Here is a 288,358-nt window from a genome sequence, read left to right as displayed (position 1 = left end):
TGGTGACTGACAACGGAAAGAACATCTAGCATGAACTGCGACAAGGAAGCCTGAGCCATGCGCCTTGCATTACACAAATGTTCAATCTGGTTGTCAGGTGGTTCCTGATGTGTTCCCCCACAACTGCAAGACATCCTAACAATGGGAAGACAACTTTGCATGGACTTCAGCCACTTGTACACCGCAAAGCACACCCTCCTTGAGCTGCAGCGTCAGAACGGTATCTCCCCAACATAGTCTGATTTGCGACGATTCCACACGTTGGAATTCCACCTTCCATATGTTGGGCCGATACGAACAGAGAAAAGCCATCACTGATTTCTTGATAATCCAAGCAGATCGGAAGACTACCCTGTGTAACTTCAATGTCAACCAGTGGTAGCTCATACGTGACACCTGCTGTTTGCTCAGGACCTTTGAGGAGGAGGGGGAGGGGCACAGTGGAGCACAGTTTAGCTTTCACCAGTTGGGCATTTTTCTAGTCATCTGACAGGAGAGGAGGAGCAGGAGCAGCCAGAGGAGCTAGAGGGTTATGAGGAAGGCGAGCCAGAGGACCCAGACACACCATGGCAGGATACAGTGGAGATGGAGGCAGGGAGCCTCTCCGAGTAACTTGCACAAATGGCACGATGCATGCTTAATTGCTTGCGTAGTGACTGCCGAATTGTCACCATTCAGCAGGATGACTTCTGGCTCTCAACCTTATTGGACCCTCGCTATCGGCACAAATTGGGAGCCTTTTTTACACCCACTGAGAGGAAGGACAAACTGACCTACTACAGAGACATCCTACATACACAGTTGGCCAATGAATATCTGCACCATCATCCATCCTCTCGCAGGTCTGACTCGGGGGGCCCTCTCCGCTCACCTTCCACTGCCATGGCTACTGAGGAGGGGTGGAGTGGCAGGAGCAGTACCAGCTCTATCAGCAGCAGCCTGAGTCTACAGTCGCTGATGAGTAGCTTTCTTAACCCACATAGATAAGCAACTCATCAGCAGCAGGTGGACCTGAGCCAGCAGGTGGTGGCATACCTTGATATGACCATGCCAACACACCTTGAAGATCCACTGGACTTCTGTGCAGCCAAACTTGATTTGTGGCCGCAACTAGCAGAATTTGCCCTGGAAAAGCTGTCCTGCCCCCCCAGTAGTGTGCCATCAGAGCGGGTTTTTTCTGCGGCGGGGGCAATTGTAACCCCAAGGAGAACTTGTCTGTCCACGAAAAATGTGGAGAAACTGACCTTTGTGAAGACGAATCAGGCATGGATCAGCCAGGATTTCCACCCACCAATGCCTGATGCATATGAGTAGATTGACCATGGTGCCACACCAACACTTCACAATTATGGATAGTTCAAAAAATATTTAAGGTGCTGCTCCCCAGTTACAGAAATTCCTCTGCATCAGACCGCAAGTAAGTATTGAGGATATACATTAGCATAATCTTTCTTAGGATAAAATATATGTGCCCAAATATTTTTTTTTTTTATCAAACAAAAGGAAAGGTGTGCAAAAAAACACCATGTGCAACCTACACCACCATGTATTGATGTGAGGCAAAGACCTCTAAAAGGTGGAAGGGAACAAGTTATGGTTCATTGTAACTGGTGGGGGTAAAAACTTCCCCTGTAAGGCCCTACTCTCGCAATATTAATGTAACAGCCAGGCTCTGGCCAGACACGCTGGCCTTGAGCACGCTGTCATGTCTCTGTTACCGGCGGGGCTGGGATCCACATCGCGGGACGTGCCCGCATGCAAATCCCAGCCCGTCACTCACCTTCCTCTGCCTCACTGTGTTCCTGTCCTCGCAGCTCTGTTTCTTAAAGGGCGAGTGCCCAATTAATTAAAGTGATTACACCTGTCCCCGGCCCATATATTCCTGCTCCTCCCTTGCTTCCCTGCCAGATCTTTGGTTGTTTATGCCATAGTGAAGTCCTGTGTCTTGCTACTGTGTACCTGTTCCCTGTTTCCCTAGTCTACCCTGTACCTGTGTACTTGCCCTGACCTTCTGCCATCTGCCACGTCCTGCCAGTGTCCTTCCGTGCCACACCATCCCCCCAGCTACCTGTGTGGACGAGTTGTGCCAGGGGTAGCGACCCGGGTGCCGCCTGCCGCAGCAAGACAATCCCGCTTTGCGGCGGGCTCTGGTGAAGACCAGCGGCACCTTAGACTCCACTCCCCGGCACAGCTCACGTCTACATCCACACAGGCCCCGAGGAGAGGATCCACCTTCTGCTATCCACCTGCTGTGATTCCTAACAATTAATTCCCTTCTTGGCAAGTGTTACTTGTCCTAAAAAGAACAGCCCCATACAGGAACCTCTGCCTATTTCCACCTGCAAACACTGACATTTTCCAGGATTTTAGGAGGAAATAGGGAGCGTTTCCCATGTGGGGCCGCCCTTTTTAGGGCTAGTAACAATTGCTAAGAAAGGAATTAAAAGGGCAAAAGTAGAGCCTTACAGGGGAATTTTTTTACCCCCACCTGCTACAATGGACATTATATTGTTCCCTTCCCCTTTTTCGAGGAACGTATTACTTGTCTTAAAAAGGGCGGTCACCCACCACCCCACTATGTCACCGGGTCACTTTCAGAACTCCTGATGCTGCTGATTCCAGCTCCAGGCTGTCTCATACTGCCACCATATGTTCTCCTCATGCTGATGCCAGCTCCAGGCTGTCTCATTCTGCTACCATATGCTCTCCTCATGCTTATGCCAGCTCCAGCCTGTCTCATTCTGCCACCATATGTTCTCCTCATGCTGCCGCCAACTCCAGGCTGTGTCATTCAGCTCCTATATGTTCTACTCATGCTGCTACCAACTACAGGCTGTGTCATTCAGCCACTATATGGTCTCCTCATGCTGCCGCCACCTACAGGCTGTGTCATTCAGCCACTATATGGTCCCTGCAAGACCCTTACAGCCTTGGTCACATGTAGTGGGGAACTTTCTGAGTTCCAAAGGAGAGGGGAAGACCAAAGGGGGGGGGGTACTGTTACATCTGCATCCCGCTTTGCGGCAGGCTCTGGTGAAAACCAGCGGCACATTAGACTCCTCTCCCTGGCATGGCTCACGTCCTCATCCACACAGGCCCTGAGGATCCACCACCTGCCGTTACAGTTTAGCTACTTGGACTGAAGCTTTCTTGGGAGGTAGGAAAGGTTTACTGCCGTAGATAGAGTAATTGGCATTTGTCTACATTTATTTTGTATCCCGAAAATGTTTCAAACGTCCTCAGAGCTTCAAAGACACCCTGTAATTGTGTCTGGTTGACTTAAATATAAAAGTGTGTCATCTGTAAAACACCTGACTTTTATTTCCATAGAGCCAACTCTGATACCCTGATAAATAGTGAGTTGTAAAAAGTGTTGTGCTAGAGGTTCCAGTGCTTATTTAAAAAGGAGGGTTGAAAGTGGACACCCCTGCCTTGTACCATGTTGAAGAGGGTAAGGGTCAGAAAGATGACCAGGCAGATTAATTTTAGACATGGGAGCGGCATATAAGGCTTTCAAGAATATTTGGAATTGGCCCACAATGCCCGCTTTCATTAAAACAATAGCCAGCCAGGTCCAATCAACATTATCAAATGCTTTTTTGGCATCTAAGGCCAACAATGCCGAGACCTGGCTAGAATATGGTTGGGAATTCACAGCTCCCTGAACCGCCAGAACCGTCCTCAAATTACATATCGCCGCCCTGCCCTTTAGAAATACTACCTCGTGGGGTTCAATTAACTTAGGTAATAAGATGGCCAACCTATCCGCTAGCAACTTGGATATTATTTTCATGTCAACATCAATTAAAGAAATGGGATCGTACGCTCCTGGTAGAGAGGGGTCCTTGTCCTCTTTATGTAGAACTTTAATGTCGGCCAAATTGCTAGATATGATGTTCATATATATTGCACGTAGAACTGGGCTAATTTTATCGTTGAGTGTTTTAAAAAACTCTCCCGAAAACCCATCAGGGCCAGGCGCCTTGTGATTTTTAAGGTTTTTGATCCACCTCTTCGACAGTGATAGGGGCATTGAGGATATTTCTATCTTCCTCTGATAAGGATGGCAAAGACAGATTGTTGAGAAAGTTTTCACCCGCTTCCATATTTAAATGTTGTTTAGCATATAGTGCCTGATAAAACTGTTTGAAGATGTCAACTATTTCCCTAGGTCATTTACGCAGAGTGCCTGACCTGTCTCTCATCAGTCTGATAGGGTCTATTTGTCTTTGTCCCCTCTCCATGTTTGCTAGTATTTTGCCCGATTTGTTGCCAAATTTGTAAAAGTTAGACGCAATTCGGTCTCTGTGGTAGGTGTCCACTGGCGCCTGAGAAGTCTCAAAAGCACGTTAAGCCTGTACCCAGGACTCTTTCCTCTCTTCCAATGGCGAGGTGAGGAAGGTAGTTTAAGCCTGTCTTAAAGTGTTTGTCGAGATTGAATATTTCTCCCTTGCCATCTTTTTATGGTTTATGATATGTGCAATAATTGTTCCTCTCAACACTGCTTTACCCGCCTCCCAAAATAGATAAGGATCACTCACGTGTTCACTATTTTAGGTAGAATATTCCTCCCACCAGTGTCCCAGGTTATGTTATGCGTTCTGGCCGCGCACGCTGGCTGTGAGTGAATGGTCCTGTTACCTGCTGCTGCTTCTGGCGGGGTTAGGATTCGCATCGCGGAATGCGCCCGCATGTGAATCCCAGTCAGTCACTCACCAGGTGCTTCCTGCCCCCGCCTCTGCCTCTCTGCTCCGGCATGCTTGTCCCCATCCTCTAGGGCGCGCGCGCCGGAGCTTTCAGATTTAAAGGGACAGTCCATTGGTGTAGTACCTCTGTGGCTCATTGATAAATTCCTCCTCCTCCCACACTTCCCTGCCAGATCTTTGTTGCCTTGTGCCTGAGAGAAAGCATACTTGAGAGTACCCTTGCCGTGTATCTGATCCTTTGCTCTGTGACCTGACCTTGTTCCTGTGCCGCCTGCCCTGACCTTCTGCTATCCTTATCCCTCCTGTGCCTTGCATCTCCTCAGCCACCTGTGTGGTCGAGCCATGTCAGGGGTAACGACCTGGGTGCCACCTGCCGCAGCATGTCCATCCCGCTTTGAGGCAGGCTCTGGTGAAAACCAGCGGCAACTTAGATTCTGCTCCCTGGTACGGTCCGAGTCATCTGCCACACAGGTCCAGCGGATCCACATCCACCGGTGTTCCTGTCTTCTGAAACGTGAGAGTTACACCCAGCAATTGCACAAAATGTTCATCTTTAACCAGGTAAGAAGGGAACCTCCAAACCATATCAGTGCCTGGAGGGTATGTAGGAAGTATTTCAGTCCTACCAGAACGTGATAAGAGATAACAATATCATATATCTGGTCCGTCAATACCCAAGGTAGAATGGATTACGAGACAAAAAGATAATCTAGTCTAGACACAATTGATGGGAGTGGGAAAAGTGGGTGAACACCCTGTCCTTTGGGTTATGGGGTCTCCAGGAATCAATTAAACAAGTTGTGTGAGTGAGGGATTTTAAATATAACTCTGCTGGCGAAGAGGTGGTAGGATCTCTGCGTTTACTATCCTGTGACGAGTGTAAGACCGTATTAACATCCCCTCCAGCTAATATGTTCAATTTCCCTTCCCCTTTAATGCGAGCAGTTAGATTGTCATAAAATACAGTTCTGCCCATATGTGGGCCGTAAATGTTATATATACTGTAAATGGATCCATCCTCCCCCAGTACCAAATGTTGCAGCATACCATCATTATCTTCCCAATGGGAGTGAACTGATTGGGCCAATTTTCTGTGTAACAAGATAAGTATGCTCCCTTTCTCCCCACTGCTGATGACCCCAAGACTGCTCCCACCCACTGTTATTTAATTCTGGCAAAATCTTCCCTCAATAAGTGGGTCTCCTAAAGCAGCACCACATCTGTTCTCCATTTATGTAAATGTCTGAGAACCAATTAATGCTTTTCAGGAGACCATAAACCCTTCACGTTCCATGTAACAATTTTCAGATTAGTATACAGTGAGTAATAAGGATATATATGCAGAGCAGAGAGCACCACAGGTGGAAGTCATGGTGGAGTACATGTGTAGACCATGGGAGAGAAACTGTACAACCACTCCAACTAGAAACAAACAAAAACAAGCTGCCATTCTCTTCCATACACATCTCGGCTGTAAGAGCTATAGTGAGACAATCAGGCATAGGACTTCACTTTTTTTGTGAACATCCAATGGGTTCTCGCATACCCACATCCAAATAACAGTATAGGCAACCATCACCCTAAAAGGGGACAGGCTCGACCTTGAGTTTCCCTAAGGACATATATAGAAATGCCACAAGGCAAGAGAATCGGGGGGATAATACAAAAGGGAAAAGGAAAAAGGGTGAGGGAACCAAGAAGGCAGGGGGCAAGGAAGAGGAAAAATAGTAAGAAAAACAATAGGCATAATGCCACATTGTAAGTAACACCTTGGAAAGGATATAACTTTTGAACAGTTACTTGACCATTGCTCCCAGTAGGAGACGTAGCAATGTCCCGATAATAGGGGAAACACAGATGAGACAGGTACTGCGTTACAAACAGATGTCAACTGTCCAGCTGCTCTTAAGGCAACACTGAGAGAAAGTAAGATAAATGTTTGGAAGTGCCCAACAGCATAGGGTCCACCATCCAATCTCGAAAAATCTTCTATAAAATCAGGTAGTCCCAAGGGGGTCCAGCGGAATCAGAAACGAGCCAGTCCCGATAGTATAGGCTGAAGATAAAGCCAAAGCAGTGAACTAGAAAGTTGGGACCCGTGCACGAGAAAACAGGTAGACTCCAGGTACAGCAATAATAATAGGTTATAGAACAGTCAGAAAACTACATAACTCACTCCATGTCAACAGTTGCCAATAGATTCCTATGGAGCCTACGCTTGTTTTTCTCATTCACGGCGTTGGCTTCCACAGCTGTACGTAAATTCAGGGCTGCCTGTGCATCTTCAGGTGTACGAAAGTTCTCAGTAGTACCATCAGATTTTAAAAATGTGAAGTGTCGCTGGGTATTGCAGTACAAACTTGTGTTGCTGGGCTACAAGTTGAGAGCATATAGGAGAGAATGCTTTTCGTCTTTTAGCCACCTCAGCTGAGAAGTCATTGAATAACAGAACACGGTGACCGCGAACAATCAATGGAGAGGACATTTTCTTGTATGTCGTCAGAATAAGTGCCTTATTTGCGTAGTTGAGGTACTTGGCGATCACCTGTCTCGGTCGTGATTCAGCTGAAGAAGAAGTGGTGGCAGCTTGAGACCTCAATGGCCCCAGTCTGTGAGCCCGTTCCACAGTATATCGAGTAGATAAACCCAGTGCTTGCGGCAGATCCTCGGCACAAATTGGTAAGTAACAGATGCCTCGGGATAGCTTCAGGTAGCCCAACTAACCTTAGGTTGCTCTGCCATGAACGGTTTTCTAGATTGCCCGTTTTTTCCTGTAAGGCTTTAGTGAGCTGTAGCGACTGCTGGAGCTGCTTTTTAGTTGCCATGATTTCTTCTGCTACACTGAGCCGTTCCTCAAGCTCAGCTAACTAGCCCGTGTGGAGAGTCACTTCCCCTTGTATGGTGGACAGCGATGTGGCTATGGTACTGTCAAGTTGCTGCTTTATGTTCGGCAGGAGCAGCTTAGCCACTTCTGCAGCTAAGAGTGTGGCCAATGCTTTAAAAGAGATTGGGAGCCCTGGTATAAGAATGTCCTCCGATTCCAGTGACAAAAGGGCTGGCGCTCCCTGTTACAATGTAAGGTAATTGGCATAGAGTCCTCTGTAGTGGTGCGAACCCCCGCCATCTTGTTCGAGCCCGCCTCCCCCAATGACAGTGAAGAAGATCCCACTCGCTGACCTTGTCTGTCCCCGCTCCAGGAAACAAAATGGCCCATTCAGTCGTCTAGACTGTCAGGTAACCGGTGCAGATGAGGAAAATGCAGATGAGGAGAATACAGATTATAGTGGTGGAGAGCAGGTAAAAGGAGCTGTCAGGACGGAACTCTGTCTTTGCGCTCCTCACATTCGCTCGCCAGAACCGGTAGTCCCTGCTAGCTCGATTTTAAGATACAAGTATGAGCTTTTTCTCTGCAGCAACATATACACTGCAGCAATTATACACTATTGGAGCTGGAACTCTTTATATTATAAAAATACAAAAATTTATACAATACAGAATACAAAACAAAACAAGCGTAACCAGCTATAACATAATTACAAGAACAAAAACCCTGCCTAACCGGCCAGCCCAGCTTTCCTAAAATACTAAAATAATCCTACTTTCCTAACCAAACTATCAACTTATCAAATCAACACACCCAAACATATCGAAAAAGAACATAAAAGTAGCCCAACTTGGCTTATGTAAACATAAAAGTTAGCACTACCGGCTTTAACTGAAAAGCTTCCATACTCTGGAAAAATAGAAAACATAACAGAAACCTAACAAAAACATAACACACCACTTACAACCTTTATTTTTTTTTCTCTTTTTTTTTTTAACATACATATACACATATACATACATAAATATATACACATACGCGTACATACACATACACACACACACACACACATATATATATATATATATATACACATACATACACACACTTAATTTTTATATATATATGTGCATAGAAGATAAGCTTAAAAGCAAAATACCCGCACTCACCATTAGATTAGCGACAGCCGGCTCCTAGGAATCTATGATGGTTAGACCAACGGAACGGGGACCATGCTGTAACGGGCGCTCAGGAGAGGCTGTCTCCTTGTCTCCTGAGTGCTCGTTACAGCATGGTCCCCGTTCCGTTGGTCTAACCATCATAGATTCCTAGGAGCCGGCTGTCGCTAATCTAATGTTGAGTGCGGGTATTTTGCTTTTGAGCTTATCTTCTATGCACATTGATTTTTATGTTTCGGATCTTCCCAGCACCACCATAGCTGACGGCTTTTTCAGACCCGCCTCCGTTTGAGCTGTTCGACTGGATCTTAACCCTGTCATTTCTGAATTAATCGCAAGTAGTGCTATTCCTTCCTTTCTTATTCACCCATTTTATATATATATATATATATATATATATATATATATATATATATATATAAACAACAAAAAACGTGGTCTCAAAAGGCTGGAGGTACTCAACCCCAAATGCGGTTGTGCATTTATACTGGGGGAGCAGATCCTGCCCTTGCAGTCCATTGCTAGGGGCGATCCCCAGCATAAAAATGCATACAATGGAGGATGCCTGCAGTGGACTACAAGTATCACAATAGAATCCTACACCAGATAAACAGTGTGGATGTGTAACAATTAGAATAATGCAATACAGAAATTTAGGTGCACTACTGTGGTAGATGTATACAATGACATTGGCTAATCCCTCAACACTCATGTTAAAATTGAGACATTCGCCAGTGTATCCTTATATTAAGGACACACCAGAGCCCGCACACCAACGCCAAGGTTTCTCAGGTGGCACGGGACCTAACGCTAACCTACCTGTGTGTGAAAAGCAAAAACCAGGGGCCAGTGGGCAATTACAGCAGCACTAGGCCGACATGCAGCCTGCTCCCAGTTCCCTCCAGCGTGACTGAGCCCACATACAATGGGAGGAGGGAGAGAGGCTACAAGCCCCACCCAAGTTGGCTGATATAGGTGCATGGCCTCACAGGTGCAACCCTAATGCTGCCTGGAAAATGTTCAATTAACACATGTTCAATTAGGCACATTAACATATGGAGTTTACACACCTCCACGTATAAATTTTCAAACACGCACAGGTAGGTTAGCGTTAGGTCCCGTGCCATCTGAGAAACCTTGGCGTTGGTGTGCGGGCTCTGGTGTGTCCTTAATATAAGGATACACTGGCAAATGTCTCCATTTTAACATCAGTGTTGAGGGATGAGCCAATGTCATTGTATACATCTACCACAGTAGTGCACCTAAATTTCTGTATTGTATATATATATATATTATATATATATATATATATATATATATATATATATATATATATTTTTTTTTTTTTTTTTAAGTAATATATTTGTTTATGTAACTAAAATAAAAATGTGTACTGCCCAGCTGTGAAGACGAAAAAATAAATAAATAAACAAATAAATAACAGCATAATAACATACAAAACCACACACACACACACACACACACACATATCGAAAGTACCCACATAAAAATAACAGATGCTGGACAAACAAAATTATAACAGATAATCATAAAACTATTTGTGACACCGCACACACACACACACACACACACACACACATATTAACATAATATCTGGCCCGACTGCCTTATCTACTATAATGTATAACATACAAAACAAATTATACATATGACATTTTTTTTTCATTTTTTCCCCCTTTCTCCACAATATAATATAAATATAATATAAATGTAATTATAACTATAATATAATAATATGTACAGCAGAAACCTACAAAACAATAGAAAAAACATAGAAAAACCCTACACTAAAACTGTCCCCTCCCCCCACACCTCCTGTACATGGGTCAGAGTCCATAGTGTCCATGCAGTTCACATAAGCCCAGTCCTTACCTAACCCATGTCAGGTCCCCCCAAACCGCACACAAATACACCCACCCCACCTAGCACTCCTCCCAACCAACTTAAACACAAACTTATACACACTAAAACACAACCCACTTTAGGCCCACGTTTGGTTGCCTGTAAGCCCTTAATACCATGTTAACCTAAAACAAAACAAAAAGCTGGAATGTGCATGCACAAGCCCACCACCCGGAAGAAGGATGGCAAACTTGATAAATAAAATATAAACTCTTCCCCTAATTTTCCCCTACAATTCTCCCTAATGCTATCCCTCCATTAAAACTAACACTGCTCTCACCCTATCTCTATCCCTATAACACTGCCTCTAACCAAAATAAAGGCACTCTACCCAAAAGGTCTAGTACCTAGGGCACATCAAATGAAAATCCTCTCCATAGGAGAGATGCCCTACTGGTACCAAGACTGCCATACTCCAAAGACCTGATCTTCCCAAAGTCACCAATAATGTTCCTACACACCTCCACCTCGGAGAGGACCTTCTGCTGAGTAGACACTAGACACCATGCATTCCACGTGTAGTACCTAACCACTAAACTGACTAGAAGCAAAGTGCCCCGATCTCGGCCACCCAGGTTTTTGAATGCCCCATAAGCCCACTCGGAATAAGCAAGGCCGGCAAGTTGACTCCAGCCGATGGAAGCACCCCTATATTAAAGGGACAATGAAGCAGGAAGTGGTCCATGCTTTCCAACTTGTCCCTACACTCTTCTCGAGGACTATCCCGGTCATCAGAGTTCCTGTACTTCAAGTTGTCCCTCACATATAGTTTCCCCTGAAAGCAGCCCCAGGCCAAGTCCCAAAAGTTCAGGGGGATCCTTTTCATGTTTAAAAGATACAACCCCACCGTTAGATCCCGACCTGGGCAGTCCCTGAGCGCCAGAGGCTTCTGGAAGTGGGTCAACAGAACTCGTTTGTCAAGGAACTGCCTTGACTGAGTCCTGATCTCCTACACTCCCAGACCCCACCGACGTAACGCCTTCAGAGTCGGGGTAGCATAAGTCGGAAGATGCCCATGGGGCGTACGGAGGTCCTTCACTCGCCCTCCTGTGTCCCATTCCTGGAAGAAAGGCCGAAACCATTCCCTGCAGGAGAGTACCCACGGAGAAGCCCTCTCAGACCAGAGGTTGGAGATGTTAGCTTTCAAAAAGGTGTTCATTAAGAACAACACAGGGTTCACCATAGATAAACCCCATAGTCTCCTCCTGCGATACGTAACCTCCCTCTTGACTAGGTTCATCCTGTTTCCCCATAACAGTTGGAAAAACAGGCTGTAGATCCTAGTGTAGTAAGCCTCTGGCAAAATACATACACTGCCCAGATAGATAAACAAATGGAGCAGGATTTGATCAGGTGTACCCTTTCCCTGAGGGTCAAAGACCACCCCTTCCACTGATCCACCCTCTGAGCAGCATCCTTAAGCTTACCATTCCAGTTTTTGGAGGCATAATCATCCTGTCCGAAAATGATGCCCAGAATCCTGGGGCTCTGGAAGGGTGTCCGGAAGATCAAACGTGGGATCTCCCCCTCCCAGCCAGAGACTTTCACACTTGATCTTAGACCCGGAAGCCTCCGAGTAGCGTTCCACCTCCGACATCACCACATCGACATCCTCTCTCGAGGACACAAAAATGGTGACATCATCAGCATATGCCACCACTCTCTGGGCGACACCCGACTCCACCAAACTCATCCCGACTCCCACCAACGGACCGCAATCTACCCTCCGGACAAAGGGATCGATTGCGAACACGTATAAAAGCGGGCTCAAAGGACAACCCTGACGGACTCCAGACCCCACCTCAAAAGAGCGGCCAGACCACCCGTTCACAAGCGGAAAACTCTCTGCCCCTGCATATAAAGTCACAATCCAATTCCCAAAGGTACCCGGTAAGCCATTTCTCAGAAGGACGGACCAGAGATACTCATGGTTCACCCAATCAAATGCTTTGTCCTGATCCAAGGACAGCATGAACCCCTTCCAAAGGCCCGCCATACGCTGCTCCACTGCTTCCCGGACACAGAGAACAGCATTTAAGGTGCTATGGCCTAGAACGGAGCAGTGCTGAGCCCCCTAAAGGAGCCGGGGTGCAAACTTGACCAACCAATTAAACAGTATTTTGGCCAGAAGCTTCCTATCCATATTGAAAAAATAAATAAATAAATGGGCCTCCAGTTCTCAATACGGCTCGGATCTTTACTCTTTGACAGAAGAATCAGGGCTGACCTTCCCATTCACTTTGCAGAGTGCCCGAGGAAAGACACTCATTGAATACCTCAGTCAAGAGGGGAGCTGAAGACTCCTTAAAGGTCCTGTACCACTCGGATGTTAAGCCACCCGGACCTTGCGACTTCTTAGGGGCAAGCCCCTCGATCGCCAGTCTCACTTCCTCTTCCCTGATTTCCTCGGCCAAAACGCCAAGAGAGTGGTCTACCCCTGGCTCAGGAACGGTTTCAGTCAGGAAAGCCGACATCCTGTTTAGATCTAGATCCCTCCTTCCCAAGAGGTGTGAGTAGAAGGATCTGACAACCTCCAAGATCCCTGATCTAGACCGATTCAAGGATCCTGTACTATCAACCAGTCCTGGAATGAACTTACTACTCACTTACATCTTGCGGTTTCTGTACAGGTCGGGCGAGCGGAGCCTCACAAAATCCCTCTCAAAAATCAAAGATGTGTGCCTATCATACTGATACTTCATCAGCAAGGATTTCACTCTGAAGCTCGAGTTTCCTCCTCAGACTCCTGATACAGGCGGTACCTGTTCAGGGACCTGAGGCTCGAGAGCTGGCGGAAGAACCACCAACCCGCTTCTCGAACATCTCCCACCACTCCAGCTTATTACTACAAAGGCCCAGCAAAGGTACCTGACTTTGAAGAAAATCTTCAAAGGACTGTCTTATCTCTGCTTCCTCCAGGAGAGACGAATCAAGCTTCCAGTAACCTTTGCCAATCCAAGGAGATTCTGAAACATTCAAAGAAATCAAACAGTGGTCGGAAAACTCTACGTCAACCGTGGACACTGTAGAAGAGACAGCTTACTCCTTTAAATAAAACCTGTCTAGTCTAGACCTACAGCTACCTTGATGATAGGTGAAACCTGCGTGGCCTGAGGGGCTCCGGATGTGGGCATCCTTTAGGCGAGCTTCACTAACTATGCTATTAAGAGTCATGCTATCATAAGCCAACTGATCATTGGAGCCTCTCCTATCTTGGGATCTCGTGACATTATTGAAATCCCCTCCAAAGATCACCTGTCGGCTCGCAAAAAAAGGAAGGGCTTAATCCTTTCGGCTTAATCCTTTCGCCCCTCCCCCACTTTGTCTGCGGCGGGAGATGTTAATAAGCCGAAGCTCCTGGCCCTTCATGAGGACATCCAAGATCAGGCACCTCCCCATTTCTAACTCAATAACCCATCGACATTCAACCGCTGTGGAAAAAAGGACCGTCACCCCACTATACGGCTCAGCCGCAAGAGACCAGTGGTAGGGACCGCGCCTCCACTCACTCCTGGCATTAACCAGGGAGGCAAGATCTCACAACCTGGTCTCCTGTAAAAAGAAAATGTCGGCTTCAACACGGCCGAGAAAATCAAAGGCTGCAAATCTAGCCGTATCAGACTTAATACTGGCGTAATTAATGGACGCCAGCATCAGTGGGGTGAGCGCCGCCATCATTGGTGATTGAGTTAGACAGCCTTAACACCCTAATTTTTGCCTTTTCTTGGCCCCTTCATCCCCAGATGAAGAGGTCTCCTTGTTTTTGGCCCTTTCCCCTTCTTCCCCTTTTTATTGCCCTTCACTTTTGGCCTCTCCTCCCTTTCCTCATCCACACTTTCATCGTGGGAGGAATCAGAAAGAACGGCCCCACCACATTCCTCATTGGACATTCTCCTCATCTCCTCATCCAGAATGTCATCCTCCAGAGGCTCAGCGTTTACAGGACTAACCTCAGGAGCAGGACCTCCGGTTCCCCACCCATTCTATGGCTATCCTCCCACCTTGGCTTAGCGGAATCTTTCCTCCTCACTGACCCTGTTGTGCCCTGCCCCGCACCCGTGCCCTCCCCAACCGGGGCAACATTAACATTCTCCCTGCCCAAGGCGACTGTCGCACGGGAAAAAGCGCTAGGGAATGACTGAATGGGTGCCTTAAGATACCACACAGGTGGCACCTGATCTGCTAAAAATTATTTTTATGCATGTCTGTCATATCACCGTACCTCCCAAGCCAGGTCATGATATCATAACAAGAAAGTGACTTGTTACGAGTCAAAATGGTCACTTTCTTGACCAGGTTCTGGTGCAAAACCGCCTTTACGGCAAAATCACGCCAGCCGGGTTCACTCTTCACCACCTCATAGTTTGACCTGAAGAGCTCCAGCCCCTCCGGCCAAACGAAGCTGATGTCGAATTCGGAGGTACCATAGGGGTGAATCAGGGCAAAGATGTCACTTGCCCTGAATTCCATTGTTACGCCGAGCGCTCCGGGTCCCCGCTCCTCCCCGGAGCGCTCGCTTCACTCCCTCCGCTGCAGCGCTCCGGTCACGTCCTCTGACCCGGGGCGCTGCGATCCTGCTGCCAGCCGGGATGCGATTCGCGATGCGGGTAGCGCCCGCTCGCGATGCGCACCCCGGCTCCCCTACCTGACTCGCTCCCCGTCTGTTCTGTCCCGGCGCGCGCGGCCCCGCTCCCTAGGGCGCGCGCGCGCCGGGTCTCTGCGATTTAAAGGGCCACTGCGCCGCTGATTGGCGCAGTGGTTCCAATTAGGGTTTTCACCTGTGCACTTCCCTATATTACCTCACTTCCCTTGCACTCCCTTGCCGGATCTTGTTGCCTTAGTGCCAGTGAAAGCGTTCCTTGTGTGTTCCTTGCCTGTGTTTCCAGACCTTCTGCCGTTGCCCCTGACTACGATCCTTGCTGCCTGCCCCGACCTTCTGCTACGTCCGACCTTGCTTCTGCCTACTCCCTTGTACCGCGCCTATCTTCAGCAGCCAGAGAGGTGAGCCGTTGCTAGTGGATACGACCTGGTCACTACCGCCGCAGCAAGACCATCCCGCTTTGCGGCGGGCTCTGGTGAAAACCAGTAGTGGCTTAGAACCGGTCCACTAGCACGGTCCACGCCAATCCCTCTCTGGCACAGAGGGTCCACTACCTGCCAGCCGGCATCGTGACAGTAGATCCGGCCATGGATCCCGCTGAAGTTCCTCTGCCAGTTGTCGCTGACCTCACCACGGTGGTCGCCCAGCAGTCACAACAGATAGCGCAACAAGGCCAACAGCTGTCTCAACTGACCGTTATGCTACAACAGTTGCTACCACAGCTTCAGCAGTCATCTCCTCCGCCAGCTCCTGCACCTCCTCCGCAGCGAGTGGCCGCTCCTGGGATACGCTTATCCTTGCCGGATAAATTTGATGGGGACTCTAAGTTTTGCCGTGGCTTTCTTTCCCAATGTTCCCTGCATCTGGAGATGATGTCGGACCTGTTTCCCACTGAAAGGTCTAAGGTGGCTTTCGTAGTCAGTCTTCTGTCCGGAAAAGCCCTGTCATGGGCCACACCGCTCTGGGACCGCAATGACCCCGTCACTGCCTCTGTACACTCCTTCTTCTCGGAAATCCGAAGTGTCTTTGAGGAACCTGCCCGAGCCTCTTCTGCTGAGACTGCCCTGTTGAACCTGGTCCAGGGTAATTCTTCCGTTGGCGAGTATGCCGTACAATTCCGTACACTTGCTTCAGAATTGTCCTGGAATAATGAGGCCCTCTGCGCGACCTTCAAAAAAGGCCTATCCAGCAACATTAAAGATGTTCTGGCCGCACGAGAAATTCCTGCTAATCTACATGAACTTATTCACCTAGCCACTCGCATTGACATGCGTTTTTCTGAAAGGCGTCAGGAACTCCGCCAAGATATGGACTCTGTTCGCACGAGGCGTTTCGTCTCCTCGGCTCCTCTCTCCTCTGGTCCCCTGCAATCTGTTCCTGTGCCTCCCGCCGTGGAGGCTATGCAGGTCGACCGGTCTCGCCTGACACCTCAAGAGAGGACACGACGCCGTATGGAGAACCTCTGCTGTACTGTGCTAGTACCGAACACTTCCTGAGGGATTGTCCTATCCGTCCTCCCCGCCTGGAAAGACGTACGCTGACTCCGCACAAAGGTGAGACAGTCCTTGATGTCTACTCTGCTTCTCCACGTCTTACTGTGCCTGTGCGGATGTCTGCCTCTGCCTTCTCCTTCTCTACAGTGGCCTTCTTGGACTCTGGATCTGCAGGAAATTTTATTTTGGCCTCTCTCGTCAACAGGTTCAACATCCCAGTGACCAGTCTCGCCAGACCCCTCTACATCAATTGTGTAAATAATGAAAGATTGGACTGTACCATACGTTTCCGCACGGAGCCCCTTCTTATGAGCATCGGATCTCATCATGAGAGGATTGAACTTTTGGTCCTCCCCAATTGCACCTCGGAGATTCTCCTTGGACTTCCCTGGCTTCAACTTCATTCCCCAACCCTGGATTGGTCCACTGGGGAGATCAAGAGTTGGGGGTCCTCTTGTTCCAAGAACTGTCTAAAACCGGTTCCCAGTAACCCTTGCCGTAACTCTGTGGTTCCTCCAGTAACCGGTCTCCCTAAGGCCTATATGGACTTCGCGGATGTTTTCTGCAAAAAACAAGCTGAGACTCTACCTCCTCACAGGCCTTATGATTGCCCTATCGACCTCCTCCCGGGTACTACTCCACCCCGGGGCAGAATTTATCCTCTCTCTGCCCCAGAGACTCTTGCCATGTCCGAATACGTCCAGGAGAATCTAAAAAAGGGCTTTATCCGTAAATCCTCCTCTCCTGCCGGAGCCGGATTTTTCTTTGTGTCCAAAAAAGATGGCTCCCTACGTCCTTGCATTGACTACCGCGGTCTTAATAAAATCACGGTTAAGAACCGCTACCCCTTACCCCTCATCTCTGAACTCTTTGATCGCCTCCAAGGTGCCCACATCTTCACTAAATTGGACTTAAGAGGCGCCTATAACCTCATCCGCATCAGAGAGGGGGACGAGTGGAAAACGGCATTTAACACCAGAGATGGACACTTTGAGTATCTGGTCATGCCCTTTGGACTGTGCAATGCCCCTGCCGTCTTCCAAGACTTTGTCAATGAAATTTTTCGTGATCTGTTATACTCCTGTGTTGTGGTATATCTGGACGATATCCTAATTTTTTCTGCCAATCTAGAAGAACACCGCCAGCATGTCCGTATGGTTCTTCAGAGACTTCGTGACAACCAACTCTATGCCAAAATTGAGAAATGTCTGTTTGAATGCCAATCTCTTCCTTTTCTAGGATATTTGGTCTCTGGCCAGGGACTACAGATGGATCCAGACAAACTCTCTGCCGTCTTAAATTGGCCACGCCCCTCCGGACTCCGTGCTATCCAACGCTTTTTGGGGTTCGCCAATTATTACAGGCAATTTATTCCACATTTTTCTACCATTGTGGCTCCTATCGTGGCTTTAACCAAGAAAAATGCTGATCCCAAGTCCTGGCCTCCTCAAGCAGAAGACTCCTTTAAACGACTCAAGTCTGCCTTTTCTTCGGCTCCCGTGCTCTCCAGACCTGACCCTTCCAAACCCTTCCTATTGGAGGTTGATGCCTCCTCAGTAGGAGCTGGAGCTGTTCTTCTACAAAAAAATCCTTCCGGGCATGCTGTCACTTGTGGTTTTTTCTCTAGGACCTTCTCTCCAGCGGAGAGGAACTACTCCATCGGGGATCGAGAGCTTCTAGCCATTAAATTAGCACTTGAGGAATGGAGGCATCTGCTGGAGGGATCAAGATTTCCTGTTATTATCTACACCGACCACAAGAACCTCTCCTACCTCCAGTCGGCCCAACGGCTGAATCCTCGCCAGGCCCGGTGGTCTCTGTTCTTTGCCCGATTTAATTTTGAGATTCACTTTCGTCCTGCCGATAAGAACATTAGGGCCGATGCTCTCTCTCGTTCCTCGGATGCCTCAGAAGTTGATCTCCCTCCGCAACACATCATTCCACCTGACTGCCTGATCTCCACTTCCCCTGCCTCCATCAGGCAGACTCCTCCAGGAAAGACCTTTGTTTCTCCACGCCAACGCCTCGGAATCCTCAAATGGGGTCACTCCTCCCATCTCGCAGGTCATGCGGGCATCAAGAAATCTGTGCAACTCATCTCCCGCTTCTATTGGTGGCCGACTCTGGAGACGGATGTTGGGGACTTTGTGCGAGCCTGCACTATCTGTGCCCGGGATAAGACTCCTCGCCAGAAGCCCGCTGGTTTTCTTCATCCTCTGCCTGTCCCCGAACAGCCTTGGTCTCTGATTGGTATGGATTTTATTACTGATTTACCCCCTTCCCGTGGCAACACCGTTATTTGGGTGGTCGTTGATCGATTCTCCAAAATGGCACATTTCATCCCTCTTCCTGGTCTTCCTTCTGCGCCTCAGTTGGCTAAACAATTTTTTGTACACATTTTTCGTCTTCACGGGTTGCCTACGCAGATTGTCTCGGATAGAGGGGTCCAATTCGTGTCTAAATTCTGGAGGGCTCTCTGTAAACAACTCAAGATTAAATTAAATTTTTCCTCTGCATATCATCCCCAGTCCAATGGACAAGTAGAAAGAATTAACCAGATCCTGGGTGATTATTTGCGACATTTTGTTTCCTCCCGCCAGGATGACTGGGCAGATCTCCTTCCATGGGCCGAATTTTCGTATAACTTCAGGGTCTCTGAATCTTCCTCCAAATCCCCATTTTTCGTGGTGTACGGCCGTCACCCTCTTCCCCCCCTCCCTACCCCCTTGCCCTCTGGTCTGCCCGCTGTGGATGAAATTTCTCGTGACCTTTCCATTATATGGAGAGAGACCCAAAATTCTCTCTTACAGGCTTCTTCACGCATGAAGAGGTTCGCGGATAAGAAAAGAAGAGCTCCCCCCGTTTTTTCCCCTGGAGACAAGGTATGGCTCTCCGCTAAATATGTCCGCTTCCGTGTCCCTAGCTACAAGTTGGGACCACGCTATCTTGGTCCTTTCAAAATTTTGTGTCAAATTAATCCTGTCTCTTATAAACTTCTTCTTCCTCCTTCTCTTCGTATCCCTAATGCCTTTCACGTCTCTCTTCTCAAACCACTCATCCTCAACCGTTTTTCTCCCAAATCTGTTCCTCCCACTCCTGTTTCCGGCTCCTCGGACGTCTTCTCGGTCAAGGAAATTTTGGCTGCCAAAAAGGTCAGAGGGAAAAATTTTTTTTTAGTAGACTGGGAGGGTTGTGGTCCTGAAGAGAGATCCTGGGAACCTGAGGACAACATCCTTGACAAAAGTCTGCTCCTCAGGTTCTCAGGCTCCAAGAAGAGGGGGAGACCCAAGGGGGGGGGTACTGTTACGCCGAGCGCTCCGGGTCCCCGCTCCTCCCCGGAGCGCTCGCTTCACTCCCTCCGCTGCAGCGCTCCGGTCACGTCCTCTGACCCGGGGCGCTGCGATCCTGCTGCCAGCCGGGATGCGATTCGCGATGCGGGTAGCGCCCGCTCGCGATGCGCACCCCGGCTCCCCTACCTGACTCGCTCCCCGTCTGTTCTGTCCCGGCGCGCGCGGCCCCGCTCCCTAGGGCGCGCGCGCGCCGGGTCTCTGCGATTTAAAGGGCCACTGCGCCGCTGATTGGCGCAGTGGTTCCAATTAGGGTTTTCACCTGTGCACTTCCCTATATTACCTCACTTCCCTTGCACTCCCTTGCCGGATCTTGTTGCCTTAGTGCCAGTGAAAGCGTTCCTTGTGTGTTCCTTGCCTGTGTTTCCAGACCTTCTGCCGTTGCCCCTGACTACGATCCTTGCTGCCTGCCCCGACCTTCTGCTACGTCCGACCTTGCTTCTGCCTACTCCCTTGTACCGCGCCTATCTTCAGCAGCCAGAGAGGTGAGCCGTTGCTAGTGGATACGACCTGGTCACTACCGCCGCAGCAAGACCATCCCGCTTTGCGGCGGGCTCTGGTGAAAACCAGTAGTGGCTTAGAACCGGTCCACTAGCACGGTCCACGCCAATCCCTCTCTGGCACAGAGGGTCCACTACCTGCCAGCCGGCATCGTGACATCCATCTTGAGGAAGAGCTCAACCACCTTACCCCTAGGTGGGCACACATCTTTGCCCCTCCAAACCAAGCGGACCACATTCCTATGACCACTCTCCAGCCGGGGTGTTGGGAGGGACCAGACCACCTCCCCATTCTGCTCTCGGAAGGCCCCCAACCCGTGTCTCTCTATCCAGAAAGACAGGTCAGCCGAACCCCTCCCCTCTACCTGGATTGACCTATCTCCCCTACGCAGAGCCTCTAGGATGAGCTGTTGCAACTGACCATTCCCAGAGCCAGATAAAAACGGGGACCCCCCAGATCCCCCGGCAGCGACGCTGGCATAGCTTATTGGAAAAGCAGCCTCCACCGGGGGGGGGGGGGGGCAGTGGGACCAGACCCCAAACCTGCAAACGCATCAAAAGCCTTGCTAACCATTTTCTTGTCGTTGGCATCACAAACACCCCTCTCGTTTACTCCACAAACACCTCTCTCATTCACTCCACCAGCACCCCTCTCATTCACACCACTTGCATCCTTCTCATTCACACCACTTGCACCCCTCTCATTCACTCAACTAGCACCCCTCTCATTCACTCCAGCAGCACCCCTCTCATTCACTCCACCAGCACCCCTCTCATTTGATCCACTAGCACTACTCTTATCCATACTGCTGGCACCCATCACTTGCAAACTGCAGTCACTCCTTCTACTCCCACCCTCCATTTTCCAGATTCACTGCTCTTATTTACACTTTCACCTTTGCTAGCTGGGCTGTCCTCATTTGTTTAGATGCAGCAGGCTTGTTTGATCCCTCCTACATCACGGGCTCAGGGACATCTTCTGGCATGGGTGCAGGTTGCCCCGCCCCTTTCTTGACACCGCCATCGACCTGGGTGGGAGCTGCTCCTCCGAGTGCACTCTCGCCCCACCTCCTACTCCCAAGTGGGGGACACCTGCGACACCGGATCCGTCCTGGGGACCACTCCCCAAGCCGACAAGGTCTGATGCCCGGACACCCCCCCTCACAGGGGGGTGCCCCACAGCGCCATGACCAGCACCACCCTTTTCACTCACGGGACCGCCCCCTGAAAGGGGGATTTCACTTACAGACCCCGACGCTAGGATACCCCCCCTCACAGGGGGATGCCGCATAGCACCAGAGCCACTCAGAGGACCGCCACCTAAGCCATAGGGACGCATAGAGACCCCGAGTATGCCCTGTCCATCCCTACCAACAGGACAATCGGCGGGGTCTCCGGCACCCCCTGTAGCATTCGCTTCCATCTTCAGCGCAGCACTGTACCCCCCATGCTGGCCCCGTTCCACTTCAGAAACGGGGTCTGGCAGTTTGGGGGCCCAGCAGCCTGAACCCACTGACCAGCAGGTCCAGACTGCTGGAAAGAAGAGAAAACAAACGTAGTTACTTCTTCTTTCTTTTGTTTTTTCTTTCCTTTTTTCTTCCTCTTCTTTCCAGTCTTGTCAAGACCCATTTTGTCACCAAAGGTAAAGTAATCAAACAGAGGTCGGGACTCCTGCATGACAATGGCCTGGAGCACCCCACCCTCCAGCAGACCGCTGCTACTATCCCACTCATATTCACTCTCATCCGAGGAGGAGGAAGGCAGGGTAACCCTCTGGGCTACGTTCCAGGTGATCCTCGCTGAGGGGAAAACTGGGAGTGGGGGTGACGCAGGCACCAACAGGTACAGCATCAACAGTCACTGCTGTACCCCCCTTACTACCCCCAGCCACTTCACCACCTTCTCCACCTTTACTGCTATTATCTTCACTGGGGGGAATAGCAGGGATGGGGGTGACACAGGCACCAGCAGCCACACTATTGCTAGCCACTGTATTAGCTTCTGCACCCCACTCACTTCCCTCAGCCACTTCACCATCTTCTCTGCCATGACTATCTTCCATAGCCTCCACCTGCTCCTTCACCGACAGCACTTCATCTTCACCACCACTATTCTCCCCATCAAATCCCCACAACCTCCTTACCTCCTTACTTTCTTGGTGGCAAATCTGTTGTCGTTTAGCAACTTCTCCCTGAAGATACCACTGCCTTCCACCAGTTCTTGCCTCCTCTCCTCCAGCTTTTTAATTTCTAGTTTTAAAGAGTCCAAAATTTTTTTAAGTTCTGACCTTTTCTTTTTGGATCCAGGGTTATGGAGGTTCCTTACCAGCTTCCGGTCTTCCCTTGCTGCATGAAGCTCTTTACCTCAGGCTTCGTATTCCTTGAACCTCGCTGTCATACAGGAACAGAAGGTGTCCGTTGATTACATGGGCCCTCTGTTCCCCCACATCTCCACATCAGCCACACTCTTTTTTCTTGGCTTTTTCTTTGCCATCGCCTGGGAAGCAGAGCCCGTATTACCACAGACTCTGCTTAATCTTCTCCCACAGGCTGGAATGTTGGCTGTAGCAGGCTGCTCTCCACCCCCTGCCAGCCTACAACGGGAAGTGGAGGCCCGGGAGTCCCAGGACTCCATGCAGGAAGCCCTCCCAAGGAGCCTGCCACACTCCTGGGAAGATGCTAGTTGGAAACTCTGCTGGCATTGGCTTAGTTCCTGGAAGTCTGGAGCTGTGGTAACACACAACCTCCCTCTAGCAGTTGGAGCTGGAATTACTGCGGCTGCTTGCACCAGACTTGCCCTCCAATGAGTCCTCCAAAAAGTTTGCCCCATCCAATTACCAGGCTCTGTCATTGTGCTGCCATGTGATCTCCTCATGCTGCTGGCACATTAAGCTTGTTAATCTATTCAAAATCTTCAATTAAAATTAAAAAAAATCTTTAATCTTTTAATTTGTGAAGCCCTATGATCATTGTCATATATTACCTCTGGAATTACCACAAGAATCCAATGAAACAGGTTGGAGCGATAAAAATGAACCATAACTTATTAAATGAAACATTTGCAGTTTCACAGGGGGGGGGGGAGAGGTCCGGGGTTGTTGAGAGGTAGGGGCTGGAACAGGTGGTAGATCGCCCCTTGCAGCAGACTGCTAGCTCAATGCTCACCAGAATGGGTCCTCAAAAAAGGATTTTAATTTTTTTTTTTTATAAATTTTAAATTACATAAAAATGACATTAAAAAAATCTCTTTAATCTCTTCAAATGTGATGCCATATGGTCTCCCGACCCTGCTGCCACATCCAGACGCTCTGTGGCAGTGATTCTACTAGCGATGCCTGTAATCTGCATGTCATACTAAATAACAGTATTATTTCACTAACCCAGCACACTCCCTATGCGTGTTATGACAAAGCAAAGTGTTCTATAATCCTAATGAGGCTCTCTGTAGCTAGGAAATAGACGTTTTTAATAGCTATTCGCCACGAATAAATTCGTATCGAACCTAATTTTTTCTGGAAATTCAGAGAATCGGCCGAATCAAATGTTTCAAAAAATGTGCTCATCTATAGTTATAGGCTGTGAAGATTGGTTGGGCCAATAGTGATTAGTGCATCATCTGAATTAAGTATATTTTCTATTTCTAGGGGACAAAAGACTGAAATACTTTCAATCAAAAAGAAACTGGTTTTTAGTGTCCACCTTATCCAAAGAACATTCTTGTTCCTAAAGGGATTTTATTGTAGTAACCAAGGAAATACATGTATTACCTTATTCTACTTTGATGTTCTGGTTTGAAAGCCAGTGTTACACTATGAAAGCTAATGAATGCTTTTGACTCTGTTTGAATGCAGGAAGCTAAATTGTTGGTAATAGAGGCTCCCATTCTGTTCTCCTTGTGATTGCAACAATCTGCTTTGATACCCTGTCATATTTCTTTAACAATGCTTTTTTTTTCTTTCCTAAAAGAAAAACGTAGGACATATGTATTTCACAAGATTACTTTGATTTGGTATTATAGCCGCTTAAAAGCATTTTGTCAATGTAACATAAAAACATCTTACATACTTTGACAACGTTTTTTACAAATCAAATTTAGTGCTTTGGGATTAAAAGTTCTACATTTAAAATGTTTATTCCTTATTAAACATTGGGGGTTTGTTTTTTCAAAAATTTCTATCACTTGCTATAACAATATTTGGGTTTATCACTTTCACTGATAAAGAGAACCTGAAGATGGAGGCTGGGTTCACAAATCGTAAACTTTGACAAATTACTGTCACATTTTCACGGCAAATATGTGCGTAAAATAAAATATACGGCACTGTGTGAAAATAGCCTAAAACTTTTTATTTACTTACAATTTACTACAAGACGCATCATGTAGTTTAAGTTCCAGCATCCTGATGTTAAAGGATAGGGGATAAGATGTTTGACTGCAGGGGTCCTGGCGGCAGCGGCAGCGTCTGGTACACGGAAGCATGCAGCTTCCGAGTTTGTGACCTCACGCCATGCCCCCTCCATTTATGTCTATGGGAGGGGGCGTCGAACATGTGGAAACTCTACCAATAAGGCTCAGATAATACAGTAAAAAATACCTTTTAATAGATTCATATAAAAAATAACCAACAATATGTCAATATAAATAAATAGAAATCACTTCAGTATAAACATGAGTAAAAATAATAAGTATGCAATGAGTGTCATCTATTATAAGCGACATTAAACACTGGAACGGAAGGGAATAGAATACATGTTAGTATTCTACCGACATATGGCTCTGCCTATTCTAAGGAAAGAACAGGATATCTGGCTCCTAATGAAAAAAGTTAAAAGTCCAACTTTAATGAAAAATCCTATTAAAAGCATATGGGTGAAAAAATGGTAATAAACCAAAAAGTAAAAACACAAACGAAATGCCAACGCATTACGACTCATTAACAAGCCTGTACTCTTTAATGGATGGAAGAACTTTTCATATTGCCGGTTATTAAGCATTAACAGCGGACTTTAATCTTATGCATAAAAGAAATTCAATAACATATTTTTATAGGTTGGTTTAATAAATGTATCTTGTATACGAAATAATTTTTTCACCATGACCTCACAAACAAGTGACACACTAACCCAACATGTGACATCTCATCCATCTGATTTCTCTACATTGAGAAGTGCTGCCTGCTGCACACGCGTAGCAAAAGTATTCTCAGATTATACTAGTATTACGTGTGAATTTGACCTTAACAAACTCATGTGGAATTGTAAACATCTCAAATTATAGCATTATAGCAAATGAAAACATGGTGGGATGCTACCACTTTGAGCCAATATATATAAAAACAGATGATCCCACTAGGCTTACGTATAAAGAAAAAATCTACTGTTATATTCGATGAAGATTTTTCTATCAGATGGAACACAATTCTTTCTAAGTGTTCAATGGAACTGATAGCATTAATTATTGAAAAAGAAGAAATTAAACTCACAGATTTGGAGATAAATATCAATAAAATAATAAGTTCATTGGAATCGTTTAAAAGTACTGCTGAATTTGATGCATTACAAAACAAAATGAATGAATACTTGGAAAGTTGGAACAAACAATAATGGATATCAAAAAAATCTAATTCAATCGTGATCTTATACTACAAATACAGTATGTGACTGGCAAAGGAAGAAACGATATGGTCCAAAATCTATACTTAAGACCTCACAAAATTCATATGGAGAGTCAAATCATAAGAAAAATGTTAGTTTCAGTTCCTCTAACAATGAAAACACTGACTATGTTACGGACATGTCTTAAAATGACACACTACATCATGGTGGAGGCTCAACTCCATATCAGAGAGAAAATTCATATAAACCGTAGTGTTTGAGCGGCATAGGCCATATTCGAATTTGCTATATTTCGTGAATATATGGCCAAATATTCGTCATATATTCGCAAAATTCGTATATATTCGTAATATTCACGTTTTATTTTCGCATATGCGGAAATTTGCATATGCAAAAATTAGCATAAACAAAATTAGCATATGCAAATATTCGCTTATGCGAAAATTATCATACTAAAATGTTTGCGTATGCGAAAATTCGCACGGCTTTCTCACACGGTAGTATTAGAGCCTTCTTTACACCACTCAAGTTGAAAGCAGAGACGGGTTGATCACTGTGATGTGTACTGTGAAAAAAAAATACGAATATTTGTAATTGGGAATATATAGTGCTATATTCGCGAATATTCGCATTGCCGCAGTAAAAAACATGGGAAACCGCACAATGTGAATATGGACAACATCACATCTTCAAAAGAAGATGCAGGAAATACAGAGTCGGGAGAAAACACAAAAACCATTTGGACAAGACAACGGAAACATCAGTACAAATACAAATAAATAACATATCAGTTGTCAACCTATCTGCTACAATTTGAACACAACCAAAAATTGATATTTTGGAAAAAGGACTTTCTTTTGTGCCAAATTGTGATTTTGATTTATATAACACTCTAATAGAAGTCAATAAATTCGTAAGGCTTCTCACTATTAAGAGACACTTTTTTTTCATGTACTGATGCCCTTGAGAACCAGGAACATTTTCCGGATAATGCTCTTAATTTATGTGGCATGAGCAGCATGCCTTCACATAGTGATTTTGGTGAATAAGTGGCCTCACAAATACTTAATGATCGACAGGACCCAAATGACCAACATGATGTTATTCATAATACATACATTTTCAAATGCAAAACCCTTCCTTCTATCCCATCCATTCCAGGTGTGAAAGCATGGATGTATTTCACCAAAGGGTCGAAAAAGATCTTAAACAACTCAGTACTAATATCTCCAAAGGTAAACATAATTTGAGCAAAAAGCATTGGGAAGCCATACGAGAACTAAGGCTGGGTTCATGTATATCAGTCGTCTGGCAAAGTTTCCCTCCGGCGTGCACCGGAGGGAAACTGATGCTAGAACTGATCCCATTCATTTGAATGGGACAGTTCACAATCATCCAGCATCTCAATTTTGACGCCGGATGGTTGGACATGCCGGAGGTGCACCGGACAGGGGAACGCAGCTTGCTGCATTCCCCTGTCCGTTGCCCAGAAACAATGGACGCCGCATGCCATACAACTGATAACAAGTTGTCATCAGTTGTGGCATCAGTTGCGTCGAGATTTAGGCTGAGTTCAGCTATGCCGGATGCCGGACATGTGTGAACCCAGCCTAAGTGAGAACCAGTCCATTATAATTTGTCAATCAGACAAAGGAGGTTCGGTGGCCATTTTGGACAAAGCTCTTTATAGAAAACTTATATTGGAAATGTTGGAGGATAGTAACATCTATCGAAAACTGAAATATAATCCTACAAATTCCATCACCAAAGCCTTACAGAAACTATAGCAGCCTTGGAATTATCACAGACAAACAATCCGAATATCTATTACCACTTTTTCTGAAATGCCCTATATGCTCCCGAAATTACATAAGAACATTTTTCCTCCTCCGTTAAGGCCTATAGTAGCAGGCATAGACTCTCTTTTGGAAAGACTTGGTTCCTGGCTTGACAGCCTTTTACAGCCGTTAGTATCCAGAACCATGGGCTACATTAAAGATGCTAAGTCGTTGTTAAAAACAATGAAAACAGTTGAGTGGAAGGAAGGCCATGTGACGTCACGGCCCTTTATACTTGTATCCCCCATAACCATGCTATTACTGCCATTGCCCATCACCTTGAAAAGTATAGTACCTATCACAATGATACTAAGGAATATACAGGGTGGACCATATGGATATGGATACACCTTAATAAAATGGGAATGGTTGGTGATATTAACTTCCTGTTTATAGCACATTAGTATATGTGAGGGGGGAAACTTTTCAAGATGGGTGGGGACCATGGCGGCAATTTTGAAGTTGGCCATTTTGAATTCAACTTTTGTTTTTTCAATAGGAAGAATGTCATGTGACACATCAAACTTATTGGGAATTTCACAATGATGTGCTTGGTTTTAACGTAACTTTATTCTTTCATGAGTAATATACAAGTTTCTGACCACTTATAAAATGTGTTCAATGTGCTGCCCATTGTGTTGGTTTGTCAAAGCAACCCTCTTCTCCCACTCTTCACACACTGATAGCAACACCACAGGAGAAATGCCAGCACAGGCTTCCAGTATCCTAGTTTCAGGTGCTGCACATCTCGTATCTTCACAGCATAGCCAATTGCCTTCAGATGACCCCAAAGATAAAAGTCTAAGGGGTCAGATCGGGAGACCTTGGGGGCCATTCAACTGGCCCACGACGACCAATCCACTTGATGTGTTTCCCTCTTTATGCACTGAAGCTGGCATGTTACCTGAGTTTTTCCAGCAAGATAGTGCACCACCACATTATGGGTGTCAGGTCCGAGCATTCCTAGATGAACAGTTTCCTAGAATGTGAATTGGTCCCCAAGGTCTCCAGATCTGACCCCTTAGACTTTTATCTTTGGGGTAATATGAAGGCAATTGTCTATGCTGTGAAGATACGAGATGTGCAGAACCTGAAACTACGGATACTGGAAGCCTGTGCTAGCATTTCTCCTGCGGTGTTGCTATCAGTGTGTGAAGAGTGGGAGAAGAAGGTTGCAAAGACAATCCAACACAATGGACAGCACATTGAACACATTGTATAAGTGGTCAGAAACCTGTAAATAACTCATGAAAGAATAATGTTTTGTTAAAACTAAGCACATCATTGTTTTCCTTGTGAAATTTCCAATAAGTTCGATGTGTCACATGACCCTCTTCCTATTGAAAAAACTAAAGTTGGATTCAAAATGGCCGACTTCAAAATGGCCACCGTGGTCACCACCCATCTTGAAAAGTTTCCACCCTCACATATACTAATGTGCCACAAACAGGAAGTTTATATCACCAACTGTTCCTATTTTATCAAGGTGTATCCATATAAATGGCCCTCTCTTTACATTGTACCCTTTTTGTGGATATAGTATTTTGGACTTATCTCTCGACCAAGCTGCTACCACTTTGCTTCCACCCCCTCCCTGTTTACCTGTTTATTTGGATCTATGCATTGGGGGACACCGCTCTTTTCTGTGTATATATATATATATATATATATATATATATATATATATACACACAGAAAAGAGCGGTATATATATATATATATATATATATATATATATATATACTGTATTTATATGTGTGTGTATGTGTGTGTGTTTATCTTTTTAGTTATAGTATCATGATGAATGTCTATTTTGCCATTTTTTACACATTACCTGAAATTTCCTGAAGTGCACATTAGGTCACACACATTAATAGCTCAGACCAGCTATGTCTCTGCATCTCCGTACCACACAAATATTTATCTTTTTCATGAAATCCACTGCTGCTTGCCTTTGTTGCCATTATTGATTTATTGCTTGTTGCACAAAAACTTTTCTGATATGCAGAAAAATGAAGGCAATTATATGGATTCAAATGTCTCGATAGTGGGAAAAAAAATCTAACTAAGACTAAAAAGTTGTAGAAGGACTTACCACTGAGTTGACAGAATTCATTTTCTTTTGTCCTGAAATGAAATAAAAGCAGTTAATTAAATCAATGCAAACATGTAAAGATGGTTTGGTATTTCTGCACAAATGCATTATTGTCTCCTGTGGGAAAGCGCTGTCAAAACCTGTTCTATTTACTATAAACAGAAAGAGAGAACAATGTATAGCTCAGTCTCTAAAAAGTGACTGAAATTGCTCTTTTCTGCTTCCATTCGGTAAAGTTGTTCAATTTGAAACAGTTGAAACCTTAACCCAGTGAAAACTGCAGTGAAAGCAAATGTACCTGGAGCAATGTCTTCTGGAAAGATGTAGATATAGGAGTGGAAGGAATAAATAATCCACATCCAGATAACAAATAACCTCCAGCAAATCAAATCAAATCAAATTACCCTATCATCCTAAGACATGGGCATTGTGACAGGCTTCAGTGAACATACAACTTGACCTAGTTATGTTTCAAATATACTTCACTGACCTTTCAGTGCAATTAGGAATGATGATCTTTATAAACATGTTTTTATTTCTTATATTCTTGTTTTACAGTATACAGTATGTCGTGCTGTAGATGGTGCACACTCTATATCATTCATTTTAAGAAGGATTTTGAAATAAACTTTCCATATACCGTATATACTCGAGTATAAGCCGAGTTTTTCAGCACGATTTTTCGTGCTGAAAACACCCCCCTCGGCTTATACTCGAGTGAACTCCCCCACCCGCAGTGGTCTTCAACCTGCGGACCTCCAGAGGTTTCAAAACTACAACTCCCAGCAAGCCCGGGCAGCCATCGGCTGTCCGGGCTTGCTGGGAGTTGTAGTTTTGAAACCTCCGGAGGTCCGCAGGTTGAAGACCACTGCGGCCTTCAACATCATCCAGCCCCCTCTCACCCCCTTTAGTTCTGAGTATTCACCTCCGCTCGGCGCTGGTCCGGTCCTGCAGGACTGTCCGGTGAGGAGGTGGTCCGGTGGGATACTGGTTCCGGGCTGCTATCTTCACCGGGGAGGCCTCTTCTAAGTGCTTCGGGCCCGGCCTCAGAATAGTCACGTTGCCGTGACAACGACGCAGAGGTGCGTTCATTGCCAACGTACTTCTGCGTCATTGTCAAGGCAACGCCTCTATTCCGGGCCGGAAGCGCGGAGAAGAGGCGCCCCCGGTGAAGATAGCAGCCCGGACCACCTCCCCACCGGACAGCCCTGCAGGACCGGACCAGCGCCGAGCGGAGGTGAGTACTCAGAACTAAAGGGGGTGAGAGGGGGGCTGGATGATGTTGAAGGCCGCAGTGGTCTTCAACCTGCGGACCTCCGGAGGTTTCAAAACTACAACTCCCAGCAAGCCCGGACAGCCGATGGCTGCCCGGGCTTGCTGGGAGTTGTAGTTTTGAAACCTCTGGAGGTCCGCAGGTTGAAGACCACTGAGGGCGAATGATGAGAAGAGGATGATGAAGGGGGGGTGTGGGGATGATGAAGGGGGGTGGGGATGATGAAGGGGGGGGTGTGGGATGATAAGGGGATGATGAAGGGGGGATGTGCGGGATGATAAGGGGATGATGAAGGGGGGATGTGTGGGATGATAAGGGGATGATGAAGGGGGGATGTGCGGGATGATAAGGGGATGATGAAGGGGGGATGTGTGGGATGATGACAAGGGGATGATGAAGGGGGGATGTGTGGGATGATGAGAAGAGGATGATGAAGGGGGGGTGTGGGGATGATGAAGGGGGGTGGGGATGATGAAGGGGGGGGTGTGGGATGATAAGGGGATGATGAAGGGGGGATGTGCGGGATGATAAGGGGATGATGAAGGGGGGATGTGTGGGATGATAAGGGGATGATGAAGGGGGGATGTGCGGGATGATAAGGGGATGATGAAGGGGGGATGTGTGGGATGATGACAAGGGGATGATGAAGGGGGGATGTGTGGGATGATAAGGGGATGATGAAGGGGGGATGTGTGGGATGATGACAAGGGGATGATGATGAGGATGTTAATGACGGGTCTGGATGATGACAGGGGGGGATGAGGTATTTCCCACTCTAGGCTTATACTCGAGTCAATAACTTTTCCTGGGATTTTGGGTTGAAATTAGGGGTCTCGGCTTATACTCGGGTCGGCTTATACTCGAGTATATACGGTAATACTGATTTACAGTATTGTCATACTGGGTACCTTTGTATTAAATGACTTTTAAAATATTTCAGGTGCAAATCTGGACAAAAAAATATATAGGCAAAAGTTCCCTTTTTGTTCTTTGCCAACTATAAAAACCAACTTTTCCATATATCCTCCAATAGGAGTCTTTTTAAAGAAGGGGCATTACCGCATGAAAGCTACTACTGAAAGCTGCTAAAAGCCAAGTCAGAAAATATCCTCACAGATTACTTATAAATTAGAAGCACTCAATAAAAACTTATTTGCTAACCATCCTAGGATATAATACAAATTCAGAGTACTTCACAATATATGTCCTATCTAGAGATGAGTGAAGTTACAGTAATTCAATTCGTCACGAACCTCGCGGCTCCACAGTTGCTGACTTTAGCCTGCATAAATTAGTTCAGCTTTCAGGTGCTCCAGTGGGCTGGAAAAGGTGGATACAATCCTAGGAGAATGTCAGCAACCGCCAAGCAGCGAGGTTCGTGAAAAATCGAATTTCTGTAACTTCACTCAACACTTTACTAGAGATCATTAGCTTATCAAAGGGTAATGACTGGGACCATCTAGGACCAATACAATCAGAAACTTATCCTAGTAGATAAAGACAGTAATGGCCTTAATGAAAAAGGAGGAAAGAATGTACAACTCTCAGACTAAAGAATACATCTGGACACCATTACTGTTCTAAGTTTAGGTAATCAACTCAAAGAACTGAAAAAAAAAGTTGCTTAACTCTCTGTCTTCATATAGTCTATACCACCATCATCAGAGCTTCTTACGTAAATCCTTAAAGGCAATCTGTCAGCTTTATTTTCTGCTCAGAGTTGTAGACACCATTGCATTGGATAGCTGATAGGGTATACAATGAAACTATATCTTTCCTAGAGCTAATGGGGTGGGCAAACCTATAGATTCACTTTTTCTTTTGACAGCTATCAACAGTGTCTGCAGCTCTTAACCCCTTCAGGACCACGGGTTTTCTCATTTTTGCACTTTAGTTTTTTCCTCCTCTCCTTCTAAAAGTCATAGCACTTTCAATTTTCAACCTACAGACCCATATGAGGTCTTGTTGTTTTTGCGCCACCAAATTTATTTTGTAATGACATAAATCAATTAACCACAAAATCTATGGCAAAACCAGAAGAATTTGTGGGGCAAAATTGAAAGAAAAAAAAACCTGCTTTGTGGGGGATTCTGATTCTACGCAGTGCAATTTTTGGTAAAAATTACACCTTATCTTTATTCTGTAGGTCAATTTGGTCACAAGGATACCTAATTTATAACTATGTGCACATAAATTAGCATTTTTAAAATTGTCATCTTCTGACCCCTATAACTTTTTCATTTTTCCATATACAGGAATGTATGGGGCTCATTTTTTGTGCCGTGATCTGAAGTTTTTATCAGTATAATTGATGTTTTGATGGCACTTTTTGATCACTTTTTATACATTTTTTAGGGTATACAACGTTACCAAAAATACACAATTTTGGAATTTGGAAATTTTTTACGTGTCCACAATTCACCATGTGGTTTAAATAATATTATATTTTTATAGTTTGGACATTTACGCACTCGGCGGTACCACAAATGTTTATATTTATATATATATAAATGGGGAAAGAGGGTGATTCAAACTTTTATTAGGGAAGGGGCTAATTCACATTTATTAACTTTTTTTTCTCTACTTTTTACGCTATTTTATAGTCCCCATAGGGGACTATTACATGCAATCTTCTGATTGCATGCACTGCAATTAAATTTTTTTTTTTTAATGCCAGAATACACCTTTTTTTAAAGTCGCTAATAAGCTAGGGTATGTCTACACTTTATACCCAGTGGGACCTTGAGCTCTGGAGGGGAATGATTCAGCAATTCATTCGTTTTATTCTTGGACTATGATATGCCATTACTCTGTGAGATGGGGATATGCCTTTATTATCCTGTGCAAATGCTCAATGATTTAAAGGAAAACTGTCAGTAAAGTCCCCCCTCACTAACCAGAGGTACTAACTGGTAGTGCGGGGGGATAATGATCAATTTGCTTCCTACCATGCTCGGATCTGTCCCGCCATTCTTCAGCTATCTTCATTTTTCTAGATATGCAAATGAGCTGCTAACTGGCATTGGGGGTTTGCAAGGCACCTTCTGGCACTCTGCGCTCGTCCGCAGCACCGTCTGGCTCATGAATATTCATTCCCTCCCTCCGACTGTCTCCCTCCTCCCCGCTCTGTACTGGACTCCATTGCCTGCATCCACTAAGGATGCAGGCTACTAACATGCCTGCCTTCAATTTATTCAACAAATAATATACACTGCTCAAAAAAATAAAGGGAACACTTAAACAACACAATGTAAGTCCAAGTCAATCACACTTCTGTGAAATCACACTGTCCACTCAGGAAGCAACACTGATTGACAATCAATTTCACATGCTGTTCTGCAAATGGAACAGACAACAGGTAGAAATTTAAGGCAATTAGCAAGACACCCCCAATAAAGAAGTGGTTCTGCAGGTGGTGACCACAGACCACTTCTCAGTTCCTATGTTTCCTGGCTCATGTTTTAGTCACTTTTGAATGCTTGCGGTGCTTTCACACTAGTGGTAGCATGAGACGAAGTCTACAACCCACATAACTGGTTCAAGTAGCGCAGCTCATCCAGGAGGGAACATCAATGCGAGCTGCGGCAAGAAGGTTTGCTGTGTCTGTCAGCGTAGTGTCCAGAGCATGGAGGCGCAAGCCGTAAGGAGGGCAACAACCCAGCAGAAGGACTGCTAACTCTGCCTTTGTGCAAGGAGGAGCATTGCCAGAGCCCTGCAAAATGACCTCCAGCAGGCCAAAAATGTGCATGTGTCCACTCAAACGGTCAGAAAGGGTGGTATGAGGGCCAGACGTCCACAGCTGGGGGTTGTGCTTACAGCCCACACCATGCAGGACGTTTGGCTTTTGCCAGAGAACACCAAGATTGGCAAATTTGCCACTGGTGCCCTGTGCTCTTTACAGATGAAAGCAGATTCACACTGAGCACATGTGACAGGCGTGACAGACGTGAGTCTGGGGACGCCGTGGAGAACGTTCTACTGCCTGCAACATCCCCCAACATAACCGGTTTGGCGGTGGGTCAGTAATGGTGTGGGGTGGCATTTTTTGGGGGGGGCCTCACAGCCCTCCATGTGCTTGCCAGAGGTAGCCTGACTACCATTAGGCACCAAAATAAGATCCTCAGACCCCTTGTGAGACCATATGCTGGTGAGGTTGGCCCTGGGTTCCTCCTAATGCAAGACAATGCTAGACCTCATGTGGCTGGAGTGTGTTAGCAATTCCTGCAAGAGGAAGGCATTGATGCTATGGAGAGGCCTGCCCATTCCCCAGACCTGAATCCGATTGAGTACATCTGGGACATCATGTCTCGCTCCATCCTCCAATTTCCATGTGTGATTTTGTTGTCAGCACATTCAACTATGTAAAGACAAAAGTATTTCATACAATTGGTTCATTCATTCAGATCCTAGTGTTCCCTTCATTTTTTTGAGCAGTGTATTACTCTGTAACTTGCCCTGTAAATAAATATATTTGCCAAACAGTGTGTAGTTAGCTTTTGTGGAACTATAAATCCCAGTATGTCCACACATGAAAGTGCCTTGCATTCCTGCCCGTGCCAGTTAGCAGCTCATTTGCATATCTGGAAAAATGAAGATAACGGGAGAATGGTGGGACAGATCCAGGCATGGTAGGAAGCAAATTGATCAGCGTACCTTTGGTTAGTGCGGGTGGGACTTTACTGACAGTTTTGCCAAGTGTTCTCCAAACAAGGAAATCTTCCAACAAAGTAGGAAATAAAACATTTTCAGTATTATGCTTCCTATTTGGGGTTGACAGCCCATTGACAAATGCAATGACTATTTCACATGGTCCATACACGAGGCAGCAGTGTCAGCACCACTCCACCACTTTCACTGGATGTAAATGGACAGCACTTTAAATCACCTATTCCCCAGTGCCAGATCTCATGAAACAGAAATATAGGAACTCACCAAGAAGAAAAATAAAGGGCAATCGGGAACAGCATTAAAGGGGTACTCCGCCCCTAGACATCTTATCCCCTATCCAAAGGATAGGGGATAAGATGTCAGATCGCCGCGTTGCCACTGCTGAGGAGCCCCGGGATCCCCGCTGCGGCACTGCGCTATCATTACAGAACAGAGCGAATTCGCTCTGCAAATAATGACGTGCAATACAGGGGCCGGAGCATCGTTACATCACTGCTCTGCCCCTCGTGACATCGCGGCCCGCCCCTTTCAATACAAGTCTATGGGAGTGGGTGTGGCGGACGTCACGAGGGGCGGAGCCATGACGTCACGCGGCTCCGTCCCCTGTATCGCCCGTCATTACACACGGAGCGAACTCGCTCTGTGCTGTAATGATAGCACAGTGCCGCAGCGGGGATCCAGGGGCTCCCCAGCAGCGGCACTTTGGCAATCTGACATCTTATCCCCAATCCTTTGGATAGGGGATAAGATGTCTAGGGGCAGAGTACCTCTTTAAGCCAACACACTTCTCCAATATCTCCTAGTCCAGTGTCCCATTTTGCTTCTAGTGGTTGGTAAAGTGGAATTGTGTTCCCTGTGGGACTTGTTCTCAATTGAACACAGTTTTGGAAACATACTGTATTAGTTTTCAACAATTTCTACTAAAAAAACATTTAATCTGTTTTTCTAAATAGGAGATGAGAGACTACAGTAATGTATAGGCAAGCATAGTATATTAAAAACACGTATTAACTACAGGGTTGAATACTACTGGCAAATGTTGATGAAAAAATAAAGAAGGTATGGTGCTTGCAATGCATAATAAAAAATTATTGGGAGGAAAACAAATGGCAACCTGATCCAATGTGAAACAGTCACTAAAAAGAAATATGAAGGAGCACAGGAAAAGCATTTAGCCAACACACTTCTCCTTTATTGCTCCATTGCATGGGACAGCATGGGAGGATAGATTAACACACCAACGTACTAGTTTCATGTTCGATGAAGGTTACCTTGACAAAGCATCCTCTGATGTGAAACAAGTAACAATGGTGTTTAATCTATCCTCCTATGCTGTTACCTGCAATGGAGCAATAAAGGAGAAGTGTGTTGGCTAAATGCTTTTCCTTTGCCCCCTTCATATTTCTTTTTTGTGACTGTTTCACATTGGATCAGGCTGCCATTTGCTTTTCTCCCAATTATTTTTTCATTATGCATTGCAAGATCCATACCTTCTTTATTTTTTTCATCAATATTTGCCAGTAGTATTCAACCCTGTAGTTAATACATGTGTTTTAATATACTATGCTTGCCTATACATTACTGTAGTCTCTCATCTCCTATTTAGAAAACCAGATTAAATGTTTTCTTAGTAGAAATTGTTGAAAACTAATACAGTATGTTTCCAACACTTCAATTGATAACAAGTCCCACAGAGAACACAATTCAGTTTTACCAACCGCTGGAAGCAAAATGGGACACTGGACTAGGGAATATTGGTGATGATAAGTGGTCCTGATGCATTATATTTTGTAACAAATGTTAACCTTACATTACTGTCAAAACAGTTTGGATGTGAAGATCTAGCGAAGAACTCCAGCAAGGTAACAACATCTTTAAAAAAAAAAAAAAAAAGGAGCCAAAAATAAAATGGAGACATTACTCATTTCTAGATAGAAGATAAAGATATATATGACCCACTGTGCATGAAGTCTTGTCTCTGTGTAAGAGAACCAGCAACAGCAGACACAGGTATCAAGAAATGGGTAGTGCTGCTTCTAATTTTGTCAGCTTGAGAGGCTATGAACAGCAAGTTACTTGGGGGAAGTCCTCCATTCCTATACAGACACAAAATATTCTATTTAGTAGTAGCAGAAATTGTATTTTCCTGGAGGTGGCAACAGCCTGACGAGACCATAGAGGCTCACAAATTGAAAAGATTAAAGATATTTTTAACATTTAAATTTCAAAGACATGAACCTAAAAGTTTTATTTAATGTGCCAGCAGCATGAGGAGACCACATGGCGGTACAGTGACACAGCCTGTAGTTGGAGGTAGCATGAGGAGACCATATAGTGACTGAATGACACAGCCTGGAGGTGGAAGCAGCATGAGGAGAACATATGATGGCAGAATGAGACAGCCTGGAGCTGGCATCAGCATGAGGAGAACATATGGTGGTAATATGAGACAGCCTGGAAGTGGCATCAGCACCATAAGGAGTCCTGAAAGTGACCCGGTGAAATAGTAGGGCGGCAATACCAGTACCCGGTAACAAAGGTGGGTGAAAAAAGGAGAACTTGGCATTAGATGTGTGGCATTAGGTGGGTGGCAGGATCAGAATAGTAGCTGAGGCAGGTAGGCAGACGAAAACAGTATCTTTTGTAAAAGTCTTAGTGTGTACAAGTAAGTATTGAGGATATGCATTACATAAAACTTAGCCTTTTATAATATTTTTAGGATAAAATATATCTACCCAAATGTTTTTTTTAAATCACACAAAAGGAAAGGTGTGCAAAAAACACCATGTGCCACCTACACCACCAAGTATTGATGTGATACAAAGACCTCTAAAAGCTGGAAGGGAACAACATATGGTCCATTGTAACCGGTGGGGGTAAAAACTTCCCCTGTAAGGCCCTACTCTCGCCCTATTAATTCCCTTCTTGGCAAGTGTTTATCGCCGTAAAAAGGGCAGCCCCACACAGGAAACTCTCCCTATTTCCACCTAAAAACCGTGTAAAATGACAGTGTTTGTAGGCGGAAATAGGGAGAGTTTCCTGTGGGGCCGCCCTTTTTAGGGAGAGTAACACTTGCCAAGAAGGGAATTAACAATGCGAGAGTAGGGCCCTACAGGGGAAGTTTCTACCCCCACTGGTTACAATGGACCATACGTTGTTCCCTTCCACCTTTTAGAGGTCTTTGCAACACATAAATACTTGGTGGTGTAGGTGGCACATGGTGTTTTTTGCACAACTTTCCTTTTGTTTGATTTCAAATAAATTTTGGCTACATATATTTTATCTTAAGAATAATTAAGTTTTAGCTAATGCATATCCTCAATACTTATTTGTGGTCTGATGCAGAGGAATTTCTGTAACTGGGGAGCACCTTAAATATGTTTTTCACTATCCGTATTTGTGAAGTGTTGGTGTTGCACCATCATCAATCTACTCTGATGCCTCAGGCATTGGTGGTGTGAAATCCTGCCTGATCCATGCCTGATTCATCTTCACAAAGGTCAGTCTCTCCACATTTTTCGTGGACAGACGAGTTCTCCTTGGGGTTACTATGGCCCCCACTGCACTAAACACCCCCTCTGAAAGCACCCTACTGGCAAGGCAGGACAGCATTTCAAGGGCAAACTCTGCTAGTTGTGTCCACAAATCAAGTTTGGCTGCCCATAAGTCCAGTGTATCTTCAAGGTGTGTTGGCATGGTCATGTAAAAGTATGCCACCACCTGCTGGTTCAGGTCCTGCTTCAGGTCTACCTGCTGCTGATGAGTTGCTTCACTATGCTGGTGAAGAAAGCTACTCATCAGCGACTGTAGACTCATGCTGCTGCTGATGGAACTGGTACTGCTTCTGCCACCCCTCCCTAGCAGCCATGGCAGTGGAAGGTGAGCACAGAGGGCCCCCTGAGTCAGACCTGTGAGAAGATGGACTATGGCACAGATAGGCATCGGCCAACTGACTACGTAGGATGTCTCTGTATTAGGTCAGTTTGTCCTCCCTCTCAGAGTGTGTAAAATAGGCCCCCAGTTTGTGGCGTTAGCGAAGGTCCAATAAGGAAGAGAGCCAAAAGTCATCCCGCTGCCAAATGGTGACAATTCGGCGGTCACTTCGCAAGCAAGTGAGCATGCATCGTGCCATTTGTGCAAGTGACTCGGAGGGACTCCCTCCATTTCCACTGCATACTGCCACAGTGTGTCTGGGTCCTCTGTCTCGCCTTCCTCATAACCCTCTACCTGCTCCTTCTCATCCTCTCCTGTCAGATGACTAGAAAAACCACCCATTTGATGAAAACTAAACTATGCTCCACTTTGCCCCTCCCCCTCCTCCTCCTCCTCCTCCAGTTCAGCCCCCACAGGGCTCATATGGCCGTGAGATGTAGGCGCCACGTCTCCAGTTCCCTGACCATCCATCGTTTACAACACTTGTTGTAGTAAATGAAACAGTATAATGACGTTGTTCATCCCGTAATCCTGGCGACTGGCTAATAAAATGGCTTCCTCAAAGGGCCTGAGCAAACGGCAGGTGTCACGTATGAGCTGCCAGTGGTTGATATAAAAGTTACACAGGGGAGTTCCCCTATCCCCTTGGATCATCAAAAAATCAGTGATGGCTTTTCTCTGTTCGTATAGTCGGTCCAACTTATGACGCTGCAGCTCAAGGAGGGTGTGCTTTGAGGTGTACAAGTGCATGCAAAGTTTCCTTTCCATTGTTAGGATGGAGATGGGGTGGACATTTCAGGTACAACCAGATTGAACAGGTGGGCCATGCAGGGCGCATGGCTCAGGCTTCCTTGTCGCAGTGCAGACAAGATGTTCTTCCCTTTGTCGTTCACTATGGTTCCCATAGCTAGTTTTCGTGGAGTAAACCATGATTCGATTTATTGATGAATTACTTTTAGCAGTTCCTCCCCTGTGTGACTCCGTTTGCCAAGGCAAACCATGTGAAGAACAGCCTGACACCACCGTGCCCTGCACACATGGTATGCTGGAGGGGCACTGAGACTTGTCCGTGCAGTGGAGGCTGATGACATGGTGGAGGATGAGGAGGTGGAGTCACACACTGTCACAGGACCAACGGCTTGAGAGCATGGAGGCGGAAGCGGAGTGACCTGTCCAAGTTGCTGTTGTAGCTGTACAGCAACCACATTCACCTAGTGGGCCGTAAAGGACATGTATTGTCCCTGACCGTAGTTACAGCTCCACACGTTGGCGCTTCCATGAACTTTGGTACACACCGACAGGCTCAAGGACTGGCCAACCTTCTGTTCCACAAAATTGGGCAGTGTTGGTACTGCCTTGGTTGGTACTGCCAGCTTTTCTGATCAACACAATGCTTTCTGTCCCTCTCTCTCTGCAATAGAATGCTAATGTGAGTGGGAGGGGAATCGCTGTTGTAAAATTGCATTTCTGTGCAACACACACTGCTGTCTGTCCCTCTCTCTCTCTGTAATAGAACGCTGATGTGACTGGCTGCAAGATGGCTGCCGATTATAAAGGGCATGGCTGGCTGCTTGCTGCATGTGATTCAGGGTCATTCCACCATCCCTTGTTCCTGCCTTCATAGGATTCCATGCCCCATATCCTCGCATGTGGATCCACCATTTTAGACATCCTGGAGCCTGGACCGCACTAAATGGAGTTTAATGAAGCGATTCACGTGATTGAATCGCGGCAATATTCACATTCGTTCCTCATCCCTATAGTGAATGGTAAAAAAAAATTAGCACTTCAATTTTTAGACTAATTGTTCCATCATCGAAAGTCGAAAAATTTAAGGAATTTCCTCCCTTTAAGGAAATTCCTCTTTGAAATGTATTTCTATAACACTAAGAATAAACAATTTTTAAGCTTGCATTTTTTTGTGAAAAAAAATATCAATTAATCTCATATATATTTTTTGGGGGGAGGGGGATTGTTAGTTAATTGTATTTTAAAGATCCTAGGCAGTCAACCTGATCTTATAGCATGGGTGTCATCAAAATGGCTGTAAGCCTGTATGGTCCATTACACATAACTGTGTCATTGGCATCTCATAAGGACCTTATCTGTTTACCATAAAAAATTAAGCATCCACCTTCTTCATGAATGCTAGGTGGGATTGATGTTCAACATCAATGTGTGACTTCTCTCATACCAATATGGCTTTCCTGCTTCCTACTGGGAAAAAGCACCACTACGGTGTCCATTTTAGGCCATCTTCAATCGTCATCGTCAGACATAACTCCGTCCTCCGTCAGGTGAAACGGCGTCCCGCCTCCTCCCTCGGGCCAATCTACGTCAGGCATCAGCTGCAACTCCCTCCTTTGTCATACTAAACTCTCTCATCCGAAACTCTGTCACCCCTCAGACGAAAAACTTTCCTGCCATGTAGTGTAGCAGAGCCGAATCAGTGTCGGCTCTCTGCTATACGGGTTCTGCTGTACACGCTATTCAATGTCGGCTCTGCTATTCAGACTCTGTAGCACTTGTAGTGTCTGTAGTACACACGTGCAAGTTTCACAATTTTGACTCTGCTATACAATGCTGTGCAGTGTCGGCTCTGCTATGTGGCAGGAAGTTGTGTCTGAGGGAAAATCATCTGAGTTTTGGATGAGGGAGGAAGGAGTTGTGGCTGAAGGAGGACAGCAATTGGTGTGAAGGAGGAGGCGGGACTCCATTTCACCTGACGGAGGAACGGCTGACGATGTCCTAAAATGGACACCGTACACCCCTATAGCGTCATACATCACAAAATAGGTTTCTAAAGATAATAAAATACTGATAAATCTGTCTGTATATTTATAGACCTAGAGCTCTAAATTCCTTTATTGTATTATCCTCTAGCTATTTGCACCTAGGGAATAGGTGCAATTTTTGGATAGCGCGGTCTAACACATTTTGGACTTGCACCGTGAGCCTTATAATTCTTTTTCTATGTAGGTTTCTAAAAATGCCATTTCCTGAAATGTTCTTTGCAGCATGAAGAAAAAAATTAAATTATAAAATAGAGAACACTATCCATGAAGAGTCTTGTAGGCAGTCCCTGGCTCCTGGTCCTTGTTAATAGTCATCTATCAGACTAAGGTATGTCATTTAAAGCCAGATCTGGTAACCTCCAGTGCATGTGCAGTGGGAAGATGAAGTAGAGGCGAGTATACCACACTACACTACAGATGCAACTGGAGCTAGCTTATAATAACATATCATGGGGTGTAGAATGTAAATCATGCCAGGAATGCATGATTCTAGATTGGTAGTGTGCACTTTTTTATAATTTTATTTTTGTTTACTTTTTTTTGCAAGGGACATTTCAGAGAGGTATCTTTAAAAATCTACTACAGTTGGATATAACACTATGGTAACAGTTTGGAGGGCTACAATGGGAAGAGGACTTGTGCAAGTATCAGCAAGTATGACCTCTTTCTTTCACTGATATGAATTATAGACCTCCATTAAAAGGTTTGAACTGGGGATATAGTTTAGATGGCAACTAGGAATTCTAATGTATAAGAACTGTAAACTGCTATGAACAGCCATATCGTAGTACCGAAGCTACCAAAATACCAAAAAACATGATGAACAGGATGCATAGAGATAATGAGGCAGATTTACTAATACTGTCTGATTCTTAGGTTTAACTTGGACAGCATGGTGCATCTTTAGAGTGCCTAGCCTAGGTTTAGACCAACTTTTATTTGGCTTATTATACTCCAAAATATTTTGCCACAGTTTTGGTGCATTTTCTGGCATGCCCATGTTGATTTACATAAAACCCTCCTCCCTGTCAATAAACCATGGTATTGTGTGATTTACTCATACAGATTCACAGCATATGATGCCAGTCTGTGAGGTAAATTAGAATTGGTTTGTGCTATTGTGTGTTGTTTACAGCTGGCCGCTCACTTGGCCAATTAGGAAAGCTAAATTTAGTTATTGGCCAAAAGCTCTATTTTTTTTTTTTTTGTATTACTGGTATGAATTTTTTTTTGTCTGTAAGAGAAGAAAATAATGCTGGTAGAGGGGAGTCTAAATAAGAAATATTGTAGTGAACATGCCTTGAGCCCATCTACCCCAGGAGATGTACAGGGTGGGCCATTTATATTGATACACCTTAATAAAATGGGGATGGTTGGTGATATTAACTTCCTGTTTATGGCACATTAGTATATGTGAGGGGGGAAACTTTTCAAGATGGGTGGTGACCATGGTGGCCATTTTGAAGTCGGCCATTTTGAATCCAACTTTAGTTTTTTTCAATAGGAAGAGGGCCATGTGACTCATTAAACTTATTGGGAATTTCACAAGAAAAACAATGATGTGCTTGGTTTTAACGTAATTTTATTCTTTCATGAGTTATTTACAAGTCTCTGACCACTTATAAAATGTGTTCAATGTGCTGCCCATTGTGTTGGATTGTCAATGCAACCTTCTTCTCCCACTCTTCACACACTGATAGCAACACCGCAGGAGAAATGATAGCACAGGCTTCCAGTATCCATAGTTTCAGGTGCTGCAGAATGGCCAAAACAAAAATTGGAACAGGACCCTGGTTTACGCAAAAGATTTTGCTAAGTGATGAGGCAAACTTTTATGTGAATGGTGAAGTTAACAAACATAACCACCGGTATTGGTCTGACACTAACCCACATTGGATAGATCCCTTCAAAACTGTTGAAACACAAAAATTGATGGTATGGTGTGCTTTATGGGGTACAAAGATAGTGGGGCCATTCTTCATCAATGGAAACCTCAAGGCCACTGGATATGTGAAATTGCTACATGATGATGTGTTTCCCTCTTTATGCCTTGAAGCTGGCACGTTCCCTGAGTTTTTCCAGCAAGATGGTGCACCACCACATTATGGGTGTCAGGTCTGAGCATTCCTAGATGAACAGTTTCCTGGAAAGGGTATTGGTCATTGTGGGCCAGTTGAATGGCCCCCAAGGTCTCCCGATCTGACTCCCTTAGACTTTTATCTTTGGGGTCATCTGAAGGCAATTGTCTATGCTGTGAAGATACGAGATGTGCAGTACCTGAAACTACAGATACTGGAAGCATGTGCTAGCATTTCTCCTGCCGTGTTGCTATCAGTGTGTGAAGAGTGGGAGAAGAGGGTTGCATTGACAATCCAACACAATGGGCAGCACATTGAACACATTTTATAAGTGGTCAGAAACTTGAAAATAACTCATGAAAGAATAAAGTTACATTAAAACCAAGCTCATCATTGTTTTTCTTGTGAAATTCCCAATAAGTTTGATGTGTCACATGACCCTCTTCCTATTGAAAAAACAAAAGTTGGATTCAAAATGTCCGACTTCAAAATGGCCGTCATGGTCACCACCCATCTTGAAAAGTTTTCCCCCTCACATATACTAATGTGCCACAAACAGGAAGTTAATATCACCAACCATTCCCATTTTATTAAGGTGTATCCATATAAATGGCCCACCCTGTAGTTTCAATAAGCTAATTCCACTACAGATTTCATAGCCAGAATATCTATCTATCTATCTGGGTTAAAGAAAAACACTGGCACTCCTTTTTGCGGTGAAAAAATGTGATCACACAAACATGGTGCGACGTTTCGGTTGCCTCACCCAGCCATTTTCAAGCAACAAATGAAACCACTCGGTGAGTATATATGAGGTCACGCAGGACCAGACAATTAACACATATGCTTGAAATACCATAATTGTTACGCTGAGCGCTCAGGGTCCCTTCTCCTCCCCGGAGCGCTCGCGGTGTTCCCCTCTCTGCAGCGCCCCGGTCAGACCCACTGACCGGGAGCGCTGCACTGACACTGCCGGCGGGGATGCAATTTGCATAGCGGGACGCGCCCGCTCGCGAATCGCATCCCAAGCTACTCACCTGTCCCGGTCCCCGGCTGTCACGTCCTGGCGCGCGCGGCTCCGCTCCTTAGGGCGCGCTTGCGCCAGCTCTCTAAGATTTAAAGGCCCAGTGCACCAATGATTGATGCCTGGCCCAATCAGTCTAATTAGCTTCCACCTGCTCCATGTCCATATAACCTCACTTCCCCTTCCCTTCCTTGCCGGATCTTGTTGCCCTTGTGCCTAGAGAAACCGTTTCCTGTGTTTGCCATTACTGTGTTTCCAGACCTTCTGCTATCACCATTGACTACGAACCTTGCCGCCTGCCCTGACCTTCTGCTACGTCTGACCTCACCTCTGTCTAGTCCTTCTGTCCCACGCCTTCTCAGCAGTCAGCGAGGTTGAGCCATTGCCGGTGGATACGACCTGGTTGCTACCGCCGCAGCAAGACCATCCCGCTTTGCGGCGGGCTCTGGTGAATACCAGTAGCAACCTAGAACCAGTCCACCGGTATGGTCCACGCCAATCCCTCGCTGACACAGAGGATCCACATCCAGCCTGCCGAATCCTAACAATAATAAATGTTACGAACGACGTGCAATACTTTCTCTTCTCAGTGCATTATTATTACATGTAGACAATTCTATATCTCAAGTGCACAGTGCATTATACAGTGAATAACAATAAAGGGCATCAGGTGTACATATTAAAATTAATCGCAGCATGGGCAGGGAGATGGACGTCACTCACCTCGCTGTAAATATGGTGTATTCCAGTGTAATACCACTAGGATGCCAATGTCCTACAGTTCCGGACAGTAGAATCGTCAGATGACGTCACAGTCTGGTGATCACGTGAGTGGAGAAATGGTCCCTAAGCCTGCGCATGCGTGTGCAGTGTTAGAGAAACAATGACACCATCTTTGCTGTGGTCATCCCTCGATTAGCGTAGCCCAGGCGCTCATTAATCTTCTAGTATCCTATTCTGTGCCTTTTCAAAAATGAAAGAAGCAATCTGATTGGTTGCTATGGGCAACTCAGCACCTTTTCCTCTGGACAGGTTTTGATAAATCTCCCCCTATATATTTATTATGATATTTTAAGCATATTTTTAATTGATTTGCACTAATTACTGTATGTATTAATTGTCTGGTCCTGCGTGACCTCATATATACTCACCGAGTGGTTTCATTTGTTGCTTGAAAATGGCTGGGTGAGCACGTCGAAATGTTCCACCACCGCAAAAAGGAGTGCCACTGTTTTTCTACAATCTGTATAGCATGAGCCGGTAACCTGGACCTTATACAGTGTGCATCCGGATACACTCTGCTTTTTTGGAGTGCTGCTCTCCTGTAAATACGCTGCTATCTATCTAACTATCTAAACTCCAAAGAAAAGAGCGGCACTCCTCAAGTAATGCACGGGTGCCCACTGTAACTTGGTCCTGGCTTCAGACCTCCAGCGATGCAGCAACAAATACACAGTGGCAACTCCAATAAAGTGAAAAAGTGGGTGTCTTTATTCACATAATGTGGTGCCTCAGACACCCACTTTTTCACTTTATTGGAGTTGCCACTGTGTATTTGTTGATGTATCTAACTATCTATTTATCAATATAGCTACAGTACACTGTCAGGAAAATACACAACATCAGCTTAGGAACTGAGCTGAAATTCTACCTAAAGATGTCTGTCTCGGTTGCTCTCAATGTAGCAGACTGTGTTATTTTCAGCAATTTATGTCTCCATGTCAGCGTTGACAGACTCTTTATAAACATTGGAATATGTTCTGCCAAGAGGAATATTTGCTCAGTTTTAAAATATGTTACTTTATTTGACAATCCTTAACCAAGAAAAAAGTGACTTTTAACGTAAACAAAACAGTTATAGAACTGTCTCTGCTGGATGGTTGTTTTGTATAATTGTACTTGGTACATCTACAGTATAGTAAAAGATTTAAACTGAAAATAATTCATGAAAATAATATGTAAAAAAAATATATAAAAAGGACAAAATATATTCCCAAAATATATTACCATATTCCCAGAAATACACTCTATTTTACAAGTGAGGTACTGAGCTGCTATGCCAAACTCAATCCATGGACAGAAGTAGCTTCTACTCTTTCACTCTTAAAGGTGTACTCTGGTGGAAAACTTTTTTTTTTTAAATCAACTGGTGCCAGAAAGTTAAACAGATTTGTAAATTACTTCTATTTAAAAATCTTAATACTTCCAGTACTTACCAGCTGCTGTATGCTCCACAGGAAGTTTTATTTCTTTCTGGAATTATTTTCAGTCTGACCACATTGCTCTCTGCTGACACCTCTGTCCATGTCAGGAACTGTCCAGAGTACAAGCAAATCCCCATAGCAAACCTCTCCTGCACTGGACAGTTCCTGATGCGAACATAGGTGACAGCAGAGAGCACTGTCGTTAGACTGAAAAGAGCTCCAAAAAGAAATACAACTTCCTAAGGAGCATACAGCAGCTAAGTACAGGAAGGATTAAGATTTTTAAATAGAAATCATTTACAAATTTGTTTAACTTTGTGGCACCAGTTGATTTAAAAAAAAAATGTTTTCCAGTGGAGTACTCCTTTATGGCAAATCTGTTTTTATTATTTTCTTCAACCAACAAAAATACAGAGAACAATGAGATAAGAAATGCAGTACTGAAGGTCATGCAGGGCCTGAAAAGTAAGAATACTAGGAAAGGCATGTACCATGCCCCCACAATGACTCTGAGTAACAATTCCACAACACCCTACATTCACGGTCAATTGGTAAGGACATGTACCCCAGGGTCCTAGGCAGCCTCCATCAGAAGGATAAAAGCTGAGGTAATCGTTCAAGTCAGGACAATAATGCCCCTTATCATCACCAAAACAAAAGAAGATGAAAGAAACAATAAGATCTCGCTCGAGTGCCTGTAATAAAGGTAAGTAATTGGCCTCAAACAAACAGTTAAGGTCAGCTAACAGATATATCCCCAGGTACCGAAGAGAGTGTGATTGGGAACGGAAACAAATTTGAAAAGAAAGGCAGAGTACCCCTTTAAAGGGGTTATCCATCATAGGTGATTTTATTATGTACCTGACAGACAGTAATGGACATGCTTAGGAAGGATTTGGGCTTGTCTTATGGCTTTGAAGCAAAGACAGGCTGCCTCTGATCACCTGACTAGTGATGTAATGTATCGGGCCGCACTGCAACCTGGAAAAACCTGAGATGGCACCCATGCTGTATGCTGGTAAAAATAAATATTGGGGCAAAAATCACAGAAGAATTGCGAGACTACGATAAAACACAGGTACAGACATTACATTATGGACTACACTTACTTAACAGCCCCTGTTGCATGGTCAAAAAAATCCCGGAATACCCCGCATTCAGCATTTACTGATAGAATAGCTTTCAAATTTTAGGCCTGCAACACCCCAAACAGGTAATCTTGTGGGACATAAGTGCCTTTTTCAACAGAAAAAAATAAAATAAAAATGATTATCATTTTCCATCAGTTGATGGTTTTTCATTTAATGTTAATTTAACAGGTGGAAAAAATGTGTCATAGAATGTAGATTGTAAGAGCTACAGTGGTATGTCTAGAGGAGGAAGAACTAAGTGTACACGGAAAAGAACACCTGGCTTACCGTGAAGTATGGCAGAGGGTTAGGGATGTTCTGGGGCTTCTTTTCGGTTCTGCAGCTTTGTGAAGGCCAAGATGGATTCAATCAAGTGTCAGGAAATCCCAGGAGAACACTTTATGCCTTCTGAGATTAAGCTGAAAATAGGGCATACTTAAACCTAAGCATACCTCAAAGTCCATCGAGGCTTGGTTTCAAAGCCTTGGATTCAAAAGAAGTCTGGAAGATTCTGGAATGGCCATCACAACCATCTGATTTTAACCCTATAGAAAATCTTTGCTAGGATTTAAAGAAGCATGCAAATCCAATCCCCTCATGCTATTATGCGGGGTTTTCCTAAAAATGCTTGTCATGAATGAGTTGAATAATTCTGAAATTGCAGTGGTCATTAAAAGTGTGTTGGATTTGGGAAACCAAACAGCGGAAAGTTTGTAGATAAATCTTTTGATTGCAAATGTATATACTTGCATTCCTTGGATATCTTAATTATTTATCCTTTTCAAGCTTTTCCTGGAAACAGCTTTTATCACCATTATCTTTTTATCAATTTAAACTGTGAGCTATGGAATATTTTAAATAAAGAATGCAGGTGTAACAAAGTTTGGGGGTGTCTGCCTGTATCTCTGTCGTCCCTTAGCCGTGTTACCTCTCTGCACTCAGCAGGCCAATCCTGAGACTTCGCTTTCTGGGAGCTGAGGTACATGTCTTCGGCAGTGCCTCCACCCAGCAAAGTAGGGACTTGGGTTCCCACTGGGAACATCTTAAATATTAATATGACTGACGCACTAACTTAAACAAACTTTGTATTGCAGAAAGAAAAGAAACAACTATGCATAACATATCCCCAGAGTCAAACAATGGGGATATAGGTTACCCTTCTTTAACCCCTTAAGGACTCATGACGTACTGGAACGTCATGAGTCCGCTCCCGATCTATAGCGGGTTGGGCCCAGCCTCTAACAAAGGCCGGGATCCGTGGCTAATAGCGCGCAGCATTGATCGCTGCCGCGCGCTATTAACCCTTTAGACACGGCGTTCAAAGTTGAACGCCGCATCTAAAGTGAATGTGAAAGTATTGCGGTTAGCTCAGGGAGCTGTTCGGGATAGCCGCGGTGAAATCGAACCGAACAGCTTACAGGACAGCCGGAGGGTCCCTACCTGCCTCCTCGCTGTCCGATCGCCGAATGACTACTCAGTGCCTGAGATCCAGGCATGATCAGTCAAGTGGCAGAATCCTCGATCACTGGTTTCCTATGAGAAACCATTGATCATTGTAAAAGATCAGTGTGTGCAGTGTTATAGGTCCCTATGGGAGCTATAACACTGCAAAAAAAAGTGACAAAAAAAAAGTGAATAAAGATCATTTAACCCCTATTAAAAGTTTGAATCACCCCCTTTTTCCCATAACAAAACTGTGTAAATAAAAATAAACATATGTGGTATTGCCGCGTGCGGAAATGTCCAAATTATAAAAATATAGTGTTAATTAAACCGCACGGTCAATGGCGTGCACGCAAAAAAATTCCAAAGTCCAAAATAGTGCATTTTTGGTCACTTTTTATATCAAGAAAAAATGAATAAAAAGCGATCAATAAGTCCTATCAATGCAAAAATGGTACGGCTAAAAACTTTAGATCACGGCGCAAAAAATCAGCCCTCATACCGCCCCATACGCAGAAAAATAAAAAAGTTATAGGGGTCAGAAGAGGACAATTTTAAACGTATACATTTTCCTGCATGTAGTTATGATTTTTTCCAGAAGTACGACAAAATCAAACCCATATAAGTAGGGTATCATTTTTATCGTATGGACCTACAGAATAAAGATAAGGTGTCATTTTTACCGAAACAGAAGCCCCCAAAATTTACAAAAGGGCGTTTTTTTTTTCTTCAATTTTGTCTCACAATTATTTTTTTTCCATTTCGCCATAGATTTTTGGGCAAAATGACTGATGTAATTTCAAAGTAGAATTGGTGGCGCAAAAAATAAGCCAGCATATGGATTTTTAGGTGCAAAATTGAGAGAGTTATGATTTTTTAAAATGCAAAAATGGAAAAACGCTGAGTCCTTAAGGGGTTAAGCACACCTGCGGTCAACCCTGATCTTCCCCATAGCAGCTGTTTGTGCACATACAAAATCCTAAGGCAGATACAAAATCCTGCTCCACAGCATCATCTGGAGTATATTGAACTCAGCAACCGGATCTCAAAGCCTTTCATTTGTATAAATCTACAGGGTGTCCTGTTGTGGGACAAGGACAAGGGGCTTCAGGCTTACCCTTACATCAACCGTAACCTGGTCAGTCTAGCTGTAGTTTCTCCTACTGCTCACAGAGGCTGTAATGTAACCAGTTCTGGATCTCTCCAACTCATCAGCAGGTCTTTTGGGTCAGATTCAACCCAACTGAAATGTCTCTCTCTCTTGTGAAAAATTTTAATTGCTGTAGCACTTCACTGTTTTAGATTTACTCAATGCATCCATTTTACATGTGCAAAAAAGGATGTTTTTTCTTTTATAGACTTTTTTGGCGATCATGAACAAAAATGCAAGTGAAAAATGAAATATGTCAGTCAATGTTACTATGTGTGAAACTACTTCGTCTTCATTCTTATATTAGGCCAGATTTAAACTTGTGGATACACCTGTTCTCTTGTTTGTGCCATTACTGCAGAATATTTTTTGAAACAAAACAAATTTTAAACATCATAGCTCAATGTACTCAATAGATTAAATTTATGATTCATTCAAATGTTGCAATCTTATTTTGTTTAAATTAATTTTGTGGATAAATGTAATAATGTAATTAGAGAACAAACAAAAAAAAGGCTTAAACCTGTTTTGGTACATTTGTGTAAAATTTATTAATTATGCTTTGCAAACCTAATTTTCCTGATCCAAATTATGTATAGTAAAAAAAAAAGTGCCCTTCCACAAATGCAATGCAAAGCCTTATATGAACTATAAAGATGCTTGCTGCATCAGATTATTGTGCAATATGTGATAAACAGGCTTGCGGTTAATTTTGTATCAGCCTTTACCACCTAATCCTCAGTTGAGAGTTATAGCAGTTCTGTCTTAACCATTTAAGGACATGAGGCATATATGTATATACACAATCTGCCTCCTCCCATTCTATGCTCAGGAGTAAAGATGAGTGAATTTTTGAAAAATTTGATTTGGCCGATTGGCTGAATTTGGTTCGGTCCGAATTTATTTGCGGTGAATCTGTATTAAAAACAGCTATTTCTGGCCTACAGAGAGCCTCAATAGGGGTGTAGAACATTTTGCCTTGCTGTGACACGCATGTGGTGTGTGCTGGGTTAGTGAAATAATACTGTTATCATTGGCGTGCGCACGGGGTGTGCCTGGGCACACCCTAATCAAGCCCAGGGGGGGATCTGCGACCACTGAGCAGCCCGCAGAGGGCCCCAAAACATTCTGGACATCCGTGTCCCGAAAGATCTTTTCGGGACACAAGGATGTCTCTGTTACCTTTCTGCGGTGGTCCCCGCGTTAACTTTAAAAACGCAGGGGCTACCGGGAGGTAGCACACGCAGAGAAGTCACGTGCTTGCGCCCATAGCAACGGAGGAGCGAAGCATTGACGAGGAGGACGTGTGCCGGCTGGCATGGTAAGTCACCAGCACCAGCACGTCATCTTCAGTGTTCCGACCACCTCTCCTCTGGTCCTGGGACCTATTGCTATGGTCTATAGGCAATAGCAGTAGATCGTGACCCGGACCGGAGGAGCGGTGGTCAGAACACTGAAGTGGGGCAGTACACAGACATACAGCCTCCAGTCATACACTGTATATGGCTGAGGGCTGTATGTCTGTGAGGGGAACTGTACTGCACCTAATGTGGGGAGCTATACTGCACCTATTGTGGGGGAACTGTACTGTACCTAATGTGGGGAACTATACTGCACCTAATGTGGGGAACTATACTACACCTAATGTGGAGAACTATACTGCACCACATTAGGTGCAGTACATTTCCCCACATTAGGTGTGGCATGCCACTGGGTGATGCAGCAGGCTGGACAACCACATCGGAGCCACGGTTCTCCCAGGCCACTTTATGGTGATGCAGTGCAGTGGTGGCAACATTGGGACCTTGGTTACGCTTCAGCTTCTGCCGACACATCTTGCAGGTGGCCATGTTAACCTTCTCTAGATGCTTGATGAAAAACTGCCACACCGCCGAGTAGCTGATTTTCCCACCAATAATCAGTATTGATTGACTGCTGCTGCCGTCGACTCCAGAAAACCCAGTTCCATTACCTCCAAGGAAGGTAGGCTGCCGCGAAGCAGGTGGTCAACCCCGGGCACATTTGGCTCCAGACTTTCTATTTCTGCCACCATGCTAACTGCCAGCCATTCTACCACCTTGCTGGCTCAGCTGCTACCTCACGGGCAACCTGCAACCATCTTCTTTTGATGATGATGAAGCCCCTTCTGCAACCGGCTCCCAAGTGCGATCGGCTTCATCATCATCGAGGTGTGTCTGCACATCACTGATGTCCTCCTCAGGTTCCTCAACAGTGTCTGCTTCAGAAGCCTGAACGCTCGCAACACCACTTCCCATGCCACTCTGCACATCACTACTTGCCCGCCTAGCAGAGGAACCGGCAGATGTCTCCTTCACTTCTTGGCTGGGCAGTAGCTGCTGAGTGTCCTCCAGATCGTCCTCACTAAATAGTGGAGCTGAACCCACAGCATAAGATACTTCTGTGGGTGAGGAAACAGCATAGGACTGAGGCAATGGGAGGACAGAGGCTGCTCCTGGGCAATGCCAACTGAGGTTTGTGTCTGAGGAACCCACCGACTGTTGACTGGGGGTGTCAGATGTCACTTGTGATGAAGTGGGTGACCGTGTTAACCAATTGATGACGGCAGATGGGTTGCTAGTCAAGACACGACCGCTAGCTGATACCAGGAGCTCAGGCCTCCCGCTTTGACCCCTGCTGCCACTCTCCCCTGCTGCAACCTCTTCCTGATGAATTTAGGCCTCTGCCTCTCCTCTGTGCATGTCCTGGCATTTCGCTGTGTGACATATTTAGTGCGTATATGAGGGGAGTGCAATACGCTCCACTACACTTAAAGGGGTTGTGCGCTGCCCTTCAGTTCGGAGCTCCACTCACAGCATCCGGAAGTTCATTACTCCGAACGCTGCGTGCGGGCTTCCGTGTTCGTGGCCGCCGGGCGTGACGTCACGCCCGGCCCCTTCGTGACGTCTCGCCCGCGCCCTCGTGACGTCACTCCCGCCCCTTGTACCAAAGTCTATGGGAAGGGGGCGTGACAGCGGTCGCGCCCTCTTCCCATAGACTTTCGTTGAGGGGGAGGGCGAGAGGTCACGAGGGGGCGGGCGAGACGTCACAAAGGGGCTGGGCATGACGTCACGGAAGCCCGCACACAGCGTTTAGAGTAATGAACTTCCGGATGCTGTGAGCGGAGCTCCGAACTGCAGGGCAGCGCCCAACCCCTTTAACAAAATATTTGTCTTCAACACCAGCAGGTGTGTACTTTTGCCTGGCCTTTCACAGTATATAGACCCTTGAGACTTTAACAGGAACAAAATAGTACACCACTCAGATGTACGTATGTGGTATGCACTTATGAGGGGAGGACAATGCGTTCCAGTACGCTTAAAAAAGTATTTGTGTACAACACCAGCCGGTGAGTACTTTTGCCTGGCCTTTCACAGTATCTAGGCCCTTGAGACTTTAACAGGAACAAAATAGTACACCACTTAGATGTGTGTATGTGGTATGCACTTATGAGGGGAGGACAATGCGCTCCAGTACGCTTAAAAAAATATTTGTGTACAACACCAGCAGTACACACCAGTGCTGCAGCACACAGTCGCTGTGTACTACACCCAAAATTGCACTCTCATTCTCAATTCTCTCTCAATCTCACTCCCTTCCCTATCAGTGCTTCTATGCAGGATTTGTGCTTGAGTTGAATCACTGCAACACACTGCTCTCTGTCCCTCTCTGTAATAGAATGCTGTAGTGACTGGGAGGGGAATCGCTGCAGTAAGAATTCTTTCCTGTGCAACTCACACTGCTCTCTGTCCCTCTGTGCAACAGAACGCTGATGTGACTAGGAGGTGATTCGCTGCTGGAAAAAGCTTTTCTGTGCAACACACAGCGCTGTCTGTCCCTATCTATCTCGCTGAAATGAAAGGCTGAAGTGACTGGCTGCAAGATGGCTGCCGATTATATAGGGCTGTGACATCACAGAGGTGACTGGTTGCTGATAGGCTGCATGCTGCATGTAATTCAGAGTCATCCCGCCTACCCTTGTTCCTGCCTTCCCAGGATTCCTTGCCCTATGTCCTCACATTTTTCCTGAAATTTGTAACAAATTCGGATTTGTCAGATTCGATTCGCTCATCCTTATATTTCTGAGACAAAAATCAGGCACTAGTAAATCTGGGCCAATATAGCCAATGAAAGACATGCAAGACTTCTTCTATTTTAGTTTAATGAATGGCAGCCAATATACTAATCAATAATCTTACTTATACATTTTAAGTTATATATGTACCCAGTAATAAACAATAACAGGATGAAAACAACTTGGACAGATCTTACCCACTGCTCTGTTTATAGTTCTTAAATTCTAAAACAAGATATAGCTCTGCAATAGGTTGACTTTTCCAAATGCCGATTACATTCATTTGTGAATAAAACATCTTTCATGAAATTTATTTAAAGCAATATTTATACATGTTTTCACTCTATTATGAATATAATAACTATTTTTCTTGTATTACAAATACACTAAGTTTGGGTTTACTGTCATATCATCAGTGCTTCTTAAGCATTAATGCCAAATACCTGTTAAGCAATCTTGCGCTATTACACAGCAACATATCATTTTCATTGGCGTTCTGAAAACAAGGATATTATCATTCACTCAAGAACAGCAGTTGTTTTATCTCAATACATGTGCACCTGTAAATAATAAGGTACAGTGGAGCAAAAAGTATTTAGTCAGCCACAAATTGTGCAAGTTCTCCCACTTCTCCACTCATCTCCCAAAGATGAGAGAGGCCTGTAATTTTCATCATAGGTATACCTCAACTATGAGAGACATAATGAGAAAGAAAAATCCATAAATTTATTTGCAAATGATGGTGGAAAATAAGTATTTGGTCACCTACAAACAAGCAAGATTTCTGGCTCCCACAGACCTGTAACTTTTCTTCTTTAAGAGTCTCCTATGTCCTCCACTCCTTACCTGTATTAATGGCTCCTGTTTGAACTTGTTATCAGTATAAAAGACACCTGTCCGCAACCTCAAACTGTCACACGCCAAACTCCACTATGGCTAAGAACAAAATTGTAGACCTGTGAAAGGTTCTCTGTCTACTCAGTACCCCAGTACCAGGTCCAATTTGGCTTAAGGCTTGTACTGGTGCCAGGAGAGTGTCTTGTCGGGTGTGGAAAGAATACAAACACACAGGATATCGTCTAAGATCGCTCTGTCTTTCTATTTACCAACGTTCATAAATATACCATAGTTGCACAATAGTTACAAGTCAGCAGAGCCCAATAACAGAATGTACGTGCACAATAGTTACGAATCAGCAGTTGAGCAAAGCAAGATGTACGTGACTTAAGGGAGTGTAACTTATGCCTTGCGGTTACAAAAAGCAGAATTAAGATATATCATACAAGAATACAGATCTGTATTATTTTATCAAGACCCTTGTATCCTTCAATCCCCTCTTAAAACCAGTTGTCACTTTAGACAACTTGGTTTTTCTTGTTTTCTATTTTCTTTTGAAAAGTCTTTATGTACGCAGTATAGCCCTCTGCTGAGTGACGGTGAAGTAGAGGGACTTGGGTGTCTCTCAAATTCATTATGCAGAGTCACCGTGGGGTGAATGAAAGTCAATAAAGTCATTAATGCAAACATCATGAGAATTAGTTTCTTCGACCCTCTGCCAGAACAAGGCCAGGGCATCAGCGGGTACATCTTTCAGTAGGCCTTCAAGGTCAGGGCGGTCTGCCCCCGTTATTACCTCCTTTGAGTGATGTTGGACGAGTTTGATCCGAGAGGCGTGGATCCAAGAAGGGCTGTCTTCCGTGAGGACTGCCGTCCTCGTCACGGCAACAACTGTGGTTGGGGGTCCAAAGGTGAAGTCTCTGGGCTTGCTTCTTTCCTTTCGACAGACTCTTAACCAGGACAGTGTATCCTTCCTGGAACTGGTGTGTTGGTTCCTGTGGGAGAGAAGGAGAATTACAGACAACTTTTTGTTCTACTCTATCAAGGGTTTGGATAAGGTCTGTGACATATTGTTCCCTTATCTGGTCGAGGTCCCCTTCTTCTGTTATAAGTGGTCGTTGGGCCCATGGAGTCGGGAAAGGCCTTCCCATGGAAATGAGCAATAAAGACTGGGGCACTGTGTTGGGGGTATGTATGGTTTCCCCTCTTTGTAGATCAATCCTGTTACAGGATTTTTCTGCAATACCGGATAACACCAATCATATTCCTCTTGTTTGGGAACAGAGGACTGGAGAGAGAAGAAGTGTTTGTGTCTTCGAGGGAAGGAGGTGTAAGAAATGGTAACATCAGTAAGGCAGGTTGTTTCGTAGCAGCCAGTTTGGCGGTGTGGTCTGCTAGAGCATTGCCCTTTGAAATGTGATCAGTCCCACGTGTGTGTGTCCTGCAGTGAATGATGACTAATTGTGATGGTAGGGTAAGTGCATGTAAATGGTGAAAGGTTTATTAGCAAAAAGTGTACAGGCTCTTGTGAGGGCGATGAGTTCCGCAGCTTGTGCGGACTTATAGGGGATGGACTGGGCTTTGAGGATAATGTCAGGTAATTGGACAATAGCATAACCGGCATGGTAAACATTGTCATTGGGGCGGGTGCATGACCCATGTGCAAAGACTTCTGGAGCATCAGGTATGGGCACTGAAGAGAGGGCTGGTCTGGGTGAGGCATCAGTGTGGATGACTTGCAAGCAGTCATGTATGCATGAATTTCCAGGCCAACTAGTGCGTTGAGTATTGGAGCAGGGCCAGATGTAGGGGAGGCATACACCATTTTCAAGGATGGATTACAGAGGAGAATTGTCTCATATCCAGAGAGCCGTTGTGCTGACATGTGGTGTGTATGAAGGCCTTTAAGGAGAGAGATAGCATCATGAGAAGTTTATAAGGTAGTGTCATGTCCTAAAGTGAGGATGGTAGCTTGTTCAATCAATCATAGCACAGGCAGCAAGAGCTCGCAGACATGCCGGAATCCCCTGTAGACAGGCATCACCTTTGAGAAAAAAGGCACAAGGACGTAGTTTACCTCCGTGAAACTGTGTCAGCACACCCGCCATGGTTTTACAATTGTCTTGTGCATACATGTGGAAAGGCAAAATGTAATCTGGGAGGCCTAGCCCTGGACTTGTCATTAAAAGCTTTGTACATTTATGAGGACCATTTGATTAGATCTGGTTTGTCCAACAGGGTAGCATCTCTCAAGATTTTATCATAATATGAGCAGTCGGGAATCCACTGCCTGCAGAAGTTAATCATACCCAAGAAAGATTGCATTTCCTTTTGGGCGTGCGGGGTGACCAGGCCCGCTACAGACTGAACTCTAGACGTGCTCAACTCCCTTTTCCTTTTGGCAGAACAAAACCCAGATATTCAACCTGTTCACAACACCATCCTCAAGGCAGGCCTCCTCAGAGAAACTACACAGTAACAAATCATCAACATATTGGAGGAGAACAGAACCCTGGGGGGCGTGCCATGATTTTAAAAAGGCTTGGAGGACAATGCTGAACACAACTGGTGAATCAGCATACCCCTGGGGCATTCTACACCAGGTTAACTGTAGTCCCTCAAAGGAAAAAACAAAAAGGAGTCTGGTCTCTTTGTCCACTGGGATCGAGAAGAAAGCATTCTTCAGATTGAGGACAGAAAAATGAGTTGCCTTTGCTGGGATTGATGACAACAGTTGGGTAACATCAGGAACTATAGGGGCAATAGGCACAATTAGTCTGTTGATGGCTCTCAGGTCTTGTACAAAACAGACAATACCATCGGGTTTGGGGACCGGATTAATTGGAGTGCAGTAGGGAGAGATAGTATGTTCTAAAACTCGAGTTTGTAGGAAATGTTTGATCATAGGGCGGATATGTTCGAGTTTGTAGGAAATGTTTGATCATAGGGTGGATACCTTTGATTTTTTTTTCTACCATTACTTTTGGTAGACTGGGAGAATGTCAGGTTTGAGTCTTGCCTTGTATGGTGTACAGTCAATGTGTCCCACATCATGATCTCCATGTGATCAGACAATGGGGTCTACCTCAGGTGGGACCTGGGCCGGGGACATAACAGGATAATGTCCAGCAGGACAGTACCCTGCAGGTGTGACTATGGGTGTGAGGTCAGACGTGACATGTAACTTGGACGGGGATGCAGTGATATGTAATTTGAGTTTACATGTGAGGTCTCTTCCCAGGAGGTTTACAGGGCATTCAGGTATGATACGAAAGGAATGGAAGGTTAAATGGTCACCCTCGGGGCATTGTATATACAGGTACTATGAACATACTCAATTTCAAACAGTAGACATATATATATATATATGCATACATACATATATATCCCCTGAAAAACAAAATTACACCAGATCCGAAGAAGAAGAGGCTGTCATGCTCCCTGTAAACCCCGCCTTACTCCTCCCAAACCTCTATGTCACAAGTCACCTCCCCTTTGAGTCTGGCTTCTTGTCTTTCCCCAGTTCTGGTCAGTCACCATGAAACGTCTAGTATCACATTTGTTACTGACTGTGTTACTTTACATCAAGAGACATACAAGAAACATGTAACATGTAACAATACCGACATTTACAAATACAAATACTTAACGTACAACACACAGGGCCCACATTCTCACCAAGAATGTAAAAAATAAAAGTGTTCACTGCTCTCTCCAAAATTTGAAAAATAATTATCTCCAATGCGCATTGTTTATAATCCAGTAAACCATTAGCTTGATTTTAAATGCCTAAAGTAATACAGTGACCCCCCGACCTACGATGGCCCCGACATATGATGAAATCGACATATGATGGCCTCTCAGAGGCCATCGCATGTCGATGTCAGCATCGACATACGATGCTGATAGCAGCTTAATGTTCCCCGTGTGGTGCGGTAAGTATTACTTACCCCTCCACGATGCTCCGGGGTGCCCTCCGGGTCCAGCGCTGGTCTTCCGGTGTCTTCTCGGCCCTCTCCGATGACGTCAATACGCTGCTGTACACGTCATCCAATAGGAATGGCTTATGCAGCGGCGTAATGAAGTCGCTACGCAGGCCCAGTAAGGCCTTGCGGAAGACAGAAGAGGACCGAAGAAGACAGAAGAGGACCGGAGAAGACAGCAGAGGACCGGAGAAGACAGCGGAGAGCCCAGCGGAGGCTGGGGTCACCATCGGGAGCGGCGGGGACACCATTTCGAGCGGCGGGGACAGGTGAGTACAGCTTCTTATACTTTACATTGCACGAATCCCTCAACATACGATGGATTCGACAAACGATGGCTCGTTTGGAACGAATTACCATCGTATGTTGAGGGACCACTGTATTTATCAATCAAATAGTGATCACTTTTTTTTATGTATTTTATATCTTATTTTATTCTTCTTGGCCAAATTTCTTCTCTTATTACTCCTGTAATATAATCAGACAATTAATCGCATTTCCTGATACATTTAATTTTTTGGCATCAACCCTGTGTTACTGTGAAGACAAGAAATTAATGAAATATCATCAAATAGTTCAATTTAATACCACGTGAATATTTTTTTCTTATAACACCATTTTCATTCCAACACAACAGCTGTACAGGGAAAACATTCACTGGTCATATTCCATACACTCCTGATTTATTAATACATCTCACACATATACAACATACTTTATATCATAAGAACCATCCTATAAATGCCATCATATGACTACATACACAGGGCTTTCCTAGCGATTTACCATATCACTGCATTCCATAGCACTGAACACTCATCTTCACTTCACTTATTCCAGCAGTTTCAGCTCTGCTCATCCTACATTCCTCACGCTGCTTCACATGCTTTCTCCTTCACAAATCGCCTGCTTTTCCACCAAAACGTTGAGTCTCTATTTCTGACAACAATCTCTAATCCTATCAAACAATTTACACAACCCTGCCTCATAACGCCAACATGCTGTGAACCTTTTCCAAAATTCAGTAACAGTTTCACCTAGTTTTTGTTTGCATGCCACAGCAATGGGCAGTGATGACTTTTGTTTGAAAACTTGGTTAAGTTCCTCTTCTAATTCTCTGCATATACGCTCTCTACCCTTCCCGAGATTACAAATTTAGTTGTTAGTGTGGGGGTCAGGTGGTATTTATCATTGGCCCCCTCCCTTGGGAATGGGCTGGAGTCCTCCATGAATTCTGACCAACCAGCTATATCATCTACCCACGGATTCACTAAGTTCCATCCTGTAGGGCTAACTCGGGCCACATAATGTTTACATGTTTCACCGGGAAGGGGAGCAGGATATGACTTAGATGATTTGGAACCCATGTTCTGTAATTGGTGCAAAACCACAGTCTCTGGAGTGGCTGTACTGAACTGTGAAGGCTCCGACAATTCCTCTCAACAGAGTAAGGATTCTCTGATTTAATTGCACCAATCACTGAGCATGCGTGGTATCTCTGAACAAACTGTCACTTGCTTTCACCACATCCCGGGTCAACAAGTTACCTCTAGCCATGAGAGTGGGGGCGTCTTACAGATGTTCTGAGAACCAGCAGATTATTATTATTATTATTAATATTATTATTATAACAGTTATATGCACCTTATACTCTATACATTAAGGCAATGGTTAGTATACTCACGTTTCTTCTTAAGCTTAAGGGGAAAAATGGAAGTTAAAAGAGAATTTATTAACACACTAAACAGAAGTGCTAGAAGTTTCTTAAGCATTAAGCCAAATTAGACAACAATAACAATCTCCCTGGATTGTCAGATTAGTCTTAGTTTCTCATTTGCCTGTTCCCTGAACCGAAGTCAATATTGTGTCCCAGACACGATATGAAAGTAAGTAACTGTTATACTTACTGGGATCGAGACGTGGCCAGTGCCCACCGGGTCAACAATACCACACAAGGATATGGTTCTTACCGGTCCGGAGGATGACCCTCTCGACCGCAGACTGAGCCCCCAGCTGAAAGGTTCTCTGTCTACTCAGTACCCCGGTACCAGGTCCAATTTGGCTTAAGGCTTGTACTGGCGCCAGGAGAGCGTCTTGTCGGGTGTGGAAAGAATACAAACACACAGGATACCGTTTAAGATCGCTCTGTCTTTCTATTAACCAACGTTCATATATATATATATATATATATATATATATATAGATAGATAGATAGATAGATACCATAGTTGCACAATGGTTACAAGTCAGTAGAGCGCAATAACAGGATGTACGTGCACAATAGTAACGAATCAGCAGTTGAGCAAAGCAAGATGTACGTGACTTAAGGGAGTGTAACTTATGCCTTGCGGTTACAAAAAGCAGAATTAAGATATATCATACAAGAATACAGATCTGTATTATTTTATCAAGACCCTTGTATCCTTCAACCTGCACCAGGCTGGGAAGACTGACTCTGCAATAGACAAGCAGCTTGGTGTGAAGAAATCAACCATGGGAGCAATTATTAGAAAATTGATGACATACAAGACCATTGATAATCTCCCTCGATCTGGGGCTCCACGCAAGATCTCACCCCATGGTGTAAAAATGATGACAGGAACGGTGAGCAAAAATCCCAGAACCACAAGGAGGGACCTACTAAATGTATTGTGAGATTTTGAATGAAAACCTCCTTAAATAAGCAAGGGCATTGAAGATGAAACGTGTCTGGGTCTTTCAGCATGACAATGATCCAAACACACCGCCCAGGCAACAAAGACATATTTCAAGGTCCTGGAGTGGCCTAGCCATTCCCCAGAACTCAACCCCATAGAAAATCTTTGGAGGGAGTTGAAAGTCTGTGTTACCCAAGGCAAAATATCCCTCCTCTAGAGGAGATCTGCATGGAGGACTGGGCCAAAATAACAGCAACAGTGTGTGAAAACTTAGTGAAGACTTTTGGCCTCTGTCAAATGTCTGAAAACTTTGAAAATGTTTGACCTCTGTCATTGCCAACAAAGAGTATATAACAGAGTATTGAGATGAAGTTTTGTTATTGACCAAATACTTGTTTTCCACCATAATTTGCAAGTAAATTCTTTAAAAATCAGACACGGTGATTTTATGGATTTTTTTTCATCATTATGTCTCTCATAGTTGAGGTATACCTATGATGAAAATTACATGCCGCTCTCATCTTTTTAAGGGGGAGAACTTGCACAATTGGTGGCTGACTGAAAACTTTTTTGCCCCACTGTATATAGGTGCTATTCATAAATAGTGTTGAGCGGCATAGGCCATATTCGAATTCGCGATATTTCACGAATATATGGACGAATATTCGTCATATATTAGCTAAATTCGCATATTCGGAATATTCACGTTTTATTTTCGCATATGCGACAATGTGCATATCCAAAAATTTGCATAAACGAAAATTCGCACATGCGAAAATTAGCATATGCGAATTTTCACATATGCGAAAATTCGTACGCCAGTCTCACACAGTATTATTAGAGCCTTCTTTACACCACACAAGCTGGAAGCAGCACTGTGATGTGTACTGTGGAAAAATAAAAAACGAACAAAAACGATTCGTAATCGCTAATATATAGTGCGAATTCGTGAATATGCGATATTTGCGAATAAAATTTGCATTGCGAATATTCGCGAGCAACACTATTCATAAACAGTGGTGTAGATGAACGTCTTTTACTCCATTAATTTATATGGTGGAAACTGTGTTGCTGCACCAAATTTATTACATAAATCTGGTGCTGATCACATCAGTACTCCACTTTGTATGTTGTATTTTTGTGCAACTTTTTGTGAGACTTTTTAGCCTGTGAGACAATTATGCAACTTTTTAAAATTGCTGTCCACGGTTAGTTTTAATGCTGTTTTTTATTTGGTGGTGTTTTCCTCCCTTTTGGGTGTTCTGCACCATATTATGTAACTTTAAAAAAAAAGTCAGTTTCATAAATTCATGACCACTGCAAAAACTTATCTCAAAACACGTCTACTACAGCAAAACACAGGAATGCACGTACATGAAAAGTTACACAAAAAAGTATGTCAAATTTACCAGGAAAACAAGGGTAAAAGGCTTCATAAATACCTCCCTATATCTTTTAAAGAAGTACTCCGGGTTAAAAAAAAAACGTATCCCCTATCCTAAGGATAGGAGATAAGTTTCAGATCGTGGGAAGTCTGACCACTGGGCCCCCCGCGATCTCCCGTATGGGGCACCAGTAGTCAGTGGCAAGAGGGCGTGCCCAACTACCGCATGATGCGGCAGCTGACACGCCCTCTCAATACATCTCTATAGGAGAGCCGGAGTGCTGCATTCGGCAGCCTTTAACTCTGCCATAGAAATGTAGTGAGGGAGCATGTCGGCCAACGCGTCATGCGGTAGTCGAAACGCGCTGTTTCGGCAAACAGCGCAACCCCTTAACGACCAGGCCCATTTTGGCCTTAAGGACCAGACCAATTTTATTTTAGCATTTTCATTTTTTCCTCCTCGCCTTCTAAAAATCATAACTCTTTTATATTTCCATCCACAGACCCATATGAGGGCTTGTTTTTTGCGTACCCAATTGTACTTTGTAATTACATAATTTATTTTACCATAAAATGTACGGCGCAACCAAACAATTATTTATGTGGGGAAATTGAAAAGAAAACCGCAGTGTAGCAAATTTTGGAAGGTTTTGTTTTCACGCTGTACACTTTCTGGTAAAAATTACATGTTTTCTTTATTCTGTGGGTCAATACGATTAAAATGATACCCATGTTATATGCTTTTCTATAATTGTACCGCTTGAAAAAAAAAACATTTTAACAAAATTAGCATGTTTGAAATTGACCTATTTTGACCACCTATAACTTTCTCATTTTTCCGTATATGGGGCGGTATGAGGGCTCATTTATTGCGCCATGATCTGTAGTTTCTATCAGTACCATTTATGCTTAGGTTTTACTTTTTATAAATGTTTTATACATTTTTTGGGAATAAAATGTGACAAAAAAGCAGCAATTTTGGACATTAAAATTTTTTTTTACGTTTACGCCATTCACCGTACGGGATAATTAACAATATATTTTAATATTTCAGACTTTTACGCATGCGGTGATACCAAATATGTGTATGAATTTTTTTTTTATGCTTTTGGGAGGAAAATAGGAAAAATGGACGTTTTACTTTTTTATTGGGGGAGGGGATTTTCCACATTTTTTTTACTTTTTATTTAACATTTTTTAAACTTTTTTTTTTTACACTTTAATAGACCCCATTGATTGCTAATACTGATCAGTGCTATGTATAGGACATAGCACTGATCAGTATTATTGGTGATCTTATGCTCTGGTCTGCTCAATCTTAGACCAGAGCAGAAGACCCCAGGAGACGGCCGGAGCCAGGTGAGGAGACCTCTGGCTGCCATGCTGGATGATCGGATCCCCGCATCAGCGCTGCGGGCGATCCGATTATCCATTCAAAGTACCGCACTGCCGGAGATGCCGCACTGCCGGATGTCCGCCATTACCGGCGGGTCCCTGGCTGCTGATAGCAGCCGTGACCTGCCGTGCATGACGTGAGCACCGCTCCGATGCACGCCCTCATGGTGGCGCGTAAATGTACGTCATGGTGCGTTAAGTACCACGGCACCATGACATACATTTACGTCCATTGTCGTTAAGGGGTTAAGGACCATGTTTTTTTCCGTTTTTGCACTTTTGTTTTTTCCTCGTCACCTTTTTAAAATCATAACCCTTTCAATTTTGCACCTAAAAATCCATTTGATGGCTTATTTTTTGCACCACCAATTCTACTTTGCAGTGACATCAGTCATTTTACCCAAAAATGTATGACGAAACAGAAAAAAAATCATTGTGCGACAAAACTACTGAAGAAAAAACGCCATTTTGTAAATTTTGGGGGCTTCCGTTTCTACGCAGAACATTTTTAGGTAAAAATGACACCTTATCTTTATTCTGTAAGTCTATATGATTAAAATGATACCCTACTTATATAGATTTCATTTTGTTGTACTTCTGAAAAAAATCATAACTACATGCAGGAAAATGTATACGTTTCAAATTGTCATCTTCTAACTTTTTTATTTTACTGTGTATGGGGCGGGATGAGGGCTAATTTTTTGTGCCGTAATCTGACGTTTTTAGCTGTTCCATTTTTGTATTGATCGGACTATTTGATCGCTTTTTATAAATTTTTTCATTATATAAAAAGTGACTAAAAATTCCTTATTTTGGACTTTGGAATTTTTTTGCGCATACGCCATTGACCGTGCAGTTTAATTAATCAAATATTTTTATAGTTTGGACATTTACGCACACGGCAATACCGCATATTTTTATATTTATTTTTATTTACATGTTTTTTTTTTTGTTAATGGGAAAAGGGGGGTGATTTGGACTTTTATTAGGGAAAGGGTTAAATGACATTTGTTAACTTTTTTTTACACTTTTTTTGCAGTGTTATAGCTCCCATAGGGGGCTATAACACTGCAAACACTGATTACCAGCCCTATTCACGGCAAAGCCATAGCTTTGCATTGATCAGTGTTATCGGCGGTTGATTGCTCAAGCCTGCATCGGATGTTATGGAGGAAGGTGAGTGACCCTCCGCTCGCGTCCTAGCTGATCGGGACACTGCATTTTCACTGCCGTGGTCCCCATCAGCTCCACTGAGCAGCCGGGAAGCTTTTACTTTCATTTTAGAGGGTTAAAAGGGTTAATAGAGGGTTAAAAGGGTTAATAGCATGCTGCACCGCGATCGCTGCCGCACGCTATTAGCCCCGGGTCCCGGCTTGAGATGTATGCCGGGACCGACCCCATATGACACGGGGTCAACGCGCCACGGGGTCAGCCGGCCAAGGGCATAAATATACATAATTGGTCATTAAGGGGTTAAGGACAGATCACAGTGGGTGTCACTCCGGACACCCGCTGCGGCCGTCCTATATAATGTATAGATGCGGGCAGCACGGCTGCTCTTCTCTGGTCCCTTGCATTGTAGTATATGCCATTTATATACACCTATTCATATTTACCGCACAGAGTTGTGATTGGCTGGAACCATCTGCAGTGGAGCAGAGAAGAGCGTCCGTGCCGCCAGCTTTTATACATTATATAGAGGATCGGGGCAATCTGTCTGTTAGTACAGGTACTACTACTCCCATAAAAAAAGTGAAAAGCAAATACACACTTTATTAAACACATTTTTAAAATACATTAAAAATAAAAAGTTTTACAAAATTTATTATAAAAATATATATATTGTTTTACATATAAATGGCCCATTTAAAAAAAAATGTATATTGCCGGCTACATTTTTAGTTCCCTGTCTGTCGACAAAAATCGATCCGTTTCAAACTTTATGAAAAGGTAGTTATAAAAATTTTCTATTTCATTAAATACAATTTTTTCCATTCGTACCGTAAATTTTATTAAAAAAGGTATCTCCATCCCTTTTTTGGATCGCTAAAAATTGCAAAAAAGAATTAAAACCGCCTGCAAATATGCCAAAGTTAAAACCCATATGGCCTTTTTTCTTGGCGTTTTTTTTACTCCCATAGACTTCTATGGGAGAAAAATGCCACGATTTCAGGGGAAAAAACGCCATAGGCTCAACATGCTGAAATTTTGAAAACTGCCAAGGAGCAGAAAAACACCAAAAAAGGTTTAAAAAGTGCCAAGCTGAGAAACACAACGTGGAAGAGGAATTTAGCAATTTCTCATTGATTTACAGCTAACGTCTGGCCACAGCATTTTTTTTTCACAGAAAAAAGCGCCATGGGGCCGTTTTGCCATTTTTTGGGGGCAAAACGCACAAAAAAAAAAACTATTCGAAACTTAGTCTAAGGGATTAAAAATTCCATAGGTTTACACATTCTTTTCTTTTATTTGCCACAAATTAGCACATTTCCTTTATATAAAAATAAAATGTATCTGTAAAATCGCAGAAATTTAAAACCTGTATTTTTACCAATAATGAGCTTTATGAAAGTATATGGGGAAAGTGGTTGTATGTTTACACAATATGTAAAAAAAATAGACATATTTTTAACAGTTGCTTTAAAGGTGTACTCCGGTGGAAAACTATTTTATTTTTTTAAATCAACTGGTTAAACAAAAGTTAAACAGATTTGTAAATGACTTATTTAAACATCTTAATCCTTCCAGTACTTTCAGCTGCTATATGCTCCACAGGAATTGTATTTCTTTCTGGAGTTCTCTTCTGTCTGATCACAGTGTCTGTATAAGGAACTGACCAGAACAGGATAGGTTTGCTATGAGGATTTGCTTGTACTCTGAACAGTTTCTGACATGGAAAGAGGTGTCAGAAGAGAGCACTGTGGACAGACTGAAAAGAAATCCAGAAAGAAATACAAATTCCGGTGGAGCATACAGCAGTTCATAAGTACTTAAGATTTTTAAATAAAAATAATTTAAAAATCTGTTTAACTTTCTAGCACCAGTTGATTTAAAAAAAAATTGTTTTCCATCGGAGTACCCTTTAAAGGGGTGCTCTGCCCCTAGACATCTTATCCTCTATCCAAAGGATAGGGGATAATATGTCAGATTGCCATGGTCCCGCTGCTGGTGACCCCCGGAATCTCCGCTGCGGCACCCCGCTATCAGCCAAATACATTTTCATTTTGCCACTAATTTGATTAGAAATATGTAATTAAATTGGTAGAATGTTATTTAATTATGTTTGAAATTATAAGTAATTTATATACAGGTTTTTTTATGAATATGTGTATGTTTGAATGTAAACAAAAGTCTGAAAATAATGTAATACGTCTTTTAAGTAGATGTTTGGTTTAACAAAATAGAGTTTTCAAGGCCCCTGGTGTTAGTAATATTTTTTTACAGACAAAGGAAATTGTAAAAGCAATTGCAAGTTATAGTATTAACCCAACATGAACTCCGACATGCAATTCACAATACCAGTAATCTTTGTTTGCTTCCTGGAATATCCTGAATATTGCTCTGCAGTTGGCTTTTAGGATCCAGTAAAATTACAGCCACACTTACAATAAAAATGAAATGTTTTCCCATAGTTTACAAAGGGCAACCACAGGATTTAGTCTGTTATCATACTTGCTGACCCTTTATGTTGTTACAAGAAAATATCTTTAGAGTTCCAACAACCTTTAATTCTCTTATGGCTTTTTCGGGGATTAAGCATATAAAATGTCATGCAGAGAAAATGATGCATGGATAAAGAATAATTGTGACACTACTTATTTGTGGTAAGAAGATGTTAAAAATAAAAAATATAGCTTTTAGTGGCCTGACACACACACAGGGTTATTCACACATACAGTGTCCTACGCATATTTGATGCGCAGGATTTGAAGCTGCGTTCAGTCATTAAGATTATATTAAAATCTGCGGCATAAAATTTGCAGCTTCAAATCCTATGCATCAAATATGCACAGGATACTGTATGTGTGAATAATCCCTTAAAGTTTTTTATTTTTTTATTTAATTTAACCATAAAATATACCTAAAAAGTGCAGATAGTATCATAAAGTTATTTTCTTAGAATACAGAAATAAAAAGAAAATTACACAAGTGATAGACAAATCAACCACCAAATCCTGAACAACCTGAACAAGGGTGCAATCTCTATTAATGGTAATATATATTTTAAGTAGCCATTTTGTTAGACTACAGAAATAAAGTTCAGAATAACTGCAGTGAAAGTTTTCGGAACAGTATTTCACATAATGGCTGTTTGTTGAGTTTCTTTGAGTGGACACAACATTAATCACTTAAAGGGTAACTCTCATTAAAACTAATTTGTGCTATTGCACTCCTTATGGTAAATAAAAAATATTTCACATATACTTTGTTTAAAAAAAGTTTTATATGCTTTATTTGTGCTTAAAAAAGCTCAAGAGCACATTTTCCCCATCTTATACACAGACTTAGGACCGAGGTCCAAACACAGGAAGTGCAGCCTGGAGTGTTGAGGGGGGGTGTGTCCGGCCTCATCCAATCATAGCTCCTCTCACACTTAACTGCCATGTGCTGTTGGTTGGACACCCCCACCCCCTCAGCCCTCCAGGCTGCACTTCCTGTGTTTGGGCTTCAGTCCTAAGTCTGTGTATAAGATGGAGGAAAATGTGATATTGAGCTTTTTTAAGCACAAATAAAACCTAGAAAACTAATTTTTTTTACCAAAGTATATAAGAAATCTTTTTTATTCACCATAAGGAGTGCAATAGCAAAAATTAGTTTTAATGAAAGTGCCCATTTAAGGACAATATGCTTACACCTTTGTCCTGCTCCCCTCTGACGTGGGCTCAGGAGCTGATCGCGGTGATGTTTGGAATTAACCCCTTAGATGCCACAATCAAAGTTGATTGTGGCATCTAAAATAAAAAATAAAAAAACATCCCAGCAGCTCAGCGGAGCTGAGGCATGACCTGAGGAAGTGACAGGATCGGCACGAAATAGCTATCGACCCACACGCTCGCTCCTGGTGCCCCGCCAGAACATGTGTTCTACCGTCACCTGAATAAAGAAGCCTGCATTGAATAAAGTACCATGAGTGCCCGCGTGCATTCTTTCTTACTGCCTTTTTGAGATTGCCTTTTTTCTACACGGGTTGTGCACTGGTTGAAGTTCACAGCTGCATGAGTTTCTACCGTATCGCTGCACCAGCCATGTAAGCCTTTTAAGTACCACATGCAGCATTTCACCAGTGCCAGCGTCTGCACCTTGTACTTTCACATTTTATAAAAAATATAATGTCTTCACGGTCAATGGCGTATGTGTAAAAAATTTGCGAAATCCAAAATTGTGTATTTTTGGTCACTTTGTGTACCCTTAAATAATGTATTAAAAGCAACCAAAGGCGTCCCATCAAAACAAAAATCATATGATAAAAACTAGAGATCATGGCAGAAAAAATGAACCCTCATATAACCCCGCACACGAAAAAATAAAAAAGTTATAGGCGTCGGAAGAGGACATTTTTTAAACATGCAGATCACACAGTACTATGCAGGTAAAACAGACTAGGTTCACTGTAGATTTGGACATTTTGCTACATATAAATAGCATAGGTGCAAATGGCATAAATTGTACTGGAAAAATCATACACCAACTCCAATTTATATCCAATTTGTCAACTTAATGAAGTTTTCTCAAAGTATTGTGGAAATACACTGAAGTTATTGCTAAAGTTTTTCATTCAATTGGTTTAAAAAACAAAATCAGTTGCTCTGATTGACTATTCCTGTTCCTGACAGTTTTTTATTGAGTTGTGTGTCAAAACCTGGGGCAAAAAATAAATCAACCTGATTTCCAAACCACAATCACCAGCCATATTGACTCACTTTGTGTTTATTGTAATGGTATACTGTGGTCAAGATATGAAAAAAAAAATAAAAAATACCAATTTAGATAAATATTTAACATTGGCCCAGACTTTGCCTATGAGGGGGAGGTCTAGGCATTATCATTTTCTGGTTAGGCCCAAACAGAAAGTTAGAAGTACTGCTTTAAAGTTATGCATCATCTCAAGGCCATTAAAGGGGTATTACAATTTAGCACATTACAGACTGCAGAAATTCTTCTGTCATGTCATCTCCTTTTGCTGTTATGTGTATTCATTTATTGACAGAAAATGTTGTTTGTTGTCAGAGGATGGGTCCATTCTGAGTTATTGCCATGCCTGGTTTAAATGAATCCTGGTTTGAGGCCATTTGTTTGTTTGTTTCCTATGCCAAGTTTAAGAGCCCTGAGAAGCTCGAAACGTGTCAGCGTTTACTGCCTGTGTGTACTTTGATGAGGCCATTTGTTGGTTTTCAGTGCTGATAATAGTGACTGACCACGTTTTTGCTGCTATAAGCTTCCTGGTATCTCTGAGTTGTCCAGTCTGTCTCAGATTGGTTATATGGTTGAAAGTGAATTGATTTTGTTTGGGTTTTCATGGATACCATGTGCTGTCTAAATCTTGTCCAGTGCGTCACATTTTAGGTTTTTAGCATTTGGTGCTAGAAGTTTTTCTGAAATATTGGTCTATGGAGTTTTCTGGTTCTGCTATTATTTAATATTCCCTTTAGTCTTTGCTGTCCTGTGGGTATACTTGTTGTTTGCATATTGTCTTGGCTCTTTTGCAAGACTACTACTCCCTGCAAAAATACTACTTCCATTGGCCACTTTTGGTGAGTTGCCCGTTGCTTTTGCTTCTAACTTTGATATGAGTTTGCATGTTTTTCAGTGCGACTGCTGGTCCCACTCTTATGTCACACCATAAGTCCTGAATTACTGAGTACTGGGAGCCTGCACTGTAAAGACTCCTCAGCATCTTAACCCTAGGACGGTAACATAAACTACACCATAGTCACCTTGCCCAGTTCACCTTGATGCTCCGGTCCCTCTCTTTAGTTCCCCTGATGATACATTCTCCCTGCACAGCTGATGACATTCCAATCACACTACAGGCTCAGTGATAGGCTGCAATGGATTCAGAATATCCTGAGCAGAGCAGAAATAGTGCATCATCAGGGTAGGTAAACAGAGGCGCCAAAGTGCTGATGCTGGACAGGTAAGTGAGGTAAGTATTGTGTAGTTTTCTATTTCACTGCCCTAGCATACTGTAATATGGTTTGTGACTAAATCTGATTACCACTTTAAGAAACATTCTGAGTACAAGGCCTTATTTACATGGTTATTTTACAAATAAGCATTGCAACCTTATAGGCCATACTGAGGCTCAGGTTTAGAGCTATTGCTTACGGTTTAATATGTGCAAAAATTTTAAAAGTCAAGAAAAATCACAACAGGACCAAAGGCATTAGATTTTCTATAACTCCTAAAATATGAATAATTTAATAATGCTCCATTTTTCTTTGCATAATTACGAGAAATACACCCTCTGTTCAGCCATCATCTACAATATGCTTAATTCTCCAGGCATCCTGTTGGAGTAAATGATAATCATTAGCATTTCAGCAAACAAATAAACAAAGAAAATGTAAGATGCATATTGATGTCAAAAATAGATTTTACGGCACTATCATTTTTAATTGTGAGTTAAATGTACAAGCATATTTTCACACATGCCTTTTATCGTTGAAAAAACAAACACATTTTAAACATTTACTAATAGTGAATTATTGTTTTCATATTGTTTCTTCCATAAAATCTGTGGATAAGGAAATAATTCTTGGCAGATTTCACAGGGGTAAAAGTATCCCACTGCCAAACAGTTTCTGTTTACAGCACACAACAAATCTTATTGCAATTTAACTTCCAAATGGCATCTTAATATATACTTGCATACAATGCTTAATTAGTTTACTTGCACAGTAACTCATTTCTTAATAAGGAATTCATTGCAAGCTTGGCAAATAAAGGAAAGAAAATAATAGATTATCTCTGCTGAGTTTCAAAGTTACACTGCTGAGCAGGATTTTTTGACACTATTAAATTACTTAATTTGTGTTTGGTGGGTGTTTTTTTTCCCCTCTGTTCGTGGTAGAACAAGTTTTTTCATGTAACATTAAAAAATAATCTGTTATAATTATTGCATGCTATCATAGATCCTTTAGGCAGGACTCAAATTAATTTTTTTTTCCATAGATATCTGATTACAGGGGTCCCGCTGCTGGGGCCTCCCCCGCGATCACCCGCAGCACCCAGCTTTCTAAACAAACTCTAGGTACCTGGTTGTGACATCATGGTCACACCCTTATGATGTCATGTCACACCCCCTCCATTCATGTCTATGGGAGGGGGCGTGTCTGGTGTGGACCCGCTATGCTACCAAGCCGGTTTGATGTTTGGCCATGCCTGTGAGTAGACTCTAACTACCCACAAGGCCTTTACCCTTTATCTCACTCCAGGCAAAATATACTCCTGTCTAGATCAAACATGGGAGGATCAGCAGGGACAGGCAAAGGTGTGGTCAGTATCAGAAAAGAAGGTCAAGGCACACAGCACAGGTTCTGGTTCAGCAATCAGGATGGGCAAAAGAGAGATGAAGTGGCACAGAAGGGATCAGGCAGACACAAAAACCAGGAAACAGGCACTGATCAATGCAAAGGAGAAAAGGATTTAAAAAAAAACAACCTTTGCAAATGGACATCAGGCAAGAGTGGAATATTGGCCCAGAGTGGATTCTCATCTTTGTCTTTTATGTTTGTTGACCATCTGTCTAATTACTCAATCTGGAAGAACTTTGACCACCCTGATCTTAACTTAAAGGGGTATTCTGGGCAAAAACACGCCCTCTATGCGTCTAACATGAGACACAGTCACTACATAGAATGCGGGTGCTGCAGGGAGATCGCGGGCTGTCCCAGCAACGGGCCCCATGCGATCAGACATCTTATCCCCTATCCTTTGGATAGGGGATACAATTTTTTTATACACATCCAGACCCGCGAAAATCAAATACACATGTGACATAAAAACAATGGTAAAATCAAGGAAAATTTGCACATTAGTATATCACATAAAAGTCTTCTGCACAAATATAGTCCGATTGTCCTGTCACGTTAATATAATGTGAAGTTCTCAAAGGAGCCAGCCGGGATGCCTGTGATTGGTGATCTTACATCACATTCATCCCGGCGGTCTCTCCGGCACAATGCACTGTCTGCATTCCGAAGTGCAACATCCCGGCGTCCTCCGCTACACGTGATAGCTGTCATGCCCCCTCCCGTTGGCTTGCATTGAGGGGCGGAGCGTGACGTCACACGGGGGGCGGAGGCGTGAAGTCACATGCCGCCGTCCCGGTGGTCGCCTGTAATCAGTCCAGGAGCGAACACGCTCCCGGGGCTGATTACAAACGGGGTCAGGCAATCAGGCATCTTATCCCCTATCCTTTGGATAGGGGAAAAGATGTGTAAGCACCGGAGAACCCCTTTAATCACAACATTTCAAATCGCATTGGCAGACTTAAAAAAGAATTAATAATAAAAAAAGCAAACAAACTTACTAGAGACAGGGATGACAGAAAATAAGGGGTGTATAGATGTTGGCAAAAAAAACAACAGTAAGAAAACACATGGAACCCCATCCCGAAGTCCCTTATGCACCAACGGATGGAGTTACAATTTCATCCAAGGAGAGACCAAAGGAATATCCCCAGAACACCAAGGTACCCCAAAGATATGGGTCTTCAAACAGATCCTACATACCCCCAAGAGGGACCTTCAAACCTAGAAATGTGTGGCACAACTCCAGGATGACATACAGAAACTCCCTGATCACTCCAAATAAAAATAATAATAAAAATAAGGCGAATCAGAATATCACCCCCTCCCATTCTGAGGGTGAATCCAGATGCTCACGATGCACTATTCCTCCTTTAGTCCTGGAGGACCCCCTGAAGGACTTAAGGAGTACAGTAGATCACCTAAAAAAGAAACTAAAGGAAAATATCAATCTTGATATGGAAGAAATTACACCTACTGTTTTATTTCTGTCTCCTTCTCCTTCCAAAGAGATAGTTTCATTGCAAGATGTCTCTATATGTCCTACACCTATGGCCGTTTCTATGCTATTAGCTGGAGATGGGAATGATGTAACCATGGTAGACAACACTAGAGCAGGAGTTGGAGCTTTAGTACCATTTTTGAAACCCCTCAATGAACACCAGGTACGAGAACCTACAAATACCACCACAGGGAACACAAGTAGCACAGGAGTTGCTATCCACTACCTTCAATAGAGACATCCGGATGTCCATCAGAAAGGAGACAAGATGAACAGTGCCAGGCATCCTGTCCATCCGATTCCCACTCCCCACAGACTTCCAAGTCTTTTTTAGGGGTGAGCCCCCCACGACTCAACAGGACAATCATAGACTATTTCATACCGAAGAAACCAACCAAAAGAAAACTCGACGAGGCAAAAGAGGAGGAAAACATACCAGGCATAGAAAATCACACCAAAAAAGAGAGGAAGGAAAAGACAAGAAAAACACCATAGGAGAATCATAAATCAATACCTTGATTAAAATTTTCAACCTATCCCAACACACCCTAGAGAAAGATGAATGCTCCCTCCTGCAGAAGGGATTATCCTTCTGCCCTCATTATAATCCAAAGAAATTTGACCTCTTTTTGGATTTGCACCAGTTCACCCGCCGTTTAACCCCTCAGCGACATTTCTCTTTACCGAAACATCGAAAGGATATGCTACCATCAATATCCCCAGGTGAGTCAGATCTCCCAGGCAAACATCCTGAAATACATTTTAAAACAAAGTTCTATCCAACAGAAAGACAAGGACACTTTATAAAATCATTCCATGACTTTGTGGCTAAAGAGTTTCATAACTTACCTGAGATATATCTGAAGAGACAGACTGAGGGAAAACTTACGGCAGCCCTCAAGGCCTTGCAAAGAAATAGGGACATTGTCATTCGATCTGCTGACAAGGGAGGAGGGATAGTAATTCAGAATTATGAAGATAACAACAAAGAAGCACATCGGATCTTAGAAGACAAGAAGTATTACAAAGCCATCACCACTGACCCCTTTTTCGCAATCACAGCAAGAAATTCACAGCCTGCTCAATAAAGCCTTGGAGGCGAAAATCATATCAATGGAAGAAAAAAGGTTCCTTTTCACTACCAACCCGGGGGTGCAAGAGAACACTTGCACTTACTCAGGGAGATTGTCTGGAGAAACTGGATTCTGAGTCTGGTTCGGAGGCCAAGGAGAAAGTATAAACTGAACAAAGAGGGAAACACAATTTAAACTTTATTACTATGTATTCGGCCGGCAAGAAAGACATAAAAAAAAGTACTAAGCAAACACTGGGAGATACTTCTATCTGACCCTCATTTGGGAAAAATTCTCCCAAAAAATCCGGGCATAACTTTCAGACGAGCCCCCACCGTAAAAGGTATGATTACTCCCAGCAATCTAAAACGCCACCAAGAACCCCAAAAGACTCTAGAACCACAAAAAAAGAAAATCTGGGGGTCTAGCATGTAAAAAATTGAGATGTTTGTGCTGCCAGTCAATCAACTATGGAAAAAAAGATTTTTCCAGTACCCATACAGGTGACTCATTTCCCATCAAACAACATCTGACATGTCAGACAAAATATGTAATCTATCTGATTGAATGCCAGTGCAACAAACAATATATTAGACGGACCACTCAGCCCTTGCACCTTAGGCTCAATCAGCATCGGTCCAATATAAAAAGGAAATTCATGTATCATGGGTTATCCAGGCATGTCTGCATGGCACATAACGGAGAAAGTTCTTCCATCTCCATTATGCCAATTGAACACGTTCCACCGGAGAAGAATAGATTTGAGACATTAGCCTGCAAGGAGATGTTTTGGATCTACAGCCTTCAGACTTTGCAGGCTTGCATGGCTTGAATGAAGCCACAGAACTCATATGCTAGTAATATGAGTTAAACCAACCCAGTGCTGGTAAATCTGAATACTCCCAGTCCTCAGTTGTTTCTAATACATTCTAATACATTTTATCTTGTCCCCATCCAACTTCAAATGGGCCTTACTTTACAGAACAACCATCATCAGCTCACATCCACTATTCCCCCTCTGTGTATATTTATATTACACACATAGACTCTACTACATCCATGCCTCCTATCTATTAGAGAATACATTATTATTATCTCTGTACATATCCATCCAGGGAAGCTGCTTCATACAAATTATATATATATATACTTCTGGACACACAACCACAACCAAGTACATCAATGGGCCAAATTTAAATACCCAGGACTTATTCAAAGTGTGAAATGCCCAGAACTTTTATGACGTGTAAAGCATCCAGGACCTAGGTGGTATATTATGACCATATAGAAGAGCCCTCTTCCTTTTTTCATGATTTCCTAGGAACATTGCCAATTACACCCCTTCTTTTCATCCCGATTGTAGCTAAAATGCCGTCAATACAGACAAGCCACACTTACACATCTGTTGTATGCGCTGTCCTGTTGTCCCCCCGGCGATCCTAGCCTCTGCAATCACTGGTGTGGTCAGTCTCCCATCTGCTCGGTTGCCGGGGGCGCTGTCATGTGTAGCGGAGGACCCGGGATCTTGCACTTCGGAACTCGGCTGACAGCCATGCAGACAGAGCATTGTGCCGGAGAGACCGCCGGGATGAATGTGATGTAAGATTACCAATCACAGGCATCCCGGCTGGCTCCTTTGAGAACTTCACATTATATTAACGTGACAGGACAATCGGACTATGTTTGTGTAGAAGACTTTTATGTGATATACTAATGTGCAAATTTTCCTTGATTTTACCATTGTTTTTATGTCACATGTGTATTTGATTTTCGCGGGTCCGGATGTGTATAAAAAGGACGTCACACCCAGCCACCAAGCAGAACCTGACGAAGAGGGGGTCCCTCCCCTCGAAACGTGTAGTTCCTTTGCATGTATTTGTAAATAAATTGGTTGTTATTTTTAACTAGTCTGTTCCCTGTCGGTTATTGTAATAGCCCATTCTTTGACCAAGAGGAGAGCGCCGCTGATTGCACCATCTTTTCAGGAGACTGCATCTCCCAAACCTTTGGACTACATCAGACCGTCTTCTACTAGCTAGATACGGGACCAGTGCAGGCTTCACTCCTCAATTCACCACCTAGCATGGAGACAAGCGATCTGTGGTGTTGTGTCCATAGCACAACACCAAAAGGTGAGCAAGCCTTTTTTCTATATACAATACTGTATTTCTGTCCCTTATAGGATAACTGCACTTAGATGCGCATTGGTCTTTCTGTTTTATTTCTTTCAAATTGCTGATATGAATATATATGTTACACTCTGCGTTGTCTCCCAGTGTCCCCGTCTGCTGGCGGGGCTGGGATGCGCATCACGGGACACGCCTGCATGCGAATCCCAGCCCGTCACTCACCATGCTCTGTTGCTGCCTCCTCCTCTGTGTCTCAGCTCCGACGCGCATGCCCCTGTTTCCTAGGGCATGCGCCCACACCGGAGCTCTGAAATTTAAAGGGCCAGTGTGCCTATAATTAGTTGTTGCACCTGACACTACATTATAAAGTCCCTGCACCTCCCACACTTCCCTGCTGGGTCTTTAGTGCCCCTAGCCTGAGATTAAGCATTCCATATTGCCTGTTTGCTTTACCCATGTATCCAGACCTTACCGCTACGTTATTTGACTTCGCACCTTTGCCGCCTACCTTGACCTTCTGCTATGTTGACTACGCTACAGCCTCCTCCTTCGGTACCTCGCCTTGCCCAGTTACCTGTGTGGTCAAGCAGTGTCGGGGGTAGCGACCTGGGTGTTGCCTGCTGCAGCAATCCCATCCTGCTTTGCGGCGGGCTCTGGTGAAGACTAGCGGCACCTTAGACTCCGCTCCTTGATACGGTCCGAGTCATCAGCCACACAGGTTAAAGGATCCACATCCAGCTCTGTAACAGCAAGATTCGGCCATGGATCCCGCTGGGGTTCCTCTGCCAGATAATCCAGATCTCGCTTTTATCGTGGCGCTCCAGTCAAAGCAGTTGGCCCAGCAGGCACAGCAGTTGGGACAGTTATTCGCCATGATGCAGCAGTTGCTAACTGCTCAGCAGCAACAACCACAACCACAGCCTCCTCCTTTTCCAGTGCTGCCTCTGGCTGCTGCAATCTCTGCTTGTCTCTTATGAGGGGGATCCCAAGTCCTGTTGTGATTTCGTGACACAGTGCTCCATGCACATTGAACTCATGGTGGAACAGTTCCCTATGGAACGAGCAAAGGTAGCCTTCGTCATCAGTCTCTTAACTGGAAGGGCTTTGGCCTGGGCAACTCCACTTTGGGATCGCAGTGATGCTCTCACAACCAATCTCCAGGCTTTCCTGACAGAATGTTGGGGTGTCTTCGAGGAACCAGCCCAGCCTCCACTGAGACGGCATTGCTGAGTCTTTCGCAGGGCAACTCCTCTGTGGGCGAGTATGCCATTCAGTTTCGTACCCTGGCATCGGAGTTATAATGGAACAATGAAGCTCTTTGTGCCTCCTTCAAGAGAGGTCTATCTAGTCATATCAAGGATGCCCTTGCTGCCCAGGAATTGCCATCAAACTTGAATGAACCTATACATTTAACATCCCAGATTGATATTCGATTCTCTGAGCATCATGAGGAACTTTGCCAAGATCACAGCACTTTCCTCGTCTGGCACCTGTTTTCCAGCAACCACCGCAATCTTGCAGTGGAGGCTATGCACGTGGATCGGTCTCGCCTGACCCTGCAGGAAAGAACTAGCGGACGAACTGAGAATCTATGCCTTTACTGCACCAGTGAGGCTTAACTTTTTTTGTGCTCCCTCATGGTACGTCTCCTCTCTTGCTTTGTCTACCGTGTTTCCAACTCCATGCCCCACAGTTGGATTAGAAAACTGGAGAAGTTCTTCATTGGGGACCGCATTGCATCAACCACTGTATTCAAATACGTTTGCCTGATTTTCCTTCATTCCTTCAGGACTTTGCTGATGTCTTCAGTGAAAAACAAGCTGAAGTCCTACCACCACATCGTCCCTATGACTGTCCTATTGATTTACTGCCTGGCTCCACACCTCCCCGGGGTAGAATTTATCCTTTGTCGGTCCCTGAAACTCAGGCTATGTCTAATTACATCCAGGAGAATCTTCAGAAGTGATTTATCAGGAAGTCCTCTTCCCCTGCTGGAGCCAGGTTCTTCTTTGTGGAAAAGAAAGACGGGTCTTTGCGACCTTGCATCGACTACCGAGGCTTGAATAAAATGACAATAAAGAACCGCTACCCACCACCTTTAATCTTTGAATTTTTTGATCGTCTGCTGGGTGACCAAGAAAACTGCTAATCCGAAGGTCTGGACTCCTGAGGCCAAAGAAGTATTCAAACAGTTAAAATCCGCCTTCCTTCTGCTCCTGTGTTGTCAAGACCAGTTGCAGGCAAGCCAATTATTTTGGAAGTAGATGCTTCTTCAGTTGGTGCAGGTACAGTTTTGACACAAAAATCATCCAAAGGAAGAACTGTAACCTGCGGTTTCTTCTCTAAGACTTTCTCTCCTGCGGAGAGAAATTATACAATCTGAGATCACGAACTCTTGGCTATTAAGTTGGCATTGGAAGAATGGTGTCAGCTCTTGGAGGGCTCTGTACATCGGCTTACTATTTATACTGATCACAAGAACTTGCTCTATCTACAGACTGTCCATCATCTCAAACCTCGACAGGCTTGCTTGTCTCTGTTCTTCTTCAGATTTGACTTTTTTATTCACTTCCGTCCAGCAGAGAAGAATCTTCGGGCTGACGCATTAGATCTAGACTAGATCTTCTGAAGTACAAGACCATGGATCTCTCCCTCAACATATTGTTCCTCCTGATCAACTCATTTCCGTAGCACCAAAAAGTCTTCAGCACATGCCTCTTGGGAAGACCTACATTACTCCCCACCTAAGAGTCTTGAAATGGGGTCATTCCTCTCTGTTGGCCGGTCATAAGTCCTTGCAACTCATCTCCCGACAGTATTGGTGGCCAATTCTATATATATCCCTGAAGCCATCACACTACCTGGATATGTTTCCTGTAAATTATCCTGCCATCCTTCCCTCCCCTTGCCACATGTCAACTACATCTCCCGGCTGTCAGTGTGGCTCTGCTCTGACTGCCAGCCAGCATCTTACAGCTCTCTCTGAAAGCAGCCCCACCCTCCAGCTCTGTGAACAGAGAGAATCAGTGTGTGATTGGCTGTGGCTGCACATACCTTCCAGCTCTCAGCACTAAAAGGATCATAAATAATCATTGCAGCACATAAACTATGTGGTCTGTGTCTCTCAGGAGGATAAGGGACTTGGAAAGAGACATAATGGATGGCTTGATGACATATTTGCCTTACTTCTTGCATGTAAGTGATTTCCAGTAGAGGGGAAACTGCTCTATATAGCTAAATGAAATGTATACAATTAAATAGGTTATGAGAGGGAAAGGATAGGCTATTGGTTTAGTTCCCTGGAGTACCCCTTTAAGTGGAGGGCCCTGGTATACTAAAGCTTTGCACCGGTCATAGCCAAGATACACCTTCAGATCTAATCTAACCTATGTTAACACCAGTGGATATAAGTATAATGTAGCTGGACCCTGATTAGTATTCTGGTCTGAATGATAATAAATTACTATCTTTGCATGACGTATAATCTATGAGATAACATGGAAGTTTTAAGACATTGATAAAAGTTTAGTTTGTAAATAAAACAAAACCAATTTCTCAATTACCTTCTTTTATTTTAAAGTAATTTGGAAAGGCACAGCAAATGTGTCCAGATGATAATGGAATTTGACAGTTTAAAATGTATTTATAGATGTTTCCAGCTCCATCTAAATTCTTATAGGATTATCCAGGATTTTGAGGGTTTATCACTGCAGACACACAGGATTAACAGCCTGATGAAGTCAGAAAGAATTATACCAATGCTGCTGTGTGTTTTTAAAATAGAAAGTGTTTTAACTATTCATGGCATTATCATAATACCATTAATCTAATCAGCTTTAAATAAGGTAATTACCTTTCTCTGCTGTTTAAATCTAAACATTATTTAAATGGCTCGCTGCAGAAATGTATTATTCTTCTGCCTGTCAAGTGGCCTGTACTCATTCCCAATGAAAGGGGTTGTCCAGGATCAATATATTTTCGACAGTCGTCAAATTCATTATGAGTACCATGAATTTTAAACTCAATTTGTGTGACAAAAGTTTTTCCCTGCATTGTACAGAAGTGAATGCCACTGTATAAAGATGCCATACACTGCAAAGAAAAGGTTTTCCCATTTAGACTATGCCAGATATAGAAGGGGTGACAATGTTAACATGCATCATCTTTAGACTATTAAAGAGTAATCAAACCATATTTTCTAAGATAACTTGGATTATATTCCCTAACTACTCCTAACACCCCCTCCTCCGCTTAATTCCCCCCCCCCCCCCCCCAATTTTTAAAAAGCTCTGTATCATACCTTTCCCCTTGCTCACATTGTGTGAGCTCCCGGGAGGAGAAAGTGGGTGTTCCCCAGCAGGCACAATGTCACTGAAGCCTGTGAGAGCTGTGCCTTGCCATGCCCCGCACGCACTTCCTGAGTTTGGCCTCAACCTTTATATGTTTTTAATGAGAGTGAAAAAAAAATGGCCAATAGGTGTCTCTGTTCTGTTCCCTCTTGCACATCAAACAGAACAGAAACACCTATTGGTCATTTTTTTTCAATCACATTAAAAACATATAAAGGTTGAGAATTTTAACAGAAATAAACAGCAAAGTGTCTTATAATTACATAAAGAACAATATATGAAAGTTTAGTTTGGTGACAGGCACTCTTTAACCCCTTAAGGATCCTTGACGTACACTTAAGTCATGGCACCTTGGTACTTAAGGACCCATTGTTACGCCGAGCGCTCCGGGTCCCCGCTCCTCCCCGGAGCGCTCGCTTCACTCCCTCCGCTGCAGCGCTCCGGTCACGTCCTCTGACCCGGGGCGCTGCGATCCTGCTGCCAGCCGGGATGCGATTCGCGATGCGGGTAGCGCCCGCTCGCGATGCGCACCCCGGCTCCCCTACCTGACTCGCTCCCCGTCTGTTCTGTCCCGGCGCGCGCGGCCCCGCTCCCTAGGGCGCGCGCGCGCCGGGTCTCTGCGATTTAAAGGGCCACTGCGCCGCTGATTGGCGCAGTGGTTCCAATTAGGGTTTTCACCTGTGCACTTCCCTATATTACCTCACTTCCCTTGCACTCCCTTGCCGGATCTTGTTGCCTTAGTGCCAGTGAAAGCGTTCCTTGAGTGTTCCTTGCCTGTGTTTCCAGACCTTCTGCCGTTGCCCCTGACTACGATCCTTGCTGCCTGCCCCGACCTTCTGCTACGTCCGACCTTGCTTCTGCCTACTCCCTTGTACCGCGCCTATCTTCAGCAGCCAGAGAGGTGAGCCGTTGCTAGTGGATACGACCTGGTCACTACCGCCGCAGCAAGACCATCCCGCTTTGCGGCGGGCTCTGGTGAAAACCAGTAGTGGCTTAGAACCGGTCCACTAGCACGGTCCACGCCAATCCCTCTCTGGCACAGAGGGTCCACTACCTGCCAGCCGGCATCGTGACAGTAGATCCGGCCATGGATCCCGCTGAAGTTCCTCTGCCAGTTGTCGCTGACCTCACCACGGTGGTCGCCCAGCAGTCACAACAGATAGCGCAACAAGGCCAACAGCTGTCTCAACTGACCGTTATGCTACAACAGTTGCTACCACAGCTTCAGCAGTCATCTCCTCCGCCAGCTCCTGCACCTCCTCCGCAGCGAGTGGCCGCTCCTGGGATACGCTTATCCTTGCCGGATAAATTTGATGGGGACTCTAAGTTTTGCCGTGGCTTTCTTTCCCAATGTTCCCTGCATCTGGAGATGATGTCGGACCTGTTTCCCACTGAAAGGTCTAAGGTGGCTTTCGTAGTCAGTCTTCTGTCCGGAAAAGCCCTGTCATGGGCCACACCGCTCTGGGACCGCAATGACCCCGTCACTGCCTCTGTACACTCCTTCTTCTCGGAAATCCGAAGTGTCTTTGAGGAACCTGCCCGAGCCTCTTCTGCTGAGACTGCCCTGTTGAACCTGGTCCAGGGTAATTCTTCCGTTGGCGAGTATGCCGTACAATTCCGTACACTTGCTTCAGAATTGTCCTGGAATAATGAGGCCCTCTGCGCGACCTTCAAAAAAGGCCTATCCAGCAACATTAAAGATGTTCTGGCCGCACGAGAAATTCCTGCTAATCTACATGAACTTATTCACCTAGCCACTCGCATTGACATGCGTTTTTCTGAAAGGCGTCAGGAACTCCGCCAAGATATGGACTCTGTTCGCACGAGGCGTTTCGTCTCCTCGGCTCCTCTCTCCTCTGGTCCCCTGCAATCTGTTCCTGTGCCTCCCGCCGTGGAGGCTATGCAGGTCGACCGGTCTCGCCTGACACCTCAAGAGAGGACACGACGCCGTATGGAGAACCTCTGCCTGTACTGTGCTAGTACCGAACACTTCCTGAGGGATTGTCCTATCCGTCCTCCCCGCCTGGAAAGACGTACGCTGACTCCGCACAAAGGTGAGACAGTCCTTGATGTCTACTCTGCTTCTCCACGTCTTACTGTGCCTGTGCGGATGTCTGCCTCTGCCTTCTCCTTCTCTACAGTGGCCTTCTTGGACTCTGGATCTGCAGGAAATTTTATTTTGGCCTCTCTCGTCAACAGGTTCAACATCCCAGTGACCAGTCTCGCCAGACCCCTCTACATCAATTGTGTAAATAATGAAAGATTGGACTGTACCATACGTTTCCGCACGGAGCCCCTTCTTATGAGCATCGGATCTCATCATGAGAGGATTGAACTTTTGGTCCTCCCCAATTGCACCTCGGAGATTCTCCTTGGACTTCCCTGGCTTCAACTTCATTCCCCAACCCTGGATTGGTCCACTGGGGAGATCAAGAGTTGGGGGTCCTCTTGTTCCAAGAACTGTCTAAAACCGGTTCCCAGTAACCCTTGCCGTAACTCTGTGGTTCCTCCAGTAACCGGTCTCCCTAAGGCCTATATGGACTTCGCGGATGTTTTCTGCAAAAAACAAGCTGAGACTCTACCTCCTCACAGGCCTTATGATTGCCCTATCGACCTCCTCCCGGGTACTACTCCACCCCGGGGCAGAATTTATCCTCTCTCTGCCCCAGAGACTCTTGCCATGTCCGAATACGTCCAGGAGAATCTAAAAAAGGGCTTTATCCGTAAATCCTCCTCTCCTGCCGGAGCCGGATTTTTCTTTGTGTCCAAAAAAGATGGCTCCCTACGTCCTTGCATTGACTACCGCGGTCTTAATAAAATCACGGTTAAGAACCGCTACCCCTTACCCCTCATCTCTGAACTCTTTGATCGCCTCCAAGGTGCCCACATCTTCACTAAATTGGACTTAAGAGGCGCCTATAACCTCATCCGCATCAGAGAGGGGGACGAGTGGAAAACGGCATTTAACACCAGAGATGGACACTTTGAGTATCTGGTCATGCCCTTTGGACTGTGCAATGCCCCTGCCGTCTTCCAAGACTTTGTCAATGAAATTTTTCGTGATCTGTTATACTCCTGTGTTGTGGTATATCTGGACGATATCCTAATTTTTTCTGCCAATCTAGAAGAACACCGCCAGCATGTCCGTATGGTTCTTCAGAGACTTCGTGACAACCAACTCTATGCCAAAATTGAGAAATGTCTGTTTGAATGCCAATCTCTTCCTTTTCTAGGATATTTGGTCTCTGGCCAGGGACTACAGATGGATCCAGACAAACTCTCTGCCGTCTTAAATTGGCCACGCCCCTCCGGACTCCGTGCTATCCAACGCTTTTTGGGGTTCGCCAATTATTACAGGCAATTTATTCCACATTTTTCTACCATTGTGGCTCCTATCGTGGCTTTAACCAAGAAAAATGCTGATCCCAAGTCCTGGCCTCCTCAAGCAGAAGACTCCTTTAAACGACTCAAGTCTGCCTTTTCTTCGGCTCCCGTGCTCTCCAGACCTGACCCTTCCAAACCCTTCCTATTGGAGGTTGATGCCTCCTCAGTAGGAGCTGGAGCTGTTCTTCTACAAAAAAATCCTTCCGGGCATGCTGTCACTTGTGGTTTTTTCTCTAGGACCTTCTCTCCAGCGGAGAGGAACTACTCCATCGGGGATCGAGAGCTTCTAGCCATCAAATTAGCACTTGAGGAATGGAGGCATCTGCTGGAGGGATCAAGATTTCCTGTTATTATCTACACCGACCACAAGAACCTCTCCTACCTCCAGTCGGCCCAACGGCTGAATCCTCGCCAGGCCCGGTGGTCTCTGTTCTTTGCCCGATTTAATTTTGAGATTCACTTTCGTCCTGCCGATAAGAACATTAGGGCCGATGCTCTCTCTCGTTCCTCGGATGCCTCAGAAGTTGATCTCCCTCCGCAACACATCATTCCACCTGACTGCCTGATCTCCACTTCTCCTGCCTCCATCAGGCAGACTCCTCCAGGAAAGACCTTTGTTTCTCCACGCCAACGCCTCGGAATCCTCAAATGGGGTCACTCCTCCCATCTCGCAGGTCATGCGGGCATCAAGAAATCTGTGCAACTCATCTCCCGCTTCTATTGGTGGCCGACTCTGGAGACGGATGTTGGGGACTTTGTGCGAGCCTGCACTATCTGTGCCCGGGATAAGACTCCTCGCCAGAAGCCCGCTGGTTTTCTTCATCCTCTGCCTGTCCCCGAACAGCCTTGGTCTCTGATTGGTATGGATTTTATTACTGATTTACCCCCTTCCCGTGGCAACACCGTTATTTGGGTGGTCGTTGATCGATTCTCCAAAATGGCACATTTCATCCCTCTTCCTGGTCTTCCTTCTGCGCCTCAGTTGGCTAAACAATTTTTTGTACACATTTTTCGTCTTCACGGGTTGCCTACGCAGATTGTCTCGGATAGAGGGGTCCAATTCGTGTCTAAATTCTGGAGGGCTCTCTGTAAACAACTCAAGATTAAATTAAATTTTTCCTCTGCATATCATCCCCAGTCCAATGGACAAGTAGAAAGAATTAACCAGATCCTGGGTGATTATTTGCGACATTTTGTTTCCTCCCGCCAGGATGACTGGGCAGATCTCCTTCCATGGGCCGAATTTTCGTATAACTTCAGGGTCTCTGAATCTTCCTCCAAATCCCCATTTTTCGTGGTGTACGGCCGTCACCCTCTTCCCCCCCTCCCTACCCCCTTGCCCTCTGGTCTGCCCGCTGTGGATGAAATTTCTCGTGACCTTTCCATTATATGGAGAGAGACCCAAAATTCTCTCTTACAGGCTTCTTCACGCATGAAGAGGTTCGCGGATAAGAAAAGAAGAGCTCCCCCCGTTTTTTCCCCTGGAGACAAGGTATGGCTCTCCGCTAAATATGTCCGCTTCCGTGTCCCTAGCTACAAGTTGGGACCACGCTATCTTGGTCCTTTCAAAATTTTGTGTCAAATTAATCCTGTCTCTTATAAACTTCTTCTTCCTCCTTCTCTTCGTATCCCTAATGCCTTTCACGTCTCTCTTCTCAAACCACTCATCCTCAACCGTTTTTCTCCCAAATCTGTTCCTCCCACTCCTGTTTCCGGCTCCTCGGACGTCTTCTCGGTCAAGGAAATTTTGGCTGCCAAAAAGGTCAGAGGGAAAAATTTTTTTTTAGTAGACTGGGAGGGTTGTGGTCCTGAAGAGAGATCCTGGGAACCTGAGGACAACATCCTTGACAAAAGTCTGCTCCTCAGGTTCTCAGGCTCCAAGAAGAGGGGGAGACCCAAGGGGGGGGGTACTGTTACGCCGAGCGCTCCGGGTCCCCGCTCCTCCCCGGAGCGCTCGCTTCACTCCCTCCGCTGCAGCGCTCCGGTCACGTCCTCTGACCCGGGGCGCTGCGATCCTGCTGCCAGCCGGGATGCGATTCGCGATGCGGGTAGCGCCCGCTCGCGATGCGCACCCCGGCTCCCCTACCTGACTCGCTCCCCGTCTGTTCTGTCCCGGCGCGCGCGGCCCCGCTCCCTAGGGCGCGCGCGCGCCGGGTCTCTGCGATTTAAAGGGCCACTGCGCCGCTGATTGGCGCAGTGGTTCCAATTAGGGTTTTCACCTGTGCACTTCCCTATATTACCTCACTTCCCTTGCACTCCCTTGCCGGATCTTGTTGCCTTAGTGCCAGTGAAAGCGTTCCTTGAGTGTTCCTTGCCTGTGTTTCCAGACCTTCTGCCGTTGCCCCTGACTACGATCCTTGCTGCCTGCCCCGACCTTCTGCTACGTCCGACCTTGCTTCTGCCTACTCCCTTGTACCGCGCCTATCTTCAGCAGCCAGAGAGGTGAGCCGTTGCTAGTGGATACGACCTGGTCACTACCGCCGCAGCAAGACCATCCCGCTTTGCGGCGGGCTCTGGTGAAAACCAGTAGTGGCTTAGAACCGGTCCACTAGCACGGTCCACGCCAATCCCTCTCTGGCACAGAGGGTCCACTACCTGCCAGCCGGCATCGTGACACCCATGACGTACGCCTACGTCATGGGGAATTCCAGTCCCCGCCGCACGCCGGGTGGGATCTGACCGGGATGCCTGCTGAAATCATTCAGCAGGCATCCTGTGGAAATGCTCAGGGGGGGGTCATAAGACCCCCCCCCATGTCGGCAATCACCGCAAATCGCAGGTGAATTTGAATTTGCGATTTGCGCGATTTCGGATCCTACGGGTCTATGGTGACCCGGAAAATAAGGGGGATAGGGGTTGTCCAAGACATCCATTATCCCCCTGAAGGAATCGGAGTGAGGTGGCCGGGGTGCCACCACTTCTATCCTTTCTAATGGTCGTCAAGAAGCGACGACCAATAGCAGATCGGGGGCGGGGGGATAACTTTCAGTTTCCCCGTTCTGCCCACCCACAATAGAAGATCCACTTACCCATCCGACAGCAGTGGGGGTCCCCTTGTGTGCGGTGGCGGCGACAGGAGCAGCAGGATCGGTCCCAGTGGCAGGATACAGCAGCGGCGGTCCCGGCGGCAGGATACAGAAGGAGGTGAGGCCTGTTAACCTCCTACTATTACTTAGAAACAACTCGCAGCATGCAAAGCCAAAGGGCATGATGGGAGTTGTAGTTTCGCAACAGCTGGAGTTAAAACTACAACTCTCAGCATGCCCTTCGACTGTAAATGCATGCTGATTGTTGCAGTTTTGCAACAGCTGGAGACACATTAATTGTGAAACCGAGTTTGTTACCTAACTCAGTGTTTTGCAACCAGTGTGCCTCCAGCTGTTGCAAAAATACAACTTCCAGCATGCATTGAGAGACTGTACATGCTGGGAGTTGTAGCTTTGCAACAGCTGGAGGCACACTGGTTGCAAAACACTGAGTTAAGTAACAAACGCTCAGTGTTTTGCAACCAATGTGCCTCCAGCTGTTGCATATCTACAACTCCCAGCATGTATGGTCTGTCAGTGCATGCTGGGAGTTGTAGTTTTGCAACAGCTGGAGATTTGCCCCCCCCCCCCCCCCCCATGTGAATGTACAGGGTACGTTCACACTGGTGGGTTTACAGCAAGTTTTCTCCTGCAAGTTTGAGATGCGGCAAATTTTCAATGTGAATGTACCCTAAAAACACTACACTACACCTACACAAAATAAAAAGTAAAACACTACATATACGCATACCCCTACGAAGTCCCCCTCCCCCCCCAATAAAAAAAAAAACGTCTTGTACGGTACTGTTTCCAAAACAGATCCTCCAGCTGTTGAAAAACAACTCCCAGTATTGCCGGACAGCCACTGACTGTCCAGGCATGCTGGGAGTTTTGCAATAGCTGGAGACACCCTGTTTGGGAAACACTGCCATGGGGTATTTTTGTGGCGGATTCAAATCCCTGATTTAGACCTCAAATGCACATGGCGCTCTCTCGCTTTGGAGCCCTGTCGTATTCCAGGGAAACAGTATACGGCCACATATGGGGTATCTCCGTACTCGGGAGAAATTGCGTTACAAATTTTAGGGGGCTTTTTCTCCTTTTACCCCTTATGAAAAGGTAAAGTTTGGGTCTACACCAGCATATTAGTGTAAAAAAAAATGTTTACACTAACAGGCTGGTGTTGCCCCATACTTTTAATTGGTAAAAGGAAAAAGAGACCCACAAAAATTTGTAACGCAATTTCTCCTGAATACGGAAATAGCCCATATGTGGGCATAAAATGTTCTGCGGACGCACAGCAAGGCTCAGGAGTGAGGGCGCACTATGTACATTTGTTGTCTAAATCAGTGATTTGCACAGGGGTGGCTGATTTTACAGCGGTTCTGACATAAACGCAAAATAATAAATACCCAGATATGACCATATTTTGGAAACTACACCCCTCACGGAATGTAACAAGGAGTATACTAAGCCTTAACACCCCACAGGTGTTTTACAAATTTTCGTTAAATTTGAATGTGAAAATGAAAAAAACAAAAAAATTTCACTAAAATGCTGGTGTTACCCTACATTTTTCATTTTCACAAGGGAGAATAGAAAAAAAGCCCCACAAAATGTGTAATCCCATTTCTTCTGAGTGAGAACATACCCATATGTGGATATAAATTGCTCTGCTGGCTCTGCCGGGATTTTGGAGAGAGAATGTGTCCGAAATTGAAGGCTATGTGTGTTTACAAAGCCCCCATAGTGCCAGAACAGTGCCCCTCCCCCACAAGTGACCCCATTTTGGAAACTACACCCCTCACGTAATGTAATTAGGGGTACAGTGAGCATTTACACCCCACAGGTGTCTGACAGATTTTTGGAACAGTGGTCTGTGAAAATGAAAAATTAAATTTTTCATTTGCACAGCCCACTGTTCCAAAGATCTGTCAAATGCCAGTGGGGTGTAAATACTCACTGCACCCCTTATTAAATTCTGTGAGGGGTGTAGTTTCCAAAATGCCTGCAGAGCAATTTACATCCACATATGGGGTATTTCCATACTGAGAAGAAATGGGGTTCCACATTTTGGGAGGCTTTTTCTCCAATTACCCCTTGTGAAAAGGAACATTTTGGGAGAACATCAGCATTTTTGTGAAAAAAAATCAAATTTTTCATTTTCCTGTCCAAATTTAGCAGAAAATTTTCAAACACCTGTGGGGTGTTAAGGCTCATTGTACCCCTTGTTACATTTCTTGAGGGGTGTAGTTTCCAAAATAGTATACATGTGCATGTGGCACCATAGGGGCTTCCTAAATGTGACATGCCCCCCCCCCCCCCAAAAGCCATTTCAGCAAAATTTGCTTTCCAAAAGCCAAATGTGACTTCTTCTCTTCTGAGCATTGTAGTGCAACAGCAGTGCACTTGACGTCCACACATGGGGTATTTCCATACTTAGAAGAGATGGGGTTACAAATTTTGGGTGGCATTTTCTCCTATAATCCCTTGCAAAAATGTAAAATTTGGGGGAAAACCGGCATTTTAGTGAAAAAAATAATTCATTTACACATCCGACTTTAACGAAAAGTCGTCAAACACCTGTGGTGTATAAAGGCTCACTGAACCCCTTGTTACGTTCCTTGAGGGGTGTAGTTTCCAAAATAGTATGCCATGTTGGGTTTATTTTGCTGTTCTGGCACCATAGGGGCTTCCAAAATGTGACACCCCCCCAAAAAACCATTTCATAAAAACTTACTCTCCAAAATCCCATTGTTGCTCCTTCCCTTCTGAGCCTTGTAGTGCTCCCACAGAGCACTTGACATCCACCTATGAGGTATTTCCTTAATCGAGAGAAATTGGGTTACACATTTTGGGGGGCTTATTCTCCTTTTACCCCTTGTAAAAATTCAAAAACTGGGTCTACAAGAACATGCGAGTGTAAAAAATGAAGATTTTGAATGTTCTCCTTCATTTTGCTGCTATTCCTATGAAACACCTAAAGAGTAAATACACTTTCTGAATGTCATTTTGAATACTTTGTGATGTGTAGTTTTTATAATGGGGTCATTTATGGTGTATTTCTAATATGAAGACCCCTCAAATCCACTTCAAAACTGAACTGGTCTCTGAAAAATTCAGATTTTGAAAATTTTGTGAAAAATAAAAAAATTGCTGCTGAACTTTGGAGCCCTCTGATGTCTTCCAAAAGTAAAAACATGTCAACTTTATGATGCAAATATAAAGCAGACACATAGTATGTGTGAATCAATATATAATTTATTTGGAATATCCATTTTCTTTACAAGCAGAGAGTTTCAAAGTTAGAAAATGCAACATTTTCAAAATTTTCATGAAATTTGGGGATTTTTCACCAAGAAAGGATGCAAGTAACGACGACAATGTATTACCGTGTTAAAGTAGAATATGTCACAAAAAATCTCGGAATCAGAATAATCGGTAAAAGCATCCCAGAGTTGTTAATGCATAAAGTGATAGTGGTCAGAATTGCAAAAAAAGGGTTGTGTCCTTAAGGTGAAAAAGGGCTCAGTCCTTAAGGGGTTAATGCATGTACTACAGCTCCCAGCATGGAGCAGAATATGCTACATGTTGGGAGCAGTAGTACCTGCAGTTAAGGAAAGATCACAGCTGGTGTTACTCCTGACACCTGCTGTGATCCTCCTGTATAATGTATAGATGGTCCCCTGCACTGCCGTATATATACCTATTATTTATATTTCCTGCGGAGAGTTGTGATTGGCTGGAACCATCTGGCCAATCACAGCTCTCTGGAGGAAATATGAATCTGTGATGTGAAGAACTTCACATCGCAGAACATAATGCAGGATCGCGTAGAAGAGTGGCCAGCCGCCCGAATCTATACATTATATAGGAGGATTGCAATGGGTGTCAGAAGTGACACCCAGGGCAATCTGTCTCTTAGTACAGGCACTACTACCCCCATCATAGAACAGTCTGTCCCATGCTGGGAGTAGTAGTACTACCTAAAAAATGTAAAATAATTAGAAGAAAAGTTAAAAACACACACACTTTATTATTTCGATTCGCCGCAAATTTATTCGGATCAAATCAAAATTTTTCAAAAAGTTCGGCGAATCAGCCAAATTGAATTTTTCAAAAATTCACTCATCTCTAGTGGGGTACATTGATGCAAAGTGACAGTTGTTATGTATTGCCTGTTATGTATGGCCAGTGCCACTTGATGGCACTGTAACTGGGAGGTTTTAGAAAGTATAGCAATAAGTTTTACATAAATATAACTAAAGTTTTATTGTACATACCGAACATTTTTACATATGACAGTAATGTTTTAACTATTCCTAAGAATGCTGTTACCTCCATGGCATTTGTTAGTCTGTATAGCCAGTTGTGTCTCTTTTATTTTTAGATCCCCTGACATGTTCAAGTGTTATTTTGTGTGTTTCTTATTGTTTCACCTACATTTTGAAGGGGACAGGGCAAGTGCCAACAAAGATTACTGCCTATGTAATAAATATTTGATCTCGCAACGTCTGCCAGTATTGTACCCAGGGGGGATGAGGGGTGTTGAAATTCAGGCTAGTTTGGAGTAATAGTTTCATAGGGAGGCAGATGGTAACAATGTCACAGGGCGGTGTAGCAAACCTAAGGGGCACTTGTGAGCCCAACAATTCTTTGGTCATATAAGTTGTCTCCATAGTGTGAAGTGCTGGAATGAAAATTCAGAACACCTGAATAACCTGGAAAAAACATGTGTTGAACCTTCAAATGCAACAAAGTCTTTTCAGCACAAAGTGGAGTGCTACACTTTTTCAAAGCAAATGAGTTAATTGTTCACTGTCCCTTTAAGCATTGTTTTAACAGCAAATATACTGAGTAAAAAAAAATCACACATGTAAATAAAGTTAGTTACAAGCCAATTAGTTTGTAGTCTACTGTGGAAGGCCTACACAAGTTGGCAAATATCTGTATTGTTAACTCATGGGTTTGTGGGCATATACTAGAAAACAACTGTGACATGTTGCACTAACTCCAACTGTAGGTAGCTGAAGCTGCTGTATTTGTATCATATTTAGTGCTAATCATCATATATGGTTCAACTGCTGCTCTACTTTTTTCCCCATGGACTGTGTCCAGTATTGCATCTGAATCCCATCTACAAAAACATTTTCATGACTCATTTCTAATTATGAATTAAGATAGAGGAAAAAAACATGGTCGCACATCCACAACATGCACCTTGATCTAATGCTTCTCAGCAACATTTATTAAATGAACAGGTCATTAGTGTAGCTTATGATCATGAAGTACAAGCACGCTATCCATGTCACGGCCACCTGTAAGTAGTGGGTCGCTAACATCCCTAGCATTAAATGGCGCAGCACTGAGTGGCGACCACCACCACCGCAACACCAATGCCCACAGAGTGAATGACCCCCTGGCAGAGCAGCCCCAATGCCACTCAAACCAGTCCCTGGGCCTCCCCACAGACATGGCACCATGGCAGCAATGGACACCACACAGCACTGCACCAGTGTGGACTGTGTCCGGTATTGTATCTGAATCCCATCTACAAAAACATGTTCATGTCTCATTTCTAATGTATGACACATCCGCGGACTAACATTTCTATTGTCTCATATGTGACGAAAGAATTTTGGAAAGTTTTTATATATTGATTGGCATAAACCCACTATTTTATAAGAAATTATAAGTTGTGTACTTGTTGAAATAAAAGATGCAAAATGTCTGCCAAGAGAAAAATAAATGACATTTTCAGAGCTAAAACAGATTTGTGTACAACATCATTTATTTCACTGCTTCTAAGAGCTGCACATTTTCATATATTTATGTTTAGCATTTATTACATAGTGCCATCTTCCCTGGGCATAATTTGCTGTCTGCTGCATACATATGTATTTAATGTGTATTTGTGTGTGTTTTCAGTATTTCGGTTTTGAGAAATGGAGCTGAATTCCACACATTTTTATTAGCCTCCCTGATAGTGGTATGTTTCCACGGAAGAATTATTGCTGAAAGGCAATGTTTTACATTATCCTGTGACATGCTGACATGTCCTTGGTTATCTTGTTGGGAGAAATGGATAACATATATGAAAATTTTTAATCCCTTTAGAGCACAGAAAACAGAACAGTGTTGAAAGACATATGGCCTCTAGCAAAGAAAGACTTAAAACAATAAACCATGCCGCAATATAAAATAATGTGATTTACTTCTAGAATCAATCACAAATTGAAGACACTAACTGAGGACCAGTACATGGATACATTGTATAAAATATAGGCTTTCCGTTCAAAAGAATTAACATATGAATAGGAAAATAGTATTTCAACAACAATAACTTTAAATGCTTTGACCACACCATGTGCCCAAATCACATTGTTTGAAAAACAGTATTCTTTACACTGTCCATTCGACTATTTTGTGGGGAGGGATCTCTTAGTTGTAAGCATATCTATTTATAGGCCTGAATCCGATTAAATAGAAAAATCACTGTTGTTATATTTGTAGATTATTTAAACCAATGATGTTACATAATTGTAGACTCAGTCAGAGGATATATGCACTTCCTATGATGTAGTAGTCCCAGTCATGACTGTGTATGCATTGTAGGGCATGGTGCATGACCCCACCACATAATTACGTAGGCCATGCAGCTGATAGAGCCAAGTATACAGGCAAATATAAGAAACTTTTCAATGCATATTTGCTATTTCTTTATTCTTAATTCACTGCTAAAATACATTTTGATAGGTAATATGGATTCAGTTCACTGAAGGATCGATCACATGCTTCCTAAAGAAATGTATGGGGAGGGGAAGGCACAAGAAGGAAGAGTTACAGTAAGACATCAGCTCAGGGTAAACTGAATATTAATCCCTTAAGGACCCAGCCAATTTTCACTGTAGGACCCGGCCATTTTTTGCACATCTTAACACTGTCACTTTAAGCATTAATAACTCTGGGATGCTTTTACTTTTCACTCTGATAGGTTTTTTGTGACATATTCTACTTTACGTTAGTGGTACAATTTTGTTGACACTTGCATCATTTATTGGTGAAAAATTCAAAATTTGATGAAAAAATTTAAAATGTAGCTTTTTTTTACTTTAAAGCTCTCTGCTTTTAAGAAAAATGGATATTCCAAATAAATTATATATTGATTCACATACACAATATGTCTACTTTATGTTTGCATCATAAAGTTGACGTGTTTTTACTTTTGGAAGACATCAGAGGGCTTTAAAGTATAACAGCAATTTTCCAATTTTTCACAAAATTTTCAAAATCGAGACTTCAGTTTTGAAGTGGATTTGAAGGGCCTTCTTATTAGAAATACCCCATAAATGACTCCATTATAAAAACTGCACCCCTCAAAGTATTCAAAATGGCATTCAAAAGGTTTGTTAACCCTTTAGGTGTTTCACAGGAAGGAGAAAATTGAAGGAGAAAATTCAAAATCTTCCTTTTTTACACTGGCATGTTCTTGTAGACCCAGTTTTTAATTTTTACAAGAGGTAAAAGGAGAGAAATCTTCCTAAAATGTGTAACACAATTTCTCTCGAGTAAGGAAATACCTCATATGTGTGTCAAGTGCTCTCTGGGTGCACTAGAAGGCTCAGAAGGGAAGGAGCGACAATGGGATTTTGGAGAGTGAGTTTTTTCAAGAAATGGTTTTTGGGGGGCATGTCACATTTAAGAAACCCCTATGGTGCAAGAACAGCAAAAAATAAACCCCATGGCAATTTTTTGGGGAAACTACACCCCTCACGGAACGTAGCAAGGGGTACAGGGAGCCTTGACACCCCACAGGTGTTTGACAACTTTTCGTTAAAGCTGGTTGTGTAAATGTATTTTTTTTTCACTAAAATGCTAGTTTCCCCCAAATTTTTTATTTTTACAAGGGGTAATAGGAGAAAATGCCCCCCAAAATTTGTAACCCAATTAGTTAAGGAAATACCCCATGTGTGGATGTCAAGAGCTCTGCTAGCGCACTACAATGCTCAGAAGAGAAGGATTCACATTTGGCTTTTGGAGAGCAAATTTTGCTGAAATGGTTTTTGGGGGGCATGTCGCATTTAGGAAGTCCCTATGGTGCCAGAACAGCAAAAAAAAACTCACATGGCCTACTATTTTGGAAACTACACCTCTCAAGGAAAGTAACAAGGTGTACAGTGAGCCTTAACACCCCACAGGTGTTGGACGACTTTTCATTAAAGTCGGATGTGTAAATGAATATTTTATTTCACTTAAATGCAGTTTTTTCCCCAAACTTACCATTTTTACAAGAGGTAATAGGAGTAAATGCCCCAAAATTTGTAACCCTGTTTCTTCTGAGTATGGAAATACCCCATATGTGGATGTAAAGTGCTATACCCCTCAAGGAATGTAACAAGGGGTACAGTGAGCCATAACACCTCAAAGGTATTTGATGACTTTTTGTTAAAGTTGGATGTGTAAATGAAAAACAAAATGCTGGTTTTCCCCCAAATTTTACATTTTTATAAGGGGTAATAGGAGAAAATGACCCCCAAAATGTGTAACTCCATTTCTTCTGAGTATGGAAATTCCCCCTGTGTGGACATCAAGTGCTCTGCTGGCACACTACAATGCTCAGAAGAGGAGGAGCTCCATTGGGCTTTTGAAGAGAAAATTTGTCCGGAATTGAAGGCCACGTGTGTTTACAAAGCCCCCATGGTGTCAGAATAGTGGACCCCCATTTTGGAAACTACACACCTCACAGAATTTAATAAGGGGTGCAGTGAGCATTTATACCCCACTGGCGTTTGACAGATCTTTGGAACAGTGGGCTGTGCAAATGAAAAATTCCATTTTTTATTTTCATGGACCACTGTTCCAAAAATTTGGCAGACACCTGTGGGGCGTAAATGCTCACTGCACCCCTTATTACATTACATGAGGGGTGTAGTTTCCAAAATGGGGTCACATGTGGCCTTCAATTCCGTACAAATTTTCTCTTCAAAAGCCCAATGGAGCCCCTTCTCTTCTGAGCATTGTAGTGCACCCACAGAGCACTTTACATCCACATATGGGGTATGTTCTTACAAATTTTAGGGGGCTTTTACAAGGGGGTTACAAATTTTTTTCATTTTCCCATCACACTTTAATGAAAATTCTTCAAACACCTGTGGGGTGTTAAGGCTCCCTATACCCCTTGTTACATTCCATGAGGGGTGTAGTTTACAAAATGGGGTCACATGTGGGTATTTATTTTTTTGCGTTTATGTCAGAACCGCTGTGCAAATCACCTATTTAGGCCTCAAATGTACATACTGCGCTTTCACTCCTGAGCCTTGTTGTGCCTCCGCAGAGCATTTTACGCCCAGATAGGGGGTATTTTCGTACTCAGGAGGAATTGCGTAAAAATTTGGGGGATATTTTTTTCCTTTTACCGCTTGTGGAAATAAAAAGTATGGCAGCAACCACGGTACGGTCCTCGCCCGGCGGGGACCAAAATTCCCACGGGCGTACAGGTACGCCCTGGGTCCTTAAGTACCAGGGTGTCAAGGCGTACCTTTAAGCCCTGGGTGCTTAACAGGTTAAAGGCAGACTCTACCATCGGTTTTTTTTCAGTATGCATGAGGATCTTCATTAGGGAGTTCAACAATCTAAAGTAGCCAAGTACAATTATTTATACAATTATTTGAATCATTCCCATTATAAAAATAATCTTAAGGGTTTATTCACAAGTTAGGTATCTTGCGCACATTTGATGCGCAGGATTTGAAGCTTTGTTTAATAATTTATTTCACATTGAAATCGGCAGCATAGAAGCTGCAGCTTCAATTTCTGTGCCTCAAATATGCATAGGATACTGCATGTGTGAATACCCCCTAAATCTCAAAATTATTGTCTTAAACCCCTTAAGAACCAAGCTTATTTTGGCCTTAAGGACAAGGTCAATTTTCATGCTGGCATTTAGACGCCGAAATCAACTTTGATTGCAATGTCTAAAGGGTTAATTCCGGGCATCGGGTGGATCGACGATGTCCGGCATTAACCATGGTTCCTGGCTACTGATAGCAACTGGGACCTACCGAGTATGGAGAGTGCTCAGCTCATTAACATGCTTCAAACTGCTTGAACGGAACCAGGGCGTACAGGTGGGCCCTTGGTCCTTAAGTACCAGGTATGCCCTTCATCCTTAAATAGTTAACAATTTGCATTCTTACCTCCTAAATAAATTATTTCACTTAATTTGCTGTTCCCTACCTGTTATTTGGCTCAGTTCATCTCTAGAAACAAGTCATCAAGAAAGACTGCCTGAAGTCAGGGTGGGACAATGTATCTCAGACAAATTCTATCTGCTCATACAGCCAGTGTTTTAACCTGTTAAGGATCAAGGGCGTACCTGTACGTCCTGGGTCCTTTCCCTTTCTATAATGCGTCGAAATGGAAGCCCCCAAAATTTACAAAATGGTGTTTTTTCTTCAATTTTGTCGCACATTTTTTTTCCATTTTGTCATAGATTTTTTGGTAAAATTAATGATGTCATTACAAAGAAGAATTGGTGGCACAAAAAATAAGCCCTCATATGGATTTTTTGGTGCAAAATTGAAAGAGTTATGATTTTTTAAAGGTAATGAGGAAAAAATTAAAGTGCAAAAACAGAAAAAACCCTGGTCGGTTATCCAATTCACCCACACTAAACTTAATACACTGTTGTTCTTTTTAAATTGTTTACAGTCCATGCAATACAATTGTTTACAATCAATGCAATAGAATATAAATAACTGAAACCAGAGAGTGAGGAAAGAGAAATTTCAGGCTGCAATATATTTTTTTTTGCATGTCAAGATTCTAGGTCCGGCAGGTTCTTTTTGTTTCACTGTCTATTAGTGTTGAGCGGCATAGGCCATATTCGAATTCGCGATATTTCACGAATATATTGACGAATATTCTTCATATATTCGCTAAATTCACACATTCGTAATATTCGCGTTTTATTTTCGCATGTGCGAAAATTTGCATATGCGAAAATTTGCATATGCAAACATTTGCTTAAGTCAGTCTCACACAGTAGTATTAGAGCCTTCTTTACACCACACAAGCTGGAAGCAGAGAGGGATGATCACTGTGATGTGTACTGTGAAAAAAAAAATATTCGTAATTAGGAATATATAGTGCTATATTCGCGAATATTTGCGAATTAGCGAATATGCGATATTCGCAAATAAAATTTGCATTGCGAATATTCGCGAGCAACACTACTGTCTATACTTGTTTACATGTATCAATAAATTCTTGGTACTGTACTCCTGAAAAAACGTCTCCAAATCCTAATTCCCACCGAGCAGCCCCGACACCAAAGGTGTTTGCAACTTTTTCTGTTCCTCCAATATTAAGCAGAAAGAAGAACTACTTATGGACCCTACATATATTTGTTACTTTTACAGTTATAGCATACACCTAACACTTGAATGTACATTGTGCTCTGTATGTGGGTGTGTATATCGTTGCATCTGTTTATGTGTATGTGCACACATCCATGCAGAAATAAATAATTTTTCGTCCCTGTTTCAAGGAACACAACTCAAATCTCCTTTTCTGTCCTAGGGCTTGCCATCAAAGATATAACCAGGAAAATATTTTCAATAACCCCCCGAACTGCTTGTAGTGCCCCTGGTATAAGTAATAGAAGGGACTTTAGTTTGCTGCTTTAGACAACAAAATAACTGGGAATATCTCCAAATACATTTAGTGAAAAAGGAACTACAGTACAGAATTTTTGCTACATACATTACATTCTAAATCATATATTACTGTTACGCCGAGCGCTCCGGGTCCCCGCTCCTCCCCGGAGCGCTCGCTACACTTCCCTCACTGCAGCGCCCCGGTCGGTTCCACGGACCCGGGGCGCTGCGTTACCACCTCCGGCCGGGATGCGATTCGCGATGCGGGTAGCGCCCGCTCGCGATGCGCACCCCGGCTCCCGTACCTTACTCGCTCCCCGTCAGTTCTGTCCCGGCGCGCGCGGCCCCGCTCCCTAGGGCGCGCGCGCGCCGGGTCTTTGCGATTTAAAGGGCCACTGCACCGCTGATTGGTGCAGTGGTTCCAATTAGTGTTTACACCTGTGCACTTCCCTATATCACCTCACTTCCCCTTCACTCCCTCGCCGGATCTTGTTGCCCTAGTGCCAGTGAAAGCGTTCCTTGTGTGTTCCTTGCCTGTGATTCCAGACCTTCTGCCGTTGCCCCTGACTACGATCCTTGCTGCCTGCCCCGACCTTCTGCTACGTCCGACCTTGCTTCTGTCTACTCCCTTGTACCGCGCCTATCTTCAGCAGCCAGAGAGGTTGAGCCGTTGCTAGGGGATACGACCTGGTCACTATCGCCGCAGCAAGACCATCCCGCTTTGCGGCGGGCTCTGGTGAAAACCAGTAGTGACTTAGAACCGATCCTCTAGCACGGTCCACGCCAATCCCTCTCTGGCACAGAGGATCCACTACCTGCCAGCCGGCATCGTGACAGTAGATCCGGCCATGGATCCCGCTGAAGTTCCTCTGCCAGTTGTCGCTGACCTCACCACGGTGGTCGCCCAGCAGTCACAACAGATTGCGCAACAAGGCCAACAGCTGTCTCAACTGACTGTTATGCTACAACAGTTACTACCACAGCTCCAGCAATCATCTCCTCCGCCAGCTCCTGTACCTCCTCCGCAGCGAGTGGCCGCTTCTGGAATACGACTATCCTTGCCGGATAAATTTGATGGGGACTCTAAGTTTTGCCGTGGCTTTCTTTCCCAATGTTCATTACACTTGGAGATGATGTCGGACCAGTTCCCCACTGAAAGGTCTAAGGTGGCTTTCGTAGTCAGCCTGCTGTCTGGAAAAGCCCTGGCTTGGGCCACACCGCTCTGGGACCGCAATGACCCCGTCACTGCCTCTGTACACTCCTTCTTCTCGGAAATTCGAAGTGTCTTTGAGGAACCTGCCCGAGCCTCTTCTGCTGAGACTGCCCTGTTGAACCTGGTCCAGGGTAATTCTTCCGTTGGCGAGTATGCCGTACAGTTCCGTACCCTTGCTTCAGAATTATCCTGGAATAATGAGGCACTCTGCGCGACCTTTAAAAAAGGCCTATCCAGCAACATTAAAGATGTTCTGGCCGCACGAGAAATCCCTGCTAACCTACATGAACTCATCCATCTTGCCACTCGCATTGACATGCGTTTTTCCGAACGGCGTCAGGAGCTCCGCCAGGATATGGACTCTGTTCGCACGAGGCGTTTCTTCTCCCCGGCTCCTCTCTCCTCTGGTCCCCTGCAATCTGTTCCTGTGCCTCCCGCCGTGGAGGCTATGCAGGTCGACCGGTCTCGCCTGACACCCCAAGAGAGGACACGACGCCGCATGGAGAATCTCTGCCTGTACTGTGCTAGTACCGAACACTTCCTGAAGGATTGTCCTATCCGTCCTCCCCGCCTGGAAAGACGTCCGCTGACTCCGCACAAAGGTGAGACAGTCCTTGATGTCTACTCTGCTTCTCCACGTCTTACTGTGCCTGTGCGGATGTCTGCCTCTGCCTTCTCCTTCTCTGCTGTGGCCTTCTTGGACTCTGGATCTGCAGGAAATTTCATCTTAGCCTCTCTCGTCAACAGGTTCAACATCCCGGTGACCAGTCTCGCCAGACCCCTCTACATCAATTGTGTAAACAATGAAAGATTGGACTGTACTATACGTTTCCGCACGGAGCCCCTTCTAATGTGCATCGGATCTCATCACGAGAGGATTGAACTGTTGGTCCTCCCCAATTGCACTTCTGAAATCCTTCTTGGACTTCCCTGGCTTCAACTCCATTCCCCAATCCTGGATTGGTCCACTGGGGAGATCAAGAGTTGGGGGCCCTCTTGTTCCAAGGACTGCTTAAAACCGGTTCCCAGTAAACCTTGCCGTGTCCCTGTGCTTCCTCATGTAACCGGTCTCCCTAAGGCCTATATGGACTTTGCGGACGTTTTTTGCAAAAAACAAGCTGAGACTCTACCTCCTCACAGGCCTTATGATTGTCCCATTGACCTCCTCCCGGGCACTACTCCACCCCGGGGCAGAATCTATCCTCTGTCCGTCCCAGAGACTCTTGCCATGTCTGAATACGTCCAAGAAAATTTAAAAAAGGGCTTTATCCGTAAATCCTCCTCTCCTGCCGGAGCCGGATTTTTCTTTGTGTCCAAAAAAGATGGCTCTCTACGTCCTTGCATTGACTACCGCGGTCTTAATAAAATCACGGTTAAGAACCGCTACCCCCTACCCCTCATCTCTGAACTCTTTGATCGTCTCCAAGGTGCCCATATTTTTACCAAACTGGACTTAAGAGGTGCTTATAATCTCATCCGCATCAGAGAGGGGGATGAATGGAAAACGGCATTTAACACCAGAGATGGACACTTTGAGTATCTGGTCATGCCCTTTGGTCTATGCAACGCCCCTGCCGTCTTCCAAGACTTTGTTAATGAAATTTTTCGTGATCTACTATACTCCTGTGTTGTTGTATATCTGGACGATATCCTGATTTTTTCTGCCAATCTTGAAGAACACCGCCAGCATGTCCGTATGGTTCTTCAGAGACTTCGTGATAATCAACTCTATGCCAAAATAGAGAAATGTCTGTTTGAATGCCAATCTCTTCCTTTTCTAGGATACTTGGTCTCTGGCCAGGGACTACAAATGGACCCAGATAAACTCTCTGCCGTCTTAGATTGGCCACGCCCCTCCGGACTCCGTGCCATCCAACGTTTTTTGGGGTTCGCCAATTATTACAGGCAATTTATTCCACATTTTTCTACCATTGTGGCTCCTATTGTGGCTTTAACAAAAAAAAATGCCGATCCCAAGTCTTGGCCTCCTCAAGCGGAAGACGCCTTTAAACGACTCAAGTCTGCCTTTTCTTCGGCTCCCGTGCTCTCCAGACCTGACCCATCTAAACCCTTCCTATTGGAGGTTGATGCCTCCTCAGTGGGAGCTGGAGCTGTCCTTCTACAAAAAAACTCTTCCGGGCATGCTGTTACTTGTGGTTTTTTTTCCAGGACCTTCTCTCCGGCGGAGAGGAACTACTCCATCGGGGATCGAGAGCTTCTAGCCATTAAATTAGCACTTGAGGAATGGAGGCATCTGCTGGAGGGATCAAGATTTCCAGTTATTATTTACACCGATCACAAGAACCTCTCCTACCTCCAGTCTGCCCAACGGCTGAATCCTCGTCAGGCCAGGTGGTCTCTGTTCTTTGCCCGATTTAATTTTGAAATTCACTTTCGGCCTGCTGATAAAAACATTAGGGCCGATGCTCTCTCTCGTTCCTCAGATGCCTCTGAAATTGAACTCTCTCCTCAACACATCATTCCTCCTGACTGCCTGATTTCCACTTCTCCAGCCTCCATCAGGCAAACTCCTCCAGGAAAGACCTTTGTTTCTCCACGCCAACGCCTTGGGATCCTCAAATGGGGTCACTCCTCCCATCTCGCAGGTCATGCGGGCATCAAGAAATCTGTGCAACTCATCTCTCGCTTCTATTGGTGGCCGACTCTAGAGACTGATGTGGTGGACTTTGTGCGAGCCTGCACTATCTGTGCCCGGGATAAGACTCCTCGCCAGAAGCCCGCTGGTTTTCTTCATCCTCTACCTGTCCCCGAACAACCTTGGTCTCTGATTGGTATGGATTTTATTACTGACTTACCCCCATCCCATGGCAACACTGTTATTTGGGTGGTCGTTGATCGATTCTCCAAAATGGCACATTTCATCCCTCTTCCTGGTCTTCCTTCAGCGCCTCAGTTGGCTAAACAATTTTTTGTACACATTTTTCGTCTTCACGGGTTGCCTACACAGATCGTCTCGGATAGAGGCGTCCAATTTGTGTCTAAATTCTGGAGGGCTCTCTGTAAACAACTCAAGATTAAATTAAATTTTTCTTCTGCATACCATCCTCAATCCAATGGACAAGTAGAGAGAATTAACCAGATCTTGGGTGACTATTTACGACATTTTGTTTCCTCCCGCCAGGATGACTGGGCAGATCTTCTACCTTGGGCCGAATTCTCGTATAATTTCAGAATCTCTGAATCTTCCTCCAAATCTCCGTTTTTCGTGGTGTACGGCCGTCACCCTCTTCCCCCCCTCCCTACCCCCTTGCCCTCTGGTCTGCCCGCTGTGGATGAAATTTCTCGTGATCTTTCCACCATATGGAAAGAGACCCAAAATTCTCTCTTACAGGCTTCTTCTCGCATGAAGAGATTCGCAGATAAGAAAAGAAGAGCTCCTCCCATTTTTTCCCCTGGAGACAAGGTATGGCTCTCCGCTAAATATGTCCGTTTCCGTGTCCCGAGCTATAAGTTGGGACCACGCTATCTTGGTCCTTTTAAAGTTTTGTGTCAAATTAATCCTGTCTCTTACAAACTTCTTCTTCCTCCTTCTCTTCGTATCCCTAATGCCTTTCACGTCTCTCTTCTTAAACCTCTCATCCTCAACCGTTTTTCTCCTAAATCTGTTCCTCCCACTCCTGTTTCCGGCTCCTCGGACATCTTCTCTGTCAAAGAGATTTTGGCCTCTAAAAAGGTCAGGGGAAGAACTTTTTTTTTAGTGGATTGGGAGGGTTGTGGTCCAGAAGAGAGGTCCTGGGAACCTGAGGACAATATCCTGGACAAAAGTCTGATCCTCAGGTTCTCAGGCCCCAAGAAGAGGGGGAGACCCAAGGGGGGGGGTACTGTTACGCCGAGCGCTCCGGGTCCCCGCTCCTCCCCGGAGCGCTCGCTACACTTCCCTCACTGCAGCGCCCCGGTCGGTTCCACGGACCCGGGGCGCTGCGTTACCACCTCCGGCCGGGATGCGATTCGCGATGCGGGTAGCGCCCGCTCGCGATGCGCACCCCGGCTCCCGTACCTTACTCGCTCCCCGTCAGTTCTGTCCCGGCGCGCGCGGCCCCGCTCCCTAGGGCGCGCGCGCGCCGGGTCTTTGCGATTTAAAGGGCCACTGCACCGCTGATTGGTGCAGTGGTTCCAATTAGTGTTTACACCTGTGCACTTCCCTATATCACCTCACTTCCCCTTCACTCCCTCGCCGGATCTTGTTGCCCTAGTGCCAGTGAAAGCGTTCCTTGTGTGTTCCTTGCCTGTGATTCCAGACCTTCTGCCGTTGCCCCTGACTACGATCCTTGCTGCCTGCCCCGACCTTCTGCTACGTCCGACCTTGCTTCTGTCTACTCCCTTGTACCGCGCCTATCTTCAGCAGCCAGAGAGGTTGAGCCGTTGCTAGGGGATACGACCTGGTCACTACCGCCGCAGCAAGACCATCCCGCTTTGCGGCGGGCTCTGGTGAAAACCAGTAGTGACTTAGAACCGATCCTCTAGCACGGTCCACGCCAATCCCTCTCTGGCACAGAGGATCCACTACCTGCCAGCCGGCATCGTGACAATTACATTTACAATAAAATGTTATATTTGTTTACTGTTTATATTATTATGCAGTGAAGCAGTGAAAATTGTACTGAAATTAAAGACTATAGACTCTAAAATATCATATATATATATATATATATATATATATATATATATATATATACTCCAGTATTTCTGAGATATTTAAATGTACCACAAGAAATGTTCCAACTTACTTTCCCAATGGAAATCAATGCAACAGTTGTCTATATCTGTATCTAGACGTGTGAACTAATGTCATAAAACATGATAGTTTTTAGTTTTATTATGTTTTCTGTAATATCATTTTCAACATTATAATACCCTTTAAATATAGTTCTATTCTGCTGTGGATTTGACAATTTTATCATTGTCTCACCACAATCCTAGGAGAACAGACATTACATTCTATTTTCAAAAATAATATGCAACAGAAAAATAATTCATGCTTTAGTGATATAGCTCCAGAACCTTAACTACAAGATTGCTTTTCACTAGGCAGTATGAATCAGATACTCCTTTAATATTTCAGGATATTTCAGAATGTCTGTTTGCTATGTTTTGTATATCAGATCGTATTGTTTGCCTTAGATTATTCAGCTGAGTAATGGAATTTAGCACTGTACTGTCATAGCTTCTATAAGTATTTATTGAGAATGCAATGAAGTATGAAGAGTAATAATCCTTGTCGACATAGTCCAATTATTTGGATTGCATTACCCTGCTTTATGTTTTGTTCTCAAAGGGGTACTCCAGCCCTAATACATCTTATCCACTATCCAATGGATAGGGGATAAGATGTCTGATCGTAGGGATCCCACCGCTGGGGACCCCCGCAAACTGTCATTTAGCACCCACCTTTGCGAGCTCTCCGCAGCACTGGAGGCTCCGAGTCTGTAGCGTGACGACAATGGGGCCAGAGTATCGTGACATCATAATTCTCACATATTTAAAAGGGTTATCTTGGAATCATTGTGTGTGAGCATAGTTTCATTGACTTGACATACTTCCAAGATGTGCAGATGGTGGAGTAATTACAGAGGAGGACAACAGGTAATTCTTTCTTGTGCTTCTCGGATGACCCTATTAAAGGGGTATTCCAGGATTTTTTTTATTTGACTATGCTACAGGTAGTGTTGCTCGCGAATATTCGCAATTCGAATATTATTCACGAATATCGCATATTCGCGAAATCGCGAATTTCGCGAATATAGCGCTATATATTCGTAATTACGAATATTCGTTTTTCTTTTTTATTCATTTTATTTTTTTTCTTCACAGTACACATCACAGTGATCACCCCTCTCTGCTTCCAGCTTGTGTGGTGTAAAGAAGACTGTAATACTACTGTGTGAGACTGGCGTGCGAAAATTTGCATATGCGAAAATTTGCATATGCTACTTTTCGCACATGCGAATTTTCGCGCGTGTTAATTTTGTATATGCCAATATTCACTTATGTTAATTTTCGCATACGCGGATATTCGCATATGCGAAAATAAAACGAGGATATAGTGAATATGCGAATATTCGCGAATAAATGACGAATATTCGTCCATATATTCGTGAATATTCGCGAATTCGAATATGGCCTATGCCGCTCAACACTAGCTACAGGGGCTGTAAAGTTAGTGTAGTTCATAATATAGTGTCTGTACCTGTGTGTGATGGTTTTCTCATAATTCTTCTGTGATTTTCACCCCAATATTTATTTTTAACAGCATACAAAATTATGCGGCCGAGACCTGACTCACTAGTCAGCTGATGACAGGGAGCCTGTCTGCTTCAGTGGGTGGAGCAATCGCTTGGTGGTAGAGAGATCAATCTGCAACTAATGCAACAGCTGTAGGCACCCTGATTGAAAACCACAGGTCTTCTGAATGCATGCAGCTCATTTATGTTTCAATGGGTGAGGTGGCTGATGTGTGAGAATGAGGAAAATGGAATTGTGGGATTCGTGGTCAAAAAAAGAAAAGTCGAACAGGACATGCCAGTTCACAAAAAGCTTAGCCACAGTGTTATGGTAATCTCACAATATAGCCATTTAGCCCCAAGACAAGTGCAGATCCTTCCTAAGCATGTCCAGTACTGTCTGGCAGGTACGTACTAAAATCACCTTATGGTGGATAACCCCTTTAAGTATTTTTTTTTTCTTGACTCCTATACAAAAAAAAGTAATAAACAAGTTCAAGTAGGGCTTCTATGACTTACTTGAAAAATATACTGTAGGATAATCATCATTTTCTGATTGCCAAATTTGGAGTGAGACTGGATTTTTTCCTCCTAGTATGGGGCATCAGCTTCATAAGGTTTTTATTCGCTTTCATCTGATGCAACACAGTAGAGTTATAAATTGAACATGATAGAATCTTTTCTTATTTCAACCTTAGCAACTATGGGGAAGATTTATCAAAACCTGTGTAGAGGAAGAGTAGTGCAGTTGTCCATAGCAACCAATCATATCGCTTCTTTCATTTTTAAAAAGGCCTGTAAAAAAATTAAAGTAGCAATCAGTGATGTCACAGTACAGGGATAATATACACAGTGATGTCACAGTACAGGGATAATACACACAGTGATATCACAGTACAGGGATAATATTCACAGTGATGTCACAGTACAGGGATAATACACACAATGATGTCACAGTACAGGGATAATCTGCTAATAGTGCATTCACAACATATGTCCCACTGCCTGGCAGATTACTAGTAGCATCAACTATGCTGTGTATGCTATGTGTGTGACCTTTCCCTTAAGGCTAAGTTTCCACTTGTTTTTTTTGTTTTTTTTTCTGGCAGTTTTTGGAAAATTGCCACTGCAGTTTTTGAGCCAAAGTCAGAAGTGGATCCAAAAGGGAGGAGAAGTGTAAGTCCTTCCTTTATATGTCCTATTCCTTTTGAATACATTTCTGGCTTTGGCTCAAAAACTGCAGTGGCAGATCTCCAAAAACTGCCGGAAAAAGTGGAAGTGGAAACTTAGCCCAACATGCGTACTTTTTTTTTACTTCGATCCAATCACTTGCTACTAGGGTTAATAAATTATGGACAGGGAATGTTCTGTGTAGATGTAATATAGAACACAGCAATGTAAAAACATCCCAAATCCCCAGTTTAGTTAAATTAATATGAGTTTTAATCCAACAGGTCTTCTAAATTGTTTTAATCCTATTATTAAATTACAAACTTAATAAAGTTTAAATAAGTTTTAAATAATAAAGTTTTTAAATATTTAATAAAGTTCTATATTCACTGGGTTTTGAAAAAACTACTTCATGTCCCTTACTCACAAATGTACTCCTATAAGCATATGCTGCAGTTAATCCCACTGCTTTATCATTCAGTTTAGGGAACCGATATAGACAACATTTACCGTAATCTCTTTTGACAATATGAAAAAAAAAAATCATAAGCTTGATGCACTTTGCTCAGGACAGTGGAATTCATATTTAGGATGACCTAAGGGAAACATGATATCTGAAGGAAGGTTACAACTGATGATGACCTGGGCTGACTGGGCTTACTCTTTTTTAGGTCAGGCTGATGTAAGATATTAAGACAGATATGAAATATACCAGAGATTCCCAGGCAAAAAGAAAGGATTATAAACACCTATTCAGCACCCACAGTTAACATCTTTGCAGAAATGTGTGATAACATTTACATCAGCAAAGCACATGGACTAAGGGATGAAAAATTATCAATCACTCTTAAAATATTTTTACAATTAGTAGTTCATTCTATTTAAATAGTATATTGCTTATTAGCTGTAATCCAATAAATTATCTTTATAAAGAAAAAAAACACACATTTCAATCAAAACCAAGTATTTACCTGCAAACTATGCACCTCCAAAAAGACTGGGCTTTTTTTTTTAATATATATTTTGACCTACGCCAAATTTATTTTGGCCAGTCAAATTGGCAGAAACTCAAATATAAGCCAGCTATGAGCAAGTATAGATTTTCGGGAAGAAATATGAGCTATTAGTTTTTAACCTCTAGCCAGCTAATTTCAAACATCTTATACATAAAGGCCCTCATTTACTAAGAGTGGAGTGTAGGTTTCTGTGTGGGTTTTAATTCCCTACAATTTATTTTCCACGGTATTTACTAAGGTTTCCCTACATTTTGCTTTTTTTTACACAGGCTCTGATCTGTAGGGTTTTCCTCAGCTCAAATCCATCACATTTTGTGTGGAAACCTTAGTAAATATGTTGGGTTTTTGTGAAAATGTAGGGAGCACGCCCCTTTTCCGAGACCATACCCCCTTTCCCCGGTGACCACGCCCCTTTTCGGGGTTTTCCTAGCAAAATCGAGAGTTAGTTGTTTTTTTTTCAATTCTGGCGCAAAATCTGGCGCAGACAGAATTTCTGGCACAATGCAACAGAATCTGTCGCACAACACAACAAAACATGTCGGGTTTGCAATATTAAATGAGGGCTAAAGGGTTTTAGCACAATTTTTTTAAGTCAATTTGTAAACTTTTTGCTCTAAAACAGCAACCAGGGTGAATTGTAAGTACCATGATAATGTAACAGAAAAAAAACTGCCTAAAAGTTGTCTATAAATTATACATATATATATATATATATATAAATTTATTTATTCAATATTAGTATGAGCACCAAGTGCAGAAATATACACACCTCCACATCAAGGCATGCCATCAATGAGGTTTTTAATGGTTGTTAGAGGAATGTTCTCCCACACTGAGGTGTACTAGGTGCACTTGAATATAGAAATTGTCACGATGCCGGCTGGCAGGTAGTGGATCCTCTGTGCCAGAGAGGGATTGGCGTGGACCGTGCTAGTGGATCGGTTCTAAGCCACTACTGGTTTTCACCAGAGCCCGCCGCAAAGCGGGATGGTCTTGCTGCGGCGGTAGTGACCAGGTCGTATCCACTAGCAACGGCTCAACCTCTCTGGCTGCTGAAGATAGGCGCGGTACAAGGGAGTAGACAGAAGCAAGGTCGGACGTAGCAGAAGGTCGGGGCAGGCAGCAAGGATCGTAGTCAGGGGCAACGGCAGGAGGTCTGGAACACAGGCTAGGAACACACAAGGAACGCTTTCACTGGCACAATGGCAACAAGATCCGGCAAGGAAGTGCAGGGGAAGTGAGGTGATATAGGGAAGTGCACAGGTGAAGACACTAATTGGAATCACTGCGCCAATCAGCGGCGCAGTGGCCCTTTAAATCGCAAAGACCCGGCGCGCGCGCGCCCTAGGGAGCGGGGCCGCGCGCGCCGGGACAGGACCGAGGGAGAGCGAGTCAGGTACGGGAGCCGGGGTGCGCATCGCGAGCGGGCGCTACCCGCATCGCGAATCGCATCCCGGCTGGCAGCGGAATCGCAGCGCCCCGGGTCAGTGGATCTGACCGGAGCGCTGCAGCGGGGAGAGTGAAGCGAGCGCTCCGGGGAGGAGCGGGGACCCGGAGCGCTCGGCGTAACAGTACCCCCCCCCTTGGGTCTCCCCCTCTTCTTAGAGCCTGAGAACCTGAGGAGCAGACTTTTGTCTAGGATGTTGTCCTCAGGTTCCCAGGATCTCTCTTCAGGACCACAACCCCCCCAGTCCACTAAAAAAAAAGTTTTCCCTCTGACCTTTTTGGAAGCTAAGATCTCTTTGACAGAGAAGATGTCCGAGGAGCCGGAAACAGGAGTGGGAGGAACAGATTTGGGAGAAAAACGGTTGAGGATGAGTGGTTTGAGAAGAGAGACGTGAAAGGCATTAGGGATACGAAGAGAAGGAGGAAGAAGAAGTTTATAAGAGACAGGATTAATTTGACACAAAATTTTGAAAGGACCAAGATAGCGTGGTCCCAACTTGTAGCTAGGGACACGGAAGCGGACATATTTAGCGGAGAGCCATACCTTGTCTCCAGGGGAAAAAACGGGAGGAGCTCTTCTTTTCTTATCCGCGAACTTCTTCATGCGTGATGAAGCCTGTAAGAGAGAATTTTGGGTCTCTCTCCATATGATGGAAAGGTCACGAGAAATTTCATCCACAGCGGGCAGACCAGAGGGCAAGGGGGTAGGGAGGGGGGGAAGAGGGTGACGGCCGTACACCACGAAAAATGGGGATTTGGAGGAAGATTCAGAGACCCTGAAGTTATACGAGAATTCGGCCCATGGAAGGAGATCTGCCCAGTCATCCTGGCGGGAGGAAACAAAATGTCGCAAATAATCACCCAAGATCTGGTTAATTCTTTCTACTTGTCCATTGGACTGGGGATGATATGCAGAAGAAAAATTTAATTTAATCTTGAGTTGTTTACAGAGAGCCCTCCAGAATTTAGACACGAATTGGACGCCTCTATCCGAGACAATCTGCGTAGGCAACCCGTGAAGACGAAAAATGTGTACAAAAAATTGTTTAGCCAACTGAGGCGCAGAAGGAAGACCAGGAAGAGGGATGAAATGTGCCATTTTGGAGAATCGATCAACGACCACCCAAATAACAGTGTTGCCACGGGAAGGGGGTAAATCAGTAATAAAATCCATACCAATCAGAGACCAAGGCTGTTCGGGGACAGGCAGGGGATGAAGAAAACCAGCGGGCTTCTGGCGAGGAGTCTTATCCCGGGCACAGATAGTGCAGGCTCGCACAAAGTCCACAACATCCGTCTCCAGAGTCGGCCACCAATAGAAGCGGGAGATGAGTTGCACAGATTTCTTGATGCCCGCATGACCTGCGAGATGGGAGGAGTGACCCCATTTGAGGATTCCGAGGCGTCGGCGTGGAGAAACAAAGGTCTTTCCTGGAGGAGTTTGCCTGATGGAGGCAGGAGAAGTGGAGATCAGGCAGTCAGGTGGAATGATGTGTTGCGGAGAGAGTTCAACTTCTGAGGCATCCGAGGAACGAGAGAGAGCATCGGCCCTAATGTTCTTATCGGCAGGACGAAAGTGAATCTCAAAATTAAATCGGGCAAAGAACAGAGACCACCGGGCCTGGCGAGGATTCAGCCGTTGGGCAGACTGGAGGTAGGAGAGGTTCTTGTGGTCGGTGTAGATAATAACAGGAAAACTTGATCCCTCCAGCAGATGCCTCCATTCCTCAAGTGCTAATTTAATGGCTAGAAGCTCTCGATCCCCGATGGAGTAGTTCCTCTCCGCTGGAGAGAAGGTCCTAGAGAAAAAACCACAAGTGACAGCATGCCCGGAAGAATTTTTTTGTAGAAGAACAGCTCCAGCTCCCACTGAGGAGGCATCAACCTCCAATAGGAAGGGTTTGGAAGGGTCAGGTCTGGAGAGCACGGGAGCCGAAGAAAAGGCAGACTTGAGTCGTTTAAAGGCGTCTTCTGCTTGAGGAGGCCAAGACTTGGGATCAGCATTTTTTTTGGTTAAAGCCACGATAGGAGCCACAACGGTAGAAAAATGTGGAATAAATTGCCTGTAATAATTGGCGAACCCCAAAAAGCGTTGGATAGCACGGAGTCCGGAGGGGCGTGGCCAATCTAAGACGGCAGAGAGTTTGTCTGGATCCATCTGTAGTCCCTGGCCAGAGACCAAATATCCTAGAAAAGGAAGAGATTGGCATTCAAACAGACATTTCTCAATTTTGGCATAGAGTTGATTGTCACGAAGTCTCTGAAGAACCATACGGACATGCTGGCGGTGTTCTTCTAGATTGGCAGAAAAAATTAGGATATCGTCCAGATATACAACAACACAGGAGTATAACAGATCACGAAAAATTTCATTAACAAAGTCTTGGAAGACGGCAGGGGCGTTGCACAGGCCAAAGGGCATGACCAGATACTCAAAGTGTCCATCTCTGGTGTTAAATGCCGTTTTCCACTCATCCCCCTCTCTGATGCGGATGAGGTTATAGGCGCCTCTTAAGTCCAATTTAGTAAAGATGTGGGCACCTTGGAGGCGATCAAAGAGTTCAGAGATGAGGGGTAAGGGGTAGCGGTTCTTAACCGTGATTTTATTAAGACCGCGGTAGTCAATGCAAGGACGTAGGGAGCCATCTTTTTTGGACACAAAGAAAAATCCGGCTCCGGCAGGAGAGGAGGATTTACGGATAAAGCCCTTTTTTAGATTCTCCTGGACGTATTCAGACATGGCAAGAGTCTCTGGGGCAGATAGAGGATAAATTCTGCCCCGGGGTGGAGTAGTGCCCGGGAGGAGGTCGATAGGACAATCATAAGGCCTGTGAGGAGGTAGAGTCTCAGCTTGTTTTTTGCAGAAAACATCCGCGAAGTCCATATAGGCCTTAGGGAGACCGGTTACTGGAGGAACCACAGAGTTACGGCAAGGGTTACTGGGAACCGGTTTTAGACAGTTCTTGGAACAAGAGGACCCCCAACTCTTGATCTCCCCAGTGGACCAATCCAGGGTTGGGGAATGAAGTTGAAGCCAGGGAAGTCCAAGGAGAATTTCCGAGGTGCAATTGGGGAGGACCAAAAGTTCAATCCTCTCGTGATGAGATCCGATGCTCATAAGAAGGGGCTCCGTGCGGAAACGTATGGTACAGTCCAATCTTTCATTATTGAGTCCAATCTTTCACGATGCCGGCTGGCAGGTAGTGGATCCTCTGTGCCAGAGAGGGATTGGCGTGGACCGTGCTAGTGGATCGGTTCTAAGCCACTACTGGTTTTCACCAGAGCCCGCCGCAAAGCGGGATGGTCTTGCTGCGGCGGTAGTGACCAGGTCGTATCCACTAGCAACGGCTCAACCTCTCTGGCTGCTGAAGATAGGCGCGGTACAAGGGAGTAGACAGAAGCAAGGTCGGACGTAGCAGAAGGTCGGGGCAGGCAGCAAGGATCGTAGTCAGGGGCAACGGCAGGAGGTCTGGAACACAGGCTAGGAACACACAAGGAACGCTTTCACTGGCACAATGGCAACAAGATCCGGCAAGGAAGTGCAGGGGAAGTGAGGTGATATAGGGAAGTGCACAGGTGAAGACACTAATTGGAATCACTGCGCCAATCAGCGGCGCAGTGGCCCTTTAAATCGCAAAGACCCGGCGCGCGCGCGCCCTAGGGAGCGGGGCCGCGCGCGCCGGGACAGGACCGAGGGAGAGCGAGTCAGGTACGGGAGCCGGGGTGCGCATCGCGAGCGGGCGCTACCCGCATCGCGAATCGCATCCCGGCTGGCAGCGGAATCGCAGCGCCCCGGGTCAGTGGATCTGACCGGAGCGCTGCAGCGGGGAGAGTGAAGCGAGCGCTCCGGGGAGGAGCGGGGACCCGGAGCGCTCGGCGTAACAGAAATCATTAAGATCCGCTGCAGACACTTTTGATAACACATTTACTTCAAGAGTTTCCTTACTGAAACTAGGTCTTTAGGCCAAACCCTGTTAAAGGGGTACTCCGGTGAAAAACTTTTTTTTTTTATCAACTGGTGCCAGAAAGTTAAACAGATTTGTAAATTACTTCTGTTAAAAAATCTTTATCCTTCCTGTATTTATTAGCTGCTGAATACTACAGTGGAAATTATTTTTCCGTTTGAAACACAGAGCTCTCTGCTGACATCAGGAACACAGTGCTCTCTGCTGACATCTCTGTCCATTCTTAGGAACTGTCCAGGGTAAAAGGAAATCCCCATAGCAAACATATACTTTTCTGGACTGTTCATAAAATGGACAGAGATGTCAGCAGAGAGCACTGTGCTTGTGATGTCAACAGACAGTTCTGTGTTTCAAAAAGAAAAGAATTTCCATTCAGCAGCTAATAAGTGCAGGAAGGATTAAGATTTTTTAATAGAAGTAATTCACAAATCTGTTTAACTTTCTGGCACCAGTTGATTTAAAAAAAAAAAAGTTTTTCACCGGAGTACCCCTTTAAAAAACCTTATAGCATTACCCCTCTTCCACCAAACCTTATAGCGGACACAACACAGTCAGCCAGGCAATAGTCTCCTGGAATTCACCAAACCAGAAATAGATTATAAATCCCTCCACAGAACAGGTTTGCAATTCTAAAAAATCCAGTGTTGGTGTGCTTTACACTACTCAATCTGATGCTTGGTATAGTGCTTGGTAATGTTAGGCTTGCTTGCAGCTGCAGAACCAAGGAAATGTATGCCATGAAGATGCCTCCGCAAAGATTTTGTGCTGACTTTAATGCCAGGTAAGGTTTAAAGTCAGCAGAACATTGTCAACTTTTACGCACTATGCACCCCACTCTGTAATCTTTCAGTTTGAGTGGTTCCTAAATACTTCCCTTATTCAATAATACCACTCACAGTTGATGTTGGAGGACCTAGGAGGAAAGACATTTTTACAGAACAGTGGCAATATATCACAGTACCAAGCTTGAATTTAGTAAGCTCCAAAGAATGACTATTTTTTTTTCACATTTATTTGTAAAGACAGACTTCATTGGTGGGTGCTTGATTTTATAACCCTGTGGCAATGATTTCTAATAAAACACCTCAATTTCAGGATGTGTCCCAATATTTTGTACAGATAGGCCCAGATTTATCAAACTGTATGAGAGAAAAAGTGGAGAGATTTTCCCATAGAAAATAATCACAGCTCAGCTTTCACTTATCAGAGCTCATTAGCTTAGTTGTGATTGGCTGCTGTGGAAAAAAAATCTCTCCACTTTTTCTCTTACACAGTTTGATAAATCTGGGCCATAGTGTATGACTGTTTTAGTAAATAATTGTGTTCACCATTGAGTAACAATGCTAAAGAATCTTTTCTTATAATTATATTTGATGCTGTTGCAAAATTTATGAGAAATTGCATTTTCTATTTGGCTTGTGTCCCAACACAGACTGACATAGTACAATCAGTACTGACTGTGTAAGGGCGGTTCACTGACAAGGGTATCGGTAATACTAAGCTAAGGGTACGACTTAACGATACCCAATACCCAACCTTTATGAAAAAGTTAGAAAAAAAGCTCATGTCTCTACAGTCTGTTATAAAAGACACAAAAAGAGATAAGTTCCTACGAGACAAACTGGACTTTGATGCAAATAACATCTTTTATTTTGCCACCTTTAAAAGATGCCAGAAAAAGGGTAAAACCCTTTGGAGAAAAGGCGACTACTGGACTACAGAATCTGAGTCCAGTGAATCCGAAAAAGAGAAGTCACATCAATCCGCAAAGGGAAATGTAAATACATCGAGGAGAGGCCGGTGCAGAAAGTGGAGGAACGAAGAGGAAAACTATCTCATGGATACAATAAACGAACCCGAGACTCTAGCTATCATTAACCTCTCTAACTACATCCTGGATGAGAACACAGTCTCCGTTCTTTCCAAAGGGTTAAATTATTGCTTTACGGATCATTTTGACCCAGTCACTTCTGAAATTGATTTACGTAAGTCTTTACATAAGGCTAATCTCAAGAAATTCTTTCATGACAAGTTCAGAGAGCCGACACGAAGGGAAAGAGAAATACCTGTCAGCATTTGGACTTCTCAGAGAAACAGTTGGGCTTCTCAGTGCTAAATTAAGCCCCTCAGACCGAACTTTATTGGACTCTCTGATTGATTTGTTATCGGAAAATGATAATAATACTGTTTTGGGGGATGATCATGATTTCATTAGTGTCCCTGAGTTCACCGGAGGTATAAAATCAAATTTCTGTCCTCCTGTGAACCTAGGTAGCAGTATTGATTTATTCTCTAAACGAGTATTAGAAGAGAAAAAAGCTCTGAAATATCCCCCCCCCCCCAATCTTACATCAAAAGAAAAAGCTGCCCTAGAAAAATTAAAAAGAGGGACGATATCATTATCAAGAAATCAGACAAAGGGGTAATGTGGTTTTAATGAATGGAGAGTATTATCTAGCTGAAGCTGCAAGACAGCTGGGTGGCCTGAGATATTATCGTAAGCTGAGTTCCAACCCGTTACCTGTTCCCTATTAAGATATTATGTAGAGAAAAACGTATTGTCTAAAAAAAACTACAGAAAAATTGGTACCATTGCAAACAAAAATACCGAATTGGTATTTTTTGCCCAAAGTGCATAAAACGATGTTGTCCCCACTCGGGAGACTGATTTTCTCTGGGGTGGGGTTACTGACAGAACCTTTATCTACGTTTATCGATTGGATTCTACACCCTTTGCTTGCGGAGATACCAGCACTTGTTAAGGATACAAATTAATTGTTGTTTACTTTAGACGGCCTGAGATGGCCCAAAAATTGTATACTTGTATCCAAAGATATTGAAAGTTTGTTTACTAGTATCCCGCAAGCCGATGCAGTAGAATCCATTAGAGAATGCCTTTCTTTATCTGATAAAAGTCCCAATTACATTGAGTTTGTGTGTGAGGCACTAGAATTTTTTCCCACAGGCAACGCATTTAGGTTTGGGGACGAGTGGTATGCCCAAACCGGAGGCGTGGCAATGGGTACACCGGTTGCTTGTACCCTTGCCAACCTCTATGTGGCAATATTTGAGAAAAGGTAAATTTTCACTGATTCAAACCCCTTCCTTAACCCCTTAAGGACGGAGGGTTTTTCAGCTTTTGCATTTTCATTTTTTCCCCATCACCTTCTAAAAATAATAACACTTTCAATTTTGCACCTAAAAATCCATATGATGGCTTATTTTTTGTGCCACAAATTCTAGTTTGCAATGACATCAGTCATTTTACACCAAAGTCTACGTCGAAACGGGAAAAAAAATCATTGTGCGACAAAATGGAAGAAGAAACGCCATTTTGTAACTTTTGGGGGCTTCCGTTTCTACACAGTACATTTTTCGGTAAAAATGATGTATTATCTTTATTCTGTAGGTCCAATCAGTTAAAATGATACCCTACTTATATAGGTTTGATTTTGTATTACTTCTGAAAGAAATCATAACTACATGCAGGAAAATGTATAAGTTTAAAATTGTCCTATTCTGACCCCTATAACTTTTTTAATTTCTCCATGTATTTACACAGTTTTTTTTTTTGGGGGGGGGAAGGGGGGTGATTCAAACTTTTATAAGGGAAGGGGTTAAATAATCTTTATTCACTTTTTTTTTTTTTTTTTTTTTTTGCAATGTAATAGCCCCCATAGGGCATTCAATGGCAGGGATCAGTGTTATCAGCGGTTGATTGCTCAAGCCTGGATTTCAGGCTTGGAGCAATCAATCGCCAATCGGACATGCAGGAGGCAGGTAAGAAACCCTTTTGCTGCATCCTAGCTGATCGGGACATTGCGATTTTACCGCGATGGTCCTGATCAGCCCGACAAAGCTGCCTGGTAGCTTTTACTTTCGCGTTAAACACGGCGATCAACTTTGATCGCCGTGTCTAAAAAGTTAATGCCGGACATCAGCCCGATTGGCGATGTCCGGCATTAGCCACGGGTCCTGGTTGCTTATAGCAACCGGGACCCACCTGCAGAGCTCACCTGCAGAGTGGGCATCATACCTCAGGAGACACTTATGGACATTCATAAACGTCCATATGCATTAAGGGGTTAAATGTGTTGCTTGCTTATCGTCGTTTTGTGGACGACGTATTCATCGTCTGGACGGGTACTGAGTCGGAGTTCATTGAGTTCGTCACCCATGTAAACAACAGCAATAATATGAACTTAAAATCTATATATATATAAAACTCAACGTGTGTGTGTGTGTATGTATGTGTGTATGTATGTGTGTATGTTCCAGCCTCACGTCCAAACGGCTAAAGATATTAACATGAAACTTGGCACACATGTTACTTATATGTCACCAACAAACCTATAAAGTTGGTCCACAAGAATTGGAGTTTTTAGACATACTAGTTAAAATCGTAGACAATGGAATTGTGACGCAAGGATACCGTAAACCTACAGCTTGCTATGCTTTATTACATTATCGAAGTTATCACCCAGACCACGTAAAATATGCCATTCCCTATGGGTAGTTTTTGCTTTTAAAAAGGATTAACAGTAGGGAACAGGATATAACACAAGCAAATGATCTAAAAAGGCGTTGATCTTTCAGAGAGTACCCCAGTGAAGTCTTAGATAAAGCATTGGCGAGAGCCAAGGAAGTCAGTAGAATTGATCTGCTGAAAACATAAAGAGAAAAATAAATATCCAGCTAGAAATTCCCTTACTCAACATGAAAATACAAAACCAAGATTATGTTTCTCCTTTCAATACAGTCCAATGGCCGAAACTATTAAAAAAATCTATTAAACATAATGTCACGATTCGGCTGGCTGGAGGTGGATCCTCTGTGCCAGAGAGGGATTGGCGTGGACCGTGTCGGTGGACCGGTTCTAAGTTGCTACTGGTATTCACCGGAGCCCGCCGCAAAGCGGGATGGTCTTGCAGCGGCGGTAGCAACCAGGTCGTATCCACCGGCAACGGCTCAACCTCTCTGACTGCTGAGATAAGCGCGGTACAAGGGAGTAGACAAGAGCAAGGTCGGACGTAGCAGAAGGTCAGGGCAGGCAGCAAGGATCGTAGTCAGGGGCAACGGCAGGAGGTCTGGAACACAGACTAGGAACACACAAGGAAACACTTTCACTGGCACAATGGCAACAAGATCCGACGAGGGAGTGCAGGGGAAGTGAGGTATAAGTAGGGAAGTGCACAGGTGAAGGTACTGATTAAAACCTCATGCGCCAATCAGTGGCGCACTGGCCCTTTAAATCGCGAAGACCTGGCGCACGCGCGCCCTAAGGAGCGGGGCCGCGCGCGCCGGGACAGCACAGACGGGGAACGGGTCTGGTAAGGGAATCGCGATGCGCATCGCGAGCGGGCGCGTCCCACATCGCGAATCGCATCCCGGCTGGGAACATTATCGCAGCGCACCCGGTCGGCAGGTCTGACCGGGACGCTGTGAATAAGAGAACGCTGTGAGCGATTCGGGGAGGAGCGGGGACCCGGAGCGCTCGGCGTAACACATAACTGGTTTCTGTTGCAAAATGATAATGACCTCAAAGATTATACATCTAATTTTCCCTTAATAACTTAAAAAAAAATTAAGACTCTCAGAGACCATTTAGTGTCTAGTAAACTAGATACCAAATGCTCCGAGCCCTGGTAATTACAGTTGCGGCCCATGCAAATGGTGCAACTTCATCTGCATGCATAAAATGGTCAACATCGGCAGGGTGTCGAATCACATAATCTATGCGATAATATGTACTTGCAGAAGATTCTATATTGGCTGTACAACTCGAGCACTCCACACTCGGTTCAGAGAGCATATTACTTCAGTTAAAACCGGAAAAGGATCCCCAAGGTTTATTGCGCATATTAATTAAGTTCATGGAGGATCTTCTGCAGATATATCATTTTTCGGCATAGAAAAAATTGCACCGATAGAAGGTGCTGACAGAGGTAAAACCCTCTTACAAAAAGAAGCCAGATGGATTCTCAAAACCAATGCCCAAGGGGGATTAGGTATGAATGACCATCTAGACCTGAGCGTCTTTTTGTAGGAGTGGTTTTTCGGCACCCTTTACTTTATGGAGATAAAGGTGGAATGCTGACATGTTTTCATGTTGTACTTGCTTGCTACAAGAAAAAGTACTGGCTTGTTGCTATTCTGACATCTCATTGTATTTTAATTTTACTATTTTATAATGAAGATGTTAACGCCTTTACTCTGAGTCGTTACTGGTCAGAAGGTATTTACCTGGCCATTCACCTCAGGATAGGTGTGATCTGATGAAGTGCTGAGGACGAGGCGCAATATGGCTATAACTATGGCTCCTGCCTGATCCCACTCCGGCCTCCCACTTATGGACTTTTAAAGCACCTGCAATAAAGAATTCTGCACGACATCAGAACTGTGAGTGCCTTCTATTTCTTTGTCTTTATTTGGAGGTATCGGTAATGCTTTGTCATTTTATTCACACATTTCTAGAAGGAACAACTACACAATGACACAATGAGGAGTTCTAACTATGAATTATTAGCTTCACAATAATCGAAAGGATTGTACACTGAAAAGTTAATCCGCACATAATATAGAGATTGATGAGTAAGCTCTGTTTTGCCTGTGGGTCTTTTGCCAACACAACAATATCAATGCCCACTGTAACAGTATGCTTGGCCCATATCTGATCATATGTTAGATTAAGGCAGGATGTACTGAAGTTACAATAGATGATCTCTGTGTTAGTAAAGGAAATAATATCTATTCCAGGACCATTCGTATTGCATGATTAAGGGTGTGTGCATCAGTGACTTCAGAATTTGGGCCTAACTATACATCTATACATTTAGCTTTTTTAGCGGTTTCTGAGTGGAAATAGTTCTGAGGGATCTGTAACATAATTTACAAAAAAAAAAAAAAAAAAAACAACAATCTGCTAAGAAGTTGGCTAAGTGGATTATAAAGTTGTTTCATGAACCAAATTTTTTATGGTTATTTATATATCATGTAGCATGTTCATGGAAGACCTTGTTATCTTAATTTTAACAATGCAAAAGAAAGAAATCATGGGGCACTCACGGTACTTCATTCAGTGCAGGTTTCTTTATTCAGGTAGCAGACGAATACATATTCCAGCGGGGCGCCAGGAGCGAGCGTGTGGGATGATAGCTATTTCGTACTGATCCTGGCACTTCCTGGGGTCACGCCTACCTGTGAGTAAGGGGTCAGGTAAATACTTCCTGCACACCTACGTCAGAAGGTAAGGGCGTTTCCACCACTTGTACAACACACCTTTCATTAGAATTGTTAAAAAACATATGCAATGTCATTACAAAAAAACGTATGTGCACAAAATTTACGCTTACAAAAGTATTATTAATTATAAATATCTAGAAAAGGATGTTAATATAAAAATTTAAAAACATTCTTATTTATTCACTTCTGTATTAATCGCAGAAAACGCTCATATCTACACGATCGTTCAGACCAAGATTTCCTTCTGCGTGGTCTGAATGATCCAACTGGCTTCACGTTGGAGCGATTATCTTTTCCTGAGACCATATCAACCTTTTCTAAAATTAAGAACTTCAAACATTTAGTATCACCATTGTGTTCTTCCAATGTGTGTGAGATTAACCTTGGTGATCCCTTCTTAGTAGTGATGGAGCGTATATGTTCTCTAAACCTCACGTTTGCGGCCCTGATGGTGCAACCTATGTAAAACCACATGCACGGACAAAAAATAGCATATATGACATTGTTTGTTCTGCAGCATACTGCGTTTTTAGGTGGGTAGGTGTGCAAGAAGTATTTACCTTACCCCTTACTCACAGGTAGGCGTGACCTGAGGAAGTGCCAGGATTGGCACAAAATAGCTATCGTCCCACACGCTCGCTCCTGGCGCCCTGCTGGAATATGTATTCATCTGCTACCTGAATAAGGAAACCTGCACTTAATGAAGTACTGTGAGTGCCCCCGTGATTTCTTTCTTTTGTATTGTTGAGATTGCCGTATCTCTATGCGGGTTGTGCACTGGGTGAAGTTCATATTCACAGGAGTTGCTACCGTATCGCTGCACTAGCCGAGTGTACCTAGAACCACCATAGAAAGCGTGTTCACCAGTGCCAGAATCTGTATCTTGTTTTCAATATTATCTTAATTTTAATTTACCCTTTTCAGGATATGGCAAAAATAGAAAAATAGACTTTTTCATACTACTTTATCCACTTTCTGTCACAGCCTTGGCTATTTCCAATCTAATAAACTGTGCCATTTTCTACAAGGACTTAATAAACATCTTAAGTTTCTTCCTCCCACTGTGTCCAATTGCCCAAGGCTGAGCAAAGAAACAGAGTTGAGCAGAAATAATGTGAGCTAAGACATTCCAAGGGCATTTTATACAGTATGGACAGACAATTATAAAAATAAAAACATATAGAATCATGACATTGCTTTACAGTTTTTAAAGAAAAAGAGAAGTCCAGCGTGGCAGTGTTGCATGAAAGGTTATGGATTTATTCCATTAACAACACACACAATGAGATGGCAGAACAGGAAGTGACATGTTTCCGGTGTTTCATACCCTTTGTTGTACAACTGAGGCTGAGTTATACCCAAAATGTGTCACTTCCTGCTCTGCCATCTTGTTGTGTATGTCATTAATGGAACAATTCATACGTTTTCAACACTGTTACGCTCAATTTCTCTTTTTTATTGTTCTGGGTGTAATCCAACACCATCCATGGTGTGGCTGGGCAATAGTAGGTGAGCTGGACTTGCTTGTCTGATGTTAAAGAAGTAAATGAAATAAAAAAATATATGAAATAAAAAGTCTCTTAAAAGGATTTAAAAATACACAAATAGGGGCGTGGCCTGCATGGGGAGCTGAGCGAACGTGTTGCTGCCGAGGTCCTGCTCACCCTGTGAATATACCCTGTTAAATCCCCCCTAACCCACGGTACAACTTACCGTAGGGTGCCTCTGGGCTCCAGTGACACTTGTGCCTGCAGCGGTGTGGCTTGCAGCTCCATTCCGGTGCCGGAAATGGGGCACATACTCCACGTGGGACTGGGCTGCGGTGGTGAAAGTGAGGCGGATGTGTCGGGAGCCGCCGGCCTCTGAAGGGGTCCAGTGGAGTGGCGAGATGGCAGTGAGGTGCCCTGGGGGGTTCCTGCATCTGTTGAAGTCCCGGGAGGCTCCCGGGTTAAAAGGCTTGAGGCCCACCATTATTGGCATTCGTGGGCGGGGCCTCTTCTCTGGCTAGGTCTCCAGGGCAAACCCCGCTCCTTGTGCTGATGGGATGACAGTACACCAGTGCTCTGGACGCATCCTGGGCTGCAAGTGAATAAGGGAGGCTGTCGGCTGGCACCTACACATACAGGAGCAGTGAGTACCCGCACCATTGTACTGTGCATCTGGCCCTGGGGACTGTGAATCTGCCTGCTTACTCAGGACTTGCTGGGACTTATGGTGGGCTGCCTGTTGGATCACTGACTCTGCTGCTCTTTTAACTCCCTCTGTGCTGGACTGTACCACTGTTATTGCGAGTGCCCTGATAACCTTGGGTGTTCCCATACTGCTGCTGCATTCTTTACTGTGGAACTTTTTACTTTTTGCTATCTTAAGGGGAGTGGTGCACTCTGAGGGCCACAGGCTGTATTTTTCGCTTCTGGTGCCTTACTCTGCTCATACTCATCCGGATAGGTGTCTGTGTGCCACCATGGGAGGCTCCAGGGGCAAATCCAAGCGCAACAAGTCAGGAGTTGGAGTGGTTCGTCCTTCTTCAGATGATGATGCTTCTTCAGATGACGGGCACTCTGAGGCTAGCGGCTGCTCCCAGCGTGACTCTGTGGCCCAGATTCCTTTTTCTACTAAAATGGCGGCCAACGCTGCTACAACATTAAGTCAGTTTTCCAGGGCTGCGGAGCCGTCAGGCAGCGCCTTGCCTATCCAGGTTGGGTCCGTGGTGGGCCGTCCCTCTGATCCGTCACCCCCTCCTTCTGATTGGATGCAATTTGATGGGGCTCTCATGGACCTTCGCTTTATGGAAATTCTATCTACCATAACCTCCTGTCATACATCTATGATCAGTAAGGTGGATGAGCTTAGACAGGAATTTGTCATTCTACACCATGAGACTCAAAAGTTAAGAGAACGCACCACGGAGGTGGAGAACAGAGTTTCTACGGTTGAAGATACTCTCTGCCCTATCCCTCAACAAATCTCTGACCTACAGTGGCAGTTTCAGGGTATGGTGGACAGAGCTGATGACTTTGAAAACCGACTGAGGCGTAACAATGTTAGGCTGGTGGGCCTTCGGGAAAAGGTGGAGGGTGCTGATTCTGTGGTGTTCTTGGAATCCTGGCTGAAAGAGCTGCTACCTGCGGATACCTTTTCTCCCTTCTTCTCTGTGGAGCGGGCCTATAGGGTTCTTGCCAGACCTCATGTGCCCAGGGGGCCTCCATGACCGTTTCTGGCAAGGATTTTTCACTTTAAAGACAGAGAGGCTATCCTGAGATCAGTGAGGATCAAGGGAGAGGTGCTCTTTGGAGACAGCAGAGTCTCCTTCTACCCGGACTTCTCTGTGGAATTGTGAAAACAGTGCACTCAGTTGCGTTGCAGTCAGAGCCGAAGTCCGCTCCAAGGGATAACGCTATGCCATGCTGTACCCGGCTTGGCTGAGGGTGGTGGATGGCCACACTACCAAATTCTTCACCTGCCGAGGCGGTGCAGTGGGCGGAGGCCGCCCCTAGAGCGGCTCAGTCGCCAGACTGAAGTTCCTGATGGACTGCCTGCTATCTTAGTTAGATAGCGGGTAGGCTGGAAGTGTTAGCGGGCTACGGTTCGACTTTCCCCTAGGAATTCACTGATTAGGGAGTCAGGGGGTATTGACCTTAGTTTACTTGGGGGGCGGGAGGAGGGTTTTTGAATTGCTGCTGCGCTCGCCTGATACTGTGGAGCAGGCTCATAGGGTTCTTGCCAGACCTCATGTGCCCAGGGGGCCTCCATGACCGTTTCTGGCAAGGATTCTTCACTTAAAAGACAGAGACGCTATCCTGAGAGCAGTGAGGATCAAGGGAGAGGTGCTCTTTGGAGACAGCAGAGTCTCCTTCTACCCGGACTTCTCTGTGGAATTGTGAAAGCAGTGCACTCAGTTGCATTGCAGTCAGAGCCGAACTCCGCTCCAAGGGATATTGCTATGCCATGCTGTACCCGGCTTGGCTGAGGGTGGTGGATGGCCACACTACCGAATTCTTCACCTGCCGAGGCAATGCAGTGGGCGGAGGCCGCCCCTAGAGCGGCTCAGTCGCCAGACTGAAGTTCCTGATGGACTGCCTGCTATCTTAGTTAGATAGCAGGTAGGATGGAAGTGTTAGTGGGCTGAGGTTCGAGTTTCCCCTAGGAATTCACTGATTAGGGAGTCAGGGGGTATTGACCTTAGTTTACTGGGGGGGCGGGAGGAGGGTTTGTGAATTGCTCCTGCGCTCGCCAAATACTGCTTTCTCGTTTGGGGTACAGGTCTGCACTGGTTTAGTTGGTGTTAGACAGGGATTTTGTTTTGGGGATGTTTTACTGTTCTTATCTGTTTTTGCTGTTTGGCGGTGTGCTATCTTTGTTGTCTTTCCGTGTTGTCTGCTTGCCTGTGGTGTGCATAGGAGCTCCTCTGGTTGCTTGGTATTTGTATGATGGGGTAGGCCCTGTTAGTGTTTCTTTTAGGCTTCATGATGGGGTCCCTTAAGATCTTAAGCTGTAATGTCAGTGGCCTTAATTCCAAGTTTAAGAGGGCACTGTGACTGGATTTTGTTAAGAGACATTCCCCACATATTATTTGTCTACGGAAACTCACCTCACGGGTCAAAAGGTCCTGGCCCTTAAGAGCTCGTGGGTTGCGATGGGTTACCACTCTTCCTACTCATCTCTGGCTAGAGGGGTCTCAGTCCTTGTGTCTAAGTCTCTTCCCTTGATAGTCTCCCAGGTTTCCTGTGACCACTTGGTAGGCATGTGATCTTACATTTTGCGATGTCCTCCTTTTGCTTTACTCTAGTCTCTTTGTATGTGCCTCCTCCCTTTCATGTGACCTTATTGGTCTCGATTGTGGATATGCTGACCTCCTTCCCTACTGACCCTGTTCTTTTTATAGGAGACTTCAATGTTGTTCCTGACCCCCGGCTCGATCGCACCAGCACTGTGGACCCTGGATCCTCCACATTAGCTTCTTGGAATCTGGGGCTGGGCCTTACCAACCTTTGGAGGTGGAAGTACCCGGATGACTCCATCTTCTCCTTCTACTTCTTGGTGCATAGGTCCTGCTCCCGAATCGATCTTGCTTTTACTTCAGCTGACCTACTGCAAGCGGTGAGTGAGGTGTGCTATACTAGTAGAGGGATCACAGACCATTCTGCCTTAATAGTTACTTTGTCCCTAGGCCCTCGCCCCTCCTCCCCCTTGTGGAGAATGCATCCTGTGTGGCTAAAGGTGGAAGAAATTTCTTCTGCCTTGGAGGCCGCTCACTCTGACTACTGAGCTCATAATGCCTACCATCCGGATGTCCTAATCCAGTGGGATGCTTACAAAGCCATGGTTCGGGAGCATTTATGGTTGGGGTGGCTTATGGTTGGGGTGGCAGGCAGGAAGGCGTTATTGGGAGCCCGGGAGTGGGCCCTGCAATCGGAAATACGTGTTCTGGAGGCAGCAGTGGTGAGGGAACCTGCTCCGGAGGCCGAGAGGGAGTGGGCTAGGGCACAGCAGGCACTCTTGATTGTTCAGAAGGATCGGGTTCATTTGAAGTTGGCAGTGAGGGAGGCAGCCATATTTGAATTTGGGGGAAAAGGATGGTAAACTTTTGGCCTACCTGTCTAGGGAAAGCCACCCTGTGGCTCCAATACCCTGTGTTCGTGCTTGGGATGGATCTCTTAGCTCTGAGCCATCAGTCATTAATTAGGTATTTCACTCCTTCTATAGTTCCATGTATTCTTCCTCCTCGGGGGTTGGCCCTGAGGCTATACTGTCCTTCCTCAGAGAGCTTCCACTTGTCCCACTGACCTCGCTCCAGTCTTCTGGTCTAGAGGCCCCACTGACGGCTGAGGAGGTGTCCAGGGTTATAAAAGATTTGCCCTCTGGGAAGACTCCGGGGCTTGATGGATTGGTGTGGGACTGGTACAGGCTGAATGTAGAGAAATTGATCCCTATTCTACTTAATCTGTATACAGTGGCCTCAGAGTCCGGGGCCCTGCCTGACTCTATGAGAAAGGCACTAATTGTAGTACTACCTAAGCCTGGAAAAGATCCGACCTTGCCGGACTCTTATCGCCCCATTTCCCTCCTCAATGTTGGTATCAAAATTCTAGCGAAGGTCCTGGCGAATAGGCGAAGGGGGTCATTTCCTCCGTAGTTCACCCTGACCAGACTGGGTTCATTCCCGGGAGGGCGACTGATGTAATGTCAAAAGACTCCAGCTTAACATTTCTAAAGCGGATGAGGGCAGATTCCCTGGTTATGTGGTTAGCCTTGATGTCTATAAGGCCTTTGATTCGGTCGAGTGGCGCTATATTTGGTGCCTGATGCGAATCCTTTTCTTCGGACCTGTTTTTTTTAAATGGGTTAGTTTGCTGTATGATTCCCCTAGGGCCAGAGTGCGCACCAATCTGGAGATCTCTGAGTCGTTCCAGCTGGGCAGGAGCACTAGGCAAGGGTGTCCCCTATCTCCCTTTCTGTTTACTTTAGCTGTAGAACTCTTGGCGGTGGAAGTTCGCTCCTCCACCTCTATTAAGGGAATCACCAGGGGTTCCCTGACGGAGAAAATATATTTATATGCAGATGATACCTTAGTGTATTTAGCGGATGTGGAGGACTCCCTCGATGCTTTATTTTGTCTGTTAGAGAGATCTGGGGAGGTCTCCGGTCTGAGGGCTAATTGGGCCAAATCATCTATAATGTCCTTGTCCCAGGAAGGGGTTTTGCCCTCGGTATTACCTAATGGGTTGCAGGCTGTGTCCCGTTTTAGATATTTGGGAGTGAAAGTGTCCCCTAACAACTATGAGTTCATGGTCCTTAATTTAGATCCCCTACTTAATACTACACTTGCACGTTTACAGGCGTGGGACCCCTTACCCTTGTCCTTAGCTGGTCGGGTTAACATTTTCAAAATTATCTTTCTCCCCAAGTTCCTGTACCTTTTTCATATGTCACCTATTATTCCTCCCAAGGTTTATTTTGTTAAACTTAACTGGGCTCTGAGATCCTTCTACTGACAGAATAAACCTCCAAGGTTGGGACAGGCACTGTTCCAGGCACCTAAGCAGAGGGGGGGGGGGACTAGCCACCCCTAATATGCATAATTATTTTCTAGCCTCATAGCTGGTGTACGCGGCCTTGTGGATTGACCTGGACCTTTCCAATGCCTTCACGGCAGGGGCTCTCCTGGGTTCTTATGAGATGCTGACCAATACATTATACAGGTATGTTCCCTCTTTGTCTTTAAGGGCCTCTATTAAGACGGTGGCTGTGGTTTGTTCGGTGATTTCTGGGCACTTCCCTCAGCCGGTGGTCTCTCCGAGAGCACCCCTCTGGGGTAATCCACATTTGGAACACCTACGGGAGTTGGAGGCAGCTGAATTCTGGAGCTCCCAGGGACTCATATTTGCCATACACATGTTTGGAGATGACTGTGTCTTTCCTTCATTTGATGAAGTTAGAGAACGGTTTCATGTCCCTCAGGATGCTCACTTCCGGTATCTTCAGTTGCGAAATGAGGTCTCTGCGCAGTTTGGTTCCCTGGAGGTTACCCCTGTGTTTAATGAATTGGAGCTTCTCCTGGGGAGCAACTGGTGCCAGAAAGTTAAACAGATTTGTAAATTACTTCTATTAAAAAATCTTAATCTTTCCAGTACTTATTAGCTGTGGAATACTACAAAGGAATTTTTTTTTTGCTTTTTGGAACACAGAGCTCTCTGCTGAATCACAAGCACAGTGCTCTGACCATTTTAGGAACTGAGCACAGCAGCATATGTTTGCTATGGGGATTTTTTCCTACTCTCGACAGTTCTTAAAATGGACAGATATGTCAGCAGAGAGCTCTGTGTTCCAAAAAGAAAATAATTTCATCTGCAGTATTCAGCAGCTAATAAGTACTGGAAGGATAATTTTTTTTTAATAGAAGTCATTTACAAATCTGTTTAACTTTCTGGCACCAGTTGATTTTTTAAAAAAGTTTTCCATCGGAGTACCCCTTTAAGTCTTCAAAATTTTATCCCAAAATAATGCTTGCTCAATATTTTTAATTATGATCAAGTATGTGAAATATAATACTTATTGATAATGATATAAAAAAGCATCCTCAGTAGAAGTCTGGTGGCCAAATGTGTGTTGGGGTCTGAGGTGGTGTTTTTTGTACAGGTCTTGATTTTTTTAGTTATAGGTTTGTTGGTGGACCTTGATCTCCCCTACCCACTAGTTAGTACCCATGATAAGACTTAAATGTACCAATCTTGGCAGGTTGTGCTGAAATAGGCAACACTATGAAGAGTGTAATAGGAAAATCCAAGGCTACATAACCTGGTGACAACTACAGTCACCCCATAGGGAAAACAAGGTGCAGAGTTGGGACAAGGATGGTATATCGAAAACGCATATGCCCTGTGGATTTGCACTAAAGCTGAAGAGATCTGTACATACTGATTAATCAATAGGCAACACATTTAACTAGGCTCCAGCAGCAAGCTGAAATGCACTGCCTATTGATCAAATAACCGCTTCCCGATGCATGATGTACATGTACATCATGACGCGGAAGGTTTTCCCGACCTATGACGTATATGTACGTCGTGCAGATACTGGCCGCTACTTGCGGCATACCGCCGTGCCCGTTAAGATGGTGGCTATCACTAATAGCCAGCCATCTTGCCTCAGGACCTAGGGAGGTTTCGCCCCCCCCCCCCCCCTCACAGCGATTGCTCCTATCAGCTAGTCAAATCTGACTAGCTGATGGCAGCGCTTCGCACATAAAAATCCTGAGCAGCGCGTTGTGTGTGTGTCAAGGGGATCGGGACACACACACTGCTCTGCTAGGAGTCTGCAGTGTCCCTTATCTGTCCCCCTTGCCACGGTGTCCCTTACCCGCCCTGAGCTGCCGACGCTGTGCCCGCCTGCATGCTTCACTTCCGGATGAAGCAGGTCCAGTAATTTTTTTTTTGTAAAGGAGCTGTTTAGTTGTACAACAGCTCCCCCTAGAGTCCTAAACCTGTTACTGCATATGTTGTGCACTAGACACTAGGGGGAGCTGTTGTACAGAAGTAAAACATTTTTTTTTTTATAATATATGTATATATATATATATATACACACACACACACACATACAGTATATATAGACACACCTTCTCATTCAGAGTTTTCTTTATTTTCATGACTATGAAAATTGTAGATTCACACTGAAGGCATTAAAACTATGAATTAACACATGTGGAATTATATACATAACAAAAAAGTGTGAAACAACTGAAAATATATCATATTCTAGGTTCATCAAAGTAGCCACCTTTTGCTTTGATTACTGCTTTGCACACTCTTGGTATTCTTTTGTTGAGATTCAAGAGGTAGTCACCTGAAATGGTTTTCCCTTCACAGGTGTGCTGGTGTGGAGGAGGAGGTGTGATGGTGTGGGGGTGCTTTGCTGGTGACACTGTTGGGGATTTATTCAAAATTGAAGGCATACTGAACAAGCATGGCTACAGTAGCATCTTGCAGCGGCATGCTATTCCATCCGGTTTGCGTTTAGTTCGACCATTATTTATTTTTCAACAGGACAATGACCCCAAACACACCTCCAGGCTGTGTAAGGGCTATTTGACCAAGAAGGAGAGTTATGGGGTGCTGCGCCAGATGACCTGGCCTTCAAAGTCACCGGACCTGAGCCCAATCAAGATGGTTTGGGGTGACCTGGACAGCAGAGTGAAGGCAAAAAGGGCCAACAAGTGCTAAGCATCTCTGGGAACTCCTTCAAGACTGTTGAAAGACCATTTCAGGTGACCACCTCTTGAAGCTCATCAAGAGAATGCCAAGAGTGTGCAAAGCAGTAATCAAAGCAAAAGGTGGCTAGAACCTAGAATATTACATATTTTCACACTTTTTTGTTATGTATATAATTCCACATGTGTTAATTTATAGTTTTGATGACTTCAGTGTGAATCTACAATTTTCATAGTCATGAAAATAAAGAAAACTCTGAATGAGAAGGTGTGTCCAAACTTTTGGTCTGTACTGTATATACATACATATATGTATATATGTGTATATATATATATATATATATATATATATATATATATATATAATGTGTATACACACACATATATTCAAAATGTAATTGTTACTAAAAAATTTTTGATAAATGCTCATAATAATATAAGCCTTCTAATGTTGTAAAAAAGATAAAGAATGTTTAACAAATGATGCAGATAATGTAGGAAAGTAATTTTGATTTGAGGCACCTGACTAACACACCTTCAATTCAGTAGATGGCACATACATATGCGATTTCGTGGTTGACGTCGGTTCAAAATTAAAGCTGAATGTAACGGTGGTACAAGGAAACAGTAGACTGAAAATGCAAATAAAGAAGAGAGCAGACTCCTTTGACTCACTGCTAAGTCCTAAATCAGCGTAGTGGGGCTGCTATGTATAACCGGGATGGTGCGGGAAGCTCAGAGGCTAAAAAATGGTAGGTTTCGTGCAAGTGCACTGACGTCATTGCAACCCGTGATTTTGTAGGACCTATTGGTTTAAATGATAGAGTGGACCTATCCCCATTTTTGTAATTTTTTGTTACTTAATTAACTTTATTTTATATCATGAGTAATAGTTACTTTTACTATATAGTATTGATTCAAACTCACCTTTCTATTTTCCTATGTGCACCTGATTAGGTGGACGCAGACTTCCTACATAATCACGGGTTGCAATGACGTAAGCATGAGGCCAGAAAAAGTGCACCTGCATGAAACCTACCGGTTTTTAGCCTCTGAGCTTCCCGCACCATCCCGGCTATCCATGGCGGCCTCACTATGCTGATTTAGGATTTAGTGGTGAGTTGCAGGACTCTGCTATCTTCTTTATTTGCTTTAACAATGATGCCAGCATAAAGTAGACATGTTGTGGATGTGAATTAATAACAACATTTATTTGGCATGACTATTTCTCTTACAAGTAGAGAGTTTCAAACAGAGAAATGAAAATTTTTCCAATTTTTCACAATATTTTAGAGTTTTTCACAAAAATTGCTTCATGTATCAACAAAAATTTAGCACTAATATAAAGTACAATATGTCTCGAAAACACTATCTCAAACACTTTGCCAGGTAAAAGCAGTCCAAAGTTATTATCACTTAGAGAGACACGTCACATTTGAAAAAATGGACTGGGTTATGAAGGCCAAAACTTGCTGGGTCATGAAGAGGTTAAAAGTAAAGTTAAAGGGGTTACATAGTTACATAGTTAGTACGGTCGAAAAAAGACATACGTCCATCAAGTTCAACCAGGGAATTGAAGGGAAGGGGTGTGGCGCGATATTGGGGAAGGGATGGGATTTTATATTTCTTCATAAGCATTAATGTTATTTTGTTCCAGGAATGCATCTAATCCTGTTTTAAAGCTATTTATTTTTCCTGCTGTGACCAGTTCCTGAGGTAGACTGTTCCATAAGTTCACAGTTCTCATGGTAAAGAAGGCGTGTCGCCCCTTGAGACTAAACTTTTTCTTCTCCATACGGAGGGAGTGCCCCCTTGTCCTTTGGGGGGGTTTAACCTGGAACAGTTTTTCTCCATATTTTTTGTATGGGCCATTAATATACTTATATACGTTTATCATATCCCCCCTTAAACGTCTCTTCTCAAGACTAAACAATTGTAACTCCTTTAATCGCTCCTCATAGCTAAGATGTTATCCAGGAAAAAACTTTTTTTTATATATCAACTGGCTCCAGAAAGTTAAACCGATTTGTAAATTACTTCTATTAAAAAAACTTAATCCTTTCAGTACTTATGAGCTTCTGAAGTTAAGGTTGTTCTTTTCTGTCTAAGTGCTCTTTGATGACACATGTCTCTGGAAACGCCCAGTTTAGAAGCAAATCCCAATAGCAAACCTCTTCTGAACTGGACATTTCCTGAGACACGTGTCATCAGAGAGCACTAAGACAGAAAAGAACAACCTTAACTTCAGATGCTCATAAGTACTGAAAGGATTAAGATTTTTTAATAGAAGTAATTTACAAATCTGTTTAACTTTCTGGAGCCAGTTGATATATATATATAAAAAAGTTTTTTCCTGGAATACCTCTTTAACTTCAGTCAGTGTCTGTGCACTGGTAAGCTACCTTAGGATATGGTAAAAGTTGTCTAGGGGTGGAGTTCCCTTTGCATATTCACACCACATTGAAGTTTCCTTAGTTTGCTATGTATCACCCGAATCTTGTCTGGCACTCTGTATTTAATAACAATTTATTATCGTTGTACTTGGTTTTTTATATGTTTAAACAGTTTACAGGAGTATTTTAGTAAGTTATTGTATTAGGTTTTTATAAATTTGGCACTACCTGATTTAGTAGGTGTTGCAATTCCTACTACAATGTTGAAAAAAGCCCAATCAAGTTTGGTTCATAATGTTTAATCAAGAAAAGATTGGAATGTTTTGTTTGGTTTAGATAATATGTTGAAGTCCTACAATAACTGGATGTATAGGATTTCCCTGGTAAGACTTTCTCTACACCTTGCAAAAGGCAGACCTTAAAGGGGTACTCTACTCCTAAACATCTTATCCCCTATCCAAAGTATAGGGGATAAGATGTCTGGTCATGGGGGTCCCGCTGCTGGGACCCCTGGGATCTCAGCTGCGGCACCCCGCTGTCATTACTGCACAGAGCAAACTCACTCTGTGCGTAATGATGGGCAATACAGGGTCCGAAGCATAGTGACGTCACTGCTCCACCCTTTGTGATGTCACGGCCCGCCCCCCTTAATACAAGTCTATGGGAGGGGGCGTGGTGGCTTTCACGCCCCTTCCCATAGACTTGCATTAAGGGGGCAGACCATGACGTCATGAGGGGCGGAGCCGTGATGTCACGATGCTCCGGCCCCTGTATCGCCCGAGTGAGTTTGCCCTGTGCAGTAATGACAGTGGGGTGCAGCAGCCAAGATCCCAGCGGTCCCCAGCAGCGGGGGATGTCCAGGGGTAGAGTACCCCTTTAAAGGGGTTCTCCGGTGCTTAAACATCTTATCCCCTTTCCAAAGGATAGGGGATAAGATGCCTGACGTCACGCTCCGCCCCACAATGCAAGCCTACGGGAGGGGGCGTGATAGCTATCACGCCCCCTCCCGTAGGCTTGCATTGATGGGCGGAGCGTGACGTCACACGTCGCCCGCCCTGTAGTCGCCCATAATCAGACCCGGAGCGAACACGCTCCGGGGACTGATTATAAACGGGGTGCCGTCTGCATGATCACGGACGTCCCCAGCTGCGGGACTCCCGCGATCAGGCATCTTATCCCCTATCCTTTGGATAGGGGATAAGATGTTTAAGCATCGGAGAACCCCTTTAAATCAAACTCAAGCATGAATTTTGACTCTAGAGTATGACTGCTAGAAATAGTGTAATGCATGCTTATATATATATAAATATGGTGGTCCCTTTGCCATATAAGCTTATTGTAGGAGCTCCTAAAGGGGTACTCCCACTGCTCAGCATTTGGAACTAACTGTTTCGAATGCTGGAGCCGGTGCCGGGAGCCTGTGACATAATAGCCCCACCCCCTCATGACATCATGCCCCACCTCCTCAACGCAAGTCTATGGGAGGGGGCGTGAAGGCTCCTACAATAGGCTGATGGCGTTCACGCCACCTCCCATAGACTTGCATTGAGGAGGTGGGGCATGACGTAATGAGGGGGCGGGGATATGACATCACGAGTTCCCGGCGCCGGCTCCAGTGTCAGAACAGTTTGTTCCAAATGCTTAGCAGCTGAGTACCCCTTTAACGGAAGTATGGGAAAGGTCGGCACTCGAGTCTGTGGTGGTGCACGTGGACTGCTGCAGAACAAGTAGAAAAAGAAATCCCTGCACTCACGGTAATCATCTGTCAAATGATGTGTGTTTATTTACACAGTGCAAAATACAAAGGACGCGTTTCGGCCAAAGCCTTATTCAGACTGACATGCAATACAAGGGATACATCACAGTATATACACAGAAGCTCCTCCTACGTCCGGTTTCAATGGAAACCAATTTGTTTATAGACATATCTGACTATATCAGAATGATTGCTACCACATAATCAGTTGACCATATCACATGTAAATTAAATAAGTAAATAAATAAATATACTGATCTCCTATGGCTTGCATATTCTGTTCTGATTCCTCCCATCATTGATGAATCTATAAACAATAAAAGAAATACAAAAAAATTATAAAACCAAATTTTCATTTCCTTACAAGGAAGAAGAGAGTTCATAGTCCCTAATCAATCCCCTTGGTTCCAGGGTAGACAGTCGGTGAATCCAATAGATCTCCTTTTTACGTAACAAAATTTTGATATCACCTCCCCTCCTTGAACATTGTGTATGGTCTATGACTTGATATTGTAACTGTGAGATATGATGGCCAGCTTTGTCAAAATGATATGGAATGGGGCATAAAAGGTTCTTGCATCTGATGGTTGATTTGTGTCTATTTATGCGGTCTCCTACATGCTGGGTACCCTCCCCAACGTATAGGAGACCGCACGGACACTTGATGACATAAATTACGTTCCTTGAGTCACAGGTACTCAAATGCTTTAGTTTGATGGCTTCTCCAGTATGTGGATGTAATACACTATCGCTCTTAATGATATTGCTGCACTGCGCACAATGTAGGCATGGGTAGGTGCCCTTCTCACTGGAGAAGCCATCAAACTGAAACATTTTACTACCTGTGACTCAAGAAATGTAATTTATGTCATCAAGTGTCCGTGCGGTCTCCTATAAGTTGGGGAGGCTACCCAGCATGTAGGAGACCGCATAAATAGACACAAATTAACCATCAGATGCAAGAACCTTTTATGCCCCATTCCATATCATTTTGACAAAGCTGGCCATCATATCTCACAGTTACAATATCAAGTCATAGACCATGTACAATGTTCAAGGAGGGGAGGTGATATCAAAATTTTGCTACGTAAAAAGGAGATCTATTGGATTCACCGACTGTCTACACTGGAGCCAAGGGGATTAAATAGGGACTATGAACTCTCTTCTTTCTTGTAAGGAAATGAAAATTTGGTTTTATAATTTTTTGTATTTCTTTTATTGTTTATAGCTTAATCAATGATGGGAGGAATCAGAACAAAATATGCAAGCCATGGGAGATCAGTATATTTATTTATTTACTTATTTAATTTACATGTGATATGGTCATCTCATTATGTGCTAGCAATCATTCTGATATAGTCAGATATGTCTATAAACAAATTGGTATCCATGGTAACCATTGAAACCGGAAGTAGGAGGAGCTTCTGTGTATATATACTGTGATGTATCTCTTGTATTGCATGCAGTCTGAATAAGGATTTGGCCGAAACGCGTCCTTTGTATTTTGCACCGTGTAAATAAACACACATCGTTTGGCAGAAGATTACTGTGAGTGCCGGAATTTCTTTCTCTACGAGTACCCCTTTAACTGCTGATCCTTGCATTATCAGATTTTACCTTAGAAATTATGTCCAAATTAAGGCTAGGTTCAGACTACGGAATTTCAGACAGAAATTCAGTCGTAAAATATCCGTCCGAAATTCCGCTTGCTAAAATGTCTAGTGTAGTGAATGGGTTTCCGTTCACAAATTCACACTTCGGAATTTGTGAAGCGGAAAAGCCGCTTAGAAAATCCGCTTAGAAATTTCCGCCTGAAGAAAGGCGGTGCTCTTTCTTCAGGCGGAAATTCGCGCGGATCACATTGCAGTCTATTGGACACTGCAGTGTCCGCGCGGTCCTAGCGCCGACTGATTCAGCCGGCGCTGGCTGCACTCGGAATCTCCGGGCGGAAATTTTCTGCCTGGAGATTCTGTAGTCTGAACCTAGCCTAAATGTTAGCTCTATACTGGATACATTACTCAATTTCAATAAAGTGCTGTCCTTTTTTTGCTATTAATACACCAAATAACAAAAAGTTCAACCCATAAAACTAAATCTAGATATGAATGACAAAGCTAATGAAATGTTGCTTTTTTATACAATTAGTGTCCTATATTAAGCTTCATCAAACTTTGTATTTTGAGAGGAGAATTGCATTCAACTTGAATTATATTTGAGTCACAGATTTCTGTGTACTGTTCAAATGTATCATTATTATTTTACCATATCATTAAACTATGTTCTGAACACGAATATGTAAGGGGGGAATTAATAAAACCTTGTGAAGGAAGTAAATGCACAAATAAATGTAGTCACATAACTAGGTAACAAAGAGGATCAGTCAGGGAGGTTTGGAGCTGCCAACAGCTTCATCAATCCATAAGCCCTTTGGTTTTTGTGTCATTAGAAATCCTGCAGAGAAAAAGATTTACATTGATTATAAAAAGCCATCATGATTTAGAAATTATAGTACGGCATGCATGCAAAGTTATTATCAATTTTCATGCTAACAGTATTCAGCATTTAGTTAGTACATAAATGCTACATAGACAACAAAGTAATTGCAGTAAAAGATTACTGCTCTCAATACCTTTTGACAAGATAGTTATTTGGCAAGGGAGACTTTTTGTGGTTAATAATAAGATTATGTTTCTTTACAATGTTTATAAATTATTATTTCTAATTATTAACCACTTAATGATTAGCAATGTATATTTGCAGTTCTGCCAACTGGGCATTAATGATGAGCACCCTATATCTATGGAGCCAATTGCTACTAAACTATGCTATGAGCAACTGGCATTCACCATTAATCGTTGATGTTGGCCATTAACCTTTTAAATGCTGTGACCATCTGCCAGCATTCTGATCAGCACCCTTTCAATGTGGCTGTGGAGTGCTGATTGATTTCAATGGCAGTCGGAGACCTTTTAAAGGCCTCTGTGATGGCCATTGGCTGATCTGGCACTATAATCTGTCTCAGGCAGGGCACCTATCTAGGGCCACATTAAAGGTGTCTAGGATATGGAGCAGTTAGTTTATTGGGGCCCCTAAACTTTCTTAAGGATCTAAACAAATTCCAGGCAAAAAAATTTTACAGCAATTTTACAGCAGCGATTCACCTCAAGCCCAAATCCAGTCTAGAAGCACTGATAGGGAAGGGAGAGCGATTGAGAGAGAAAGTGCAATTGTGGGTGTATTACAGCAGCGATGCACCTCAAGCCCAAATCCAGCATGGAAGCACTGATAGGGAAGGGAGAGAGATTGCAATTTTGGGTATAGTACACAGCGACTGTGTGCTGCAGCACTGGTGTGTACAACAACTAAAAATATAATAGTAGCCAGCCAGTTAGGGTGAGCAGAGCACTAAAAGCCATAATTACCTGCTATTAATGCCTAATACTGGTCTAGTAGCGGAGCGTATTGTCCTCTATTAAGTGTAACCTGTGCGTACATAGGTGGTGTACCCTTTTGTTCCTGTTAAAATCTTAAGGGCCTAGTAACTGTGAAATAGAAAGAAGGAGGATCCCGGCACTCGTGAATTGCTGAACATACTTTGTTTTTATTACAGCTTCATAGCAGGCACACTGAGGCGGTACACGTTACAGCTGTACCAGCCTTTCTCAACCGCATAATGAGAACAGGTTAACACGTGTAATTTATGCAACATCTGTCTCATCAAAACTATGTCACATCAATAACCATAAACAAAAGAAATCAATTCTCAACAAAGAAAAAGAGAACAGGTACTTGTGTCTTTTAATTCCATGGCATCCCTTCGTCAAGGATCTCAGGTGGGCTCTACGAAGTGAAGGTATATTACATAATCGCCAACTATACAAACTCAAAATAGTTGTGTTCACTCATAATCGCTATTTAACCCCTGCCAGAGTGCCAGAGTGTCCAAATGGTGCATCCAGAAAGCTTGTTTTTAAAGGAGCAAATTTTTTTTGATGTCTCCCCTGCGTCTAGGTAGGAGTACCTCATCTATCACCTGATATTTTAACTGTATGATAGAATGACCCTTTTCCTTAAAATGTTGGGGGATCGGTAATAGTAAATTGCAGCATCTAATGCTAGATTTGTGTTGATTGGGTAGTTTCTCCAACGTATAGGAGACCGCATGGACATTTTATAAGATAGAAGACATTACGAGACTGACGTGTAGAAACCTACAATTGGAAATCTCTTTCCACCATGTGGGTGCATAAAGGAATCACCTCTGATGACATTAGTGCATTGAGCACAGCTCAAGCAGGGAAATGTCCCACATTTTTTGGTACTCAGGAATGTTTGGCGGCTCTTTTGTTTAGTACACACATCTGCCATAACAAAACGATATTTTAAATTTTGCGATCGTTTGTTGCAGATCCGTGGAGGATTTTTCAATTATTTTATAGCTGGGTACGATCTTTCTAAAATTCTCCAGTGTTCTATCACTATCTGGTAAATTTTTTCTGGTGAGGGGATCATATGTCCACACAAAGGGGATCACCTTTTTATCCTTCTCTCTTATTTGTCTCTCTTGACTAACTCTATCAGGGGATAAGATTTTCCGAGGTAACCTCTTTCCCTGAACTTCTCGTCCAGCTCATTTAGTCTCACCTCTCTCTTTTCAGGGTCCGTTACAATTCTTTGGATCTTCTGTCTCTGTGAGTTAGGAATTGCCCATTTTGTGGATGGAGGGTGGGCACTGGTGTAGTGTAAGAGGCTGTTTTTATCAGTTGGCTTTCTAAACAAGTCTGTACAGAGAACCCCCCCCCCCCCCCTACTGTCTTTTTCAATCAGAGTATCCAAGAAACTCACCCTTGTCTGATCTGCTGTTATGGTGAATTTAAACTCTCCCCTGATAGAGGTCATGTACTCGAAAAATTCTTGTAAGGATGAACATGGCCCCTCCCATATGCACACTTTGTGGTCTGTAAATCTCTAATGTTGCTGAAAGAGGTTATGATGAAAAATATGCTGCTCCTCATAGTGTGACACATAAGCATTAGCATACGGGGGGCACATTCTCCCCCCCCCCACCCCCCATCGCCGAACCTTGGCCCTGCAGGTAAAAGGTGTCCTTGAATAGGAAATAATTGTCATCTAGAACAATATCCAGCATTTCAAGAAAAAAGTTTTTTTGAAATCACTCCTTTCTAAAAGCCACTATAATGTCTGTTTATTTGTTTTTTGTATTTTTCTGTTTAGGTGTGTATTCACACACTAGTTTGTTCAGAGCAGTTTGCTATTTTACCTGGATAGGGAATAGTTAATGCTCTGAACGAATGAGAATTGGGGTGGAGTTATTTAGCCAGAGTTCTCCTGCATTCTGGTGCTGGTTATTGAGTGCAATACTACTATATCTGTTTGTGCTATATTCTGACTATGATTGCTTGAGCATTTACCTGGCATTTATCTTGTCGTTGTATCTGGGTTTTTAGCCATGGTTATATAGCATGCTCCTTGTATTTTAGTCTGTGTTACATTAGTTGGTTTTAGGATTATGTTTGTTCATTCTGCTCTGTCTGTGTTCACACTGTGTCTAACTTGTACTATGTGCTCTGTATGTTATATTCCTGTTTGGTATTCTGGAGTCTATTCAGACTCATCCGGTTCTAATCTAGGGTTTCATGTATTATATTTCCGTTTCTTACTGGGTCAGGATTTTGTCCACACGGTGGAGTGTGTCCGCTGGCCAGTAGCCTATTTGGCTTTATTATTAATGGCTACTCCTATAGTGGAGTGGGGAGTCCAGATTGTATGTTCTGTGACCCAGTGTGAACAGTGTCCTATATTTATATCCTGTTTGGTATATCTGGTTGTCTGGTAGTTTTCTGTTTCAGTTCTGGTCTGTGACCGACTATGTATATTATGTGTATTTACACCACTGCACTTTAGTGCAGGAAGGGACGGGCACCCAGTTGTCGATCCATCGTTTAGGACGGATGGGCAAGTAGGCAGGGAGAGATGTTATAGGGTCAGTTAAGGGCTCACTCTCCCTGTCCCCACAGTCAGTCATGACAGCCACCTTGTAGCCGCAATACCTTTTTGGTGCTCTATCGACGTATAAAGGCTTACTACCTCAATAGTAACCAGCCATGTTTCCTGAGTTACCTCCCTAACTGTTGTTAACACCTCTAAAAAATCGGAGGTGTCCAACAGAAAAGAAGGGGTTAATATGCGGTTGAGAAAGGCTGGTATAGCCGTAACGCTTACGGCCTAAGTGTACCTGCTATGAATCTGTATTAAAAGCAAAGTTTGTACAGAAAGTCACAGTGCCGTGATCTCCTTCTTTCTATTTGGATACTCCCTGATCCACGGGCACCACCAGAGTGCAGTGCCGACCTGCCTTGACATTCTCTAGTTACTGTGAAAGGCCAGCCAAAAGTACACACTTGCTACTGCTCTAGACAAATACTGTTTTAAGCATAGTGGAGCGCACTGTATTCTCCACTTAAGTGCATACCACGTACATACATCTAAGTGGTGTACCATTTTGTTCCTGTTAAAGTCTTAAGGTCCTAGTTGCTGTGAAAGGCCAGGCAAAAGTACACACCTGCTGGTTTTGTAGTCAAATACTGTTTTAAGCATAGTGGAGTGCATTATACTCCCCTTATAAGTGCATACTATGTATGTACATCTAAGTGGTGTACCATTTTGTCTTAAAAAGGGCAGCCCCCACACAGGAACCTCTCCCTATTTCCACCTAAAAACCCTGGGAAATGGAAGGGTTTGTATGTGGAAATAAGGAGAGGTTCCTGTGTGGGACAGCTCTTTTTAGGGTGAGTAACACTTGCCAAGAAGGAACTTAATAATGTGAGAGTAGGGCGGGTTACAATGAACCATATGTTGTTTCCTTCCACCTTTTAGAGGTCTTTGCATCACATCAATACTTGATGGTGTAGGTGGCACATGGTGTTTGTTGCACACCTTTCCTTTTGTTTGATTTAAAAATAAATTTGGGTACATATATTATATCCTAAGAATATTATTAAAAGTAAAAGGGGTACTCTGCCCCTAGACATCTTATCCCCTATCCAGGGGACCGAGCAGCGTGACGTCATGACTCCGCCTCTTGTGACATCACTGCCTGCCCCCTTCATGCAAGTCTATGGCAGGGGGAGTGACGACCGCCTTGCCCCCTCCCATACACTTGTATTGAGGGGGCGGGCCGTGACATCACGAGGGGCGGAGCCATGACATCACGATGCTCCGGCCCCTGCATTGCCCGTCATTACGCGCAGAGCGAACTCGCTCTGTGCAGTAATGATAGCTAGGTGCCGCAGCGGAGATCCCGGGGGTCCCCAGCAGCGGAACCCCGGCGAGATGACATCTTATCCCTTATCCTTTGGATAGGGGATAAGATGTCTTGGGCCGGAGTACCCCTTTAAGATTACCTAATGCATATCCTCAATACTTACTTGTGCACACTAAGGCTTCTTTCACACTACAAAATCCTCCGTTTTTAAACATCCGTAGGAAGATCCGTGTGAAAATCAGCTGAAAACGGCAGTAACAAAATCCTATACGTCAGTTAGAAAATCCCATTATAGTCTATGGAACTTTCTAATATCCGTATGAATCCGTTATTATCCGTTATTGATAACGGACATTAGTTTGTTACGGAAAATAGTTACGGAAGAAATAGCTCATGAACTATTTCTTCCATAAATATCTTCCGTAACAAACTAACGTCCGTCATCAATAACGGACTATAACGGATTCATACGGATATTAGAAAATCCCATAGACTATAATGGGATTTTCTAACGGACGTATAGGAATTTGTTACTGCCGTTTTCAGCTGATTTTCACACGGATCTTCCTACGGATGTTTAAAAACGGAGGATTTTGTAGTGTGAAAGAAGCCTAACACAAAAGAGATCCTTTTCTTCTGCCTATTAGCCTACAATTCTGATCCTGCCACCCACCAAATGCCACACATCTGATGCCAAGTTCTCCTTTTTTTCACCCACCTTCGTCACCGGGTACTGGTATTGCCACCCATCGCCCCACTATGTCACCGGGTCACTTCCACGGGAAGCGTATTGGATTTTGGTTCTAGATACTCGCTTCCCGCATGGACTCAATTTTAGACACGACCTGAGTTATATCTACTAGAAGTTTCTATGTATATCTTATTTTCTTATGTATAATGACTCTCCAGCATATACCATCTGTTATGCATTATCCATGTCTTATTTTACCTCTTGCCACGTGCTCACCTGATCTCAGAGGGTGACGTCACCAGATGTAATAATATATAAGGTATCAGTTCATATGAGAAGTAGCAGTTCATATGAGAAGTAGCACGGCACTGCGGTATTGGTGGAAATAAACGTGTTGGATATGCGTTGATGTAGCTAGATGCTGCTGGTGGTGCTCTGACACAATGAGATATTCATATATTCCAAGAGAAAAGAAAGAAATCGGCAACTCACCATTCAGCTGGTATATTCTTCTTTTATTGAAGCATACTCACATGAATATAACAAAGGGAGAGGGTAGTGGGGGGATAGTGATATGCGACCGAGCTCCTGTTTCGCACACTAAGTGTGCTTCCTCCGGCCGGAGGAAGCACACTTAGTGTGCGAAACAGGAGCTCGGTCGCATATCACTATTCCCCCACTACCCTCTTCCTTTTTTTATATTCATGTGAGTATGCTTCAATAAAAGAAGAATATACCAGCTGAATGGGGAGTTGCCGATTTCTTTCTTTTCTCTTGGAGTATATAAGGTATATCTGTTGTCTGAAGCATTGACCATGATTAAGACTTGTTAACAAGTCGAAACGCGTTGGTGCGTTTCGTTTGTGCTTTTAGCCATTTCCTTTTTTTCTACGTTGGATTTTAATATGATTCATTAAAGTTACAAACTTTTATCCAGTCTTGGGAGCTGCATTTTCCTCATTTTTGTTTCATCTGATGTACCTGGGAACACGGCCCTTGCTCATTCCGTGGCTTCCGCTGGAGGGTGTGCTGAGTTCACTGTGATCTGGGTCTGCATGCTGCTAATGGTGAGCTGAACCTTTACCCACTTTTCTGGTCACTTCCAGGACTCCTGATGCTGCTGATGCCACCTCCAGGCTGTCTCATACTGCCACCATATGTTCTCCTCATGCTGCCGGCTGCTCCTGGCTGTCTCATACTGCCACCATATGTTCTCCTCATGCTGATGCCAGCTCCAGGCTGTCTCATACTGCCACCACATGTTCTTCTCATGCTGATGCCAGCTCCAGGCTTTCTCATTCTGCCACCATCTGTTCTCCTCATGCTGATGCCAGTTCCAGGCTGTCCCATACTGCCAACATATGTTCTCCTCATGCTGCTACCAGTTCCAGGTTGTCTCATACTGCCACCATATGTTCTCCTCATGCTGATGCCAGCTCCAGGCTTTCTCATTCTGCCACTATCTGTTCTCCTCATGCTGCTGCCAGCTCCAGGCTGTCTCATACTGCCAACATATGTTCTCCTCATGCTGCTACCAGCTCCAGGCTGTCTCATACTGCCAACATATGCTTTCCTCATGCTGCTACCAGCTCCAGGCTGTCTCATACTGCCACCATATGTTCTCCTCATGCTGATGCCAGCACTAGGCTGTCTCACACTGCCAGCATATGGCAGCATATGCTGAGTTCACTGTGATCTGGGTCTGCATGCTGCTAATGGTGAGCTGAACCTTTACCTACTTTTCTGGTCACTTCCAGGACTCCTGATGCTTGTCTCATACTGCCACCATATGTTCTCCTCATGCTGATGCCAGCTCCAGGCTGTCTCATACTGCCAACATATGTTCTCCTCATGCTGCTACCAGCTCCAGGCTGTCTCATACTGCCACCATATGTTCTCCTCATGCTGATGCCAGCTCCAGGCTGTCTCATACTGCTACCATATGTTCTCCTCATGCTGCCGGCTGCTCCTGGCTGTCTCATACTGCCACCATATGTTCTCCTCATGCTGATGCCAGCTCCAGGCTTTCTCATTCTGCCACCATCTGTTCTCCTCATGCTGATGCCAGCTCCAGGCTGTCTCATACTGCCAACATATGTTCTCCTCATGCTGCTACCAGCTCCAGGCTGTCTCACACTGCCACCATATGTTCTCCTCATGCTGATGCCAGCTCTAGGCTGTCTCATACTGCCAGCATATGCTCTTCTCATGCTGATGCCAGCTCCAGGCTGTCTCATATTGCTACCATATGTTCTCCTCATACTGCTGCCACCTCCAGGCTGTCTCATTCTGCCACTATATGGTCTCCTCATGGTTCTGCCACCTCCAGGCTGTGTCATTCAGCCATTATATGGTCTCCTCATGCTGCCGCCAACTGCAGGCTGTGTCATTCAGCCACTATATGGTCTCCTCATGCTGCCGCCACCTCCACTCTGTGTCATTCAGCCACTATATGGTCTCCTCATACTGATGCCACATCCAGGCACTGTCATTTTGCTGCTCTGAGACAGTGATTCTAATAGCGATGCCTCTAATCTGCTTGTCATACTCAATAACAGTATTATTTCACTAACCCAGCACACACCTTATGCGTGTTACAGCAAGGCTAAGTGTTCTACACCTCTATTAAGGCTCTCTTTAGGCCAGAAATAGCTGTTTTTATAGAGATTCGCAGCAAATAAAATTGGAACAAACAGAATTTTATCGGAAAATTCGGCGAATCGTCCGAATTCAGTTTTTCAAAAATTTGCTCATCTCTAACTATTATCACCTACAGTAACCAAAGATATGTGACCAAAGTTGCTTTTCAACTCGAAAAGTAAATTGCGTTTGGTGCAAAACACTTTAGTAAACCTCCTATCAAATAAATGCACCAGACGTGAAAATATAAATAAAATAACAAGCTTTATTAGACACTGATAATAATAAAAATAAAAAACATAAATAATGAGAATCAGCAATAGCCAGAAAAATGTGTAATGATCTAATAAGGACTATTCTCTTAAAGGTTTGCCATTACCAATTAAACATATACTGCAGAACAGCACTGCGACATTAAGCACACATAGAGAAGGCAAACAAAAAATAATAAATGATAATAAGAGAAGAGAGACAACGTGTACAGGTGATCTATTGGTGCACTGTGGGAGCCTGAGAAACCTAGAGAAAAAAGTGTGTTGGTATGAGACCTGAAAAGATTAACAAGTACATCAACAGCAACATCACTGCACTAGGAAAATACACCAGCCCTCGGAAGGGAAGAGAGGATAAACACGCTGCCACAGTGCATCCGGAGTCACCACGTTATACTCACATAAGAGATCACACACAACCCCTACGCCGTTTCGCTACCCGCTTCGTCAGGGAGTATATGGGTAGTAGCTGGGTAAACTATTTATATAACAGAGGACCAATCAGATATTTGGAGTGAAAATTACCTGGATAGAAGCAGCTGTGTTCCGTACCGCCAGAGCTCATAGCTGCCGGCGCCATCTTGGGCTCTCGGGCGCACGCGCACAGCGGAGAGGCGACGTCTGTGCACCAACGTCACCACACACTTAGTCGGCGCGTGCGCACAAGAGTCCACAAAGTAGATGGTAAGTGAAAGTATTTGGCGCATGCGCAGACAAACTGGAGTCCGCTGTGACACGGAGCCAGGTCTGGGCATGCGCATAAACATAGACATGGAGAAAAGAGGCGATTGCACTAACATTGGTGTGCATAGTGAAACCCTAGGGCACCGATATAAAGAATTTAATGTAGAAAGAAAGTTTTAAAATAAAAAGCAGAAAAAGCGTGGGGTGCAGGTGCAAAAATAAAAACAAAGGTGAACACACGTGAGACATGCAAAGAAATTTTATATATGTATATTATATACAAAGCATACAAAAAATTGAAATTTTTTTTTTATAATAATAATATATCCCTATATTAGTCATAGTGTGCTAATGAGCAAACTCGTGAACAACATGTAGATGTGACAATATGTAGATATATATATATATATATATATATATATATATACAGACATGCATACATATATATATGTGCTCGTGTAGAATAAACTATCAATTATAAAGAATATATGTGAAAAAAATATATTTGATGGATGTGTAAGAAAAATGTTTATAAAAAAGTGTAAAAAAAAGTGTAAAAAAAAAAAAATTTTAATGAACAAAATTGATAAGTATAACTATCAATCGTTGTTACTTATAATCATACAGTGTACTGAGATAAGATGCTATATAGATAGACTGTTATCAAAAAAGGTGCATTAAAATAAGTTGCAATATATAGAAACAACTATAATAGATATAAATACATATACTGATCTAGCTATAAAATTGTTATCATGAGAGTAAGTGTGATAAAATTTTTATATATATAAGGCATGCCCCACCCATCATACCCCTAGGGGTATCATACTAAATATTAAAATGGGACAATCAAGGCCATATTATGACACACTCAGTAGGTCATCTTGCCATAAAAAGGTGCTTCACTAGTGCCTTCGGGTCCACGTAAAGCTGACACTTCTTCCAGGAACTAAAAGACACACAGACCGAACTACAGACAGACGGACAACAAACGGACAAACAGGTAAACATAAAAAATGAAGACAAACAGAAAAAAAAAATCGAGAACCCCCCGGGTCGTCCCATCGTTTCAGGGAATAACTCTCTAACGGAACCTATTTGCAAATATGTTGATCATTTTTTGAAACATATTGTAGAAACCCTACCCTCACATCTGAAGGATACAACAGATGTATTGAGAAGACTCGATGGTATACAATTGGATGAAGAGGCAATTCTTGTGACCTGTGATGTGGAAAGCCTTTATACAGCGATTAGACACTGTGACGGATTGGAAGCAACTAGAGCCTTTTTGGAAATGACTGATCTGGATGCGGCATTGGGTGAGTTCATTGTCCAACTTCTTGAATTTGCTTTGACGCATAACTTTTTATTTAAGGACCTCCTCTACCTACAGCTCCAGGGGACAGCTATGGGGGCGTCTTGTGCACCCTCATGTGCAAATCTGTTCCTGGGGCTGTGGGAGAGGAGGATCTTTATGTTGGACCCTATTGAACTCATTGAGAGGGTGTCATTGTGGGGGAGATTTATTGATGACATCTTGTTTGTATGGCATGGCTCGGTAGATGAATTGAAATCCTTTATGGCTCAATTAAATAACAACCCCTATAACATCAAATTGACATACAAATGGGGACGGTCTGATATGGATTTCTTGGACCTGTTACTAAGTGTCGATACCGAAGGATATATCATGTCTAATATTTATCGGAAAAAGACATCTACTAACTCTGTCTTACACGCAACTTCCTCTCATCCGAAACTCCTTGTGGCTAATATCCCCGTAGGCCAATTCCTGCGATTGAAGCGGATTTGTTCATCACCTTCCTTCTTTGAAGAGCAAGCTGCAGACTTAAAAAATCGCTTCAAGGAGAGAGGATACAACAAGAAGGACATCCAGAGAGGATATCTCAGAGCCAAGGAAACATCTAGAACCAATCTACTGGCCCACACAACGAAGAAACCTGCTGACGATCAGGTGAGGTTCATCAGTACATATAATACTAGATGGCGTCAAATACAGAGGGCCTTACAAAAACACTGGGCTATCTTACGGATGGACCCGGTGCTATCTAAATATGTACCTGAAAAAGCCGCAATAACTTACCGACGCTCCAAAAATTTGAGAGACATCTTGGTTCACAGCCACCACAGGGACAAAAAGACACAAAATGTGTTTGGTACAAAAGGCCCCAAATGGGGCAGTAAACCCTGTGGTGGCTGTGTAGCATGCCCCAACATGGAAAGAACTTTCGACTTCAGGGACTCCAGTGGAGCCAGGAGTTATAAAATAACACAGGCAATTAATTGTTGCACTCCAGGGGTTGTCTACTGTGCCCGATGCCCTTGCAACTTGATGTATATAGGCCTTACTTCTAGGGAGCTGAGAAGACGCATCCGGGAATATGTCTTGGGCATTGAAGCTGCTAAAAATGAAGATGACATGAATCTATTGAAGACAATACCAAGACATTTTAAGGAGTACCACTCATGTGACAGTAGTCTTCTGAAGGTAAGGGGGATTGACAAAGTTATGGTGGGCCCTAGAGGGGGAAACTGGAAAAGAATATTAGCACAGAAGGAGGCACGTTGGATTTTTGACTTAAAAACCATTACCCTGTGGGGACTAAATGAAAATAATAGTTATACATCCTTTCTGTGATGTATTTGGTGTATAATACATTGTAATCTGTTCTGTATATATATTTTAGTTTTGGGTTTTAGTTTTATTTTAACAGGACATTTTATCATAGACAGTTAGGACCTAGCAACTTTACACACTTACTCATTTTTGTTGTTGTTGTTGCTTTTGTTTTTGTCTCTTGGTTGTTTTTTGTTGTTTGTGTTTTTCTTGTTTTTTTGTTGTGTGTGTCTTTTGTCGTTTGTTTTGTGTGTGTTGTTGTTGTTTTTTGTTTTTTGTTGGTTTTGGTTTTTGTTGATTGTGTCTTTTGTGTTTGGACCCCCTTTTCCTTTTCCTTTCCCCCCCCCCTTTTCCCTCCCCCCCTTTTCCCCCATTCCCCCTTTCCCCCCCGTCCTCCCCTTTTTTTCTGTTTGTCTTCATTTTTTATGTTTACCTGTTTGTCCGTTTTATGTTTACCTGTTTGTCCGTTTGTTGTCTGTCTGTAGTTCGGTCTGTGTGTCTTTTAGTTCCTGGAAGAAGTGTCAGCTTTACGTGGACCCGAAGGCACTAGTGAAGCACCTTTTTATGGCAAGATAACCTACTGAGTGTGTCATAATGTCACGATGCCGGCTGGCAGGTAGTGGATCCTCTGTGCCAGAGAGGGATGGCGAGGGCCGCGCTAGTGGACCGGTTCTAAGCCACTACTGGTTTTCACCAGAGCCCGCCGCAAGGCGGGATGGTCTTGCTGCGGCGGTAGTGACCAGGTCGTATCCACTAGCAACGGCTCACCTCTCTGACTGCTGAAGATAGGCGAGGTACAAGGGAGTAGGCAGAAGCAAAGTCGGACGTAGCAGAAGGTCGGGGGCAGGCGGCAAGGTTCGTAGTCAGGGGAGATAGCAGAAGTTCTGGTACACAGGCTTTAAACACACAAAACGCTTTCACTAGGCACAAGGGCAACAAGATCCGGCAAGGAAGTGCATGGGAGGAGGATAGATATAGTCAGGGACCAGGTGGAAGCCAATTAAGCTAATTGGGCCAGGCACCAATCATTGGTGCACTGGCCCTTTAAGTCTCAGGGAGCTGGCGCGCGCGCGCCCTAGAGAGCGGAGCCGCGCGCGCCAGCACATGACAGCAGGGGACGGGAACGGGTAAGTGACCTGGGATGCGATTCGCGAGCGGGCGCGTCCCGCTGTGCGAATCGCATCCCCAACGGCCATGACAGAGCAGCGCTCCCGGTCAGCGGGACTGACCGGGGAGCTGCAGGGAGAAAGACGCCGTGAGCGCTCCGGGGAGGAGCGGGGGCCCGGAGCGCTAGGCGTAACACATAATATGGCCTTGATTGTCCCATTTTAATATTTAGTATGATACCCCTAGGGGTATGATGGGTGGGGCATGCCTTATATATATAAAAATTTTATCACACTTACTCTCATGATAACAATTTTATAGCTAGATCAGTATATGTATTTATATCTATTATAGTTGTTTCTATATATTGCAACTTATTTTAATGCACCTTTTTTGATAACAGTCTATCTATATAGCATCTTATCTCAGTACACTGTATGATTATAAGTAACAACGATTGATAGTTATACTTATCAATTTTATTCATTAAAATTTTTTTTTTTTTACACTTTTTTTTACACTTTTTTATAAACATTTTTCTTACACATCCATCAAATATATTTTTTTCACATATATTCTTTATAATTGATAGTTTATTCTACACGAGCACATATATATATGTATGCATGTCTGTATATATATATATATATATCTACATATTGTCACATCTACATGTTGTTCACGAGTTTGCTCATTAGCACACTATGACTAATATAGGGGTATATTATTATTATAAAAAAAAAATTTTAATTTTTCTATGCTTTGTATATAATATACATATATAAAATTTATTTGCATGTCTCACGTGTGTTCACCTTTGTTTTTATTTTTGCACCTGCACCCCACGCTTTTTCTGCTTTTTATTTTAAAACTTTCTTTCTACATTAAATTCTTTATATCGGTGCCCTAGGGTTTCACTATGCACACCAATGTTAGTGCAATCGCCTCTTTTCTCCATGTCTATGTTTATGCGCATGCCCAGACCTGGCTCCGTGTCACAGCGGACTCCAGTTTGTCTGCGCATGCGCCAAATACTTTCACTTACCATCTACTTTGTGGACTCTTGTGCGCACGCGCCGACTAAGTGCGTGGTGACGTTGGTGCACAGACGTCGCCTCTCCGCTGTGCGCGTGCGCCCGAGAGCCCAAGATGGCGCCGGCAGCTATGAGCTCTGGCGGTACGGAACACAGCTGCTTCTATCCAGGTAATTTTCACTCCAAATATCTGATTGGTCCTCTGTTATATAAATAGTTTACCCAGCTACTACCCATATACTCCCTGACGAAGCGGGTAGCGAAACGGCGTAGGGGTTGTGTGTGATCTCTTATGTGAGTATAACGTGGTGACTCCGGATGCACTGTAGCAGCATGTTTATCCTCTCTTCCCTTCCGAGGGCTGGTGTATTTTCCTAGTGCAGTGATGTTGCTGTTGATGTACTTGTTAATCTTTTCAGGTCTCATACCAACACACTTTTTTCTCTAGGTTTCTCAGGCTCCCACAGTGCACCAATAGATCACCTGTACACGTTGTCTCTCTTCTCTTATTATCATTTATTTTTTGTTTGCCTTCTCTATGTGTGCTTAATGTCGCAGTGCTGTTCTGCAGTATATGTTTAATTGGTAATGGCAAACCTTTAAGAGAATAGTCCTTATTAGATCATTACACATTTTTCTGGCTATTGCTGATTCTCATTATTTATGTTTTTTATTTTTATTATTATCAGTGTCTAATAAAGCTTGTTATTTTATTTATATTTTCACGTCTGGTGCATTTATTTGATAGGAGGTTTATTATCACCTACAGGTGAAACCAGAAGTTTACACACACTATATAAAAAGAAACATATGCATGTTTTCTCACTATCTGACATGAAATCAGAATAAACCTTACCTGTTTTAGATCAATTACTTATATTTACCAAATGCCAGAATAATGAGAGAGAGAGAGAGAGAGAGAGAGAGAGAGAGAGAGAGAGAGAGAGAGAGAGAATTATAGCATTTGTATTACTTTCTGCAAAGTCAAAAGATTACATACATTTTATTAGTGTTTGGTAGCATTGCACTTAAACTGTATGACTCTGGTCAATTGTTTTGGATATCCTTCCACAAGCTTCTTACAATAGTTGGTAGGAATTTAGGCTCTTTCCTCCTGACAGGACTGGTGTAACTGAGCCATTTTTGTAGGTCGCCTTGTTTGCACCTGCCTTTTCAGCATTGCCCATAAACTTTCAATAGGATTGAGATCAGGGCTTTGTGATGGCCACTCCAAAACATTGACTTTGTTATCCTTAAGCCACTTTGTAACCAGTTAGGAAACTCAGTTCCACCCAAGCTTTAACTTTCTGGCTGATGTCTTAAGATGTTGTGCATTTACAGAAACAAATATGACCCCTACCATGTTACCTTTGTTAGAGTCCCAAGATGGCTTGATCTTGAAAAGGCAGTCAAACGTGTGAAACTCAGGTAGGACACACAGACTTAATTAATTGGCCTAAATGTGCTTGCAAACATTCTGAAACATTGTTAAGTTTTGTACAATGAAAAAATGTATTGTACCAGATATTTTTGCAGCAAATGTACAAGAAGTTTACCCTACCAAATTAACAATCATTTGGTAACCACAACATTTGAAGGAAAACTGACAGCCAATGTTATCTCCCTAAACCTAATACACAGAATTATAGAGAGAGTGAACCAGCTGACAGTTTCCCTATCATAATATTTGATAAGAACATTCATTTTATAGCTAAACCAAAAGCATAATTAAAAACATCAGTTCAATGTTCTATGTTAAGCAGGCTAGCATGGATCTATATAAATAATAAGGATATAATTAGATATGAGCGAATCTAAGCTGACGAACCTGAAAAATTTAATTTGCAACAAATGCTAATATCGACGCAATTCTATTGCGCAAACCGCTTTATTAAGCTCCATTTAGGGTCGTCCAGGCTCCAGGGCATTTAAAATGGTGGATCCACATGTCAGTACATGGGGTAAGGAATGCTGGGAAGGGAAGGAGGGAAGGCAGGTAGGCAGGATGACCCTGAATGCAGGATGCAGCCTATCAGCAGCCAGTCACCCCTGTGATGTCACAGCCCTATAAAATCAACAGCCATATTGTGGCTCGTCACTTCATTCATTACACTGCAGAAAGATAGGACGGACAGCCTGTGTGTGTGTGTTACACAGTAAAGCTTATTACAGCAGCGTATCACCTTCTAGTCACATTAGCGTTCTGGTGGACAGAGAGCAGTGCTTTTTTTTTCTTCACTGAAAAGGATTTTTACTGCAGCCATTAACCTCCCAGTCACTTTCTACCGCATTGTATTAAAGAAAGGAGCAGAGAGCTGTGTGTTGCCTCATACATTTCAACCAGCTGCCTCAACTTGATAAACCTTAGCAGAGGAGGCAGGAATAATTTTTAAGCGCAATTCTGTGTCTTTGTTCCACAACAAATCTGCTGGTTATACTAGTCTGTAGACGGCATAGTACCCAACAGTCCATTCCTAATAGTCTGTGAGAGAGTGCAATTTTGGGTTTAGTACACAGCGACTGTGTACTGCTGGTGTTGTGCTAAAATATTTATTTTAAGAGTACTGTAGCGCATTTTTCTGCCCTCAAAAGTGCATACCACATACCTACATCTAAGTAGTGTACTATTTTTGTAGCTGTTAATCTGTCAAGGGCCTAGATACTGTTAAAGGTCAGCCAAAAGTACACACCTGCTGCTGTTCTAGACAACTACTGTTTTAAGCGTAGTGAAACGTATTGTACTCCCCTCATATACGCACTAGGTATGTCAGGCAGAGAAGTGCCAGGTAATGCACAGAGGATTGGCAGAGGCCTAAATTCATCAGGCAGAGGTTGCAGCAGACTAGGGTTAAGTGGCAGCAGGAGTCGCAGCGAGAGGCCTGAGCTCCCGGAATCAGCTAGCGGTCGTGTCTCGACTAGCAACCCATCTGCCGTCATCGATCGGTTAACACGGTATCCACTTCTTTACAAAAGACATCTGATACCCCCAGTCAACAGTCGGTCAGTCGGCATGGCCCGGGAGCAGTCCCTGTCCTCCCATTGCCTCTGTCCTATGCCATTTTCTCCCCTACAGAAGTATCTTATGCTGTGGGTTCAGCTCCACTATTCAGTGAGGACGATCTAATAGAGAACAGTCAGCAGCTACTGCCCAGCCTAAAAGTCGAGGAGACATCCGCCGCTTCCCCCACTAGGCGGGAAAGTAGTGATGAGGAGAGTGACGTGGGAGGCGGTGTTGCCAGCGTTCATGGTCCTGAAGCAGACACTGTTGAGGAACCTGAGGAGTACATCAGTAACATGCAGACACTTGTTGATGATGATGAAGCCGATCACAATTGGGAGCCAGGTGCAGAAGGGGCTTCAACATCACCAGGAGAAGAGAGTTGCAGGTTGCCTGTGAGGCAGCAGCTGAGCCAGCAAAGTAGTAGCATGGTTGGCAGTCAGCATGGTTGGCAGTCAGCATGGTGGCAGAAGTGGAAATTCTAGAGCCAAACAGGCCTGAAGGAGACCACCTGCTTTGCGGCAGCCTAACTTCCCGGGAGGGGTTCCTGGAGACGGCAACAGTAGCAGTCAATAAGTGCGGAATGTTGGTGGGAAAATAAGGTACTCGGAGGTGTGGCAGTTTTTCATCAAGCATCCGGAGGAGGTTCACATGGCCACATGCAAGATATGTCGGCAGAAGGTGAAGCATGGCCAGGGTCCCAATGTTGGCACCAAGGCCCTGCATCAATATATGCTGCGCCACCATAAAGCAGCCTGGGAGAACCGTGGCTCCGATGTAATGGTCCAGCCTGCTGCATCACCCAGTGGCACGCCGCTCCCTCTTTCAGCCAGTCAAACCTCCACCACCTCACCCGAAGGGAGCTGTGTGTCATACCCTCCTTCTGTCGCTCCAGATGCTCCTCCTACTTTTAGTCAGTCATTCCGCCAACAATTGATCGGCGAAGCCATGTCCAAGAGACAACAGTATGCGCCCACTCATCCAACATTGCAGAAGCTGAATGTGCTCCAGTCTAAGTTGCTGGTGCTGCAGTCCCTCCCTTTTCAACTGGTGGACTCTGCACCTTTCAGAGAACTGATGGCTTGTGCCGAGCCATGGTGGAGAGTACCAAGCCATCATTTCTTTGCGAAGAAGGCAGTACCAGCCCTGCACAATTTTGTGGAAGAGAAGGTAGGCCAGTCCTTGAGCCTGTCGGTGTGTAGTGCAAAGTGCACGGTAGCGCCGACGTCTGGAGCTGCAACTATGGTCAGGGACAATATATGTCCTTTACAGCTCACTGGGTGAATGTGGTTCCTGCACAGCCACAACACCAACTTGTACAGGTAATGCCGCTTCCTCCTCCACGCTCTCAGGCCATTGGTCCTGTGACAGTGTGCGACTCTGCCTCCTCATCCTCCACCATGTCCTCAGCCTCCACTGCCCAGACAAGTCTCAGTGGCCCTTCAAAATACCATGGGTGCAGGGCACGGCGGTGTCATGCTGTTCTTCACATGGTTTGCCTTGCGTATGGAGTCACACAGGGGAGGAACTGCTAAAAGTCATTCGTAAAGAAATAGGAGCATGGCTTACTCCACAAAAACTGGAAATGAACACCATGGTGATTGACAATGGGAAGAACATCTTGCATGAGCTGCGACTGAGAAGGCTGAGCCATGAGCCCTGCATGGCACACGTGTTCAATCTGATTGTGAAGCTGTTCCTGAAGTGTTTCCCCCATTTGCAAGACATCCTAACAATGGGAAGGAAACTTTGCATGCACTTCAACCACTTGTACACCGCAAAGCACATCCTCCTTGTGCTGCAGCGTCAGAACGATATCCCCAACATAGTCTGATTTATGACGTTGCCACATGTTGGAATTCCTCCCTCCATATGTTGTACGAACAGAGAAAAGCCATCACCGATTTCTTGATGATCCAAGTGGATAGGGGTATTTCCCTGTGTAACTTTAATGTGAATCAGTGGCAGCTAATACATGACACCTGACATTTGCTCAGGCCCTTTGAGGAAGCCACGTTATTAGTAAGTTGCCAGGATTACAGGATGAACTACGTTATTCCACTGCTTCATTTCTTACAACCCGTGTTGGAAACTATGGCTGATCAGAGCACTGGAGATGTGGCGCCTACATCTCATGGCCACATGAGCCCTGTGGGGGCTGAACTGGAGGAGAAGGAGGAGGGGGAGGGGCACAGTGGAGCATAGTTTAGGTTTCGCCAAATGGGCATCTTAAATTTCAATGGTCTCCTCATGCTTCTGCCAACTCCAGGCTGTACCATTCAGACACTATATGGTCTCCTCATGCTTCAGCCACCTCCAGGCTGTGCCATTCAGACACTATGTGGTCTCCTCATGTTTCAGACAACTCCAGGCTGTGCCATTCAGACACTATATGGTCTCCTCATACTTCAGCCACCTCCAGGCTGTGCCATTCAGAAACTATATGGTGTCCTCAAGCTTACGCCGCCTCCAGGCTGTGTCATTCAGCCAATACATGGTTTACTGATGCTGCTGGGCATGGGACATTACCTACAAATATTTAATGGTAGCACTAGCTAACATAATTCTTCAATTTCAATTTTAAAATTAATCTTTTAATCTTAGGGATTGTGAAGCCCTAGTGCCTACTCATGCTGCCGCCTGCTCCAGGCTGTGTCATTCAGCAACTATATGGTTCAGTGATGCTGCTGGGCCTGGGACATTACCTTAAATTTCAATTCCAGGCTGTGTCATTCTGCCAGATTATAGTCTCCTCATGCTGCTTCCACTTTTAGGCTCTGTCATTGTGCCGTCATGTGACTACTTGTTAGATTGGGTTTTGTAGTCATACAATATTAGTTCAAAGTAAACACTGGTACATTACACTTTGGAATATAATATAGATGTTAAATTTTTAAAAATCGATATATTCTTTTCAAGACTGAGGCCCTATGGTCGTCGATGTCATATTACCTGTGGAATTATCACAAGAATCCAATAAAACAGCTTGGAGCAATAACAATGAACCATAACTGATTAAATGAAACATTTGCACTTTCATAGTCAGGGGGGTGCTGAGGGGCAGGGGCTGGAACAGGTGGTATATTGCCTGGCGGAGGACCGCCAGCTCGATGCTCACCAGAATGAATACTCCAAAAACTTAAATAAATTTTAAGTAAATTAAATAAAAATGACATGAAAAAAACTCTTTTTCCTCTTCAATTTTGACACCAAATGGTCTCCCTGCTGCCACATCGACGCTCTGCAGCAGTGATTCTTATAGCAATGCCTGTAATCAGCATGTCATACTGAATAACAGTATTATTTCACTAACACAGCACACTCCCTATGCATGTTAGAACAAAGCAAATTGTTCTACACCCCTATTGAGGCTCTCTGTAGGCCAGAAATATCCATTTTTAATACAGATTCGCCACAAATAAATTTGACCGGAAACTAATTTTTGGGGAAAATTCGGCGAATCAGCTGAATCAAATTTTTCAAAAGTTTCCATTTGCTTTGATTCAGAATTGATATAAGCTTGTCTTTTTTCCTGTGCAACTGCTAATTGGTCTCACTATTCTGCCTACCATAAGTCCTGGGGTATCTGAGTACTGGGAGCCAAAAAAGGAGACTGCTATGAAGCCTGGTTAAACTGTCTACTGACCCATCAGCATCATAGCATACATGCAGCAATGCTCATTTGTTGTAGCAATCAATTTATGCTAAAATGCCAACGATTTTACCAGCGCATAAGCAGAAATATACATGACACTAAGTGCTGGTGAGCGCTCTGCTCTCTGTGCACTCACTGAAGACTTCATTAGCGTATTAATAAAGTGGGCAGGCCAATGGGTAACAAGATGGAGACAGGGGAGCTCGGCCACCCAACTCCCCGCCTCCAATGCGTGCTGGGGCGCATTAGGAATTAAACAACCTACAAGCATAATGCAGCACCTAACCAACAGATTTCAGTAAGTAACCCCTCATTTTCCATCTCTTCACCCACACTATAACCCAGTGTGGGTGAACAAGCAATCAGATTCTTTTAAAGGGGTACTCTGCCCCTAGACATGTTATCACATATCCAAAGCATAGGGGATAACATGTCTGATCGCAGGGGGTGCGGCCGCTGAGACCTCCTGAAATCTCTTGGCTGATGCCGCAGCATTTATGATTTACAAATAAGTTAAAAATAACAAATGCAAGAAGGTTACATATACCCTCCTTGATCCACCACCATCCATGTCTCAATCCCAAATGCAAATCACTTCTTTTTTTGGGTGTCAGCTCAAGGACCTTCTTGAACAGGCAATCAGTGGCCGCAGGGGTGTCCCATCTCAGCCACTGATTGAAAAATCCTTAAGCTAACACTGATGCAATAAAGTGCTTTGCAACGGGGACTAACACTAAGACAGCAGCAGCAATGGTTATTTTTTGAATTTTTTTTTTGAACTCTGGGCACTCTTAGATAAAAAAAAAACTATTTAGCTGACTATCGCTTTAACATAATTATTTGAAAGCAAAATCTTATATATAGCTAAAAAGGGGTGGTATGAGGAAAATATTTAAACTTAAATGTTGCCATGTTGTATGGGGTAAAAACTATAAAAGAACATTTACTTACCCACCATGATCTCCCACTCCCACCCTTCTGCTGTAGATTGGTCCAGCTGTGCAGCACTTTCTGTTTTCAGTCTTAAAACAAAGAAGTGGGCGCTCAGCCAGTCTGGCTGAGGCATAGGCTCAGGGGAGCTTCAAGCTATATGGAAGGGATGCTATGCAGTTTAAAGATGCTCATATATGTAGAAGAAAAAAGAGAGACAAAGCGACCAACCTTGTGCCGTTACCCAGGTTAAAAAATGGTATGCAAAAAAGGCTCTTATTTATGCACTCACCTGGGGGCGTTATGCTAAGGGCACAACACCTGGGAGGACATAGGGGCCCAACTGATGTGGGTCAGGCGTGGAAGTGCTGCAAGGATCCGCCCGAACGGGATGGACTCGCCGCCGGTCTTGTGCAGTGAAGAGGAGGAGAAGAAAGGATCCTTTATGGCGCTCTTCATAGAAGAAATGGTGAAATTAAGGCCGTATTAACAGCATTAAATTATAAAACTGGTTTGTTAAAGCGCTCGTGGACAACTCGTTTCAAAGGGTAGCCCCCTTTTTCATCAGGTCCAGTGAATCACTGGGCCTGATGAAGAAGGGGGCTACCCTTTGAAACGCGTTGTCCACGAGCGCTTTAATAAACCAGTTTTAGAATTTAATGCTGTTAATACAGCCTTAATTTCACCATTTCTTCTATGAAGAGCGCCATAAAGGATCCTTTCTTCTCCTCCTCTTCTATGCAGTTTATAGGGGATAGTGGTGGGGAAATTAACACTTTCTGCCGAATTTTCTCACAGATTGTAGGTGGTCACTGGCTTCACCTAGCAGCAGAAACCCTGTCATCCTTAGACAACATGGGTTGTCTAAGGATGACAATCCATTTGACCATAAACTCACCTACTAAGAGATCATCATGTGAATCTTACCTAGAAAAAAATTAAGAACACGGAGCAGTAGCTCAATTCAAATGAATCTGTAGTAGCTGTTTTTTTTTTGCAGCATTTATACTACTTAACCACATAATTGAAAATATTCGAAGTATTTAAGCAACTAGAATAAAAAACAGATTTTAAAGTTTTTGTCCTTTTATGAATCCTAGTTTTCTGTGTTCATGGTACATGCCGTTCCAATCCTGGTTATGATCCCTGTGTAGCTTCCAAACTACCATCTTTACCCTGGCTTGTTGCATTCTTACTATTTTGATGGATACAGCCTTAGCTATGCTACTGCTACCAAACTTTGACCCAGGGATTCTCCTGAAGCAGGAGTCCACACCAGCTTGTGGGAGGATAAAGGTGAAGATCAGGGAATTCCCAATTATTAATAAATAACAGCTCAGAGAAATGTATGCTCCAGTGACCTAACAAAAGATCACTGAATACAGAGTTTAAGCATTATCTAAGTACTAAATACTGTGGTTAAATATATTAAATATGTGGTTTTATGTTCTAAAACTAAACTAACGCTGTAAAGCACAAATATTTAGTACATTTCTTTCAAATATTATTAAAACTATTAGTTAATTTTACATTTTTAATCCATTTTTCCCTTTTACTAACATAATTTTGACCTTGAAAACCATATTATCTGCTTCATAGTGAAGCCTCAGAACAAAGAGAATCATTTCCATTCCATCACTATGGTTACACTTTTTTCTAGTCTAGCAACAGCACTGGAAGTGTTGAATATATAGATTCCTCAAGAGGGGAAGGAGAACTTTGTACAGCATTTAGTTTTCATTAAACCATTTAATACTGGAGTGTCCCGAAAGACCAGTGCACAAAAGGATGTCTTTCAAAAGCATAATTGTTTGACACATATACACAAAAAAAGCAATACGTATACATAGAAATGACCAAGCAGAATGAATTACATAATGTGCTTTAATATCAGTTAAACATTTAGCATGTGCTTTAAAATGATAGTGTTGGCTGTAATGATTTACATCCAATAAGGTCCTTTTCTTGTACAGTAACCCCCCGACATGCTGTGGCCCCGACATATGATCAAATCGACATACGATGGCCTCTCAGAGGCCATCGCATGTCGATGTCAGCATCGACATACGATGCTTTTTTATTTCGGGGCCATCGCATTAACTGCTATCCGACAGCGCAAAATGCTTAAGCTGCTGTCGGATAGCAGTTTAAGCATCCCGGACAGGTTCACTTACCTATCCCCGCTGCTCCGGGTCAACTTCGCGATCCTCTGGCGTCTTCTGCATCTTCTCCGGGGTCCGGGCCTCGCTTTCCGGCGTCGTTATTACGTCGCTGCGCACGCCGTCCCAGCGCAGCAACATAATAACGTCACCAGAAAGCGAGGCCCGGACACCGGAGAAGATGCGGAAGAAGCCGGAGAATCCCAAAGAAGATGCCGGAGCAGCGGGACAGCATCGGGAGCCCCTGGGACAGCATCGGGAGCGGTGAGGACGCGGTCCGGAGCGGCGGCGATAGGTGAGTATTAAATGCACTTTTTACATTGCACGAATCCCTCAACGTACGATGGATTTGACAAACGATGGGTTGTTTGGAACGAATTACCATCGTATGTTGAGGGACCACTGTATAGCGTTTTGCATTCAAAGCTTGCATCATACCCACATAGTCCCTGCTGCTATCAGCAGCTGGGGGCCATGGCTATTGCTGGACATTGCTGATCAGGGGGATGTCCAGCATTAACCATTTAGACGTCGCTATCAAAGTTGATCATGACATCTAAAAGTACCAAAATCCGTACCCTGCTGCTCAGCGGAGCTGAACGGGATCATCGCAGGAAAATTGCAATGTCCTGATAAGCTGTAAGGACAGAGAGAAGTCTCTTTCCTCCTTCCCTGCTGTCTGATCTGTGCTCCTCTGCGGCAGCCAGTCATTGCAGGCTGCAGCAATCAAGCACCAATAACACTGGTCAATGCTATCCTGTGGAGCAGCATTGATCAGTGTATGCAATCTGAAGCTTGAATGTAATAATCTCCTATGAGAACTAAAACATTTTGAATAAAGTGTTCAAACAAAGTTAATAAATATGAATTAACCCCTTCCCTAAGAAAAGTTTAAATCACCCCCCCCCCTTTTCCAAATGTTTTAAGTAAAATTATGTAAACAAAAATAAATATAATCATATGTGGTATCGCCGCATGCATACATTTCTGAACTATTAAAATATAATGTTAATTTAACTGCACGGTCAATGGTGTAAACATAAAAAATACCAAAGTCAAGAATTGCATATTTTTGGTTGCTTCTTATGCCAGAAAGAGTAAAAAGTGATCAAAAATACCCATCAAAACAAAAAATGGTATCACATAAGACTTAAAGGGGTATTCCGGTGGAAAACTTTTTTTTTTTTTTTTAATCAACTGGTGCCAGAAAGTTAAACAGATTTGTATATTACTTCTATAAAAAAAAAATCTTAATCCTTCCAGTACTTATTAGCTGCTGAGTACTACAGAGAATTATTTTATTTTTGGAACACAGTGCTCTCTGCTGACATCATGAGCACAGTTCTCTCTGCTGACATCTCTGTCCACTTTAGGAACTGTCCAGAGCAGCATATGTTCGCTATGGGGATTTTCTCCTACTCTGGTCAGTTCTTAACATGGACAGAGATGTCAGCAGAGAGCACTGTGCTCGTGATTCAGCAGAGAGGTCTGTGTTCAAAAAAGAAAATAAGTTCCTCTGTAATATTCAGCAGCTAATAAGTACTGGAAGGATTGAGATTTTTTTAACAGAAGTAATTTACAAATCTGTTTAACTTTCTGGCACCAGTTGATCTAAAAAATTTAGTTTTCCACCGGAGTACCCGTTTAACACCATGTCGCAAAAAATGAGCCCTCATACATCCTCCATCTGCATAAAAATAAAAAAGTTATAGGGGTCAGAAAAGGACAATTTTAAACATACAAATTTTCATAAAAAATTAATTTTAAGTAGAAAAATAAAACCAAACCTATATAAGTTGGGTATTGTTCTAATCGTATGGACCTAGAGTATAGCTATAACATGTCACTTGTAACGAAAAGTGCACTGTGTAGAAACGGTAAGCTGGTAATCACTAGTGTTGCTCGCGAATATTCGCAATTCGAATTTTATTCGCGAATATCGCATATTCGCGAATTCGCGAATATTCGCGAATATAGCACTATATATTCGTAATTACGAATATTCATTTTATTTTTTTTGTTTTTTTTCACAGTACACATCACAGTGATCATCCCTCTCTGCTTCCAGCTTATGTGGTGTAAGAAGGCTCTAATACTACTGTGTGAGACTGGTGCGCGAATTTTCGCATATGCAAATTTTCGTTTGTGCTAATTTTTGTATATGCAAATTTTCACATATGTTAATTTTCGCACACGCGAATATTCGCATATGCGAAAATAAAATGAGAATATTACGAATATGCGAATATTCGCGAATATGACGAATATTCGTCCATATATTCGCGAATTTGAATATGGCCTATGCCGCTCAACACTAGTAATCACTCACATTGGTTTTTGTCCCTACTGAGATGCACAATCTAAATTCCAAATTAACCAATCAGTATGTTTTGGAGTGTGGAAGGAAACTCATGTCAACATGGGGAGTATTATCTACTGAGCCACCATGCTGCCCTTGAGTTCTTTCTTGGTACATAAAGTATATTTAACAGCTTTATTCTGTGCCTAATTCTTTTAAATGGGCACTGTCAAATTGAAAAGCTTTTTATATGTTGCACATCTTGGCAAAACATTAAAGGGGTACAATTCTTTTAAAAACAACTGGTGCCAAAAAGTTAAACATAAAAGTTAAACAGATTTGTAACAATAGAGAGCACTGTGGTCAGACAGAAAGGAACTATACAACTGTCTCTGTAGTATGCAGCAGCTGATAAATACTGGAAGGATTAAGATTTTTATATAGAAGTTATTCACAAATCTGTTTAACTTTCTGGCACCAGTTGATTAGAAACACCTCTTTGCAGGTGTTGATACATTTCCCCCCATGTGTATAACTAAACCTAGAAATAGAGTGTTAAAACTCAGTCCCCTAATGAAGACTTACCACTCATAATCCTCTTCTCTCTAATATGAGCAGGAGAGAAAAAAAAGGATGAGGTTACAGAGCAGCCTGTAGTGATGGATGAAGAGACCTAGCACAGCAGACTCAGGAAGGAAGTGAATGCATGGTGAGTTGAGGGCGGGCTCAGTACTTGGCTTGGACATGCCCCCCCCCCCTGAGTAGTAAATCTCAGAATGAGTAAGCAGCAGAACAGAGGCTTATGTGAGCAAAATACAGAAGCTAGACACATGTGAGCAACATATAGAAGCATTTTTTCTGTGATATTATAGATACACTTTAAATACTAATAGCTGGGTTTCTGTGAGCATATTGGTTTCCTTCCACATAAATCAACAAAAAATATTTGTAGGTTTATTGGCAAATGGAACAACAATAAAAGTGGCCAAATATGAATCTGATGACTTGGCCATTGAAAGCTGTAGTCTGCATACAGTGGAGGTCAAAAGTTTGGGCACCCCAGGTAAAAAAAATGTATTAATGGGCCTAAAGAAGCCAAGGAAAGATAGAAACATCTCCAAAAGGAATCAAATTAAAGATTAGACATTATTATAATATGTCAACAAAAGTTAGATTTTATTTCCATCATTTAAACTTTCAAAATAACAAAAAACAAAAAAATGGTGTCTGCAAAAGTTTGGGCACCCTGCAGAATATATAACGTGCACTGTCCCCTTTGCAAAGCTGAGACCTGCCAGTGTCATGGATTGTTCTCAATCATCATCTGGGAAGACCAGGTGATGTCAATCTCAAAGCTTTTAAATGCCCAGACTCATCTGACCTTGCATAAACAATCAGTACCAAGGGTTCTTCTAAGCAGTTGTCTAGAAATCTGAAACTGAAAATAGTTGACGCTCAAAATGCTGGAGAAGGCTATAAGAAGATAGCAAAACGTTTTCAGATGTCAATATCTGGAAGACCAAGAAAAATATCATACAGAACAGCTCGCAGGATTGTGAGAAAAACAATTCAAAACCCACTTTTGACTCCACAATCCCTCCAGAAAGATGTGGCAGACACTGGAGTTGTGGTACACTATTCCACTATAAAGAGATACTTGTACAAATATGGTCTTCATGGAAGAGTCATCAGAAGAAAACCTCTTCTACGTCCTCACCACAAAAATCAGCATTTGAACTTTGCAAATGAACATATAGACAAGCCTGTGGACAGAATTTAATGAAAAGAACCTCTGTCCAACTGTTAAGCATGGGGGTGGATCAATCATGCTTTGGGGTTGTATTGCAGCCAGTGGCACAGGGAACATCTCATGAGTAGAAGGAAAATGGATTCAATAAAATTTCAGCAAATTGTGGATGCTAACTTAATGCCATCTGTGAAAAAGCTGAAGTTAAAGAGAGAATGGCTTCTACAAATGGATAATGATCCTAAACACACCTCAAAATCCACGGGGGATTACATGGCCTTCACAATCTCCTGACCTCAAGCTAATTGAAAATTTATGGATAGAACTTTAAAGAGCAGTGCGTGACAGACAGCCCGGAAATCTCAAATAACTGGAAGACTTGTGTAAGGAAGAATGGGCAAAGATACCTTAAACAAGAATTGAAAGACTCTCGTCTGGCTACAAAAAGCATTTACAAGCTGTGATACTTGCCAAAGCGGACAGTACAAGATATTAACTCTGCAGGGTGCCCAAACTTTTGCAGACGCCATTTATTTTTCTGTTATTTTGAAAGTGTAAATGATGGAAATAAAATCTAACTTTTGTTGACAAATTATAAGAATGTCTAATCTGTAATTTGATGCCTTTTGGAGATTTTTTCATCTTTCCTTGGCTTCTTTATGCACATTAATACAAATTTTTACCTGGGGTGCCCAAACTTTTGATCCCCACTGTATATTAGTGCTGTGGCTGACTGGGACAAACCCATGGTTACACTTTTAGGTCTTATAGGACTCTAGTCTTCCCTTGTAGGTTAACGGAAGAATCCATTTTTTCAGGCAACCTGAGCTCTAATTTATGCAAATGAAAGTAATCAGCAGAAAAAGTGGTCAGGTTCAACCGCAGTTACTGCAGTTCTGCTTAACACAATTATTGGTTTCCTATATCACCTTAGTGTGTATGTGTGTCTGGGATAGGAAAATTACATTGTGAGCCCCAGTGGACTGATGTAAATGGTGACAATTTCTGTATAGGACTACAGTATATATTGGCTTTATAAGCAACCAAAATAAATACTGCATTTTCTTTGATTCTTTTTACACTATATAATTTCATTAGTTAGAGCTCATCCTTCTTTTGTAAATTCAGTGTATTGTAGCTGTCAAATCTTCCACTTGTTGTCCAAGCAGTTTAGACCTCATGTTGTCCAAGACATGCTCCAATAAGAAACAGAACCGCATGCTCTGTGAAGTAGCATACATTATATGCCTCAGGATATGGTTTGGTAGCTATTTAAACCTCCGTGTGACATGATACCAGTGCCATGACTAAGAGCACTAGCTTGAAACGCGTCGGAGTTTCACTCGTTTTTAGAGTGACATGTCACTTGCCGCTTATGTGGCAACCAGTTTTTAACATGTTTTGAATTAAACGTTAAGTTTTACTCCATTTCCTGGGAGCTGGATCCTACCTACTTTCTACATTATATAAGGTAGCAGTACAACTCCCATGAATTATGTGATTATATATGTTTCCCGAATTTGCAATGCTACAACTCTTAAAGTAGGCAATTCACTAGGTTTAAATTAGAGAAAAGAACTATAGACTTGTGAGTCCAACATCAACACTGGCTATAAGAATATTTACAGTCCTACATTTAAGGTGAAAGCAGCATTACTATTGAGAAACTAGTGGCAGATTAGTATTACCTGTTACCTGCCACTTCCCCTCTCCCTATCTCCAAACTAACTATTCTCTACAAAGGTCTTCTGGACAGTTAAACAATACTTTACCATTATGCTTGTCTGGCGGCAGGATGCATGGGACTTCCGGTACATCTCTTTATCTTATCACATTACTCTTAGACTATATATATATATATATATATATATATATATATATATATATATATACAGAGCATCCAACATTGTCCAGTCTTCCTACCTAAACCTTGTGGGAGGAGAAAAGCAACAATGATGCCCTTGTCCTCAAATGCAGACCTTATACCCCATCCTCATGTTTTGACCTCCTATCCCATCCTCAGGTTGAAATTGAAAATAAAAGGGGATATGACTATGCGGGGAGGGGTAGGGGGTGGACATAGTGGGTGGAATTTATTTCCACAGCCACAGTAGACTCTCCAGAGCTTATTGCTCCAAGGCTTACAGTACACTTAGCCTATAATACTTTAGAGGTGGTACTCGTAGAACACTGTAAACTACTCTCCTCCATGACCAGAGTTTCCAAGCATCAGAATGAAAACAAACACTTTACTAGCTCAATATCAACTTCACCCCTTAAAGACTGGCTCCTCACACTACAGGTGACCTTTTTAGGATTTCTTTACACAGGCCCATGAAATGTTTCCCAGTCTCCAATCCACAGAATCCTATCTCTCCTTTAAAGGAACGAGCTTACTTTTTAAGATATAAGTCTCAGGCCTACTCATCCATTACAGACAATAAACAAAACCTCCAGTGGTATGCCTAAAGAAGCGGTTAGTCCATGAAATGCGTTGTCTTATGGGAAATTTAAGTTGTTATTACTCAAGAGACTCCCAGCGCCTGATTTGATCCTGCCTACCACCAGAAATTTTGTCTATTTTCTGCTGTCTATGCGAGGCTAGGAATGGCTACAGGAGGTCTGTGCCTCCTGTAGCCATTCATACGATCTTATCCAAAGTAGTACTTGGTTTGTGCATCCAACCTCGGTAAGCACTGTCTTAAAGAGGTTACTACCATTTTGTCTACGATATCACACCACCAAGCGCTTTCTGTTTGTTTTTAACATCCATTACAGAGGCCATGATGCTGTCGAATAGAACCTCCCAAGAGCTGTGGAAACTCTTCACGCTTGGCACCGCCTCTAAGCCTTTTAACATCTCCCCAGATGTACATACATAAAAAGGGATATGTTACTCAGTACCTAACCCTGATCATTTACATATCACTTTTATGTGTCTAGGAACTATATATCCCCAACAAATAGCATTTCCATGTTGCTCACTTGCTTTGTGTTCTTGCCTTCTGGAGTCCATCTCTCTGCCTCACTGTGGATGTCTCAACTGCTCTGAGTCTGGGGAAGCCTGGCAGTCTGCAAATCACTGCCCAGTAGTTTTTATGCATACATTTTCTATCTGTTCCTAGAAAAGCTGGATGCTAATCAACATAGATGTCACTATGTGTGTCATTCAGCTTTCACAGACTCCTGAATGTCTGATTAGCTTCTTTGTCATTCAGGAGTCAGAGAAAGCTTTGGCTATTCAAGCATGCCTGAAGTTTTGCATTGCAATAGCTGGAGCTGCAGTGTTTATAACGCAGTGTGTTAGAGCAGTGTTGCCTTTAGCTGTTGCAAAACTACAACTCCCAGCATGCCCACACAGCCTTTGTCTGTAGTTTTTCAAGAGCTGGAGGCACACAGCTGGAGAATACACAACTCTAAAACAGAGTTTTACAAAGATTGTACCCCCAGCTGTTGTAAAACTACAACTCCAATCATGGGAGTTGTAGTTTAGGAACAACTGAAGGCTGCAGTGGTGCAATGGCGATCTCCTATACTGGATACCAACACACTTTTTGGCCGGTATCCAGTATGCTGCAAAATACAGAGTAGTCTATCTACATAAAGACAGATGACCCCCTAGTGGCGGCTATTTCTGTTACGCCGAGCGCTCCGGGTCCCCGCTCCTCCCCGGAGCGCTCGCTTCTCTCTCGCTACCGCAGCGCTCCGGGCAGCTCCACTGACCCGGTGCGCTGCGATACCGTCTCCAGCCGGGATGCGATTCGCGATGCGGGTAGCGCCCGCTCGCGATGCACATCCCGGCTCCCGTACCTGACTCGCTCTCCGTCTGTCCTGTCCCGGCGCGCGCGGCCCCGCTCCCTAGGGCGCGCGCGCGCCGGGTCTCTGCGATTTAAAGGGCCACTGCGCCGCTGATTGGCGCAGTGGTTCCTATTAGTGTGTTCACCTCTGCACTCCCTATTTATACCTCACTTCCCCTTCACTCCCTCGCCGGATCTTGTTGCCATTGTGCCAGTGAAAGCGTTTCCTTGTGTGTTCCTAGCCTGTGTTCCAGACCTCCTGCCGTTGCCCCTGACTACGATTCTTGCTGCCTGCCCCGACCTTCTGCTACGTCCGACCTTGCTTCTGTCTACTCCCTTGTACCGCGCCTATCTTCAGCAGTCAGAGAGGTTGAGCCGTTGCTAGTGGATACGACCTGGTCACTACCGCCGCAGCAAGACCATCCCGCTTTGCGGCGGGCTCTGGTGAAAACCAGTAGTGACTTAGAACCGATCCACTAGCACGGTCCACGCCAATCCCTCTCTGGCACAGAGGATCCACTACCTGCCAGCCGGCATCGTGACAGTAGATCCGGCCATGGATCCCGCTGAAGTTCCTCTGCCAGTTGTCGCCGACCTCACCACGGTGGTCGCCCAGCAGTCACAACAGATAGCGCAACAAGGCCAACAGCTGTCTCAACTGACCGTGATGCTACAGCAGCTACTACCACAGCTTCAGCAATCATCTCCTCCGCCAGCTCCTGCACCTCCTCCGCAGCGAGTGGCCGCTTCTGGTCTACGACTATCCTTGCCGGATAAATTTGATGGGGACTCTAAATTCTGCCGTGGCTTTCTTTCCCAATGTTCCCTGCACTTGGAGATGATGTCGGACCAGTTCCCTACTGAGAGGTCTAAGGTGGCTTTCGTAGTCAGCCTTCTGTCTGGAAAAGCTCTGTCATGGGCCACACCGCTCTGGGACCGCAATGACCCCGTCACTGCCTCTATACACTCCTTCTTCTCAGAAATTCGAAGTGTCTTTGAGGAACCTGCCCGAGCCTCTTCTGCTGAGACTGCCCTGTTGAACCTGGTCCAGGGTAATTCTTCCGTTGGCGAGTACGCCGTACAATTCCGTACTCTTGCTTCAGAATTATCCTGGAATAATGAGGCCCTCTGCGCGACCTTTAAAAAAGGCCTATCCAGCAACATTAAAGATGTTCTGGCCGCACGAGAAATCCCTGCTAACTTACATGAACTCATCCATCTTGCCACTCGCATTGACATGCGTTTTTCCGAAAGGCGTCAGGAGCTCCGCCAGGATATGGACTTTGTTCGCACAAGACGTTTTTTCTCCCCGTCTCCTCTCTCCTCTGGTCCCCTGCAATCCGTTTCTGTGCCTCCCGCCGTGGAGGCTATGCAGGTCGACCGGTCTCGCCTGACACCTCAAGAGAGGACACGACGCCGCATGGAGAATCTCTGTCTGTACTGTGCCAGTACCGAACACTTCCTGAAGGATTGTCCTATCCGTCCTCCCCGCCTGGAAAGACGTACGCTGACTCCGCACAAAGGTGAGACAGTCCTTGATGTCTACTCTGCTTCTCCACGTCTTACTGTGCCTGTGCGGATATCTGCCTCTGCCTTCTCCTTCTCTACTATGGCCTTCTTGGATTCCGGATCTGCAGGAAATTTTATTTTGGCCTCTCTCATCAACAGGTTCAACATCCCAGTGACCAGTCTCGCCAGACCCCTCTACATCAATTGTGTAAACAATGAAAGATTGGATTGTTCCATACGTTTCCGCACGGAGCCCCTTCTAATGTGCATCGGACCTCATCACGAGAAGATTGAATTTTTGGTCCTCCCCAATTGCACTTCCGAAATCCTCCTTGGACTACCCTGGCTTCAACTCCATTCCCCAACCCTGGATTGGTCCACTGGGGAGATCAAGAGTTGGGGGCCCTCTTGTTTCAAGAACTGCCTAAAACCGGTTCCCAGTACCCCTTGCCGTGACTCTGTGGTTCCCCCTGTAACCGGTCTCCCTAAGGCCTATATGGACTTTGCGGATGTTTTTTGCAAAAAGCAAGCTGAGACTCTACCTCCTCACAGGCCTTATGATTGTCCTATTGACCTCCTCCCGGGCACTACTCCACCCCGGGGCAGAATCTATCCTCTGTCCGCCCCAGAGACTCTTGCTATGTCGGAGTACATCCAGGAAAATTTAAAAAAAGGCTTTATCCGTAAATCCTCCTCTCCTGCCGGAGCCGGATTTTTCTTTGTGTCCAAAAAAGATGGCTCTCTACGCCCTTGCATTGACTACCGCGGTCTTAATAAAATCACGATAAAGAACCGCTACCCTCTACCCCTCATCTCTGAACTCTTTGATCGCCTCCAAGGTGCCCACATCTTTACCAAACTGGACTTAAGAGGTGCTTATAATCTCATCCGCATCAGAGAGGGGGATGAATGGAAAACGGCATTTAACACTAGAGATGGACACTTTGAGTATCTGGTCATGCCCTTTGGCCTGTGCAACGCCCCTGCCGTCTTCCAAGACTTTATTAATGAAATTTTTCGTGATCTCTTATACTCCTGTGTTGTTGTATATCTGGACGATATCCTGATTTTTTCTGCCAATCTAGAAGAACACCGCCAGCATGTCCGTATGGTTCTTCAGAGACTTCGTGACAATCAACTTTATGCCAAGATAGAGAAATGTCTGTTTGAATGCCAATCTCTTCCTTTCCTAGGATACTTGGTCTCTGGCCAGGGACTACAAATGGATCCAGACAAACTCTCTGCCGTCTTAGATTGGCCACGCCCCTCCGGACTCCGTGCTATCCAACATTTTTTGGGGTTCGCCAATTATTACAGGCAATTTATCCCACATTTTTCTACCGTTGTGGCCCCTATCGTGGCTTTAACCAAAAAAAATGCCAATCCCAAGTCTTGGCCTCCTCAAGCGGAAGACGCCTTTAAACGGCTCAAGTCTGCCTTTTCTTCGGCTCCCGTGCTCTCCAGACCTGACCCATCTAAACCCTTCCTATTGGAGGTTGATGCCTCCTCTGTAGGAGCTGGAGCGGTCCTTCTACAAAAAAATTCTTCCGGGCATGCTGTTACTTGTGGTTTTTTTTCTAGGACCTTCTCTCCGGCGGAGAGGAACTACTCCATCGGGGATCGAGAGCTTCTAGCCATTAAATTAGCACTTGAGGAATGGAGGCATCTGCTGGAGGGATCAAGATTTCCTGTTATTATTTACACCGATCACAAGAACCTCTCCTATCTCCAGTCTGCCCAACGGCTGAATCCTCGCCAGGCCAGGTGGTCTCTGTTCTTTGCCCGATTTAATTTTGAAATTCACTTTCGGCCTGCCGATAAGAACATTAGGGCCGATGCTCTCTCTCGTTCCTCGGATGCCTCGGAAGTCGAACTCTCTCCGCAACACATCATTCCTCCTGACTGCCTGATCTCCACTTCTCCAGCCTCCATCAGGCAAACTCCTCCAGGAAAGACCTTCGTCTCTCCACGCCAACGCCTCGGAATCCTCAAATGGGGTCACTCCTCCCATCTCGCAGGTCATACAGGCATCAAGAAATCTGTGCAACTCATCTATCGTTTCTATTGGTGGCCGACTCTGGAGACGGATGTCGTGGACTTTGTGCGAGCCTGCACTGTCTGTGCTCGGGATAAGACTCCTCGCCAGAAGCCCGCTGGTTTTCTTCATCCTCTGCCTGTCCCCGAACAGCCTTGGTCTCTGATTGGTATGGATTTTATTACAGACCTACCCCCATCCCGTGGCAACACTGTTGTTTGGGTGGTCGTTGATCGATTCTCCAAGATGGCACATTTCATCCCTCTTCCTGGTCTTCCTTCAGCGCCTCAGTTGGCTAAACAATTTTTTGTACACATTTTTCGTCTTCACGGGTTGCCCACACAAATAGTCTCGGATAGAGGCGTCCAATTCGTGTCAAAATTCTGGAGGGCTCTCTGTAAACAACTCAAGATTAAATTAAACTTTTCTTCTGCATATCATCCTCAATCCAATGGACAAGTAGAAAGAATTAACCAGGTCTTGGGTGATTATTTACGACATTTTGTTTCCTCCCGCCAGGATGATTGGGCAGATCTTCTACCATGGGCCGAATTCTCGTATAACTTTAGAGTCTCTGAATCTTCCTCCAAATCCCCATTTTTCGTGGTGTACGGCCGTCACCCTCTTCCCCCCCTCCCTACTCCCTTGCCCTCTGGTTTGCCCGCAGTAGATGAAGTGACTCGTGATCTTTCCACCATATGGAAAGAGACCCAAGTTTCTCTTTTACAGGCTTCATCTCGCATGAAAAAGTTTGCCGACAAGAAAAGAAGAGCTCCCCCCATTTTTGCTCCCGGAGACAAGGTATGGCTCTCCGCTAAATATGTCCGCTTTCGTGTCCCCAGTTACAAACTGGGTCCACGCTATCTTGGTCCCTTCAAAGTCTTGTGCCAAATTAATCCTGTCTCTTACAAACTTCTCCTTCCTCCTTCTCTCCGTATTCCTAATGCCTTTCATGTCTCTCTTCTTAAACCACTCATCATCAACCGTTTCTCTCCCAAATTAGTTTCTCCTACTCCTGTCTCCGGTTCTTCTGACGTCTTCTCAGTGAAAGAGATACTGGCCTCCAAGACGGTCAGAGGAAAAAAGTTCTTTTTGGTGGATTGGGAGGGCTGTGGACCTGAAGAGAGATCCTGGGAACCTGAGGACAACATCCTAGACAAAAGTCTGCTCCTCAGGTTCTCAGGCTCTAAGAAGAGGGGGAGACCCAAGGGGGGGGTACTGTTACGCCGAGCGCTCCGGGTCCCCGCTCCTCCCCGGAGCGCTCGCTTCTCTCTCGCTACCGCAGCGCTCCGGGCAGCTCCACTGACCCGGTGCGCTGCTATACCGTCTCCAGCCGGGATGCGATTCGCGATGCGGGTAGCGCCCGCTCGCGATGCACATCCCGGCTCCCGTACCTGACTCGCTCTCCGTCTGTCCTGTCCCGGCGCGCGCGGCCCCGCTCCCTAGGGCGCGCGCGCGCCGGGTCTCTGCGATTTAAAGGGCCACTGCGCCGCTGATTGGCGCAGTGGTTCCTATTAGTGTGTTCACCTCTGCACTCCCTATTTATACCTCACTTCCCCTTCACTCCCTCGCCGGATCTTGTTGCCATTGTGCCAGTGAAAGCGTTTCCTTGTGTGTTCCTAGCCTGTGTTCCAGACCTCCTGCCGTTGCCCCTGACTACGATTCTTGCTGCCTGCCCCGACCTTCTGCTACGTCCGACCTTGCTTCTGTCTACTCCCTTGTACCGCGCCTATCTTCAGCAGTCAGAGAGGTTGAGCCGTTGCTAGTGGATACGACCTGGTCACTACCGCCGCAGCAAGACCATCCCGCTTTGCTGCGGGCTCTGGTGAAAACCAGTAGTGACTTAGAACCGATCCACTAGCACGGTCCACGCCAATCCCTCTCTGGCACAGAGGATCCACTACCTGCCAGCCGGCATCGTGACAATTTCATTTTTAATTCTTTTAGTGAAATTGAAATTTTTTCAAATAAATGTATACTTATAAAAGTCATTTTATCAGTAGTGCTACAAAATATAAAAAGTTTTTCATAATGACAGTGCCTCTTTTGAAGAACATGATGTAGGGCTAGCTTGCTTACAAAATAACCACAGCAGATGGTAGTTTTGAGTTATCAGAGGTATAAGAATTGCATAGAAATTGGATGGGCAGTTGTCCTACACAGTAGAATTCTAGTGGAATGATTACACATAGTTTTGGAGACAGATTGGATATGGTGGAAAGGAAACAGATTTATGAATATTGCTAAAGTTTAGTTTTGTAACACTGCAAATAATCTAAAGGTTCACTGATCCACCTGTGCTGACATAAACAAATATATTAAAAGTGTATTCCATATTCAAAAAGGGGATAGGAGATAAAAGCTGATCAGTAGGGGTCCCACTGCTAAAATGCCCACCAATCATGAGAATAAAGGGAAATTGACACTTGCATGAGCGAATCACAGAGCACAGCATGGCCAACCTTTGGATGGGGATACCTTTTTGAGTTAGGAATACCCCTTTAACCATTATTAAATCAAACTTACCCAATGAGCCATTCTTTTAATGAAATTTACCTTTTAACCTACTGGCTTATATAATCACATGTGTTTTTCATTGAGCCTCTTTTGCTGTATTTCCCTGTGACTTTTTTTTATCGGGTGGTTTGGAGTTGCTCTGAATAAACTCAATAATGATGATAACTGCCAATGATCAATTCAGGATCCAAACTGGGTATCTCGTCAAAATATGGAAACCACAAAACATTCTATAGAACGACTATTTATTAATAATAAATGTGTATAGTATTGTTGTTTCATGGAATGATTAACCTGTACGTCCTGAGTCCTTTCCCTTTCTATAACGCGGGGCCATGACGTGGCCTCGCGTCATAGCGGGCCGGGCCCGGCCTCTAACAACGGCCAGGACACGTGGCTAATAGCGCTCGGCAATGATAGCGGTGCTGCGCGGTATTAACCCTTTAGACGCAGCATTCAGCAAAGAGAAAGTAAATCACTGCCGGTTAGCTCAGGGGACTGTTCGGGATGCCCGCGGCAAAATCGCAGCATCTCGAACAGCTCTGGGACACGAGGAGGGTCTCCTACCTTTCCTCCTGGTGTCCGATCGCCAAATGACTGCTGAGGGCCTGAGATCCTGGCATGAGCAGTCAAGCGGCAGAATCATTGATCAATGGTTTCCTATGTGAAACCAATGATCAATGTAAAAGAGCTATAAAATTGCAAAAAAAAAAGTGAATAAAGATCATCCCTAATAAAAGTTTGAATCACCCTCCTTTTCCCATAAAAAAAAAAAGTGTAAATAAAAATAAACATATGTGGTATTGCTGTGTGTGGAAATGTCCGAATGATAAAAATAAATCATTAAAGGACAACTGCAGTGGTATGACACTTATCCACTATCCACAGGATAGGGGATAAGTGTTTGATGGTGGGGGGTCTGACCGCTGGGACCCCCCTCGATCTCCCTAACGGGGTGACTCCATTAGCACTGTTAGTGACGTAGCGTCGACCTAGAGGTCGACGGTGACGCCCCCGCCTCTCCCATAGAGATGTATGGAGGAGGCGTGCCGGCTGCAACTTCATGCTGCGGCTGGCACGCCCCCTACACAAGACAGCCGCGGCCCCGTACAGGAGATCACAGGGGTCCCAGCGGTTGGACCCCCTGTGGATAGGGGATAAGTGTTAATCACGCTGGAGATGTCCTTTAATTAAACCGCACAGTCAATGGTGTAGGCGCAAAAAAATTCCAAAGTCCAAAATAGTGTATTTTTGGTCACTTTTTATATCATAAAAAAATGAATAAAAAGCAATCAACAAGTCCGATTAATACAAAAATGGTACCGCTAAAAACTTCAGATCATAGTGCAAAAAATGAGCCCTCATACTGCCCCATATGCAGAAAAATTAAAAAGTTATATGGGTCAGAAGATTTTTTTCAGAAGTACGACAAAATCAAACCTATAAAAGTATGGTATGATTTTAATCGTATGGACCTACAAAATAAAGAGAATGTGTCATTTTTACCGAAAAATGTACTGCGTAGAAAGAGAAGCCCCCTAAAGTTACAAAATGGCGTTTTTTTTCTGTTTCGTCGTAGATTTCTGGGTAAAATGACTGATGTAATTTCATAGTAGAATTGGTGGCGCAAAAAATAAGCCATCATATGGATTTTTAGGTGGAAAATTGAAATAGTTATGATTTTTTAGGTAAGGAGGAAATTATGAAAGTGCAAAAACGGAAAAAACCCTGGTCCTTAAAGGGGTACTCCGGCACTAAGGATAGGGGATAAGATGCCTGATCGTGGGGGTCCCGCCGCTGGGGACCCCCGTGATCTTCCACGCCACACCCCGTTAGAATCAGCTCCCGGAGCGTGCTCGCTCCGGGTCTGATTACTGGCGATCACGGGGACGGAGCATAGTGACATCACGGCTCCGCCCCCATGTGAATTCACACTCCTCCCCCTCAATGCAAGCCTATGGGAGGGGGAGTGACAGCTCTTTGTGAAAACCGACAAACGTTTTGTGCCTTGTTAACATGTCTCTGTAACCATCAAATATTAGTGCCTCTAGAAAGTAAAGCTATCTTTAGTCCTGAATAAAGAAAATAAAAATAAACTTTTAGCTAATCTTGCTTTGCCATGTCTTCCAATGTGGCTGTCAGCATTAGGCCCCATGCTATATCATCACAAGCCATCAGTAGCTTAACTTTCCTGCCCTTTGAAACCTAAAAGAAAAAAATAATTATGTCATGTTGTTCAATAGGCTACATTATGGAGACATTGGGGGAAATTCATCAAAACCTGCCCATATCAACCAATGAGATTGCTTCTTTCGTTTTTTCACAGGCCTTTTCAAAAATGAAAGAAGTGATCTCATTGGTTTCTATGGACAACTCAGCAACTTTTCCTCTAGACAGGTTTTGATAAAATAAAAACATGTGTTTATTGTGAGAGATACACCCTGAAACCAAGGATGGTCTCATTGAGCCATATATATGATGGTAATGTAAATACTTTGTCTCATTTGTTTGTCCCCCAGCAGGGTGTCTGTATGTGGACTGGGTCTATTATTTTAATTGTAACTAGCTGAATACCCGGCATTGCCCGGTTTTTCCTTCCTAATCCTTGTTGGGGAGGAAAATAAACAAAGGAGGAAGTTTTTGGCTTCATATCCAGTCCACATATATTGTTTTCATATCCCAACCCCATCCCGTCCTCATGTCCCATCCTCGTATCCTGATCTCATATCCTGACCTCCTATCCCGACCTCCTATCCTGACCTCCTATCCCGTCCTCCTATCCCGACCTCCCATCTCGACCTCCTATCCCGTCCTCCTATCCCGACCTCCTATCCCGTCCTCCTATCCAGTCCTCCTATCCCGTCCTCCTATCGCGACCTCCTATCGCGACCTCCTATCTCGACCTCCTATCTCGACCTCCTATCTCGTCCTCCTATCCAGTCCTCCTATCCAGTCCTCCTATCTCGACCTCCTATCCCGACTTCCTATCCCGTCCTCCTATCCCGTCCTCCTATCCCATCCTCCTATCCCATCCTCCTATCCCATCCTCCTATCCTGGTCCTCCTATCCCGGTCCTCCTATCCTGGTCCTCCTATCCCGACCCGTAATATGTGTACCACGTGTTGAAATATCTCCAGACGTACGGAAGTCGTGTTGAAATATCTCTAGATGTACGGAAGTTATGTGGGAACATACATTTCCCATTGATTTGCATGGGACTTTAAACAAAAACCCCAACCCTCACCCTCACCCCGACCCTCTCCAGCCGTTTGGAAGTTATGCAGTAACATATATTTCCCTTTGACTTGTATAGGATTTAAACATAAACCCCGCCCCTGACAAATAGGGGTGAGTAAGGGTTAAATAACCTATCCTATGTTTGTTGTTGACATATAAGTAACATGTGTACCAAGTTTCATGTTAATATCTTTAGCCGTTTCAGACGTTTTTGTGGAACATACATACATACATACACACACACACACACACATATTGAGTTTTATATATATAGACTAGCTGAGTACCCGGCGTTGCCCGGTTTTTCCTTCCTCATCCTTGTTGGGGAGGAAAATCAACAGAGGAGGAAGCTTTTGACTTCATATCCCATCCCCATATATTGTTGTCATATCCCAACCCCATATCCTGTCCTCATACCCCGACCTCCTATCCCGACCTCCTATCCAGTCCTCCTATCCTGTCCTCCTATCCCTTCCTCCTGTCTTGACCTCCTATCTCGACCTCCTATCTCCACCACCTATCTCCACCTCATATCCTGAATTCCTAACTCAACCTCCTATCCCACCCTCCTATCCCATCCTCCTATCCCATTCTCCTATCCCCTCCTCCTATCTCGACCTCTTATCCCGACCTCCTATCTCACCCTCCTATCTCGACCTCCTTTCCCGTCCTCCTATCCTTCCTCATATCCCGACCTCCTGACTCGACCTCCTATCCCGACCTCCTATCCCGACCTCCTATCCAATCCTCCTATCTCGACCTCCTATCCCATCCTCCTATCCCATCCTCCTATCTCCACCTCCTATCCCGTCCTCATATCCCGACCTCCTATCCCGACCTCCTATCCTGTCCTCCTACCCCGTCCTCCTACCCCGTCCTCCTATCCAGTCCTCCTAACTCAACCTCCTATCTCGACCTCCTATCCTGACCTCCTATCCCATCCTCCTATCCCGTCCTCCTATCTCGACCTCCTATCCCGTCCTCCTATCTCGACCTCCTATCCCGACCTCCTATCCCGTCCTCCTACCCCGACCTCCTATCCCGTGCTCCTATCCTGTCCTCATATCCCGACCTCCTATCCCGACTGCCTATCTCGACCTCCTATCCCGTCCTCAAATCCCATCCTCCTAACTCGACCTCATATCCCGACCCGTAATATGTGCACCAGGTATTGAAATATCTCCAGCTGTACAGAAGTTATGTGAGAACATACATTTCCCATTGATTTGCATGGGACTTTAAACAAAATCCACCACCCTCACAAATAGGGGTGGTTAAGGGTTAAATTAACTATCCTATATTTTAAGTGGACATATAAGTAACATGGGACCAAGCATTATCGAAATATCTCCAGCCGTTTGGAAGTTATGCAGTAACATATATCTATATATATAAAACTCAATGTGTGCGTGTGTGTGTGTATGTTCCACAAAAACGGCCTAAAGATATTAACATGAAACTTGGCTTCCTCCATCTGTTAATTTTCCTCCCCAACAAGGATGAAGAAGGAAAAACCGGGAAACGCTGAGTACTCAGCTAGTTTCCCATAAAGTTGTATGGGACTTTAACCCCTTAAGGACCAATACAAATAAACCTGTACGCCCCTGAAAGACCAGGCCTGTTTTTTCAAATCGGGGATGTCTGTCTTTATTAGAGAATAACTCTGGTAACGTTCTGCCAATCACGATAATTCTGACATTGTTTTTTTGTCACAAGTTGTCCTTCATGTACATAGTAAAAGTAAGCCGATATCATTTGTAGTTTTTTTTTTACAATGCAAAAAATCATGAAAGTTTTACAAAAAATTATGATTTTTTGCAATTTTAACACTAATAGGTTGCATATATTTATACTTACTGGCCAAATAGTTTATGAAACTTATACTTTCAGATGTCTACTTTATTTTTTTGTTTTTAATTAACATTTAAAATTAGTTAGAAGCCTAACAATTTAACTTGAAATTGAAAAGTACATATTTTTTAATGCGCTATGCAAGGTTTGCAGAAATTTGAAGGTGGTAGAACATAGGAACAACCCCCAAATGACCCCATTTTAAAAATTAGACCCCTCAAGGTATTCGCTAGGGGGTAAAGTGAGTATTTTAACACCATAGTTTTTTGGCAGGAATTATTACAAAATCAGTGTTAAAAATTCAAAAATTAGCAATTTTTCACAAATGCATCATTTGTAGGACATATTTTTTGTACATCACTTCTGATATTGAAAGAAATACACCCTATATTTTATTTAGCTGCTTGTCCCATGTTCAGAAATACCCCCGCTTAGGCCATACATGGTTCCTTGGCCGTGTGGTAGGACTCAGAAGGAGAGGAGCGCCATTTGGCTTTCAGGGAAGAACAGTACCCCTACCCCCACAAGTGACCCCATTTATATACCGCACCCCTACAAGTTATTGGCTGGACCAGGGTCCTCTCTGATTGGTCCTTGGTCGGTTGGCAGTATAACGCGTCTGTCTGTGACAATTAAGGCTCCTGATGGATATATACGCCATGTTGTGGGAATAAGCACCCGCTCATGGCGAATATATCCATCACTGCTGCGGATTGGTGTGTCCGCTCATGACTGCCAGCGGGAAATCCGCCGCTATGAGTGGACACACAAAGCTACCCAGCCGCAGCAGGGATCTCATTACCGTGACTGCTACATAATGTGTAGGATCACATGGTGGACATCCGCAGCATATTACATGCTGCGGATGTCCGCCAATGCGATCCTACACATTATGCATTTTTTTTATTAGATTCATTTAATAAATGTATTTAAAAAAAAAATTTTTACACTTTTATTAAATTTTTGTTTATTTTATTTATTTATTTATTTTTACACTTTTTAATGCTTTGGAATACTTAGTATTCCAAAGCATTGCAGTTATATGCTGCCTGCCAGTTTTCACTAGCAGGCAGCATATTAGGACGTGTCTCTGGCACGTCCTTTCAGGCAATACCCAGGGCAGTCCTGGGGGTCTTTGTAGGACCCCCGGCTGCCCAGGTATGGAGCAGCACCCCGCGATGCTCCGGGGTACCGCAGGAGAGACAGAGGGAGCCCCCTCCCTCTGTCAGAACTCCTTACAGCACGCGGTCACTTCTGACCGCGACTGTAAGGGTTAAACTGTCGGGAGTGAAGAGAACTTCATTCCCGGCAGTGCGGCAGCTCCCTCCCTCTGTCATAACACTTACAGCCTGCGGTCACTTCCGACTGCGGCTGTAAGGGTTAAAACTGCCGGGACCGAAGTTTACTTCGGTCCCGGCAGTGCAGCAGGGTCCCGGCTGTGTGATACAGCCAAGTCCCTGCCGCGATCTCGTGGGTGCACTGGGCAGCACCCACGAGAATAATGGACGAGTATAGACGTCCAGGTGCCGGAACGCCCGGCAACCTGGACGTCTATACTCGTCCATGGTCGTTATCGGGTTAAACATAAACCTCGCCCCTGGCAAATGGGGGTGAGTAAGGGTTAAATTACTTATCCTATGTTTGTTGTTGACATATAAGTAACATGTGTGCAAACAACAAAAAACGTGTTCTCAAATGGCTGGAGGTGCTCAAACCCAAATGCGGTTGTGCATTTATACTGGGGGAGCAGATCCTGCTCTTGTGGTCCGTTGCTAAGGGCGATCCCCAGCATAAAAATGCATACAATGGAGGATGCCTGCAGCAGACCACAATAGAATACTACACCAGATAAACAGTGTGGATGTGTAACAATTAGAATACAATAAAGTAAAGTTACGTTTTAGCAATGAATTCATCATGCACAAGCCTACATAACAGGATTGTCTGGAATAGTCAAGACATCCTAAAGGGGTACTCCGGTGGGAAACTATTTTTTTTTTTTATAAAATGGTGCCAGAAAGTTAATCAGATTTTTAAATTACTTCTATTAGAAAATCTTAATCCTTCCAGTACTTATCAGCTGCTGTATACTACAGAGGAAGTTGTGTAGTTCTTTCCAATCTTACACAGTTCTCTATGCTGACAGACATCTCTGTTCATGTTAGGAATTGTCCACTAGGAGAAAATCCCCATAGCAATCCTCTCCTTTTCTGGACAGTTCATCTCTGCTTCCCTGTATGAACCCCGTGCATTTCTGCTTCCCTGTATGAACCCCGTGAATCTCTGCTTCCCTGTATGAACCCCGTGCATCTCTGCTTCCCTGTATGGACCCCGTGCATCTCTGCTTCCCTATAAGGACCCTGTGCATCTCTGCTTCCCTGTATGGACCCCGTGCATCTCTGCTTCCCTGTATGAACCCTGTGCATCTCTGCTTCCCTGTATGAACCCTGTGCATCTCTGCTTCCCTGTATGAACCCCGTGCATCACTGCTTCCCTGTATGAACCCCGTGCATCTCTGCTTCCCTGTATGAACCCCGTGCATCACTGCTTCCCTGTATGAACCCCGTGCATCTCTGCTTCCCTATTTGAACCCTGTGCATCTCTGCTTCTCTGTATGAACCCCGTGCATCTCTGCTTCCCTGTATGAACCCCGTGCCTCTCTGCTTAACTGTATGAACCCCGTGCATCTCTGCTTTCCTGTATGGACCCCGTGCATCTCTGCTTCCCTGTATGGACCCCGTGCATCTCTGCTTCCCTGTAAGGACCCTGTGCATCTCTGCTTCCCTGTATGTACCCCGTGCATCTCTGCTTCCCTGTATGAACCCCGTGCATCTCTGCCTCCCTGTATGAACCCCGTGCATTTCTGATTCCCTGTATGAACCCCGTGCATTTCTACGCCCCTGTATGAACCCCGTGCATTTCTACGTCCCTGTATGAACCCCGTGCATTTCTATGTCCCTGTATGAACCCCGTGCATCTCTGCTTCCCTGTATGATCCCCGTGCATCTCTGCATCCCTGTATGAACCCCATGCATCTCTGCTTCCCTGTATGAACCCCGTGCATCTCTGCTCCCCTGTATGAACCCCGTGCATCTCTTCTTCCCTGTATGGACCCCGTGCATCTCTGCTTCCCTGTATGAACCCCGTGCATCTCTGCTTCCCTGTATGAACCCCGTGCATTTCTACGTCCCGGTATGAACGCTGACATAGAAATGTACTGGGTTCATACAGTGATATTCATGTCCTGTACAAACCCCGTGCATTTCTATGTCCTTTTTATGGGGCTAATGAACACCCCATGAAAAAGCGGAAACCAGCCCGTGCAGTTCGTCCTCCCCTTGCAGCCTGAGGAAACCTGCGTTATACACAGCACACTAATATATATATATAAAGCGTTATACACAGCACACTAATATATATATATATATACAGCGTTATACACAGCACACTAATATAACTCAGCACTGGTTGGGATACACACACAAAAGGGACTACAACTCCCAGCATGTGTCATTTAGGAGTCTTCAGTCTGTGCTATATCACCAGCAGCTGCCTCTGTAGTCTCCTGGGAGTTGTAGTTCACCACACCGATACAGGGCATACACCAGTGTTTCCAAACAAGGGTGTCTCCAGGTGTTGCAAATCTACAACTCCCAGCATGCCCTGGTGGGGAAACAAAGGCATACACACACATAACAGGGACTACAACTCCCAGCATTCCATGGTTGGGAAACACTAGCATACACACACCTAACAGGGACTACAACTTCCAGCATACACACACCTAACAGGGACTACAACTGCCAGCATACACACACACATTTAACAGGGACTACAACTTCCAGCATATGCACACACACACACCTAACATGGACTACAAACTCCCAGCATACACACACCTAACAGGGACTACAACTCCCAGCATACACACACACCTAACAGGGACTACAACTCCCAGCATACACACACCTAACAGGGACTACAACTCCCAGCATATACACACCTAACAGGGACTACAACTCCCAGCATACACGCACACACCTAACAGGGACTACAACTCCCAGCATACACACACCTAACAGGGACTACAACAACCAGCACACACACACACCTAACAGGGACTACAACTTCCAGCATACACACACACACCTAAAAGGGACTACAACTCCCAGCATACACACACACCTAACAGGGACTACAACTCCCAGCATCCACACACACCTTACAGGGACTACAACTTCCAGCATACACATACACACACACCTAACTGGAACTACAACTCCCAGCACACATGCACACACCTAACAGGGACTACAACTCCCAGCATACGCACACACCCACCTAACAAGGACTACAACTCCCAGCATACACACACCTAACAGGGACTACAACTCCAAGCATACACACACCTAACAGGGACTACAACTCCCAGCACACACACGCACACCTATCAGGGACTACAACTCCCAGCATACACACACACACCTAACAGGGACTACAACTCCCAGCATACACACACGCACACACCTAACAGGGACTACAACTCCCAGCATATGCACAAACCTAACAGGGACTACAACTCCCAGCATACACGCACACACACACCTAACAGGGACTACAACTCCCAGCACACACACGCACACACCTTACAGGGACAACAACTCCCAGCATATGCGCACACACACCTATCAGGGACTTCAACTCCCAGCATATGCACATACCTAACAAGGACTACAACTCCCAGCATACACACACCTAACAGGGACTACAACTCCCAGCACACACACACACACCTATCAGGGACTACAACTCCCAGCATACGCACGCACACCTAACAGGGACTACAACTCCCAGCATACACACATGCACACACCTAACAGGGACTACAACTCCCAGCATACGCACACACCTAACAGGGACTACAACTCCCAGCATATGCACACACCTGACAGGGACTACAACTCCCAGCATATGCACACACACGCACCTAACAGGGACTACAACTCCCAGCATACACACACCTAACAGGGACTATAACTCCCAGCACACATACCTAAAAGGGACTACAACTCCCAGCATACATACACAGACACACCTAACAGGGACTACAACTCCCAGCATACATACACACACCTAGCAGGGACTACAACTCCCAGCATGCACACACACCTAAGAGGGACTACAACTCCCAGCATACATACACACACACACCTAACAGGGACTACACACACCTAACAGGGACTACAACTCCCTGCATACATACACACACCTAACAGGGACATCAACTCCCAGCATACACACACCTAACAGGGACTACAACTCCCAGCATACATACACACACCTAACAGGGTCTACAACTCCCAGCAAACATACACACACCTAACAGGGACTATAACTCCCAGCATACACACATACACCTAACAGGGACTACAACTCCCAGCATACACACACCTAACAGGGACTACAACTCCCAGCATACACACACACACACCTAACAGGGACTACAACTCCCAGCATACACACACAAACCTAACAGGGACTACAACTCCCAGCATACACACACACACACCTAGCAGGGACTACTTCTCCCAGCATACACACAGACCTAACAGGGACAACAACTCCCAGCATACACACACACACACCTAACAGGGACTACAACTCCCAGCACACACACCTAACAGGGACTACAACTCCCAGCATACACACACACCTAACAGGGACTAGAACTCCCATCATACACACACCTAACAGGGACTACAACTCCCAGCATACACACACACCTAACAGGGACTAGAACTCCCATCATACACACACACCTAACAGGGACTACAACTCCCAGCACACACACACACCTAACAGGGACTGCAACTCCCAGCATACACACACACCTAACAGGGACTAGAACTCCCATCATACACACACACCTAACAGGGACTACAACTCCCAGCACACACACACCTAACAGGGACTACAAACACACACAAACACATAACATGGACTACAACTCCCTGCATACATACACACACACCTAACAGGGACTACACCTCCCAGCATACATACACACACCTAACATGGACTACAACTCCCAGCATACACACACACACACCTAACAGCGACTACAACTCCCAGCATACACACACACACCTAAAAGGGACTACAACTCCCAGCATACATACGCACACACACCTAACAGGGACTACAACTCCCAGCATACATACACACCTAACAGGGACTACAACTCCCTGCATACACACACACACACCTAACAGGGACTACAACTCCCAGCATACACACACCTAACAGGGACTACAACTCCCAGCATACACACACATAACAGAGAACCCCTCCTCCTCACATAGAAATCATCCCCAGGCAGAGATTTATTCCCAGTCCCTGCAGTGTATGAATCCCCAGACCTGCTCCTCTCTCCCCTGCTCTGGCTTTCCATGGAGATCTGCGTCCTCAGCTCGGGGAGAGGAAGGAGGGGGCCTGTACTACTCCCCGTGGAGATCTGCATCCTCCGGAGCTTGGGGAGAGGAAGGAGGGGGCGTGTACCTCCTCTCTCCCCTTGCTCTGCTCTCCCCCAACTCTAGCCCTGCTGCTTCTATCTAGCAGAGCCACAGGTTTGAATTATTCACCTCACAATGGCAGAGTCGGGAGCGCGCCCTGCAGGGATGCGCGCACATCACTCGTTCCCGTCTGTCTGATTGACAGATGGGGAGCTGCGTGAGTATGCAATTTTGGACTCAGCTGCCAGGCCGGCGTGAGTCCGAAATCACTAAAAAAGGGACTCCTAGGGAGACCTCTAGTGGACAAAAGTATAAACACAAAAAACACATAAAAGTATACATTTTTTTGAAAATAGAACCCAATTAGAAAATTAATCTATACATATTAAACTATAAAATAAAAAACTATTTTTTTGATGAGAGGTACTCTTTAATAATGAGGTGTTTATGGCATTTCCAGCCCCTGAGGTGGAAGTAAAATAATGAATGAAAAGAGTAGAGCAAAAAGAGGTAACATGAGTGGTGGCTGTTGAATGTTGTGGCTGTTCCTGTTAACAGGATTTCCGAGTAGCAGATTTATATGATAGTTGCAGTTGGGAGAGCATGAGACTTGGTGCAGGTATGTACAGATCAGGTACCAAAATATAATCCGCCTGTAGTCAAAGCATGTTGCCACCTTCTCTCGCAGAAAGTGCACCATTGCTTGTGCTATATGTCCTAGAGAGAGAACCCAGTAGATAACTGAATGTAAGAACAAAGAGATAGAGGATAGCACTCACCACATCTTCTTATGCATAAACCGTCTTTATTCCAAGCAACATCATGGTGCACGATGTGATGTACAGCATACAAGTGCAGGAGGCAAGGACACTGACAACGTTCACAGGTGCGACAGCTGTTTCATGCGCATGCAGATATTCTGACAGATTAAGTACGTGCATGCGTACGAAACTGCAGTTGCACCCATGAACGTTATCGCTGTGCTCATCTCCTGCACTTGCATGTTGTACATCACATCCTGCTCCATGCTGTTGCTTTGAATCAAGACAGTTTTTGCATAAGAAGACGTGGTGAATGCTACCCACTGCCTCTTTGATGGAGATTTATTCAAACCTGTCTAGAGAAAAGTTGCCCAGTTGCCCATAACAACCAATCAGATCACTTCTTTCATTTTTCAGAGGTCTTTTCAAAAATGAAAGCAGCGATCGAATTGGTTGCTAAGGGCAACTCAGCAACTTTCTCTAGACAGGTTTTGCTAAATCTCCCCCAATAATTATTTTAACCCTATCAGATACTTTGCCCCCTAAATATAACCCTGCTGAACATCATGTTTGTTCTTACGTTGATGCCAAGCGCTATGTGCATAATTGGGTTATGCCTTAAAGTCATTTGCTAACCATCTATCTATTGAGAGCGGTGTACTGACTCTGGCAATAGAGTGAGGATGGGAGTTGATGGTTGGATTGCAGTGCCGAATACTCTTTTTATCTTGCGAGGATATAACTAAATGTAACATACACCACCACAAACAACGATAATCTCAAGGCTAAAGAATGGGACTTTTCAATAACCCTGCACTGTATACCTGAAAGTCCATCAGATCCATTAAAGGTAACTTTCTCTTATCGGAAGACAGAGGGTTAAGACACTCTAGCAGTGTTTATTCTTGGAGACCTAAAACCCACACAGTAAAACAATCGACTGAAGTGTAAGGCAAGTATTTTTCTAAAGTGTTATACCCTGACCTAAATCAGTCTTTCCCTTTGAATCAGTTTATGTTACCAGTTATTTAGCAGATTGATTGCTGCTATGGCAACTGCACAGCCTGCTGTATAGACACTAGCATTAGTCCTTGATTTTTTCTACTGCTTATGTTGTCTCTCAGACCACATTTGGCGTAAGCTGAAAATTAGAAAACATAGAGGGAATTAATTTGCTTTGACATTGCTGATACCGAGCTTGCATGTGTATATGCTCGCAGAGATAAAACAAAACAGTAGGTGCTTAAGCATTCATGTTTGTTTATCCCTCCCCAAGTGATCTAAAATATACATCTCTTCGAAGGTGGCTGAGGCATCATTGCCTATTATTACGCACACATCAGAGATTATTAGGTTGTTGGAACGCATTACAGGCTCGGTCCGTCTTGGAAGCTATTGAAACATCATTTTATCTGCTCTCTTAAAGTCAGACAGAAATGTCCCCGAAACCTAGGCATCTGCTGCCCGGTTCTGCTGATATTTGAGATGAGACGCATGATTCTTTCCCTTAGGGCTCCTTCTAGTCTCTCAGAAATGCAGAGCCATTTATGAAGGTCAAATGACGAGACATCCGTGTAGCTTGCCCCCTCCTGAAGTACAGTAAATTAGACAGGAGCTCTCTGGTGAATCATCTTTTCTCACTGTATTTTAGTTGGATGCAACCCTGCTCATCGGATGTCACTAGAAGACAATAAAGATGGGGGTGAAGCATTTGCATAATAGTAAAGTTCATTTTAAGGATCATGTGGGAGTCTCTAAAATGTTTTTAGCAGCTTCACAGGAACAACAACAGCACATCAGTAACTGCTGTTATATAACAGCTAAGATTTATACACGGTCTTTACATTTGATCACAGTCACACTAAATATAGATTCTGCATAGCACTGTACCTTGCACCATGTCAATGATACTTTAGCATACTGTACATTTTACTAATTCATAGTTACAATGAAGTTAAAGTGTTCTTTTAATAATTCTTGCACATATGAAAAACCATGGAATTATCTGCCACAAGATGATGTTGAAATGGTAGATTTATTAAATGGATTTTCCAAGAAAAAAAAATGGATGGCCTATCCACACCAGACACCCCCATCAATCAGTTGTTCTGCAAAGCCACAAGTGCCTAGATGTAAACAATGTGCACGAGCTGGAGGTGTCGGCCCCATACATTATGGCCCTCATTTACTATTCTAAACCCGACCTCTTTTGTCAGGTTTTTTGTTGCATCTTTGTCTGCGCCATGTCGCAGACATCATGCGCCAGTCTGCGACACGATGCAACATTTTTTCCCGACAGACCCGATGTGGATTCTCCCAAACCCGAAAAAAGGGCGTAACCCGACATTTCTGAGCTTTCCCACGTATTTATAAAGGTTTCCAACCCGAATTTGTTGAATTGTTGTGGATTTTTTCCCGACAGCTCAGAGGAGTTGGAAACCAAAACCAACAAAACCCACGTGCGACAAACAGGATGCGACATAATAATAAATATCAGGGGAAAAAAGCAATCGGGTAAGAAAGCAACATAGACTTACAACCCCATTTTCATAGTAAATGAGGGCCTATGTGGTGGTGGCACCAGGCTGCTGCAGCACAGCTAGTCCTGTTCTGTGGATAGGCCAGCAATGGATCTGTTTGTCATTCCGGGATTCAACAGAGCCTGTTTGCCTTTCTAGAATGATGTAATTTTACAAGTTAGATTATTGGATGATTGTTGATTAAAAAATTTATTTGAACATGTTATTTGAAATTGAGGAAGATAATCCTGCTGCCGAGAGCCTGTCTATAGGGCAAAAAAGTAATGTAAACTGCATATGCAAAAGTGACTAGCGCTGTAGAGGATATCAATGGTAAAAGTGCCTAGTGCTTACAATACATATATATATATATATATATATATATGCTTTAAAAGTCTGCATAGGCAGCTGAAACGTTGCATTGGTTTTGGATATGGAATAAAGCCACCTATTTTTGTCAAGCTTTTGAGTGCTGCAGTAATTCTTTATTTTGTATACCTGCATTGGCTTTTGACCAGATGATGATGATTATTCTTCTCCTTCTCCTTCTCCTCCTTCTCCTTCTCCTTCTTCTGACACTTGTACCTGGGTACCATTATACAGCTCGCACTTGGTCAGTCTTTTTTATTCAACCCCTTAAGGACTCAGCCCATTTGGGCCTTAAGGACTCAGACAATTTTTTTTTACATTTTCGTTTTTTCCTCCTCGCCTTCAAAAAATCATAACTCTTTTATATTTTCATCCACAGATGAGTATGAGGGCTTTTTTTTTTTTGCATGACCAGTTGTCCATTGTAATGCCATCACTCACTTTACCATAAAATGTATGGCGCAACCAAAAAAATACTATTTGTGTGGGGAAATTAAAAAGAAAACTGCAATTTTGCTAATTTTGGAACGTTTTGTTTTCACGCCTTACAATTTACAGTAAAATTGACATGTGATCTTTATTCTTTGGGTCAATACGATTAAAATGATACCCATGATAATATAATTTTCTATTACTGTTGCGCTTAAAAAAATCGCAAACTGTTTATCCAAATTAGTACGTTTAAAGCCCCCTATCTATTTTGAAGACCTATAACTTTTTCATTTTTCTGTATAAGCAGCGATATGAGGGCTCATTTTTTGGGCCATGATCTGTACTTTTATTGATACCATATTTGCTCATATAAAACTTTTATTACTTTTTTAATGAATTTTTTTTTGAATAAAATGTTATAAAAAAGCAGCTATTTTAGCCTTTTTTTATGTTCACGCCGTTTACCGTACGGTATCATTAACATTTTATTTTAATAGTGGGGATATTTACACATGCGGCGATACCAAATATGTATATAAAATATTTTTTTTACACTTTTTGGGGGTGAAATAGGAAAAATGGGACAATTTAAGTTTTTATTGGGGGAGGGGGATTTTCAAATTTTTTTTTTACTTAAATTTTTTTACTTTTTTTTTTACACTTTAAAGGGGTAGTCCAGTGGTGAAAAACTTATCCCCTATCCTAAGGATAGGGGATAAGTTTGAGATCGCGGGGGGTCCGACCGCTGGGGCCCCCTGCGATCTCTCTGTACGGGGCCCCGGCTCTCCGCCGAGATAGCGGGTGTCGACCCCCGCACGAGGCGGCGGCCGACACGCCCCCTCAATACATCTCTATGGCAGAGCCGGAGATTGCCGAAGGCAGCGCTTCGGCTCTGCCATAGAGTTGTATTGAGGGGGCGTGTCGGCCGCCGCCTCGTGCGGAGGTCGACACGCCCCCTTCCAGCGGGCTGTCGGGGCTCCGTACAGGAGATCGCGGGGGGCCCCAGGGGTCGGACCCCCCGCGATCTGCAACTTATCCCCTATCCTTAGGATAGGGGATAAGTTGCTCACCACTGAATCACCACTGGACTACTCCTTTAATAGTCCCCATAGGGGATTATTTATAGCAATCATTTAATTGCTAATACTGTTTAGTGCTATGCATAGGACATAGCACTGATCAGTTTTATCGGTCATCTTCTTCTCTGGTCTGCTCGATCCCAGTCCAGAGCAGAAGACCCCGTGAGACGGCCGGAGCAAGGAGAGGGGACCTCCGGCCACCATGCTGGATGATCGGATCGCCGCGGCAGCGCTGCAGGCGATCCGATCATCCATTCAAAGTACCGTGATGCTGCAGATGCCATGATCTGTATAGATCACAGCATCTGAGGGGTTAATGGCGGACATCAGCGCGATTGCGGATGTCCGCCATTACTGGCGGGTCCCTGGCTGCTATCAGCAGCCGGTACCTGCCACGCATGATGTTTTTTTTTTTCTTCTGTACTTCTTTTCCTCCATCTTCTTCCCACGATCCCCTCGACATCCAGGGGTGGGCAGAATGGGGGGTTGCCATGACAACCCACTGTCCTGCTCTGCCATTGGTCAGAATCGGTTCTGACCAATTGCAGGGGATAGTAGGAGATCTCAGCTCTGCGACCTCACTCCTAGCCCTCAAGATGATCGGGGCTGTCCCTGACAGCTCCGATCATCGCTATTTTCCGGGTGATCGGGTCACCAGAGATCCGATCAGCCCGTAATAGCAGAAAATCGCATGTCTGAATTGACATGCGGTTTTCTGTGATCGCCGACATGGGGAGGTCTCAGGACCCACCTGGGCGATGTGCCGAGGTGCCTGCTGAATGATTTCAGCAGGCATTCCGGTCCGGTCCCCAACCGGCTAGCAGCAGGGACCGGAATTCCCACGGGTGTATGCATACGCCCCACGTCCTTAAGGACTCGGGATGCAGGGCATATGCATACACCCGGCGTCCTGAACAGGTTAAGGACCAAGCCCATTTACACCTTAAAGGGGTACTCCAGTGGAAAACATTTTTTTTAATCAACTGGTGCCAGAAATTTAAACACATTTGTAAATTACTTCTATTTAAAAATCTTAATCCTTCCAGTACAGCAGAGAGCACCGTGGATGTTTTCCACCAGCATACCCCTTTAAGGACCAGGCAAATTTTAGTTTTTGCACTCTCGTTTTTTCCTCCTCTCCTTCTAAAAATCATACTGCTTTCAATTTTGCACCTACAGACCCATATAAGGGCTTGTTTTTTGCACCACCAATTGTACTTTGTAATGATATCAACCATTTAATAACAAAATCTACTGCAAAACAAAAAATATATATATTTGTAGAGTAAAATAAAAAAAATGCCATTTTGTAATTTTGGGGGCTTCTGTTTCTACACAGTGCATTTTTCGACAGGGATACCCAATTTATTTAGGTTTTATTTTATTTTACTACTTTAAAAAAAAATCCTAACTACATGCACCAAAATTAGTATGTTTAAAATTGTCATCTTCTGACCCCTATAGCTTTTAAATTTTTTTGCATACAGGGCTATATGAGGGCTAATTTTTTGCGATGTGGTCTGTAGTTTTTATTCGTACCATTTTCGTTTTGATGAAACTTTTTGATTGCTTTTTAATGTTATATAAAGTGACCAAAAATGCACAATTCCGGACTTTGGTATTTCTTTACGTGTACGCCATCGACTATACGGTTTATCTAACCATACATTTTAATAGTTCGGACATTTACGCACGCAGCGGTACCACACATGATTATTTTTATTTTTGATTACATTATTTTATTTAAAAATTTGGGTAAAGGGGGGTGATTTAAACTTTTAATAGGGAAGGGGTTAATTCACTTTTATTAACTTTAATTGTTACACTATAACACTATAAGAGGGCTATAACATGCAATCTTCTGATTGCATATACTGGTCAATGCTATGCCATAGGATAGCATTGATCAGTGTCATCGGAGTTCTGCTGCTCTAGCCTGTTGGAAGTAGTAGTCTAAATAAAAAGCTGGTAGAGACCAGTGTTCTTAACCCCTTAAGAACGGACCGATTTTTTTGCCTTAATGACCAGGGTCTTTTTTTTTTAAATTTGACTGGGTCTCTTTAAATGATAATAACTTTAGAATGTTTTTTCTGAGTGGAGCGATTCTGAAACTGTTCTTTTGGGACATATTGTGCTTTATATATTTATATATTTATTCTGTTGGTCAGTACGATTATTTCGTTTTTTTTTTTATTTTAATTTTTTTACGATGTTCACCGTGTGGGATAATTTATATTATAGTTTTTTAGTACATGTCATTATGGATGTGGCAATACCTATTATGTATTAGTGTTGCTCGCGAATATTCGCAATGCAAATTTTATTCGCGAATATAGCACTATATATTCGCAATTACGAATATTCTTTTTTTTTTTCTTCCGCATCACACATCACATTGATCATCCCTCTCTGCTTCCAGCTTGCGTGGTGTAAATAAGGCTTTAATACTACTGTGTGATACTGGCGTGCGAATTTTCGCATATGCGAACTTTCGCAAATGCAAGTTTTTGTATATGCTAAATTTAGAATATGCTAATTTTCACATATGCTAATTTTCGCATATGCGAAAATAAAACGCAAATATTACGAATATGCAAATTTAGCGAATATATGACGAATATTCGTCCATATATTCGCGAAATATCGCTAATTCGAATATGGCCTATGCCGCTCAACACTATTAAATATATGATTTGTGTTTTTGATCTTTTTTTATGACAATACAGGGTTTTATTGGGAAAGGGGCTTTATTAAAAAAAAATGTTACACTTCATTTTATTTTTCACTTTTTACATTTGTACTGCCCTGTATGACCTGATGAGCTGCACACACTACAGCCTGTGCGATCCAGCCTCTGACTGGATCTCACAGGCTTCCGTGGCAGGCAGACTGGAGGTCATCATCTGACCTCCTACTGCAATAGCAACCATCGGTGACCCACGATCGTATCACGGCACCGCCATTGGTGAACAGAGGGGCGATCATGGCCCGGGCAGCTGCAGTGGATCCCCGGCTTTGATTGACAGTCGGGTCCTGCCGCCGATCTCCTGCGCTGCCCACGGCAGTGCAGGGGGTCGCTAGGACATATGCACACGTCCCAGTGTGCGAACGTGTTGGGTGCTGGGGCGTATGCATATGTTCTATAGCTGGAAGGGGTTAATATGGAAATGATGAGAAATAAGTGAAGTACTATAAATGTGTGGTTTATTGTCTGTCATTTTACAATACAATGTTATTGCTTTACTGTATATTCGTAGTCCTTGTGTACAATTATATATTGCCTACACATAAAATGTCCTAATCAAATTCAAAATATTTCTTTATTTTTATAGAGGGAATCAGTACTTTTCTCTTTTACCTTCATATTTTGTAATATTTTTGCAGTGCTATAGTGTAAATTCAAGATACAGTTCATGGCTTTCCTTAGCAACTTCCACATTTGTCTGTCGCCCACATTCCTTCCACCCACACATTCACATTATTAATATGTAATTATATACCCAAATACAAAACACTTGATACTGATTTTTAAAGAACAGGTTTACTACAGAACAGCTATCATAAAATGACACTCAATGAAAACAGACAATTATGGAAAGTGAATTCTCTGCATTGACAGATGCCTAGAAAACAGCACTCAATTAAACCTATGGATGTCTGCTTCAATAACATGAAAGATGTGACTAGAATTGTAAGGTTCCTCTCTGATTTTCAATATGTATACAATATTTCATTTTTCTTTCTGCAAAACAGAATACTTAATTTTATACTATTGATTTTATATCTGCAGGAAATACAATCCAGCAGACAAATGCAGTACTTGAATGCAAAAATCCATGTCTGTACTATACTGTGAAACAGGGACCAACATAGACTCAAGCATTTTAGACCAAGCAGCCCATTTTTTTGGTGGGAGTCCAGCTCCAGGGACCCCCAATGATTACCTGGGTTCAAGTGGTTCTCCAGCTGTTGTAAAGCTATACCTCCCATTATGCATGAAGAGCCTCAGGCATTATTGTAGATATAGTTTTGCAACAGCTGGAGAGTCCCAGATTGGGATACATGTACTGCAATACTTACAAATGACTACAGCACTGAAGGGACATAGGCAGAGTACAGGTTTTTAATAATAAGGTTTTTATTAACAAAATCTCTTTACTTTGCCCCATTGAGCTTTCCCTCAACCCTGACCAGTCTGACTGTCCCAGCCACTAAAAAGTGCCACCACAGCATGAGTGTGCCTCCACCATGATTTACTGTAGGCATGATATTGATCAGGTTAAGGAACAGTGCCTGATTTACTACAGAAATGTCGCTTAGAATTTAGTCCAAAAAGTTAATTTATGGTTTCACCTGACCTGGGAATCCTATTTCTCACATTCTGAGAGTCTTTTGGGGCTTTTTTTTTTTTTTTTTTTTGCATACTCCACATGGGCTTTCATGTGTCTTTTACCAAGGAGAGGCTTATTTCTGGACACTCTGCCATAAAGCCCAGATTGATGGAGTGCTGCAGTGTTCTGGAAGATATTCCCGTCTGCACACAAGCTCAGTCAGACCATAATCCCTGATTACTTAGCTTTGTAAGGCACCCACTTCTAGGAAGAGTTCTGGTTGTTCCAAATTTCTTTCATGTAAGAATGATGGAGGCCACTGAGCTCTTGGGAAATTTCAGTGCAGCAAACATTTTATTGCACCTTTCTGAGCTCTACAAGCAATTCCTTCCACCTCATGGCTTGATTTTTGCACAGATATTCATAGTCAGCTGTGAGACCTTATACAGACAGGGGTGTGTCTTTTCAAATCAGTTTACCACAGGTGACATGTAAAAACATCAATGCAAATGATCTGATTACTTATCTACATACAAAATAAAAAAATTATTATATATTTTTTTTAAATAGCAAACATTTCTGTTTTTACAATATGACTATGGGGTGTTGAGTGCAAAAAAAAAAATGAAATTGGCTGAAGACTTTCTGAATGTTTTGCAGTCACATTCATGTATAAAAAGTACTACTTTCATAATGTGCTATGGAGTGTCCAAAATACAGATGCACAGGGCCGGCTCTGCCTATAGGCAAAATAGTCAGCCGCCTAAAGTGCCCTTCTAATGATATATTTCTAATTACTTTATAGTAGATTGCAGTGCAGTAAAACACTGTGCTGCAAAGTATTTTACTGCACCACGCTCTGCTATAATCTAATATGCCCTATTCTGAATACTGTGAAACCACTCTAAAATTTGCAAATATTCCCACACACTGAGGGAGAGTTATAAAAACCTGTGCAGAGGAAAAATGGAGCAGTTGCCCATAGCAACAAATCAAATTGCTTCTTTAATTTTTAAGAAAGCCCCTGAAAAATGAAAAAAGCCATCTTATTGGTTGCTATGGGAAACTGCTCCATTTTTCTTCTGAACAGGTTCTGATAAATCTTCCCCACTGAGCATACAGACTTGTCTCCACATAACCTGTTAGAGCAACCTGACAAACATTTTAGGCTCCTTTCTCCAGCACAATGTCCACCTCTATATAGTTGTCGACACCCCTCTGTGTCCTCATATATAGTTGTACATCTCCTCTGTGCCCCCATACATCGTTATAGGCCCTCTTTGTGCCCCCATACATCGTTATAGGTCCCCTTTGTGCCCCCATACATCGTTATAGGCCGCCTTTGTGCACCCATAGGTAGTTCCAGGTCCCCTTTGTGCCCAGATAGGTAGTTATATGCCCTATTTGTGCCCCCATAGGTAGTTATAGGCCTTTTGAGACCCCATAGGTTGTTATAGGCCCCCTTTGTGCCCCCATAGGTAGTTATAGGCCCCCTTTGAGCCCCCATAGGTAGTTACAGGCTCCTTTGATCCCCCATAGGTAGTTATATGCCCCCTTTGTGTCCTTATAGGTAGTTATAGGCCCCTTTGAGCCCCCATAGGTAGTTTTAGGCACTTTGAGCCCTCATAGGTAGTTTTAGGCCCCCTTTGAGCCCCATAGATAGTTGTAGGCCACCTTTGAGCCCCCATAGGTAGTTATAGGCCCCCTTTGTGCCTCCATAGGTAGTTATAGGTCCCCTTTAAGCCCCCATAGTTATAGATCCCCTTTGTGCCCCTATAGGTAGTTATAGGTCCCCTTTGTGTCCTCTTAGGTAGTATAGGCCTCCTTTGCCCCCATTAGTAATTACAGGCCCCATGTGCCACCACAGACATACTGCTTCCAGTCATACACAGTATATGGCTGGAGGCTGTATGTCTGTGCTCCGACCACTGCTCCTCCAGTTAGGGGCCCATGGGCCAGCACAGTAGGCCCCTGGACTGGAGGAGCACTGGACAGAGCATTGCAGGCAGCCTTCTGTGGTTACCTTCTCAGCCAGCCAGTCCGTCACGTGTCTTCCTGGCTACTCCTCCGCTCCGGCTCTTCTTCAGGGCCCTGCTCTCCTCTGATTTCAGGGCCAGCGCGCTTCGTCATAGTGCGGCAAACGTGTCTATCCACGGCAGGTTTGTTGCACTTGTACAGCAAGTTTTAAATGGGCAGTGGACGCCGGCCACAGAGGTATGTGCTGCAGGCCCGGGACAGACTGGCTGGTTGAACAGAGTGCAGTCAGTCAGTGTAAAATGATGCCCCCCCACCCCAGCGGTCAGTGAGTGACAGTCACAGAGCTGATTGGTAGAGAGCTGACCATGTGACCTCCTAGCATAGCAACGCGTCCAGGGCAACCAGCCCGGCTTCAGAGCTCACTGCTATTGACGTGCTTCTCACACAGGAAGTGCCTTGGTTACACTGTTCACATGCTGCGGCTGACAGCTTCCGGCCCACTGCGATTCTCCAGCAGTTGCTAGTCATGGTCCAACACATAACCTGACCTTATATTACCACAATTTGTAATTGTATTGCTTCCTAATGTATATTCATACTTTATATTATATGTAAGGGCTGTTTCTGTTCCTGTACTTTGATTTTCAAGTTTGGATTGTTACTCCTCCCATGTGTTTTTGGCGCCCATTTTCGGGCTATATAAACCTGCTATTGTTGTACTGTCCTTATCCTGATGTGAGGAAGGGAGGGATCCTCCCGAAACGCGTAATCTTGTCCATTTTATTGCTTTTTTAATAAAATGTCCTGCTGAGGACTTTCCTATTACCTTTGGCATCCGCCTCATCTGTCTACAAGAGTCTGCAGCGCCATACCTGAGGGTTTTTTCCTGCTCTACTTCTAATATTGACTCCCAGGACGACTTGTTTCCTCCTGCAACCCATCGGCATAGCAGCGACTCGTACTGCAGTACCCAGATTATATCGTGGGTGATATGCTTTTTTGCATAGATCTCAAGGTGAGCGGCCATCTATAAGCCCCGTGGGGTTGCCCCCCCATCCACCACCCGATCTATTGAGGGTAAATACACGAGGCGCCATCCGTCGGTCCTTTCTTTTCTTTTCTCTACAGATTCTATGCCAGGAGAGGTTTAATAACTACCCCCTTAGTTTTTGTACAAAATAGGGAATTTTTGGACATAGAGCCAAAGCAAATACAGTAGTCATGGTAGTTACAAATTCTCTCTAAATTTCTAAATCATGGTGTACACTTACTCTGTAGTAACATCAATTTACCAGGGACCTTAAAGTGTATGTTTATAAACAAAGGCACAGTAAATTATCATTAAAACATGAAATAGGAAAGCTGCTTAGAACACAAATGTTGGTGCTTCAAAATAATTGTTTTTATTCAGTTTTTGGCAAAAAAAAGGAAAAAAAATAACATATTTAAATGGTTATTTATCAGTTGTAACTTTACATCTACCTCTATAAGACCAAACCTAAGCATGAAAGGGCAAATAGGCCCAGATTTATCAAAGAATATCTACGGTAGAGCTACTTTCCCATGTTTATTTGGGTGGTGGGTTTGACTAGCGTGCATCTTATTTATCAAGAAGGTGCAGCAGGATGATGAATTTTGTGCAGCTCTGCTGCGGTGGGAAAAGCTCTACCACATACCTCCACAAGAGGTTAAAGGTTGAATTGTGGAAGGTAGAAATTATTCTCACGCCTACTGGTAGGTGGTGTAGCTTTGTGCCTAAAAAGTACCTTTGCACACAAAATAGCGACTTTTGACAAAAGTGGCAAATGATAAATACGTGACCATTGCATGGTCAAAAAGAAAAAGTTCTACGGGTAGGCAAAAAGAGTAAAACTGTCTATATCAAAAGGCGCATAAAAGTCTCAAGATATTCTGCTTGCGCCTGAACTGCACCTAAACATAGACAAAAAAAATGCACCAAAAGCAATGATATATCTCCCCCATAGAGTCCGTCCAATCATAAGGTCAAGGGGTCCAAGTCAAAGGAGGTTCTGTGTGATTATGAGGTCTTTAGGGTTTTGTTTTACCAATACCCAAAGAATGCAGAGACAAAGTTAAGATAGTAATAGGATGTGTAATGCAATAAATTTCCATCTATCTTCCAGTTTTTTACTGCTATATTGTTACGATTCGGCAGGCTGGATGTGGATCCTCTGTGTCAGCGAGGGATTGGCGTGGACCGTGTCGGTGGACCGGTTCTAAGTTGCTACTGGTTTTCACCAGAGCCCGCTGCAAAGCGGGATGGTCTTGCTGCGGCGGTAGCAACCAGGTCGTATCCACCGGCAACGGCTCAACCTCGCTGACTGCTGAGAAGGCGTGGGACAGAAGGACTAGACAGAGGCAAGGTCAGACGTAGCAGAAGGTCGGGGCAGGCGGCAAGGTTCGTAGTCAAATAGGAATAGCAGAAGGTCTGGAACACAGGCTTTGGACAACACTAAACGCTTTCACTGGCACAAGGCAACAAGATCCGGCAAGGAAGTACAGGGGAAGTGAGGTAATATAGCCAGGAAGCAGGTGGAAGCTAATTAGGCTGATTGGACCAGGCACCATTCATTGGTGCACTGGCCCTTTAAATCTCAGAGAGCTGGCGCGCGCGCGCCCTAGAGAGCAGAGACGCGAGCGCCAGAACATGACAGCCGGGGACTGGGACGGGTAAGTGACTTGGGATGCGATTCGCGAGCGGGCGCGTCCCGCTATGCGAATCGCATCCCCGCCGGCAATGTCAGTGCAGCGCTCCCGGTCAGCGGGTCTGACCGGGGTGCTGCAGAGAGAGAGACACCGCGACCGCTCCGGGGAGGAGCAGGGACCCGGAGCGCTCGGCGTAACAGTACCCCCCCCCCCCTTAGGTCTCCCCCTCTTTTTGTCTTCTTGTCCCTTCAAAAGAGACGAGAACATAGGGGACGCCTCTTGAGTCTCCTTCTGAAAAAAGAAGTCCTGGGTAGCTATACCAGCGTCAGGTAGTTCAGAAGAAGTGGGAATGGGGAGGGGGGGCAGAGTGTCACCAGGACAGGGGCTATGAGGAGGAAGCAGGTGGAAGCTAATTAGGCTGATTGGGCCAAGCACCAATCATTGGTGCACTGGCCCTTTAAATCCCAGAGAGCTGGCGCGCGTGCGCCCTAGAGAGCGGAGCCGCGTGCGCCAGAACATGACAGCCGGGGACCGGGACGGGTAAGTGACTTGGGATGCGATTCGCGAGCGGGCGCGTCCCGCTATGCGAATTGCATCCCCGCCAGCAATGTCAGTGCAGCGCTCCCGGTCAGCGGGTCTGACTGGGGCGCTGCAGAGAGAGAGACACTGCGAACGCTCCGAGGAGGAGCAGGGACCCGGAGCGCTCGACGTAACAGTACCCCCCCCCCCCCCTTAGGTCTCCCCTCTTTTTGTCTTCTTGTCCCTTCAAAAGAGACGAGAACATAGGGGACGCCTCTTGAGTTTCCTTCTGAAAAAAGAAGTCCTGGGTAGCTATACCAGCGTCAGGTAGTTCAGAAGAAGTGGGAATGGGGAGGGGGGGCAGAGTGTCACCAGGACAGGGGCTATGAGGAGGCACGGCACAGTCCAGATAGGCCTTGGGGAGACCAGGCACAGGAGGAGACACTGAGGCCCGACAGACGCGACTGGGAGCAGATGTGAAGCATTTCTTACGGCAAGCAGAACCCCAATTCTTGATCTCCCCGGTGGTCCAGTCAAGGGTGGGAGAATGATGCTGGAGCCATGGCAGACCGAGGAGGACTTCAGAGGTGCAGTTGGGAAGGATGAAAAATTCAATCTTTTCGTGATGGGGTCCAATGCACATTAAGAGGGGTTCTGTGCGGTAACGCACAGTACAGTCCAACTTCACTCCGTTGACCGAAGAAATGTAGAGCGGCTTGACGAGACGGGTCAGCGGGATGCAGAACTTATTCACCAAAGAGTCCAAAATAAAATTTCCAGAAGCACCAGAGTCAAAGCAGGCCACGGCTGAGAGGGAGGAGTTGGCAGAAGGAGAAATCCGCACGGGCACAGTGAGACGTGGAGAAGCAGATTTCGTACCAAGGGACTCCACACTCACGTGAGCTGGGTGCGTGCGTGCGTTTCCTAGACGTGGAGGACAAATAGGGCAATCCACCAAGAAATGTTCGGTACTAGCGCAGTACAGACAAAGATTTTTTTCCCTACGGCGAGTCCTCTCTTCATGGGTCAGGCGAGACCGATCCACTTGCATAGCCTCCTCGGTGGGAGGCACAGGGGTAGCTTGCAAAGGATACTGTGGGAGAGGTGCCCAGAGATCAAGGTCTTTTTCCTGGCGGAGCTCCTGGTGTCTCTCAGAAAAACGCATGTCAATGCGGGTGGCCAAATGGATAAGTTCTTGCAGTTTGGCAGGAATCTCTCGTGCGGCCAGCACATCCTTGATGTTACTGGATAGGCCTTTTTTAAAGGTCGTGCAGAGAGCCTCGTTATTCCAAGATAATTCGGAAACAAGAGTACGAAATTGGATGGCGTACTCGCCTACTGAAGAATTACCCTGGACCAGGTTCAGCAGGGCAGTCTCGGCAGAAGAAGCTCGGGCTGGTTCTTCGAAGACACTACGGACTTCAGCGAAGAAGGACTGGACTGTGGCTGTGGCAGAATCATTGCGGTCCCAGAGCGGTGAGGCCCAAGACAAGGCCTTTCCAGAAAGAAGACTCACTACGAACGCCACCTTAGACCGTTCTGTAGGAAATTGGTCCGACAACATCTCCATATGTAGGGAACATTGAGATACGGCAGAGTCTAGAGTCCCCATCAAATTTGTCCGGCAGGGACAAGCGGAGGCTAGGAGTGGCCAGTCGCTGCGGAGGAGGTGCAGGAGCTGGCGGAGGAGATGGTTGCTGCTGTAGCAGTGGCAGAAGTTGCTGTAACGTGGCGGTCAACTGCGACAGCTGCTGTCCTTGTTGGGCAATTTGCTGCGATTGCTGAGCGACCACCGTGGGTAGGTCAGCGAGACTTGGCAGCGGCACCTCAGCGGGATCCATGGCCGGATCTACTGTTACGATTCGGCAGGCTGGATGTGGATCCTCTGTGTCAGCGAGGGATTGGCGTGGACCGTGTCGGTGGACCGGTTCTAAGTTGCTACTGGTTTTCACCAGAGCCCGCCACAAAGCGGGATGGTCTTGCTGCGGCGGTAGCAACCAGGTCGTGTCCACCGGCAACGGCTCAACCTCGCTGACTGCTGAGAAGGCGTGGGACAGAAGGACTAGACAGAGGCAAGGTCAGACGTAGCAGAAGGTCAGGGCAGGCGGCAAGGTTCGTAGTCAAATAGGAATAGCAGAAGGTCTGGAACACAGGCTTTGCACAACACTAAACGCTTTCACTGGCATAAGGCAACAAGATCCGGCAAGGAAGTGCAGGGGAAGTGAGGTAATATAGCCAGGGAGCAGGTGGAAGCTAATTAGGCTGATTGGGCCAGGCACCAATCATTGGTGCACTGGCCCTTTAAGTCTCAGAGAGCTGGCGCGCGCGCGCCCTAGAGAGCGGAGCCGCGCGCGCCAGAACATGACAGCCGGGGACTGGGACGGGTAAGTGACTTGGGATGCGATTTGCGAGCGGGCGCGTCCCGCTATGCAAATCTCATCCCTGCCGGCAATGTCAGTGCAGCGCTCCCGGTCAGCGGGTCTGACCGGGGCGCTGCAGAGAGAGAGACGCCGCGAGTGCTCCGGGGAGGAGCAGGGACCCGGAGCACTCGGCGTAACATATATCATCCATATTGGTGAACTCTTGCTTGAGGTCACCCATAGAACATAGGAAAATCCTTAATAATTCAACATCCTGTGTTGCTGTAGAAGACGGTGAGTGGACAGACATGCATTGAGTAAGACTGGAAAGCAACTATAGCTTTATGCCTGTGAAATATTTGACAAGATAAAAAGCAATCATAGCAAAAAAATTCCTAAAGACTGAGAAGGTGGGAGTCTTAGTAGTCTACAAGCTCTGTCAAACACCAAATGGGAGGCCCCTGAATCTTCAAATAGAGCTTATTAACTGGAAGGCCCCTGAGCCTTCAAATATAGCCTTTAAAGGGGTACTCTGGCGCTAACCAAAGGTCAGAGAATAAGATGCCTGATCGCGGGGGGTCCCACCGCTGGGGACCCCTGCATCTGGGGACCCCCGTGATCTTGCACGCAGCACCCCGTTGTAATCAGTCCCCGGAGCATGAACACTCCGGGTCTGATTACTGGCGATCACACCCTCAATGCAAGCCTATGGTTACTGATTACAACAGGGTGCTGCGTGCAAGATCACGGGGGTCCCCAGCAGCGGGACCCCCGCGATCAGACATCTTATCCCCTATCCTTTGGATAGGGGGTTAAGATGTCATAGCGCCGGAGTACCCCTTTAACCCCTTCATGACCCAGCCCATTTTCACCTTCATGACCTGGGCATTTTTTGAAAATCTGACCACTGTCACTTTAAACATTAATAACTTTGGAATGCTTTTACTTATCATTCTGATTCCGAGACTGTTTTTTCGTGACATATTCTACTTTATGTTATTGGTAAAATTTTACTGATATTTGCATCCTTTCTTGGTAAAAAATCAAAAAATTTCGCATTTTTCTAACTTTGAAAGTCTCTGCTTGAAAGGAAAATGGATATTCCAAATAAATTACATATTGATTCACATATACAATATGTCTACTTTGTGTTTGCATAAAAAAATTGACAAGTTTTTACTTTTGGAAGACACCAGAGGGCTTCAAAGTTCCGCAGCAATTTTCCAATTTTTCTCAAGATTTTCAAAATCGTAATTTTTCAGAGCCCAGTTCAGGTTGGAAGTGGATTTTAAGGCTCTTCATATTAGAAATACCCCATAAATGACCCCATTATAAAAACTGCACCCCCCCAAAGTATTCAAAATGACATTCAGTAAGTGTTTTAACCCTTTAGGTGTTTCACAGGAATAGCAGCAAAGTGAAGGAGAAAATTCGAAATCTTCATTTTTTACACTCGCATTTTCTTGTAGACCCAATTTTTGAATTTTTACAAGGGGTAAAAGGAGAGAAATCACCCTAAAATTTGTAACCCAATTTCTCTCGAGTAAGGAAATACCTCATATGCGTATGTAAAGTGTTCGGCGGGCGCAGTAGAGGGCTCAGAAGGGAAGGAGCAACAATGGGATTTTGGAGAGTGAGTTTTTCTGAAAGGGTTTTTGGGGGGCATGTCCCATTTAGGAAGCCCCTATGGTGCCAGAACAGTGGACCCCCCCCACATGTGACCCCATTTTGGAAACTGTACCCCTCATGGAATTTAATAAGGGGTGCAGTGAGCATTTACACCCCACTGGCGTTTGACAGATATTTGAAACAGTGGACTGTGCAAATCAAAAATTTTATTTTTCATTTTCACAGACCACTGTTCCAAAAATCTGTCATACACCAGTGGGGTGTAAATGCTCACTGCACCCCTTATTAAATTCTGTGAGGGGTGTAGTTTCCAAAATGGGGTCACATATGGATATTTATTGTTTTGCGTTTGTCAGAACTGCTGTAACAATCAGCCACCCCTGTGCAAATCGCCTCAAATGTACATGGCGCACTCTCCCTTCTGGGCCTTGTTGTGCGCCCCCAGAGCACTTTGCGCCTCATATGGGGTATCTCCGTAGTCGGGAGAAATTGCGTTACAAATTTTGGGGGTCTTTTTTCCCTTTTTACCTCTTGTGAAAATGAAAAGTATAGGGCAACACCAGCATGTCAGTGTAAAAAATTTATTTTTTTACACTAACATGCTGGTGTAGACCCCAACTTCACCTTTTCATAAGGGGTTAAAGAAGAAAAAGCCCCCCAAAATTTGTAAGGCAATTTCTCTCGAGTACGGCGATACCCCATATGTGTCCCAAAACTGTTGCCCTGAAATACGACAGGGCTCCAAAGTGAGAGAGCACCATGCGCATTTGAGGCCTGAATTAGGGATTTGCATAGGGGTATTCTATGCCAATGATTCCCAAACAGGGTGCCTCCAGCTGTTGCAAAACTCCCAGCATGCCTGGACAGTCAATGGCTGTCCAGCAATACTGGGAGTTATTATTTTGCAACAGCTGGAGGCTCCGTTTTGGAAACAGTAGCGTACCAGACGTTTTTCATTTTTTGGGGGGAGGGGGGGTGTGTAGGGGTATGTGTATATGTAGTGTTTTTTACTTTTTATTTTAGTGTTAGTGTAGTGTAGTGTTTTTAGGGTACAGTCACATGGGCAGAGGTTCACAGCAAGTTTGCCGCTGGAAGTTTGAGCTGCAGCGCAAAATTTGCGCCATCTCAAACTTGCAGCACTCACTGTAAACCTCCGCCCATGTGAGTGTACCCTGTACATTCACATTGGGGGGGGGGGGGCAAACATCCAGCTGTTGCAAACTCCGAGCATGCCCTTTGGCTGTCCGTGCATGCTGGGAGTTGTAGTTTTGCAACAGCTGGAGGAACGCTGGTTTGGAAACACTAAGTTAAGTAATAAACTTTCAAGTGTTTTGCAACCAAACTTAGTGTTTCCAAACCAGTGTGCCTCCAGCTGTTGCAAAACTACAACTCCCAGCATGCATGGTCTGTCAGTGCATGCTGGGAGTTATAGTTTTGCAACAATTGCAACAGCTGGAGGCACTGAGGTAGGAAACGGACAATGTTTCCCAACTAGTGTGCCTCCAGTTGTTGCAAAACTACAACTCCCAGCATGCCCAGACTGCCCAGGCATGCTGGAAGTTGTAGTTCGGCAATATCTGAAGGATCAGATGTTGCCAAACTACAACTTCCAGCATGCTTGGGCAGTCTGGGCATGCTGGGAGTTGTAGTTTTGCAACATCTGGAGGTCCACAGTTTGGAGACCACTGTATAATGGTCTCCAATCTGTGCTCTTCCAGATGTTAGAGAACTACAACTCCCAGCATGCCTGGACAGACTGAGCATGCTGAGATTTGTAGTTTTGCAACATCTGGAAGAGCACAGATTGGAGACCATTATACAGTGGTCTCCAAACTGTGGACCTCCAGATGTTGCAAAACTACAACTCCCAGCATGCCCAGAAAGCCAAAGGCTGTCTGGGCATGCTGGGAGTTGCAGTTTTGAAACTCTCAGAGGCAGCAGTGAGATCGCTTTACGGCGATCTCACTGCTGCCAATGAAGATGCCGCACTGCTGCCGGAAACTCACCTCCGGGACGCAGCGCAGCCAGGACCGCATGGAGGACGCCGGGACCGCCGGGACCGCTCGGGACACCGCTCGGACGGGTAAGTGACGCCGGGGGACGGGTCAGGGACACTTAGCAGAGCGGTGTGTGTCCCGATCCCCGTGATCGGGACTCACACACCGCGCTGCTAAGTATTTTCATAGCGAAACGCTGCTATCAGCTAGTCAGATTTGACCAGCTGATAGCAGCGATCGCTGGGGGGGGTGGGGGATGAAACCCCCCGTGGTCGCACGGTAAGATGGCTGGCTATCAGTGATAGCCACCATCTTTCCGGGCGCTGCGGGGTGCCGCGAGTAGCGGCAGTAATGTTCATGACGTACCTGTATGTCATGGATCGGGAACACCTTGCCACCCATGACGTACAGGTATGTCATAGGTCGGGAAGGGGTTAATGAATTCTGTGAAAAGAAGAATTTTTAAAATGGAAACAGAGTTAGAAAGAATCAAGGAAGTTTCTCTGAGGACGGAGGGGTAGTTTTTTTTTTTTTTTTTTTATAGAAGAAGCCAACATTCTTTGTTGACTGAATTTAAGACAGATGTTTATAGATGTTAGAGCTCTATGTTACTGAGACAAGGCTCTAAAAACCCTGCCTGGATTTACACAGCTACACAATTTTACACAACAATTGCTTGCTTTCTGCAGACACAACTAGAGGGAGCTTGAAGCGGTTATCCAGCATAAGGTGATTTTAGTATGTACCTGGCAGACAGTAATGGACATGCTTAGGAATGATCTGCGCTTGTCTTGGGGCTAAATGGCTATGTTGTGATATTACCATAATACTGTGGCTAGCTGTTTGTGAACTAGTTTTTCTTGGTTGACTTTTCTTTTTTTTTTTTTACTACAAATCCCACAATTCCTTCTTCCTTCCTCCCTCACATCAGCCACCCCACCCATTGAAACATAAATGAGCTGCATCCATTCAAATCAGTGTGGTTTTCAATCAGGGTGCCTACAGCTATTGCATTAGTTGCAGATTGATCCCTTCACCCATTGAAGCAGAGAGGCTCCCTGTCATCAGCTGACCAGTGAGTCAGGTCTCGGCTGCATTGCAAGCTGGGAAAAATCTGAGACAACAGTCATTTTGTATGCTGGTAAAAATAAATATTGGAGTGAAAATCACATAAGAATTGTGAGAAAACAATCACACACAGGTACAGAAACTATATTATGAACTACACTAACTTTACAACCCCTGTAGCATAGTCAAATAAAAAAAAAATCCTGGAATACCCCTAGAAAGGCTTACTGGAGACTGATTTATAATTGAGTTCAATGAAAGTGTATACACAAGTCTTCACTAGGATCCACCTAGTGACAAACACAGTGATTGGCTGAATAGCTGTGTGACATATTGGTTTTGGCACCAGGAAGAAGACTGGGGCCTGGGCTCAATCTGTCATTTTACCGCTCAGACAATCACTGGCAGGAAACCACTTCAGTCAGTAATTAGTTGAGCTGCAGCATGACATGTCGGGCCCCAGAAGTCGGAAGAAGACCACACCAAGGACCGAAGTAGGCAACATACTTATACATTTCTCCCCTCCCCCAGATAACTCCATTAAGCAGATTCTGAACTTATTAGAAAATCTAGAATGTTTTAAACGGAGACCATTTTATTCCAGTAAACAGAAATAAAAGACACTGGGGAAAACAAGTGAATGCTTAGCTGAACTATTCAACAGGAAAAAAAAAACAAATAGAAGTGAAATACTGTAAGAGCAATAATAACAACAGATGTGTACGAGAATCCACCACAGACAAAGCTACGGCTCAAAGTAATGATTCAATGAATTTTGCAACTCAAACATAACAGTTTTTTCCAACAAACAACCAATTTTCTTTTTCTTTAAGGCAACACATATGGTCAGCAGGATATAGTTTATAAAGGCAGCATACGTTTGCAGGAGAAAGCACAGCAAACTAATATCTGTGCTACTATTTGTCACCCAGGGAGTCTTAAACTTCCACATGATGTTATATTGAGAAATAGCATGCCTTATGTTCGATCAGCAGGTATGTGCTCAACAAGACAGAATAGTGCTTGGCTAGATCTCTTACTATTCAATTATCAATGTCTAATACCCATCTGCTAAAGAACAACATTTCTTTAGTCTTTACAAATACAGAAACCATCTGCCATATGTGTGCAAAGCTAAGTAGACATTATATTTGTTGGTTGAAACTGTAATCACAACTTTTCTATGTTATATTTGTAAGTGCACTAATATGTCCTAGGAGCAAGTCGAATGCCTCTCTGAAGAGGTACTTATATAGAGAGGCCCATGATATACAGTATGAATGGAAACAAAATGAAAAGGATCTGGAGCACTCACCAGGAACTCTTGAAAATCTTGTCTTTATTGAAAATATTCCACATAGGTAAAAGATCTGTAGCAGTGTGTAATAGGAGCAGAGGCAATAGCGTGCACCGAGCGATGGCAGCCGTTTCACAGATAGGGGCGTGTCATCAGCCCCATCGGTGCATCAGGCCCATCAGTTCACTGATGGGCCTGATGACACGCCCCTGTGCATGAAACTGCCACCATCGCTCGATGCGCGCTACTGCCTCCACTCCCGATTACACACCGCTACAGATCTTATACCTATGTGGATTATTTTCAATAAAGACAAGATTTTCAAGACTTCCTGGTGAGTGCTCCAGATCCATTCACGCTATTGGAGTTGTTTTTCCTTCTGTGATGCACCGCTGATCTATTTGTGCCACGCGGCTCGACTGTTTTTTTGAGTATTGCTGGACAGAGTTCACATTGTATCCAGTGCCAGGTATATTTTTCCTTTTGGCTATTTTCCATGATATGTAGTAGTTAGTCACTGAGATCTTTGGCTTCCTAAATACCTTATGACTAATGATGTTGCTTATACCTGGCACCAGGCGCACAGGTCCTGGATCATAAGACCATGTATTTTGTCTACCAACACTCCGGCAAGTAACAATCTAATTCTTGTTGAATCGCTTAAAATTACATTAGGCTAGTTGAGTCATGCCACAGAGAAAGTATCAGTTCAAATTCTCATGGGCACTCTTCAGAGTTTTAAAATCCCCAGAGGTACATCAAACTTTTAAAAAGAGAAAAAGTTCTGTGATAGACAATGACGACAGCAGGTCTCAAAGCTTTACTGACTCTCGGTTGATGTTTAAAGCGTACCTGTCAGATGCCACAAAAAAAATAAAAAATGAAAAGGTTACTCAGTACCTAATCCTGACCATGTGCGTCTACTTTTTATGCCTCTATTACCTATATTTATTATAAAAATACCTTTTTTCATTAGCTCACAGTGTTAGAAATCCTCTCAGGGGAAGAGGACATGACCTTCTCTTGTGGTGGTGGGTGGTGATTGGTGTGTCTGCTTCTTTAAAGTATTATTGTCATTAAAAACTACTTTTGCGCTCCACTCCCCAGCCAGCTGAGAGAGCTGTCCATTTTCTCTGCATTGACTTGAACGCAGAAAAATGAATGGATCTCGATATTGCTCATATTGCATCTCTGTTCCATTGAAGTAAATGATTAAATTTTTTAAATAGACAAACCTATAATACTACTGAGTGTTTGTTCGATTCAAATTCTATACGAATATGATACATTGTTTTGTAATGTTCTTTTGGCTGTGTTTTGTTTTCTTTGGCCAACATTTCTTGTTGTAAAAATGTTCTCAAAAAACAATAAAAATCATTTAAACCATGAAGTAAACGGAACCAAGTTGTAATACCACACTCAACCTGAGGACAGGTGATGTGCTGTTTTTGGAAGAAATTAGCTCTTTTTTTCTATTCTTGGATAACCCATTTATTAAATGCCCTTTTTGTGTTTTATGCAAAAATATGTCAATAGGCACAGCTGTAATGGCAATTGGGGTGCAAAGAAATGGTAAAAAAAAAAAAAGGACAATATGTACAACAAAGAAAGAGCTAGGGGTCAAAGTATTGCACGCTACGGGGGGAGACTTATCAAAACCTTTTTTCATTTTTCAGAGGGCTTTTCAAAAATGAAAGAAGAAATCTGATAGGTTGACATGGGGGACTGGTTGACTTTTCTCTGTACAAGTTTCGATAAATCTCCCCCTACATGTATAATAGAAAGATAGCCAATTTTATTATACACAGAGAAAAAGCACAATATATTTAAAAACTTTTAAAATATACATAAATGTAGTGGACGCATATAATCCTAAGCCTTCTGAGGAAGCCACTTTGTTGGTGGCGGAACGTGTGGGATCTAAGTTCCTCTGTGGGTCCCTATACCAGTCACATCATTCTGGCTCTCTAAGGTCCTATTTTTTTTTTTTGTTGTTGCTAACATTCAGCAACTATTTCTTTGCTACATGTCTTATATTTATCTTTATATATTTTTTAAACTGTAAATTTTTATTAGGTTTTTCCAAAAGTAAAAGGAATACATAATCCAACAGCTGATAAGGGAGTAAGAACCCCTTAAATCAGTAAAAAACAAATGGTCTTTGAAAAGCAAGAAGTGACAATGAAACACGACTCATTAATGCAAATGAAGCCAAGGAGATCAGGGAGAGTAGTTCCAATCTACAGCACATTTAGGGAGGAGACCACGAGGGAAAGGAGGGTGGGGTGGGGAAGGGGACACAAGAGGACTGACCAACAGCACAAGAAGAGTGACTAAAGGGAGAAGACACTAGGGAAAAGAGAGAGAAAAAAGTAGAGAAGAGAAGGGAGGAGGTCCGGAGGAGGAGAAAGAAAGCGGAGAGAGCTCATGGGGGCTGTCTGTCTATGAATCTATCCCACAGGTCCCATATAGACAAAAATGTCAGAATGGTGTTGTTCAAAGAGGCAGTAAGAGACTCAAGGGAGCGAATCTCACATGTCCTAGCTAGAAGTTCATCCTCTGACGGGGGTAAGGTCTGCTTCCAATGCTTGGCAATTGTCACGATTCGGCTGGCAGGAGGTGGATCCTCTGTGCCAGAGAGGGATTGGCGTGGACCGTGCTGGTGGACCGGTTCTAAGTTGCTACTGGTATTCACCAGAGCCCGCCGCAAAGCGGGATGGTCTTGCAGCAGCGGTAGCAACCAGGTCGTACCCACCAGCAACGGCTCAACCTCTCTGACTGCTGAAGATAGGCGCGGTACAAGGGAGTAGACAAGAGCAAAGTCGGACGTAGCAGAAGGTCAGGGCAGGCAGCAAGGATCGTAGTCAGGGGCAACGGCAGGAGGTCTGGAACACAGGCTAGGAACACACAAGGGAACGCTTTCACTGGCACAATGGCAACAAGATCCGGCGAGGGAGTGCAGGGGAAGTGAGGTAAAAGTAGGGAGTGCACAGGTGAGAATACTGATTAGGCCTGCTGCGCCAATCAGTGGCGCAGCGGCCCTTTAAATGGCAGAGACAACACGGGGAACGGGTCAGGTACGGGAGCCGAGATGCGCATCGCGAGCGGGCGCGTCCCGCATCGCGAATCGCATCCCGGCTTGGAGTAATATCGCAGCGCACCCGGTCAGCAGGTCTGACCCCGGGGCGCTGCGAATGAGAGAACGCTGCGAGCGCTCCGGGGAGGAGCGGGGATCCGGAGCGCTCGGCGTAACAGCAATGAGGGTTTTAGCCGCTTGTACAATATGCAAGAAGAGCTTAAACTTTTTTTGGCCAAAACCTTAGTAGACAGGGGCAGCAGGAAGACCAAAGGGTCAGGGGTAACCACAACTCCCAGAACTGTATGGACTAATGCACCTGAATCCAATAAGGAACTATCAATGGACAAGACCAAAATACGTGGAAAACAGTATCCAAACCCACACCACATCGCCAGCATTGGGGAGGGATAGCAGGATTCAGCCTTTTGAGTAAAGCCGGTGTATGATACATCCCATAAGCATCTTAAATTGCGTCTCTTTGTATGCTGTGCAGATAGAAGCCTTGGAGGCCCACTCCCGTATCAACCGCCATTAAGGGATAGTAATAGTAGTGTTGAGGGCCTCCTCTCTATGGCTCATATAGCGATGGGAGGGGGGGGGACCATCCAGGCGAGACAATAAAAAGGAGTATATACTGGAGAGTAGTCGCCTCGTCTGAGGACCACCCTTACACAACCTCTCAAAACCTGTAGATAGGGAGACAGTCAGCGAGCTCCGTCAAGAGGAAAAGTAATGACGAAGTTGTATGTAATGGGTTTCCTCAGAGGCAGGGAGACTCCAACGAGCAGCCAGTTGGCCAAAGGAAGGAAACGAGCTAGTACGGGGATCAACCACGTCAGCCCAGCAATAAAGACCTCTAGAGCCCCATTCCCAAACCATACAGGGAGCCAAACCAAGGGGGAAGTCAGAATGATAGAGAAAGGATTGTAAAGGAGAAAAAGCAGAGAGAAGTCTAAAACGTCTGAAGCAATAGGTCCAGACAAATCAAGAAAACGGCACTAGGCATAGAAGCGGACGTTCAGGGGAGGGGAGCGGAACCGTCCACAGGAGACAGTTAGGATGAATAGGGGCCATTCAGAGGCGTAGCGTGGGGGGGCACATGGGGGGCCGGCCGCACCGGGCGCAACATCTGGGGGGTGCGCTCGCACTCGCAGCTCTCTGCCCCTGCCTGGCTCACTCACTCTCTCTGCAGTGCTGGCTGTGCGAATCCAATCCGAGCCGCTGGGTCGCTGCCAACTGTGGAGGCAGTGGCGGATCCAGGGGGTGGCAACGGGGCAATTGCCCCTCCCCCCGAGATTGTTGCCCCTCTTCCTGAACTATCGCATGGTGGAGGGGGAGCTGTCGGCTGTCCTGCTCCACCACCCCTTTCTCACGCCCATCACCTTGCTATCACACGCCGCGGCTGCTCCATTCCTGCAGTCAATGAGAGCCAATCACGGCAGGCTGGCGCGATGACATCACATCATCGCGCTGGCGCCCGGAGATCACGTCCCCGCGGTTCTCACTGACTGCAGGAATTGAGCAGCCACAGCGTGGGAGAAAGGGGACGGGTGTGAGAAAGGGGAGGGGGAGCAAATTATAAGTGAGAAAGGTAAATGATGAGTAAGGGGCACATGTCAGGGGGGCATTATATGTGGGGGCACATGACAGGACCCCCCCCCTGTCATGTGCCCCTCATATATAATACCCCATGTCCTGTGCCCCTCACACATAATGCCCCCCCTGACATGTGCCCTTCACATATAATGCCCCCTGTCCTGCCCCCTCAGGGAGCATTATATGTGAGGGGCACATGTCAGGAGGGCATTATATGTGAGGGGCACAGGACATGGGGCATTATATGTGAGGGGCACAGGACAGGGGACATTATAAGTCAGGGTCACATGTCAGGGGGGTATTATATGTGGGGGCACATGACAGGGGGCATTATATGTGAGGGGCACATGTCAGGGGGCAATATATTGTGGGGCACATGACAGGGCCCCTGTCATGTGCCCATATAATGCACATATAATGCCCCCCTGACATTTGCTGCTTACTTATAATACCCAAAGTCATGTGCCTTGGATCATCTCCAGGGTATGGTTCCATTTTGATGTTTAGTTTTTGTTCTTGATATTTTTTGTCATTTACGATGGTTGTGAGACGACATATAATAGCATGGCCCATGCTAGGTTTCTACATTTGTAGATTTGTATTCATAGACTTGCTGAAAATGTGGAGAATGTGTAATGGATGTTCGCACTCAATAAAGTGTTTGAAAATAAACTTGTATTTAGATGCAATTACATCAGTATTTTCATAACAAACAATACATGTGCTTAGGGAGTAAGGGTTTCTTTAACTAATCTAGTGGAAGAGACTCGAGTGATAAAATCCATGGGTTAGGGGGCACAAATTACTTGCCTTGCCCCGGGTGCTGACAACCCACGCTACGCCACTGGGGCCATTTTTAAATAACTTTTTCAATTGCTCACCTACATGGTGATTTACTCTACCTCTACCTTCTTTAGTGATGTGCATGAATTTCCTCCTCTAGTGATGTGCATGATTCACTTATTATATATACATTAATATTAGGGACTCCTGGGCATTATCTTTTTGTAGAAGGCTTAGAACTATATGCCTCTACTCCGTTTATGTATATTTTAAATGTTTTTAAATGTCTTGTGTTTTTTTAATGTGTATAATAAAGTTGGCCATATTTCTATTATACAGGAAGTGTGCAATACTTTATGATTGCTAGCTTTCTCTTTGCTGTATATATTAGCCTTTGTGTATTAGATCTTGCCCTTTTTTTTTTTTTGACGTTGCCCTTTTTCAATGTTTATCTATGGCAGATCCAGAAAAGTTTACTACAATGCAAGTGGATGGGGAAAAAAAAGCTTCACAGATTTTAGCACATACTGCAAATCTACGGCATGCCTGCGGTCTCACAGATTTGTAGATTTGAAGCACATATTGATTTTCCCAAAGATCGGTGTTCTGATCAACATATTTACCATAGTAACCAATAGAAAACATCTGCCTTCCACTAGCTAGAGGATTAGCGATTGTTAGTCCACATCAAACCCTTTAAAGCGCCACATGAGATGCCCTCCGATAGCATCTTGTAATAATGTCAGAAAATAAGCAAGAACCTTATTGAATGCAATTACTACTTCTCAGCCCTAATAGTGTAATTAAACCAGCCTCAATGATATCCACACTCCTAATTGGTAGCGCTGACACTAGGAAACAAGCAGCGATCATTATCTGCAGTATCCACACATATGGAATGATACAAATACAAAGGCCACAGTAATTACTAGAAGAAGACGACAAGTAAAGATGCCTTATCAACAAATGATATCAGAAGAGACAGGTAAATAAGTCTGAGATGTGTGTAGGCTGACCTAGCAATGCATGTATCTTATGTTTATCACTAAAAGATCATTTAATGGCAGACAAAACAAACAAAACTTATTGGTAACAAATAGCTAATGAGAAGTCTGCCTCTGCGATTTTCCATGGAGTTTCCTGTGATTTACTAGCGATGAAATTCTGAAGCTGCTAATAAAACAAAAACCTGCATTGATGCGTAAGAATCTGTTTTCCTGACATATAGCCAAATATATCCATAGCCTAAAATGGTCCAACATATGGTAGAATAATATCCACTGTATCCTTATCTTCCGTTTTTAAATTTAATAGTTGCTGACATAAAGATTGAGTTATTTTGCTTTGTTTATTTATTTTTAATAGAAGAATGGATCCATGCCAGATTTTAGATGTATCTGGCTGTTGGTGTGGTTTATTTAAGTAACAATTTACTTCTGTGGGAATATTGCTTTGCTATCCAGTCTGTCTGTGCATTCTGTCTTGCTTGTTGGTGTAGCCAGTATCCAGTTTTAAACCCTAGTCCCAATGCTTCCTCTGGTCTATATGTTGTCTTAGATTTGTGTTAGCTAGCAAATGTTTCCTTCATTAGTGATGTGCATGAATCAGTCTGAGAGTACTACAAACACTATCATTTGCAGTGATCCTAAGAGAGTATCTACTTAAAGGGGTACTCTGGCCCTAATACATCTTATGATACATCTTATCCCCTATGGCCGCCACACCCCCTCCCATAGACTTGCATTGAGGGGGTTTGGAGTGACGTCACACTGGGGCGGAGTCGTGACATCACAATACTCTGGCCCTGTGGTCATCACGCTTCACACTCGGTGCCTCCAGCGCTGCAGAGAGCTCACAAAGGTGGGTGCGGAATGACAGATTATCCCCTATCTGATAGGGGATAAGATGTATCAGGGTCAGAGTACCCCTTTAATTATCCTGCAAGTTATCTGCTTCTGTCTGTTGGGTCACTGGTTACTTAAAGGAGTACTCTAGCACTGACTATTTCTCCTCCGGTGTGCCTGGGCTGAAAAAATAAATTAAAACAAACTTTCACTCACCTTCCGGCATTTCCCCAGAGTGCTGCTACAGCTGATTGATCCTCTGGTCCCGTCTTATGCCTTCTTCCGTGTGCATGGATCATCACACGGCGCTCAGCCTATCACCGGCCGCAGTGATGTCCCGCTTTGGCCGATGATAGGCTGAGCACCGTGTGATGATCTGTGCACAGGAAGAAGGCAGAAGAGGGGACCGGAGGACCGATCAGCTGTAGCAGCGCTTGGGAAAACACAGGAAGGCGAGTGAAAGTTTGTTTTCCTTTTTTTTTTTCAGCCCAGGCACACCGGAGGAGAAATAGTCAGCGCTAGAGTATTCCTTTAACCATCCAGTAGGTTTTACTGCTCCAATCTGCTGTAAATACCCTGGTAGATAGTACCCATTATTTCTGACTTGATATAATCTTTTGTGTATTTCTTGTGGATAGGTTTACTAGTGAGTATTTGTATGCTGCTCTACCATTAACACCTTGGGTCATCTAATTACAATGAGCCATTATTCAGACCTCAAAAAAGTGGCTGCTTTAGGTGAAGTTTGGTTCTACAGCCCAGTGATCTGTTTTTTCTTTAGTCACTATTGGGGATCCAGCAAAAAACATAAATCATGCAGTATACAACTTTTTCAATAAGAGTAAATTAGCTAAATATGCAATTGTAATGCATACAGATGCATATCTCAGGCTTTTCATCTGCATATATATTTGGAGATTTTTACTGAATACAGCATATACACTGTATAGTATAATGTGAAAACAAGATCAAAACGGAACCTTATATAACAATGGGGTTCCTATAGTCAAGCTTACTAAGACTTTTTATAACTAGGCAAATACAAACTAAGGAGCAATCTAGTATTATCAGGATGGGAAAGGTCATGGTCAAGGGTCATAATTTTTGATGATCTGGACCCAACATTGCCTGGGACATTGGGTAATAACACTGGGTTGTTAGCTGTTTTATGGGCTAACACAAAGCTCCAGTTTAAAATGGACTTCATCTATCACGTGGCTCCTCTACTAAGCCATCAGATGGCTCCTCTACTAAGCATGTATAATGTGAATAGCTCTGACCCAATGAGGCATGGACTCCACAAGACATCTGAAGGTGTCCTTTAGTATCTGACACCAAGAGATTAGCTGAATATTCTTTCTGCAGACTCCGCACGGGAATGCATTGCAGTCTATGAGACTGCGCATTCCTAACTGGTCCTAGCACCGGCATGTCTGGCTGACGCTCGCAGTCTGCAGAATATCTGCTCTAAGTGTTTCCGGCATTCTGACATGTAAACATAGTCTAACACTTGTCCATTTTTCCTGCTTCCAACACATCAACTTCGAGAACTGACTGGTAACTTATTGCAACTGACTTGGACATACTAATGAATATTTCTGTTATTATTAACTTGCACATCAAATTATTTGTTAGATCATTCATATACAGGATATTTGTATTCTATGAAAAGCGACCTTGGATTACCCAGTTACATATCTACATACCAGTATACGTAAATACTTTCCTTCTTTCTCCTTCACATCGTTTTCCTTCCATGTTTAACAATACCCTGCACGTTATTCCTTCAGCTATGCCATTCTGTGCCTACTCCTACACTAATGGAGACACATTATCAGTAAACAATGGTCATGTGTATCATCTTGATGAGGCTACGGCTGCTGCATGAGGACAAGACCAGGCCTACATATAGTGGTCAATTACCAAATGACTTTCCTGATAAAACAGTGGTATTACCAGGAATATTGGCAACCTTTGATGACTGCTTGTTAGTGTTGCATGTGAAGTGCGTTTTTTTGTCGAAACTGTTCGAAATGGCAGTAAAAATTGTGCATTTTGCTGTGATTATATTATGTAAATTTTGGTAAAATGCATAATTTCTAAAGCAATTTCGCATGCGATAATTAGTCAGGGTGGTACTAATTAGTTGCACCGTGTGAACACAGCCTGAATATAATTTGCAATGCCATTAAAACTATTGAGTGTTGTAATGATGTATTGAAAGTCACACCTGTAAGACACCTTGCACAAATAACTGGTTGAACGGTAAATGAGAAAAACAATATTTTGTTTTACTATAATAATGGCAAGTTAAAGCAATGGGGTGGCAGAATATTCAGCTTGGAAGGATTATTCATGTTTATTGTGGTTGTGCATCCTTGGCATACAGGATCACTTATTACCATGATTATAATTAAAGATACATTAACAGGAGTAATGAAAAGTTAGAAAAATGAGCAAGTAATGAGTTCACGGTGCCTCACACATTTGGGTAGCCAAGTCTTGTAAGGAGTGGGTGGATATATTTAGAAGTATCTGTTAATTAAAATCATTTCCACTCACCTTCCACAACACATCTGAATGACAATGATCCTTGACATGAAAATAAGGTGTAACCTATTATCTACATACCATCAAGACAGCATTTCCCCAGCAACTAGTTCTGTAAAAGGTGTCATCTGAAATCAATGCTTATGCTCAGAAAAAGAACACATGAACCATAAAACGAGCTAGGTAGATAGATCGATAGTTCGATAGATAGATAGATAGATATAGGATGGATACATAGATAGATATGGAAAGGATACATAGATAGATAGTTATGGGATGGATACATAGATAGATACGGGAGAGATAGATATGGGATAGATAGATACAAATGGAAATGGAAAAGATAGCAGCACACGTAAAAATTCCATAAAGTGCAAGTGTTTATTGTGTCCTTACAACATAAAGTGCAACGTTTCTGAGGCCTCTCACCTCCTTTCTCAAGCATAGTGTGTGAATCAAATGGGGGGGTTTAAAAAGCCCCTAAACAGTGTACAGTCAATATATCAATCAAGTACAAATATTACAATGTAAACACATCAAAGTATAAAATTATACATCAAAATATAAAATGTGCAAAAGTATATCAAAAGTGCCAAATTGAAGAGGAGCAATACTCCATAAAAGTGCCTGTGCATAGTGTAAGATTAAAAACATTCTTAATTGATGCTCTAGTTATTAAAGATAGGGGCGGACACTCACCACTGTACCCGTAGTATAATACATATGCAGCAACGTTAGTGTGGATAAAAAACACTGTGCAGGCATTGGGTAAAAGACCCGCGCCAGCATCAGGAGAAGGCCAGATCACCACAGCCAACAGGAATACCGCATCACGGTAACCATGGTTATTGTGTACCTCATTCGTTCGCGCATGCGCCCACACCATCTGCTCTCGTATGTGACATCCTGCTGTTGGACATCGGCTTCATTATGGGGTAACTCAGGACCCAGGATTATTTCATATTAGCCGCACCTTCTGTTGTCCAAAAGTGGGTATGTGTCCATACTTCAGCATACTTGGATGCCTGGACACCGGCATGCCGACTTCAATCCAAATCGGGCGACCGCTCTACACACAGAGCCGTCGTCCATTGGACTGTAGGGCTCCCACCCTATTGGTCCCCAATTCGGGGGAGGTTCCGCTGCTGATGACCTGGTCTATAATGTAATCCACACATACCGATAATAGCGCCATAGTAAAATAATAATGAGCGATCCGACTTCGACCTGATTTAAAATACTTTTCCAAAGAGAAAATTGTGTGGGCCAGTGCGAAAGTGATCTCCAAGTGAGTGACAAATACCTATAAATAAATGACAAAAAAACAAATATTAAAATTATGACATAATAGAATTCATTCAATCCGTCAATCCATATATAGATACTGTTTGTACACCAGAATTACCAACCACACTTTGGTAGGTGCCTATTTGAACATCTTGGGATACGTTTTGAATTCCACGTTCAAACCCTTAGGCCTGAGCGTGTCAAGGGTATAGATCCATTTTAATTCAATTTTTTTTAAGTTTCTATCTCCACCCCGTGGTAATGGGGGTACCTGATCTATGATCATCACCTTAAGATCTTTCTCTTTGTGATTAAAATCTAAAAAGTGTTTAGAGACCGGTAGGTCCTGTCTGACCTTGTGAATACTGTACTTGTGTTGGTTTAATCGTGTACGTAAATCATATGGCTGCATATATATTATTCTACGGGTACAGTGGTGAATGTCCGCCCCTAGCTTTAATAACTAAAGCATCAATTAAGAATGTTTTTAATCTTACACTATGCACAGGCACTTTTAAGGATTATTGCTCCTCTTCAATTTGGCACTTTTGATATACTTTTGCACATTTTATATTTTGATGTATAATTTTATACTTTGATGTATTTTCATTGTAATATTTGTACTTGATGGATTTATTGATTGTACACTGTTTAGGGGCTATTGAAACACCCCCATTTGATTCACTCACTGTGCTTGAGAAAGGAGGCGAGAGGCCTCAGAAACATCGCACTTTATGTTGTGAGGACACAATAAACACTTGCACTTTATGAAATTTTTACGTGTGCTGCAATCTTTTCCATTTGGATTTATGTTGGATTCCTTGACCAGGAACCTGATGATGGAGTGCACCTTATGCCTTGGTCTTTTGGGCGGATGTGCTGCTTATTATAATAGATAAATAGATAGAGTTAGATAGATTAGATAGAATAGATAGATAAATAGATAACCATAAACATAGATAGACAGACAGACAAACAGATAAAGTGGGACACAAAAGTATTTAGTCAGCCACCAATTGTCCAAGTTCTCCCACTTAAAAAGATGAGAGGCGTGTAATTTCCATCATAGGCATACCTCAACTATGAGAGACATCATGAGAAAAATAATCCATAAAATCACATTGTCTGATTTTTAAAGAATTTATTTGCAAATTATGCTGGAAAAATAAGTATTTGGTCAATAGCCAAAGTTCATCTCAATACTTTGCTATATACCCTTTGTTGACAATGACAGAGGTCAAATGTTTTCTGTTATTCTTCACAAAGCTTTCACACACTGTTGCTGGTATTTTGATTCATTCCTCCATGCAGATCTTCTCTAGAGCAGTGATGTTTTGGGGCTGTCGCTAGGCAACACAGATTCCATCCAAAGGTTTTCTATGGGGTTGAGATCAGGAGACTGACTATGCCACTCCAGGACCTTGAAATGCTTCTTACGAAGCCACTCCTTGGTTGCCTGGGTGATGTGTTTGGGATCATCGTCATGCTGAAAGACCCAGCCACATTTCATCTTTCATGGCCTTGCTGATGGAAGGAGGTTTTCACTCAAAATCTCAAGATACATGGCCCCATTCATTCTTTCCTTTACACAGATCAGTCGTCCTGGTCCCTTAGCAGAAAAAAATGCTCCAAAGCAAGATGTTTCCTCCCCCATGCTTCACAGTGGGTAAGGTGTTCTTTGGATGCAACTCAGAATCCTTTCTCCTCCAAACATGACAAGTTGAGTTTTTACCAAAAAGTTCTACTTTGGTTTCATCTGACCATATGACATTCTCCCAATACTCTTCTGGATCATCCAAATGCTCTCTGGCAAACTTCAGACGGGCCCGGACATGTACTGACTTAAGCAGGGGGTCATGTCTGGCACTGCATGATTTGAGTCCCTGGTGGCATAGTGTGTTACTGATAGTAGCCTTTGTTACTTTGGTCCTAGCTTTCTGCAGGTTATTTACTAGGTCCCCCGATGCAGTTCTGGGATTTTTGCTAACTGTTCTTGTAATCAAAGGGTGAGATCTTGCATGAAGGGAGGGAGTTTATCAGTGGTCTTGTATGTCTTCCATTTTCAAATAATTGCTCCCAAAGTTGATTTCTTCACACCAAGCTGCTTGCCTATTGCAGATTCAGTCTTTCCAGCCTAGTTCAGGTCTACAATTTTGTTTCTGGTGTCCTTCAACAGCTCTTTGGTCTTGGCCATAGTGGAGTTTGAAGTGTGACTGTTTGAGGTTGCGGACAGGTGTCTTTTATACTGATAACAAGTTCAAAAGGGTGCCATTAATACAGGTAATGAGTGGATGAAAGAGGAGACTCTTAAAGAAGAAGATACAGGTCTGTGAGAGCCAGAAATATTGTTTGTTTGTAGGTGACCCAATACTTATTTTCCACCATAATTTGCAAATAAATTCTTTAAAAAATCAGACAATGTGATTTTATGGGTTTTTTTTCCTCATCATGTCTTTCATAGTTTAGGTATACCTATGATGAAAATTACAAGCTTCTCTCATCTTTTTAAGGGGGAGAAATTGCACAATTAGTGGCTGACTAAATAAATGTTTTGCCCCACTATAGATAGATAGATAGATCGATAGATAGATATGGGATAGATAGATAGCTAGATAGATAGATTTTAGAGATAAGCAAATTTAAGAAAAATTCAATTTGGCAGATTTTCCGAAAAAATTTGGTTCGGTCCGAATTTATTCATGGTGAATCTCTATTATAAATGGCTATTTCTGGCCTACAGGGAGGCTCAATAGGGATGTAGAACACTTTGCCTTGTCCTAACATGCATAGGGAGTGTGCTGTGTTAGTGAAATAATACTTTTATTCAGTATGACATGCAGATTACAGGCATTGCTATTAGAATCACTGCTGCAGAGCATCTGGATGTGGCAGATTTTTTTATGCAATTTTTATTTAATTTAATTTGAATTTATTTTAATTTTTTGATTACCCATTCTGGTGAGCATCAAGCTGGCGGTCCTCTGCCAAGCGCGATACCACCTGTCCCAGTCCCTGTCTCTCAGTGCCCCTCTGACTGTGAAAGTGCAAATGTTTCATTTAATTAGTTATGGTTCATTGTAATCACTCCAAGCTGTTTCATTCGATTCTTGTGATAATTCCACAGGTAATATGACATTGACAACCATAGGGCCTCAGTCTTCAAAAGATTACATAGATTTTTTTTAATTTAAGATTTATTTTAAATTCCCAAGTTTAATGTCCCGGCATTTACTTTGAGCTAATACTGTATGACCAAAAAATCCAATCTAACAAGGTGTCACATGGCGGCACAATGACAGAGCATAGAGGTGGCAGCAGCATGAGGAGACCATAATCTGGCAGAATGACACAGCCTGGAATTGGCGGCAGCAAGAGGAGACCATATAGTGGCTGAATGACACAGCCTGGAGTAGGCGGCAGCATGAGGAGACCATAGGACCTCACAATCCCTAAGATTAAAAGATGAATTTCCGAACTTAAATTGAAGATTCATGGTAATTAGTGCTATCATAAAAATGTTTAGGTAATGTCCCAGCAGAATGAGGTGACCATAGGGCTTCACAATCCCGAAGATTAAAAGATGAATTTCAAATTTAAATTGAAGATTTATGGTAGCTAGTTTTACCATAAATTTTTTTTAGGTAATGTCTCAGCAGCATGAGTAGACAATATAGTGGCTGAATGGCACAGCCTGGAGTTGGAGTCAGCATGAGGAGAACATATAGTGGCTGAATGGCACAGCCTGGAGTTGGTGGCAGCATGAGGAGAACATATAGTGGCTGAATGACACAGCCTGGAGGTGGTGGAAACATGAGGAGACCATATAGTGGCAGAATGAGACTGCCTGGAGGTGGCAGCAGCAGCATCAGGAGTCCTGAAAGTGACCCAGTGACAGAGTGGTGCGGTGGGTGGCAATACCAGAACCCGTTGACGAAGGTGGGTGAAAAAAGTTCTGATGAGGAGGAATGTTTGTAAATGCGGAGCAGCGCCTTAAATCTGTTTGGCACTATCCATATTTATGAAGTCTTAGTGTGGCACCATGGTCAATCTACTCTGATGCATCAGGCATTGGTGGGTGGAAATCCTGGCTGATCCATGCCTGATTCATCTTAACAAAGGTCAGTCTCTCCACATTTTCCATGAACAGACGAGTTCTCCTTGGGGTGACTATGGCCCCTGCTGCATTAAACATCCACTCTGATGGCACACTACTGGCCCAGCAGGACAGCTTTTCCAGGGCAAACTTTGCTAGTTGCGGCCACAAATCAAGTTTGTATGCCCAGAAGTCCAGTGGATCTTCAAGGTGTCTTGGCATGGGCATGTCAAGGTATGCCTCCACCTGCTGGTTCAATTCCTGCTCCAGGTCTACCTGCTGCTGATGAGTTGCAGCACTATGCGGTTGAAGAAAGGTACTCATCAGTGACTGTAGACTCTAGGCTGATGCTGATGGAGCTGGTACTGCTCCGGCCACCCCACCCCTCCCCAGCAGCCATGGCAGTGGAAGGAGAGCGCAGAGGGCCCTCCGAGTCAGACCTGTGAGAGGATGGACGAAGGTGCCAATAGGCATCGGCCAACTGACTACGTAAATGTCTCTGTAGTAGGTCAGTTTGTCCTCCCTCTCAGTCAGTGAAAAAAAGGCCCCCATTTTGTGCCGGAAGCTGCCCATATCGTGAAACCTAAACTGTGCTCCACTGTGCCCCTCCCCTTCCTTCTCCTCAAGTTCAGCCCCCACAGGGCTCATGTAGCTGTGAGATGTAGGCACCATGTCTCCAGTGCCCTGACCAGCCATCGTTTCCAACCCATTTTGTAGTAAATGAAGCAGTGGAATGATGTTGTTCATCACGTAATCCTGGCAACTGACTAATAATGTGGCTTCCTCAAAGGGCCTGAGAAGACGGCAGGTGTCACATATGAGCTGCCACTGGTTGGCATTGAAGTAACACAGGTGAGTCCCCCTATCCGCTTGGTTCATCAAGAAATTGGTGATGGCTTTTCTCTGTTCGTATAGTCGGTCCAACAAATGGAGGGTGGAATTCCAACATGTGGCAACGTTGCAAATCAGACTATGTTGCAGGATACCGTTCTGACGCTGCAGCTCAAGGAGGGTGTGCTTTGCGGTGTATGATAGTGATGAGCAGCAGGGGCCATATTCGAATTTGCAATATTTCACAAATATATTGACGATTATTTGTCCTATGTTCAAGAAATTCGCATATTCGCTCTGTTCATTCACTTTTTTTTTCCATGTGAAAATTCTCATGAAAAATGTGCATAAAAATTTGCATGTGAGAAAAAAACCTGAAAATTTGCATGAAAAATTATTTCTGAATATATTGCACTATATTCTAAATATTTACGAAATCGTGAAGTGGCGATATTCGCAATAAAAATTTTCACTACGAATATTCATGCTAAACACTAGTATACGAGTGGCTGAAGTGCATACAAAGTTTCCTTCCCATTGTTAGGATGTCTTGCAAATGGGGGGAACACTTCAGGAGCCGCTTGACAACCAGATTGAACACGTTTTCCATGCAGGGCGCATGGCTCATTCTTCCTTGTCGCAGCGCAGACAAGATATTCTTCCCATTGTCAGTCACCATGGTTCCCATTTCCAGTTTTTGTGGAGTAAGCCATGCTCCGATTTCTTTATGAATGATTTTTAGCAGTTCCCCCCCTGTGTGACTCCGTTCGGCAAGGCAAACCATGTGAAGAACAGCATGACACCACCGTGCCCTGCACACATGGTATGCTGAAGGGGCACTGAGACTTGGGCTGGGCAGTGGAGGCTGATGACACGGTGCAGGAGGAGGAGGCGGAGTTGCACACTGTCACAGGACCAATGGCCTGAGAGCGTGGAGGAAGAAGCGGTGTGACCTGTCCAAGTTGCTGTTGTGGCTGTGCAGGAACCACATTCACCCAGTGGGCCGTAAAGGACATGTATTGTCCCTGATCATAGTTACAGCTCCAGATGTCGGCGCTGCCATGCACTTTGGTACACACTCAAGGACTGGCCCACCTTCTGTTCCACAAAATTGTGCAGGGCTGGTACTGCCTTCTTTGCAAAGAAATGACAGCTTGGGACTCTCCACCTCGGCTCAGCACAAGCCCTCAGTTCCCTGAAAGGTGCAGAGTCCAGCACTTGAAAAGGGAGGAACTGCAGCACCAGCAACTTGGACAGGAGCACATTCAGCTTCTGTGCCATTGGGTGAGTGGGCGCATACTGTTGTTTCTTGGACATGGCTTCACCGATGGATTGCTGGCAGAATGACTGACTCAAAGTATGAGGAGCGAGAGAATCTGGATCGACAGAAGGAGGGTATGACACACAGCTTGCATGGCGTGCCACTGGCGGATGCAGCAGGCTGGGCCAGCACATCTGAGCCACAGTTCTCCAAGGCCTTTATCGTGGCACAGCATATGTTGATGCAGGGCCGTGGTGCCGACATTGGGACCCTGGCTACGCTTCACCTTCTGCCGACACATCTGGCATGTGGCTATGTTAAGCTCCTCTGGATGCTTGATGAAAAACTTCCACACCGCCAAGTAGCTGATTTTCTCACCAACAGTCCACACTAATTTACTGCTACTGCCGCTGTCTCCAGGAATCCCTGTTCCACTACCTCGCTGCTGGTAGGTAGGCTGCTGCGAAGCAGGTGGTCTCCCTTGGGCACGTTTGATCCAGAATTTCCATTTCTGTCACCGTGCTGACTGCCAACCATACTGTCACCTTGTTGGCTCAGCTGCTGCCTTATGGGTAACCTGCAACCATCTTCTCCTGATGATGATGAAGCCCCTTCTGCACCCGGCTCCCAATTGCAATCGGCTTCATCATCATCAACAAGTGTCTGCCCCTCACTGATGTCCTCCTAAGGTTCCTCAAAAGTGTCTGCTTCAGGACTCTGAACGCTGGCAACACCACCTCCCACATCACTCTCCTCATCACTGCTTGCCCGCTTAGCGGAGGAAACGGCAGATGTCTCCTCCACTTCTTGGCTGGGCAGAAGCTGTTGACTACCCTCACTGAATAGAGCTGAACCCACAGCATAAGATACTTCTGTAGGGGAGGGAACAGCATAGGACAGAGTCAATGGGAGGACAGGGACTGCTCCCGGGCCATGCCAACTAAGGGTTGTGTCTGAGGAACCCACCGACTGTTTACTGGGGGTAGGAGATGTCACTTGTGATGAAGTGGATGGACCATGTTAACTAATCGATGATGGCAGATGGGTTGCTATTCCAGACACGACTGCTAGCTGATCCCGGGAGATCAGGCCTCTCGCTGCGACTCCTGCTGCCACTCGTCCCTAGTCTGCTGCGACCTCTGCCTGCGCCTGATGAATTTAGGCCTCTGCCACTCCTCTGTGTACGTCCTGGCACTTCTCTGCCTAACATACTTGCGTATGTGAGTGGTGTACAATATGCTTCACTACACTTAAAACAGTATTTGTCTAGAATGCCAGCAGGTGTGTACTTTTGGCTGGCCTTTTACAGTAACTAGGCCCTTAAGACTTTATGAGGAACAAAATGGTACAACTCTTAGATGTAGGTATGTGGTATGCACTTATGAGGGCAGAAAAATGCGCTACGGTAGGCTTCAAAAAGTTTTTGTGCACAACACCAGCAGTAGACACAAGTGCTGCAGCACACAGTGGCTGTGTACTACACCCAAAATGTCACTTTTTCAATCTCCCTCCCTTCCGTATCAATGCTTCTAGGCAGGATTTGTGCTTGAGCTGAATTGCTGCTGTTCTTCTGTGCAACACACAGCTCTCTGATCCTCTCTATAATAGAACACTGTAGACAGTAACTGGGAGGTGAATCGCTGCAGTAAGAATGCTTTTCTGTGACAAACAAACTCTGTCTGTCCAACAGAACGCTGACTTGACTAGGAGGTAAATTGCTGCTGGAAAAAGGTTTTCTGTGTAACACACAGGGCTGTCTGTCCCTCTCTACCCCTCTGCAGTGTAAGGATGAAGTGACTGGCCGCAATATGGCTGCCGATTATATAGGGCTGTGACATCACAGGGGTGTCTGGCTGCTGATAGGCTGCATCCTGCATGTGATTGAGGGTCATCCCCTCTACCCTTGTTCCCGCCTTCCCAGGATTCCTTGCCCCGTGTCCTCACATGTGGATCTGTCATTTTTGATGCCCTGGAGCCTGGACCGCACTAAATGGAGCTTAATGAAGTGAATCGCGGCGATATTCGCATTAGCTGCAAAACAAATTTTTCCTGACATTGCAGATTCGTCAGATTCGATTCGCTCATCTCTAATAGATAGATAACCATAAAGATAGAATGATCGAATAGAACACTGCACTACAAAAGTTGTGGAAAAATGTGGGTAGCTTTTATTCCATTATGGTAAACAAGGCAACTGACAGTTGAGCCTGTTGCTGCAGTGCGCCTGTGCGCACAATCCTATGCGCCAGTACTTAGCATGTCTGTGCGTACTTCTGTTTAGCGCTCAGCGTGCGCCTGTCACATTGTGACGGCGCCGACGGCGCTTTTGCCTCCGTCATGCAGTACCCGCCCAGAGCCTCCACGAGTTTATATATTGCTATTTCACTTTGCTTGTACTATGTTACTGTATATACACTAGCTTCTCTATACTTGTTGTATATATGAATGCATTCAACTGTATTGTAATTTCATATGATTATTGCACTGATCCCTACTGTTTGCACTTGTTCACATTTGTTATTACTCCAATGCAAATGAGTGATGGAATTGATGATTTATACCTCTTCATTTGCACTGTGTAATTGCTTGAGAAAGGCTGCGTGCCAGCAGCTGAAACGTTGCCTTGTTTACCATGATGGAATAAAAGCTACTCACATTTTCCCTCAACTTTTGGAGTGCTGCAGTGTTCTATTGGATTTATGTGAACTTTGGAGTAGTGTGACCTGGGATCCCCACTGAGTTGCCCCCACCTTTTCCTTTATCTGACGGTGTGCTGCTACCTTCTTGTTTATCTACATGAAGATAGATAGATAGATATGAGATAGATATGAGATAGATATGAGATAGATAGATAGATAGATAGATATGAGATAGATAGATATGAGATAGATAGATAGATAGATGTATAGATAGATAGATATGAGATAGATAGATAGATAGATAGATATGACATAGATAGATAGATAGATAGATAGATAGATATGAGCTTGATAGATATGGGATAGATAGATAGATACTAAATAGACAAAAAAGACAAAAAAAAAGTTGCGCAGCAATGTGCCGTTACTCTGGTGGGGTGAAAGAGTAATGTGAGGTAATCACAGTCTGCTCACCTATCACCTGTTTTCAGGGTAGTATGCCGGGGTGCAGCCAGGAGCTCTCCCATCTGGAGTAAGTCTCAGGTCGGTCAGGCAAAGTGAGTTACGATCCACATCTGTGGGTAGAAAAGGTGCTATAGTCGGCGCATTTCGAGGGGAGGGACCCCTCAACTGGACCTGACGAAGAGGGGGTCCCTCCCCTCGAAACACGTAGTCCTAGCGCTTTTTATGTGAATAAATGTTATTGTTTTTCCATTACTCGATGATCCGTGTCCTTTTATTTTAAACCAACTTCCTTGGAAATCACGGGAGAAGCGCCGACTGGAGAACCTTTTCTACCCATAGAAAGATAGATGTGAGATAGATAGATAGATATCTATATACTCATGTTTTATCTATATACTCATGTTTCATCTATATCTTTGTGCTGGCAGTGTGCTGCTGTATTCTCCTGTTGCTAGATAAATAGAGAGATAGATAGAGGAAAAATAGCGGAGGGCAGCACACCAGTCACTATCTTTCTTGTCTAGATAGATAATGGAATAGATAGATAGATAGATATGAGATTGATAGATATGGGATAGAAAGATAGATATATATGAGATAGCTAGATATGGAATAGATAGATAGATAGATAGATAGGAGATAGATAGATAGATATGAGATATCTAGATATGGAATAGATAGATATGGGATAGATACATATGAGATAGATAGATAGATAGATACATATGAGATAGATAGATAGATAGATATGGGATAGATAGATAGGAGATAGATAGATAGATAGATAGGAGATAGATAGATAGATAGATATGGGATGGACAGATAGATAGATAGTAATCCAAAGAGAAATAGCACTCCCTTGAGCTCAATATCCGTGGGTGCACGCAGAACCAGACCTTGGTCAGGGGTCCCAATTCACAGAAAGTTCATATAAATCCGCAGCACACAGGTCCAATATGGTGAAAAAGAAAAAACTTTATTCCATCATGTGAATGTCATACAGCGACATTTCTGCTGGCTCTCCCAGCCTTTCTCAAGCTCATACAAGTGTTCCAAATCACCCATTTTATAATGGCAACAATTACAAAGTCAATTACAAAAAAATCAGTGAAAAACATAAAATACACAAAGTAAGGTATACATCATACAATCCATAGTATACATAAATATGTGCTCATTATAACCATATATAATATTCACCTACATAGTGAAGTGATAACACACCGTTCTACTATATCCTTAATAAGGTTCTGATTGCAGTCTCAGAACATATGTGCACGTGTATTAAAAACAATTAAAATCAATACTTGCAGGCTATAAGGGAATCTACACTCACCGCTATGTATATGTAAATCAGCGTGGAGGTATTCTACGGCGCATATGCGCCGGAAATGTGTAGTTTCTGAACGAGGGTTGGGAATGCGGAAGTTGCCATAGGTATACCAGACGCTGCGTTCCACTCATGGACGTCACGCTGTGCACGCGCACAGTCGGCCCGGCCATGATTTTCATGCGGACAGCGCCAGCATCACCATGGCAACTCAACTTCACCAATATACAAAAGGTAATTCTTAGCAAAAAATAGATAAAGACAATAAAGAGTGACAAATAATAAAAGAAAAAAAGAAAAATAATAAAATAAATAAAATCAAATCAGAACTGCCCGGATTTGAACTCACAGTATTTGCAGTGGCACCACGTTCATACACTCCTCTCCTTCTGCTCTGTGCTATTCAGAAAACCACTGACAGGCACAATGAAGTGTCCAGCCTTGGTTCCCATGTGGTCCTGTCCATGCCGAAATCCATAGTCTGAGGACTTCAGCAAGTCCTGGCCACTAGTGTGCACAGAGCCCTACAGAGAATTGGAGATTTAACCCATATCTAGGGATAATATTGCACTCAGTACACCGGCTTATGTCCACAAATCAAATAAAGTCATAATGAATAAATGATGTAAAAGTAAAATTAAAAATTAAAAATGAAATAACATAAAAAAAAAAAAATGTAAATAAAAAAATGAAAAATTATTTTTAAAGAATAAGATTGAAGGTGAGAAAAATGAAAGTAATCCAATAGTCAGAGGCTACTGATGATATTCGTGAGGTGCACTCCCATATCCCCTCTGAAACATATACACATGCAAAAAATATGAATAATAATCATAATTTATTAGATCAAAGCAAAACAATATGTCTTGTGTTCAGTGAGTGACGAAGTATTCCCATATGGCCTCTGCAAGACAAAGGAAGAGAGAAAGATTATTAGTTATTATGTCTTTAACAGTAAAGATGTAAATAGCACACTTGTAATAACCACTCTGATGCTAGTTAGTCCCCACCCTCAGGCTGAAGCATAGGGTACCTCATCTCCCAACCACCCTCTGTGGTGTTTTAAATTCAACGTTCAATCCAGATGGTTTTAAGGTGTTCAGATCATAGATCCATTTCAGTTCCAGTCTCTTCAGTCGGCCCTGTCTATCCCCACCTCGTCTCATGGGTGGCACATGGTCAATGACCATGAACCTCAGGTCTCTCTCACCATGGTTCAGTTCAGTGAAGTGTTTAGATACTGGGAGATCCAGTTTCTTTTTGCGAATCGTATATCTGTGTTGATTCAGTCTTGTCTTGAGGTCCCATGTGGTCTCCCCAACATACAGGAGACCACATGGGCACCACAAGACATAGACCACATGAGATGTGTTACATGTTAGGTAATATCTGATTGGGTAAGATTTTCCCGTGGCCAGATGTGTGAATCTCTCACCTTTACACATCAGGCCACAGTTAGTGCATGACCTACATGGGAAACTTCCTTTTCTGATTGTAGTAAGGTATTGTTGACTGTCACTTTTTCTCAAAGAAATGTCAGCCCTCACCAACTTGTCCTTAAGGTTAGCTGAACGCCTGTGACTACATATACATATAGTGAGATATCCCCAGAGATTGGTAAAGTCATCCGCAAGCACTGGCACATATTGGAGGGCCTCACAAATATCCCTGAATTTAGATCCCCACCAACCATATCATATAAGCGTTCAGCTAACCTTAAGGACAAGTTGGTGAGGGCTGACATTTCTTTGAGAAAAAGTGACAGTCAACAATACCTTACTACAATCAGAAAAGGAAGTTTCCCATGTAGGTCATGCACTAACTGTGGCCTGATGTGTAAAGGTGAGAGATTCACACATCTGGCCACGGGAAAATCTTACCCAATCAGATATTACCTAACATGTAACACATCTCATGTGGTCTATGTCTTGTGGTGCCCATGTGGTCTCCTGTATGTTGGGGAGACCACATGGGACCTCAAGACAAGACTGAATCAACACAGATATACGATTCGCAAAAAGAAACTGGATCTCCCAGTATCTAAACACTTCACTGAACTGAACCATGGTGAGAGAGACCTGAGGTTCATGGTCATTGACCATGTGCCACCCATGAGACGAGGTGGGGATAGACAGGGCCGACTGAAGAGACTGGAACTGAAATGGATCTATGATCTGAACACCTTAAAACCATCTGGATTGAACGTTGAATTTAAAACACCACAGAGGGTGGTTGGAAGATGAGGTACCCTATGCTTCAGCCTGAGGGTGGGGACTAACTAGCATCAGAGTGGTTATTACAAGTGTGCTATTTACATCTTTACTGTTAAAGACATAATAACTAATAATCTTTCTCTCTTCCTTTGTCTTGCAGAGGCCATATGCAGTGGCGTTGCGACCCGGGTGCGGGGGGTGCGGCCCGCACCGGGTGACACCAACCTAATGGGGTGACACCAAGACGCTCCGTAGCCGCACCCCCCAAGCTACACAGACACCACCTCCCCCATCTGTGCCCGACCGGCCTCCCATCCGTCAGCACAACCCCCCCCCCCCCCGCGCTGTGTGTGCCCGTCCATCAGCAACCCCCTCTTTCTCCTGCACTGTGCGCCCGTCCATCATCACACTCCCCTCACCTTCACCAGCATTGTGCCCGGCCTCCGCTCCCACGTCTGCGCCGGCCTGACGTCACACCGTATGGCCGCGCAGGAGGACGTCAGTTAAGTCACTCGCACGGCGCCCGGTGAGAAGGAGCGCTGCGCTGAATGGGTGAGTGTGTGTGTCTGTCTCTATCTATGTTTGTGTGTGTGAGACTCTGTGTGTGTGAGACTCTGTGTGTGTGTGACTCAGTGTGTGTATGAGACTCTGTGTGTGTGTGACTGTGTGCATGTGTGTGTGACTGTGTGTGTGTGTGTGTGTCTGTGAGTGTGTGTCTCTCTGACTGTGTGTGTGTGTGGGGGGGGGGGGGGGGTGGTGGTATAACCAGCGATCTATTGTGGGGAGACTTTGACCCATTGTGGGGAACCTGCAACGGAACCTGCGGCCTAATGTGGGGAAACTACTACCAAGTGTGGGGAGTCTATGCTACCTTGTGTGGGGAGTCTATGCTACCTTATGTGGGGAGTCTATGCTACCTTATGTGGGGAGTCTATGCTACCTTATGTGGGGAATCTGTGCTACCTAATGTGGGGAAATTGCTACCTAATGTGGGGTAACTGGTACCTACCTAATGTGGGGGAACTGGTACCAAATGTGGGGAATCTATGCTGCCTAATGTGGGGAATAGATGCTACCTAATGTGGGGAAACTGCGACCTACCTAATGTGGGGAATCTATGCTGCCTAATGTGGGGAATAGATGCTACCTAATGTGGGGAAACTGCGACCTACCTAATGTGGGGGAACTGCTGCCTACCTAATGCTCCCCCCCTGGCAGTAGCACCCTCATCATCCACCAGCAACACCCCCCCCCCCCCAGCAGCACCTCCATCAGCAGATCCTGATGGTGGATGATGGAGGTGCTCCTGCCAGGAGGATGATCCTGCCGATGGATGATGGGGATGATACTGCCAGGGGGGATGGCCAGTAGCACCCTCATCATCCTCCAGCAACACCCCCCGAGTAGTAGCACCCCCATCATCCACTAGCAACACCACCAATACCCCCCTCCCGTCGTAATAGCATCAGCTAACGGATGTTGAGGGGAGTTACTGCGGTTGTGGTATTATATTCAGAGGGTGCACTGTATGGCAACGTTATATTCAGAGGGCGCAGTTTGTGGTAGTATTATATTCAGAGGGCGCAGTTTGTGGTAGTATTATATTCAGAGGGCGCAGTTTGTGGTAGTATTATTAGAGATGAGCGAACTTACAGTAAATTCGATTCGTCACAAACTTCTCGGCTCGGCAGTTGATGACTTTTCCTGCGTAAATTAGTTCAGCCTTCAGGTGCTCCGGTGGGCTGGAAAAGGTGGATACATTCCTAGGAAAGAGTCTCCTAGGACTGTATCCACCTTTTCCAGCCCACGGGAGCACCTGAAAGCTGAACTAATTTATGCAGGAAAAGTTATCAACTGCCGAGCAGAGAAGTTTGTGACGAGTTGAATTTACTGTAGTTTGCTCATCTCTAATTATTATATTCAGAAGGCGCAGTGGGTGGTAGTATTATATTCAGAGGGTACAGTATGTGGCGGTATTATATTCAGGGGTACAGTATGTGGCAAATTTATATTCAGGGGTACAGTATGTGACAGATTTATATTCAGGGGTACAGTATGTGACAGATTTATATTCAGAGGTACAGTATGTGGCAGATTTATATTCAGAGGGTACAGTATGTGGCAGATTTATATTCAGAGGGTACAGTATGTGGCAGATTTATATTCAGAGGGCGCAGTTTGTGGTAGTATTATATTCAGTGGGTACAGTGTGTGGCGGTATTATATTCAGGGGTACAGTATGTGGCAGATTTATATTCAGAGGGTACAGTATGTGTTGGTATTATATTCATAATGTACAGTGTGTGGTAGTATTATATTCAGAGGGTACAGTGTATGGAAGGTTTATAATCAAAGAGTATAGTGTATAGTAGTATTATATTTAGAAGATACAGTGTCTCTCAGGTTTATAATAATAATTGTTTTCATATAGAGGATGAGAATGCGCTGACATAGAGAGGAGACGTCTGGACATCACATTCTGCAGAGAGAAGTTTTAGCTGGAACAAATCCTGGCGGTATGTACCATCTGAATTAGATAAGGGAAGACTATAGAGAAGACGTCACCTGTAATCACTGATATCATTGTGTATTCTCCTCACTATAGAAAAGACGTCACCTGTAGTCACTGATATCATTGTGTATACTCCTCACTATAGAGAAGACGTCACCTGTAGTCACTGATATCATTGTGTATTCTCCTCACTATAGAGAAGACATCACCTGTAGTGACTGATATCATTGTGTATTCTCCTCACTATAGAGAAGACGTCACCTGTAGTCAGATATCATTGTGTATTCTCCTCACTATAGAGAAGATGTCACCTGTAGTCACTGATACCATTGTATATTCTCCTCTCTATGTCCTATCAGAGCTGTAGTCACTTGTCAGTTCTACAGTTAGGTCAGTGAAACTACAACTCCCAGCATAACCTCACCACTGCTCAAAGGGGTACTCTACTGGAAAACATTTTTTTTAATCAGCTGGTGCTACAAAGTTAAACAGATTTGTAAATTACTTCTATTTAAAAATCTTAATCCTTCCAGTACTTATTAGCTGCTGTATAAGTGATTCACAGGAAGTTATTTTCTTTTTTAATTTCTTTTCTGTCTGACCACAGTGCTCTGTGCTGACACCTCTGTCCATGTCAAGAACTGTCCATAGTAGGAGCAAATCCCCATAGCAAACCTATCCTGCTCTGGACAGTTCCTGACATGGACAGAGGTGTCAGCAAATAGCACTGTGGTCAGACTGGAAAGAACTACACAACTTCCTGTGGAGCATACACCAGCTTATAAGTACTGTAAGTATTAAGATTTTAAATAGAAGTAATTTAAAAATCTGTTTAACTTTCTGGCACCAGTTGATATAAAAGTAAATGTTTTCCAGTGGAGTACCCCTTTAAGTAATTCTGGGAGCTGTATATTTCAATGGTGAAAACTTCTTTAACACTTTCCCATTCCGTGGCAACTGGTATATCTGATTATTATACTGGAATTTCTCACAATGCGCTACAACAGTGGTGTCTGTCACAACAGGCTAAAAACTTACTGAGGGGGGGGGGGGGGGGGGGTAGGTATGGGGGTGACACCATTTTCTACCGCACCGGGTGACACCAACCCTAGCAACGCCACTGGCCATATGGGAATACTTCGTCACTCACTGAACACAAGACATATTGTTTTGCTTTGATCTAATAAATTATGATTATTATTCATATTTTTTGCATGTGTATATGTTTCAGAGGGGATATGGGAGTGCACCTCACGAATATCATCAGTAGCCTCTGACTATTGGATTACTTTCATTTTTCTCACCTTCAATCTTATTCTTTAAAAATAATTTTTCAGTTTTTTATTTACATTTTTTTTTTTTTGTTATTTCATTTTTAATTTTTAATTTACTTTTACATCATTTATTCATTATGACTTTATTTGATTTGTGGACATAAGCCGGTGTACTGAGTGCAATATTATCCCTAGATATGGGTTAAATCTCCAATTCTCTGTAGGGCTCTGTGCACACTAGTGGCCAGGACTTGCTGAAGTCCTCAGACCATGGATTTCGGCATGGACAGGACCACATGGGAACCAAGGCCGGACACTTCAGTGTGCCTGACTGTGGTTTCCTGAATAGCACAGAGCAGAAGGAGAGGAGTGAATGAGTGTGGTGCCATCACAAATACTGTGAGTTCAAATCCGGGCAGATCTGATTTGATTTTATTTCTTTTATTATTTTTCTTTTTTTTCTTTTATTATTTGTCACTCTTTATTGTCTTTATCTATTTTTTGCTAAGAATTACCTTTTGTATATTGGTGAAGTTGAGTTGCCATGGTGATGCCGGCGCTGTCCGCATGAAAATCATGGCCGGGCTCACTGTGCGCGTGCACAGCGTGACGTCCATGAGTGGAACGCAGCGTCTGGTATACCTATGGCAACTTCCACACTCCCAACCCTCGTTCTGAAACTACACATTTCCGGCGTGCAAGTATTGCCAGCAAGTATTGATTTTAATTGTTTTAATACACGTGCACATATGTTCTGAGACTGCAATCAGAACCTTATTAACCTCCTGAGCGGTATTCCCGAGCGTGACTCGGGGTTAATTTTCCCTGCCAGGATCGGTAACCCCGAGTCACGCTCGGGGTAGAATTACAGAGTTCCCGGCCGGGCTGCACGATATATCGCAAAAGCAATGCGATATAGCTATGCGGCCCCCCGGGAAAACATGCGATTATCTGCTCTGGTCCGCTCCCGTTGCGGGGGCAGGCCAGAGCAGGTAAAGAAAAATACTAAAAGTCAGTGTTTCCCTACCAGGGGGCCTCCAGCTGTTGCAAAACTACAACTCTCAGCATGCCCGAACAGCCAAAGGCTGTCCGGGCATGCTGGGAGTAGAAGTTTCACAACAGCTGGAGGCCCCCTGGTAGAAAAACACTGAGCTAAGTGTAAAAGGAAGAAGTAGTAAAATAAAAAAAACCTTTTGCTCACCTAGTCCCGGTCCCTGCAGATGCCGTTCCCCTCCGTGCGCTCCGGGGTGTCCTCTCTTCACTATTCATCTTCTAGGACCTTTCACTTTTCAGCCAATCACAGGCTGCAGTGGTGTAAAGCCTGTGATTGGCTGAAGGGGAAAGGGCTTGTTCTGCAGCAAATACACTAGGTTTGAAATCTGCCCGGCAAACCCAGTGTATTTGCTGCAAGACAAGGTGAGAAGGGGGGGGGGATGTGACAAAGGGGGGAATGTAACAGGGGGGGAATGTGACAGGGGGGGAATGTGACAAGGGGGGAATGTGACAAGGGGGGGAATGTGACTGGGGGGAATGTGACAGGGGGGGATGTGACAGGGGGGGAGGGGAATGTGACATGAAGGGGGGATGTGACGGGGGGGGGGATGTGACATGAAGGGGGGATGTGACAAGGGGGGGGGATGTGACAGGGGGAGGGGAATGTAACATGAAGGGGGAGAATGTGACAAGGGGGGGAATGTGACAAGGGGGGGAAGAATGTGACAAGGAGGGGGGAGAATGTGACAAGGAGGGGGGAGAATGTGACAAGGAGGGGGGAGAATGTGACAAGGAGGGGGGAGAATGTGACAAGGAGGGGGGAGAATGTGACGGGGGATGTGACAAGGGAGAGGGGAATGTGACGGGGGAGATGTGAAATGGGCGGAGGGAGATGTGAAATTCAGTTAAAAAAAATTGTACCGCTTTTGGTACACATTTCCAGACAGAATCATACCGCCAGGGAGGTTAAGGATATAGTAGAACGGTGTGTTATCACTTCACCATGTAGGTGAATATTATATATGGTTATAATGAGCACATATTTATGTATACTATGAATTGTATGATGTATACCTTACTTTGTGTATTTTATGTTTTTCACTGATTTATGTATTTCACTGAGATAGATAATAGATTGATATGAGATAGATAGATAGATAGATAGATATGAGATAGATAGATAGATTGATATGGGATGGATAGATAGATAGATAGATAGATAGGAGATAGAGAGATAGATAGATAGATAGATATGAGATAGCTAGATATGGAATAGATAAATAGATAGATAGATGATAGATAGATAGATAGATAGATAGATAGATAGATAGACAGAGAGATAGATAGATAGATATGGGATAGATAGATAGATAGATAGATGATAGATAGATAGACAGAGAGATAGATAGATATGAGATAGATAGATATGGAATAGATAAATAGATAGATAGATGATAGATAGATAGATAGATAGATATGAGATAGATAGATAGATAGATAGATAGATAGATGATAGATAGATAGACAGAGAGATAGATAGATATGAGATAGATAGATATGGGATAGATAGATAGGAGACAGATCGAGAGATAGATAGGAGATAGATAGATAGATAGATAGTCTAAAATAAAAGCGGCACATCCACAAAAAGATTAGATGCAGATTGAGTGCAGGCACAAATGGAGCCTCGGCGTTCTGGGTCCAACTTGTAAATAATAGATAAGAGGCAGAAAATAATAGATAAAAGGCAGAAAATAAACTTAGTGTTTTATTCCATGATGTAGACAACGTTTCAGCGGTCTCTCACCGCCATTTTCAAGTGAAAATGTTTTTGTTTTGTTTCACTTGAAAATGGCGGTGAGAGACCACTGAAACATGGTGTACATCATGGAATAAAACCCTAAGTTTATTTTCACCATAACTGGAGTGCTGCCTCTTATCTACTTATTAGATAGATAGATAGATAGATAGATAGATAGATAGAGATAGATAGATAGATAGATAGATAGATAGATAGATAGATAGGAGATAGATAGATAGGGGATAGATAGAGAGATAAGCACATAGACGTTCAATGCAGCATTCCGCGGTGTCATAAAAAAGTGGGAACATTTATTCCTTAAAAGCAATGTGTACAGCAGTAACGTTTCTACTCACTCACTCACAATAGATAGATAGATAAGAGATAGATAGATAGATAGATACAACAGACCTATATAGAAGATTCTATCTATCTATCTGCCAAGTTCTGAAACATACTGATCATCAAAATATGGAACTGGAATAAGATATTCCATCAGAAATGTTTTCTTAGAGCTATAGGCTCCATTATGTTTAGCCTCGATCAACAATAGTGCATGCATTACACAGAAAAAAAAGGTGCAAATATTTTCTTTAAGGCTTTTCTCTGTGTCAGCACCACTCCTGGTTATGTAAAAATACAAATTAAATTTAGGCCCCAAATAAGGCTCAGATATTGTTTGTTAATTTTTTTTAACCAAAATAATGGTGCCATGTTCGATCAGATAACTCTGTAATACACAGCCCCATAACATAAAAGATTTCTGAAGACTTAACCCCTTAAGGACTTATGAAGTGACCAAAAATTCCCAATTTTGGACTTTGATATTTTTTTTACATGTACGTCATCGACCATGCGGTTTAGCTAACCTTATATATATATTTTTTTATCATTATTTTTTATTCAACGCTTACAGAAAAAAAATACAAGTTCTTACAAATACACCCACAATGGCAGGAAAAAAGAAAAAAGAAATTTGAAAATATCTTGTTTTTTCCGCACCTCTCTCTGGAAATTCCGGAATCATCCTAATTATCAGTGTCCCATAGACCCCACTTTTTCTTCCATATATCAAACATTTTTTCTGACTTTTTGCTTAAAATTTTTTCAAAACCTTTAACCCTTTGCAACTCTAGTTTCCATTCTAGACTACTCGGGTTTTTGTTAGAAATCCATTTCCTCATTATAATCAACCTCCCTGTACTCAATGCATTCAAGATCAACTTCTTTTTGGCCACAGGTAGGTTAGGGATTAGACCAAACAGGAAAACTCCTGGTTTCCACTCCAAACTAACACCTATTTTTCTTTTAATCTGTTTTTTAATTTCAAACCAAAAATCGTTTATAAATGGGCACTCCCACAGCATATGAAGCAGATTCGCTTCGGCCCTTCCACATTTTGGGCAGTCCGCATGGGCACAAATTTTTTCATTTGCATAGATCTTTAGGGGTATAATATAGTCTTTGCAATAGCATAAACTGAGAGGTTTGAAATTTTTCATTTTCTGACAACTGGACCAGACTCGCAATCATTCCCTTCCAAGTGGTCTCATCCGACAGCACTCCTTCTTTTGCCCACTCTGCTTTACTTTTAACTTTCATCCCCTCTAGTTTCCCTAATCGAAGAATGTCCGATTGTATAGCATTGACAAAAATGGTGGCTCTGCCGCAACTTTTATACTATTTAACAGCATCCCCGGTAATTATAGGTGAAGTATGGTTCAGAAAAATTGATGGTTTGGTGAATACATTAATTTGGGGTAAGAAAAAGGTTAGGATTAGATTAGACACATTCACGCTGCCCAGAGATAGGGGGGGGATTAGGGGTTCCAAACTGTAGACTGTATTACTGGGCGGCTCGGCTATCACAGCTCACGGGTGACCAAGGTCAGTTGATTCATGACCTCTTAAAATTTTAACATAAAGTGTATAGGAAGCACGTGTTTGAAGTATTGGAAAATAATTTGAAATTTAATAAGAAGGATACAATTGGTGCACAGGTAAATTGGGTGTGGAGGAAAGTTAAAAGAGTTTTAAACATTATAGGAAGTGTGAAATTTACTCCACTGTGGGAAAATAATAATTTGAATGAAATAAGTAAAATTGAGCATTATGGTTTATGGTTAAGAAAGGGGATAGTATATGTTGAGCAAATGTTCAGTGAAGGAAAATTAAAAAATTTGAAGATCTGCAGAGGGAGTTTGGGTTAGATGATAAATATAAATTTGGTTTCCTCCAACTAGAACATGCTGTAAAGTATACTAAGGATACAAGGCCTCTTAGTATTCAGAACCATCCCTTGATTGAATTGGTGGATGGGGGTAGGAAATTGGGGTTGTCTGCAGTATATACAATTCTTCGATTAGGGAAACTAGCTAACCTTATATTTTAATAGTTCGGACATTTACGCACGCGGCGGTACCACATATGATTGCATGGAGCAGTAGATCGCCGATCGGACGACAAGGAGGCAGATAAGGACCCTCCTGTCATCCAGTAAGCTGATCGGGACATTGCGATTCTGTCGCGATAGTTCCGATCAGCTCTGCCGAGCTGCCGGGATAGTTTTAGTTTCAGTTTAGATGCCGAAATCAACTTTGATTGAAACGTCTAAAGAGTTAATGCCGGGCATCATCCCTATTGGTGGTGCCCGGCATTAGCCGTGCGTCCTTGCTGCCAGTTGCAACTGGGACCCACGGGGTTTAACCTGTTCTCTGCTCGTGAAAATGGTTTAAACCCCGTTAGTGGGACTCAGGATGTACAGATACGCCCGGAGTCCTTAAGGACTCGGGGGCGTACCTGTATGTCCTGCGTCATTAAGTGGTTAAAGGTTATCTACAAGTCCTACTTTTCAGTGATGACTTTCATGAGTATGAAAATGAGCTGAAAGCTTTATGGACAGAAAAAAACGATTTTCACTCCTACAGTTTCACAATGTCTGGAATCTCTGAAAGCAATTTCAATATAACACGCTATTTTGCTTTTTTTTTTTACTTGGTGGGTAGTGGAGAAAATTGACTTCATTCTCACTGGGAACAGCGAACCAGTGACTTTATTGTGGATTTATACAAGAAAAAGAAAAATTCTTTGTTCCAAAACACAATTCTATTGGGAATAACAGATGTGATTTAAGCTTCAATTTAATTGCATATAATAAATTCACTTTGAGGTGAACTCTATAATCTCTAGCAATTACATGACTTCTGAAAGTACTGAGTGCCATGACTGGAGCAATGGATAAAAAATGGTCTTCTTTCACAATCTATTAGGGATCATTCACATGGGTGGTTATGAGGTGGTGGCAGCAATTGTTATAACAAATTTATAGTAATGACAAGCTCCATTGGTTTAGAGCTAATACAGAAAGCTGCTTCCTTACATAATGAAAGACATTTGTAATCATGACAAATTACTTTAAGATTGTACTTTAACCATGAAGAATAACAATTTCCAGTATGCACAGTACATACATCACTAAAGCGGCACCCTTCCCCTTGGTGCAAGTGGGTAGAAATGTGGAAGGGAGTTTCACAGAGCATTTGAAGATTCTGCCTTGCCCTCCTTCTTCTACCTATGAAACTTTTAGTTATCCCCACTTTGCTTTAAAAGCTGCCAGGCAATCCAGTCTTGTGTTTTAATATATTGGAAAGGCCCCTTTGTGGTATTTTTTTAGACCAAATAGTAAGACTATACCAAGTTCTGGAGAACACTTTTCCTAAATCACCTACAGTATAATTGTTGGGTAAAATGCTAGGGGAGCTTAAAGTGTACCTTTAATTTCAGATGACTTTTAATCCTGTGTGTATACATGAGTGGCACAATTTGTAGCCAATATATAACTTTGGCCACTGTGCATACCACCCTATGTTGAGCTTGTACTTTTTGTAACCAATATATAACTTGTATGTGGTATTTTTCAGCAGATTCAGCTTTATCCCTATTGTGCAGTTCTCCAAGAGATGATGGGTGGAGCTCCCCCTCCACCCTCCATAGACTTGTATTGCTTGTCTTGCAGACACAGGACAAAGCTGAGCTGATTTTCAGTAAAGCAGATTTGAGCAGTAGGAGTGAGGTGGGGTGGGGGATTTTGATAAAATCCAGATATTCATGGTCAAACTCAGGATATGTGCTCAGATTGACAAAGGTGCATAAAGAAACACGGACAAAGTAACAAGTGAAATTACCAGCCAAGAGCAGCACCTGAAGAGGCCTTATATATCCTCCCAGTGCTGAAGGGCTGGAAGCATTAGATCTCACATTACCAGAGAGACATTAACACATATACTGTTCAGACATAAACAGTACGCCCCAAAGAAGAAAATACCAAAATACAGAAAAATAGACATTACAGATGCGTCTTATTTCATCTTATCAAAAATAAAGGATATATCTTATTTTAACACTGCCAGTGGACTATGCTTTATAAATAGTTGAAGATCACCAAGTTTTTTTTTGGTGTATGAAGCGAAAGCCAAAAATCCATTTATAGGTAAAAGCCGAATTTACTATCTTTAAGATCCTTTAATACATTGATGCTATATAAACTGTAAATAAAAGCAATAAACTCACTAGCAATAGACTCACACAAAATCGCAGCAGGTCCTTTCAATTTATTGGACTACACATTTGGACTATACACTGTCAATTACAGTAAAATCTCCCTTAGTGGACACCTCCCAATAGGGGCACCTCCCAATAGATAGTTTTTAATTCCATAAGATTTAAAGGGGTGGTCCCCTGGAAAAAAAATTTAAATCATCTTGTGCCAGAAAGTTAAACAGATTTGTAAATTACTTCTGTTTAAAAATCTTAATCCTTCCAGTTCTTATCAGATGCTGTATGTTCCACAGGAAGTTCTTTTCTTTTTTAATTTCCTTTCTGCCTGACCACAGTGCTCTCTGCTTTCCATTTTAGGAACTGTCCAGGGCAGGAGAGGTTTGCTAATGGGATTTGCTCCTACTCTGGACAGTTCCAAAAATGGACAGAGGTGTCAGCAGAGAGCACTGTGGTCAGGCAGAAAGGAAATTCAAAAAGAAATGACATTCCTGTGGAAAATACAGCAGCAAGTAAGTACTGGAAGGATTAAGATTGTTAAATAGAAGTAATTTACAAACCTGTTTAACTTTCTGGATCCAATTGATTTAAAAAAAATAATGATTTACAGTGGAGTACCCCTTTAATGTATTTGCACCCTCCAAATAGAGGACATTCACAATAGCGGATATAGATACCTCCAAAAGGGGACAAAACACTCCCAATAGGGGACAAAACACTACCAATGGGGGACAATAGGGGATAAAAAAAACTCCCATTAGGGGACGAATCACTCCCAATAGGGGACAACTAGGTTTATGTACCGGCCCTACCTTGTACACAGGGCCGCCGTCAGGGGGTACAGCTAATACCCCAGTAAGGGTCCCAGGCCAACGCTGCACCCCCCTGAAGAAGCAGAAGACTGCTTCTTTACATTTGCTGGCCACATCATTCACCCCCCTCTTCTCTGATCCACCCATTCTACTGTGTTTTCCCAGTGTCAAATCATCCCCCATTTTATTACCCCCTGTATGAGGTACTTTCCTCTTGATCCCTCCATGCTATTTCATTCCCCTTTATTACCCTCTGTGCAAATTCATCATCCCCTCTTTACCACCCCCTGTGCCATTTCATTCCCCCTTGATCCTCCTCTGCCACTTCATAAAGAGGGGGTGATGAATTTACACAGAGGGTAATAAAGGGAGAATGGAAATGGCACAAGAGTATCAAGGGGAAATGATGTGGCACAGGGGGTAAGGGGGCATAATTTGATACAATCCACAGGGGAATAAAGTGGCACAAGGCATAAAGGGAGGATGAAACATTTTTTATTCCCCGTGAGTGTCTGCTATTGGGAGATTCTACTGTAGTAATTATGTTTGGCCCATTTTACACATGTATACTTTTGTTATGTGGGAGTCTTGCTAAATAAACAAAATATGCTCCCATAATATCGGATATCGGAATATCGGATTGCTGCAAATCTCAGCATGCAGTTGATGATTACATGTGTGTTCTACTTAGATACTGGGACTTTTTACAAAAGGTTGTAAAAGTGCTCCCTCCACTGCCCTATAAAAAAAAAAAAAAAAAGCTCTCAGAGTCTACTTTTGGTTAATGTACTTCTTGGTGAGAGATTGTTTACTAAAGTACATGACTCTAAGCCATTCTAACCAAGCTGTTGGGAGCTGTGATTATATGAGGGCACCCACATACAAATGACCCAGACAGTAAAGTTTGATTTGCTGACTGGCATGGGACGCTCCCACAGTTTCCTTGTCACAACTTCATAACCTAATTGTTGCAAATATAATGATGGTGGGGATTACAGGAGCCTTAAACGTAAACTTCTGAATATTCCAGTGAGCACTGTTGGGAGCAATGGATAGAGGAGAAATGTCACTGTACATCACCCTAAAAACCCCATACCAACAGTGAAGTTTAGAGATGGGAACATCATGATGCAGTGCTGCTTTTAAGCAAATGGTACAGATAAACTTCACATAATTGAAGGAAGGAGGAAAGGGCAAATTTACCAGGACATGCTTGACAAAGATCTGCTGTCATCTAACTGGATGGTGAAGATAAAAGGGGGCTGGACATTTCAGAAAGAAAATTATCCCTAATACACAACCAAGGAAATGGTTTTAAAGAAAGACAATAAAGCTGCTAGAATGTCCCACCCAATCACATGACTTTAATCCCATTGAAAATCTATAGAAAGAACTGAAGATGAAGAGCAATGCATGTGCATTCTTCGTACAGGACGTGTCTTGAAGCTGTCATGACTAACAAAGGCTTTTGTACAAAGTATTAAATAAATATCAGTAAACGTGTTCAATACAGTACTTTATTCCTGTGTCATTTCACATTATTACAATTCACTTAATTTCTGAGCTTATTTGTTTTGATTTCTTTGTATATATGGATTTCTTGGGTTGATACCAACATCTCATAAAAATTTCATGTTAATAGCACCTTTGGAAATATATTTAGTGAGAAAAATAGTGGTGTGTTTAATACTTATTTAACCCGCTGTATATGGGATTGCACTGTGAATGAGTCTACATGACCTATAAACAATATTGGAACATGCTTGCCAATTTATAGGATAGATTGATTAAAGGGGTACTCTGGTGCTTAGACATCTTATCCCCTATACAAAGGATAGAGGGGATAAGATGCCTGATCGCGGGAGACCCGCCGCTGGGGACCCCCGTGATCTTGCACACGGCACCCCGTTTGTAATCAGTCCCAGGAGCGTGTTCGCTCCGGGTCTGATTACGGGCGATCACAGGGCGGGCGGCGTGTGATGTCACGCCTGCGCCCCCATGTGATGTCACGCTCCGCCCCTCAATGCAAGCCTACGGAAGGGGGCATGATAGCTGTCACGCCCCCTCCCATAGCACCGGAGTACCCCTTTAATTCCTTCCTGTAATAAGATAAAAAAGGAATGAAAACATTATGTAAAAATCTAGCTACAACAAAGTCGGGTTAGCCAAGTCTTTCATGTCACTAATTATTTCTTTTTATGTTTTACAGTAGGGAATAAAAAAGTTTGACCCCAACATAACCTCTTATAATGAAAGATCAATTGTAGAACATAGAGTATGTAATTATAAATGAGTACAAAATCCTAACTGGCTAAAAAAAAACACCTCAGACATAAAATTCAGGTAATTATTTTGCCATGTAATTCAACTAACCATTTACAAAGCCTGAAATACATTTTGTTGATTTTAACTCAATTATAAAGCATGGATGAACTAAAAGAAAGGTGATTTAACAGGTCAAGTCATTAATGCATGGCTTGGTATTACAACTAATTCTAAATTAATATGGAATATCAAAATTCATAGCAGAAACACTGTTGGCAATTTTATGCATAGCCATGCTTGTACAGCAAAGTCATTTGCAATTTTTAATTTGCTATGGACAAACACCTACATGATTACTCAACAAAACGGGAAAAGAGCATGAATAAGTCATGTGATGACTAATCAGTTTAAAGTGAGAAATGCTAGCTGTATCTATTAGGTTGAAACAATTCTGGCTTAACCCCTTAACGACGCAGGACGTATATTTACGTCCTGCGCCGGCTCCCGCGATATGAAGCGGGATCGCGCCGCGATCCCGCATCATATCGCGTGGGTCCCGGCGCTAATCAACGGCCGGGACCCGCGGCTAATACCACACATCGCCGATCGCGGCGATGTGCGGTATTAACCCTTTAGAAGCGGCGGTCAAAGCTGACCGCCGCTTCTAAAGTGAAAGTGAAAGTGACCCGGCTGCTCAGTCGGGCTGTTCGGGACCGCCGCGGTGAAATCGCGGCGTCCCGAACAGCTGATCGGACACTGGGAGGGCTCTTACCTGCCTCCCTGGTGTCCGATCGACGAATGACTGCTCCGTGCCTGAGATCCAGGCAGGAGCAGTCAAGCGCCGATAATGCTGATCACAGGCGTGTTAATGCACGCCAGTGATCAGCATTAGAGATCACTGTGTGCAGTGTTATAGGTCCCTATGGGACCTATAACACTGCAAAAAAAATGTAAAAAAAAAGTGTTAATAAAGGTCATTTAACCCCTTCCCTAATAAAAGTTTGAATCACCCCCCTTTTCCCATAAAAAAAATAAAACAGTGTAAAAAAAATAAAAAATAAACATATGTGGTATCGCCGCGTGCGTAAATGTCCGAACTATAAAAATATATCATTAATTTAGCCGTACGGTCAATGGCGTACGCGCAAAAAAATTCCAAAGTCCAAAAAAGCGTATTTTGGTCACTTTTTATATCATTAAAAAATGAATAAAAAGTGATCAAAAAGTCCGATCAAAACAAAAATCATACCGATAAAAACTTCAGATCACGGCGCAAAAAATGAGTCCTCATACCACCCCATACATGGAAAAATAAAAAAGTTATAGGGGTCAGAAGATGACATTTTTAAACGTATAAATTTTCCTGCATGTAGTTATGATTTTTTCCAGAAGTGCGACAAAATCAAACCTATATAAGTAGGGTATCATTTTAACCGTATGGACCTACAGAATAATGATAAGGTGTAATTTTTACCGAAATATGCACTGCGTAGAAACGAAAGCCCCCAAAAGTTTCAAAATGGCGTTTTTTTTTCGATTTTGTCGCACAATGATTTTTTTTTCCGTTTCGCCGTGCATTTTTGGGTAAAATGACTAATGTCACTGCAAAGTAGAATTGGTGACGCAAAAAATAAGCCATAATATGGATTTTTAGGTGGAAAATTGAAAGGGTTATGATTTTTAAAAGGTAAGGAGGAAAAAACGAAAGTGCAAAAACGGAAAAACCTCCTTAAGGGGTTAAAGGGGTACTCCGGTGGAAAACTTTTTTTTTTTTTTTAAATCAACTGGTGCCAGAAAGTTAAACAGATTTGTAAATTACTTCTATTAAAAAATCGTAAACCTTCCAGTACTTATTAGCTGCTGAATACTACAGAGGAAATTATTTTCTTTTTGTAACACAGAGCTCTCTGCTGACATCATGACCACAGTGCTCTCTGCTGACATCTCTGTCCATTTTAACAACTGTCCAGAGTAGGAGAAAATCCCCATAGAAAACATATGCTGCTCTGGACAATTCATAAAATGTAATTACATTTACATATGTTTAGCTGCTGAAGAAAGGTCCTAAGGAGGACCTGAAATGCGTCCAGCTTCAAGCACAAACAATCTAAGAGCCACATCAACCTTTTCCACAAGAATACAACAGAGAACCGCTGCAGCATCCACAGACTGAGCCCACAGCTGCCACTGCACATCTGAGATGGCCAAGTCTCTAGCAGCGCACCCTCTGCCCAGGGACTGGGACTCGTCCGGCAATCAGCGCAATCTACACAAGGTACCCATTCTGACTACACTTTTAAAGTGCAGTTCTTATTGAACTTAACACTGCCGCTGCACAATTGGGAGATGGCTGTGTCTCCAACAGTGAGCCCTCTGCATAGAGGATCCAGATTTGTTACATTCTAAAGTCAATTAATACAATTGCCACTAACTAACTTTGCACAAATCGCTGCATTCTTTATTCAAGACATTTACTATTTATTCTAACTGGTTACAAAATAATTGTGGAAATAGAGAACCAAGACTATCAGAGAAATCACTGCATTTTTACATATCGCTAAACCATTGCTTTCATTTCTATAGATGTGTGGACACTTAAAGGATTACTTTATGTGTTTTAAAAGCCATATTTTATTGTAATTACCCTTTTTATTTGCCATGATTTTAATTTTATTGTATTAACCATTTAACAACCATTTTGTGTTTCTGTTGATTCACAAGGGCCCTGTGATTCACAGTTCATAAGTATACTAACTTTATACATTATATACTGAAATAAACATACGTTCTCCTAACATTCACGGCTCTGAGCACCAATTTCTGTATTCTATTTCACATTTTTTGGCACCGTGGGAATAGGTTTTATTTGGGCAGCTTGAGTCTCAGGTTGCCAGGTCAATAGGAGCCTCTCTACCACTCTTTTTTCTAGTATTGCACTATTGCCTTTTGAAGTTTTCATTGCAGTTCAGTATCATAACAGTAACCCTGAACCCCATAGCAAATAAATAAATATTTTCTTTATTTTTATTATGTGGCATAGATGTATTTAAAGGGGTTCTCCACTGCTTTAACATTCTTTGGCCAGTTAGTTAGTTAGTACTGTGGCTATATGTCATTAACGCTTTCTTTCCTGTTGCTAATGCAACTATATGGGTTTTTTTTTAACCTTTTTTTAACAGACCCGGAAGCTGGTTAATTCCTTAGTTTGCTGGCTTGCCTCGACCACTTTTTTTTTCTCCCGCCGCCATCTTGCCATCGATACGTCACCCTGCAGGGTGTTGTGTAGGAGGCCGGCCTGCCCCTCACTCCATTCGTACCCGCCTCCTGCGCTAATGAATATTCTGCCATTATAAGCGTGCACCTCCTTACTTTCAGCTTCTTCTAAGCTGAATGCTGATTGGGCTGCTTGCGGCGAATCGGCTCCAGTGATTGGCGCATGTGCAGTTCGTCCTCGATCGTGAGGGTCATCTGCGCATGTGCCATTGTGATGTCAGCCTCGGGCCTGATGCGCTGGGGGATTGTTAACACGATATAGACACGACGACCAATAGCAGTTCGGGGGCGGGGGGGGTTTACTTTTGTTTTCCCCATTCTACCCACCCACAATAGGCGGGGCAGGACTGGGAAACCAACAGGGACCGGTGCCAAAGGTCACTTACCGATCTGCGGAGGCTGTGGGCGACTGTGATTGGCGGGCAGCGATGTCGTGTGGCTGGCTCCTTGGATCCTACGGAAGCCAGTGAGTTGCCTAGCAACATCTGGAGGGCTACAGTTTGAGAACACTATACAGTGGTCTCTAACTGTAGCCCTCCAGATGTTGCAAAACTACAACTACCAGCATGCCCAGAGTTGTAGTTTTGCAACAGCTGGAGGTCTACAGTTTAGAGACCACTGCACAGTGATCTCCAAACTGTGGCCCTCTAGATCTTGCAAAACTACAACTCCTAGCATGCCCACACAGCAGTTTTCTGTCTGTGCATGCTGGGATTTGTAGTTTTGCAACATCTGGAGGGCCACAGTTTGGAGATCACTGTGCACTGGTCTCTAAACTGTAGCCCTCCAGATGTTGCAAAACTGCAAATCCCAACATGCCCAAACAGCTGTCTCAGCATGCTGGGAGTTGTAGTTGGGTACCTCCAGCTGTTGCATAACTACATCTCCCAGCAACAGCTGGAGACACACTGGTTGGAAAATACTGAGTTAGGTAACAGAACCTAATTGAAAGTTTTCCAACCAGTGTGCCTCCAGCTGTTGCAAAAGTACAACTCCCAGCATGCACGGTCTGTCAGTACATGCTGGGAGTTGTAATTTTGAAACAGCTGGAGGTTTACAGTAAGTTTTCTGCTTGAAGTTTGAGCTGCGGCAAATTTTTCGTCGCAGCGCAAACTCCTATCGGGAAACTCATCGTAACCCGCCAGTGCGAATGTACCCTAAAAACACTAACACATAATAAAGGGTAAAACACTACACTGTCCCCCCCCCCCCCCCCAATAAAAATGAAAAATGTATTGTATGGCAGTATTTCCAAAACAGAGCCTCCAGCTGTTGCAAAACAACAACTCCCAGCATTTCTGGACAGCCACTGACTGTCCAGGCATGCTGGGAGTTTAGCAACAGCTGAAGGCACCCTGTTTGGGAATCACTGGCATAGAATACCCCTATGTCCACCCCTATGCAATCCCTAATCTAGTCCTCAAATGCGCATGGCGCTCTCTGACTTCGGAGCCCTGTTTTTTTTCAAGGAAACAGTTTAGGGCCACATATGGGGTATTTCAGTATTCAGGAGAAATTGCACTACAAATTTTGGGGGGCTTTTTCTCCTTTTACCCCTTATGAAAAAGAAAAGTTGGGGGCTACACCAGCTTGTTAGTGTAAAAAAAAAAATATTTTTACACTAACATGCTGGTGTTGCCCCATACTTTTTATTTTCACTAGCGTTAAAAGGAAAAAAAGACCCCCAAAATTTTCAATGCAATTTCTCCTAAGTACGGAAATACCCCATATGTGGGCGTAAAATGCTCTGCGGGCGCACAACAAGGCTCAGGAGTGAGAGTGCCCTATGTACATTTGAGGCCTAAATTGGTGATTTGCACAGGGATGGCTGATTTTACAGCGGTTCTGACATGAACGCAAAAAAAGAAATACCCACATGTGACCCCATTTTGGAAACTACACCCCTCACGGAACGTAACAAGGGGTATAGTGAGCCTTTACACACAACAGGTGTTTAATGAAAATTCTTCAAAGTTGAATGGAAAAATGAAAAAAAAAATACCTTAAATTTTCATTTTTCACAAAGGAAAATAGGAAAAAAGCCCTTCAAAATTTGTAACCCCATTTCTTCTGAGTAAGAACATATCCCATACGTGGATGTAAAGTGCTCTGTGGGCGAACTACAATGCTCAGAAGAGAATGAGCGCTTTTGAAGAGAAAATTTGTCCGGAATTGAAGGCCACGGGTTTTTACAAAGCCCCCATAGTGCCAGAACAATGGACCCTCCCCACATGTGATCCCATTTGGGGGGGGCTTTGTAAACGCACATGGCCCCTGACTTCCATTCCAAACTATTTTTTTTTTCAAATTCAAAAGCTCAATGGCGCTCCTTCTTTTCTGAGCATTGTTGTGCACCAGCAGAGCACTTGACGTCCACACATGGGGTATTTCCATACTCAGAAGAGATGGGGTTACACATTTTGGGGGGAATTTTGTCCTATTATCCCTTGTAAAAATTTTAAATTTGAGGGAAAACTAGCATTTTAGTAAGAAAACTAACATTTGCACATCCAAATTTAATGAAAAGTAGTCAAACACCTGTGGGGTGTTGAGGCTCATTGTACCCCTTGTTACGTGCCTTGAGGGGTGTAGTTTCCAAAATAGTATTCCATGTGGGGGTTTTCTTGCTGTTCTGGCACCATAGGGGCTTCCTAAATGTGACATGCCCCCCAAAAACCATTTCAGCAAAATTTGCTTTTCAAAAGCCAAATGTGACTCCTTCTCTTCTGAGAATTGTAGTGTGCCAGCAGAGCACTTGACATCCACACATGGGGTATTTCCATACTCATAAGAGATGGGGTTACAAATGTTGGGGGGCATTTTGTCCTATTATCCCTTGTAAAATTTTTGCCTTGAGGGGTGTAGTTTCCAAAATAGTATGCCATGTCGGTTTTTTTTTTTTTTGCTGTTCTGGCACCATAGGGGCTTCCTAAATGTGACATGCCCCCAAAAAACCTTGTCAGAAAAACTCACTCTCCAAAATCCCACTGTTACTTCTTCCCTTCTGAGCCCTCTAGTGCACCCGCCGAACACTTGACATATGAGATATTTTCTTACTCGAGAGAAATTGGGTTACACATTTTAGGAAGATTTCTCTCCTTTTACCCCTTGTAAAAATTCAATAACTGGGTCTACAAGAAAATGCCAGTGTAAAAAATGAAGATTTTGAATTTTCTCCTTCAATTTGCTGATATTCCTGTGAAACACCTAAAGGGTTAACAAACCTTTTAAATGTAATTTTGAATACTCTGAGGTGTGCAGTTTTTATAATGGGGTCATTTATGGGGTATTTCTAATATGAAAGCCCTTCAAATCTACTTCAAAACTGAACTGGTCCCTGAAAAATTTCGGCTTTTTCTTTTTTTTTTTTAAATTGGAAAATTGCTGCTATACTTTGAAGCCCACTGATGTCTTCCAAAAGTAAAAACATGTCAACTTTATGATGCAAACATAAAGTAGACATATTGTATATGTGAATCAATATATAATTTATTTGGAATATTCATTTTCCTTATTAGCAGAGAGCATCAAAGTTTAAAAAAATGCAACATAAAGTAGAATATGTCACGAAAAAACAATCTCGGAATTAGAATAAAAGGTAAAAGCATCCAAGAGTTATTAATGCTTAAAATGAAAGTGGTCAGATGTTCAAAAAATGGCCCGGTCCTCCAGTGAAAATTGGCTGGGTCCTTAAGGGGTTAAGATGACTTGTTGTGTAACTTTGCTACTTTGCTCTTACTTAACATCCACCAAAAATGCTGTATGAGCATGGAAAAAATTGAAAATAATTTTATTTTATTTTTTACCAAAAACAAAACAAATATATATATATATATATATATATATATATATATATATATTTATTTTTTTTTTTATTTTTTTTTTTTATTTAGTCACTCAGTACAACACAGTGCTAGGTCATGGAATAAATGACCATAGTCAATATAAAATGATCATCACGTAACTTTTGTGAGGTTAAAAACAAGAATTTACCAAATTTACTAACTTTTACCTGTACTTTAAAAGACAGAATCTAGGAAATTGATCAATGTTTCTTCATTCTGCCATTATAATGAAAAAAAAAATTGAATATCCTGTAGTCAGAACAGGTTTAAATAGTGTCCACAAGACAATCTTGCAAATGTGCTGTCACCATGACAACCTGACCGATTGATTCTTGAATTTCCTACTTATCACCTTGTGTACGTAGAGACAGCATTCATTCTTTATCCTTCTATAGTGACATACCTGTCTATACTGACCACAGTCAGGTTGTCACAGCCTTGGGCAATCATATTAAGCATATATTTTTTCTTATTGATACACACACAAGTTTTGAAGCCTAGTACACTGCATGTCTGTATGTTTGTAAGGTTGACAGTACCCATTACAGTTTGCCTATACTAGCACACCTTAAACTAAGAAAGTTCTTATCTGCAAAGCGTTTTGGATCAACTTACGTTTTCTCATAGAAAGATCTTGCAGAGGAATTGATTGAATTTATGCTAAAACATGATAACACATGCCATGGAAACTAATTATTTCTGACCTATAGTAACACATTTGCCAGTTAGAAAGTAATAGAAAGATATTATACTAGGATGGGATCACACTGGAGGAGATTTATCAAAACCTGGCCAGAGGAAAAGTTGCTGAGTTGCCCCTAGCAACCAATCAGATCGCTTCTTTCATTTTTCACAGGCTTTATCAAAAATGAAAGAAGCGATCCGATTGGTTGCTATGGGCAACTCAGTAACTTTTCCTCTGGACAGGTTTTGATAAATCTCCTCCACTGTGTTTTTGCTTCTGTATATACGCTGTCTGAGCTCATATTTGTGAACCATATATTTATGGTGCGGCAGCGCAGGAGGTCTAATAAGTAAGCACATACACTGCACTAGACATTTCATGATGGCTGCAATCTAAAAAAAAAAATAAAAAATTCCAAATAAATTTAAAAAAATTTAATTACCCCCTTCTTCCTTTTTTATTAATTAAAAAAAAAAAATTAAATAAACATATATTTGGTGTTGTAGCACTGGAAATTTTACGAAATGTTTAAATATGTTACTGATCCAGTGTGGTAAACAGCATAAAAAATGTTGATTTGCAGAGCATACAAAATATAGCATTAATGATTTATAATAAGTAATCAACAAATCCCAGTTACACTAAATCAAACAGCCCTGTAGATGGAAACATAAAAAAGTTATAGGGGATCAGAATAGGGCAATTTTAAGCATATTTCTTTAGTACAAAAAAAAGTTAAAATTTTTTTAAAAGTAGTGAAATAATAAGAAAAAGCTATGCAAATATGAATATTGTTGTTACAAACTGACCTTTAGGCTAGGTTCAGATTGCCGTTGTCTTCAGTCCTGCTCAATGTGAACGTGGCCTTACTGACTCTCAAACAATCCAGTACCTGTGTTTTGCCTCCACCAGCACTCCTTGTGTAACTCCATGCATGCTGAAGTATACTCTATAGGGACAGTGAGGCTGTATTCACATCACATCAAAAGTGTGGTATGGTGCCCCTTTAATACAAACAAATATATTTGCTAACTAACCCAAGCATAGTCACTAGCTATGTGGGTCCCATGTCTATCTGTACACATATATTTCCCCATCCCATTTTGACAGGTTGCATGGATGGCGCAACTGTAATATAATGCAGCCGCATTCATCAAATTACAGATATGACACAAAACAATGGCCCTGATTTACTATGAGTAGTTTATTTACTTTTCCTACGTTTTTCTTTTTTTTTTTTTACAACTGCTCTGAGGCTGAGCTGTCGGGTTTTTCAAAGCTCAAATCCACCACATTTTATGTGGAAACACGCCCCTTTTTCGGGTTTTCTGAGTAAAATGGAGAGTTAGGGTTTTTTGGATTTTCTGGTCGCAAATTCTAACACACAAAACGTGTGACACAATTTGGGTGCAAAATCCGAGAAAAAACGGTCGGGATCACATGACCTCCAATGTGTTTTTAATTTAATTAATAAGAATGTTTTTTAAGTGGAGAAAAAATTAAACAAGGCCTATGGGAGACATGGTCCTCCTGTGAGCCGCTGGCACTTTAAATGAATGAGTTGCGTGACGCGGTGCTGTAAATGATTAAAGAACATCTGTACTAATTAATTTTACATATTCCTGTGCTGCAAAAATAAACAAGATTGACTTTGACTCACCTTCCTACGTTCCCCTGTTGCTTCGGTATCGGCCTCACGGTCCTCCACTGCGATCCCCATGCTGCTTCCTGGGGACGGGAACGTCACCGAGCCGTCAGCGTATCACCGGCTGCAGCAATGTCCCGCCTCGCCCGGTGATAGGCTGAGTGCACTGTCATGTAAGGAGCTGGCCAGTGATAGGCTGAGCGCACTGTCATGTAAGGAGCCGGCCGGCTCCTTACATGACAGTGCCCTCAGCCTATCCCCAGCCAAGGCAGGACATCGCTGCGGCTGGTGATACGCTGATATTCCTGTCCCCAGGAAGCAGTATGAGGATCGCAGCGGAGGTCCGTGAGGCCGATACCGGAGCAACGAGGGAATGTAGGACGGTGAGTCAAAGTTTATCTTGTTTATTTTTGCAGCCCGGGCACAGGTATATGTAAAATTGATCAGTACAGATGTCCTTTAATCATTTCCAGTGCGGTGGCACGCAAATCATTCATTTAAAACGCTGGCGGCTCACAGGAGGATGGGGGAGCAGCGTCCAGGGGGGTCACATATGATTAGTTCCCCAGCATGGGGGGTGGGAATACCATTAACTGCCATAACTTACGAAAATACTGTGATACGCATTTTTTGTCATACCGCCCAGCACTACTCTTAATCCCTGATTTTCTTAAAAGGAATCTCCAAATCAATATCCCAGAGAGGTCTCCTCTAGCACAATCACTGGCAAAAGACAGGTCTTATAGTCAGTGGGCATAGAAGTTTATTGGCAGCAGGCAAGACAGACAGCTGGCAGAAGAATTAGTCATTATAATAAGATGAATCTGTAACAAGCAGAGGCAGCTCTCCCAATCGGCAAGTTGATACCACCTAAGGCCTCGCACTTAAGTGGGCCTTGCAGCCCCCTAACTTGCCCCCCTTAGTGAGTGGTGATGCGTATAATGTACGCATAGCAACGCTGCAGGGCCCACCAATGTCCTGGATGCATTAAACTATGAGCTCATTTTACAGATTACAGATGTTATCACTTATATGGTCTTAGAGCCTTGTAGAACTTGGGTCACCACTCTCTGTACAGTTTTGTTATTCAGTATCAGTATGGTGGTATTATCTAGTCACTATAAGATGGTAATGTGTAGAGATGAGCGAACCTTTGAAAAATTTGATTCGGTTGATTTGCCAAATTGTTCGAAAAAATATTAAAAATCTATATTAAAAACGGCAATTTCTGGCCTACAGAGAGCCTCAATAGGGGTGTAGAAAACTTTGCTGTGTTCTAACATGCATATAGATTGTGAAATAATACTGTTATTCAGAATGACATGCAGATTACAGGCATCACTTTTAGAATCACTGCCACAGAGTGGCACAATGACAGAGCCTGGAGGTGGCATCAGAATGAGAAGACCATATAGTGGCATAATGACACAGCTTGGAGGTGTTGGCAGCATGAGGAGACCATATAGTGGCTGAATGACACAGCGTGGAGGTGTTGGCAGCATGAGGAGACCATATAGTGGCTGAATGACACAGCGTGGAGGTGTTGGCAGCATGAGGAGACCACATGTTGGCTTAATGACACTGCTTGGATATGGCTGAAGCATGAGGAGACATATAGTGGTGAATGACACAGCATGGAGTTTTTGGCAGCATGAGGAGACCATCTAGTGGCTGAATGACTGTTACGCCTAGCGCTCCGGGTCCCCGCTCCTCCCCGGAGCGCTCACGGCGTCTTTCTCCCTGCAGCGCCCCGGTCAGTCCCGCTGACCGGGAGCGCTGCACTGTCTTGGCCGTTGGGGATGCGATTCGCACAGCGGGACGCGCCCGCTCGCGAATCGCATCCCAGGTCACTTACCCGTCCCGGTCCCCTGCTGTCATGTGCTGGTGCGCGCGGCTCCGCTCTCTAGGGCGCGCGCGCGCCAGCTCTCTGAGACTTAAAGGGCCAGTGCACCAATGATTGGTGCCTGGCCCAATTAGCTTAATTGGCTTCCACTTGCTCCCTGGCTATATCTGATCTCCTCCCATGCACTCCCTTGCCGGATCTTGTTGCCTTGTGCCAGTGAAAGCGTTTAGTGTGTCCAAAGCCTGTGTACCTGAACTTCTGCTACCCATCCTGACTACGAACCTTGCCGCCTGCCCCCGACCTTCTGCTACGTCTGACCTTGCCTCTGCCTAGTCCTTCTGTCCCACGCCTTCTCAGCAGTCAGCGAGGTAGAGCCGTTGCTAGTGGATACGACCTGGTTGCTACTGCCGCAGCAAGACCATCCCGCTTTGCGGCGGGCTCTGGTGAAAACCAGTAGCCTCTTAGAACCGGTCCACTAGCACGGTCCACGCCAATCCCTCGCTGACACAGAGGATCCACTACCTGGAAGCCGAATCGTGACAGTAGATCCGGCCATGGATCCCGCTGAGGTGCCGCTGCCAAGTCTCGCTGATCTTCCCACGGTGGTCGCTCAGCAATCGCAGCAGATTGCCCAACAAGGACAGCAGCTGTCGCAGTTGACCGCCATGTTACAGCAACTTCTGCCTCTGCTACAGCAGCAACCATCTCCTCCGCCAGCTCCTGCACCTCCTCCGCAGCGAGTGGCCGCTCCTAACCTCCGCTTGTCCCTGCCGGACAAATTTGATGGGGACTCTAAACTCTGCCGTGGATTTTTGTCTCAGTGTTCCCTGCATATGGAGATGTTGTCGGACTTGTTTCCTTCAGAACGGTCTAAGGTGGCATTCGTAGTAAGCCTTCTTTCAGGAAAGGCCTTGTCTTGGGCCACACCGCTCTGGGACCGCAATGATCCTGCCACAGCCACAGTCCAGGCCTTCTTTACTGAACTCCGGAGTGTCTTCGAGGAGCCAGCCCGAGCTTCTTCTGCCGAGACTGCCCTGTTGAACCTGGTCCAGGGTAATTCTTCAGTGGGCGAGTACGCCATCCAATTTCGTACTCTTGCTTCCGAGTTATCATGGAATAACGAGGCTCTCTGCGCGACCTTTAAAAAAGGCCTATCCAGTCGCATCAAGGATGTGCTGGCCGCACGAGAGATTCCTCCCAATCTGCAAGAACTCATCCATCTAGCTACCCGCATTGACATGCGTTTTTCTGAGCGACACCAAGAGCTCCGCCAGGAAAAAGACTTAGATCTCTGGGCACCTCTCCCACAGTATCCGTTGCAATCTACGCCTGGGCCTCCCGCCGAGGAGGCCATGCAAGTGGATAAGTCTCGCCTGACCCAGGAAGAGAGGAATCGCCGTAGGGAAGAAAATCTCTGTCTTTACTGTGCCAGTACCGAGCATTTCTTGGTGGATTGCCCTATCCGTCCTCCACGCCTGGGAAACGCACGCACGCACCCAGCTCACGTGGGTGTGGCGTCTCTTGGTTCCAAGTCTGCTCCTCCACGTCTCACGGTACCCGTGCGGATTTCTTCTTCAGCCAACTCCTCCCTCTCAGCTGTGGCCTGCTTGGACTCCGGTGCCTCTGGAAATTTTATTTTGGAGTCGTTTGTTAATAAATTCAGCATTCCGGTGACCCGTCTCGTCAAGCCGCTCTACATTTCCGCGGTCAACGGAGCCAGATTGGACTGCACCGTGCGTTACCGCACAGAGCCCCTCCTCATGTCTATTGGACCCCACCTTGAGAGGATTGAGTTCTTCATTCTCCCCAACTGTACCTCTGAGGTCCTCCTCGGTCTGCCTTGGCTCCGGCTTCATTCCCCCACCATTGATTGGACCACCGGGGAGATCAGGAACTGGGACTCTGCCTGCCACAGGAAGTGCCTCTCCCCCCCTCCCAGTCCCGTCAGGCAAGCCTCTGTGCCTCCCCATGGCCCCCGTCCTGGTGTCACACTGCCCCGTGCCAGGCCTCGCCCTCTGCCCTCCCTCCCCATTCCCACTCCTGCTGTACTGCCTGCCGTTGAGGAAACCCTCCATTCTTTCCCGGTGTCCTCATCCCAGGGGAGGCAGTTACCGGACAAAGAGAAGGGGAGACCTAAGGGGGGGGGGTACTGTTACGCCTAGCGCTCCGGGTCCCCGCTCCTCCCCGGAGCGCTCACGGCGTCTTTCTCCCTGCAGCGCCCCGGTCAGTCCCGCTGACCGGGAGCGCTGCACTGTCTTGGCCGTTGGGGATGCGATTCGCACAGCGGGACGCGCCCGCTCGCGAATCGCATCCCAGGTCACTTACCCGTCCCGGTCCCCTGCTGTCATGTGCTGGCGCGCGCGGCTCCGCTCTCTAGGGCGCGCGCGCGCCAGCTCTCTGAGACTTAAAGGGCCAGTGCACCAATGATTGGTGCCTGGCCCAATTAGCTTAATTGGCTTCCACCTGCTCCCTGGCTATATCTGATCTCCTCCCATGCACTCCCTTGCCGGATCTTGTTGCCTTGTGCCAGTGAAAGCGTTTAGTGTGTCCAAAGCCTGTGTACCTGAACTTCTGCTACCCATCCTGACTACGAACCTTGCCGCCTGCCCCCGACCTTCTGCTACGTCTGACCTTGCCTCTGCCTAGTCCTTCTGTCCCACGCCTTCTCAGCAGTCAGCGAGGTAGAGCCGTTGCTAGTGGATACGACCTGGTTGCTACTGCCGCAGCAAGACCATCCCGCTTTGCGGCGGGCTCTGGTGAAAACCAGTAGCCTCTTAGAACCGGTCCACTAGCACGGTCCACGCCAATCCCTCGCTGACACAGAGGATCCACTACCTGGAAGCCGAATCGTGACAATGACACAGCGTGGAGGTGTTGGAAGCATGATGAGACCATATAGTGGCTGAATGACACAGCCGGGAGCTGGCAGCAGCATGAGTAGACACTAGGGCTTCACAATAACTAAGATTAAAAGATTAATTTTTACATTTAAATTGAAGATTTATGATAGCTATTGCTACCATAAAAAATGTTTAGGTCCAAGTCCAGGCCCAGCAGCATCAGTAAACCATATATTGGCTGAATGACACAGCCTGGAATTGGCTAAAGCATGAGGAGCCCATACAGTGTCTGAATGGCACAGCCTGGAGTTGGCAGCAGCATGAGTAGACACTAGGGCTTCACAATCCCTAAGATTAAAAAATGAATTCTGAAATTTTAACTGAAGATTTTGGGTAGCTAGTGCTACCATAACAACATTTTTATTCCCAGACCCAGGCTCAGCAGCATCAGTAAACCATATATTGCCTGAATGACACAGCCTGGAGTTGGCTGAAGCATGAGGAGACCATATAGTGTCTGAATGGCACAGCCTGGAGTTGGCAAAAGCATGAGGAGACGATTGAAATGTAAGAATTTTAAATAGAGATGTAAGATTTTGAAACTGAAATTGAGCATTTTGAAACTGAACTTTTAACTCCCAAGTTTTAGTGTCCTAGGCCTGGCGTGTGGGTACAAAGGACCAAATCTAACAAAAAGTCACATGACAGCACAATGACAGAGCCTGGAGGTGGCATCAGTAAGAGGAGACCATATAGTGGCTGAATGACTGCATGGAGTTTGTGGCAGCATAGGAAGACCATATAGTGTCTGAATGGCACAGCCTGGAGGTGGCTGAAGCATGAGGAGACCATATAGTGGCTGAATGCCACAGCCTGGAGGTGGCTGAAGCATGAGGAGACCATTTAGTGTCTGAATGGCACTGCCTGGAGGTGGCATCAGGAGTCCTGAGAGTGACCCTAATGCAAGGAATTTCTGAAACTGGGGACCAGCACCTTAATTATGTTTTGCAGTATCCATGGCAGCACAATGAGAGAGCCTGGAGGTGGTAGCATCAGCATGAGGAGACCATAGAGCAGCATAATTAGAGAGCCTTGAGGTTGCAGCATCAGCATGAGGAGACCATATGGCAGCACAATGACAGTGCCTGGAGGTGGTAGCATCAGCATGAGGAGACCATATGGTGGCACAATGACAGAGCGTGGAGGCGGTAGCATCAGCATGAGGAGACCATAGAGCAGCACAATGAGAGAGCCTGGAGGTGGCAGCATGAGGAGACCATATGGCAGCACAATGACAGAGCGTGGAGGTGGTAGCATTAGCATGAGGAGACCATAGAGCAGCACAATGAGAGAGCCTGAAGGTGGTAGCATCAGCATGAGGAGACCATATGGTGGCACAATGACAGAGCGTGGAGGTGGTAGCATTAGCATGAGGAGACCATAGAGCAGCAGAATGAGAGAGACTGGAGGTGGCAGCATCAGCATGAGGAGACCATATGGTGGCACAATGACAGAGCCTGGAAGTGGTAGCATTAGCATGAGGATACCATAGAGCAGCACAATGACAGAGCCTGGAGGTGGTAACAGCAGCATGAGGGCCAGGCCAACTGAGGGTTGAGTCTGAGGAACCCACTGACTGTTGACTGGGGGTGTCGGATTTCACTTGGGATGAAGTGGATAACCAAGTGAACCTCACTTGGGATGAAGTGGATGACCGAGTGAACCGATCAATCACTGCTGCTGGGTTGCTGGTCGCGACACAACCTCACTGCGACTCTGGCTGCCACACCCCCCCACTCTGCTGCAACCTCTTCCTGCACCTGATGAATTTAGGCCTCTGCCACTCCTCTGTGCATGTCCTGGCACTACTCTGCCTGACATACTTATTGCGTATAAGTACAATACGCTTCACTACGCTTAAAACAGTATTTGTCTAGAACAGCAGCAGGTGTGTACTTTTGGCTGTCTTTCACAGTATCTAGGCCCTTGACAGATTAACAAGTACAAAATAGTATACTATTTAGATGTAGGTATGTGGTATGCATTTATGAGGGCAGAAAAATGCGCTGCAGTATATTTAAAAAAGTATCTGAGTACACCACTAACCGGTGATTACTTTTGCCTGGACTTTCACAGTATCTAGGCCCTTGACAGATTAACAGGTTTAAAATAGTACACTACTTAGATGTAGGTATGTGGTGTGCACATATGAGGGCAGAAAAATGTGCTACAGTAGGTCTAAAAAAACTCAGTATTTTTGTAAAAAAAAAAAAAAACAGCCGGTGATTACTGTTACGCCGAGCGCTCCGGGTCCCCGCTCCTCCCCGGAGCGCTCGCTTCACTCTCCCCGCGGCAGCGCCCCGGTCACGTCCTCTGACCCGGGGCGCTGCGATTCCGCTGCCAGCCGGGATGCGATTCGCGATGCGGGTAGCGCCCGCTCGCGATGCGCACCCCGGCTCCCCTACCTGACTCGCTCTCCGTCTGTTCTGTCCCGGCGCGCGCGGCCCCGCTCCCTAGGGCGCGCGCGCGCCGGGTCTCTGCGATTTAAAGGGCCACTGCGCCGCTGATTGGCGCAGTGGTTCCAATTAGTGTTTACACCTGTGCACTTCCCTATATCACCTCACTTCCCCTTCACTCCCTCGCCGGATCTTGTTGCCTTAGTGCCAGTGAAAGCGTTCCTTGTGTGTTCCTTGCCTGTGTTTCCAGACCTTCTGCCGTTGCCCCTGACTACGATCCTTGCTGCCTGCCCCGACCTTCTGCTACGTCCGACCTTGCTTTTGCCTACTCCCTTGTACCGCGCCTATCTTCAGCAGCCAGAGAGGTGAGCCGTTGCTAGTGGATACGACCTGGTCACTACCGCCGCAGCAAGACCATCCCGCTTTGCGGCGGGCTCTGGTGAAAACCAGTAGTGGCTTAGAACCGGTCCACTAGCACGGTCCACGCCAATCCCTCTCTGGCACAGAGGATCCACTACCTGCCAGCCGGCATCGTGACAGTAGATCCGGCCATGGATCCCGCTGAAGTTCCTCTGCCAGTTGTCGCTGACCTCACCACGGTGGTCGCCCAGCAGTCACAACAGATAGCGCAACAAGGCCAACAGCTGTCTCAACTGACCGTTATGCTACAACAGTTACTACCACAGCTTCAGCAGTCATCTCCTCCGCCAGCTCCTGCACCTCCTCCGCAGCGAGTGGCCGCTCCTGGGATACGCTTATCCTTGCCGGATAAATTTGATGGGGACTCTAAGTTTTGCCGTGGCTTTCTTTCCCAATGTTCCCTGCATCTGGAGATGATGTCGGACCTGTTTCCCACTGAAAGGTCTAAGGTGGCTTTCGTAGTCAGCCTTCTGTCCGGAAAAGCCCTGTCATGGGCCACACCGCTCTGGGACCGCAATGACCCCGTCACTGCCTCTGTACACTCCTTCTTCTCGGAAATCCGAAGTGTCTTTGAGGAACCTGCCCGAGCCTCTTCTGCTGAGACTGCCCTGTTGAACCTGGTCCAGGGTAATTCTTCCGTTGGCGAGTATGCCGTACAATTCCGTACTCTTGCTTCAGAATTGTCCTGGAATAATGAGGCCCTCTGCGCGACCTTCAAAAAAGGCCTATCCAGCAACATTAAAGATGTTCTGGCCGCACGAGAAATTCCTGCTAATCTACATGAACTTATTCACCTAGCCACTCGCATTGACATGCGTTTTTCCGAAAGGCGTCAGGAACTCCGCCAAGATATGGACTCTGTTCGCACGAGGCGTTTCTCCTCCTCGGCTCCTCTCTCCTCTGGTCCCCTGCAATCTGTTCCTGTGCCTCCCGCCGTGGAGGCTATGCAGGTCGACCGGTCTCGCCTGACACCTCAAGAGAGGACACGACGCCGTATGGAGAACCTCTGCCTGTACTGTGCTAGTACCGAACACTTCCTGAGAGATTGTCCTATCCGTCCTCCCCGCCTGGAAAGACGTACGCTGACTCCGCACAAAAGTGAGACAGTCCTTGATGTCTACTCTGCTTCTCCACGTCTTACTGTGCCTGTGCGGATGTCTGCCTCTGCCTTCTCCTTCTCTACAGTGGCCTTCTTGGACTCTGGATCTGCAGGAAATTTTATTTTGGCCTCTCTCGTCAACAGGTTCAACATTCCGGTGACCAGTCTCGCCAGACCCCTCTACATCAATTGTGTAAATAATGAAAGATTGGACTGTACCATACGTTTCCGCACGGAGCCCCTTCTTATGAGCATCGGATCTCATCATGAGAGGATTGAACTTTTGGTCCTCCCCAATTGCACCTCGGAAATTCTCCTTGGACTTCCCTGGCTTCAACTTCATTCCCCTACCCTGGATTGGTCCACTGGGGAGATCAAGAGTTGGGGGTCCTCTTGTTCCAAGAACTGTCTAAAACCGGTCCCCAGTAACCCTTGCCGTAACTCTGTGGTTCCTCCAGTAACCGGTCTCCCTAAGGCCTATATGGACTTCGCGGATGTTTTCTGCAAAAAACAAGCTGAGACTCTACCTCCTCACAGGCCTTATGATTGCCCTATCGACCTCCTCCCGGGCACTACTCCACCCCGGGGCAGAATTTATCCTCTCTCTGCCCCCAGAGACTCTTGCCAAGTCCGAATACGTCCAGGAGAATCTAAAAAAGGGCTTTATCCGTAAATCCTCCTCTCCTGCCGGAGCCGGATTTTTCTTTGTGTCCAAAAAAGATGGCTCCTTACGTCCTTGCATTGACTACCGCGGTCTTAATAAAATCACGGTTAAGAACCGCTACCCCTTACCCCTCATCTCTGAACTCTTTGATCGCCTCCAAGGTGCCCACATCTTCACTAAATTGGACTTAAGAGGCGCCTATAACCTCATTCGCATCAGAGAGGGGGACGAGTGGAAAACGGCATTTAACACCAGAGATGGACACTTTGAGTATCTGGTCATGCCCTTTGGACTGTGCAACGCCCCTGCCGTCTTCCAAGACTTTGTCAATGAAATTTTTCGTGATCTGTTATACTCCTGTGTTGTTGTATATCTGGACGATATCCTAATTTTTTCTGCCAATCTAGAAGAACACCGCCAGCATGTCCGTATGGTTCTTCAGAGACTTCGTGACAACCAACTCTATGCCAAAATTGAGAAATGTCTGTTTGAATGCCAATCTCTTCCTTTTCTAGGATATTTGGTCTCTGGCCAGGGACTACAGATGGATCCAGACAAACTCTCTGCCGTCTTAGATTGGCCACGCCCCTCCGGACTCCGTGCTATCCAACGCTTTTTGGGGTTCGCCAATTATTACAGGCAATTTATTCCACATTTTTCTACCATTGTGGCTCCTATCGTGGCTTTAACCAAAAAAAATGCTGATCCCAAGTCCTGGCCTCCTCAAGCAGAAGACGCCTTTAAACGACTCAAGTCTGCCTTTTCTTCGGCTCCCGTCCTCTCCAGACCTGACCCTTCCAAACCCTTCCTATTGGAGGTTGATGCCTCCTCAGTGGGAGCTGGAGCTGTTCTTCTACAAAAAAATTCTTCCGGGCATGCTGTCACTTGTGGTTTTTTCTCTAGGACCTTCTCTCCAGCGGAGAGGAACTACTCCATCGGGGATCGAGAGCTTCTAGCCATTAAATTAGCACTTGAGGAATGGAGGCATCTGCTGGAGGGATCAAGTTCTCCTGTTATTATCTACACCGACCACAAGAACCTCTCCTTCCTCCAGTCTGCCCAACGGCTGAATCCTCGCCAGGCCCGGTGGTCTCTGTTCTTTGCCCGATTTAATTTTGAGATTCACTTTCGTCCTGCCGATAAGAACATTAGGGCCGATGCTCTCTCTCGTTCCTCGGATGCCTCAGAAGTTGAACTCTCTCCGCAACACATCATTCCACCTGACTGCCTGATCTCCACTTCTCCTGCCTCCATCAGGCAGACTCCTCCAGGAAAGACCTTTGTTTCTCCTCGCCAACGCCTCGGAATCCTCAAATGGGGTCACTCCTCCCATCTCGCAGGTCATGCGGGTATCAAGAAATCTGTGCAACTCATCTCCCGCTTCTATTGGTGGCCGACTCTGGAGACGGATGTTGTGGACTTTGTGCGAGCCTGCACTATCTGTGCCCGGGATAAGACTCCTCGCCAGAAGCCCGCTGGTTTTCTTCATCCTCTGCCTGTCCCCGAACAGCCTTGGTCTCTGATTGGTATGGATTTTATTACTGATTTACCCCCTTCCCGTGGCAACACTGTTATTTGGGTGGTCGTTGATCGATTTTCCAAAATGGCACATTTCATCCCTCTTCCTGGTCTTCCTTCTGCGCCTCAGTTGGCTAAACAATTTTTTGTACACATTTTTCGTCTTCACGGGTTGCCTACGCAGATTGTCTCGGATAGAGGCGTCCAATTCGTGTCTAAATTCTGGAGGGCTCTCTGTAAACAACTCAAGATTAAATTAAATTTTTCTTCTGCATATCATCCCCAGTCCAATGGACAAGTAGAAAGGATTAACCAGATCTTGGGTGATTATTTGCGACATTTTGTTTCCTCCCGCCAGGATGACTGGGCAGATCTCCTCCCATGGGCCGAATTCTCGTATAACTTCAGGGTCTCTGAGTCTTCCTCCAAATCCCCATTTTTCGTGGTGTACGGCCGTCACCCTCTTCCCCCCCTCCCTACTCCCTTGCCCTCTGGTCTGCCCGCTGTGGATGAAATTTCTCGTGACCTTTCCATCATATGGAGAGAGACCCAAAATTCTCTCTTACAGGCTTCATCACGCATGAAGAAGTTCGCGGATAAAAAAAGAAGAGCTCCCCCCGTTTTTTCCCCTGGAGACAAGGTATGGCTCTCCGCTAAATATGTCCGCTTCCGTGTCCCTAGCTACAAGTTGGGACCACGCTATCTTGGTCCTTTCAAAATTTTGTGTCAAATTAATCCTGTCTCTTATAAACTTCTTCTTCCTCCCTCTCTCCGTATCCCTAATGCCTTTCACGTCTCTCTTCTCAAACCACTCATCCTCAACCGTTTTTCTCCCAAATCTGTTCCTCCCACTCCTGTTTCCGGCTCCTCGGACATCTTCTCGGTCAAAGAAATTTTAGCTGCCAAAAAGGTCAGAGGGAGAAATTTTTTTTTAGTGGACTGGGAGGGTTGTGGTCCTGAAGAGAGATCCTGGGAACCTGAGGACAACATCCTAGACAAAAGTCTGCTCCTCAGGTTCTCAGGCTCTAAGAAGAGGGGGAGACCCAAGGGGGGGGGGTACTGTTACGCCGAGCGCTCCGGGTCCCCGCTCCTCCCCGGAGCGCTCGCTTCACTCTCCCCGCGGCAGCGCCCCGGTCACGTCCTCTGACCCGGGGCGCTGCGATTCCGCTGCCAGCCGGGATGCGATTCGCGATGCGGGTAGCGCCCGCTCGCGATGCGCACCCCGGCTCCCCTACCTGACTCGCTCTCCGTCTGTTCTGTCCCGGCGCGCGCGGCCCCGCTCCCTAGGGCGCGCGCGCGCCGGGTCTCTGCGATTTAAAGGGCCACTGCGCCGCTGATTGGCGCAGTGGTTCCAATTAGTGTTTACACCTGTGCACTTCCCTATATCACCTCACTTCCCCTTCACTCCCTCGCCGGATCTTGTTGCCTTAGTGCCAGTGAAAGCGTTCCTTGTGTGTTCCTTGCCTGTGTTTCCAGACCTTCTGCCGTTGCCCCTGACTACGATCCTTGCTGCCTGCCCCGACCTTCTGCTACGTCCGACCTTGCTTTTGCCTACTCCCTTGTACCGCGCCTATCTTCAGCAGCCAGAGAGGTGAGCCGTTGCTAGTGGATACGACCTGGTCACTACCGCCGCAGCAAGACCATCCCGCTTTGCGGCGGGCTCTGGTGAAAACCAGTAGTGGCTTAGAACCGGTCCACTAGCACGGTCCACGCCAATCCCTCTCTGGCACAGAGGATCCACTACCTGCCAGCCGGCATCGTGACAATTACTTTTGTCTGTCTTTTCACAGCATGTAGGCCCTTCACAGATTAACAGGTACAAAATAGTACACTACTTAGATGTACGTATACAGTATCCACTGATGAGGACAGAAAAATGCACTGCTGTACCCTTAAAAATATATATATTTTTGTAAAACACCAGCAGTACACAACAGTGCTTCAGCCAAAAAAAGCTGTGTACTAAACACAAAATTTCACTCTGTCACAGACTATTAGGAATGGACTGCTAGGTATTATACCATCTACAGGCTAGTATAACCAGTAGATGATTTTTTGTGGGACAAAGACACTGAATTGCGCAGAAAAATTATTCCTGATTCCTCTGCTAAGGTTTATGAAGTTGATGCAGCTTGTTGAAATGTATGAGGCAACACACAGCTATCTACCCCCTCTGTAATACTATGCCAAAGAAATTGACTGGGAGGTTAATGCCTGCAGCTGCAGTAAAAAGTCCTTTTCAGTGAACCATTGGCCCTTTAATAACTGGATGCTCCTGAATGCAGGAGAAAAGTAGTGACCAGGAAGGGAATACCCAGGCACCAAACAAGGTAAGTCTGCAGATTGTGGAAAAAAATTGGAATTACTCAATGTTGAGGAGAAAAACAAGGAATCGTTTACAAAAGAAGAAAATCCAAATAGTTCTTTGTTTTACCTCAGGCTTTTATGATGGTCTGAATTCTCGGAGGCCTGGACATAGATAAACAATATTCTACAACAAGCTGGTTTTATCCCAAAGAGTGGATGACAGATCAGCTTGACAGGATGAATTGGTTCATATGACCAATTTTTCTATTAAATTCTTACCTCAAATTTTCAATTGGATTAAGATGTGGACTGTTTTCTGGCCATATCATTGAGTTTCTTGAGCAAACACATTTGTGGAGAGATGCATTATCTTGCTAGTATTTGTCTTCATCATCAATAAACTTGTCATCCAACATCTCTTAAACACCTATGCACTGACGGTTGTATTGACATTTCCCCATGGCCCTTTATCTGACATGCCACCCCCAAATTCTAAACAAGTGGTCATCTTTATATGTTACATTAGAATGACATCAGACAAGAGTTACAGCATGATTTCCTTGGCCAATGCAGATTTATGATTTGTGATCTACTGTCACTTACTCTTGCATATTGCTTTATGCGTTGTTATTATTAGATATTAACTCCATTTAAACAGATATTGGTAGAGCGTATACAGGAGGCTCTGTTAGTTCTTCATGCTCTGCAGCAGTGATATCTTGTTCACTCTGGCAATGACACATATCCTGCAGGGTTAAATCAATAACAGTGAAAAGGAAGACTTGTATCTAACACAGTATAGCATTAGAGTTACAGGTGGAACTGAAGTGCTATTATGAATGTCAGCCTATGATTAAATATAGGCCAGTCATTCCATAAATAGCTGTGCACTCCGTGGAAATCACTGAATATCCAAGCTCTTGGCCTGTATTAGAGCAATCAACGTTTAACTATTGAAGGGTTAACAAGAGCAGAAATTTTACTTAAAAGAAACAATGGGGGAGATTTATCATTGCTTTTAGATCAATTTTTTTTGTCTATGTTTAGGCGCAGTTCAGGCGCAAGCAGCATATTTTGAGACTTTTATGCGCCTTTTGATATAGACAGTTTTACTCTTTTTGCCTAACCGTAGAACTTTTTCTTTGTGACCATGCAATGGTAACATATTTAACATTTGCAACTTTTTTTAAGGCACAAAGCTACACCACCTACCAGTAGGCATCAGAATAATTTCTACCTTCCACAATTCAACCTTTAACCCCTTATGGACGACAGCGTCCCACTCCCCTTCTATGACACATGCTCAGGAGCTGAGCACAGGTTCTAACTGGTTGGTCCTGGGGGCTATCTGCCACCAGGACCCATCTCTAATGTCAGTGTGGTATCCCAGTACCGCATTTCATTCGGTACTTATTTATCTATGGGTCCCCGTAGCCAGAGTCCCTAGGACTTAGTAATCTTTGTTAGTCAGTCCGCCCCTAGTCGTCTCTATTATAGTATATAGATTTCTAATTTGTCCATAGACTAATGTATATAGTATTATTTATGTATATAAATGGTTAATTACCTGTTTCTATTAGCGTTGCAGGACCTGCGGTTCATGTGACAAGGTGAACTCTATGTTTTTAGCTTAAGGACCTTTGGAGGCCCTCTTACGTCAGTAATCCCATCCCACCATGTACTGGTGAATGGCAGACGTTCGGACCAATCGGAATCGCCATGCCCCCTGCCCATATAAGGGAGCGGCAGCCATCTTCTCGCTTTCTTTCTCCTGGCTCTTGATGAGAGAAGACCTATATCGCAGTAATTGCAGTGAGTTAGGCCTGAGCCTTGCGGCAACCGCTGAATGATCTAAATTATAGAGTGTGTCATCCCCTAAGCACTCTGCAGTATCACCGGACCCAATATTTCCCCTAAATCCGGACGGTTCTGCACATCCCTCCTTAAATTCAGAGACTACAAGTTTAATGCAAGGTCCGCAACTTCTGCCAGTCGATAAGCAACCTAAGAACTGTTATATGAGACTGTTACTACGCATTGGATATTGCAAGTACTGCAGTAAAGTTATTCAAGTTCAAGTTAAATCTGCTTGTGGACCTTCAGTCATTTCATTGCACCTATCGCTTCTGGGAAGGGCGGCGATAGGCCGGAACATAGATTCAGCATACCAGCCCTCACCCTGGCGTCACGAGTGACAGGGTCAATATTAACCCCTCATATATCAACACCATACCATCCCTACCATACACCCCCCCAAGGGCTACCACATCAACATCTAAAATGCAAGTAAAAATGTCCAGGCAGCTCTGTGAAAGTAAGTAAAAACACCTAACCTGCCAAATTCAGGTTAGGTGTTTTTACTTACTTTCACATAGCTGCCTGGACATTTTTACTTGCATTTTAGATGCTGACATTAGAGATGGATCCTGGTGGCAGAGAGCCCCCAGGACCACCCAGCTTTTCCCACCACAGCAGGGCTGCGCAAAATTCATCATCCTGCTTCACCTTCTTGATATATAAGATGCACGCTAGTCAAACCCACCACACAAATAAACATGGGAAAATAGCTCTACCGTAGAAATTCTTTGATAAATCTGGGGGCCAATGATCTTATCTCTAGTAGAAAATTAAAACATGAAAAATATTAGTGTGATATGGAGACTCTTTGAAATGGAGCAGAGTGCCAGCACAACTGCTGTATTCATACACCACATTATAATAGGTCTGTGTTTGGACCTTTACCACTATCTCCATTCAGAACTATATATTACTGTTCAGGCCAACACAATGGCCCTGACTTACTAAGAATGGAGTGTAGTTTTCTTTAATTCTTTAATTTTCTTTAATTTATTTACCTACAATTTTTACTACATTTTCCTACAATTTGCACTTTTCCCTACATTTTGCTTATTTTACACATGCTCTGAGCTGTGGGGGCTTCCGCAGCTCAAATCCACCACATTTTCTGTGGAAACCTTAGTAAATATATTGTGTTTTTGTGAAAATGTCATGGACAAGCCCCCTTTTTGCCAGCTGCGCCCACTTCCCTCAATGGACACACCCCTTTTTCCTCTTTTCTCAGTAAAATGGAGAGTTAGTCAGGGTTTTTTTCAATTCTGGTGCAAATTCTGGTGCAGGCAGAATTTCTGGCACACAACCCAACAAAACAAGTCGGGTTTACAATAGTAAATCAGGGCCAATATACATAATGCACATTTTTATGTAGAAAACCAATGTATGGCATTTATTTATACCTGCACAATGAAGGCAGTTATAAAACTTAGCATTAAATACTAAAAGTTAAGTTTTGGGTTCATTTACTTTCATATAACCTCCTACCACCCTACTTTCTCTAGAATTGTATTCACACAGGGTTGTAAAATCCTTGGAAGCACACACCCTCTTTTCTTCTATAATAGTCTTCTATGAAAGTGGATTTATTGTGTGTCTCATTTTTACAAAAATTATACAGTTGTCAGTTTTTAATATAGAAGCAAGTGATAGAGCATTCTTCATAGCTCAGACTACCTGGAACATGAAGCCATCATTTGCATATGTATATCGAAGTTAAGATGGATTTTTTTAATGTGAATGTTGTATTGATATAATCATTTTACTTTAGTGGAGAAAAGCTTTTTAAGTAGAGTCAGTCTACGCTATGTGAATGATTGATCGGTAAGGCTGCAGATGACAATGAGCATAGGTCAGGTCTTTTTAAAGACATATACTTATAGATACAGAACCATATTTTTTATGCATATAGTGAATGTAAATCTTCCAGAATTTTACATCCAAACAGACTTGTTATAATCTGATTGGTTTCTTCTCTGCTTTATCTTATCATTGAAAAATACTTTCTATAGTGGAGAAGGGGCAAGAGCAGGTTCCCGCCTAAAAGCTTTCATGGAATGGGGAACGCCTCTCTGACACTTGGCAGGAAAATCAAGGTATTTTTCTACATTATTTATCTTCTAGGGAGTCTTCTCTTACACATTGCAGTGAGAATCAGTTTTAGAGAATACATTAAAATAAAGAATAGAAGAAACTATTAATAAAAAAGGAAAAAAAAAACCTTAACAACTCGATGTTTAGCAAAACTGTTGTATGAAAAATAGGTGTTGGCAAAAGGGGTTGCAGTGAGTCCTTGCTTCTCTCATTTGCGGGCAGGGCAGAAAGGTTTCTCCTGTAGTACACTGTTCCTAGTCAGAAACAAATAAGTATAGGCCTCGATGGAAAACATGAGAGGATTATTCAAACATATTTTAATAATGGATTATCATTGTAATATACCACTCAAATATAATTAAAATACTTGCCTGCACAGTAGGTTCAAATTCATCCTAAATTTAGACTTGACTTTTCTCAGAGCTTTTTATTACAATTTGAGACAGAATATGGTAATGTGAACCTTCTTTTTTCGAGTGGCCATTGCTACACCTTCCTCCCAGTCACTACATGATGTATAAGAAACAAAAAACAAAGGCCAGTGCATTTTTGCAAGCAACCCTAAAACTGAGCATATGAAAGATTATGGGGAGTTGATATTCTCAGGAAATCCCCTCATATGTTTAGTGGTATCTTCTTTGGTTGCTGTCTTTGTGGAAAAGCAATCCAGACGATACAAGATCCTGCATATTCTCCCATGTGATCATATACTCTGGCCAAGTGGACTAAAACATTGCCTATATCTACTATGGCTAGACTGAAAATGAATACTGTAAACACAACTGGGTGTAAGGTATCAAAGTGTTTTTAAATATGGTCTTCCCTATAATCATATATAATAAATATAAGGAATTACACAAAAACAACAACAAAGAAAAAAACACTTGTTATATCATTGACTTTTTTGGAGTGCCGCAGGTTGCTTAAATGTACACCTGAGGAAATGGGTAAAGCATTCTGGTATCTATTATTAAGGCTGAGATTTGTTGTTTATTTGCTTCTCATAATGCTAAACATCAGTAAGTGGGCCCTTAAAAACTTTTGATATGTTGTACATCTTGGCAAAACATTAACCTTTCTAATATACTTCATGAGAAAATTTTAGTTCCTTTTTATAGAAATCATGGCTTATAAAATCAAAGCATTGTTCAAGCTGAAGCACAGATATGGACAAAGTCCAGTAAGTGAGGGTGGGCTAGCATTCCTCTGTGCTCTCTCCTGTCTGATAGCACTCCTCTGTGCTCTCTCCTGTCTGACAGCACTCTTCTGTGCTCTCTCCTGTCTGATAGTACTCCTCTGTGCCCTCTCCTGTCTGATAGTACTCCTCTGTGCTCTTTCCTGTCTGATAGCACTCCTCTGTGTTCTCTCCTGTCTGATAGTACTCCTCTGTGCTCTCTCCTGTCTGATAGGATTTCTCTGTGCTCTCTCTTGTCTGATAGTACTCCTCTGTGCTCTCTCCTGTCTGATAGTACTCCTCTGTGCTCTCTCCTGTCTGATAGCCCTCCTCTTTGCTCTCTCCTGTCTGATAGGACTCCTCTGTGCTCTCTCTTGTCTGATAGCACTCCTTTGTACTCTTTCTTGTCTGATAGCACTCCTCTGTGTTCCCTCCTGTCTGATAGCACTCCTCTGTGCTCTCTCCTGTCTGATAGTACTCCTCTGTGCTCTCTCCTGTCTGATAGGACTCCTCTGTGCTCTCTCCTATCTGACAGCCCTCTTCTGTGCTCTCTCCTGTCTGATAGCACTCCTCTGTGCTCTCTCCTGTCTGACAGCACTCTTCTGTGCTCTCTCCTGTCTGATAGTACTGCTCTGTGCTCTCTCCTGTCTGATAGCACTCCTCTGTGTTCTCTCCTGTCTGATAGTACTCCTCTGTGCTCTCTCCTCTCTGATAGGATTTCTCTGTGCTCTCTCTTGTCTGATAGTACTCCTCTGTGCTCTCTCCTGTCTGATAGTACTCCTCTGTGCTCTCTCCTGTCTGATAGCCCTCCTCTTTGCTCTCTCCTGTCTGATAGGACTCCTCTGTGCTCTCTCTTGTCTGATAGCACTCCTTTGTACTCTTTCTTGTCTGCTAGCACTCCTCTGTGTTCCCTCCTGTCTGATAGCACTCCTCTGTGCTCTCTCCTGTCTGATAGTACTCCTCTGTGCTCTCTCCTGTCTGATAGGACTCCTCTATGCTCTTTCCTGTCTGATAGCACTCCTCAGTGCTCTCTCCTGTCTGATAGGACTCCTCTGTGCTCTCTCCTCTCTGATAGGACTCCTCTGTGTTCCCTCCTGTCTGATAGCACTCCTCTGTGCTGTCTCCTGCCTGATAGCACTTCTCTGTGCTCTCCCATCTGATAGCACTCCTCTGTGCTCTTTCCTGTCTGATAGGACTCCTCTGTGTTCCCTCCTGTCTGATAGCAATCTGCTGTGCTCCCTCCTGTCTGATAGCACTCATCTGTGCTCTCTCCTGTCTGATAGCACTCCTCTGTGCTCTCTCCTGTCTGATAGTACTCCTCTGTGCTCTTTCCTGTCTGATAATACTCCTCTGTGCTCTTTCCTGTCTGATAGGACTCCTCTATGCTCTTTCCTGTCTTATAGGACTCCTTTGTGCTCTCTCCTGTCTGACAGTACTCCTGTGTGCTCTCTCCTGTCTGATAGCACTCCTCTGTGCTCTCTCTCCTGTCTGATAGTACTCCTCTGTGCTCTCTCCTGTCTGATAGCACTCCTCTGTGCTCTCTCCTGTCCTATCAGATAGAGGAGTGCTAACCCACGCTAACTTACTGTACTTTGTCCATGCCTATGCTTCAGCTTATGAAGTATATTAGAAAGGTTAATGTTTTGCCAAGATGTACAACTTATAATTTTAAAAAAAAAATCTGACAGTACCCATTTAAGCAGGCGGAAATCAGTTTGCTATTGCTAGCTTATGCTAATTACCATTATTATTTATTTTAAAGTGCTCTTGGTTTGAAGGCACTGGATACATTAGTGAGTTAAAATACATTTCATAACATACATTTAAGTCCACCTCTCAGGGCTCTGTTGCAATGTACAGCAATACAGGATCTTTGCCACAGCGCTGCCTATTCTTAGAAACCACACAGGTGGTGATCCTAAACTTAAAATTTATTACAATACGGCATAAAACAATGTGTTTGGGAGATAGAATACCCCCTTCATCATGTGTTGTCCACGGGAGACTCGGGTCCCTGTTCTTGAGATCAGGGGACCCCTAACAGTCAGATCCTCTGCAATCAGATAGTTTTTCCCAATAGGGCATAGCTTTCCAAGATGGGAAACCCCTTAAGGACTCAGCCCGTTTTCACCTTAAGGACTCAGCCCTTTTTTGGCAATTCTGACCACTGTCACTTTGTGCATAAATAACTCTGGGATGCTTTTACCGTTTATTCTGATTCAGAGATAGTTTTTTCAAGACATATTCTACTTTAACATAGTGGTAAATTTTCGTCATTACTTGCATTCTTTCTTGGTGAAAAATCCCCAAATTTCATGCAAATTTTGAAAATTTTGCATTTTTCTAACTTTGAAACTCTCTGCTTGTAAGGAAAATGGATATTCCGAATAAATTATATATTGATTCACAAATACAATATGTCTACTTTATGTTTGCATCATAAAGTTGACATGTTTTAACTTTTTGAAGACATTAGGGGGCTTCAAAGTATAGCAGCAATTTCCAAAATTTTCACGAAAATTTCTAAATCTGAATTTTTCAGGGACCAAGGTAAGTTTGAAGTGGATTTGAGGGGCCTTTCTGTGATAAATTCCCTATAAATTACCACATTATAGAAACTACACCCATCAAAGTATTCAAAAATACATTCAGAAAGTTTGTTAACCCTTTAGCAGCAAAGTGGAGGAGGAAAAATTAAAATCTGTATTTTTTACACTAACATGTTCTTGTAGCCCCATTTTTTTCATTTTTAAAAGTGGTATAAGGGGGAAAAGCCCCCAAAATTTGTAGCCCAATTTCTCTCGAGTATGGGGTATTTCCATACTCAGAAGAAATGGGGTTACAAGTTTTGGGGGGCTTTTTTCCTATTACCCCTTGTGAAAATGAAAAATTTCGGATAAAACCAGCATTTTAGTGAAAAAAAATAAAAATTGTTCATTTTCACGTCCAACTTTAACAAAATTCTGCAAACTCCTGTTGGGTATTAAGGCTCACTATACCCCTTGTTACGTTCCATGAGGGGTGTAGTTTCCAAAATGGGGTCACATGTGGGTGTTTTTTTTGCGTTTATGTCAGAACCGCTGTGATGATCAGCCACCCCTGTGCAAGACACCTCAAATGTACATGGCACTCTCACTTCTGAGCCATGTTGTGCGCCCGCAGAGCATTTTACGTCCACATATGGGGAAATTCCGTAATTGTGTTACAAATTTTGGGGGTCTTTTTTTTTCCTTTTACTTCTTGTGAAAATTAAAAGTATAGGGCAACACCAGCATGTTAGTGTAAACATTTTTATTATTTTACAATAACATGCTGGTCCTTAAAATAAGAGCAGCTGCACCATACACAGGCACAAAACGCAATAACAGGCTGGTGTAGACCCCAATTTTACCTTTTCATAGGGGGTAAAAGGAGAAAAAGTCCCCCAAAATTTGTTAAGCAATTTCTCCTGAGTACAAAAATATCCCATATGTGGCCCTAAACTGTTGCCTTGAAATACGACAGGGCTCCAAAGTGAGAGAGCGCCAGGTGCATTTGAGGCCTAAATTAGGGATTTGCATAGGGACGGACCCGGATGCAAGAATTTGACTTGCCTCCGATACCAAATTTACCCTACGGCAGTGTTTCCCAAACAGGGTGCCTCCAGCTGTTGCAAAACTCCCAACATGCTTGGACAGTCAACGGCTGTCCTGCAACACTGGTAGTTGTTGTTTTTCAAAATCTGGAGGCTCCATTTTAGAAACCGTGCCGTACCAGACTTTTCTCATTTTTATTGGGGGGGGGGGGGGGGGGTAACTGTGTAGGGGTATGTGTATATGTAGTGTTTTACTCTTTGTTACATGTTAGTGTAGTGTAGTGTAATGTTTTTAGGGTACAGTCACACAGGCGGGGGTGTACAGCGAGTTTTCCCCTGGGAGTTTGAGTTGCGGTGGAAAACAGACAATGGCCCTCATTTACTAAAGTCCAACCGACTCTTTTTCTCGGTTATTGCGCCAAAATTTTGGTCACAACGTCTGTGCGCCTAATTTTGCGACCAAATTTAGTCGCACAACCGACATTTTAGAAAACACTCGGAGTGGTTTTTTTTCTCACTCTGAAATGGTTGTGTTTTATGCAAAAATGGGCGTTTTACCGACAAAAAAACTAAAATACTCGGAGTACTTCCAAAATCACTCGAGAAAAAGTGTGAGTTTGCCTCACACAATAACAGACAGCCAAGAGGCCGAGTGAAATTCCCCAAATTTAGTGATTTCTAACAAGGGACTGTTTACCATTGTGTTTTGTGTGTAACTTGTTTTAAAACCGGAAAACATTTTGTACAGTTAAACACTTTTATGAATAAAGTATTTATTGTTTGGGTGATAATTTATTTTATTTTTTTTACATTATAACACCTGAATAATTTTAATTAATCAAACTGTTTATAAACAAACTAGTTCAAAACCTTTTGACACAAATACATTTTTATTTATAAATGGTCTTTAACCCCTTAAGGACACATGACGTTCTCATACGTCTCCATTTCCGAGTCCTTAAGGACACATGACGTATGAGAACGTCATGTGTTTTACCGGCCCCCCGCAACCATCTGGAGCGGAGCCGGTCCCCGATGCCTGCTGAAATCGTTCAGCAGGCATCGGGGCATATCGCCCAGGGGGGTCATTATGACCCCCCATGTCGGCGATGGCCGCAGATCGCTGGACATTTCAGTCCAGCGATCTGCGGCGGATTCCGGGTCAATCGGGTCTCCAGTGACCCGGTGACCCGGAATTATTGGCTGATCGGGGCCGTCAGAGACGGCCCCGAACAGCCATAGCCAGCAGGGGTGAGGTGGCACTGGTGCCACCTCACGATCGCCCTGATTCGTCGGCCGGATTACCGGCCGACCAATCAGGGCGCCTGCTGCGGGTGTCACTCCCGCAACCCGCTCCGCCCCTCTTCCAGAGGACGTGAGCGGGTGCGGGACGTGCACCCCGGGTGCTGGGGACCCCGATCCCCGGCGCCCCTGTTGGGATCGGGGCCCCAGGAGCAGCGGCGGCGGCGGAGACGACGAGGGACTGACCTGTGCGGCGAGGATCGTTGGAGGTGAGTGACAGCCTCCTGCTGTTGCTTAGCAACAGCTCCCAGCATGCAAAAAAGGGCATGCTGGGAGCTGTAGTTATGCAACAGCAGGAGGCAGACCACCACAACTCCCAGCATGCCCTTATGGGCATGCTGGGACTTGTAGTTTTGCAACAGCTGGAGGCACATTCTTTCTATGGAAAAGTGTACCTTCAGCTGTTGTGTAACTACAACTCCCAGCTTGCACAATCAGCTAAAGTGCATGCTGGGAGTTGTAGTAGTGCATCTGGTGGTTGCATAACTACAACTCCCAGCATGCCCGTTGGCTGTCGGTGACTGCTGAGAGTTGTAGTTTTGCAACAGCTGAAGGCACACTGAGTTAAGTAGTAAACCAGTGTGTCTCCAGCTATTGCATAACTACAATCCCCAGCATCCCCAGCCAAAGTAGTATGCCTCCGGCTGTTGCATAACTACAACACCCAGCATGCCCTTCCGCTGTCTGTACATGCTGGGGGTTGTAGCTTTTGCAACAGCTGAAGGCACACTGGTTACAAAACACTGAGTTTGTTACCAAACTCGGTGTTTCACAACCAGTGTGCCTCCAGCTGTTGCAAAACTACAACTCCCAGCATGCACTGATAGGCCGTACATGCTGGGAGTTGTAGTTTTGCAACAGCTGGATGTTTCCCCCCCCCAATGTGAACGTACAGGGTACACTCACATGGGCGGAGGATTACGGTTAGTATCCGGCTGCAAGTTTGAGGTGCGGCAAAATTTCTGCAGCAGCTCAAACTGGCAGCGAGAAACTACTGTGAACCCCCCGCCCGTGTGACTGTACCCTAAAAACACTACACTACACTAACACACAATAAAATAAAAAGTAAAAAACACTACATATACACATACCCCTACACAGCCCCCCTCCCCTCCCCAATAAAAATGAAAATGTCTGGTACGCCACTGTTTCCAAAACGGAGCCTCCAGCGGTTGCAAAACTACAACTCCCAGCATGCACTGGTAGACCGTACATGCTGGGAGTTGTAGTTTTGCAACAGCTGGATGTCCCCCCCCCCCCCCAATGTGAACGCACAGGGTACACTCACATGGGCGGAGGATTACAGTAAGTATCCGGCTGCAAGTTTGAGCTGCGTCAAATTTTCTGCCGTAGCTCAAACTGCCAGCGAGAAACTACTGTGAACCCCCACCCGTGCGACTGTATCCTAAAAACACTACACTAACACAAAATAAAATAAAAAGTAAAAAACACTACATATACACATACCCCTATACAACCCCCCTCCCCAATAAAAATGAAAAACGTCTGGTACGCCACTGTTTCCAAAACGGAGCCTCCAGCTGTTGCAAAACAACTACTCCCAGTATTGCCAGATAGCCGTTGACTGTCCAGGCATGCTGGGAGTTTTACAACAGCTGGAGGCACCCTGTTTGGGAATCACTGGCGTAGAATACCCCTATGTCCACCCCTATGCAAGTCCCTAATTTAGGCCTCAAATGCGCATGGCGCTCTCACTTTGGAGCCCTGTCGTATTTCAAGGCAACAGTTTAGGGCCACATATGGGGTATCGCCGTACTCGGGAGAAATTGGGCTTCAAATTTTGGGGGGTATTTTCTGCTATTACCCTTTTAAAAAATGTTAAATTTTTGGGAAAACAAGCATTTTAGGTAAAAAAAATATATATTTTTTTACATATGCAAAAGTCGTGAAACACCTGTAGGGTATTAAGGTTCAAATTACCCCTTGTTACGTTCCCCAAGGGGTCTAGTTTCCAAAATGGTATGCCATGTGGTTTTTTTTTGCTGTCCTGGCACCATAGGGGGTTCCTAAATGCGGCATGCCCCCAGAGCAAAATTCGCTTCCAAAAAGCCAAATGTGACTCCTTCTCTTCTGAGACCTGTAGTGCGCCAGCAGAGCACTTTTCACACCCATATGGGGTGTTTTCTGAATCGGGAGAAATTGGGCTTCAAATTTTGGCGGGTATTTTCTGCTATTACCCTTTTTAAAATTGTAAAAATTTTGGGAAACCAAGCATTTTAGGTAAAAAAAATATATATTTTTTTACATATGCAAAAGTCGTGAAACACCTGTAGGGTATTAAGGTTCACATTACCCCTTGTTACGTTCCCCGAGGGGTCTAGTTTCCAAAATGGTATGCCATGTGTTTTTTTTGCTGTTCTGGCACCATAGGGGCTTCCTAAATGCGGCATGCCCCCAGAGCAAAATTTGCTTTCAAAAAGCCAAATGTTACTCCTTCTCTTCTGAGACCTGTAGTGCGCCAGCAGAGCACTTTTCACCCCCATATGGGGTGTTTTCTGAATCGGGAGAAATTGGGCTTCAAATTTTGGGGGGTATTTTCCGCTATTACCCTTTTTAAAAATGTAAACATTTTGGGAAAACAAGCATTTTAGGTAAAAAAAAAATTTTTTTTTTACATATGCAAAAGTCGTGAAACACCTGTAGGACATTAAGGTTCACGTTACACCTTGTTACGTTCCCTGAGGGGTCTAGTTTCCAAAATGGTATGCCATGTGTTTTTTTTTGCTGTTCTGGCATCATAGGGGCTTCCTAAATGCGGCATGCCCCCAGAGCAAAATTTGCTTTCAAAAAGCCAAATGTGACTCCTTCTCTTCTGAGACCTGTAGTGCACCAGCAGAGCACTTTTCACCCCCATGCGAGGTGTTTTCTGTATCGAGAGAAATTGGGCTTCAAATTTTGGGGGGTATTTTCTGCTATTACCCTTTTTAAAAATGTTAAATTTTTGGGAAACCAAGCATTTTAGGTAAAAAAAAAATATATTTTTTTTTACATATGCAAAAGTCGTGAATCACCTGTGGGGTATTAAGGTTCACTTTACCCCTTGTTACGTTCCCTGAGGGGTCTTGTTTCCAAAATGGTATGCCATGTGTTTTTTTTTTGCTGTCCTGGCACCATAGGGGCTTCCTAAATGCGGCATGCCCCCCAAAAACCATTTGTCGCTCCTTCCCTTCTGAGCCCTCTACTGCGCCCGCCGAACAATTAACATAGACATATGAGGTATGTGCTTACTCGAGAGAAATTGGGTTTCAAATACAAGTAAAAATGTTCTCCTTTTTATCCCTTGCAAAAATTCAAAAATTGGGTCTACTAGAACATGCGAGTGTAAAAAATGAAGATTTTGAATTTTCTCCTTCACTTTGCTGCTATTCCTGTGAAACACCTAAAGGGTTAATACACTTACTGAATGTTTTTTTGAATACTTTAGGGGGTGTAGTTTTTATAATGGGGTCTTTTATGGGGTATTTCTAATATGAAGACCCTTCAAATCCACTTCAAAACTGAACTGGTCCCTGAAAAATAGTGAGTTTGAAAATTTTGTGAAAAATTTCTAAATTGCTACTGAACTTTGAAGCCCTATGGTGTCTTCCAAAAGTAAAAACTCATAAATTTTATGATGCAAACATAAAGTAGACATATTGTATATGTGAACCCAAAAAAAATATATTTTGAATATCCATTTTCCTTACAAGCAGAGAGCTTCAAAGTTAGAAAAATGCAAAATTTTCATTTTTTTCATCAAATTTTGGGATTTTTCACCAAGAAAGGATGCAAGTTACCATTAAATTTTACCACTAAGTTAAAGTAGAATATGTCACGAAAAAACAATCTCGGAATCAGAATGATAACTAAAAGCATTCCAGAGTTATTAATGTTTAAAGTGACAGTGGTCAGAATTGCAAAAAACGCTCCGGTCCTTAAGGTATAAAATGGCCTGGTCCTTAAGGGGTTAAGGTCCAAAAAAAAGTTTGTGTTATGTGTTTGGAGTTTGTGCGACACAATTGACTAGTGCGACACAAAAAAAAAACGTGAGACAGAAAAAAAACAGATTAGTAAATAAGCCTGGAAAAAAAAATGGAGTGATATAGGAAACACTCCACAATAAACACTCCACTTTTAGTAAATGAGGGCCAATGTTTCCCAACCAGTGTGCCTCCAGTTGTTGCAAAACTACAGCTCCCAGCATGCCCAGACAGCCAAAGGGCATGTTCGGAGTTGTAGTTATGCAACAACTGGAGGAGAACAGTTTGGAGACCACTGTGCAGTGGTGTCCAAACTGTAGCCCTACAAATGTTGCAAAACTATAACTCCAAGCATGCTCAGACTGCCCAGGCAGTTGTAAGGAGTTGTAGTTTGGCAACATCTGAAGGGCCACATATTGTCGAACTACAACTCCCAGCATGCCTGGGCAGTCTGGGCATGCATAGAGTTGTAGTTTTGCAACATCTGGAGTGTTACAGTTTGGACCCCACTGTATGGTCTTCACTACTGCCTCCACCGGTGCTCCACCGCCTCCTCACTGCTGCCGATCCCACTGCAATCGCCAGTCCCGCCACCTCCATGATGACCCCGTTACCCGCAGCCATCTTCTCCCCGCTCTGCCCCGACATCCAGGGGCAGGCAGAGCGGGGATTTCAACTGTAAACCCCGCCGCCCCCCAACTGCCATTGGTCGGTTAGTCCTAACCGACCAATGGCAGGGGATAGGAGGAGGTGGCACAACTTCCACCTCACTCCTATCCTTCAGGATGATTGGGGCTGTCTTTGACATCTCCGATCATCCTTATTTTCTGGGCTGTCGGGTCATCAGAGACCCGATCAGCCCGGAATCGCCACAAATCACTGATCTGAATTGATTGGTGATTTGCGGTGATTTACGACATGGGGGGGGTCTCAGGACATTTGCACGGGATACCCGCTGAATGATTTCAGCAGGCACCTTGATCCGGTCCCCGCCCGGGGACCGAAAATACTCAGGGCGTACAGGTACGCCCTG

The sequence above is a fragment of the Hyla sarda genome, chromosome 1, assembly GCF_029499605.1.
Source record: "Hyla sarda isolate aHylSar1 chromosome 1, aHylSar1.hap1, whole genome shotgun sequence".
NCBI lineage: Eukaryota > Metazoa > Chordata > Amphibia > Anura > Hylidae > Hyla > Hyla sarda.
The sequence above is the reverse complement of the archived record's forward strand: the minus strand, read 5'-3'. Positions refer to the sequence as shown.